General features: G+C 41.8%; 5 protein-coding genes across 13 annotated transcripts; 3 read left to right on the top strand and 2 right to left on the bottom strand.

Moving 5' to 3' along the window:
• Positions 1–9,290: 9,290 nt before the first annotated feature.
• FOXD1 (forkhead box D1) lies at positions 9,291–10,547 on the bottom strand (the record flags this gene model as incomplete). The annotated part of the gene is made up of 1 exon (XM_084225629.1): positions 9,291–10,547. One exon carries the CDS (start codon positions 10,545–10,547, stop codon positions 9,291–9,293), a length of 1,257 nt encoding a protein of 418 aa, XP_084081755.1.
• Positions 10,548–20,829: 10,282 nt separating this feature from the next.
• BTF3 (basic transcription factor 3) lies at positions 20,830–28,402 on the top strand. Its single transcript, XM_084224975.1, has 6 exons — positions 20,830–20,936; positions 21,230–21,298; positions 24,465–24,578; positions 24,771–24,972; positions 27,508–27,564; positions 28,047–28,402. Exons 2-6 carry the CDS (start codon positions 21,230–21,232, stop codon positions 28,091–28,093), a joined length of 489 nt encoding a protein of 162 aa, XP_084081101.1. The 5' UTR covers positions 20,830–20,936; the 3' UTR covers positions 28,094–28,402.
• An 8,984-nt stretch (positions 28,403–37,386) lies between these two features.
• On the bottom strand, positions 37,387–54,514 carry ANKRA2 (ankyrin repeat family A member 2). Of its 4 annotated transcripts, none has more exons than XM_084225387.1 (9): positions 54,326–54,514; positions 53,466–53,854; positions 51,363–51,521; positions 50,287–50,352; positions 48,858–48,955; positions 48,572–48,697; positions 48,114–48,180; positions 47,947–48,027; positions 37,387–37,523 (listed from the first exon to the last, which is right to left on the bottom strand). In XM_084225387.1, the coding sequence occupies exons 2-9, from the start codon at positions 53,752–53,754 to the stop codon at positions 37,474–37,476; spliced, it is 936 nt and encodes a 311-aa protein (XP_084081513.1). In that variant the 5' UTR covers positions 53,755–53,854; positions 54,326–54,514; the 3' UTR covers positions 37,387–37,473. The 4 variants fall into 4 exon arrangements, with proteins under 4 accessions (XP_084081513.1, XP_084081510.1, XP_084081512.1 ...); XM_084225384.1 differs by lacking the exon at positions 37,387–37,523 and adding an exon at positions 45,627–46,424; XM_084225386.1 differs by lacking the exon at positions 37,387–37,523 and adding an exon at positions 45,627–46,424 and having other exon boundaries at positions 53,466–53,848.
• A 79-nt stretch (positions 54,515–54,593) lies between these two features.
• UTP15 (UTP15 small subunit processome component) lies at positions 54,594–64,882 on the top strand. The gene is made up of 12 exons (XM_084224626.1): positions 54,594–54,844; positions 55,183–55,275; positions 55,348–55,532; positions 56,689–56,867; positions 57,627–57,752; positions 58,399–58,534; positions 59,665–59,749; positions 61,391–61,540; positions 61,726–61,827; positions 62,020–62,153; positions 62,651–62,709; positions 63,207–64,882. Exons 1-12 carry the CDS (start codon positions 54,755–54,757, stop codon positions 63,428–63,430), a joined length of 1,563 nt encoding a protein of 520 aa, XP_084080752.1. The 5' UTR covers positions 54,594–54,754; the 3' UTR covers positions 63,431–64,882.
• A 9,721-nt stretch (positions 64,883–74,603) lies between these two features.
• On the top strand, positions 74,604–189,277 carry ARHGEF28 (Rho guanine nucleotide exchange factor 28). Of its 6 annotated transcripts, XM_084225468.1 has the most exons (32): positions 74,604–74,714; positions 75,899–75,942; positions 101,420–101,492; positions 105,345–105,391; positions 106,897–106,957; positions 133,939–134,069; positions 136,557–136,858; positions 139,360–139,504; positions 140,805–140,916; positions 145,844–145,883; positions 146,441–146,564; positions 147,905–148,037; positions 148,403–148,458; positions 149,982–150,033; positions 150,591–150,738; positions 150,836–150,957; positions 151,832–151,972; positions 152,439–152,689; positions 153,616–153,738; positions 154,128–154,245; positions 155,107–155,361; positions 156,259–156,335; positions 156,993–157,171; positions 157,842–157,936; positions 158,815–158,997; positions 161,530–161,661; positions 162,286–162,371; positions 165,645–165,683; positions 165,773–165,820; positions 167,607–168,086; positions 171,363–171,663; positions 188,185–189,277. In XM_084225468.1, exons 1-32 carry the CDS (start codon positions 74,693–74,695, stop codon positions 188,343–188,345), a joined length of 4,281 nt encoding a protein of 1,426 aa, XP_084081594.1. In that variant the 5' UTR covers positions 74,604–74,692; the 3' UTR covers positions 188,346–189,277. The 6 variants fall into 6 exon arrangements, with proteins under 6 accessions (XP_084081594.1, XP_084081598.1, XP_084081595.1 ...); XM_084225472.1 differs by lacking the exon at positions 171,363–171,663 and having other exon boundaries at positions 188,185–188,247; XM_084225469.1 differs by lacking the exons at positions 105,345–105,391; positions 106,897–106,957.
• Positions 189,278–264,109: the final 74,832 nt, after the last annotated feature.

Below are 264,109 nucleotides of genomic sequence, written 5' to 3'. Positions count from 1 at the left end.
GAGAGAAAGAGAGAGAGAGAGAAAGAAAGAGAGAGAGAGAAAAGAGAGAAAGAGAGAAAGAAAGAAAGAGAGAGAGAAAGAGAGAGAAAGAGAGAGAGAAAGAGAGAAAGAGAGAAAGAGAGAGAGAGAGAAAGAGAGAAAAGAGAGAAAGAGAAGAGAGAAAGAGAGAAAGAGAGAAAGAGAGAAAGAGAGAGAGAAAGAAAGAGAGAACGAGAGAAAGGGGAAGAAAAGAAAGAAGAGAAAGAGAGAGAGAAAGAGAGAAGAGAGAAAGAGAGAGAGAGAAAGAGAGAAAGAGAGAAAGAGAAGAGAGAAGAGAGAAAGAGAGAAAGAGAGAAAGAGAGAGAGAGAAAGAAAGAGAGAAAGAGAGAAAGAGAGAGAAGAAAGAGAGATAGAGAAGAAAGAAGAGAAAGATAGAAAGAAGAAGAGAAAGAGAGAAGAGTAGAGAAAGAGGAGAAAGAGAGAAAGAAAGAAAGAGAAGAAAGAGAGAAAGAGAGAAAGGAGAAAGAAAGAGAAGAGAGAGAAGAAGAAGAAAGAAGAGAAAGAAAGAAAGAAAGAGAAAGAAAGAAAGAAAGAAAGAAAGAAAGAAAGAAAGAAAGAAGAAAGAAAGAAAGAAAAGAAAGAAAGAAAGAAAGAAAGAAAGAAAGAAAAAAGAAAGAAAGAAAGAAAGAAAGAAAGAAAGAAAGAAAGAAAGAAAGAAAGAAAGAAAGAAAGAAAGAAAGAAAGAAAGAAAGAAAGAAAGAAAGAAAGAAAGAAAGAAAGAAAGAAAAGAAAGAAAGAAAGAAAGAAAGAAAAGAAAAGAAAGAAAGAAAGAAGAAAGAAAGAAAGAAAGAAAGAAAGAAAGAAAGAAAGAAAGAAAGAAAGAAAGAAAGAAAGAAAGAAAGAGAAAGAAAGAAAGAAAGAAAGAAAGAAAGAAAGAAAGAAGAAAGAAGAAAGAAGAAAGAAAGAAAGAAAGAAAGAAAGAAAGAAGAAAGAAAGAAAGAAAGAAAGAAAGAAAGAAAGAAAGAAAGAAGAAAGAAGAAGAAAGAAGAAAGAAAGAAAGAAAGAAAGAAAGAAAGAAAGAAAGAAAGAAAAGAAAGAAAAGAAGAAAGAAAGAAAGAAAGAAAGAAAGAAAGAAAGAAAGAAAGAGTCCAGAGAAATCCGACGGGAAGGAGCTGCTCTCTCTCTCATTGAAGGGGGGACATAACTGACATGCTTCTCCTGGCTGAGTTTTCCCCCCGATTCAGGCTGGATCGGCACAGCCCCGGCCGGGACGCGCCATTGGACACAGCTCCCGCCCCCGCCGGCTTTTTCCTGGGACACGAGGCCCTGGGGCGCACACAGATACGGAGAGGAAGGAAGAAAAACAGAAGGGGCCGAAAAAAGGCCACCTCGGCCCATCAGCTCCCGTACTGTCGCCGGAGAGACGTCACCCGCGGAGACCCGTCCAGGGGAGGCAGCACGGGTGGCTCGAGGAAGGCTGAACCTTTAATTGGGCGATAAATCAGGGAGAGGAGCATGGGGCAGTGCGCGCAGGTGTCAAAACAGAGGAAAAGCATGACAGGGCAGGGCCCCCTCGCTCCCCGCCTCCCCCAGTAATGTCTCCGCGTAACTCTCCTGCCCTCAGACGGGAGGGGAAGAGGAGGAGAGAGGGACAAAGCAGAGCCCGCGGATCTTGAGTCATCTGGGACCACGGCGGGGAACGGGGCTGCACGTGTTGTATTCTACGCCCTATGCCCAGAGCGGGCTTGTGCACCTGTGGGCCTTCTCTTTCTTCTGCCAGGCCGGTACAAAAACCAGCAAGAGAAGCTTGGGAAATGTCCCCTCCCCTCATTTCGGCATACTGTGGCACTCCTCTCCGTCCCTCTCTCCTTGCTCCTTCTGCCCCTACCTGCCTTTCTCCGTACTCGCTCGATTTCTGGCAGGACGAGATTACGGAGCAAATTATGAACTATTTCAAATTCAATACTTATCTCGGGGAAAGGGTGTGTGTCTGTCTGACTGTCTGTCTGTCTGTCTGTCTGTGATTACAATCCAGCCTGTCAAAGCCCCTAATCAAACTGCTGGCGAAAGGGGATTCGTGGACAAAAGGAAACAATGGAAGTCTCGTTAGATCATTTTTCTGGACATTGTTTATGGTCTGGAAGGGATCAATCGTTTCAAAATGTTACGAGTAAAAATGATCCTGTGTGGAATGCAGCTAATCCTTTTAAGTTCCTGTCAACTGTTTCCACTCAAAGAATCCGATTTTCCAAATCAAAGGTGCAGAACTCAATTGCCGAGGGATTTATAGCGTCGGCACCGGGCTCCCCTCACCCCACACGCCCCCGCTCGCCCCACGGTGGGTGTCGACGGCAGGACAGGACTGGGCCGAAGGCTGTCCTCGTCGGGGGGAGTTATGAACCCAGAGTGCTCCGTCAATGGCAGCAGCGGTCTGCCCTACCGGCGGGCGGCCGAGACGGCCCTGCTAGGACGGCAGCGTACCTGGGGCCGGGAGGAGGCACAGAGCACGGTCCCTCCTGCCGGTCTGCCTGCAGCGCGCCCGGCTCCGCCCCGGCACGGCCGCGGGGGTTTGTGCCGCTTAAACCGAGCGAACCACGCCGTCTTGCAGCGGCAGGCGCAGAAGTATCTCCGGGACCGGACTCAAAACCTCTTGTGGAAACGCCACGTTTGGCTTGCCCATGAGTGTTAGCAAGTTGTTGCGGACTCCTGGGTGAGAAGGAGGGTGGAGGGGAAGAGAGTCTTTTTAAAAGCAAAAACATCCACTCCACACGTCTTGTCTGTAGCACCGCTCCAGCGCGCGGGACGGGGCATCTGCCTCAGAGGCGGACGGGCGGAACTGGGGATTCCACCGAAAATCCTCTCCCGGCCGCCAGATGTCTGAGCACCAGGAGGAAAGACATCGGGATGGAAGCAGTACTGTAAACGATTTAAAGCGGTTAATTTTCAGAGGAAGGCCACCCTTTGGCTTCTCATACAGAAGCGAAAAGTAGAGAGGAAGAGATCTGCCGTGTGGTGTTAGCGGGGCCACCGGCTGCCTAGCGCTTGCGGAACAGTGCGAGGGTACACACTTGCGTGCGCTGCCCCATAGGCAGCGCCGTCTGCACGGAGAAAGACAGGTTAAGGACTTCCATGAAGGAGGAAGGGATATTTGACAGACCCCACCGAGCAGCCCCACGGCACTTCGTGCAATCAGAGGCAGGCTGGAAAGAAAGTATAAATTATTTTTTCTATGGTCTATAATTTCCGATCCCTCCACTTTCGAGAAAAGTCTCCGATACCTCTGTTGATCCTCGCTCGGCACTGGACATCTTTTCTCCTTTTTTTTTTTTCCCCTCTCCCTCACCAATGGTTCTTTTAATCGTCTATTTATTGGAAGAGGCTGCTCTTTTCTCTGCCCGCCCTCCCCCCCCACGCCCCTGTGCAGCCGACAGGTGGAATTTCACTGTATACCCGTACATTAGAAAGCTATCTGTTTCGTCTGGTTGTTGCTGAATAAGCAGACGTGACAGTGTTTATTCAACGAAAAGAAAACCCAGGGAAGTCACCTCATTAATCTTGATTGTGTATATTTAATGTATGTCGTGTATACAGGTGTGCATGTACTCTTCTGCAACGAAACTAGAGAAGCAGTCCTACGACCAGTGTGGTACGAAGAGACATTCACAGGTTTTAAAAGGCCTTGCCGAAGCCTGGGCATTAGCAGGAGCGATCACCGCAGCGCTACAGTTGTGCGGGCATTGGATGGTGGTGTCACCGGGTGCGAGACAAACACTCCTAAATGTTCACACGCGTTTCGATGCACTCACATGGTCTTCTGTTGCACTCAGGGGACATAAGTACCTGCGGATTTGCCGTAGAAAAGGCTTTCCCAGTCTTAAAAAAAGAATTAATGCAACAACGGGATAATCTAAGTATCCGTTTGCTTCTAACATAAATTGCATGATTTATCATCTAAATATGGGGGCCCGCAGATTTCTCCATGTCGTTTTACTGTATTAGCGAAAGGGAAACAGAATCAATTCAATGAGTCTCCTGTGGCTTGGAGGAAGAGAAAGTTTAATTATTTTGATTAGAAAAATAAAAACCCCACAACCACAAATTTCCTTCTGAATTCAGTTCAGAGGTAAAATTTCTGAAATTGACGAGACACCACGCTAAAAAAAAAAAAAAAAAAAAACAAAAAAAAAAAACCAAAAAGGTCCCTTTCGTCCAGTCCAGTCCAGTCCATATGTTCTTGTACATTTTGGGCACTATGGTGCCTAGCCGACAGGTTTCTCCATGGCGCAGAGCGCAGCGGGTGCCTCTGTGCCTCTCACTGCGACAGCTGGTGGAGCAGGAGCATTGCACTAAGGGCACATCTTCGTACGCTATCCATCTTCCGTGGGCTTCCCGCGGTGATTCCCGCCGAGACGCTGTCGGGTGCCTCCCCGCTCCCACGGCGGAGCACCGTCGCGGCCGCGGCCGCTCCGCCCCGCTGTGCAGCCGCACACAGCCCTCGGTGCCACCCGCACTGAGGCAGCCGGGCTGGTCGCGAGTCTGGCCGAGGGGCTCCCCGTCTGTGCCTTCCCCAGCCCCGCAGCCTTTGCCCTTGCTGTTTTCCGTCGTGCCGGTAACTGAGGGGCCAGCCGAGTCAGGCAGCTGGGAAGGGGCCGGTGTGCTTTCAGGGCCGGCTGCCCGCGGTACACCTCCAGGCGGGGACTGGCGGCGGGGAAGAGAGTTCTTCCTCAAGTGAAAAACAAGAGGAAGAGGTTTACAGACTTGGAACTCGCGTCTATTTCCCCGTCTCTCCCCAAAATCTGTGGGCACTCATCTGCGCAATGAAGCACCGAGCACGGTTGTTGCCGCAGCGCGGACCCGGCAGCAGCTTGTTACCTTCTGAAGTGCTATTCTCCCGCACACACTTCTGCGTGAATGCCTCCTCCACATCTTGGTCGTGCCTTGCAGCGCAGGAAGGGGCAGCGAACAGAGACACAATGGCCGCTGCTCGACGCGCCTCTCACGGTGAGGGCTGCAAAGGAAAAAGGACTTTTGGAGAAGGGTGGAGAGGCCTTACAGTCACCTGCAGCAGGTTACTGGGGCTTGGAGGTGAGGAACGGTGGAGGTGGACACCTACCTGGTCAGGATATGCCCAGCTGCGGGCACAGGGCAGCCGGTCCCCGCCGGTGCTCGGGTTCCGATGGTGCGTGCGGCCAGCCGTCGCCGAGGGAAGCAGAGGAAATACCACTGCAGGTGGGGAGCCACTGTGAACAAGCTGAAAACCGGATCTGCATTGGTTAGCAAGTTCCAGAGCAGAGAGGGCTTGGCCAAGATCATAATTTCCATTACTTCTGTCAAATACAATATTATCAGAGACTACAGCAGTACTTACTGTAGAGGGAAAGTATTACATACGGAGTGGAATCTCCAGGCCGTGCCAATGGACAGTTAAATCACTTTCCCACAGAACCCCCGAACAGGCCTCAAGTCTCTACGAGGGCGACTGTGCCCTCTGCCCTCGCCACTAGCGCTGCAAGAAAGGGAGCAGCTGAGAGCAGGTGAGGGCCTCGCTCCCATCTTTCATCTTCCGGACTGGATGATGGTCCTGGGTACTTGATACCAGCCTGCAAACACGGGATGTGCACCCCACTGACCCCAGAAGTGCTTCTCACTGCACCTAAAATACAAACCAGATCGAAGGTGTGGTCCAAAGGAGGTGCGGGTGGGGATAGTTTGGGTTGAGAGCAGCTTCAGGGCTGGGGAGCCACGGGGCTCGGTTGGACCCCCGGGCTGCACAGCCTGCCGCAGCCCACGGCGGTGTCGACAGAGAGAGCACGATGTCCGGCCCCTCTGCACAAGGCAGCAGGAGCGCTCCAGCGGGAAGGGCGCAGTGCAAACTAATCGTATTTGAAACCAGGGAGGGAAAGGGAAACCTCTTTTATAGGGGATGGGGGAAGGGACCTAACACAGTCCTGCTTAAGAGAAACGTTATACAAGATACTTGAAAAGAAATAATTTTTTAAAAACCTAATTAAAAGTATATAAATCACCCATCAGAAACAAAGAACTATGTGGAAGGAAACGTTTCTGGATAGAGACACTGTGTGTGGCATAAAAGACGATTGAATACATAAGGGCTTCATTAAATTCCCAATAGATAACATTTGGCTAAATCTATCCCTAGATTAAAATTCCGCATAATAGCACCATAAACGAAGAAGTTTCTTTTTGTGTGGTCTTTCAGGATGAACTGATTGAAACATTAGCCCCCTCATAGAGCAATCCCCTCCCAATTCAGATCCAGTAATTCGTCTCTCAGCCCTACGGGGATACGATGAGCAAGGAGACGGGTTAATGAATCCACACTTCGTCTCCGGGAGGAGAAGGAGGCGACACTATACTGCATGTCTTACCAGATTGTTTGGGGCCCAGACTGTTTTGGAGGAATTGTTCGTCCGGGCTCGGTCCTTGCGAGGACTACACTGTTAGCTTCTCTGTTAGTCTTGGAAGCCGCGGAGAGTACGGCGGGCCATTAGCATGCGAATGGGGCGCTGCGGCCCGGCGGTGCTGCGAGCTCATCAAAGGGCTGTGGGGCCGGCTCCTTTTCTGGCAGCACCTGCTCTGCGGCAGCAGCGGGGAAACAGGGACCCTCGGGACCGGGACAGAGACCAGGCGGCTTCCCCGCCGACTCGAAGAGAACAGGCAAAAAGGTCCTTCACCAGGACCCTAGACCCCTTATTCGCCCCGCTTTTCCTTACAGGGAAAAAAAAAAAATCTATACCACCTACTGGAAATTTGCTCCTGTCACCTTCCCTAGCAGCTCCCAAGGGAAGATCTTGTCCTCACGGGATGGAGGCAACCGGCGAAAAATGTGGAAGGAACAAGTGGCCAAGCAGATTGCTTGCCATATACTTCTGAGGAGACCTGAGGAACGGGCAGTGGGAACACTCAGACCCCACTGTCCAGCAGCGTAGGCCGGGCTGGATTCTGCGTGGGGGAGGTCGCCGGGCTCCCCGGGGTCTACCAGAAGCCGGGGAAGCCAAGAGAAACAAACACAGGTTGGGTCGCTGGAATCTACCCTTCTCATGTAACTGCTCGTGGAGATCCCTAGCACTCGAGTAGACACAACCCAAACCCGAGGGCCAGCAGCATCCCTCCTCGGGGAGCCTCGCACAGCCGCAAGGCCACAGCTGCTTTCTCTCCCGCAAAACATTTCCTTGCTTGATTTTATCAGCGTCTTCGAGGGGGCCTCATCTTAGCTCGGTACTCCGCGCTGCACCGGCCCGTGTCGGCCCGGCGCATCCCCCGGCCAGTCCCGGAGAAAGTGAATTAATCGGTCTCTCGTGAAAAAGACTCACTCTCCCCGGAGAACACGCACACGGTGACTCTGGGGTATTTTCCCTTTTGTTTTAGAAATCAGAACGGACTTTACTTCTTTTTCTGCTAAGGAACCCGGAACATTCAAAGAGGCCTTCCAGCTCCAGAGTGCAAATGGAGCCGGGCAGAGATCTTATGTCCAGTCTTTCTGCTTTTTGAAACCCACTATTTTAACACAGCATTGCTACAAACAAAATGGAGAATCACCACTTTTTCATCTATGATAATATTTAAAACCCAGGCGACGAAATACTTCTATATGTAAAACCCCTCCTCACTCCAAAGAGCACTAAAAGGCATCCCTCCCTTTTTATTATTATTTTTTTATTATGAAAATTCACATATTTGATCCCCGAGTCTCCTAAATTATTATAAATACAGTCGTAGTTGAAAAGCGCCTCCCTGGTTTGAAAAACGCGTATTCCTAGCCCACAACAAATATTCACACACCTACTCTTAAAACATGTGATTCTCTTTTCCATATATAAGCTCTGAATATTTGAGGCCGGATTTTCGATTAAATTTTTTTTTAGTCTATAAAATAGATATCTATGGACCTTCTGCTTTTAAAAACAAGTGTTTGGAATCAGAAAAGCTGCTTTCATGGTTTGTGTTGTACATCCTTACTTCGACAGCTTATAAACTTAACCAACTTCTCACACGAGGATATTACAAAGCGCATTTTATACTTTATGTATTGAAAAGTAGAAACACATGCCACTATTATCATCATCACAGAAACATAAATGTCTAGAACAAATCTCTCTTAAGTTCAATGTATGCCCTTTATTAGTAGTATTTTCCTTTGGGCCTCTTGGAAACAAAACTATGTTGCAGTTGTGATTTAAAACACACCCAAAAGTATAAAAATAGTTTTAAACCAGCTTTTTAATCAATCCCCTGATTGGTGACTTATAGAGCTGGGCTTTACTCCCTCCAGAGAGACCTATTTCTATTTATCCCCTCTTTAGTTTCTGCTGTTTTTTGTAGAGTGTCTTTTTGTTTTGTTGGGGTGGGGGGGTTGTTGGTGTTGTGTGGGTTTTTTTGTTTTGTTTTTTTGATGGTTCAGTTTGTTTTGGGTTTTTTGGTCAATCTTTATCTGCTAGGGTTAACAATGCATTGACTGCAAAGATCGTATTTTTATTTTCTTCTTTGCGGTCAAATCTGCACATAATAAATTTCAAGCTAGAATATTTCTTGACTATTCTGCTATTAATCCCAAAGAAAAAAATATTAGTGTCCCAAAGAAAGGAGAAGTGCTAAGGAGGGAAGGATCCAAAGCCAATTGTTTGGCTGGGCTCCTTTGGTCTTTGGGTTTGATTTTTTTTTTTTTTTGAAAATTAAAAATTTTATTTTTGAAAATGTGTAAAAATTTTACATTAAAATGGTACAATAATACTTGCCAGTAATTTTAACAATATTCCTTGTAAAGAATACGCATAAAGTACAAAATAAAAAACTCCGTAAGTCTATTATAATACAAAACACAGGTTAAAATAAGAAATGATAATCTTGACTTCTGTGTAAACACGTTAATCTTTTCTTTTATAAAAGTACATGAGACAAGTGTACTAAATGAAAAAGTATTGCTCTGCTGTCCTCCCTCAAGTCTTTTTTTTTCTCCTGTACATTACTGTTTTCAAGCTCCTAGACCTGAGAATCTCTGAACTTCAGCGGTTTAGAGACATTATTTATCACCATGTTTGTTTCTTTTTAAGGAGTAGCGAGTAACTTTCCGATGTAGTGACCGCCTGCCCATGCAGTATCTAGATCTACACCTGGCTTTGCACTAGTGAAGGTCACGGGAGGTCCGTCGCTCGCGGCGGACGGCCCCCGAGCCCCGTCACAATTATCCCCACGCAAAGACAGGCAGCCCCTGCGGGCAGCGTCCGCCGGGCGTCCGAGTGGCGGAGAAAGGAGATACCCCAGATCCTACCTTCGGAAAGACTCCCAAACACTTAACAGTTAGAGATCCGTGCCGCGAAGCCGGGGGTGGCGGGCAGGGCGGCGGCGGGGGGCAGGCCGCTCCCGGCGCTCCCCAGCGAGCGGGCCAGCCCCGGCGCCGCGGTCGACTGCGAGGCGCAGCTGCTGCCCGCGCCGGGGCTTCCCCCGATGATGCTCTCGATGGAGAAGGGCGAGCGGGCCAGCGCCGCGCCGCTGCCGGGCTTGGCGGAGTGCAGCGAGGCCGCCAGCGCCGGGCCCAGCGGGTGCGCGTAGCCGAAGGGCGTCCGTGCCAGCTCCGCCGCCGGCAGCAAGGGGCCCGGCGGCGCGGCGGCGGTGGGGGGCAGTGCCGCACCGGGGGCGCTGCCGGGGGCGGCAGGGGGCTGGCGGGGCGGCGGAGAGGGGTGGTGGAAGGCGAAGAGGGCGGAGTGGGGGTGGTAAGGCTGGAGCTGGAGACCGTAGCCGCAGCCGTAGGGTCCGTAGGCGCAGGGCGGCTGCTGCGGGGGCTGCGGCGGGGGCTGCGGGAGGAAGGCGGCAGGGTCCACGGCGCGCAGCAGAAGCTCGGGCGCCGGGAGCTGCTGCCGCTTGAAGCGCTTTCGGCGGCGCAGGAAGCTCCCGTTGTCGAACATGTCGGCGGATTCAGGGTCAAGCGTCCAGTAGTTGCCCTTGCCAGGATTGCCGGGCTCTCGGGGGATCTTGACGAAGCAGTCATTGAGGGAGAGGTTGTGGCGGATACTGTTCTGCCATGCAGGGAACTTCTCCCTGTAGTAAGGAAAGCGCCCGCTGATGAACTCGCAGATCTCACTCAGCGTCAGCCTCTTCTTGGGGCTCTGCAGGATGGCCATGGTGATGAGAGCGATGTAGGAGTAGGGCGGCTTCACCAGGCTGTTCTTGCCGCCGCCGCTGCCCGCTCCGCTGCCGCCGCTGCCGCCCGCCCCGCCGCCGCCCGCCGTCGCCTTCTGCGGGCCACCCCGCGAGGGGGGCCGAGAGCCACCGGCAGCGTCCCCGCCGCCCGCCCCGCCGCCGCCACCTACGCCTCCGCCGCGCACGGGCGACCGCGGCAGCAGGGCGGCGGCGTGGAGGTCGCTCACATCCTCCTCGTCCTCTTCCTCGTCGTCGTCCTCGTCCTCCTCCTCATCCTCGGCATAGGAGCGGCGGCGGCGGCGGGTCCGTGGCTCCTCGTCGTCCTCCTCGTCGTCTTCCTCTCCCACCACATCGATGTCGGTCTCCTCAGCCAGCGTCGACGCCTCGGACATCTCCGAGCTAAGGGTCATGGCGCGGCGGCGGGGCAGCGCATCGGTAGCGGCCGGCGCGGCGCGGCGGGCGAGCGGGCGCTTTCCCCGCCGCCGCCAGGCCTCCGCGCCGCTCCGCGGAGAGCCGCCCCGCCGCCGCCACGGGCAGGCGGGCCGCTCCGAGCCGCGCCGGCCCCCAGCGCCGCTGCCGCGCCTCTGGAGCGCTCCCGCCGCCCGCTCGGAGGCGGCGGCTGGTCAGGGTTTTGTTTCGGGGTATTTTTTGCTGCCGTTTGGATTTCTCTCTTTCTCTTTTTTCCCTTCCCTTCCCCGCTTTTGGGGATCTTTTTCGGGTTTTTTTCGGTTGGAATCGGTTATTGTGGGCGCAGGGAGGTTGTGCCGTCTCTCCTGGAAGTCGGTTTCCCCTTCTTTCTCCTCACCTCAACCCCCAGACATTAATGGATGCGGGGCAGGAGGGAGCGCGCCTAGTCCTGGGAGGAGGAGAGGGGAGGAGGCTGGCGAGGAGGGAGGGCGTAGGGGATGGCTTGATGGGCCTTAGGAAACACGGTGAAAAGGCTGGGGCTTAGTCCCAGGGAGGGCAGCCTTCCTCCCCGCCTTATAGCGAGGGGGCCATCACATGGATCCCAGCGTCAGAACCTGGCGAGTCTTCCCCCCCGCCCCGGCCAAGAAGGGCGCCTCGCCACCGTCTGGGCCCTCCCGGCCTCATCCCATCGAGGAGGGGCTCTGGGGGGGCCGCGGGGAGACCGGTGCCATGTTTAGTGGAAAAGGGGAAAAAAAAAAGATAACACTTGCCCCCCTCCGTGGGGAAAAAAAAGAAAAAAAAAAAAAAGAAAAAAAAAAGTGCAAGTCTTTCGCAAAGTGTAGGAGCATCTTCCCAGAAACCCTCCGGAGGGTCTAGGAGCTTCGCATCTTCCGGGGTTGCCCTCAGAGACGGGGTGCTGCTTCCCGTGGGAAGGAAGGGGGAAAAAAAAATCAAACCGGAGAGGGAGATGGTGAGTTAATAAACTTCAGACTTCTGTCCGCGGAATGGTTGAGAGACATCCTTCCTTACCTCTCCCCCATCACCCTCCAGAGTTTAATTTACTTTAGAATGAAATAAAATATCTCTTGCTGTCGACCTCACAAACTCTAAAAGAACAGCCTCCAAAACACACCACTATTCTCAGTTTAATTGTAAGGCTATGGTTATTAAAGAGATAGAAGCAGCTCACTCCATTATGAGAAACTCTAACAGAGAATTAGCGTTAGCGCCTTTGTATGTAAAGGAAATAAATTCACTGGCCTTTAGAACGGGACTTTCGCTTTAACTAGGAGCAACACCCCTGAGAAAGCGACAGAGGATTGCTTGCTAATTCAGTGGCACTGTTCCCCTTTTCAGGTGATCTATGATAGACAGAGACCGGGGCCCCCTTTATGTAAGGGCGGGCAGGAGGAAAAAAAAAAAAAAGAGACAAAAACTCCACCAAAAAACCCAAACAAAATAAAATCCGCAGAAATTTGGACAGAAATGCAATTACCACGGTCTTAAAAAGAAAGGCTTTGAAAAATCCCATCTTTCCCAGTTCTGGCAGGATAAACCGCAATCAAGATCCGACTGGGATGGGAGTAAAGGAGCATTTCGTTCTTTGGCAGAAATCGTCGTGAGAAGGGCAGACTGATGCATAAAGTCTAATTGATCAAATCTCGCTTTGCAAACAACGTACATACTCAATTTCTCAAAATAAGTTTTTGATATACTGTCCTAACCCAAAGCTACAAGCCACCCTGTTGCAAACCCAGTTCCATGGATTTACAACATAATCCTTTCTACTATTTCCAAATAATCCTATTTACATTTTGTTCACTACTAAGGCGCCTGCAAGACAATACCACCAAAAGTTACAAAACGGGGGGGGGGGGGTGGGGGGGTGGGAGGGGGTGGGGGTGTGTGTGAAAAGAAAAAAACCCTCTAGACCCAGCAAATTACTATTTTTTTTCTGCACAAAAATAGATATTACTCAGATTTATAGTTCTTACAGTTAATAAAATCTCTAATTAGTTTTAAGGTCCTGGGGAATCTACGAAAAGAAAGGTAGATAGGATTCTTCGTCTTCAAGAGGTTTTTTCGTCTTTACAATGAGTTACTATTTTATCTTTCTGCTTCCTTTCCCCCCCCCCCCCCCCCCCCCCTTCATTCTTTATCTTCTCCTAGCCTGGACGTTTAAAACCGTCTTTAAAAAATCATGCTCTGAAGTACGAAGAACGGTGAAGTTTAAAAATGCACGGGGAAGAACCACTGTCGCGACAAACCAAAAGAGCCGAGGTCTGCCCTCGATCCTCCGCTAGCAGAACGCACGGGTGCTTCACTGAGTCTGTGACACCGACGGCTCTTCGACAGCACCGAGTCCCCGCGAGCCTCGGCTAGGGTGCGGGTCTTTCTGGACGTGGCCGATCGGGGTGGCGTCGCGGGGGTTGGCATTTCCCTTGGTAAAATCCGGCCAGCGGCGGGACCGCGGGCTTTGCCCTGTCCCCCACCTCGCGGTCAGTCCCGGTCCGTGCCGCTCCGCTCCGGGCATTGCTCTGCGCGGACGGGGGATGCCATCTACCGGCAAGGAGCGCCGGCGGTGGGACGCCGTGTGCGGGGGCAGGGGCTCGGCGTGACCTCCCTATCCAAAGCAGCCCCCGAGAAAGGCAGGGTCGAGCAGGAATCCCTCGCTCAGCGACTGAGCGGGACCCCGAGACCCTAAAGAAGAGTTTTGGAGAGCACTCTGTGAAACGGCTGAAACTTCCTGGACCACTTTACCACCTCCGTGACGGGGCTCTCTGCCCACACACACAACCATCAAATGACCACCCTTGACTCAGGATCTCGGGGCTGTCTTCTACGGTTTCCTGCTGGTTGTGAATGATCTGATATATCGTGCATCTAAAACCACAGTTGCACAGAAGCAGGATGAGAAATACAGTTACTCAGCTAGGATTTATACTTTTTTTTTGGGCATATTAAAATTAATAATAAATTTTAAATTATTATGAATTGTAATTTTTGATATTTATTATACATACAATTCCTGCATGCATATACAGAACATCAACATTTTACCAGTGCAGCCCAGGCCTCTATTAAAAATCAAAGATTACCCTGGGCACTATGCAGGGCACTTTCAAGCAGCCACACTGGCACACTGGCTGAGGTGCTCTGAGTTTTCTAGAGCTGCAGAACTGGACTTTTTCTTAAGGTACAGAACCATTTTTTGGAATAATTTACATTTTCTGTGAATGTTGTGTCTTGGGTCAAAGATTGGATGGAATTCTGAGCTGCTTGTGTCATAGAATGAATAAATGCTCCAGCAATGACCTTGCAAAAGGATGGCAGTGTCCATGACAGAGACAATAACAGTGACAGCTGTGGTCTTCTTTGCCCACTATAACAGTGACCACCATTTTATCTCCACTTTTTTGGTGTTTATTTTCTCCTACTCTTGTAATGCACTTTTGGGGAAGGTAACACTACCTTTAAACATTCTGCGGAGGCTGGGATTACAATGTCTTGTGATCACAATGCATGGGAGAGGGTTGGCAGCAGTCACCTGAAAAACTGAAGAAAATCTGGGGTTCCAGCCATGTTTACTGCTGAAAAAGGATTTATCATCCTTGTAAGTGAACTCCCCTCTGCTCCTGTCAAACATTTTTTTTCTTCTTGCTGAAGTTGGTTTGGTTTATTTGTTTGGTTAGGTTGGATTTTGTCAGGGTTTTGTTTTGTTTGTTGGTTTGGTTGGTTTGGGGTTTTTTTCCTCCTTGTCCTATAATTCTTGTGGGCCATGTACATTTGTTCTAACAGGTGAAAGTGATTACCTTTAAGGGCCTTTGGGCTTTTAATTTCTGTAAAATGTGATTTAATGTTCTCATGATGTTCTGATCTTAAGAAGCATTCTTACTAGGTTAGACCAAGACCCATCTAGCAGCATAAACTGACTTCAACATCAGCTAAGACCAGATGTTTAGGGACGAATATAGGAACAAAACAAGTGTGTAACATTAATTCCTAGCTGCCAGAAATCTAGTTTTCAAGCTGTTTGTTTGTTTGTTTGTTTGTTTGTTTTAAAGCAGAGATAATATCTGAATTTAACAGCCTGTGAGAGAATTTATTCCATGAATTTGTCTAGTTGTTTTTTGAAATCATGTACATTTACTCCACTAAACATATTCTGTGGTGAAATGCTCCTAAGCTTTAATCATGAATGGTAAGAAATGTCTCTTTTCATTTGCTTTGTGCAAGTCACCTGCTTATTTAAATGTGATGCACTCTCATTTTTGTAATGGAAGAGACAAGGAACAAGTGTTGTTAAACACTTTCTTCCTGCTGTTCATGACTCCATAGATTCTATGACAAATTTTTTCATTGGTCACCTTTTTTTATGTGAAGAGTTCTCCTTCTGAATCACTGGAGTAGCACAAAAGTAATTATGTATTCCTGACAATCTTTGTCATTCTCTCCAACTTTTTTCTTGTTCATCTCACCCCTATTATTTTCTTAATAGTCCTTCAAAACAGCATGAGATACTTAAATTTGCTTTGCCAGTTTTAATTTCAACTGATTATTTCTACACTTTAAAGCTAGTAACTATTTCCTGTGCTGGTGGAAGGATATCAGATTTACAAAATGAAGTACTGGCTGCTGGACCTGATATAGCAGAGTATTTTTACATGAACAAATCATGCTTGTTTAGGTTACCTTTAATTTCATAACTTCACCAACTACTGAAAACCTTTCTACCATTTTCTACATAAGCCCTTTTTTTTTGTTGTAAACAAACTTTAGCAAACTAGGAGGGAGATCCCATAGTTAGTGTCTCAAATATTTGAGATACTTTCTATTTCGTTCTGTAGAGATGGAAGTAAGCCCCAAAGGAGTACAAACTCATTCATAAAGGCAGTGAATATTGGCAGGTACATTCTTTGTTCACTTAGAAATCCTTGGGGATAAGCTGTATTGTGATCAAAGAAAAAGAAGATCAGTTTTTCCATCTAGAACTTAGTGGGTAATGGGTTCCTGCCAGGACTTGAGCAGATAGCAGCTAGCTGTGGCAGAAGGAGCAAGGCCCTTGCCTTGTTCAGCCTTTCCACCTCTTGTTATGTATGCTCACCACTTGTATGCTCCTGCCGAACACCAGCAGGACCAGGAAGTCTAGAAAATCAAGTCAAATCCAGAATGAATAAAATTCATTTTGCAGCTGCCAAGGCATTAATCAAAGGTAGCATGATGGTACCTATACTTCTAATGTGGGCCAAATTTAGTCCTGATTCATCCTGGGCTAAATGTGATACATTACACACATTTACATGTTCATGTTGGGTCATTTTGTCTCAACAATGTTTTGACTCGCGTTAATTGTTTAAAAACAATAAAAAGACCACTGTCTTAGCAGAGGTCAAAATATTTATGTGATCACGTCTTGAAGGATTTAAGTTCTCTTGAATTCTGTGTATAGAATGTCTTTAGGAAAAAACAGTTTGTCTAAGTCTCTTACATCTGTGCATAAATTTAAGGTATCACCTTTTTCACGCATAGTCAGTAAGGGATATAGCGACTTCTATCTCTTACTTATTTTCTAGCAAGGTATTTGCTATTGACTAAGACTAACAGGCAACCCTTTCTTGGTGAGCTTTTAGCAGTCTTATTAACTCGAATTCCCAAATATCCTGCAAAGCCTGTTTGAACCATGTACAGTGAAGGCAGGGGATTCCTGATGTAGTACTTCTCCAACTACTCTCCTGTAGGACTCTGCAGGGTGTTACAGAGAGAGGCATCCTGGAGGTCGTAAAAAGCTTGTGACATGGCTTGAAGCCCAGGTGTTCTGGGTTGCTGAGTTTAAAAGCTGAGTTTAAAAGTCATGGTGAGAAAAAGACACTGTTCACTGGGTATCAGCCTCTCTTCCTTGACACTAAAGTCTATTACAGATCAACTCTGTGGCACATGATACAACATGGCATGAAACAGCACCAGGCTTATGTTGAATCTTTGTGGGCTCCTATCAAAATTAATATATTTTATATTCCCTAAAAAGTTTCTAGTTCTTCAGTGAGTCTAATGTCTGGAGATATCTGGAGATGGCTTCTTTTCCATTCATCTCTCTCTCAACATTTTTGGTTCTCTACTATATAATGCTGCTATTTTCCTCCATAAAAAATTGCTAACACACATGGGTATTTTCAAGATTACTTAGTGCTTTTCCCCTTATGTCCTGCAGTTAAATACAGCATTCTTCTGAACAAATGTTTCCAAATGAAGTTTTAACTATCAGATTTCCTTCACTGCCTAAAACCACGTTTTTTTCCCTTGTTGTTTCTAGTAATCAAGACAAATATTGCTTCACTATAGCCTGATCACTTATGGTTAGGATCTGTGATTAGTTCCCTCAATATGATACTAGCACCTCTCCTCAACATGCCCTGTTATTACTTATGCAGCACTGGCCAAGACTTTTAGGAGAGCTTTTTCACTGCCGAGAGCAAATATCATTCTTCTGCCTTTAAACTTCCATATAATTTAGGAAACAATTTTTCCAAGTAACCATTTTAATGATCTTCCTCCACTCCTATGCTGTTTCAGTGTAGCAAATGAACTTTCCTTTAGCAATGTATATTCTTTGATGTTTTTGAGGTCATGACTTTCACCCTTTTTCAGAACTGAAAAGGTGCATACTGAGCTCAGGGTCCCTCTCAGTGGTACAGTCCTTGGATCTGCTTCATTTCTCCATAGAAGTTCTTCAGCTACTACTAAATCCAGGTTTAGGTTTATGTTTCCCATTATGGAATTACAAAGAACAACTGAAGAAAACAAGCCAATACTATTTTAGCATGCTAAAATCCTTTTTGTCAGATGTAAAGTTTGTTTTTTGAAGGTCTCCTGTTTGATCCATGAAATGTAACCAAATCTTAGAGCCCCTTGAACTGCCACTTTTGAATTACTTTAGCTGAGTTCTGATACAACTCAGCAATGTGGTTTTCATCATAGTTTGTCTTCAAAAATCTCACATGAGGGCATATAAGATCATATCTCTAGACCAGTTGATACTAAAATGCAAGCTGTAACAGCATTTTCTATAGTTTCTATCTTGGAATAATCTTTCTGTGATTCATTTTCACTTCAATATTTTAGTCTTATAAAATATTTTGCTTGCTTGTAATCATCATTTGGCCTAACAATTCTAGAATATTATACATATATTGATGCAGACTGTAATAAATCTGAAGCAGATTGATTTTTACTTTCAACAGCTTGCAGTGACTCAGGTTTGTTCTGTGTTTTTTCATCTCAGCTCTCTTCAATTTTGCTGCAGGTACATTGGCACTTTTATCCTGCAAAAAATTTATAAGCTTTCTTCTTAGTTTCTAAGAAACTCTGTCTTCCCCAAACACCCCCTTCTCCTAAATTTGCTTTTTTCCCCTCCTTCTGAATTACATACTGGGGTTGCTAGTTCAGATAAATAATATGGGCTTCCCATGCCATCTTTTCTCCACAAACTGATTGACTGTTCAAATTTTCCAGATACAGTGGACCAAATTTTTGGAGGTTCCCCACCATCTTTTACAGTTGTTTGATCATCCCCTAATTTTCATCTGTGATTCACCTGGTGGGAGGCACAGAGTCTGCTGCTCTTCAGCAGTGCCTTTTGAATCATCATCTCCCTGAGAATTTCTATCCCCACTAGATGGAGTCATTTTGGGATTATCATTAATTTTCACTAATTACAAAGGCCTCGATTTTAACAGGATCAATATATTTTGTACAAATTATCACTCAACTCTGGTGTAGTGAAAACATAACATAAGAGCAAACTAAATTTACAGACACACAAAAAGTAGTGCCTTGGCAAAATCTTGGCTCTGGAGATTACTAACAAGGGAGACAATGCTAATCAATAAAGAAGGATAGATTAATTATTAACATAGTCTTACAGAAACAAGACCAAAGAGAATAGTTAACTGAGGATATTCCAGACAAGAATCAGTATAAAAGGCATAAAAATACAGGGTGAGAAGACGAGGTCAGCAGTATTTCTACTGGTCCCAGTTGGCTCATCAAGCTCAGTTGGGGTGGTGACTGGGACCAGGAGCAACAAGGCTCCTCCTCTCTTGCATCACTCTATGAGCACGTGTAGCACTGAGGAGAATGCCAGGCTTCTTCCCCCATAAATCTGCTCCAGCCCTCTGCTGTGCAACACAGCTCCTGCAACGACTGCTTTTTCTTCTGCTGGAGCCAGACATGCGCGTTCCCCACGGCTGTGAGATTAGTCACTCTCGTCAGAGTAAACTCAAACACAGTGGCAAACTTGTGGAGGACTGAAATTGTAGACTGTGAATGATCTACCTCAGAAATGCAAACTGAGGAACAAGGTTTACATATACTCCAAGGCAGCAGCAACTGCATGAGTTAGGGCTTGGGAAGTGTGTGTGTTTGGTTCTCAGAATAGGACTCCGAAAACACAAAGACTGGCAATACATAAAAAGGGTAGATTAAGGCCTCAGTGAGGGAAAATGGCTACAGGGGAACATCTCTGAGGGATCCAGCATGGGCACACAGACGGTGTGTGCTGTCTGTGACCAGCAGCAAGCAGCCGCATGTGAGTAGTTTATAAATTACAATAACATAACAGAGGAGGAAAAGCCACAGTGAAAAACACACTATGGTAGAAGAAATAAAAAGAACAAGGGCTGTTACACAGGCAGCAGTGACAGAAAAAAACTCGGTCGTTTGGCTGGGCAGGGGCAGCTGGGGGCATCGGGGGTTGGTTCACTTAAGGGGCCCTACCACAGAGCTCTGCACTGGCCAGCTCTGCACTGGAGGAAGGAGGCAAGTTGTTGGGGACAGCAGGGAGAAGCACAGCCATGGGCTTTGAGAGGGGGCCTGCACTACAAAAGGGAGAAAGAAACATAATGCTCACGTTTTGTAGCATGAGAAATAACAAACACATAATTAGCGAGGCCACAACTGGAGCACCATGTCCAGTTCTGGACTCCTCAGTACAAGAAAGACAAGGAACAACTGGAGAGGGTCCAGCCACACAAGCACAACTGCTGGGGCATCGCTCTTATGACAGACTGCGGGAGCTGGGCCTGTTTAGTCTAGAGAAGACTAAGAGGGGATCTTGCCAATACGTATAAATATCTCAAAGGCAGGTGTCAAGAGGATGGTGCCAGACTCTCTTCAGTTGTGTGCAGTGACGAGGAGCAATGGCCATAAATTAAAACACAAGAAATTCCACCCCAACTTGAGGGATAACTTCTATATGTTGAGGGGGGCCAAGCACTGGAACAGGCTGCCCAGGGAGGTTGTGGAGTGTTTCTCTCTGGAACTGTTCAAAACCCACCTGGATATGTTCCTGTGTGACCTCCTCTGGGCATTCCTGACTTCGCAGGGGCGTTGGACTGGATGATCTCAAGCGGTCCCTTCCAACCCCAGGGGTTCTGTGGCGCTGTGATGCCAGACCATGGACATCAAGCCTGTGGTGGGGAACTTTCCTGGCAGGGCTGCAGGTATCAGGGTGCATAAGAGGGCAGCAAAGTGGTGAGGGCAGGCATGGTGAGTGCTGGGTCCTGCCCTTTGTCAGAACAACCCCAGAACACTACAGGCTGGGGCAGACTGGCTGGAAAGCTGCCCACAGGAAAACGACCTGGGTGTGCTGATCCAAACATGAGCCAGCATATGTCCAGACGGCCAAGAAGGCCAACAGCATCCTGGCCTGGATCAGCAATAGTGTCGCCAGCAGGAGCAGGACAATCACTGTCCTGGCACTGGTTAGGCCACATCTCCAGTGCTGTGTACAGTTCTTGGCTCTTCACTAGGAGGAGGATATTGAGGTGCTGGCAGAAGACCAGAGGTGGCCAACAAAGCTGGTGAAGGGTCTGGAGCACAAGTCCTGTGGGAACAGCTGAGGGAGCTAGGCTTGTTTAGCCTGGAGGAGACTGAAGGGTGACCTTACCAGTCTCTACAACTACCTGAAAGGAGGTAGAGCAAGTGGAGGTCGACATAAAGAGGAATTTCTTCCAGAAAGGGTGACAAGATATTGGAGCAGGCTCCCCAAGGAGACGCTAGAGTCACTATCCCTGAAGTTGTCTAAAGAAAGAATGGCGGTGGCAATGGGTGCCATGGTGTGGTTGACACGGTGCTGTTCGCTCACGCGGCGGATTCAACCACGCCGCAGGTCTTTCCCAAGCCGACGGACGCGGGGTTCCCACAACCCGCCGGGCCCGGCTCGGCCCGCCCCGAGGGCGGCGGGGCGCCCCCTGCCGGGCCCGGCGCGGCGCACGCGCGGTCCGGCGCGCAGGTCCTTCCTTCCGGCCGCCATCTCGCTGTGCCCGCGTGCGGATCCCGGCTCTGCGTCCTGCCCGCCGCCTCCAGCCGCGCTCCGCGCCCCTCTTCTCGCCGAGGTACCAGGGGGGCGGCCGGGAGGAGAGCGTGATTCGGCCGGGGGTGGCGGGCAGCGGTGGTGGTTAGAGAAAGGGACGACGGTTACGGTCTGGGCCTGAAGGGAGGCTCGGCTGGGCTGGGCTGGGCTCGGCAGCTCTGCCCGCGATCTGAGACCGTCCCGGCCCTGTGGCGGGGCGGGGCTGCCGGCGTGCGCGGGGGGCGCGAGTGGGTGTGTGTGAGGGGCGGCTGTAGAGCCCCCTGTGCCCACCTGTCCCCACCTGTGTGCCCACACCCGCTCTTATTGTTTCCGCAGATGAAGGAGACCATCATGAACCAGGAGAAGCTGGCCAAGCTTCAGGCCCAAGTGCGCATCGGTGGCAAGGTAGGAGCCGCCTCCCTGCGCTGCCGTGGGGATTGCGTGTCCCTGCCCGAATATCGGGCCTGGCACAAGGGGTCCCGGAAACAGGGGTGTGGAGCAGCCATGAGTGCTCTCATCTTCGCTTTACTGTCCTCAAGGGAATCTGTGCTCCTCCAGGGCGCTCTGAAGTCACTTTTGTAGGTGCAGTATGTAGTAGCTGAGTCTCCAGACGTTTCTCTACGTGTATGTTTTGTTACTGCAGATTTAATATTCTGTACTAGGGTGAATGGGAATCTTGTCATCAGCAAGGTCAAGTGCAAGGTATTGCAGCTGGGTCAGGGCAGTGCCTGGTATCAACACAGGCTGGGGATGAAGAGAAGGAGAGGAGCCCTGCCCAGAAGAATTTGGAGGTGCTGGTGGCTGAGAGGCTGGACATGCCCCAGCCATGGGCACTCACAGCCCAGAGAGCCACACCTGTCCTGGGCTACACCCAGAGCAGTGTGGGCAGCAGGGCCAGGGAGGGGATTCTGCCCCTCTGCCCTGCTGAGACCCCACTGCAGTGCTGCATCAGCTCTGGGGTCCCCAGCATGGGGTGGTCATAGAGATATTGGAGCAAGTCCAGAGAAGGGACAGCAAGTTAATCAGAGGGCTGGAGCTCCTCTCTTGTTAGAACAGTCTGAGAGAATTGGGACAGGTCTGCCTACAAAGAGGAGGCATTGGGGCCTAATTGTGGTCTCGTGGTACCTGAAGGGAGCCTGAAGTACCAGAAAGATGCATCAAGACCATTTACAAGAGCATGTAGTAGCACGTCAAGGGGGCATGGGTTTAACTTGAAAGTAGATTTAGACTGGATATTAGGAAAAAATTCTTTACTGTGTGGCTGGTCAGGCACTGGAATGAGTTGCCCAGAGAAGCTATGGTTGCCACTTCCCTGGGGGTGTGCTAGTTTGGATGGGACTCTTGAGTAACTTGGTCTAGTTAGAGGTATCCCTGCCCATGGCAGGAGGCTTGGAAGTAGATGGTCGTTGTAGTCCTCTTACAGCCATCCCATGCTAATTCTATGGGCTGTTTTAGAAAATGTGGGAGATTCGAAGTGAATATACCTTACAGCAGGTGAGGTTGGGGTATAGTTTTCATAACAGATCTTAGAGATCTTATGTTGCTGATTCATCAGAAATACTTAGGGTGCTCAAGGCAGTTTTTTGCCTTTCTGCACAAAGATGAAAATTTTATACTTGCTTCTGTATGCTTCTGTAATTGCAGACTAAAATAATCAGAAAAACTTTATTTTGTTACATCTGAATATATGTATTTGTGTTGTGTGTTTACTTAAAATGTGAGAAAAGTATGTTTAATATAGTCATATGACAGTAAACATTTTAATTATAGTGTCAGTCTTAATTCAGAAATTTTTCAGAGATCTTTGATACCTGAGGGAGTATACACAATGTTCTAGATTACAAATTATTCAACAGAAGTCTTACTGACAGAGTTTCCAGGAGAGCTTTCATTCCAGTGTTTGCTTCTTTTTTTTTTCTCAATTTCCTTTTGCCAATTGCTGGACATTTAGGCAGCCTTAAAACAGGGTTTATGTAGTAATTAACTACCTTGGTAATTTTTGCATATTCTTGGTATATGTTAATGGTTAATTAGAGAACTCCTGTATAATTTTGCTGTTATGCATGTTAACCGGTGTGTGTTTATTGACTATAGAGGCTTTTAATGTCCGTCATGTGAGAGCATGCATTCAGATTACAGTTCTTGCAGCTTGCTGGTCAATATAGGGCTTTTATAGACATTAAGCAAAGCTTAGAATGGTCATTTAATTTTAAAATTGGCATGTGAAATAGTTGGAATGCCTGAACCTGCCATATTATTACTTTTTATAATGGGAAATTATTACTGATATCTTCATTGCATTGTTGCCTTGTAAATTGAGATGGGTGTGAAGGAGGTACATATTCCCCCATATTCCTTGATTCAAGACATCACGTTCTGAAATTTACTGAGAATTTTGTTGTCCAGAGGGACTTCGCATATGCCTTATCTAGCTCAATTCTTGGGTAGACAAGGCACTAAAATAAAGCATTTCTATTATTTTTAGTAGTTTCCAAACCACTGTGTGTGCTAACCCAACAGTAGCAGGGTGTGAATATCAAGTTTTTTTGACAAAAACTTAAATGTTTGAGTGGTAGTCTTCCGAGTGTTAGTTTCAAATGAATTTGTCACTAATATTCCTCATTGTTGGTAACAGAATTATGTTAGAGTTGTTACTGTCCGGCCAACTTTTAAACTTCTGACAGTAAACTGGGAAGGAATTGCAGCTATTTGTATGGCTGGGCGGCAACACATTCTCTTCTTATTAGCAAGTGGTAGATGAGTACCTGGAGTGGGAGGACTTAGATTAGTAGTTACATTATGTCAAAAAGTAGCTTGGTTTCACTTTTTCACAGACATTTTATGTCAGATTTTCCTGAACCCTTCTGTAAGCAATTGAAGAATGACATTTTCTGCTTTTTCATATAAATAAGTTATATTCTAATGTAGGACATTTACTTCCCTGGAGGAATCTAGAGCTTTGGGTCTGTAGGACAGCTTAACCTTTGCTTGTTTGGTTTCTAAACAGGTTGGTCTAGAACACCAGAAATATTACTAAAAATGTATTTATGAAATATTTTGGGAAAATAGGCATTCTTCAAATATGTAGATCCATCAGAAAGATGGGTATTTAGAATAAAAATGTAATATTTTGACTTTTCTCATATTCATTTGTTAATGATGTGTTCATAGCATTATGGCCGCTGACTTTTACCAAAATTTGACTATAATCTAAGAAAGATAATCTAAACAAAAGCTAGTAATTGCTTGAAACTGTTCATTCTTCAGTTTTATGTCTTGCGATGACTTGGGTTAACAAGGATAAGTTTGCAACTTCCCTCTTCTATGATGTTGCAGTAAACCATGAGACATTTGTGGAATAAATATTCTCTGCTGGTATTGCTTCCTAAAACCTTATGCTTCTCCTTCATGTGCAAATCTTATCTTAGTGCAAAAGAAAAACAGGTAAAACACAGGTGCAGTATGTTAAGTTGGGTTTGTAGAGATTGTAAAGTAGTTATACAGCCTTTAGGATTAAAGTTTATGCGAACTACTTAAACTTTACCTTGTAATTTTTTTTTTTTTTGCAAAGGGTACTGCCCGCAGAAAGAAGAAGGTTGTTCACAGAACAGCTACAGCAGATGATAAAAAACTTCAGTTTTCATTGAAGAAACTGGGAGTCAACAATATTTCTGGAATTGAAGAGGTAATTGCTTCAAAGGAAAGAAAAAATTAAATAGAAAATGTATTAAAATCAATTTTCTGGTAAGTAACATAGGTCCTAAACTTGTCTGTAAAATATCAATAGGTCTTCCTGAAGCTTTAAGAATTTTAATTTCCTGTTAAATTGAAAAATCCTCTTAGACTGTTTCAAATTCTGGATTCTTTTTTCTTGCAGGTAAACATGTTTACCAATCAAGGAACAGTAATTCACTTCAATAACCCAAAAGTTCAGGCATCTCTGGCTGCTAACACTTTCACTATCACCGGCCATGCTGAGACAAAGCAGCTGACAGAAATGCTGCCTAGCATCCTAAACCAGCTCGGAGCTGACAGTCTGACCAGCCTCAGGAGATTGGCGGAAGCTCTACCCAAGCAATGTAGGTTGAAACTTGAATGTGTTTCATGCCGGCAGCTGAGGCTTATTACTGTAGCAGTAGTGACGTTCTGTGCACTCTTGTTGTCTGCAAGCATATTATAAAATGCTTATAAAGAAACCAAATGCTTTAAAATCAATTTTATTTGTAGAGCAAACCCAGTGGCAAGTATGACTCAGTAAAGCGAACTCACCTATTAGTGTGTCTTATAGCTGGGTTAGCACTGGAAAACTGTAGCCAGACTTGTTTTTCTGGTACTTTCCTTCTTGATGTGTCTGCCATATTTTGACATATCTTGTTCCTTATAGCTGGATGTATTAATTACTCTGTAAGCGTTAGGTTTTAAAGGAGGATAAACTTGAGTATATCTCTTGACACTTGGAATGAAAATGTAAGTAAAGGGGAGAGGGACATAACAGACATCCTGTGATTGCTTTTCTCCCTCACAGGTGTGGTAAAGTATTTCTCCATGGGCTTTTTGATAACTTGGAAGAAATTACAGGGTATTTACAAGGAAGTACATTATCATTTCAGTATATGTTCAACAATGTAGAGAACAGGGCTGATATGAGCATTAAGCTAGATATACCAACTTCCTATTCCATATTTAAAATAGTAAAAAAGTATGAACATTCGTTCCTTCTAAAACTGGGAAAAGTATAGGAAGGAATTAATATGTAGTGTTTGATAAAGGTGCTGTTGCTACATGATGAAAATCAGGAGTGGAAGACTTGTTGACACTGGGAACATTCCTTGTGTCCTGTGTGTACAGTCTTCCTACTTTGTGAAAAATCTTAAATATCTTGAATGAAATATGAAATATCTGAAATACCGTAATGAAATATCTGAAATATCTTAAGCCCATTCCTTTAAAGATAGGGAACAGCCTAAACATGGAAAAATGAGATATAATCATTGTGTCTTTGGCAGTTCTAATTTGATTGTCAGTTTATTATTCTTCCTCTGCTTTGTTGCCAAAGCAGCCTCTATTTACATTTCTAAAATTGATGGTGCCCTCCTGGCAACTTACCAATGAAAAAAATTTTGATAGAAGTAGTCCTCAAGATGTGGGGTAAAGTGTTCTTTATCATGATCCTCAGATCCTTTCTTCTAATGTCACCTGTGTGGTAGTAGTAGAGCTTGAAAGAAAAGAGTACTTGGAAGGATTTAGAATGATTGCTGAAGTTCTGTTTTCTGATTACAATGAGAAACCAGTTATAAGAGGCTATATTCTAAGCTAAATTGTGGAGTTTTAGAAAGAGGGAAGCCTTTTTGAAATTATATTCTTTTTATATTCTAGTGAATGGCTATTTCTTTTTATATTCTAGTGAATGGCTATTTCTTTCCACTAAGAGTGGATGCTAGAACTAGTTGCACAAAACTTTCTATTCAGCATTGTCAGCTAGATTTTGAAGCCTGACATCAATGAGTGAAACATCTGTGATGATTGCAGATGCTAAAGTAAACTTGGGCTGCTCTTGGGGATGAGAGGTAATGCAGGTAATTTAGGATGAAATAACATGGGTTGCTTTTAAGATGTTGTTTTTAATGTTAAGATGCACTTAAGATTTAACAACCCTCTGACAAATTAAGGTCAGTGATGTCCTTGTCCCAAGTCCTTTCAAAACAAAGTTTATTTATCAGTTCTGGCTCTCTAGAAATTAATGTAGAGATCTAGTAAGAGACCATCTTTTTCTTCGTGCTTTTCTTAAAAATTGAGAAGGTTAATTATAATAAAGCTAAGGTAGTGGAGAGTAAGCGACAGTGTGACAGTAGAGCTAAGAATAGTTGTAGAGTAGTGGCACAGGCACCAGACACTTGTGATACCTATTCATAGCATTATACTTCTGCCCAGTTCAGCAGATGCTCACTGGTCTGCTACAATGGAGATGTTAAGTCTCACTACCTCTGTCAAATGCAACAGGAATGGTTAAAGAAATTACTGAGTCAGCAAATATGTGTACACTAGAACACTAGGTCACCTCAACTACCTAAGGAGTGTAAAATTGCATGTCCAGCGCCATATTCCTCTGACTTTACCAGGGAACAGTAATACCTTTTAAGTACTTCTAATTGTGTCTTCCTGCAACTTCACAATTACGCCTCAGCTTTCTTTGGATGTGTAGGATAATAAGATCCTTTCTAGTCCTTAAAACTTGGTGATGTAAAATATGTAAATTTAAGAGCCTTGTGGTAGTCCATAAATCTACTTTTAGGAAAAACTGGTAAAATCAATCTCCACTTGTATTTGGAAATTATTGTTATGCAGAGTACTCAATATCTACATACAAGATGGTGACTGGTACGCTGTTTAGCATGCGTCTTCTAAATTTACTACTGGGCTGTTTGAGCATTCTCAGTAATAAAGGGAATGTAAACTTCCTACATTAGATAAAGATTTTTATTTACAAAACTGGATAAAGCATTGCAGCTTAGCCCAGAGTCTTAGATAATATTTTCAAAAACACAAAGCTAAACAATAAATCAAAATGCCTATGGTGAGCTTGAATGAAGCTTTTGATCTACTTGCTCTTGCAGCTGTGGATGGAAAAGCACCACTTGCTACTGGCGAAGATGATGACGACGAAGTTCCAGGTAAGAGCAAACATGCCGTGGAGTAGAGGGAAGTGAATTTTGCTGAGAAATCTTACAAATAGCATAAGATCAGAACAGGGATATTAAGAGTGATGTCTTGTGACTTGTCACACAATTTCTGTGTGCAGATTATTTCATTCATTTCAGATACCATGAGAGACTTCGCAGTTTGAGCTAGCATTTTGGTCCTGTGTTGAGGTGATAGCTATAACTAAGATCATTATTTAATAAATAATGAGAAACTACCTTGTCAGAATCACTGCCCAGTTGTTATAGTGAAGTTTAATCCTTTTAGAATTGTGCTTTTTAATGGACGGTCCAAAATTACTTTGGTTTGAGCAATATTTGTTCTGTATTTTACAAGCTGAAAGTTTTTATGGTAAAAACTTGCTATGAAGTAGGACTTAGGAAAAAAATTCAAACTCAAAATGTTCGGCAGAGGGGAAGTGGGTCAAACTTTAATTCCACCAATCTTTTTCTAGATCTTGTTGAAAACTTCGATGAAGCTTCGAAGAATGAAGCAAACTGAACTGTCACCTCCTGAATAAAATTAAAACTTGAAAAAGCTATACGGAGCTGCTATTTTATATTGTGGCTGCCTTGATTTATTTCCTGATGAGATCTCAAGATCTGTGATATTTGGAAACTCCTTCAATCTACAGCTCCTTAGTTACTGCTTGTACACTATTATTTTTGTGGCCCGATTGAACAAACCTATGCTTTGAAATAAGTCAGATTGCTAACAAATTTCTGCCTAAACACATTTTTTGAGTAACTTCTATACAAGCAAACATTCATCTTTAATGAACTTTGGCATACAATAAAAATATAAAACAAAGTTTCTGGTGTGACTTTTTGTCAGAAAATCAGGGACAAAAATAGTAAACAAGAGGTCCTAAATATTAAACAATCTTAAAATGTTTTGCTTTTCTGCAGAGCATCCTGCTTTTGCTTTGTTAAAAAGCTGGCTCCTGAAAAAGATCTTTCTGTACATAATGAAACCTTTTGGACTTAATTGGTAAATTTCTGGCATTGCAGGTTAGAGCTAGGTGGGCTGTAAGTCAGTCTGTAACCTACTGGATTTTAGAAATAGAATTGTATTTTAGCAACAGGTAATGGTGGCTTAATCTAACACAAAACATGCAAGTCGCAGAAGAATTTTTACTTGCCAGCTGCTTGCTGCTAATCTTCAAGGCTTTGGAGAGCTACATGCGAGTGTTAAATTTTTATCTTCAGTGTTTTAATAGGTATTTGCGTGGCGCAACTGTTTATTGGGTTAAACAATACCATTTTTATTTTATTTATCTTAAACCATCAGTTATATGGGGGAATGAAGCACAGAAAGAAGCATTAATAAAATTGATAGTGGCTCTTAACTAAATTTATTTATCACCTTCAGATTATTATTAACTAATAATTTGAATGTTTCAGGAATGTGTTGCTTTTATTGCTTTTTTGGGTTTTTTGTTGTGTTTCAGAGAAAAAGAAAACTTTTTAGGGCACAATAAAGACATTTTAAATTCTGTTCTGACCTCTGTGTAGCTGGAGCTTCCAAGGATGAGAGCTGAATTTCATGTTTGTGAGTCAGTGATATTAATGATAGTTTAGAAGCTTGCATGACAGAAGAGCACCCAGCTACTGGCCTCCTAAGGTTGTTTCTAGTGTGGATACTTCAGGAAGTGTAGATTCACCGTGACTTGCTGAGGATAAAATTCAGGGTAGGAGTTGCTGTACCCTTGGAAAAGCTCTCTGTGTGCCTGGAAAAGGGTGGATCTGTGTCTGACTTGCCAAGCATGTTTGTCATGGTGTACATTGGGAAACAGTGGAAGAACTTGTTCAAGCCCTAAAACTCCTGTTGTTTGAGTAACACAGCAGAATAATGTGAGCATGACTTGGCTGAAGTCAGGTGCAAGAACTTTAAGTGACAATTTTAGAGCACTTGTCTTGGTTTACAAGTACTTCAATAGTGACCTGTGCTTGTACCATTGAATTAGCTTAAAATGTGCATTCGTTGAATTGTGGCAATAAGGTAGAAAAACTAGGCCTGCGTGAATTTGACTTTGGAAATAAAGATGGAAAATATAATTGCTGTGTATAAGGGAAAAACCAAATTCTGCAGAGTAGCTTGCCAGACTTCCTGTGACCTGTTGAATAAATAAATGATATGCTGGGTTTTTATGAATGTGTTACCTGTTCCGTGATTCAGATATGCTAGTCCACATAAATTGCTTTGTAGCCCTTATGAAATACTTTCTACTGGTTTCTGTCTTAAGAAGTAACTTCGGGCCTTGCTTAGATGTTACAGACAGTGTTAGCCTTTTCCCCTCTAACAGACATATATTTAGTACTTAAAACAATAAGATCCTTACTAAAGCGGTGTCTTTGAGGGGCAATGTTAATCTAGCGATGAACACCCATGTGACATGCCTGTGGAAGTCTTTGTGCAAATTGTGCTCCCAGTACACTCCCAGTCAGGAAATACTGGCATAATCTGCATCTTCATACTCAGACTGAGGATAAAGGTATGAGCAAAATATGTTCTTGACTATAGCAGAGTCTAAATGGAAGTAAAGTACCTATCTGGTAAGATTATAGTATTCTTTATGTGTAACTTGGTGTTCAATCCTGGACTCAGTGGTGTGATTATTTTTCTCTTGGTAAGGAGTTTAGTTACGGTTTTCCTAATCTGTCACTAATTGCTAGAAATTGAGAATAGTTGTGCTGATGTTTCTCATCAGGTTGAATTTCTGGGTAACCATACTGTAATTATGCTATTATGGATTCGTATCTAGCTTTACTCAAGGAAAATGGCTCCCCATTCCAAATATTTTGGACAATGGAGAAGTGAAAACAAATGCCTGTGTTTCTGCTGAGTTTTTTATTTTTAAAAGGCTAAAGGAATGTTCAGGTTCTGTCACATTAAGCTCTGAAATAACTCAGTGCAGTGATTGGTTCTAGTGAGGTTTTTCATAATGTTTGGAACAGATTTTTGGAAACATTTTCATAATTGTTAATCTTATGCTTTAAGGGCTTTGTAGTGTTCTAAAATTAGTATATTCTAATATCAAAACCCAAACAACAGAAACCTTTTGGGAGACGGTGAAGCTGTGTGTTTTATTAGTTGTGTACATATGAAAAGTTTCTAACTATGGTTTTAAAGTAATACTGATTTTAAAGTTCTCAAAGTCACCTTGCATTATTATTACATGTTTGTTCTTATTGTTAATGTCTTCTGAGGGGTGATTGTCTCTTACGAAAAGTAATCATTGAGAATTTCAAGTAATTTGTAGTGCACATTTAACATACATGACAAAGGAAGAATGTGGTTTAATATGTTTACAGCTCAATACTTTAAATTCAAAATCAATGGTTGTGTATCATATTTTATTGGTTTGCCTGGAGTGTGGAGGAAGTTAAGTGTAGTTGCCATCTCTAAAATTTTGTGCTGATACTGTGTTTTGTGGGTGAAACTTTGTACAGATAATTTACTTTTCCTCGAGTTGTCTGCTGTATCTGCTGGAAGTCTAAATATGTAGTGGTAAAGTTGGAATAACCAGCTATTCTCTCCTTTAAATGTGGGAATAGATTGAAACAAGTTAGTAAACTGGAGGGTTAATATTCAACAGAGATATGGGGAAGTCTGTGTTGATGATGACTAAAGTACAACTCTAAGTGACTGTCAAGATGGTGGTATATGTAAAAAGGAGACCTTTCTAAGATACGTATTTTAAAATATTAATAAGTACTCAGCATAAAATATTAATAAGTACTCAGCATGTCTTGCACGTAACTAATACATGTAATGTGGCTTCTAATTTTTCTGAGCTATTCTTTCTTACTTTTCTATCATTTCAGCTGCATCTATGAGAGTTGCTGAAATGTTTTCTACTGGATATGATAGTTGTAAGATCTTGACCAGTAACAGAGATTGGACTCTGAGAAGAAATCTTACTTTACAGAAAAAAGGATCTTACGTTGCAGCTGAGCCAAGCTTACTTAGCTTAGGTGAACTGTCTGTAGCATAAGGAAGTACCGTGATTAGTTTGACTATGAGGTGAACTCAGTAACTTTAAAGATGGATGAAGAGTGGATGTATATGGAAGCTCTGAGAATCAGGAGTATAACTATTTCTGTGTATTCTAATTGACTTTAAGCTGTGGTTTCTTGGTAACATGGTACCTACAGTTTCATCATGGAAGTTTTAACTGCTTTGCTGATAGTCTGTCTTCATGTGTGGATTATCATTATAAAATAACCTTACTGAATAGAATGAAGATATTTTATGTAATCCTATTACTGTACTGTCTTGCTGTAATCAGTTTTTTTTTTTTTAAGAAGAGATTAATAGATGTAATATACATTACATTTACATTGCACCTAAGGTATCCTGGTAGTGAAAAAAAGTCCATTTGGACCATGTTTGTGTAGTGTAGGGATTAGAAAAACAGACGAGTTACAGCCCAATGTTTTTCATTGCTAATGAATCCAAACAAATCAGAGCAATTATTGACCAATTAGTGTTGTAATGGTATGGACTATAATCATTCGTGCCTATGTCTGTAACCTCTTGCATGGGTGGAAGGTAGAATTCTAGGATATCTTGCTGCTATTCAGATTGGTTGAAACTCAGTTTGATCATGCAAAAGCTTTTGGTTGTGATACCCAATAACCAAGATTTGCAACATGTCCTCACACAAGGATTTGTTGTGCACTGCAGGTTACTGGCAGATAAACGTTGAAGTATCTGCTGGACTTGACATCCTTATTCTGCAATTCTATTGGACAGTGCCTTTTTTTTCCTTCTTTTTTTCTTTTCTTTTCTGGAAAAATACAGTAATGGGCTGTGTCCTGCTCCAAATTTTTAGGGCACACATGAAGTTGAGTTAACATTCTCTGTGTAAGTTGTACCTGAGTTAATAATGTCTATAAAGATTATGCTGGAGTCTCAAAAATTTCGGCTCTGCATACCTGATAAGTATCCTGCTTATGACATGTAGCTTGTGGCAAGTGTTTGCACCTGCCTGTTATCACTGGTTTAAAATGATGCAATAAGATTAGGCAAGGTTTCAAGTTGTTGAAAGTATCAACTTAAACAGAGGGAGCTGTGGGTTTAAGCTGCCTCTTCAGGGACTGTGACTAGTCCTGATACTCTTTCCTGTTACTTCCAGTAACTGCATCAGGCAAATGCAGATGTAACTGAGTATAGTCAGAACTCTGAACAGTAGCATCTCTCTACAGTGAGCTGCTGTTTTGTGATGGATTTCTAGTAACTGTATGTAAGCAAGACAGCTGCCACCTTTGAGAACCCAACTCAGATGTTCTGAGAGGGCTTCTTGCCCTCTTGTGCCTGTAAAAAGAAAGATGTTTGGAGGTGCGTGTGACATTGGTGTTTGACATAATGTCTGTGGTATTACACAGAGACTGTCACTGGTAGTCACAATGGAGTAGAATGGTGTTAAAATGTATGGGGTGATGAATATGTTCCTTGTCTCTTCAGTATAGTTGCCTCTGCAGAACTAGGAGGAATTAAAAGTAGTAATCTTTAGGTTATTACTCATTAGAGCCACATAGGTGAGTAACATAGCTAAGATGCACGGTAAGCAGACTTAAGTGGTTAGGAGCCATTTTTATACTACTTATAATGAACAATTGCTTCTTAAAGACGTCTGCATTTGTGCTAATTTCTAACATTGCTTGGCTTCACCTGTCCAGGTCAGTCATCTCATTTTGTTGTGTTAGATTTTTAGCATTCATCTGCTCCCAGCGATCATGAGCCTTACGTAAATACACAGTGAGGGTTATGCGAACATGTGTTTGAAGGATTCAAACCCAAACTAAAAATGAGATGAAGTGAAAAAATTGAACAACTGTGTCAGCAGAGTGGCAGGTTTATTGATTTGCGATGTCCATTACAAGTTTTTGTTCCAGGGACAGTTGGTATTCAAAGCCCCAGGGAGGAGTTAATTTGACAATTCCTTTTTTTCCCCTCACAGCTGCTTTGCAGCAGTTAGTGTTAGGAGTCAGTAGTTACTACAGTACTTTCTGGTTTAGGGAAGCTCTTAAACAGTGTGAAACCAGCATAGCCAGCTCATGTAGTGGGGTTTGCCTTTAGCATATGTTGGGGGCAACATTTGGGTAAACAATTCCCATGTACATCTGCAGCATTTCATGCTCCAGTAATTACTACCCGGGGGTGATGATGTTTAAGATTTTGGCGGGGGGGGCGGGGTGGGGGTGTTGGGGGTGGGTATGTTTTTACTGTGTAGAAGCTAGACTAGCTTACAGGTCTCAGGATTCACTGAGTCATCATCTTCCACCAGCATACAAAATTCAGACTTGCTCAGATGTGACCTTGTGCACGTATACACTGGTGTCTAGGCTGACCTCTGTCAGGATCTGTATTCTAGATGGATTGTCTTCTGCTTAAGTGTGTGTCAGCCCCTGCATTTGTACAACAGACCCTTTACTCACGTTATATTTGTTCCTCATATTTTAGCAATATCCTATTTTAATAATTTGTACCTTGGAAATAGGTGATTGATTATTTCAAAACTTGTTTGTACTCCTGGTTATGTCCCACCTTGGCAACTCTCTGGTTTCATTGGGATATACAGTATATTTGACAGACAAACTATGTAAGCAGGCTGTAAATTAAATTCTAGTGGGGATGCAAGGCTTCAAGGATGTGCTGATACATTTTTCTGGGATGCTGTGGACATTCTGGCAACAGTTTTGTCTGAACAGAAAATCATAATGCTTCAAAACTAAACCTTTTTGGAGACAATGGTGGTGTTGTTATGCCTGTGATTTTACCATATATTTGGGATAGATTATACCATGGTTGCAGAGTAGATAAGCAAGCTATTTTTGCGATATGTTTTCAGAAACAATTGTGTTGAATCCCTTAGATGGTAACATTCAAGGTGGTCTAGATGTAGTCTAGTGGCTACAAAAATGGGGTGGAAGGATCTATGTGGTTTAGCTAATGCTTGCCTGTTTTTCCGTGGTGCTAGGAGGCTGAATGAATTCTGGCACATCAAATGTGGCCGCATCATTCAGTGTCCTTTAGCTGACAACAATACACAAGGTTGAGTCCAGCCATTGGATGGTATGATAGGTCCTTCTAAAATGTTGGCAATGGTGTATACTAGAATCGGTGTGAAAGTGGTTGCTGTTGTGTAAGTTTCATTTACTATTTATGACATAGAAATGCTGATGTGCTAGAAAATTTTGTAGGCTGTGAAAAGCATGTGATGTGATTGTACTTGCTGTGCTTTGATTTCATTGCTAAAGAGCATGTTCAGTTGATTTACATAACGAATCAAAACAATATCTCCCACAATGCAGGTCAGGATTTTTTTTCAGAGGATTATTTAGGGATTACTTAGGTTTATTCTTGCAGGAAAAGGATGAGCCATACAGTGCAGTCCCACAACTGTAATCCACTTGTTGCTGCATCCAGTTTACATCTTCCTTTCTGTTGGGGTTTGCAACCTTCCCTGCTGATTTCTGCGTACATGGTTGGCCTCATCACTGCTCATCTGCAGAAGATGGACTGACATGCTTACAGTCCTGTATGCCTGGAGAGTTGCTAGCTTAATTTGGTGACAAATAACCCTCAACAGAAAGATCTATTCAGACGTCATTCCTAGAACTATAATAATATATAACCCCTAACAATATCTTTGATCTTTAAAAGTTCCAAGTGACTGGATTCCTAATTCACCCAGTTATACATTCATTGCCAGATGGAGCAGTGTACTTCCTGAAAGCATTATGTGCTGCACAGCAGGAGGTGCATGCAAGCGGAACTGCTATAACAATACTAATGATGATCATTCTAGTGATGGGCAATGTCTGCACTCCAGTGATTTATACTGTTGTTGTAAAGGAAAAAGGTTTGGTCCAGAGTGTTGAGGAAAAACTACTGGAATGCCCCTAACATTAGCTTACTAGTTAAAAATGCAGAACATATTTGAGTCTTTCATTTCAGTAAATATAGTCTGTCTTTTTTTTTTTTTCCTATCCCTCATTCCAGAGAATATGGAGTTACATCTGGTTGATGCTAGGTGTAGGCTAGAGCTGTGAATGTGAACTGCTTAGCCAAAAGTCACCTAGAATTAGGATAAACTTTCACAGTTGCTCTACTTCTGACATTATTTTGTTCCAACTGTTATAAAACAGTTGTGGAAGATGAGTAATAGTTCTGGCATTAGTTTACAGCTGTTTCCTCAGGCTGAGCTAAGCATCATCATCAAAGTTTAAAGAAGCAAGATTTAAGATTGCTTAAAGGTAGATTGTAGGACCAAGTCCCAGTGAAGTTGCTCTGGAAATGCAAAACTGTTGTGTGCTGTAAATAAAAGTTTGTCTCCTCTTGTTTCTCAGCTTAAGAGTAAGGTCCAGTGGCTGATTTTTATCTTGGAGTTGTGCAACATTATTTCATACTGCAGGAATACCATTGGGTTAACAACTTGGGGGGCGGGGGGGAAAGTGTCATGGGGCACTTCCATCATGGCCCTGGGACAGAGTTTTCCTCTAGTGCCACAGTGAGGAGCCAAGATCATCTCCTGTGGATCATGGAAAAGGTGAAGAGCAGAGGCCCCATCTTCCATCACTTGGCTTCCTGCTGTTGGCACCTGCTCCCTGTGTGGCATAAGGAAATGTATGATACAGGTTTTTTGTTTTTTTTTTTTTAATGCCAAGGAAAAGCCCACAGGAGGGCTGAAGGGAGATTATGCTCTGCCCTGGGAAGGTCTGGCAGGAGGTTGCTGCTTTCTGTAACTGTCTCAGAAATACAAGTGGGGAATTCAAAGTCCAAGACAGATGAACAAAGAAGGCAACAGAGTGGAACTAGTAACAGCCCCAGGGAAAACCAGAGCAGACAGGGAAGAGTGTTACAAAGTGCTCATCAAATTTACATGCAAATAGTAATGCTAACATTGTACATGATTAACCAGAATACCCTGCAAAGTCAAAGGGGAATGAATAAGACAAAGACTTTGTGCAGCTCTGAAGCATTTGGCTGTTACTGCTACATGAAACTGCTGGCAATCTGCTTTGTGAGCAGAGTTCATGACATCTGTGTTTACAGGTTGCACATTGAATTTGGCAAAAAATAATTTAGTTAATCAGGAAAAGCAATTTATTATATATAGATCTTAATACTCTGAAAGTGCATACTGTCATTCAAGTTCAAATTTAAAAGATGAACAATTACATTGTAAGAAATTACACTGGTAAGAGCTTTTGGTAAAAACTTTGGAGAAAATCAGCTTGTAATTAAGATTCTGACTGCAGAATTTTAAAACTCCTCTGGTCCTGTGACAAGGAAACACTGCTGCCTTTGGATCCATAGATGTAGTTCAAAGGTAAGTCTGTCTTAGTGTCTTCTAACTGGCATCAGAGGCTACAGAAATGATTCACTAGAGCGAAATCAGAAGACTGACCTTTCAAAACACTTAACGACTTAACCAATGCTGAAGATGCCACCACTTATATTTTTTGCCACTATAAACAAAGAAAAATGAATACTAAGTATTTACACAAAGAAAAACAAAAATTTATTGTTGTGCCTGAGAGAAACACAAAGTATGTGGAGTGAAGCATGCTGTTAATATTGCATAATCACCAGTTGTCTGTGCTTTTTACATAGGGATTTTTTTCCTGTGAGTAAAGCTTTTTCTTTGCATAGATTTTTTTTTTCCGCTGTTTGCTAACTCTTGACTAAGTTTTCCTCAGGGTGTCTGAATCATAGCTTATGAAATAGTGCTGGTTGGTCCCTGCAAGATCCTCAGAAGACCCATGGAGAACTTCAATTCCATGTTCCCTCAGCAGCATAATGGTTCATAGTAGAAAGGGCATATGATGCAGGTAACAGCTTCTGAAAAATTACCATCTTCACCTTTGTACTCACTCTTGTGGGAGGTGTTGTGATGGCTGTCTGACAATTGCTTGAAATTCTGCGGCAAAAAGATGGAAGAAATTTAAATTCCATTGTCTTAATCTAGATTCCTCTATTCCAGTGTCTTCACATATAATTAAAAAACGCATTTTCTGAGATATGTTTTGAGGCAATAGCTAAGAATTAGTTTTATTTCCTATATGTTATCTCATTGCTGACTAGAATTCAAGAAAAAATACAGAGCAGATATTGAAGGTTCGTTAGTTAGAACAAGTATTTTCCTGTAACACAAATAATACAGGAAAAGGAAATTCTGTTCTTTAAGCATACTGATGTAGTTTTGTCTATACATGAGATGTCTTGCAATTTAAAAAAAATGGCTCAGGTTGTGGTATCTCGAGGAAACACAATTTGCCTTTTATTTGCATTCTTTTTCAACAAATGTGGAAATTCAGCATTTGTTTTTACAAAGGACATTAAATCTCAGTATTAAATTTTTAATACACAACTTTACAGTAATTGGCAGGTCATCTTATTTTACTTTAAAATTACTTACAAGAGACATTTTTCTGGATTTTGATTGTGAAACATTTTTTTCTCTCTTGCTTCCAAGGCATGTCAGATTTGTTGTTTCTTTCATCTAATCTAATCATGCATGATGCAATAAAACTGGTGTAAACTCTACGTAAGAATACAGGTGTCAAAGCCTGGGGGACAGATAATGGAGCAAGGATTTCACCAACATCTGCAAGGTCAGTTATGTTTTTTTGATTCACTTCCCCTAAGGCTGATTCCATTTCAGATTTCAGTCTCTTGAAAGAAATGCATCTCTGCACTGGCTCTCACACCACCTTTCAGAGATTAATTCTGACCTAGTCTACATCTTTTATGTACCACAGATGTTTCCGTACATAGAGTCAGAGGGAAATTAAGCCAGAAATCCAGGTTTAATCCATGGAAGTTTGGAATTTTTTTCTACATTTTCCCCTTTTGTGTATTCAGTCACTTTGTTATTTCAAGGTTAGTGTTTTTAATTCATTATTTCTCCGGCTCTGACTCAGAGAACTTGGCTGGATTGTTCTCCTGCCTTGTAGTCCCTTTCATCAGAATCACAGTGCATATTCTTTAAATAGTACTCATTTTCTTTGTGTATGGATTTATTTTCAGATAGAAAAAAATTAGCACAGTAGAGACACTGTACAAGAAATACAGGAACTTGGTGTTTGGACTCACTACCCATGGACTGGCAGGATTAATGGTGTATGGATGTCAATAGATGCCAGACCTCTAGTGGACACAATGCTTGGAACCGTGAACATTACATGGGGAAAAACCCTATGTACTGTTGGGGGAGAGCTGCTGAAAAGTCTCTTTCAAAAGCTTATCTATTATCTGTGCAAAACTGTTATGTCCCATCCTTCATTGTAGCTTTGAGTAAGTGCAGAAGTCCCAGAAATTTAGGTAACATTGTCTGATTTTTTAAACTAATTTCAAAATCTTAATTGCTGTTTTGACTGAACAGCTACACTGGGACATCCCTCAGACTGGAGGACGAGAGGCTGGAGAGCAGCCCTGCATAAAGTGATGTGAGGGTTTGGGCTGGGGACAAGTTGAACATGGTCAGCCGTGCCCTGGCAGCCAGGAGGGCCAGCTCTGTTCTGGGGGACATCAGGCACAGCATGGCCAGCCAGGCAAGGGAGGGGATTGTTCTGCTCTGCTCTGAGCTGGGGCAGCCTCCCCTCGAGTGCTGGGGGCAGTTCTTGGAGCCACAGTGTGAGAGAGATACAAAACTATTGGAGAGTGTCCAAAGGAGGGCCACAAAGATGGTGAGAGGCCTTGAGAGGAAAGCAGTATGAGGAGCAGCTGAGGTCACTTGGTCTGTTCAGTCTGGAGGAGACTGAGGTGACCTTATGGCAGCCTACAGCTTCCTCATAAGAGGAAGTGGAGAGGCAAGCACTGATTTTCTCTCTGGTAACCAGAGTTTGGACATAAGGAGATGGAATGAAACTGCATCAGGGAAAAGACTGAACATGAGGGAAAGGCTCTTTATTAAGAGAGTGGTTGGAAATATTCTGTGATCCAAAGAGCTACAATGGCTCTAGAAGAAGGCTGTAGTGCAGGAGGCTGTGGCTTTTCTCTCCATACAGCTTTCAGCCACTGCATGAAGGATATTTAGGAGCTAGGAGTTCTGTACTAGCAATTAGACTTTCTTGTACCAAGGAAATTTCAATGTACAATGTGTTGGCCTAGTTGTTCCAGGACTAACGGTGGAAGGCAGGAGGAAAGAAGTCAGGTACTGTCAGTGTTCCCACAGATGCCGAACACTGCTCATTAAGACTCCCTTCCCCCTGTGGCAGACTAGAGAGAATTGGAGGCACGCCAAGCTGTGTGATCAGCAAGACCCACTTTCTTACTCCGTGCAGCTTTGGTGGCATGACGTGTAGGAGGGACTTCCCCTTTGAACATCCATGCCAGCACTGGCAGTGAGGGTGCCAGAAGACTGTGAACATCAGTTTAACCGATGGACATATAAATTGCAACCATCAAGTCTCATCACTGGATTAATTGTGGTAATACCTTTCTTATAATTTCTTTCTCATTATTTTCATTATATATTTTCTAAAGTGTTACCTTTATGCTTTTATATTATTACCATAGATAACAATAAACAAAATGGCTATATACATCCTCTCCATTGCAACCAAATTGTTCTAAGGCAAACTCTGCACACACACACACACACACACACACACATATATATACAACCACCAATCATTCAGTGTGTTTTCACTCTGTTATTTGCAAATATTCAAATGGATTCTGTATGTGTGGTGTTAAAGTAACTTTGTTATAAAGATATAGTTTTTGTTTCTGTTGTTAATTAAGCCTAGATGTAGTGCAATCACTGATATAAGTATGCTTGTGTTAAAATGCCTGCTTGGATGGGATAACATCCAATGAATATATGAAGAAGACACCTGCTACAGATATGCCAACTATTGGCGCTCACCATCTGAAGACAGGTGAACCAAGGCCCACAAATTGGAGGTGCTAAGAATGGACTAAAACCACAACCAAGGGAATACGCATGCTCTAAAAGGTGGACCCAAGAAGATTTGCTAAATAGTTTTTGGAACATGTAAACTAGTTTGGGGAAGAGTTTACTATGCATAAGGGTCTATGAATATGCAAGAGGCTGATGTAAGGGAAAAGGTATTTAAGGGGAGTCTCCGAAGATAAGAGTGTGGTCTTGGCTGAGTGCCAACATGCATCCGGCCCGTAATAACCTTTGTTATGTGGTCCTTGTTATGGACAAAAAAAGGGTTATCCATTTTTTTTTAAATTGCAAAGCTCACAACTGAAACCAGTAACTGCCAAGTGGGAGTTCTAACTATTTATGGTTTATAATTTCATGTTGTAATGTCCTGTTAACTGTTTCTTTTCAATTACCGGTTCTCAGTAGCTGCTGGGCTGCCCGAGAGTGGGGTACCAACCCCCCCACCTTCGGCACGGCCCGCCCGGGCCGGGGATGACCCGGGAACGACGGGCCGCTCCCCGTCCTCAAGCACGGGCCCCAGGTCGAGCGGAGGGGGGCCCGTGGGGGTGGCATGGGGGCCGGGACCGGCGCAGGGACCAGCCCGAGTTCCTTTCCTGCAGGTGCAGCTGCTGGGCGTAGCCCTGCTGTTTCCTGGGAGATTGCACCCCGACAGATTGACATGGAAATGTAGTCCTTAACTCTGTTGTATCAGTATCACCCTGCCTGAGCCAGGTAAATGACGGTGGAGGGGAGGGGACCAGGAGTTGATATGCAGATTAAGTGGAGAGCCAAGATGCACCGGGAGAAAGATGCACCAAACGCAAGCTAATAAACCCCTAAACCGGCGAGCCAATTTGGAATTTAGAAATCAAAGTAGTGTCTAGACATCAGGGGTGAAGTCTGGAATCGGCAGAGGCTCTGAAAACCTTAATGGCCCCTCACGACAACCTAATATTATGTCAGTCAGAGCCAGGACCTAAGATTTTTAACTTCAAGATGCAGGATCGAGGGGTGTATACTCCTGTCTGCTCAGGTGAGGAGAGAATCTTGAACTCTACCCCCTGGTGGACAAAGCTGTATTTGCTTCCTACTTGTCTGAGTCGCTCCTGCGAGCGACCATGGTCAGACTATGGACTTGTTTGGCCTATAAGCATTGAGCTGATCACTTTTAATAAAGGCATTAGAAGGAGAAAGATCTCCTGCCGTATTAATTCCAATCCTTGTCTCCTATTATCCTTTAGTAAAATTTTAAAATTTTCACAGGAGAGTGAACTTGTTTTTCACACACTCTACTCCACCCAAAAGGATCTATCTGGTCATTATTCAAATCCCTATAGACTATGCTCAGTGTGAAAAGCAAGTTCACTCTCCTGTGAAAATTTAAGAAGTTTAATAAAGGACAATAGGAGACAAGGACCGCAGAACAAAGGTTATTACTTATTACGATGGCACTGCGCACAGTCACCACTTGTTCTTACATAAGCCTATTGCATATTCGTAGACCATTATGCATATCCATAAACTAGTTTACATTTTCCAGGTACTGTTTTACATGGCCCCTCCTCGGGTCCACTTTTTTAGAGCATGCGTGTTGCTTGGCTGTGGTTTTGGCTCCTCCTCTTTTATCACTTCCAGTGTGGGCCTTGGTCCACACTGTCTTCAGATGGTGAGTGCTGATAGTTGGCATATCTGTAGCAGATGTCCTTCCTCATCCTGTGTTCATTGGATGTTATCCCATCCAAGCAGGCATTTTAACACAAGCAGAGCTATTTCACTACTATGTCTAAGCTTAATTAACAACAGAAATAAAAACTATATCTTTATAACAAAGTTACTTCAACATCACACATATAAAATCCATTTTAATATTTGAGAAAAGCCAGTATTATAATATGTATCTAAAACATTCAGCACAGTTAATTCTCTCATGTACTGGATACTTTTTTCCATAGCATTCCACCTGCTTGGGTGCACTACTAGATCATGCTTGATCTACTACCTTTCCTTCATGCTTGACAGGAGTTGCCTCCAGGGTCTAAGTTTTTCTCCTCTTCCCAATCCTCTTGGCAATGCCCATATCCTAGGGTCGGGGATCCAAGATGCCTGGCTTTACTACTGTCTGGTTTCACATTGTGGCCGGCAATATCCCAGCACTGGGCCAGGCAGGTCACCTGGGGCTCGCTTGACTGCTGGCTGAAATCTTCTTGTGCATCCCACAGCTCACCCAGGGATAGAAATGGGGTGATTATCTCTGCCCCTGCCTCTTCCTCCTCTTAGGAGAACCCTGCTTCCTCCTCATTCCTTCCTGTGTAAACTGATTTGATCTTGCATTTCTTCTTCTGTATAGGGGCATCTGCTACTGTCACCTAAACTGTGTGAAAAACCAAAACTACCTGACAACATTTTTAGTGTTAGATAATCAAGGCATTACTTTACTTCTGGCCAGAATGTTGTTCTGGCCAAGATGTGCAACAAATAATTTCACCCACACATAGCCTGGGTGTGCAGAGAATATAATTTCATGACACATGAATTTTACCGGATTTATCACAAACTTTATATACAGTCAAAATGAAAAAAATTCGTTGGTTCAATGTTCATTGGTTCCAAGTTATGCAGTTCTTGGTATTTGGTTTCTCATTGGTTACAAATCTCTTTGCCTCTGACACTAATTAGGTCCTCATTCTTATCTCTGCTTTCCCTGACCAGGTGTCTCTGACCTGCCAGATATGTTTGGAATCGAAGTTCCGTTAATGGCCCTTGATGGCCGTTGCTGGCTGTTACCTTTTGTGTCTCTTCTGTGCTGCTCCCAGTCTGTTGAGATGTTAAGCTCATCAGGCCTCTCCTAGTGGAACAATGGCCTTTCCTTCAGATCCTTTCCTTGGGGCAAAGGCGAACAAACCTGACTTAAGTTATAAAATAAAAAATTTCATACTTATATATTTTGCGACACTACCAGCAGAGGTTGTTCTGGATCAGCTGCAGTCTGAGTGGCCACGGTGCCTGTTGGTCTGCTTTCTTCCCTCTTCCTTGAGTGTGCTGTTTAGGGTCAAGCAGTGTCCAGGAAAGAGTAGCCAGGGTCCAGCACATTGCATAACTCTGTGCCTCTTTGGAACTGCTACACCAGCTTTCCTTCACATATTATGTGACTTGTTATATATATTAGAGTTAATTCATGCTGTATATATGTGTGTATATAAAATATTGTAAAATCCAACTCATGTCTTTGACCACCTTGGCTGGGAGCAGAGTCTTATTTCTATTCAATTAGTTCCCAGACAATGTTAAGATAATATCACGTCCATTAGCTTAAGAATGAAGCCTTCCAGGCCATGAGTGTCGACCTCCCAGGAATGTTTGAGCCTTTCACGAGGACCTGCACCTGGAGCAGATTGCATCTACCGTCTTGAATACTGGCACCACTCGATTACATGTGAAAGAAGGAAATTCAGACAGCCATCCAGACACTTGGACTGGCTTTTGCTTCCGTATTGTCTCAGTTATACATGTGAAAGAAGGCTATTCTGGAGAAGACCAGACAGCCATTGGGACACCTGGACTGGCTTTGTATCTATATGGTCCCAGTTCTACATGTAAAGGGACACGAAAGGACCTTCTGTCATTCTTGCCTCAGGCAGAATTCACGGGATATAAGCTGGCTGTATGAGACAGTCGGGGTGAACCACTGGCACTCTGTCACTCGGATCCAGGTTCACCCAGCGCCAAATTCCGGAGTTGACGCTGTCTTGGCTGGGGTTGGTTTTTCAAAATTATATTTTGTTATTGATCTAATAAATCTTTGTTAATTTTTTTTATAATTTGGCTGCAGATTTGATCATTTATAACACGACTTTATCAGGATCTTGTAGTTTTTCAGGAGTGAGAGGAAAGATGTGTGCTAATGTCTTTACAAATAATTTTATGGGTGAAGGTATGAGTTAACGTCTTTGAAATTAGTCTTACTGTCTCTATAAATTCAAGGCAGCAGATTTGTTGCAGAGACCTGACAGCTTGGCTCCTGAGATAGACAAGAGTCTGCACAAGCCTGAACTTTTGAACTTTGGGGTAAAATGACAGGTTCAAGGGGGCATATGGGGTTGGCAGTTTGGGAAGGCTGTACCTTCTTAGTACCTCAGCCAATGGGGAAGTGAATAGGAAAACGTGTGGCCAGGAGTTTAGCATAAAAGGAGGCTGCGCCCTCTGAGAGAGGAATCCCCACGGGCATGGGCCCCAGAATAAAGTTGAATGAGGTTGAAGGACTCCTCTGTCTCCTTTTTGGACAAAAACCTCTGGCGTTTGTGGATTTTCCTGACACGGGTGAACTTCCAAACCACTGAAGCACAATAATCCTTCAAAAGCTGGCCCATTTTTTCCCACATTCCATGCCACTCATGACTATCTACCCTCAGGGCAGATATCTGAATAACCTCCCTAGAAATATCTGAACATGATGTAAACCGCACTGACGAGACCTGCCAGACTTAGCAACAAGAACATGCTCTTCTAAACCATCCAAAGGGAATTCAGAATTCTCAAAAGCTCTTGTAACAGGAGTGAAAAGATGGGGAAAATCGTCCTCTCCAATTCTCCCCTGCCAGATTGGACATGACTATTAAGAGAGTCCCAAAACGTAGCCTGAGGTAAGGGTAGGAGAGCAGCACTGAATACATATCCCAAATGATCCTCACTGCCCTTGATGTTAGCATGCCATGAACTGATGTCACACAGTACAGCAAAAGAACAATCCTGATTCCTCTCCCTCCTCTGAAAGATAGCATCAGGAGGAGCACATACAGGAATATACAAAGGGTTAGGTACAACACCCACACCAACAGACGAAGCAACACTGTGACCAGCGGCTCCCTACCTAATGCAGCAAATGCTTAGATCAAATTTGTTTCCAATTCCCTCTGATTTTATCTGTAATCTTAATCCTTCCTGGTCCATAGTACGTGCCAAACAAGACTGCTGTGGTTTAGAATGGTACTGCCCAGTTTAGTGCTCCCACTGAGACGATTCAAACGCACTGCCACTTGCTTGCTCTCCTACTCCCTCTCTGCTTTCCCCTGGGGTGAGATGGAAAGGGGAATTCGAGGCAAAAAAGGTAAAGATCACAGGTTGAGATAAGAAAAATTTAATGGTCACAGCAATGAAGTAAGAAAACAAGCATTAATAGCAACAATGTACAAAAGCGAGAGCGATTCACATGCAAAATTGCTTACTGCAGAGCTCCACCGACCCCACTGCAATCAGTCCACCCAGACTGGAAGGAACTCCTCCACCCTGGAAGGGACCGCCTCCTTCTCTTAGCAATGAGGCAAGGTGATACAGAATAAGCTCTCCGCCCTAGCCCCCTCCTCTCTATTGCAAAAATGAACCTTGTTCTGGCTCCAGCCAGAATAAATATAAACCAGGGGTCTCAAAAACTTCACACAACGTGCACATTTTGGTATTATTAACAATACAGATATCTATCTTTTGTGGTGATATCCCTCAATACCTAAACACATTTCTTCCTGTGAACATGTATCAATGATGTGATGAAGTAGGACACTTGGCATAGTGCCACCCACTGCACTCAGTGTAAACATTTAGATGGTCAAAACTGGGTTTATTTACAACTAATTTCATGCATGATAACTGCTTCTTCTAAAATTATATAAAATATATTTAAGAAAAGGATGACATTGCACATATGTATTAACAACAGTGAAAGGAGAGGAAGAACACTAAAAAGCTTAACTAAAGCCAGCAAATAGTTGCACTGAGGTAAAGTTACAAAACAACCAACTCTTGTCATTGGTTAGAGCTAAACAGGAGTTCAAATCTCCAAGCCAAGATGTGGCACCTGCAGAAGAGCCAACCACTATTCCTTGATATTTTGAAGTAGCTTTAATAAATGAGACTCAATAACCTGCTGAACTAAAGCAGAGAAAGAGATGAGGTTAGTATTTATTTTTTCTGTATTTTCAGAGTTATACTGTTTTTTTAGCACATATCTGCTTGTCCTGTGCAATCATTTAATAAAAAACCAGACATGTATATATTCACTCTGTGAATAAGTCAGTATTCCTTCAGAAAATAAAAGCCTTATATAATGCAAAACCAATACCCCCAGATAGACAAACTATGTTTTTGGGGGTCATCATCAGTCTTTGGTTTGAATAGACTGCTAACACATGGAAAACAAATTTTTAGCCTACAAACAGAAAATAGGAAGAAACATTTATGAGAAACTTCTGTGAAACACTTGGAGACTGAGATCTTGAAACAGTCTTCTATGTAAACTCCTGTGAAGTTGTGCTGTGCTGGTTTCAGCTGGGGTAGAGTTAATTTTCTTCTCAGTGGCTAGCAGGGGGCTGTGTTTTGGATTTGTGCTGAACACAGAGTTGATAACACAGAGATGTTTTTGTTATTGCTGAGCAGGGCTTGCACAGAGCCAAGGCCTTTTCTGCTTTTGGTACAGCCACACTGGGGAGGGGACTGGGGGTGCTTGGCAGGCTGGGAGGAGACAGAGCCAGGACAGGTGACCTAGACTGACCAAATGAATATTCCAGACATGTGGCACCAAGCTCACTGTATGAAGTGAGGGAAAGAAGCACACATTGTGATCATTTGTCTTCCCAAGTACTCACATAAGCTGAGTATGATGGGGCCTGGCTCTTCTGGAGATAGCTGAACACCTGCCAGCGCACGGGAAGCACTGAATTAACTCCTTGGTTTGTTTTGCTTGTGTGCACAGCCTTTGCTTTCCCTATTACACTTTTTCTCTCCCTGATCTCTCTGGTGGGTAAGTGAGTGAGTGGCTGTGTGGGGCTTAGCTGCTGCCTGGGGTTAAACCATGACACAGGCTCATTCATAAGCCCAAGGCTGTGCTTGGAGAAGCTACACATACAGTGCTCAGCTTACTTTTTGATTTCATTCATTTCTGTAATGGCAGACATTTCACAGCTTTCAAAATGACAGCAGCAGTGAGGGAAAAAAACAGTAAGGAGTCCCTTCTTTGCTTCTGGTTTCTATAACCAAGCCAGATATTATAATTCACTGATTAATGTCTACCTCAAGACAAACTAGAGCTAGAGCTGATCTGACTGAAGAAAGTTTAGCAAACTACACAACATCATTCCAGTCAAGTAAAGCGACAGGTTCAGGAAGGTTGCAGGCCTTATCTGAGTCATGGCTGCATCAGCCCTAAACACCATTGTTTCTGTCCAATGATATAGAGCCAAGTCAGGGACATTTTCTTACTAAGTACCTGACTTTCCGAAACAGGAATGGAGGCTCCTACCCATTTTGGCCTGATGCATTTAGGATTTTTAAGAGTTGTAGGACAAGTAACATGTTAAGAGCTGCAAAACCTCTACTGGGCCATTACAGCAGCTACATCAATGAGGAGCTGCAAAAATTAATTTTTTTAAAAAGAGTTTACATTTGCAATACTCACCACTCCGATAGCCCAAGGCTACAGCCAAGTCCATGGAATTATAGCCAGCATCTGTTTCAATAGTTGGATCAGCACCACTTTCTATGTAAAACAGGGATAGAATCTTGTATTTCTGACAGTGAGAGCTGACCGTACATTATTAATGATAATTTGGACAGTCTGCTTACCAAGAAGAATTTTAACACATTTCACATGGTTCCCATGTACTGCATATAGCAAGGGTGTGCCTCCATTCTGCAAAAGCAGAGAAATGCCTCAGACACTTAACAATTAAGCAGTCCACAACTGTAATTCCTTAACACATGAATATGCTTCTATGTACCAGTAAGAGACTTCCTAGGTTTTATAAAAATAAGGTTCAGTTTTAGATCTTCACAACTTCCATCATTTTTGTATGCTGTTCAAACACTAAGATCACACTTCTACAAGAAGTCAGCATTAGTCTCATTCTCTTTCTACCATGAAGTCAGAACTAGCAGCATCAACTTCTCCGATCCTATGAAAGTTTTGAAACTCTCATGTTTTTCAAAGAGGCAGAACAATTTTCAAACTCAGGCCAGTGCTATGTCCTGCTTCAATTTTCTGACCAAAGCACCCTCTGACTAAATTCAAGCTAGAATCTTACCCAGTCATACTCATTGACATCAACTCCACAGTCGAGCAGCATTTTGACAATATCAGTGTATCCTTTACTGCAAGCCAGTGAGAGGGCACTTTCTCGCCCCTTCCCCAGAATCTGAGGATCTGCACCCTGAAATAAAGTATCAAAATAAAAAAAAAAAGCAAATTCGAGGTTTTACACAGACATTAACTTTAAAACTTTTAAGCTTGTAGCAGCATTGACAAACTGAGGAATGCAAAACAAACTAAAGAGTAAATTATTTCAAAATCAAGTGTGATTTTTTCCTTACATTCTGGAGGAGAAATTCCACTACTGCTATCTGCCCATGAGCTGCAGCCCACATCAGAGGGGTAAATCCTTCTTCATCCTTATGATTGATTAAATTTTCTGTTCAAAGAAAAATATATAACTTAGTAATCCTTTTCTCACTGCACTGTATCCGCTGGTGAAATGTGTTCATGGTAACATTTATTCATCAGGAACCAGTGTGACCTAAATGTCATTGTCAACTTTAAAAACAAAATTCTGTCCCAGTGATGATGGTAGTATCTCTATCCAAGAAAGAAAAACACATCAAACTGACCAAAGAAAAATTTCAGCCTTTAGTTTAAATTTTAAGTTCTATAAACCAAACTCTGTTTTTATTAAGAAAATTACAAGTTGTCTGGGCTTTGCCTTTGTAAAGAAGATAAAGGATGTTTGAAAAATAAAGAGGTACATCCAGTATTATACTGTAGACTGTGTTTTTTTCAATAGAGTGAGCCACACAATTTTGTAAAGAATGAACTTGTACAGCAATATAGATAAAACAACTCCATTCCCTACAAAGTTTGTGTAGTCAATAAGGTGGCCTGTGAAAACAATTAACGACTACATTGAATGCAGCTGGAAGAAGAAAAGAACTTCTTTTAACAACTAGCTGACAAATATTTCAGCTGGATTTTTTTTTTTTTAGTATCTAAGTACTTTATAAATCCCATGCTTATCATAGCACCAAAATAAGCATTTTTAACTGCTACCAACACTCCAGAATTGATTTGCTTTTCACATACATGTCTCATTACAAAGTATTTAGACTCAGTGACTCCTTACCTGTTTTCCAGTAAACATTTCAACAAGGGTGCACTGAAAGCGTGGGTGATTACTATTAGTGCAGTAAGAATATACTATTAATGTTACTAATTCATAAATATGTTAGGGAGAGCTGAAATTTTGTACATGTACTATGGACACACGAATGCCACATTATTCAGAATGTGTAGTAATTACACTGCAGGTGTGAGGCATGGCTTACATTAGTGACATGCAGGTCTTTATGCTGATTGATTAAATAGAATGGGAAAGCCACCATTAATAGAAATATGTTTTAAATGACAAAGATAAATTAAAAACAAAATTAAATAAACTGCTGTGACAGAACTAACATATTCCTTTCTTAGTACCGTGGATTACCTACATAGCTAGAGAACGGGGGAGAAGAAGGGATTCACCTACTGCTGTTAATGTTAAATGTTTTAATTTAAAATGCAAATGATACAGGGAGTGAATAAGAGATTAATACAAAACATTCGTCCACATCTGCAAAGAACAGATACCTCAAATGTCCTCCAATTTGTACCAGAATTGAGGACTTTATAGCTTCGGTGAAAAGGTCAAACACAACAGCATATAAATGGCCCAAAGAAAAAAAGAAGGCATTTAACCTCCTTCTGTCCCACCTTGTTCAATACGTGTAGCCAGATATAACATTTCTCCCTGAGCAGCAAGCTGATGAACAGATAAAGCTGCAAAAAAGGAAGCAAAAGCCGTGTTACATACACTAGTTTTCATTCTGCTCTATTTAGAGCTGAGCATAACATGTCCATTGGTTTCAGCAGTACAGAACTTGGAATCAAGAGTGTAGATGATTTTACCATACGCTCTGAACTTAAATCACAATTAAACACTGAAAATTTTCTGAGAAGTTTCATAGATTTAGGTAATTTTTAAACCAATGCAGCAGTCATTCTTGAAAGCAAGGATACTTCCCACACTGATTCTTTACAAAGTAACATGCTCTCTTCACTCTTGTTTGGTCAGCAACCCAAGATTACTTTAAGACCCATTTATTAAATGAAAATAAACATATTTTGATAAATTAAGGATGTTTAATTAAGAATCACACTTGAATCACCAGAAGACCTGTTCTACTAGTCAACAGAGAAAGCCTCTCGTGTGTCTCCCACTCACTACAATGCAGAACAGATCAGACATTACAAAACTACACGCAACTTGAAATATTGAGAGGAAAACAAAGATCGTGGGATTTCTTTTGTTATTTCAGAGATTATGAAGAAATAGCCTCAGATCCCACAGAAAACTGCATGGGTGCATGGTTTTGAAAACTGCAGCTTGGAGCAGGCCTGCAAGGTAATCAGGAGGCTAAACGTAATAAATTATCCACATGATGTAGTAACAAAATTAGCTAATGATTACATTAACTGTAAATGTTCACTCTCCTTCTCCAAGTCACCTCATGAAAGTTGAGTTTGTTCAGAAAGATGGCATATTTTCTTCAGTGGTTTTTCTGTTTTTTTTCCTTCTGGAAATAATAAACTTCAGTCGCGAATTCCATACAGCAGGTGGATGACTATTTTATGGCTAGATCCATATGAAATTAGACAAGTCTATCTTAGAGGTTTTTTCCTACTTTTAAGTTCATTGCAACACCAAAGAAAAAACTGCACAAATTCATCAGGCATCCAACATACAGCTCACAAAACAATTATTAAGAGAAAGGCACAAAGATACTTACAGTTTACAAGTAGAGGTGTTGTAGAGACTTCATTTCCCCTGTGTTTGTTAGTTAGTGTAGTTGATTGTTTTATTGGTGAGAAATGCTTAGTAGTTGATGGAGTATAAACATGTCTTACTTGGATGCCAGGGGAAGGAGAAGTGTGGCTGTTGCATTCAGCTACATTGAACAAAAAACAGAGAGGATTTCAGTATTAATAAGAGCATTAAAAGCAAGCCATAGATTCTAAGTCAAACTGTAAAGCAGTAGTATCACAAGACCTTTAAAATCCATGTTAAGAAAGCTTTGTGATATGTGCTTTTCCCACTGTATATTGTGAAAGCTGAATAAAGGGCTGCATTAATTTCTAGCATAAAACAATTATGCTACTTCCTAAGTTCAGTATGGCATAATGTTACCCAGAGACAAGTTAGCATTTAAATGATGTAAGCCTTTGTCTTGATTTTTCAACATGCCTGGCATGGATTTATTATGTAAGAAGGCTCTACTTGTCATCTTCTTATAAACACTCTCCAAGACAATAACATGATGCAGCTCAGGTCAGACATGCACTCAGGTACCTGCTCAGCCTTCGCCTGCTCCCTAACCAGTCCACTGCACCAGTGTAGACAACCTTCCTTAACTTCTTCACCAGGGCTCTTCCCACTCCTGGATAAGGTTTTAACAGCATTATGAATGCCTGATGAATACTTATCCAGGAGAAAGACAGGTTCCACACTAACTTACATAAAATGCAACAGCAGGTCATCGTTTAGAATTCAGGAAGTCCTTCACTACTGATGTGTTCCTTCATACTAACTCCTATTGGCTTTCTCCTAGAAGCTAATGGCATTTTATTATATTACTATATTTATATGTTGTCTTGGCTTCTAGTTCTCAAAAGTAGCTTTTGGCTTTGAGATTAGATACTTAAAAGACATATTGAAGGATTAAACTCCATATTGGCTTAATTGATTTGACACCAGTAATTAATGACTAGAATCCAAGTAATACATGCACTGAATTTACACCATAGAGAATTTTGTGATCATAAATGCAAGCACAAATTCACTAATTTAAAGAAGTAGAGTGTAACAGGAAACAAGAGTATGTTTTCTTTGCCAGTCAAACAGCTACAACTGACTGTATTGAATTAAGAGTCCTACCACAGATTTTGACCTGTGATCCCTGGATTTGCAGGACTACTTCTAAGGGACTTAAAAATGTTACCCAAGAAAAACTACCCTACTGCTGATGGGTGTAAATCTGCCACTCAGACTGGCAGCTCTGCTAGTGAGCACTTGGGGCAAAATCAAAAACGTTTGAAAACTACAATGGCTGAAATGCAGCCAAACAACACAAGTCAGTGAAACAATCAAAATTCAGAGGAGGCCTGTGTTTGCACTTGTCACCGGAAATAGGTCACATGGACTTCCGGAAAAGATACAGCACTACGGGTCTGAAATATGACACCAAGTGCCAGACACCACAACAGTTAAGAGGAAGAAGATGGCAGTCCTAACTTTGCTCCGTATGGATATCCTCAGCTGTGAAAAAGCATGGATCAATTGTGATGAAGCTGCCCAGCAGCGGCGGGATTAGCTGCAGGGATCCCGCCCTGGAGCAGCATTTGCTTTCGAGCAGCAGGGAAGCAACATGGCAAGCCCATGGCTAGGACCAGAGGCTTTGTACAGCCACAGTGACAAAACACACCTGGCCTATGTTGTCTTTCATCACCCTCATGAAAAGGTACAACGTGCTGCTGAAAGCTCCTCAAGTGCTCACAAAGTGCTCCCAGTAGTGTTTTGGATAGAAGCTGACTGCTGTAGGACATACCATACAGAAGCAGCTTGTTTTCCTAATTAGCATCAGCTCTTTCTAGCTAAAAATACTCTTTGTGCCGTGATGTTTCAGTTAATATAAATATTCAAAATGTAGTATAAAAATTATTCTTGGAAAAAATTTTATATTAATAATCCATTAAGCATGTAATAAAAACGTTAGAGGAACATCTTAGAAAACTGATCAATACACTTTATAACACAGAAGCTCTTTTTAAAAAAAACATAATAACTTAACAGGATGACACAGTACACAGATAATATTTTGTACCATAAATTCAACCTTTAAATAAGACAGATGCGACTTCAAGGTCAGAGTTGACTTGATCTTGAATATTTTTACTGTCCTCCTCATTCAAAGACTTCACAAATCGTGAGCAGACATTCATATCAAATCTATTGGGCAAAATGAATTTCATCCCCATGGTGACACTCTGAGCTGGGCCTTCCTCTGTGCTGGTGTCAAGCTGATGCTCCACTTTAATGTCTGGCATGGGTGGAAGGCTGTAGCTGGTGGTACATTCTTCCACAATTAACTGGGCCCCAACATCTAAGTTTGTTGAAGATGCCATGATCTCAGTCCTGTACAAGTTTCATGCAAACTGGTGCTTCATTGTTTCCAGCCAGGAGCAATTCTGGCCAGCCAAGCCAAATTTTCTGGACAACCTGCAACTGAACAGACATAACACTGGTTGAGAACGCTCTGGTAAAACAATGCATAAAAACACATAAAAACTTCAGCAGTGTTCACCAGTCAAAACACTGGTGAAATATCAATCTTGATGCTGCATAAGTTAGTGACCAAAACCTCCATTTATGTTTCAGCACCTGGATGTTTAAATCAAACTCCATTACTAAGTCAGTAGGAGTTTCGTCCATGTGAAATGATGCTTCAGAATATTTGCCTAGTCTCAACAAAGAACCCCACGCGACAACCAGATTTGTACCAAGCTAAGAACAAGCTATGACTTAATTTCCCAGAAATATTAGACTTGAGGGAACAGTTAAAGCGACTTTAAGCTCTCATATATCTTTTGCAACCTGAGCAAAATAAACTGCTTCTACCACACACGTAGAAAAAATCCCAAATCCCCCTAAACCGACAAAGGCAACACCAGAATACCCGTGGCTTGTTCACAGTACCGTAGGAAGTCTGGGCGGGGCCGCGCTTCGCGCGGCTCCCGGCACGTCACGGACTGTTCCTGGAGGCAGTCCGTGAGGACAGGCCTCCTGTCCCCTGTCCCTGGAGGCAGTCCGTGAGCACAGGCCGAGATCAGACCCCTCACCGCCCGGGCTCGGCCTCACCTCGGCTTCCAGCCACCGCCGCTGCCGGAAGTGGGGCCCGGCGATTGGCCGGCGAGAGGCGCGCTCCGATGACGCGCTGCCGGTGCCGCCGCCATCTCCCCTCGCGGCCGGCGCGGCGTGTGGCGTGTGCCCAGAGCCCGCCGGTGCTCCCCCGGCCTCTCCCGCTCCCCGGGCTTCTCCCGCTTCCCAGGCCTCTCCCGCTGAGCCCCGAGCCTCTCCCGCTGAGCCCCGAGCCTCTCCCGCTGAGCCTCGGCCCGGCCCCGCGTCATGGCCGCGTACAAGCCAGTGGTGGTGCAGGCGTGCCCCAAGCTCGGGGAGAGGATCACGCAGGACACGCTGTACTGGCGGGGATACAAGGTAGGAGGAAGCGGCCCAACAGTCGCAGTTGCTGCCCCAGGATGCCTTGTTTTACTACTTTCGTGCAATTATTATTATTTTTTTTTTTAACACGTATGAGTTAGTTTTTAAATTCAGGACTCATAATTAATGGTAAGTGGTAATGCGTTAATTGGAAAAAAATTAAGAGAGTAGGAGTAGCCTGTCAGATGTGAAACTCACTGTCATTGTACCCAAAAAACGTTTTCATTCTAATGGAGTCTGGAATTCTTTGTAGGAAAAGTAGCTTTTATTTTTCTGTTTTCATATTTGATGGTGTGCTTATGTGTATTTAACGATCTTTATCACAACTGTTTTAGACACCTGTTCAGATAAAGGAATTCGGTGCAGTAAATAAAATTGACTTCTCTCCGGTCCCGCCGTATAACTACGCTGTCACAGCATCCTCGAGGGTAAGTGGCTTTTGTGCCGTTGTTCTTCAGCTGGTAGGACACCGGGAGATGTAATCCCTCTTGTTCTGGCAGATCCACATCTACGGCCGCTACTCCCAGGAGCCCATCAAGACCTTCTCTCGCTTCCGGGACGCGGCGTACTGTGCCACCTACAGGGACGACGGGCGCCTGCTCGCCGCCGGCAGCGAGGACGGCAGCATCTGCCTCTTCGACGTCAGCGGCAAAGCACCGCTGAGGCAGTTCGAGGGTCATACCAAGTAAGGCAGAACTGCTTTGTTTTGTTTGAGTGTGAAAGCTTGTGTGCTGTATTTGTGTGCCGCAGGCTCATCACAGACCGGATGGTTTCTTAAAGGTGATCTGGTTCCACCCCTCCTGCTGCAGGGCAGGAACACCTGCTGCTAGCCCAGGCTGCTCAGAGCCCCATCCAGCCTAACCTTGAATGCTGCCAGGGAAGGGGCATCCCCTCTTCTCAACCCGTTCAAGCGCCTCAGCAATATTCAGTATTTCTGTTGGATTGTAGTCGTATGCCTGCTTCATATGCTGCTGAAAATCTGAGTAGAACTGATTTACTTAGCTTTCGACTGTCTTGTGTAAATCTTACTGAAAAGTAGACTTAAGTTAAATTTTAAATGGGAGTTAGTTTTTTGAAAAAATCTAAATATGAATCAAGTATGCAGAAAAGTAAATACATTTCTCTTTCATATACGTGTCTCTTAATATGTTGTGTAGATACTGTCTTGTGAGTACATTACATTGATAAGAACATCTTATTTGATGCTGGTAGGAAAAAAGTTCTAAAATATGTCCAAACAGAAACAGTGAAGAAACACACCAGTAAAATGCCTGCCAGTAAAAGCAGGAATTCCTTAAAAAGCTCCAAAAACAAATCCGAAAAAGTGCATAATGGTAGCGTGGGGTGAGGAAGAAATCAGGAGTTCTGATGTATCAGTGAGGAGAGAAGACAGTGGTAATGCTTCCACAGGCTTCTGTGCTATGAAGAATCGATTTGTGTTTTATCTGTGTAGAAGAAGAAGAATCCCCCTTTCAGTGGGAAATAACTCAGACTGACCCTGAGAGTGTTTCTCTTTGAGGTCTGGTTGCAAATTGGGTGTTCTAATGGCTAAGTCAACTGCATACCTGTGCACACTTGCATTTGCATACCTGTGCTTTCTGCCAACACCTGTTGGGATACCGCAGTGATAATAAAGACTTCAATAGTGATTTTAAAGGGCAAGAAGATTATTCAAAGCGGCCATACTTGAAGTTTGCTGTTACAAAGTGAGGCTTTGTAATTTCTGATATTAAACACTGCACTTCTAGGTTAGAATACTTAATCAAACTCTTTGTACAAGCCAACTCTTCTTGAAACATGAATATATTTTAACTTTGGGTGTTGTAAACTTTGTTTTTTAGGCCAGTTCATCTAGTGGGATTCCTGTCTGATAAATACCGAATATTTTCCGGTGGTGATGATTATTCGTCAAAATTATGGGATATTCCGAGTGCCACAGAAATTATCTCTTACAGTGAACATACTGACTATGTGAGATGTGGCTGTGCAAGTAAAGTGAATGCAGATGTCTTCATAACAGGTTTGGTTTTATATTTTATTTATACTTCTTTTAGACTGAATTGAAGAAAAATGCCGAAAGATAGTTTTTGATACAGTAGGGTCATATTTATTGTATTTTAGTCATGAAGGGTTAGTCTGCCTGTGCAATGCCTACTTTATTGTTTCCTTTTTTTGCTTGCTTTTTAAACCCTGACACTGATGTTCTAAGGGAAGCTGCAGGAACTGAGTTTTAGCATCTTTATGGTTTAGTCTATTAGGGTTAACAGAACTTGTGAAAGAAAATGCTCTGAATATATCTTTTGGCTGGGAGCGACTGAAATGTTGTACCAAGTTTCTGGAGCAGGACAGTAGTTTTTGCAGCCGATAACTGGTGCACTCAAAACTGTGAGGTCATGTGGAGTTACTTGGAGCCAGTTGCTTTTGGTTTTCCTAGCAATGGCTTTGTATCAATCTGTGGAAAACACCTAGTATTCCCTTTTTCATGAGGCACAAGAACATCAGGTTGCTTGATATTTATTATTATAAATACACTTCATTCATGGAAGTGAAATGAAATGAAAACAAATTACTCTTATAGACTGACATGTTGCTAGGGTTAGAATTAGAAAATTTGTTGCCCCAAGGCGGTAAACTAACCAAGGTAAGTTACAAGGTGTTTTTACATGTATGATTTAAAACTATTGCTATTAGTCAGGAACTTCTTATGATGATAGGACACAGCTATTTTAGTTCCTGAACTAGCTGAAATTATGAAACTGATTTATGCTGATATTTGCAGGTTCCTATGATCACACTGTGAAACTGTTTGATGCACGAACAAAGAGTAGTGTCATGACAATAGAGCATGGCCATCCTGTGGAGAGCGTGCTTCTCTTTCCATCTGGTGGACTTCTAGTATCTGCAGGTAATTTTATAAAAGCAAATAAATCAAATATCTTTTCTGTGGTCCTCATTTGAGAAATACTTCAGCTACTTGCTTTTTGTGTCGCGTTTTCGTTTGATAATGAAGTGGTAAGTGATGTAATAATTGGATTTCTCAAATATCTTCTGTTGGAATCTGCGTTTATGTGGCGGGTGCAAGTAGGGTTCCTTCCTTTTTGTCTTTGTTTTAATATTCTTGTAGTTTCCACTTCCCCCCTGCCCCCAAAATCATTTCTAATAACAAAATGCAGACTCTAATTGGCCCACTTCTAAATTAACATACTTAGGTTTTGAAAGGATAGGACAGTCTTTGTCATAATGTTTACAAGCTTTTTTAGTGTCTTGTTGCTAGTCCATTAGAGGTATTGTAATCCCATCGTTTGAAGATTTTTTTTTTTTTGGTGTTGAGTGTGATTGGAGAATGGTTGACTCATTCAGGTCCATTCAGAATGGCTAAAAAAAAGAGCAGGCTTGTGCCAGGAGATAGAAGGGAAGAGGGTGGTGAGTAGGTACAGAAAACTGTTAAGAGGTAAAGGTACTTGTGAAGGAAATACTGCATCACTCTGAAAACTTCTTCGGAGAGGCAGAAATATATACATATGTATGTTTTGTGTGCTGCTTCTTCACAGGAGGTCGATATGTCAAAGTTTGGGATGTACTGAAAGGTGGACAGTTACTAGTTTCACTTAAAAATCACCATAAAACTGTGACTTGTTTGTGCCTGAACAGCTCTGGGCAAAGGTTATTGTCAGGATCCCTTGACAGGTTGGTATATTTTGTGACTTCCTCGTGGTTGCATTCTTTAGGACTTTTATTCTTTGAAAGGTATTATTTCACATCGCTGTTAACCTGTGTGTGGTTTTTGGGGTTTATTTGAGGGTATGTTTTGGGGCCAGGGTACCTACTGTGAAGCTGTCTCTGCTTTTGCAGGGGCCTTGGTCTCAATGGGCTTTAAAAGGTCCTTCCAACTCAAACTGTACTATGATTGATTCTATGATAGAATTTAACCTTTTCCTCTTACTAATCTGAATATCAATAAGGATTGTGTGTGCCATTTGGGGATGCATATGGGGAACTTCTGAATAATTGTTCAGTTTTTAAAATCTCTAAAATGACTTTTCCAGGCTTTGGTAGTTAACTGTTCTTAACTTTAATACAGTTTAAATATCTGAAAGTGTACTAGCACTCATTTTTAAAAGCCTGTGTTTTGCGTCTCTCTGCTTTTGCTTCTTGTACCCAAGAGTGGTTCTGAACATGACCTCTTTGCTTTTTTTGTTTGGTTTCCGTTGATGACTTGTGTCTGAGACATTAGACATTAGAAATACAAAGTGATGTGAAATGACAGTGGATCTGTTTTCCTCCTCCATCCTGTATTTCCTAGGCTACCTCAGGCTTTACAGTTACATAACAATAGCTTTTGTCCTTGTAAGATAATATTTTGTTTTCTAATTTGTTTAATATTTCATGCTTCCAACCAAATCCTTAAGGGGCAGCTGGATACAAGAATATCTACGGATTTACTCCCAGATATTGCTAGTAGATCTTGTATTTAAAATTTAAGAACAAATTTGAAGAGATGCTGTCTTAGTGTTTTCCTAATACGCATTTCTGAATTCAAATAGTCACTATGCCTGCCTTCAATTTCTACTTCTGTTCTTGCCCCATTTTCACCTTTTTTGAGGTAAGAGCACTCCTGACTTGACTTGTGGATACCTTTTAAAAGACTATTACTGTTCCAGGAGTAATACCCAAGAAACTCAGTGGTAGTCTGAGGAATGCATTGTATTAATTATCAGTTTCCTTGAATGATTTGTAGAAGATGAGAGTGATGACGTTCCTGTAAAGTGACTACAGTAAATCTTTACTAACAATTTTTATATCTTTGCTCTTTGTAGGCATGTGAAGATTTACAGTACTACATCCTACAAAGTGGTCCACAGCTTCAACTATGCAACATCCATCCTCAGTCTTGCATTGTCGGTAAGTGCATTAGAAGTCTTCCTAGACTAGAAGTGAATTCTGATACCTTTTAAGTCACTACAGTAAATAACTGCTGCTTTCATGGCTATTGGGTGTTCCAGAAGAATGCTGTACATGCAAAGTAGGGTTGGATACCTTTCTCCTGAGTAACAAACACTTAAGAGGTGTTAAACATAATAGAGTCAAATACAATGTTACCTTACTAAATCAATGCAATGTCTTCTGTTTATGAATGTCAGTGTACATCATAGGGAAAGTATTCACTTTAGAAGGGAGGTCTTTTGACTTTAAGATGATTGTACTCACCTTTTGCCTTTCAGGAATGCTGTGAGTCCTTTTGCATAGCAGAAAAAAAAAGTAGTTAATTTGTTAAAAAATTCAGAATAGGGTGTGAACTTGCTTTAAAAGTTGGTGTCAGTTGGTTTGAGGAAGAAAGAAGAAGGTTGTGAGCATAAACAAATTTGTCAAGGCATGCCTAGGAAGCAGACAGCAGGGACCCTTACTTTTCAGAAGCACTTGATTTCCAGTGGATAAGTTATCTCCTGGCCAAAAATATGGAGGCTGGCACCAGTTTTTAAGCAATACTGTTGTGATGTAGTACCCCCTTATGTAGCCGCTGAAGGACAGGTGAATGGGCCTGTGAGGGATCATTACTACCTTTGCTAATTGTTCTGCTCTGCTGGAATGGAGGGGAAGGTATGTGTGGGGAGTGTCTTCATTTCCCTACTGTATTACCTAGGGAGCTGAGCTAAAATAAGCTTGGATATTTTTTTTTCTTTTGACATGAAGAATCCATAGCCTTTTAAGACTCTACGGCATCTGCAAAATATGCAGTACCTGTAGTTTAGCATCTCTAGAGTGTGTATAATACATCTTTTGAAGCATAATCTTGTTTTCTGTTGACTAAACCATTTGAATTTTAAATGGTAATATGAGAACATTATAATGCCTTTACTGAGTCAAATCAAAGGTGGGTCTAATTCCAGCTATAGCCAGCCATAAGGAAATTTGTATAGAAAACCAAATGCAGGGCAAGTGTGTTGATATTCTCCCAAATTCATTTTCAGATGAGATGGGAATCATCAAAGTGTAGTTTCAGTGTAATTCAATGAATTACTATTGCATAAGCCTGTTCAGTCTCTCCTTGAGCTTGATTAAACTTGAAACCTTACCTAGATTCCTTGATAAGGAGTTCCACACTTCTGATACTTGTGTGAAGAATAAAAAGGGGATTACCTTCAGCTGGCCATACTATTGTTTTCCAGTTGTTCAGTACCTAAGACATGGTATCTCAAAGCTTGCTTTCATTTCAGTCTTGCTTATAGTTTCCATATTCTCAAAATATTTTGCCAGACAGTCATATTTATGAAGCTTTCCTGTTTCATCTTCCCCAACAGTGTTAATGCATAATTGAGCTTGATTCACTAGTCAATCTATAATGTTGCTTATGAGCATAGCCTGGAAACTGTCCCTGCTTTGAACAAATCATTCAATCATGGAACCTCAAAGAGGTGCCTTCCACATTAAGTCATCTATGATACTGTGATTTGAACCTTGTCATGAAACATAAAACTATAAAAATGTGTATGATAGAGCACAGATAAAACACTGGGTCCTAACTCTGTGCTTTCTTTGTGCTAGCCTGAAGATGAAACCATAGTTGTAGGCATGACCAATGGGGTGCTAAATGTTAAACACAGAAAACCGGAAGAAAAGAATGAAAACTCTCAAAAGAAGAGACAACCAGCATATAGAACCTATGTGAAAGGAAGAAGTTACATGCCAAAACAGGTATGATGTGGTAAGAAAATATGTACTGAAACATTTCTGAAAAAGTGGTTTAGTTGAATGTGCTAAATTGGAGAAAGGGAAGGGAAGGAATATATAAAATTATTCATGGTAATGTATCTAAGCCATTTTGTGAGTGTGTGTGTGTGTATTTGTCTTACTCTGAACTATTTTTTTTTGAATTCTAGGAAGATTTCTGTGTCAGTAAACCTGTAAAACGTGTTTTGAGAAAATATGATAAGCTGCTGAGGAGCTTTCAGTCTTCCAAGGCTCTTGATGCAGTACTAGAGGTGAGGCATTGGTTTTTCTTGTCAGAGTTTCGTGTTGTCACCTGATATTAATTTTCCCTGTATGTCATACTAATTTTATTTTAGTGTATAACTAGAAGGGAGTCTAAGTTGGGTTCTGTTTTGGTTTTGCTGACACCAGTGTTGTGTGTAAAGATGTTGCCTTGGTAGTAAACTCTTCTTATGTGTGTCCAGCCACCCATCATGCTTCATACCCCTGAAGTCACGGTTGCAGTCATGCAGGAACTACATCGCAGAGGAACACTGAGAAGTGCACTTGCAGGCCGAGATGAGAAGCAAGTTAATCTCCTGCTTACCTTTGTGGCAAGGTATTATTTTAACATGAGCTCCCTCTGACTATTTTGACACTTCTGTTTCCTAATAACTTGCCACAGTTTCAACAGATCACTGGTAGAACACTGGTACTCCTGAAATCTCACACGCCTTTTCTATTCTGGTACCAAGGTTTTGGGATAGGTTGGAAACAGTTTACCTGTTAGCACAGAATGGTTTAGAATAGCTGATAAGCTATTCTACTTCTTTGCCAGACACTCTACCCTTAGTCTGTTATTTTCTGTCTCCTTGATGAAATTTTTTTGCACTCAAGGCTTTTTGACACTCCTGCAGGCCCCACTGGCTTCCTGAAAGGAAGAGGGTAAATACCACCACGTATGTGGGTCTTTTTGACTTGCATCTCTGACTGCTGTTCTGTGATATCTCTTCATCAAGAAAAAAGTGTCTGTATGCCTATGTGAGAAAGCTGCTTGTTGGGTGGTGGAGTACAGTTGAAAAACCAGTAAAATATGTATGTCTTCTAATTTTGCAGGCGTGTGATTGAGCCTAGATTTACTCCTGTGCTGGTGATTGTTGCCGATATGATCACTGGTAAGACAATACAAAAAAGATTCTCAAAGCCATATAGCTAGCTTGCAAATAAGTTTGAAAGTGCTACATTTTTAAGAAACCAAACCTTAATGGCTGTTTATATGTGTGGGCTTGGTGTCAAGAGAATGAACAGATATTTCCAGATAACTTTTACCATAATCAGGATTTGATTTGTACAGGCTGCAGGAAGCTCCTTGTGGTTTCTAAGTACCTTTGATACTCATGTTTCTGTGTTTACATAGTACAAATAGCTTCCTCTTATTTAGTGAGGTGAAAATAGTATTTGAGGTCATAAAATCTTCTGTTTCTGTTAATTTGGCATACAGCTGCTGTAAGTACATACAACTTATGCTTTCAGAACAGACAACATTAAAGTTGTCTTATTTTTTCAGAATGTTGGGCTTCTGCTAGAATCCTTAAATGTATCTCTAACTAGCTAATACAATTTTTCTCTTTTTATAAATTTATGGATTCTTTACTGATACTTTTCTTTACAGACATTTATCAGCCTGTGGTTGGGCAGTCAGCAATAGTTGATAAACAGTTCTTGAAACTTCAGCAAGCTATCGGAAAAGAAATTGACTATCAAGAAGAACTACTAGAAGTTTTGGGAATGATGGATACACTGTTTGCTACTTTTACTAAGAAAAGAGATACCTGTCTAGAAGAGAGCAAAAGTAATGGTGTCACGGAGATAATTGAAACAAATAGGAATTACTGACACCCATCTCAACAAATTGTCACAATTGTGAACTTGAAAGACGTGACCTGTGCTCCTGGTAACTTCTTATAATAGTGACTTTCAAAATAAGCCTCTCTGTGTTGAAGTTCTATCTTTTAAACTGTGTTGCTGAATAGGCTTGATTACTGAAGACAGAGAAAGAGGACATTTTCAAGATTGTCCATGCAATATTTTTCAAACAATTTAGTTTTATAGTTTTATTTCAGAGTTACAAAACTTCCTACATTTACATGGGGATTTACATGGGGATTTACATGGCCTCAGTTTTGGTAGCAGCAGGGCTGCAGGGGTGGCTTCTGTGAGAAGCTGCCAGAAGCTTCCCTCATGTTTGGCAGAACCAATCCCTGGTTGCTTTAAAGATGGACATTCTGCTGGCCAAAGCTGGGCCAACTAGAAATGGTGATAACAAAGTTATTGTGCAGTTGTAATTGTGGCCAGAGAAGAGCAGAGTGAGAAGAGGTGAGAAGAACAACCCTGTGGAGCCCGAGGTCAGTGAAGGAGGAGGGGCAGGAGATGTTCCAAATGCCGAGATTCCCCTGCAGCCCACGGTGAGACAGCCCTGCCCCTGCAGCCCGTGGAATCCCTGGGGAATGCAGAGATCCACCTGCAGCCGTGCAGGAGCCCACGCCGGAGCAGGTGGATGCCTGGAGGAGGCCGTGACCCCTGGGAGACCCACGGAGAGAGGGGCCCCGCTGCCAGGCTGGAGCAGCCTGTCCCTGCAGGACTGCAGCCGTGGAGGAGAGACCCACGCTGCGGCAGCTTGGCGGGACTGCTGCCTGCGGGATGGACCCACGCTGGAGAAGTTCTTGGAGATCTTCTCCCGTGGGAGGGGAGCCCACAGTGCAGCAGGGGAAGGACTCTTCTCCCTGAGCAGTGGGAGAAGCCACGGGTCATGAACTGACCATAACCCCCATTCCCTGTCTCCCTGTGCCACTGGGGGAGGAGGCAGAGCTGGGAAGGAGCGAGGGGGTGAGGGGAAGGTGTTTTTACGGGTTTATTTTACTTCTCATTGTCCTGCTCTAATTTTGTTTAGAAATAAATATAATTAATATATCTTAGTTGAGCCTGTTTTGCCCATCATGGTATTTGAAGAGTGATCTCTCCCACTCCTTATCTCTACCCATGAATACTTTGTTATATTTTCTCTGCCCAGTCCAGCTGCAGAAGAGTGAGTGAGGGGCTTTGGTGGCTGCCTGGTGTGTGGCCAGCACCAACCCACTGCAGTTGTGTGTCCAGTACTGTCAGCAGTCACCAATTTTCAGTTTTTATTTACCAGAAAATAATTGATGTTTTTGTAATTTTAATGTGTCACTCTATTTAAGGTTAATATCTGATCTCACATCCTTGAAAATACAAAAAACAGCAGACACATTTGATAACACTTGACTAAATTGTTTTTTTCTCTCCCTGCTTCGTCTCCATTTAAGATTTTCATTAATTCACAGTGCACAACAGAATGACTCAAGAAGTGCATGCTTAGGTATACTGGAAAAGTTTAGTTTACTCTTTTTAATGAGGTGTATGTATTTATGAGTTACAATTTTCTAGAAAATAATACTTCTAAAGAGGAATTAATTTGAATTAAATTAATGTAATGAGTAAAGTACCAGTGAGAAAATACCAAGTTAAATATTAAAACTAAATTTTTGTGTAATTCTGTCACTTTCAATGTGCAGTAGATGGAATTTGAGTCCGTTGTTTGAATACTAGGGTAATGGTTTGTTTTAACTTCAAGCAGGGCTGGATCAGTATGACTAGAATGGAAAGAGGTGTGCCAAAGGCTGTTGAGTACATGTAGTATGACAGTAGGGTAGAGCTTTGTTCCTAACCTGTTCTATGGCTTGAATTCTCCCCCAGGCCTGGAATTTGGTATGTAATAGGAATTTCTTGCAAAATTAATTTGCTCATGGAAGACATTGAAAAGCAGATATCAGTGGTAGAAATAGCTAGAACAATTTTCCAAGTTCTACCTAAAATCTTAACAGTTGTGATTGAAAAGCATGGAGTGGTGTTAGGTCTGCTCTTAAATTGTGATGTGAACAATGTATGTTCCTGATTACTACTGTTACTGGTTTTGAATACTTAGAATGATAAGAGGTAATGATGAGGAGCAAACTTCAAACTTCTAGTTTCCTTGCTGCTTACTTAATTATTTTTATTTTTTATTTTGTTTGTGTCAATAGACCTAGAACTTCTTCCATCTCTTAGGAAATCAGTGTACTTCTTTTAATTGTGTGGCTTTATCAGGCAATATCACTTAGATTTTACACAGAATTAATTTTTGGGAGTGGGGATGGAGGGGATGCTTATCTTGGAGCCTTATTCTGTGAACTGGTATTGCTTGGAGTTGAAGGAGCACATTTCTCTTGGCAGCATAGTTTTTTCCCTATGGCTTGAAAACCACTTGACATAAAACATACTCTTAGTTCTTACTGGCAGTATTCATGTCTATAGTGTGTATCCATTTCAGTGCTTTAAAGTTTGATGTGTGGCTAGCAGAAGCATAGGAAAATGTTAGATTAAAATAGTGTTTAGTTGCATCTAAAGTAGAGAGAGATGGATTTGATGGTTGGACTCTTAAGTGGATGAGAATTTGGTTGGTTGTTTGCATCCAGAGGGTGATGGTCAAGGGCTCAATATTCAGCTGGAGATCAGAAATATGTCAGCAATATCCCTTAGGAATCCATATTAAAGCGGGTTCCATCCAATAACTTTATCAATCACATAGACAGTGAGATCCTCAGCAGGTTTGCAGATGACACCAAGTCAAGTGGTGCAGCTGACATACATGAAAGGTGGGATGCCATTCAGAGGGACCTAGACAGACCTGGCGAGGGGCCCATGTGAACCTCATGAGGTTCAGCAAGATCAAGTGCAAGGTGCTGCACCTGGCTCAGAGCAGCCCTGGTACCAGCACAGGCTGGGTGGGGATGCACAGATCACAGCAGCCCTGCCCAGAAGGGCTTGGGGGTGCGGCTGGCTGAGAGGCTGGACATGCCCCAGCCATGGGCACTCACAGCCCTTCTCTGCGGCCACAGGAGCCAGACAGTGCTGACTAGCTGCTCCTGAAGCCTGGCTGGAGGAGGCCACAAGATTTGCCACCCAAGTCCTCCTGAGGGACCCCAGGTGGTGGTGCCGCCTGTGGCGTGGGTGGCACAAGCGAGAGCGAAGCTACTAGAATCCAAGACGAAGGAAGCAAAGAGAGAACACTTGTGTGACTACCAAGGAGACTATTCCTCGATGGGACGAGGGACAAGTGTCGAGGGAGAAGCGCTTGGGGAGGAACTTTTAAGGGGAGTGGGTGTGTAGGGAGGAGGAGGAGGCACAACACAACCAATGGGCTCAGGACTCAGGACAGGGGAGGAGTGTACAGAGGAGGGGAGAAGCCCCGGAGACAAATCATATAACAAGGCCAGGATGACTGCCATCGAAAATTCTCGAAATAAAGGGGTGGATAACATAACAGGGAGCGGAAATGGGCAGCACCATGAGGAGGGGAAGGGACTGGAGGAGCAGAGGATCAGCACTTTGAGGGGCAGGCTACTGGCGGGAAAAGAAAGTGGAAAACAACTTAGAACATACCATTGTGAGGGCAACATCTAGGGGGAACTGGGGACCAAACCATTTTCCAGACAGAAGACAATTAATAAAACAAACATTAACATTCTTTAAAAAACACAATGCCACAGGCACTCACAGCCTCACAGCCCAGAGAGCCACAAGTGTCCTGGGCTGCACCCAGAGCAGGGTGGGCAGCAGGGCAGGGAGGGGATTCTGCCCCTCTGCCCTGCTGAGACCCCACTGCAGTGCTGCATCAGCTCTGGGGTCCCAGCACAGCAAGGACATGGAACTGTTGGGGTGGTCCCGAGAGGGGCCATGAACATGATCAGGAAACTGTAGCACCTCACCTGTGACAGGCTGAGAGAATTGGGGTTACTCATCCTGGGAAAAAAATGGCTCCAGGGAGACATTATTGTGGCTTTTTTTGGCACTTGCAGGGAGCTGATAAGAAAGATGGGCACTGACACTTTGGTAGGCCCTGTTGTGATAGGACAAGGAGTAATGGTTAAAATGTAAAGGGTAGATGTAGATTAGACATGTGGAAGTTCTTTACAATGGGGCTGGTGAAATGTTGGAACAGGTTGCCCAGAATTGGTAATTGCTCCATGCCTGTAAGCATTCATTGTCAGGTTGGATGAGGCTCTGAACAACCTGATGTAGTTGAAGGAGTGCTCTGCTTATTGCAAGGCCTTTGACTAGATGATCTTTAAAGGTCCCTTTCAACCCTTTCTCTATATATTTGTATCTTATGGCAGTTTGATGCATTACAACATTTGCTATTAATATTTGTTTCCAAGTGAATTTGCTAAGGTAGATGTGGAAACAAATGTGAGATATTCTCTACACAAATCAAAATGGAATGAAAATATGAAAACACAGTCTTGATGTCTAAGAGGACTAGTAAAATGAAATTTGGAAGACATTTGGAATGACTGATGAGTTGTATTTTAAGCTCTGCTGGATTTCCTACCTCTGTATTGAAATCTAATATTTGTTCAGGTGACAAACTTGCCCGACGTATCTGTTCTATGTTTATACCCTTTCGAGGCCTCCCCTGACCCCCTTCCCATTGGTTGGGTACTTAGAGACTTAACAGTCTCTCTCCACAGCCTACTCTTCTTTCCTCTCCCGTTTCACCTTTCTCCTTATTTGGTTATGTGTTCAACATAGCTTCTTTCTCAGTTCCCAACAGCACTTAACAGTTGCAATGAACAGATCAAATAAACCGTACCTAAACCCTAGGTAACAAGTAGAAACCAGAATTAACATTTTTCCTTCATGTACCCCATAGTTCTTTCGTGCTGAAGCAAAATCCTCTTTCATCTCTCACAGTGAGGTATCTTTTTGACCTCTGCTCTGTTACAGCAGTCTGATTTGCTTAATATTAGTCTAACACTGCTGTTACAAAAAAAGTATGCTGCCCATCTACTGCAGACAGGTTATGAACTAAGTTACAGTTGGAGGAAGAGGACACTTGTCGAGACTTGCTCAGTCTCTACCCCCAGTCTGGTACTCACAACCCCACATCTTCAGTCCTTCACTGTCCTTAACCAGTGAAACAGGTGGACAGAAAAGCCTTAGGGAGTCAATATTAAATGGTTTTAAGAGCAGGTGAAGTTACATATCATGTATACATGGCAGCTGAGAAGCTAAGCCGTGGCGTGGTTTGTCGCGGTCCATGCTCTATGCAGCATGAAACACGCGTGGAAAGGCTGAGCAGCAAGCTGATAACCAGCCCCTTGCGTGGGCAGCTCCTAGCCCAGCGCTGGTGACTGCGGGAGCGCGGCCCCGGGAGCGGAGCGCTCCAGCCGCCGAGTGGAGCGCGGGGGCTGCCGCGCCCCGCCGCACCCTGCGCTGCGCCGGGAGAGGGCAGCGCTCCCCTCCCGACGGCGCCGGGCGCTCCCTCGCCCGTGGCCGGGGCTGCTCACGAGTTCCCGCAGAGCTCCCGCCGTCCATTCCCTGTCCCGTCGAGCAGCTCGGGGTCTGCTCCCCGGGAGCCTCCCAGCGCCGGGGGCTGTCACAAAGCGCCTTTGTTACCTCGTCCTGCGGGCTGCCGGGGCAGGGGCGGCGCATCCGCGGGCCCGGGCGCGCCCCGCAGCGCTGCCGCGGGCGGCTCGGCAGCACCGCCCGCCTGCCCTCCTCCCTCCGTCCCTCCCTGCCCGGCGGCGGCGGAGCCTGCCCCGGGACACTACGCACAGGTAAGGCGGCCTCTGCCGCGGAGGGCGAGCGCAGCCCGCGGGACCCGCGGCCCCGGGGCCGCTGCGCCGGGCGGGGAGCGGTGGATTGTCCCGAGCCTTCGCCGCCGCGCCGCGTCGAGGTCCGGAGAGCCGCGGCGATGTTCCGCCGGCTGGGACCGCGCCCCGGCGGGCTCCGCTGGTGTCCGCGCAAAGCCTTTGCGTGCGCTGTCATCCGCCTTCACAGCCCCAGAAGGCGGCTAGGGATTTGAGTGGGACTTTGTTGTAGCTTTGTTGTTGTTGTTTTTTAATATATGTTGTTGTTTGTTTTCCTGTTTTAACTTCACTACTGTGCCATAAAAGTTATTCTCTCCCCCCCCCCCCTCCCCGTTTTTGCCTCAACGGGGACAAGGTATTCGGTCTTAATCATAAAGGTGCTTGCCTTTCTCATACAGAGGAAAAGAAGTTTTAAACTACGTTACTCTTAACTGTTTTAATAGCCAAGAATGTAAAGGAAATGAAAGCTTTTCTAATGGTAAAATTCTGAGAAACACCTTTCAAAGCAATTTTTGTTGGGGCCCTGCTGTGCACAGCCTAGAGATGTGCCAGGCTCTAAAAATCCTTCTTCATTTTTATGGACTTAACTTCTGCCTCTGTAAATGATCTTATACAAAAATGGATGAAATTCTTCTCATAAATCTTTTAAGGCACACAGATGTGACTGAAAATCTACCAGATGTTTTATTTTACAGAAGCAATTTGCTCTTTACTGCACATTGTGGAAATAGGATATCAGGGAGCATTTTACTAAGTGTGATTTTTCCACATAAGTAAAGATGGAACTGTATTCTGTAAACTCGGTATGAAAAATTGACAGGACAACATCTGGTGGAAATATTGAACTACTTCTATGCTTTTGTTTTTCCACAATGGGTTTGAATATTAATTGAAACAAAGAAGGTGATTGTGTAGGTGTATCTTGATAATAGGCAACTAATCTGGCCTTCTCAGTTAACTTGCAAATTAGACATTTATGCCTATGATTTACAAAATTTTCAAAAACTTACAGATTTTCCTACCAACTAGTTGAGTTGTATCTTTCAGGCTTAGCATCATTAAGACAAGCAGATACCGCTAAACTACATTAATAGATAAAAGAGGGCTGTAAGGTAGAATAGTGGCACTTCTCCATGGAAGCTGTGCTTTGATTATTAGAATTATGTTTAATGAATTGTGGTATAAAATATTTTTTTTGGTTCTTAGTGTAGGGCTTGTAGCACAGTTCTAGCTCTCCATGAAGGTGAAATACCAATTACAAAAGTATCTTTAAATACATAGAATATCCTCTTGCTTTGTTAATTATAGCAATTTGGTGGATGGCCAAGCCTGGGGGATGATGAAGTGTCACAAGGTAGCACTGGAGCCCTCATTTGAATGAATTTGTAGAAAGCTACTGTCTCTGTCAAAACAGGTGTTAAAAGGAGTGAGATAAGACAGGTGTCCCACAACATTATCAATTTTTTTTTTTTTTTTTTTTTTTTTTTTTTTTTTTTTTTGTTTCAGGAGTTTTAGTAATACATTTGATTTTTTTGTTTTTTGTCTTTTGGTAATGTAAAACCCACATTTCACATTTTTAAGGTTTCTAAACTCTAGGGCCTCCTTTTCTTTTTAGTTGAAATGAAAATGCTACATTAAGAAGGTTAATACAGGAATAGATAAAGAATGTATTTTGCCAACCTCAACAGCAGGCTTCTGTCAGAAGAGAATTTTTTCTCTTAAAACCCAAGACTGTTCTTTAAAGGTAAAGAAATGTGATCCCTTTTTGGAGACTCTTGAATTCCCTTCTTAGGATCACAAAATGGCTGCACTTTTAATAAATGAATTTGTACATATTTTGGTATTTCAATAGCCCTGAATGGAGTGATTTTTTTTTTTAAATAGCCCTGAATGGAGTGATTTTTTTTTGTTTGTCTCAAATTGTTGAGAAGAGTGACATTTTAAAAGGTGGTTAGCTGCACTACTTCTGTTCAGTTGCCTTCAAGAGCAGCTAATGTCTGGTGAAGTAATCAAACACTAGTGCAAACTGCTTAATGATAAATGTGATAGGCAAAGGTTTATATAGTTTGAATAGTGTTAGAAGACAGTAAATGAATGTGCTTGTGAAGCTATGAGCTGAGGGTTCTGCTTTGTCCCCTCCCTATCCTCCAATGCTCTTGATATTCAGGAGACCCTAGTGGAAAAATGGAAGATCATGTCAAAAACCTTGGCTGTAAAGTTAGATCTCTGACTTTGGGAATGTAGTATTCATTATGCATGGTTCTCAAAAAAGATCTGTACTTAAAAGAATGTTCTGTACGATATTTGACCTGATGGCTGTGCAGTGTAGTTCCTGGTGCTGGGGAAGCTGTGAGCAAGCCTTTGGTGTACTAAGATAACGTAACTCAGATGGCATCTCTAAATTCAGGAACACAGTTTAGTTCTGTTGCTGTGCTTTTATAGTGGGACCTGTGGGATGGGTGTTATTAATGGACACTGGCTTGTCTGTGAGCACCATGCTGAAATCTCACAGGTTTTGAAGAGTCTTAACATCTGAGAAATTTAAACAAACTATTTGCATGGTCAAAAAAAAAAAAATTATGATCATGATTAGTTATGCAATCAACAAGCAGAAGAAAGCTCAGTAGAAGACCTCTTGATCTACATGTGCTACTAAACTTCTACAAGATGTTCTGCTAGGACAGATATGTTGGATTTTAAAGCATTACAAATTATGCTCTCAGTATTCCTGCTTGCCTTCCAGTGGCCTCTGGGTGGGATGCATCCTTGCTTCATTGTTGTTTTGGTTGACCACAAACAGAGATTTAATGTGCCTGTCTTGGGGCACATACAGTGGTAGTAAGACTAATTCTCAGTGTTTTATAGACACAAGTTTCTGTGTGACCATCACCAAAAAGAAGTGTAGTTAAAAAGGAGCAATTTAATTCCAGGGCACCTCTGCAGTGTCATTCAGGGTTTATTTACATAGTATATTTTTGGCATTCAGTCAGTTGCTTTGCTGTTACAAAGGAGCAGGTCTCTGGCACAGCGGTGGGGGATTGTGATCTGAAAGGAGAATGTAGCAAACAGAGTACAAGCAAAGACCTTATGTTTTGTTACCTTTGAATTGATATATGGGAGTGTGAAATTCATGTTTTATACCACTGCTCCCACTTTGCATCTGTCTGTAATGCGCAGTATTTTTGCACAAACTGATCTATGCAGCTTAATGAGCTGTGGAGGCTTGCTGGAGCAGCCACAGCTTGAAGTTCAGTGAAGTTTGTACAAGTGACTGCTGGATTGCAGAGCAGCAGCAAAGCCAGAGTCTCGTCTTCACCTTCTCTGTCTCTTTCTTCTACAGTGATATGCTTTATTTACAGGGAAGAGGAGAGAGTCATGTTGCTGGTTGTGAGCTGGGCTGCTGTAGGATCAGGAAGTGCCCTGTGTTTAGGGAAATGCTTTATAGATGGACAGCCAATAATAGTCACAGTGTTGGCTGGAGGGTCACCTTGTCAACTGGTAGAAATGCCTTTCTGCTGATACTTAAATAATGCTTCACCTTATCTAGTTTCTTGGTGTGTACAGAGTAAAAATGTTTGATAACTGACATCTTACAATAAAGTTAAGTAAATAATGGATGTTTTTATTTTCCATTGGTTTATTTTCTTACTGTGGTCCTTCTAACATATCATGATAATTGGGGAACCCATGCTGAAAAATGCTAAAATTTGTAATGTTGAAAAAATTTGAATAAATGACAGTCTCATAATTGACAACCAGTAAATAAAATATTGCATGAAGAATATTAGAATTAAATATTCCAGCTATGACTGAAACCTCTGCTGCAAGTCTTTCCAGTTTGCACCATATCATAATATATGATTCTATTAAATTAGCTGCTAAACTGGATGCTGAGAAGGGTTTTTTTTGTGTGTATAGACAAATTCTGCTGCTGCTGTCATTGGCAGTGTGGGCAATGCCTGAAACCAGACCTGTTTGTTAGATGCCCGTCGTGCTGGTTTCTGTGTCAGAGGCACAGATGTCAGTGGAAGGGATCAGGTGTTGCTCTGTGAAATTATGTGCATTCATGATGTCGGGAGCTTGACCCTAGCCTTGCTGTGTGGGGTAGGACTCTGCCTTCGCACTGGAGAGGCTTTGTCTGCATGGCACCTTGTGTGTGCTGGGGGCCCTGCCTTTTGTGGACGTGGCAGTTCGTTGCTGTACAGAGGGGGTGAATGGTGAGTAGTAAGCTGCATGTGTTGTGTCTCTTTCAATCTGAAATGGAGATTGCACAAGTGCTGTGCTGTAGCCAGAGCTGAGTATTTCCTCCCTACGTGCATCCTCTTCTTCCTGCCTCTCCCAGCCACTTCCAGCAGCCAGGCTGAGTTACTGTAAGCCCCAGACAGAGGAAAGACGTGAGCCATTCATGTGCATTTTTTGCTAAACAACCAGCATCCTTCAGAGTGTGAGAAAAGCAAAAGAAGCCACTTAGTGCTGTGTGTTTATATTTATTGATTCTTTTGCAGAAAGTGATGAGTACTATTAGATACTCCTTCGCATCCAGGAATCCATTATGAGCTGGTTTGTCAGGCCAAGTACACAGGGAAAGTATTGATACTCTTTCAGCATGGTTCTATTCTAGTCAGTGCGTGGTTGGTTCTGATGTGCTTATTCATCCACTCAGGATTCATGTTGATCTAGGTACTTAGTATTTCCGATTGCTCAGGCTCCCAGGGGATCCACAGGGTGATGCAAGCAAAGGGTGGAGGTAAGCCATGTGGAGGATGGCACCATCTCTCCAGAGGGTTGTGTTTGTATTTGCCAATACAAAACAAGTTTGTTGTGCTGGTGATGAAATTTTTATCCTCCAAAGGAAGAGCTACGTTATGTTTTCTTGCTCTCACTTTCTGTAGAATAGGGAGGCTAGACTGGATACCTGCCTATCTCATCCTTGCAGAGGAGGTAGATGTTGAGATACATCAGAATAATCATTTGACAAAAGCATCAAAGAGCAGTTCTTACTTGCTTGGCATGGTATAATGATTGGAATGTGCTCATGTTTTCTTGCAGTGGAGATGGTGGATTTTAGTTTGGATGTGTTCCTTTAAAGATTGAGAACCATTGTAGGTGGAGGAGTTTTATACATTGGAATAGAGCAATGGTGTCACATGGCTGACTGATGTGTCTCTTGTTTCAAACAGCAATGAAGTGATACCCACTTCAGAAGAGCAGCAGTAATTGTGAGGGCTGGGATAGATATTAATGTGCGTCATCTATTCTGTCAGTTAACACTTGTGGAAGGCTCTACTGTAAACTACTCTTTGTGGAACTTATGTTACTGTTTCTTAACTTCTCTTGTAACCCTGTGTTCTTCTGTACCAACAGGGCTGTGGTTCCTGTGCTGGTGCTCTTAAGGTTGGGCTCAGGATGCTGTTCCTGGAAACTGCAGAGCTTTGTCTGTTGAAGTGAGATGCCATGGAGTCAGTGGGAAGGTACCTCCTTTCTGCGCAGAAAATAAGGAACCCCTCTGTCTGAATCTTACTGCTGAATAGGCTGGCTGGATTAGTGCTTGCCTTGATATCTTTTTCTTATGAAAGGTTTGGATGCTTTTTGGCTGAATCTTTGTGACCAGTGATTTTGTGAGGGATTTTGCCTTGTTTTAGAACTGCAGGAATGTGTGGATTTGTGAATGTACTTGAATTGATGGTCGCCCAAAGATGGGAATTAACACATATGAGGTTTAAAAGGACTATATGCATGGATGGTAATCTTTGGCTTCAATTGAAGCCATGCCTTTAATTTCTACATTTGTAGGCAGAGAACTTCTCAAATCCTATCTGACGCATACAGTGCTGTATATATACATTAACATGCAATGAGCTGCATAACTGTGTTGTTCTTGGAAACTGTTCAGCTGTAAAAACATGGCCACATCTGAGCTGAGACAGCCCTCTCTTAAGACAGGCTTCTTTTTGTGTAGCCTGTTTCAGCAAGTTGAAGAAGTCTTGTGCATAGTTGTTGAGCCCACCTTGCTGCTTGTAAAGGTGTTGCTTCTGGAGTGCTTTTCCCACAAAAGGAACACTACTTTTAGACTATGAATTTTGAGGGTGTAGTGAATCTCAAATATAATGATGGAAATCAGAGTTGCTGTGATGACTGTTGCTGTATTAGATCTGGTGATGATTTGTCTCAGTAGTTTGCTGTTTATGGTAGTTAAGGCAACCTGCCCTGGGTATGACTTCTATGAAGTTGCTGAAAAAAAATCAACACCAGACACTTGGGATATTGGTAGGGAGTAAAAGTTGCTACAATGTAGTTCAATTTTTTACTTCTAGGAATAAATGCTGAACTTCCTGCTACTCAATTGGCTGCAGCTAGGAGCGTCTCAGCAGCTGGGCTTAGCCTGACCTGTTTTGTTCACTGTTTCTATTAACTGAAATGCATGCAACATGTTAACTAATACCAGCCACCCTTCCTCCAGCCTAACATAGGCATTATTTCACCAGTGTTTTCTCATTATTTGGAGATTTGGGGCAATTGATAAGCTTAATATAATTTCTCCACCTTGCCACCCCCCCAATTCTGGAAGATAACCTAGTTTGCAGACTGAATTGCACATTATATCAAGGCCTCATCATGTCTGTCTAGTAATTCCACTGGTTTATTCTGTTTGTAGATGCTGTGATAATGGAGTTAAGCTACTCTGAAGTACCTCTTTATGTAAGTCCTACAACACTAGGCTTCTGCCTGGAGAGTTGCTTTCTTTTGGGTAATAGCTCATTCAAAATCAGGATGAATGAAACTAAAATCCATTCTCTGGTTTTCTGAGACTGAAGGCTGTTGAACGTTGCTGTCTGATGAAGCATGTATGAAAGTGATAGTTTCCAGTAGTGCAACTCAGCTCTCTGAAGAAAGTTTAAAATTATTTCCCCTTTGTGATAATTATTTTGTTCTCCTTCTATTCTCAATTGCAGTTTTCAAAAGCAGTTTTACTGCCTGTGAAGAGACACATCTCATTCACTTTCCCACAATTTTTGGTTGTTTTTTTCCCTCACAAAATTCCAAACTACCAATGTCTCAGTTTCCACAAAGCAGGAAATTTTGTGTTATGTGAAAAATGAAGTTGAAATTTATAACCAAATCGATTTTTTTTCTGCAAAACCTGAAATAATTGCTTAAAGTAGATGAACTCTGAGTTAAAAAATGGCAAGCAGTAGCATGAGTGAGGACATACGTTGGATGACTTAATTTTTTTTTTTTGTGCCTTCAAGGGGATGTGATTGTGAGTATTAAAACTTGGGAACTCTGACAGTTATTATTAAAAAAAGTTATTGTGTTTTTTATACCTTTTCTGCTTTGCAATGAGGGTAGCAGGAGTACCTGGATGATGCCTAGCAGGAAATGAGAGAACACTGAATGGTTTTCAAAAGGGTGGTAAAAGATGAAACAAAGACAGAAACAAAGCAGTTATCTGCTTATTGTTGTGAGATGGGGATGGAAGAGGAGGAATACAAATAATCTGTACCCTGGCGTATTTAAGGAACATATGATTGGTAATGCACCAGCATGATTTTTGATTGTATTTGTCAGCTTCAGACTTGGAACCTCAGGCTTGCAAAAATTAGATCTTTAAAGACATCGGGAGAAAAGTATTTTTGAGGCCTGCTCATGGGATGTTTATTGTGTGGTGCAAGGCTTTAGAAACAAATTTTTACAGGAAAAGTAATAAGGGACATGGTGATATCTGATCTGACTGATCTGGTATCTTCCCATAGTAGGGTAACTGACCACTTTGCAAAGGACAATGCAGTGGTTTTAATCCAGGTTGCTGAAAATGAAACATTTGATACTGTGTCTCACAGGAAATTCTTATGGATGATAAAGAAGGGGAAGATTATTATAAAGAAAGATGTATGGGTACTGCAAGAGCTCTTGGAGTAGAGAGAAAGGTATTACAAGTGACAGTCCTTAAGTGTCATACTTAAGGCTACTTTAGTACTTTGATTATAACCCTATGAGTCAGATGTAGGCTGATTTACTTATATGTAAATTTATTGACATCATGGTTTTGGGAGATGCTGGTTAGGACCAAGAAGAATTCAGTAATTACGTGAGAAGACTGAATTTTCCCACCTGTTAATCATGCCAGTAAAAAGTGGAGAGAATGGTTCCAAGCTGTGCATTTGAAGACTAATATTGGTACATCTCTTATGAACAAGGGACTCACCGGGGGAGGCTTGGAATGTTTTAGTCACTTGTAGTGTGTTGGATGAGAGAATGTGATTTCAGTCGAGAACATTCACCCCAGGCTTTGTACAGCTGAGAGTCTGTACCAGATCTAAACTTTGCTGGTTCTCGTCCTGTGCTTTGGTAACTTTCCAGTTGTGGTCTTCAGCCTCTCACCAGCCCAGGTGAATAAATACCAGAGGGGGCTCATAACTTGCTAGAGACCCAGTGAGAGCAGTTTGAATTGTCACCAACTCATTTTCTTTTGGGGGTAGCAGATGGAGATGGTGTCTTTCTTGTGGGTCCCCAGTATCCTAAGATGCCTGAGGTTAGTGATGAAAAATGGACCACCAGGGACTTGCAGTGAGAGCACCTGGGGTGAGTTTCCCAGAACCTGGGATTGTAGTAATTTTTTAACAGTCTCCTATATTTATTTCTGTGTGTATATATGGGAAAGATGGAAAGTTTTCTTTCAACCCATACCTGAAACTTGGAGAAATCTTAGCAGATCTTTTACTGACCATTTGAGGTTGATGTAGTTGATCTAACGAGTTGGTGCCTGAAGGTGTTGCAGATTCACAATCTTTCAGTGGTGTGTTCAAGCAGGGTGGGGAAAATCCATCTCTGAGGAGTAAACTTGGGCAGCTTTTATCCTGCTGTGAGGCCAGGGAGTAGCTAGTTAATTTGTCACTATCTCCTCCATCCTTCTTTGCTTGGATGGAGACGATACTGACACTTTTTTGATACTGAGTACTTTTGTGATACTCAGTACTGATAGTGAGTACTTTTGGGGTCAGTTTGGATTTAATAGAGTACTTAATTTTTTCCCAGTTTATCTGGGCTGCTTACTCAAAAGGGGGCTCTAACTTCTCCCAGTACTTACCTTTTCTTTTAAAAAGGCACTGCATCTGAACCAAAATGAGGAACTTCCTGCTTTTTCATATCAAAAGGGGGAAGCTTATTAGGAAATTAGCTTCATTAGGAAATTTCTCTTTTAGTGCTTTTCTATTCAAGATAGTGCTGGGACCTTGCTAGAGGCATCCTTCAGATTTTGTTTTGGTTGTCACTGAACACTTTTCTCTCTTTTTTGACAAGAACACAGAGCTGCCTCAGCTGCTAGTCAGTGGACTTCCTGTGTGCTGTATTGCCTTAAGCACCTGTGGGGATGATGCTTCTTACTTGTGCTGGAGGTGTCTGTGCAAATGCATCCTCTGCATTTCTCAGAAACTTGCCAGATAGCGCAGAAATACTGACAGGTAGTTAATGCCTAAGGTTGATATGGTTTGGAGAACCTGCCGTGGTGCACTTCCCAATGTTGGCAGCGGCTTTTCCATCAGTTCAGGGGCTGAAGACTGGCCTTGTGCTAATGAGTGAGGTTCTCAGGCTGCTGGTGGAGTTTTGCAGTATGAATCAACAGAGGACTGGCTCTGCTAGAAGCAACTCTGCATGCATATTTAATTTTTATAAAAGTGTATGTGTGGGCTTTTGGACAATATGTAACATTAAATATAACTCTATCAGCACATACTTGTCTCTGAGTATGTATGTGGAATTATGCCTATTGCATTACTCTGGATAGAAAAAAAAATCATACTCAGTTGCTTCTTCCCTTAAGTTATTGAATGGGGGGAAAATCCACCCTGGTTTTTTTTTTTATATTTTTAGCTATAAAGTTAGAAAGCTAATGCTTCTAAAGAAATGTTCAGCTTTTATCTCTTTTTTTTTTTTTCAGTTTGTAACTTCTTCCCTTCCCTGAATGCAGTGTTGCTGTTTCATTGTGTGCTGAATCCCACTGCATTCAATTCAGTTGGAGTGCATGCTTTTTAAGCAAGTCCATAACTGCATTTGCTGCAGACAAGATCTGTCTGGTGGACACTATAAAAACATCACAGAACATTGGAAAGGCATATTTATAACTTTTTTCTTGCTATTAATGTTTTGAATATGATTGACTTGGGTTCATTTAGAATTTCCCTACTGCTAAAATTTCCCTATTTTAGCATCTTTTGTGTAGAAGTGTTCACAGTTGCGGGTGAGTTGCAGAAGAGTCATTAAAACTGTATGGCTGCTACTGTTCTTGTCCAGGCACAAGTAAACTATAAACATTTTCTGAAGGGAGTCTTCTCAAAGGTGACAAAATATTTATGTGAAATTGCAGTGGCCAGTAGCAGCTGACATAGAGGAAAATATTCCTATTATTGCTGGCAATAGAGGGCATAGAGATTTGCCTTTACTTCAATGTGTTGGGACTTGTGTTTTAGGAACAATTAAGCCATTGTTTTACCCCAGCACATAAATGTTTTTCTTACAGCATGTAATTACAAAGCTGGTGTTTGTTTGTCCTGTTACATTTAGAGATGATATCCTTGAAAGTCCTGGATAAAACATTACTTCTCAAGCTATTATGCTACATGCTTACTTTAGTAAGGAGATTTTTAGGGTACTTTAGAATGTATTATTTTTATGGTAAAAAGCTGCTGGGAAAGTAGATTTATCCAGGCTATATATACATGGATAGACAGCAATTGTTGAAATTAAGCATGGTGGCCTGGATCTGGAAGTCCTCTAAAGATCTTTTTGTGTTGCACCTGTTTTGCTGGTGCAGGTTCCTGGTGAGGAAGATGGTGGCTTTCAACGTGGAAGAAGCTCAGTTCACCTTAGTGGCCAGTTATAGAGGCATGAAGTGTCTTGCAGCGTGCTAGGGGTGAGGCATAGTGGAAGTGCCATGGTGAAACCTTCTGCCCCTCCTGCCTGGATGCTGCTGTGTTTCAGCTGTCAGGGATTCCTACCCACATTGCCTCCTTCTTCTCACAAAGCCTGTCTCCGTCCCTTGCTGGGATGCAGAACAGGGTCAGATGAGTGTCAGGAGGTGGAAGCTCTCCCAAGTCTGGCCTTTGCTGCTTCCTACCCAGGACATGGGTTTCAGTGGACCCTGCTGCTGCATGCCTGACGTGGTCAGTTCTCAAGTGCCCTAGACAAACCAAGGGAAAATGTATGTCTGAAAAACCTGATTGGTGACACTGAAAGAGTGCATAGACCTATAAATCTTACTAAAAACACAAACCCTGGTAATCTCCTCCCTGGTGCCAGTGCCAGGACAGTGTCTTCCCTGGCAATACAAGGTAGGCTTTACCTTAGGGATCCCAGAGAGGTAAAAACTAAGACTTCCTCAGCCACAGGTTTAACGTGTTTGGAGTTTAGTCTATGTCTTGCTTAAGGTCCCCCTAACTGCAATGTCTTCTCCCCAGTTCCCATGTATGCTTTTCTGGTTTTTATTTGAAGGATTACAATGACAATCTTGGCTTTCTTTAAATTGATGTCAAAATTCCTCTTGGCTGCGATGGGCTGAGGACTTCTCCCATGTTCTTTTTCTTCTGTTTTCTAGTATCTTTTTGTAGTCAAAGGTGTTGATGCAGCTGCCTGAAGTTCTGTGCTGTTACAGGTCTGAATGGTGTTTGAGAGATCTCCAGTTTCCATGTGTTCCTGTGGTGGTTCTATAGAGATGAATACCTTTTTTAAGCCATGCCTCTGTAAATCTAAGATAGTGGCTGGTCAGTCTTAGTAAGTGCTCTTTGACTAAAAAATTTGTTTTCTCTACGAGTCCATCAGAATCAACATTTGCCTGCACCTACCTGAGAAATGAGCTGTGGCCAGGGACTGTATTTATTTGCTGATATGGTGAAGTGGCATATCCTTCCCCTTGCTTTGATTAAGTGGGGACTGAACTATCTGAGGTTCACATGGTTGCTGAAGGCATGCTTAAGCATACCTACACGTAGAAATCAAGCTCTTTCTGTTACATTTTTCCAAGTCTATGACGATACAGGTAACCTTATTAAGGCAAGGAAAGACTTGGGAGAGAGGTTAGGCTGTTGTTAAAAGAATGAACCTCTTAAAATGGTTTCAAAGACATCTAGCAACTGGATTGTCAAGCATCTGGCTCTTCTGGATCCATGCTCTCACAGCTGCTTTGTATTCAGTGTCCTTGGCCACGTTTCCAAAGTTGAGGTGCCAGTGTGACTTACCTCATTTAGGTTTTGGTATCTGGAGGATAAGCTTAAATTTTATTTTTAGAAATGTAGAAGAAACAGTTTGGATGTGTTTCTAGTTTCAGTGTCTGGAACAAACTCAGACCAAACATCATTCTGTAGAAGGCACTTTCTCATTTCAGGTGGTATGTACACTCTAATCTATTTCTGTTGATTTTGCTCTTTTGTACTGATATGTGAGTTAGGGCTTAATTACTTACTTTTAAATGACAATAACTGTAGTTTTTAGTTTCTTTGTGCTTTAGTAGTAAGTCAGTGCCAGACTTGAGATGGTGCTTTGGTCATGCCTTGCAGAATGGGTTGTGAAGCAGCGGAGAAGACTGTCTCTCACATGTGGTGACAGTGATGCTAGGTAAATGAGTTTCGTAGGTGTGAATTTTTCATGGAGCTCCCAGAAAAGTGTTTCATTGTTGTTTATGCAGACCATTTAATTGCTGTAAAAGTTAAGTGAATATGCTTTGATAGAAAGCGTGGATTGAGCACTCTGGTTCTGCCAGGAAGCAGTGCTTTCACAAAAGAAGTGTCATCTCCCAAAAAACTCCAGTAAAGCCTTGTGAAGCAGACAGACATTTCTTTGGTGGAAGACTAAATTACTGCATCTCATTGCGAGATCTAGTCTGCTCCCCTCTTGATTGTGTGCCCTCTTAGGAAAGGAGGAGGAAGATGGGAGCTGGAATTGCTCCCACTCCTGTGGTTCCTGTGATTTGTCTGTGGTGGAAAGACCTGTTCAGGTAGTTTCTGCTGCAGCCTGCTCCTGGGGCTGGACTGGCCTTGCCTGAGGGACTCAGGATAGAAATACTTCTGCAGGGATTGGGTATAAAACTTGAATTACTTTCTCAAAATATTTTTCTGTGTAGGAGTTTTCTATAATGGACTGCAAGTTATCTTTTTAGAAAAAAAAAGTGGTTAAATAGGTCCTGTAATATATTTGGCTTCACACAGAGACAATTGGAAAGTAAACTAACACATGTTTTAGTAGCAGCAGGAGCAAAAAGAAATATGTTTGAAGGGAGCAACATGAAACAGGAATATCTAAAGTCAGGATAGAATGAGATGATGATAGGAGCTTGCATGAATTAACTGTTTCTGATGCCAGGTGTGATAACATATAGCATCAAAAATAATATTCCACTATTACTTTCTGTGTGTTATTTCTGAATCATATACTGTATTTTAGGGTTTAGCCTCTTTTTGGATAATTTGGGGCTTTCCAATTGAATAACTTAATTGTTTGGCCAGATACAAGGAAGCTGCCAATTTGCCTTCTTTCTGTAAAATCTTTGCTTCAATGACCATGACTTTGATTTTCTTTAGTGTTGTAAGGAGTGAGCTCTATAAGACTTGCTTTTTATTATGTACACATGAGCTTTCCACTGTCTTTTTTTCCTCTAGACAAGGTTTTGTGAAATTCTCCCTCATGCTTATACATTATGTAATGTAATTAGTTTAAGATGTTTCACTGTCCTCTGTGAATCCACATTAACATTTTTTAAAAAGAAGCACTATGGCTAAAATTTGGCTCAATTTTTTTTCCCGACATCAGTGGCTAACTAAGTGAGAAATATTTCTACAGAATATCTCCCTTGTTTTGCATAGCTAGGGCAAAGAAAACATGAAAGCTATGTGGCTGTATAGTTTCTCTGACTCAGGGGTCCAGAGGGCATAGAGATTGTTTGGGAATTGTGGCCTCAAGCGCCCATGTGGAAGAAATTCTGCTGTGCTTCTGTTTACCAGGCAGCTGTCAGCTAAACCCACTGGAGCAGACTGTGGAGAATCTTCAGAGACTTACCCTATTCCTATCTCCCCACATTATTATTCAATAGACCAAAATGGTTATTCATAACTACAATAAATTATTTTCAAAAAGAGATGGTTTTAATAACAACAGTAAAAACAGCAACTGCAATAATAATAACACGTGCTGGTTACAGTAGTGCAAAACCCAAAGAGAAATAGGAGAAAGCACTTTGCAGCTATAATAACACTTCAGGCCACCAAAAAGAGGGGTGTTATCAGTGTTTGGGGATGACAGGCGTGTTTGCTCTTGATACTGAACTCATAATGTTGTTTACATCTGTCCTTATGCGAAGAGTCCTATCTGAGGAAGATTTTGTACTTGAAACCAGCCTTTGCCTCTTCACCCCAGTTCATTAGATTTGTCTGCATTGAAGAGGAAAATGCATGCAGAATTTGCATCGTTATGAGTGACGAGAAAGATGTCCTTGGGGAAGGCAGGCCGAGATGTGAAGTTGTTGAGGGTGGCAAGAGTCACACTGCAGTGAAGTGTTTGGCTTATAATGAGCAGGGTAAGGACAGTCAGAGGCACAAGTGTGGTTTTCAGCCACAGAATTTTCTGTGCTACTGTGTTGTGCTTTGTTTTTTTTCAAGACTTGTTTGTGGAGCCGGTGGAGTCAGTGCTGTGGTAACTGTTTGCATAGAGTAGGGCAGGCATCTTTGGAAATATGGCTTAGATATTCTTCTGTAGCATGCTTCTGCCAGATGTTGGGGCAAGTCTGCCTTATTTAGAACAACTGTGGTGGTCAGGAACTGTGCTGCAGCACACTGTCCTCCTCCTCAAGGAAATGCGCCTTGATCTAAATTTCCTCCCTCATACTTGTCAGGCATTTGTTATTGTTTGCAGCTTCTTAGATCCTTTTCCTGTTCTTTTTTGAAGCTATTGTATGACAGGTTTTTCTTGGCTGGTTGCTTTCTATTTACTATAAAGAAACCCACAGACAGATATCTGGGAACTAGTGTTCTTTGAAACCATTTGTAGAATTGCATTGGTGTTTCTTTTTGGAAACTTAAGTCTAAGGTAATTTAAATCACTCCTGATTTTTTTTATTTTTAAAATAAAACTTGCTTTTGTAAATAAGAAAGTACTTGGGTTCAGGTTATTCTGATGCATTTTTAATAAAAAAGTGAATTATATTTGTGTGGGGTAAGATGAAAGGAATTGCTTGAAAGACATTATTTAAAAGGCATTTTTAAAAATCAGCTTTGCTATTGCAGGCTTAAAAACAGTGTTGTTTTCTAAGTGAAAGTAGGAAACTGAAGATTTGTCACTGTATCAAAGCCTCCGTATAGTGGAGTTATGAAGATTTCAATATACTTAGACTTGAATTATACATCAGTGGGTCTGTTGAAGATGAAAAATTTACTGGATGTTTCAGAATGCACTTTCAATTTCAGGGACAAGTGACTATACATGCAAAATTTGACAAAGACATTTACCTCCCCGTGGATGCTGAGTTTTACTTTGTTTATGATGGATCCCTGAAGAGACACATAATGTTTGCTGAGCGAGTTAGTGACAACACTCTTCAGTTCATAGCTCCAGGTGAACCTTAGTTATGTTTATATTTTTCCACTCTTTGCTCTACCCCAACTCCATTTCAAAGCTCAGCATGACTGGACAGTTTGATATAACTGTTTTATGTCTCTGTAATGGAGAAAATGCAGGGATTTGAATGATGGGCTTTAGGATCCAGGCTGAGTTTGACTCTCCATAGGTGTTTCTGCCTTTTGAAGCAATCCATGCCAATGCAGTATTGGATTAAGCTTTACTGGACTTGCACCATGGGGCGTGCATTAAAGTGCAGTCTTCAGGGATGGCATAATTTTTAATGTGACTTGATTCTGTGCCACAAGTGTTTGCCTCTGGTAATCCTGACACCTGCAAAAGCCCTGTTATTTCTGAGCCTTCTGTTGGTGCAGCTGTCAGCCTGGCTCGCAAGACCCTCCTGCTTGTGATGCTCAGAGCTCTGCTTGAGCTGCACATGGTACAGAAGTGTCTGGGAAACTGTTCCAGGGTGCCTCGCTGGAAACAGGGGACATCTGTGTTGCCTCCCAGCTGGCTCTCTGCCTTGGGCTTGTCTCCCTCATGGAGGTAACATACACCCTGCTTGTCACCTTTATTGTGTGCTTTGTGACCTTTTCATTTGTGTGAGTAGGAGGCTGTAAGATGTGGTGTACCTGTGCAATAGGATCTCCTTGTTTTCTCTTGTGTTCTAAAGGGGATTTAGAGTCTGAAAATAAGTGCAGAGTATAAAAAAGGGAAGTTCATTGCTGTTACATTGTGGCTCCTCTGAACCTGTAAATGCTAAATAATTGTCATGGATTACAACTGGGGAAAACAGAATGCAAGGCTTGTTCCAAGTTGGTTTTAATTTTGTTAGTAAAATCTCAGCATATTCCGTGACACTGTTAAATGGTTGCTTCTGGATAGGAGCAAAATCCAATGGCTACAGGCAGCCCTTAATCATGACAAAAGCCATGAACAGATTACAATAAAATGTGAGGTTAAACTATATCCCTGCTGATATTAGTGTTATTTTATGGTGGCCAAATTGCATATAAGGGAACACAGAGCTCTTTAAAAACAACTAGTTGTGGTAAGTATGTGCTTCCTTCTGCATTACTAGATTGCACATGTACTCGTAGCTCTTCAGAGTATATTGGAAAATTTAAACTTGCTCTTAGTACATCATGTTTAACTCTTCAATGAGAGGTACAGCTTGCCCCTCTTTTAGATATCCTCTTTTAGGCATCCACCCTGCCTTAGATGTCAAAGGAGTAGGAGAGAAAGACAAACTGATGAGGTTAAAGGGAAAAATTCCCTGGACTTTGAGGGTCACAGCTATAAGTAACAGAATTGATACAGCATTTAATCAAGTTTGCCAAGACCCTGAAGAGTGCATTAGTTAAAAGCTTTTGGGTTTTGGCCTGGGTAAATGCAAAATCAGTTTTAATAAGTAGATGTATTATTCAGAATTCATTTTGCAGGCCACAAAACTGTGAACGCAGTTCTTTATTTATAATTAGAGCTGTTAAAAAGAAGCAAGAACTGTATCATGAAGCTTTGCAGCCATAATTCTAACCAAGTGATGAGATATTTTATCTTGGGAGAAAAAGGTGGTAGTCAGAGAAGAGTATGTTACTGTAGGCATTTCAGTGTGCAGAGTGAACATAATTTTTGCCATTGTTCTGTCAATGTTTATCCTGCCTTTATGACTACGGTCATTCTTTGCGGAAAATATCATTAAACCAGTTTATAAGTGTGGTTTTTTTTTTTTTTTTTAGTCGTAGAGGAAGTGGAATGGAAATATCTGTGAAAATTTATGTTAGGGTATGCTACTGAAAAACTTCATAACATAATCAGGTGGGATTTTCCTAGTTTCAGGTTTCATTGCAAACCAAAAACTGTAGTTAGGGTTTGCTGAAGAATATATTTTTCTTTTGCAGAGTCAGCTGATTTATAGTTGAGGGTGGAAACTGTGTTATACTTGATAGCTTCACATGTTTTTCATTGAAAATTTGGTAGTTTTGGCTGCTTTCCTTTTAGTACTTTAAATTGCTGAAAATTAGAAGACAGGCAGTTTCCATGTCAGCCAGACTGAAAGAGATGCATGCAAGCTTTTGGGAAGTAAAAACATATCAGTAAAGCTCAATTCTTTGGGTAAGAGCTTTTTTCACATGTTAAATCTTTCTAATACTTAATGACAGGTAACGTAACATCTGAAGAATGTTTTGTGTCTGTCTGTTGCAAACAGATATAAAATCAATTACCAAGTCTCATTCAAATATTGGCTAGACAGAGAAAAAAAAAAGACTATTGGTTGTTTCATTTTCTGTGGAGTAAATATTTGCTGAGCTTCTGAAAAAACTGTTGTATTTTAGCAATGCAGACCTTGTATCAAAGCCTGAATAAATCAGCTGTAGTTTTGTTCACAGGCTTATCTAAACATTTCATCAACTGAAACCCAACCCAGAAGCATCATCAGGATGCCAGTGGTACTGAGAGATGCTTGGGCATAGTCAGTTGGGTACCCGCTTGCTTGAAACATGGGAAAAGGTTATCCTGGTTGTGTTGTGGGCCCAGAGAGTCAGAGAGCCTCTCAGCTGGTATCCAAGTAAGCTCTGCCAGAGCAACTGCTATCCACATGGCAAAATTCTTTAATTTTCAGTTGTGCTAATTGTAATTTTCAGGTGTACTGCAATGTTTATATGGAAAAATAATATGTTGCCCTTGCAAGACTTTTATAGATCTTGTATTTTTTGTTTCTATGTCTTTTTCATACTTTGTTCACTTTTCAGATTAAAATACTGTACATAAATGGAATTTCATTGCAGCCAAAAAGCTGGGATATGTGCCTCTATTGCCAGAGAGTCTCTGTGATCATTTCAAGTGTTGGACAAGCATGTCTTCAGCATACTGTGGTGGGGTTGCCTTGTGGGCACAGTTGCACTTGAAGAAGTGACATCTCTTTTTGTACAACAGATACTGCGCTTAAATGAAGCCAGGGTCCTTTGCCTGGTTTCTGATTAAACAAAACAAATGCCTGGGACCTGGTAGTAATGCTCATTTACGGTGGGATGTGTTAGTGCACTCCTGCCTGGGCAGTGCTTGGGCCCACCCTTGATGGGGGACTCCTGAAAGCTTTCTGGACAGCTTTTCCTTCAACCCAAGGGAGCGTACTCCTTTCCTGTGTCTCTCTCTGAGGTCCAGGCTTGGGCTGGGCCTCACATCTATTTTGCTCTCCTCTAGGCAGTTTGTATAATTTTTCTTTAACTTCTGTATCCTTTCTCTCTCCTTTGGAAAGTACAGTTTTGATCCTCTCTCCTGACTCTGAGAAACACTGACTGGAGTTGCTTCCTTGTGCTGTCCCCATCACTGTGTTTTTGTCCCCAAAGCCAGGAGAGCCAAGCAAAGCTGGGGGCTGTCTGTGGCTGAGGGAGGCATGTGCACGGAGGGGAAGGAAAGGGAGGGAGAAGGAACTGGGAGAGAAGGACTGAGACTGGGGAGCTTCAGATGTCTCAGCACTTGAGGAGAAGTCCTTCATCTTCAACAGAAAGGTGATCAAGGGTTATCCCTGGACTCTTTTACATGCTCTGAAAGTTCAAAATGGGTGAGAAACAGGATCTAAAAATTTGTGAGTATTTAGAAGTAGAATGAGAACTTTCCCTACCTACTGTCCCTACAACTCCTCGTACCAAAGATTGGAGGTGTCTTGACGCTTGACATTGTCAGGATGCTCTTTTTAATATGAATGTTATGAAAGATATGGGTGCTGTCATCTGTCACTGCTTAGGGCACAACGCTTTTGGGATTCAGTCAGTTTTCAGAGCTGCAGGGCTATTTTTGTTGGAAGAAATACTTTTGAGTGACATGTTGCTGGAGAAAACTATTGCACCATCTGCTGTTTTTTGACCTCATTGATTTTTATGAGGATTTAGAAATGTAAGGGTTGATGGAAAGATAGAGGACCTCTTTAGTCATAGCAGTTTTGGTATTCAGTAAAAATGTTTGTATTCCTTTTATAAGGTATAAGAAGGACTGGATAAAGAGAGCCAAGAGATTGTCTAGAGAGCATTGCAAATAATTCACGCATTTAGTGTAGTTGCACAGGTCAGGAGTTACTGGCCACTTTAAGGAAGTTGAACAAAAGAAACAAGAAAGCATGACCCTTTTTGTAATCCTCACTTGTAATAGATGTCTGTGTGACAGCTGTGACAAGAGCTGCTCACTCCCACAGAGTGGTCAGATGCTGAGATCAGGATCTTGGTGCTAGAGTAAACTGGGGACTCAGCAAAAGTGCTATGCTTAGGCATTTATTTGTTGGTGGTTTTCAGGAAAGGGGAAGGAGGGGTAGGGAGGAGGGAGAGGGAGAAGCCGATTTTGTTTATTGCACCTTGATAAAGGATATTTTCCTTCTGAACTGTATTATTGAATTTATGGAGACAATCAGAATTAAATAATAAGCTAAAGAAATTGGTAGGGCTGCCAGAAAAAAAGGAGAATTTTCCCACAGTATTTTTGTTTACCAAAAAAAAAATTTAAAAAAAAGGGAAAGAAGCAAAGAAGGAAGGGAGAAAAGAAAGACTAAAAAAAGAGAAAAAGAAGAAATTAATCTGAATGAGAAAAATGCTTCCAAGTAATGCTTTTTTTCTTAGCACCATCAGGTTATGGCAGCCTTCCAGTACTGGCAGTCCCAAGAACCATCAGACATAGGTTCAGCATCTTTCTTGCAACTTTTTTATCCTTTACAGATACAGGTTTACATTTCTCAGCTGTCAGAGGATGACACTTGGGAGCACAGGAGGGCACTTGGCAAGCAGTGCACTTTGTGGACAAGAAGCTGAGGGCATCTTAGTTTCTGGTTGTTTTGGAGGCGCTGTCAAGAGGGTGAGTTCATGTTTTCTGGGTTACTTAACTGTGCTGAACAAAGAAGAACACTTGCTGCCAGCTTTGCCACAATTTACAGTTATTTTCAAGAGGAAGACTGCTCTTTTAGCTTTTTGTCTATTAATAGAAGCTATAATGTTGCATCCTGAATTGAAACAAATTGTGGATTGTAGAGAAGGAAACAGTGTTTAGTTCCCTTTTGCGAACAAGGAGATTTTCCTTTTTTTTTCATAAATGCATTGTAATTGTTTTCTAGGGATAGGTCTTGTGGAATGAACTGAACTACCATGTTGCTTTATGTGTTGCTTTGGAGTCTGCCTTAGGGGCACACTTTCCCATTTTCTGTGGCACTTTTTCCTTTATGGCCCTTTCCCTCTCCTTTCCTTTGTAATTAATGTTACTCTTTTCACTTGGCCTTACACATATTCCTTCTTAAAGTGCACAAGCTCACACCTGACTGATGCATGTCAGGGTTGTGTAAATTAAAGAAAATTCTGTCTGTGTCTTCTCTTTAGCTGGAATTTTTGATTACTTGTTTTTTCCCGTGGAAGGAAATGGAGAGGAGTGCAAAGTGCCTGATCTCCTTCACAGAATTAGAAAAACACTCGGGACAGTGGATAAGTGTGTCTAGGTGTGGTGAGATTTGTGAGGAGAGGTAATTGTATTTTGGTCAGAGAATTCAGGAAGTTAGAGAAACAGACATATCTTTGTCCCAGTAGAAGTTTTTCCTTTTGGAAACTGTGCCTGGCAGAGGGAGAAGGATGTTAGCCTGTGTGTTGTGAAGCAGGTGAGTGTCTTCTAGAGCCTGCTGCTGACCCAGAAACCTGCATGGGGCAAGATACTGTCAAGCATGCTTCAAGCTGTGGGTTTCCAGCAAGTGTACGATTCTCATCTCCTGGTCAGTGGAAATAATGTCAGAGAGGAGGCATTTGAGATCCCTTTGACCATGAAGAGGCTTTTTTGGGAAAAGCACTGAGCACTTGGAGATACACAGAGTGACAGGAGAGTGATTACTCTAAGAGATACAGAAGATGAAGTTTCCTATTGAAGGCAGTATAGAGGAGTGGGGCTCTGGAGCCACTCTGCTGCTGAAGAGACCAGGCACAAAGCCGTGGTCTGACCCAGACCTCAGCCTTCAATCGGCACTGGGCTGGAGAGCCCTGCTCTTCTCCTGGCTTGAGGGGTGTCCCAGCTGGTATTCTGCACTTGGGTGGTGCCCAACAAACAAGTGTCTTACACCAGACACCTGGAGGGAGTGTTTGGCTGCAGTACTGAAGGATGAGGAATATCCCTCCCAGCAACAGGCACCATCTCCTGTAGTGTTTTGCATCATAGCTGGGGTCACCCAATCAATTGAGTCAGCTGGAACTTCATCTGAGAAGTAGGGGTGGCACGATGATGCATGGGGCTGGTGGGTGGGAGCCTTTTCTAGCCCCCCTGCTGCTAAAACTGCTGGGGCAAGACTCCCTTTGCAATGGACCTTTATCTCCTCTCCTCTCCTTTTCTGCTGTAGGATTGATGCCAGTCTCTGGGAGTTGGTTCTCGTGGGTATGCTCTCATACCTGTCTTGTCACATACCTGACTTCAAGCATTGTTGCCTGATGTCCCTTAACAAAACCACTTGTGTGGGTTTTTGCAGAAGTGGGGTGCACTGGAGACAACTTTATAAATAATCTCATTCCTAATGGAGAAGCAAAAAAAATAGCAATAATGTATAAAATTATGAAGCCAGGAAAAAAATTGAATTTGTCCGCCAGTTTCGATATCTCCCCCTGCTTTTCAGTCTTGGAGTTCTAGTCTCCTTCCAGGAAATGAATGAGATTCAGAGCCTAGAAAGGACTTAGTCATTTCTGTCAGAGAGAAATATTTGGTTTTAGTTTGTTTTTTTTGGACATAGGAAGGGATTCAGGTGCAAGGAAGAACAAAAGGATTTTTTAAAATGTTTAGAACAGACTGTTTGGCTCAGCTTTGTGTAACCCACACAGAATGTTTTGGCTGGAAAACAGGGGTGCAATGCAAAACAGTCTTGATAGTGCCTGTCATTTACAGCCCCACCTACCTTGCAGTAGCTGACCCTGTCTGAATCAGCCAGCAGCATGTCCTTCAAATCATAGGAGTGGTTTTTTTTGTACATTGATGGAAAATCAATCAATCAATCATTTTGTACCATTGAAATTAAATACTATTTTATACCACCTAAATATGAATATGTTGAAGAAGTTTTGTGCTTTCCTTCTCTTCCTTATTTGGTTCCAGCTTGCCACAGAATGCAGTTGAATTATGTTGGGGTTTTTTCCACAATATTGATCTATGTATATTTTTATTTCTGGATAGTTTTCTTTCTGTTGTGTTTTCTTTGTGGTTCCCCCCTCTCTGCCTTTATGCCACACTTGAATTCTTCCCCAAGGGTATGGGAAAATAAAGTGAGAAGTGTAGGAAAATGCCATTTGTTCTGCCACAGTGAGGAAGTATAAGAGAAAGTGGTAAAAGAAGAGAACTGAAACTAGAACTTGTTTTTAAGGGAAAGAATTGCTAACCTCTTGTTGTTTCAGAACTTTACCATCTTTTAATGCAAATCTTTTCTTTATAGGCAGGTCTGTTTTAAAAGCTTATTATCAGTCATCATGTTTTTTTTTTTTGTTTGTTTTGTTTTGTTTTGTTTTGTTTTTGTTTTGGTACTGCTGATACTGGAATAGGACAACAGCAGATTTTGCAAGTGTCCCTGGAGGTGACCAGGTCCAGTGTGCCTGGAGATGATCTGGTCCTACCCTCCACTTGGAGCAGGGCTAGCTTTAGAGTTGTATCATGTTGCTAAGGATCAGGTTTTGAGCACCTCCAGGGACAGATAGTCTGTAACCTCTTTGGGCCACCTGTCCCAGTGCTTCCCCCCCCTTGTGGTGAAAAATCCTTGTACTGAAGAGCATACTTACCTTTCCATTTATCCTTCTGAGTGGACAGTTTGAATTTCACTGTTGTGAAAGGTATTAGTAATTGCTTTATGTCATTGGTTTCTGTTCACTCCTGGACAAGCCATGTGGGACTAGTAAGAAGAGACTAGCCCAGCAAACACATCATCTGGTGAGGTAAAGGAAGGGGAGGAATGTGAGTGCTGTTTCTGACTAAGTGTATCGGGGTTGAGAGCAGACAGTGAACCTGCTGGGTGGTTCAGCTACCATGTGCATTCAAGCTGGCCATGAACAAATTTAGCATAAGGTTAGATGGAGGTTGTTAGGTTAGGCAGATAAAGATCAGTTACTAGACTATTTGTGGTGAGATATAGAAGTTATTGTTTTAGATGGTGGTTTCAGAAGACAAAGATTAATTACTGTTATTTTTAAAACTTGTTCTTTTGCAGCAGACTTATTCATACTGCATTGTTTATAACGTTTGGCTGCCAGAAGAGTAACTTTATTTGCTGCAGTGTTGGAGCAGAGAAAAGGCTATTCCTAATTAGGGAAAGGGCTATCTAAGGGCTCCCTTTTTGCTGAGTGGGAAAGTGCTAATCTTATCATCCTCAGAGCAAGCTTATCTGGCTTTTTTTTTTTTTTTTTGCATTGTTATAGTATACATTGAAACCAAGTGGCCACAGGCCAATGTTCAAAGTAAAGTTTACCTTTTTGTTTCGATGCATTTTGTCTGAGGATGAGGATTGCATCTACAGATACTTGGCATTCTTAATATTGAATGATGTATTTTAATTAGATTAATTTTTCTGCTGTCTTGTTACTAACAGTATAGTGTAGTGTAGTGTAGTATGGTCTAGTTGGAAGCATCTGAAGAACATAGCTTGATGTCTAAAGTGGGACTTTAGCAGAGTTTCAGTGTCCAGATCAAGGAGCAATTCTGAAAACTTCTTTTTTTTTTTTCCTGTGAATGTATAATATTTGTTCAGGGTCTGCATTTTGGACCACATAATTTCCTGGGTATTTAAATGTGAACTCCCTTGTCTACATAGAAACACTCCAGACAAGGTTTTCTGCTAGGGTACAGATGGGTAGCACAGCCTTAAGTCTGCTGAAGTCCTTTCGGGGAAGTACAGAAATAGCACTGAGGCCAGTGCTGTGTATGCAAAGCACAGATGATGTTATCAATCTCTATTCAGATATACAGCTAGGGAAGGGGAAGGTACTGGCACACATTTTCATACTGTGTCTGAATTGTTAGGTCATTCTCCAAGTGAGTGAGAGATCTGGGCTTTGAGCGTTGTTTTTCACTTCTGAGGATGGTATAATGAGAAAGGCATCCATGTCTAAACAGCAGAGACTTCTAGCTGATTGTTGCATTGCAGTCAGTCTGCTGTTTTCTTGGTCTTGTGCCCTGCATCCCCTGGATTTCCCTCTGCACCATGCCCTATTTTCAATTACTTGCAATGGAGGGAACATGGTATGCTTCCATGAGATGAAAACAGACTGGTTTTTGGAGGAAATTTCAAATTGCATCTGGCTGAGGGGGAAATTGTACTGTGGTCTCTCATTTTTGAAGGAGCACATCATCCACAGGTTTTGGTAAGCCTTAACTATGCTTATTTAAATGTTCCTCCATAGAAGAAGGACTCAGATCCAGGCAGACAACAGTGTTTGATGAGTAGTGTGTGATTGGGCTTTGAAACAGTGAGTTTTAGTCAGATCTTCTGGGCTGCATTGGTCAAGGCCAGGTTAGATGGTGCTTTGAGAAACTTCCTCTAGTGAAAGCTGTCCCTGTCCATGGTAGGGTCTTTGGAGTGGGTGGTCTTTGAAGTTTAATTCCGATCCAGGCGTTTCTGTGCTTCCATGTTGCTTATGGTTCCATTTAGCAAAGCAGTCTGCAAATGCTTGAGTTGGATTCAGTGGCATAAATGCTGCACATGCTCAAAAACTTTGAAATGTCTGTGCTATCTTGTTTAATAGATGTGTAAATGCTGTAGATCATGTTAGTGTTGGTAACTAAAATGTAGCAATGATCATCCTTTCCAAAGACTGAAATTAGAAACACTTTGTAGATCTTGGAGGAAAAAACCGCCCCATGATTCATTACTTTCCTCTGTGGGTCTGGATCCTACAGCAGATCTTGTGCCCAGAGGGACATATATTTTCCTATAATATGGGAAGACCAAGAAAAAAATTTAAAGACTGAAACCTGTAGAGAAAATTGTTGCATAGGCAGGCTAGCAGGTCACATATTGGCTAGCCACAGTAAGATGAAGTTTAAAAAATAGTGGTGTGACACTATTTTTTAATGTGTGTTTTATATGTGTGTTCCACAAATACTTAGGTACATATTATGTAAATATTTAGTGATATTCTGGTATAAAGAATTCTCCCTGTGTCTTGTTAATGTATCTGCTTCTGTTAGAACTGCAATAAAAATAGTTTTCAGACACTACATTCAGGTGTGCTGGCTGTTAAAGTGCTAGAGTCTGTGCCCTGAAGCTCCCTTTTACTCTGATGCCTGGAACTTCTTTCATTTATTGAAGGAAGCATGGCGTGCTTTCTCTGGGATTTGACTGTCTGGAAGTTTTGATTCCACTTGAAATTGAAAGGTAAAAGTCTGCATAGGTTGCCACCAAATAATCAATACCAAATGCTCAGATAAAAAACTGTATCACCAGCGGAGATCCTACAGTGATTTTCCCTCTGCAGTGGTAGGGAAAATTCCTTAAGTTCCTTGCAGTTCTGGCTCTATGGGATGTGGAGATAAAGAATTTTTTTGAATATAACAACACTCTTAAGTCCAGCATTTTCGAAGGAGGCTAATGACTTTTCCCTAATTGCCTCCAGAGAAGACATTCAGCTTTGTAGAAGGCAACTCTTCTGTTAGAATGTCCAGAGAGGATGTATTTGGCTGAGACATGACAGCAGCCTTCAATTATGTAAAAGGAAGCTGTGAAGGGAAAGGAGTGGAAATTTCAGTGACATTTCTTAAATCACTGGAAATGTAACATATTTAACATATTTTAGCTGATTGTTCTGAAATCTGTAGAGCAATGGAGAGCAATGATCCTCACGGAGGAACCCTCATGTTTAACTTCATACCAAAATATCAGTGTAAGAAACTGGTTGAGTGGCACTTGAGGATATTTTATTGCCTTTAAATTGCAGAGACCTTTTGTTTGAGAATATATGTATTAAGGCAAATAAATCCTTCCTTGAAGACAGGCCAGGGAATGGTGTGAATGATGATTCATCATCTAGTGACTAAGTCATGATTGTGTACTCTTCAATTTTAATCTTCACCCCATTGACCTTGATGATTATGTGCTAAAAAGTGGAGAGGAGAGGAAGGATTAGTGCATGAAGTCATCTTTTGAGAAGAGAGAAGCAGGAGTTATCTGGCATATTCTATGAATGTATGTGTTGTTTTATAGCTTATAAGCTTACATGGATCTCTTACTGTCCTAATAAGCAGCCTTCCTTGAGAAATCATATCCCCTTTTTTATCTTTTTTAATTTTTTTATTTTAGATACTTAGCTATGCTGCTGGATGTTTTGTGTTGCTGAGGCAAGGCAAATTTTTTTAGTTTAGATACTTTTAAATTTTTTGAGTTTAGATACTTGCCTGTACTGCTGGATGTTTTGTGTTGCCGAGGCAAGGCAAATTGCAGGGAAATTGCTTTTTAACTATCTTCTCCACTGGGACATTTACTCATGCTGAATGCTACATTACATATAGAGAATGAGAGAAATAATTTTTCTTTGACAGAAGAAATTAGATTGCATTTAGCTATTCTTTAGCTCTGCATATGCAATTAAGCATGTAACTGCTGTTTTCAGTGAAAGACCTAAAGTCTTCCGCCAAAAAAATTTTGTAGGCCTGAACCTGAGCTGTGTTATTTCTGCAGATGATAATAAGTGTCTTTTGATGCTTATCAGCAAGTAAAATGCTGGGGTTTGCTACTGATGATTTTGATTTGCTTGCTGTGTTTTTTTTAAAAGCCTGAACAAAGAGAGAAACTCTTCTCCACCTTATGATGAAGTTAGGCTTGGGTAAACTTTCCATGTTCTTGGCAACTCAGCCTGGAGGGTCATCAGCATTAGCATTACCTAATGAGGATGGAGCAACACTGTTAGATTTGGCTTTATGGAATGGACACTCCAAACTTATTGAGATCTTTACAAAGTGCGTATAATGGTTTGCTCTTTTCTATGAAAATGTCATGTCATTTAAGGGATGTGGGGAGTACTGTTGTTTATCTGGTGATACTTGCCTATTTTGTGCTGGTTTCTGCTGCTTTTTGCCAGTATTATAATTCTAAATGGTAAATTTGCATTTACAATTATAGGAAGTTTATTATTTGTGTCCTTCATTACATTTGAAGTCAGTTAATAGCCAGTTAAATGATAGAGGACCAGCTGCACCATCAGGTACCTCTCTTAGCACTGTATCAGCTGAATCCTGACACACTAAAAAAAAGTAAAGACATTCCTTAAAATATATATATATATATTTATATGAACAGAACTATAGGACCTGACTTGCACAACCTCAGCAGACTTTGTGACCCCTCTAAAGCTCAAGTTTGAACAAACAAATAAGGGAGAATCAGCAACAAAGACAGTGCTGCACTTATGACTCTGTTTTCCTGGAGAGCTGCCACACTGACAAATAGCTTAAAGGACAGGTGCTTTATGGCACCTTTCATCTGTCTGGAGCTCTGTCTGTACTGTCCTGAGGAACTGCATGGGGTGTATGTATGTGTCTTACCAAATGGTAAGCATCAGACACCCCTTCTTACTTTTGGCTCTTCTTTGCAAACAGAAATACACAAGAATTGGGATACATTTTTATTTTGGTATGTGGTTCTTTCAGTATTGGCTCCATGCAGCTTTTAGTTTATGTGAGACTTATCTGTACTTCAGCTTAAAAAAAAATACAGCATGGGTACAGTACATTATGTTATGACTGTCTCATTTGTTTGTTATATCCAAACAATACTGTATTCCCTTGAGATACTCTCTGTTTTTCCCTCCTGTGGGATAACAAATCTGCTAGCTGCCAGTTGTGTCCTACTGCTATATATGGCAACATTGACAGGAAAAGGTACTATTGCTCATTTACAGTAATAAGGAGAAATAGGTATTGTCACAGCTTGTTCATTCTGGCTTCTTTAGGTAGTGAGTAACTGTCTAGAGCTAACATTGTTTTTTCCCAGTTGATAGCTAGAAGTAGCTCTGTGTTCTTAAGGCTGAAAAGAGTCATTGGTACATTTTAGTTTGCCCAGCTGTGTTTTCAGTGGAAGTTTCAGATTTTCTGACTGTGGTTTTTGTGGTGGGTGTGTTGGGGTCCTGATGGGTTGTGCTGAAGGCGAGCCGGAAGCTTACTGTGGCAGTGCTTTCATTCTGCCTGTGTAGAGGGCATCTGCTGTGGCTAAAAGAGTCTGTCATTTCAGCTTCCAAGGCAGTCAGTCGCTTGACATTTCAAGAGCAGAGATCAGCGAGGGTGCCTGCATACAGTTTGTTCATTCATCTGGAGCTCTGGCGCTGATATTCAGTCACGCTGCACAGCACTTGCTGGAGTCAGACATTAAGCTCTTCAGAAAATACTTCTGGGACAGACCTCTTCTTTACCAGGTACCACAGATTTTCTTCATGACTTCCAGCTGTAGACTTTTCAGGCTGGATTTGTTTTGATTGAGTAGCCTTTTAATTTTAGCTGCCGTGTCACTGATCATCAGCATAATTTTGTGATTACTGTTGTGGGTTTCTACTTTGTGTGGTGCAGCACATTGTATGTCTGAAGCTGGAGCATAAGAGGTGTTGAGAACTTTGTAAAAGCCTCTTTTGTCTCCCATTTTGTTTTTTAATCATGGGTGGGTTCTAAAGGGAGTATCTTTCCCTGAAATCTGTGTCTTCAATTGCACTGCCATTGTATTCATGTTTGTACTTTGAAATATTTAATTTAGTTCCGTTCTTCCGGTAGTGTAATGCCTGAGAGCCTTTATCAAGAGTCAACCCTGGTCTGTTATGTACAGCACAAATACAGAGTACAGACTTTTTCTACAGAGTTTATTTTAGTTTTTCTTATTTTAATGTAAAATGTCTGAAGTACTGTTGTCATGGCCTTCAGGACATCTCTTGATTGAATAAAATAAAGAGAATGCTTGAATGTATAAGTTCATTAATAGCAATGCAGATGCTTACCTGTATTTTTTGATTGAGACTGCACAACATACATAAGACTAGTAAACTAAACACACACTAAAAGTTGGCTTTTTTCCTGAAATTCAACTTTTCTTTTCCATTCTTAGCTTTGGGTTTCCTCATTTGTGCACTGATTTTCCTTGTGTTACCTTTATTTCATGCTGCATTTTTTTAAACTTAGAAAATTATTTATATATTATGTTTAATGTAGAAACTTAAGGCATGGAATACTGTATAGTCCTTATGTATAAACTTATGTAACTATATTCTTGAGATTTTGATTTGTTTCCATACAAAAAAGTTACTCTCTGTAGTTTGCAGAATCCCTGCAATTTGTGCGTAGCTTTTCCATTAACAATAATGAACTCAAAAGGAAAACCAAGACTACAATCAAGAATGTATTGTTATTTATATGAATGCCTTTTTCTTGCACTCACAAAGTCCTTGTTTTTCATTCAGTCTTTGAAATGGAAAAAGAAAGCGTGGCATGTTAGGTATTCTCAAAGGCTGAAAAGCTAGAAAGTTCTGCATTTGCTATTTTCAGGAAAAAGCCTACTGCCCTGGATTTGTTGGTTCCCCTTTTGCCATTCCTCTAGTTGCAGCAGTCTAGGTTCTGTTGTGGGGACCTTATTCCCATCCTGCTTAGCATCAGTGTTGCAGCACTTTCAATCAAGCAGGAATAGACCAGAATAACTGGGAAGCTCACATGGTTTATTTAGTTAATTTCTTGTACACAAGCTGTTGTTTTTAGACTATGTATTATGTCCAAAAGGAAAGGTAAAATTTATTTTCCTTCTGTTGCAAACAAGAATTTTGAACTCTTTGGTTGTATCCAAAGCATTGGGAGGCATTTATAAATTTTTGGTAGGTATTAGAGGTTTCACAGTACATAGTCTTTTTAAAATAGAGATAGAATTTACTGCTGTCCTGGAGTATTCATTTCATCTACAGAATACCAAGGCTGTACATCTGGTGTCTTGAGACTGTATAAATGACCACATTGCTACTTAATGCTTGAGTCAGAAAGTCATGAACTGAAGAAAGGGAGCTTTGTCTCAGTTGTGGTGACATGTAGTGTTGGATTTGTGTGAGATGGTTGCCTCAGACAGCAGCACATCTATTCATGTAAGAAAAGCACGAATCTTTCTGAAGTATACTCTTCACTCTCTGCTGTGTCAGTTCTTTCAGTTAAAACAGTAGTGGAAAAGTTAAAACAAGCTGTCAGTAAGCTAAAGTGACTTGTATGGGAGCCATGCCTTCATTCAGCAGTTCAAAAAGTGGAAACCCTGTGGCCACTCTAGGCAGCTGAGATGGGGGAGGTAGTTGACATTGCTGAAAAAGAATGTGAAATTGCAAAATTCTGTGTGACTGTCTTGGGATTGAGATTGCTGTGTGGTAGTGGTGCCTGCCAGTGGGACGATGTGGTTCATTGTGCACCTCCAGTGGAGACCTAGATGGCAGGAGAAGGTGATCCACGAGGCAGTCTGAGCTGCTGCAGGCAGCACAGCCAGTGCAGGGCAGAGGTCCTCTGTGAGAGGAAGAGAAATCTGGGGTCTGATGGACATGCTGAAATGTGTCAGAGTAATAAAAGAAACCAGAATGGGCAAGCCAGGCTAACCATCCAAAATGATTAAGATAGTTCATGATAATTTAAGTAATTTTTTTGCCTGATGATGGACAGATTTAATAGTTTCCCAACTTTCTTTTGACTTTTTCTGCCTGTCAGGTGTTCAAGTGGGAAACTGTCTAACACAGCAAGAGATGGGCAGAGAAAAATGCAACTTGCCCTACTGAGGTTGGGCTTCATGGCTTTCAAATTAGTTTGGCTGCAGTATTCAGCCCAGGATCAACCCTGGTTTTTTCTCTTGTGTTACCATGTCTTTTCTCTGTTTGCAGCTCTTAGTAGCTGGCAAGTACACAGACAGTCTACTAGAGGGAAAGACTAGAAGCAAGCAGAGTAGTAGATGAAAGGACACAAAAGAATCCATTATTTCTTCCTCCCACTTTGTTTTTCATTTCTGAGAGTAATTTCTAAAATAGGAGACTGTATCCCAGCCCCCTCTTCCTTTTGAGCAGGAGTGCTGTAGTTGGTGTGTATCTGAGTGAGGGAGCAGCCTGGCCAGGGGCTACAGACGTGGGGAGTGGAGTGTCTCCTGGCCTCCAGACTGTATCTATCATGTAGTTAGTGTTTACTCCCAGTTTATCCTCTTTTTATTACCAATCCATCAAAATTACTTACTTTAGGGATGCTTTTAACGTAAACTAGAATTCTGAACGGAGCTGTTGTGCAAAGCTGTTATGCTGCTTTTTTCATAGAGAAGAAGGTTGTAAGCAGTGAAGTGCAAATGGTAAATCTGCTCCTTTTGATCTTTCATGTATTGTAAGCAGGAGGTGATTTCTCTCTGTAGTTAAAAATATTTGATTGGTTTTCCTCTTGAGGGATTGCTGTCAGTTTCCTCTGGAAGGTAACCAATAAAATATTCCTTGTGGAATTTCTCTCAGTCATTTTAGCATTGCTCATATAATAAGTGTTTGTCAGTCTTCAATATTGTTCTTGAGTTTTCAGATAAATGTCATGGGCATCAAATACAGTTACTGTAATTTTGATTTTTTTTTTATAGAGTATTAATTCAAATGAAGTTGAGACAGTGGAAGGTCCAAAAAGGCCCTGCAGTACAACATGCTCTGTAGAAGGTACAGTGTTTTTATTCCATACTGTTGCAATCTTTCAAAGCTCTAGAAAGTTGGCACAGATTCATACACTATTTATTTGTTCAGAAAGATCATGTTTCATATGGTTTTAGAGACCTGTTAGGAGAGAACAGTGGAATAGGTAAGTCATACATTACAAGTCATACATCAAATTATGATACTCCCTACAGAACATTGGTTTTCCAATGTCAGACTGAAACTGTCCACAAAATATTATGATGCTTATAGTGACTGGAAAAGCCTTTTTAGGAGCTAGAAAAATGTCAGCTGGTTCCAGGAGAGGGCAGTGTTTAACTGAACGAGCTCCTGCAAATTCCAGTAAAGCCTAATAAGTTAATAAAGATAGGAGCAGAGTAATGATTTGTATGGGTGGTTCTGGGATCTGGCCTAAACTTCTTAGTATGGCAAAACTTGTTTCCATTAGATGTTCACTATTTTGGTGAGCAGTTTATCTCTGCAAGGATTGTGGGATTTCTCTTGTGGGTGAGAATGTTTCATTACCAAAATACCTCCCTGCGTACCTCAGAACAAGCATGTCTTTGAGCTGAAGAGAAAATCACAAAAAGGTATCATTCTTCAGCATCAGAAGTATGAGGATTGGGAACTTATATATGATTCTTAGGAATGAATTAAATTTTTTTATTTTTCACTTGTCCATTTGTTTATGTGGCTGGCATTGTATATTTGGATAAAGCAACAAGCTGAAAACTGAGAGCTCTGTGAGAGGCTTGGTCTTGCTCTTCAGCATCTGCTGGACACAACCTTCCTTTAGGGCAGCAGAAATCTAAGGACCTGCACGAACTGCTGACAGGACCAGGACCAGGACCTGATGCAGGGAAAGAAAGGATGGGGACTAGTTTGAGGGCATCAGCTAGTAACTGCAAGTGAATGGGTAAAATAGGGACAAAGTCATGAAGTTAAATGTGTATGCTGCCATTGCTAGTGCTGAGGAAAAAACTTTATACCCAGTTTTCCTGTCCATCTTCAGGCAACAAGTATTCTGTCATTAGAAGTTAAATTTGCAGAGAAATAATAAGCAGTTGTTAGCAGTTACAAGCTACATATCTGTTATTGTAAGTGCAAATGAGAATTTATTCTATGGGTTTTGTGAATGACCTTGGTGACACAGTGTGAAAATGCATTTACTCTGGGTGTTCACCTGAGTGCTCTACTCTGACCAGGGTGGCCTTTATGCTGCTCCTAGGGGATAGAAAGTGAATGGCCTCCATTGGCAGTCCTATATGTGGCAGTCACTTGGCCAGTGTGACTTGCAGGTGATGATTACTTCCATCTTTTTCACAAAAAACAGCTTTAACTTGGTCTGACTTGCATAAGCAGAATGCAACCATCAATGGGTATTTGTAGCCCAGAGAGAGACTGTGAGAGTCTCCGGTTCAGGACATCTGCTCTCATTTTGGATTCTGATAAGCAGCAGAGATATTTGGCATAGGCACACGTAGCTATATCTGTTTTCAATGGAAGCTTGTGCCTTCATGCATCAGAGTTACTTTGCACATGTTTAAAAAAAAATAAATTCATTTCAACACCTGGAGAAGCATGTTTGTAAGTATTGTAAGTACATTTTGTAAGTAGTCAGGACCAACACAAACAGATCGTAGTAAACAAGTTGCATGATCTGTGCTCTGTGATATCTTCTTGTTGACATGAGAAGTTTGTAACTACTGTTTGTATGGTCTTAGTCAACAAAGCTTTTTCATCTTCTGATATTTTAATATTTGATCGGTTACCTTATTTCTGCAAGAAAGACTGTTTTCTAACCGCCAAGTCAAAAAAATTAAAAATCACTGAATGGTGGTTAGTGGTGACTGGTGGCTTGTTTTAAAATTTCCATTTGCCAGCATTCAGGAGATAAAAAGAACTTTGTTCCAGATCGAGTTAAAATTGTTGCTGCTGGAAGCAAAAATTATATGAAATTATTGTGCTTTTTTACTACCTTCTGAGTTGCATGCACTGAACTCCTTTATAAAGTGTGTGTTGGGTTCAGGACTTTATTTTGGCACACTCATGTCATGACAGTATCCCCCTCAGATTTTAAAACTGCTGCCATTCCAAGAAGTAGTAGCAAGGTTCTCCTAAAGTCAAGATCAACAGGTCTTTAAAACCCCATGCTATCAGAACCCCTGAGCTGTTAACGAGAAGAGGCTGATATAGCCAACCTCCTCCATTTCTTGGGAAATGCCATCATATGAAAGCAGTGGGTCAGTGTAAGGTGATGCTGCTAGCTTGATCTCCCGTAGCAACTTAAATTCAAATATATGGAGTGATTCCTCATCCTGACAGGATGCAGAACAAAAAGTGAAAAAGGTGGTATTTTGGCTAATTTTATAGTTTGCGCTTTTCTCTTTTCTGACTTTGAAATTCCATGCCCATGAGTTGACTGAACACTGTTATCTGGAAGATAAGCCAATTGTTGCTGTAGTATATGTTGTCTAGAGAAAATGCCTTTTTTATTTCTGACAATTGTGGAACTGAATAATAATAATTGACAAGTGCATGTCAATGCTGTAGAAAAATCTTCTCATGGAAACTTTAAAGTAGGTGTCTGCACTTAACAGAAGAAATAGCCTGTTCCTACTAGCTGAAAGCTGGTGTCTGGAATGTTTAGTTTAATAGCAAACAGGGATTTTGTGCTCTGTGGTTGTGCTGTATTAGAATGCAAGGAGAAATATGTACGTGAGTGCTGCAGGAGTTTAATTAAAGAGTGTGGATTAATTCAAAATGAATGATTGTGGTACTGATCAGCTTGGACTCAGTCCTAGCTCCTGTCAGTATCCAGGGGCCCTGCCGAGGTCAGGGACAACAGGTTGCAATGGGCACATAACCTCATCCCAGAACTTCATGTCCAAGAGACCTGCCAGTCAGATTGTGTGATTTAGGTAACGGGCAGCTGTCTTTGAATTGTTTTTCCCAAGATGTATTGATAGAACTCTTTTTTTTAAAACCTTGAGTGTATACTTTGTAAAGGTCCAGTGCCAGTAAAGGTCCCCAAACTCCATATACCTCAAGGCACCCTATGCTGCCTGCTGAAGCATATGTAGTTTAACTGTTTGCTGGAGCTGGAAAAATGAAGAGGATATCTGAGAACAGATACGAACCTAGAGGTTAAAGATTCAGTACAAAATGAAGCATATTTACCATGATGAGTCTATCTGTATGATTTCAATTTCATTTTATTTAAAATATGTTTGCTAAACAATAATGTTCCTGGAAGCATGAATGAGGCTTATGTTAATTTACATTCCTATATCCAAATTATTCTTCTTGGCTGTGTCACAGTAGTCCTTCAGGCTTCATTTGGGCAAAACTTGAAAAGTGTGGGATGTGTTTTTTTTTGGTGTTGCTGTCTCCTTCTCCACATCCCTTGGAAGAAAATATAAACCAAAACCCAAACAAACAAACAACAAAAAAGAGCGACAGTGAAGTGAAGATTTTTTTTACTTTTTGGGTTAAAAATGCAAAGTCTAATTTCAGAAAATGCATGACATCCCTGCAGATGAAAAATGGAGTTCAGCTGCTCTGTGGCGTTGGTGTGAGGCACAGTCCTTGAGCTGTTGATTTTCTGAGTGTGTGGGGGTTAATCAGCCCAAGCATAGCTGTGACAATAACATAGCAGTTGTTGTGCATCCAGCTTGCATGCTGCCCACGGGATCACTGCTGCGGGAGATGCATGGGCTGCCCATGTCCATTGTTCTGGCTTGCCTATGTGCTTCTTGTGTCCCCTTTCCTGTCTGAAAAAGGAGAGACCAGCAGCAGAAAAAGCAGACCCAGACTGAATTTCCTTATTATGAAAGGCAGAAATCTTTGCTCTTGCAGGTCCTGTGAGCTTGGCTTCTGATGAGTTGTCCCAGGATGATACGAAGGTACAGCTTTCTCTTTTTACCAGTAGCTAAGCTTTATTTAGGCTGAGAAGTAGCAACCTCTGTGTGCCTATCTGAGCTAAGAAATAAATTCTAGCCTGCCAGGCAACACTTGCTGCTATTTCTATGCTGTAGCAGAAGTTATGTGTGTAGAGGATAATTATTTGAAAGAACCTTTTATGTAGTTGTGGGTTGGAAAGCCGGGTTGCAGAAGCAAGCTCTGCTTTTGGACCAGAAAGCTCTTGTATTTATGGCAAAGCTTAGTGCCTTTAGGGAGCTTGCAGCTGCCAGTTTGGGGTCAACACCAGACCTACATCTGGCATAACTTTCATCCTTCAGACAGCATGGTTCATTACATCTGAAGAGTTAGTCTCTGAGGGAGACCATGTGGGTAGCTGTGAATCCTTAACACGATGTAAATGGGAATAATGCTTGATGCAAAATATACTGCACGTTCCCATTGGCATCTACTTGGAGGTGTCTAAACAGCTTCGGGGAGAGACCAAAATGTGTGAGAAGTGCCATTCCATCTGTATTTCTGTCAGTTGTATTTGATCTCTAGTCTTATATTCTGCTTTTTATTTATATGTATTTGTTTACAAAACTGGAAAATCTTTGTCTTGGTATTTCTTAAACACCTTTAATACAGGAGCTTGATTAGTACCTCGGTGGGTATGAAGCTAAAATAGTAATTTAGATTGAGAGGAACAAAATCTGGTGAAACCAGGTAAATATGGTAAAAGTGATGTCAACATCAAGTGACTACTGTTTGTTTTGGGTTCTTTTAATACCATTTGAATGTAGTGGAATATTGCTCAGCTGACACGTTAGATAGTTTTTATAAGTATGGTGACCTCTTAAGGCTTTTTTTGTTTGGTTGCTTTAGTTTTTGTAATTTTTATTGCCAGCTGTGAGAAAGATTGACCATTTGTTTGGAACTCACATGTTGGTATTGTAATCTGTGACATCTCAGAATTAAATCTGCAGTATGCACACATTTTGGAGTCCATGCTGAAAGTGTGTGTTGGAGCAGAGTGTTGCAGCTCAGAGTCTTGCTGGGGGGAAAAGATTCTGGTGCCATACTGATGGTCTCTTGTTTTGATCTATCAGAAAAGCTATAATGAATCTATAATGAATGAACTGTGACATTTCTATAGGTGTGAACAGCTCAGGCATTAGAAATATTTCTAATATTAGAAAATATTGCTGTTTTCTCTATGGCTTGTAAGAGCACAATCAAACTTTGTAAGAGGCTGAAAATCAAAGTTTGGTCTCTTTTTTGATTATGATTAGGATTTGAATCCTTAGGGTTCATTTGCATATGGAAGTAGCATGACATATCAATTGCATTTATGAGAATGGCTAAAATGAAATGAAAATGAAGTGGCTGCTGCTTGACAGTGTTTGAACTGAATTCTGAAAGTCTATAGCACAGTTTGCAACTAAGCATAAATACAGTGAAGATAGTGTGTGTCTTCAGAAATATAGCTCAATTTTTCTGTTTCTAGCCTTCCCGAGACTTGGGGGTTCCTTCTAAAGAAAATGAAGATCACGTCTTGTTGGCTATAGGTGAGAAAGAATTTAAAATTTTTACTTCCCAAAAGCTGCTGATAGGTAGTGTCATGTCAGTTACATACAAGACAGTTTCTTTCAAAGAGGTGAAGGTAATTGACATTGCAGAGTAACTTGCTGAAAGATCAGCCAGTTGTATCTATGTCAAAGAGGGAACCTCTTTTGTCTCTAGCATATGTAGATGGTGTATCCAACATTACTGTGATACCAGGACTTTTCAGTTATGTTTTAGGAGCTGTAGGAACAACCACCTTGAAAATAATATCTGATAGAGCAAACATATGGGACTGAAGTTGTATATGTAAATGAAGGTGAAATACAGTCTGTAGAAATGTTTAAATGACACAGTGAGTCGTGGGCCTGGCAGGATAATATAGCCAGCTGTGCTAGACAGCACATTTATAGACTGAAACTCCACTGGAAAGGTGTCTTTGAGCCTTCTGTAAAGCTACAAGAACAATATACAGACATGGGCTTGTGAAAAGCACAGCAAGTTGGGAAATATAATGTGTAACTGAGCTCTGTGAGTGGGAGCTGCTGTGCCAGGCAGAGACTGCCAATCTGACATCACTGGCCCGTGGTCCAGGGCTGAGCTCAGAAAGAGCAGCCCAAATGGAGGCATTCTGTATGCAGATTTTGGTGCTGCAAAGTGAATATTCACTTCGTGTGTGCAGAAAGGAAGGGGATAGATGTGCATGCATAGCGGGGATATATGTTAGGGGGAAATGAGCTGACATAAACTCAGAGACAGTTCTAAGATAAGAAGCTGGCAGAGTATTTTATTACCTCTCACTTAATCAGCATCTAGTTATCTATTGTTTTAGTTACTGATATGCAAATACCTGTACTTCAACTATTTGATGATGATTTTCTCACTGTCCCATACAGGGAATATGAGAGCACCATGGGGAATTGGTACTAGTGGCAAAAACCCTAATATTGACAGTCATTCTGACTTTGGTGCTTTTGAGAACAGGACATTGTACCACTCTTTGCCTTGCTCAAAAATGCAAGGCATGTGGGATGTTAGTGCCCATGTGTTCAAATCTGTTTTGTCAAGCAAGACCAAAGTATTGGACTGTATCTCAGTGTAGGAGTGTGTGGAGCCGCTGGGGAGTGATTTTGGTTTGTTAATATGAAAGCCACATTTGCTCTGGTTTTTGTTCCAGTTATACCATCTGGACAGAACATAAAGTAATTTAGAAGCTGACAAAGTAGAAGTGCTCCACCCTGAAATGATAACTGATATTTCTTTTTCTTTCATTTCCTGAAATGCTTTTTCCTTCTAAGGCATCGTTTGCACAGAATTGCTTGTGACAGCTGAAACAGGAGCCAGGCCCTCTGGCTTCAGATCTGCTCATTCTCTGACGCTTGGTTGGGCAGATGCATCAGATCCTGAGTCCTCCTGGAGGAAACAAGCAACTGGCTTTGGCCATGGTTCATACTGTTAGGAGTGGTAGTGCAGATTTTTAGAGGAGCTAAGAGGGTAAAAAGAGTGGTGAATTTGAGTATGATTTGGACAAGTTTTAGGTGCTTAAAATTTGATTTAAATAAATCTTCTTAGTCATCTTATTTGCATATAAAGTAAAATAATAAGGTGTAGATATACATATATGTGTTCTTACATGTGTGTATGTGAAGTCTGTCCTGAGCACAGGATTATCTTGTATTAAACTAAGAAAAATTCCTTGTTGTAATGCCTAAATGAGAAAGAAGCAACCCTCTGTTGCCCCCTTTATCTTAATTACTTTAGAGTATGTTTAAGAAGTTGACTTGTTTGTGGAAAAACTGCACTGAAATCAGTTCTGCTCATTTTAGAAGTCTTTGTAACAGAGTTTGACTGCCCTGTGTAAGGACTGTAGCATGGACTTGCTGCTGGCCATACTGTGGGCCCATCTCCAGGTTGTGCACTCAGCTTGGCCAAAGCACTCATCACATAGACATCCAGTGGGATTTTGCCATTGACCTCAGCAGGGCCTGAAAGGCTTCCAGTGAGCACCATGTATGAGATCTGATGGGGCTGAATTGCAGGCTAGGGAATGAGTGGACTGTCGGGTGTGCAATAAAAAGTGGAAGTGGAGAGGGATGAAGAAGAATGGAAATAGAGTTTGGTGACAGCCAGAAATTTTTAAGTTTACCAAAGCTGTGTTTACTGGTTTATGTGAATGTAAAAATCAGCATATGTTCTAACCTGACTCATTTAACCATATTGCTAAATATCATAGTTTTCTTATCCTGAATTTTTTCAAACTATTCTTAAAAAAAAAAGGTTTGCTTGGCAGTGCTGTTAAATGGCAGTGGTTTTGGCAGGAAAAGCACACAGTGGGGAATAAGAGGAGAAATTCAAATAGCTGTCAGTGGGGGAGAGGGAAACAGCTAAAGGGGATTGAATGAAGAAGAATGAATAGAAACAAGCAAACACTGGAATCTCACTAGTAGTTGGATGTGCAAATCAAAGAGTACTTGTAAGAGTGAGAATGCGAGTGCTCTTTGAGTGGGGGTACAAAGTCCCCCACTTCTGTTTTTCCCTCTTTTCCTATGTGGTTCTTGCTTTAGAAATCTCCACAAATATATCAGTGTTGTCATGGAATGGTTTTCATTGGAAGGGACCTACCTTTGAAGTAGGAGTGGCTAAAGGGCTCTCCTGTTCCTGCTCTCTGTGTTCTTCCTCAGACATCCCATTCAAGCATGTTGATCATTATGGCTCCTTCCCCACAAAGTTTGGGAAGCGCCTTTGCAGAAGTGCTTTCAGCATTTGGTAGGATGCTGAAAGGGCTCCTTGCTTCCTGTTTTCCTCATTTTTGGGTTGGGACCTGGCTGTCTTAGTGAGTGTTGTAGTTTGGTTTTGAGAATTGTAGTTCAATTTTTTTAATGCAAAATGTTTCTCATCCTCCAGGATCTCTGAAGACACCCAGGGATATCGGTACTGGGAGTGTGACAGGCCAATAAGAATCCAAGTAGATGATGAGTTTTGGGTTTGCACTATTTAAGAATGGAAGGAATAGGAGTAGGACACAACAGGAGGCTAGACCATGCTTAACGGGAGGCTGTAGGGAGACACTCCAGTGCTATAGTCACACCTGCTGGTGTTCTTTCCCCTCTTTCTGTCTCCTTTGGAAATTCTTAGAGATCTGTTTTATGTGTAGAAGAGAAAAAAACTGCTAAACAAAACCCGAAACCAACCAATGAAACATCATCTCCCCCATGGACTTTTTTCCTTATTATCATTTAAGGTAAACATGCTGGAAATGCTGAGAGAAAACCAGGGTCTGTTGGGAAGAACAAATAAAATAAATAAATTGAAAGCAACAAAAAAAAAAAAAAAGGATTTCTTTCTTCCTTTCAATATTATGCATGTGTTTTTTTTGCCAGGCATTGTCATCCTCAGAATCAGCAAGCCTGTACATTTTGGGAAAAGTCTGGGAGGGGACAGCTGTATGCTGTTACTGCTGGGCATGTAACAGTGTGAGCAGGGCATGGGTTTTTAATCATTTTTAATTCCTTCCTGTTCTTCATAGCTGGTTGGGAAAAATAATGTTCACAGGGACATTTATAAAGCTGCAAAAGTTTTTCTTTTCCATTAAGAAAAGTGACCCAAACACCCAGGTTTTCTTCCAAGGAAATATAGCTTCCCCTCCCCCCCCCCCCCCCACCTCCCCTAAACTTCCCTAAACATTCCCCTAAACAGGAATGGATGATGATACTAATTTTTCAAAATAATTTCCAGGATCTCCACGTTACATTGCCAGCAACCTAATGGTGTCTGTCTCTTCTATTCTGTTTGCTTTGCCAGTGATGAAAAACTCCTGGAAGCCATGTTTTTCCAGAGATAAAATTACTGATACCAAATTTTTGGCAGTTCACTTTGTGACCAGGCAGCTGCAAATATTTTTAGTTAGCCTTTTGATTTTCATGATTCCATGGACATCCCCATTTAACCACAGATCAGTTTAAGGAACAGAACATAATTGCTATTATGATCTTCTTTTCTGTATACCAGTGGGCCTGTACTGAAATATGCAGAAAAATCTGGTTTCAGTGTTGCTGTTTTGTTCTTTTCTTTGATTAGATTTCCTCACCATGGTGGGTAAGACTTAAAAGTGGTAATTTTTTTTTTCTTTTAAGATAGAAAAAAGCATGGTTGTGCTGTCTGGAGTTCTACCTTTGTGTAGTTTTTGTTACGTCTGTAAAATTATTATATTTGTATTTACTGAGCTCATATACTCCTTTTTTGTGCGTGGGTTTTTTTTTTTTCTTTTTTTTTTTTTTTTCTTCTGGGATTTTTAGGGTAGAATGTTTGCATTTGGAAGTGTTTGGAGTCAAGTGTGCCTGTTTTGACATTGGAACTACATTAAATTTTATGGTTACTGATAGGTAAGAGTGAAAGTTAGTGTGTTAAGTGTTGCCTATTTGAGACAGTTACAGGAGTCCTCTGATTCAGGCTGTGCAGATCTTCTCTGTTTGCTTTCAATTTTATATTCTTCTGGCAGCTTTCCATCCTATCTTTGCTTTATGTATTCTTTGAGAGAGGCAGAGTGATCCAGAATAGCATTTCTAGTCCAGGACCTGCCGACTTCTGCTTCAGTTTCTCTCCTTAACAAATTTCAAACAAGACTTTGGGCATATCACTTATCTTTTCTCTGCAACTCATTTTTTCCTGAAAGAAAGAGGATTGCAGAGGGCAAGGTGATAAAGGGGCACTACAATACTTGGGTGATTTGAGGTGTGCAAATACTCAGACTGGTGCCAAAGAAGTTCAGTTTGTGGTAAAGAAAGATTTAAAACCCCTAATTTTTAGTCAAAAGGTAGATGATTTGAAATTTGCCGAGAGAAACAACAACTGAAGAAAATTGCACAGTTACCACTGCAGCTAATGATGGTGACAATTGCACTCTGGGATTTTGGGCTGCAGTTCTGACATCTTTTTGCTGCTTCTTCTACTTTGCAAAATCTTTGCATGGCTCCTTGCACTAGAGATGTACCTTGGGGTTAGTCTATCACAGTACTGCCAGCACCAACCTTTAAACAACATTTAAACATGACTTATTTCTGTAGATAAAAATATTTACATTTGTTTGGAGTGTCTATAAACAATGCAACATTGAAAACTGCAGAACAGTTATGAGCCGCAGAAGATAACAGGAAGTCACATTTTCCTGGGAAAATGTCCCACAGTTCAGGCTCACAGCCTGAACTGAGTTTAATTAAAAAGAAGGGGAGAAATCTGGAAGAAGCAGCATTAGGCATGGAAACAAGCTTGTTCTTGTTGCTTGGAGTTTCCTCCACTGTCTTGATTTTCTGAGGCATTATAATTCAAGCTAACCTCAAAAGGAAGAAAGAAAGAAAGAAAAATCAACAAGCTACAAACATATGGTTTCTGGCTTCCCAGAACTTGTTCTATTTCTCTGCCTGAATTCCCAAACAAATTTGCTCAACAAAATAACCCTTCATAAAGGCGCTTTTTAAAAACTGATGTTTAAATTACCCTTTTTCGGCCTATCTTCCACCCAGTTTCATTTTATACCAACATAAATGAGCAATCTGGGGTGTATCTAATGTGAAGTAACTCTGTAGATACGAAATATAACCCAAAAATATATTATGAAGAAAACAGTTGTAGTCTTGAGAGTGCACACAAGAAAACATTTCTCAGCGTTCTTCCTCCTCAAAGAGACAGCCTTCCCTTGAAGTCTTCCCTGAAACTTAGAAAATTGGATTTTTAATGAGGTGGGTCTTTGGTGAACTTTTTGGCATCACGGTCTGCCAGTGTGAGTGTAGACTCAATAACCAGGTCATTGGCACAGCTTCAGTAGAAGCGAGGTCCAAGTCAAACTTCGGTTTGCTTTCACATGAGGCAATATGCACACTCCCTGTTCCTGCTCTCACAGGCCTCCATAGAGCTGAAACAAGAAAGACTAATCCCTTAGTCCTCCTGCTTTTGCAAATAATCTCTTATTTTCATCAGGGAGCTTTTCATCAGGATGCTGAACAAAACAGCGACGAGCTTTCCACCCACATTTGTTCTGTGTTTCCCAGCTAGTCTTTTGATCTGAATAGATACTGGACAAGGAGGTCATTTAAGCAAATTTTCTCTATATGTGCTTTGCTTACTGGTTGTTTCAGGAGTCAGGGCATACTGACTGCTGCCATGTGAAAGTAGTATTAATGAGCTTCTTATCCTAAACTGAGCTTGATTGCTACCCTACAGTGATCTTGGTGTTTTATAAAAAGGATAAAAAAGTAAATATCTGCCATCAGCCGTGAACCAGACATCAGAAAGGTCTGGGCTGGAGGAATGCTGTGAAATCCTAGCAGCATGTGAGTGAACATGAAGAGTTTGAGACAAAACCCAAGATGATGCTGTGTGTGTGCCCATGGGCTCTTTGGAGCTATGTGCAGTCAGTATTAGGCACAAGTCATGTTCTTGCCTAAGTTTTGTAAAAATATTGAGCCCTTCTCTATCCCAGTCCCGTCAGTGTTTTCCAAGGATCTTGGAGTACTAGTACAGTTTGTGCAAAGCTGTTTCTTTTAAATTTGTGAAGGCCCATTGCTTTTTAGTTTGTCAAAGAAACAAGCCTGAAGTACCACCACTTACAAACAGCTGCTTTTCAAAAGAGTCTATGGCTAGGACCTCTTTGTAGGAGAATGCATCATTCATTGAATATCACAAAAATGATAATATTTTTATAATTTATAGCAGTGTTATTCTTACTATAGGTGTTCTAAGTGTAGTTGTCACCCTGTTTTCAAAGAAAGCATTAAAAAAGTAGCCTCAACAATTAATTTAGTAATTCACATTAAAATTTGAAATATATTTGCTCAGGAATGGTAAGGAAGTCCATAGAAATTTAGATAGCATGGTCTTCTCTCAGTCTGGATGATTTGCTGCAACACAGTGATTCCATCTGCCTTGTCTGGGAATGATGAAAAGATAGATCCATTTGGAAATAAATGCAATTAAGCATAAAAACTCCTGGGCTGGCAGTCCAGCTTAAAGCAATCAGAAAGCAGTGCACACAAATTGCCTCTGCTTTTCCTGCAGCCTGCCATGATTGCAGAGTGTTTCAGTAATCTTGCTGTGTCTTAGAACAGTGCTTTTGGAGATGGATAGGGTGCTCTGCTGGTCTGTGAAGGCAGCAGCTGTTCTGTGTTCCTTTAAAGGCTAGTGTCCAAAAATTGCTCAAATAAATAAATGAAAAATTGACCCAAATTTCTAGTGCTGTATTGTTATCTTATGTTTTTCATTATTATTTCTGTTATCTGTCTACACAAGATCTACAGAAGATCTACTTGTTACAGTAAGAGAAGTCCCAAATGTGGATGAGTTTTGTCATCAGCTGTTTGAATGGAAGAGTGAAGAACAGAGCATGAGTGGGACATGTGAGCAGGAGGTTTATGGCCTGGCGGTCAGGGCCATTTAATCTCATGGCAGAATGTGGCTGGCTTTGATACCTAAGTCACCCAGGACTGTGCTTTTCTGGGAGTGCAAATTCTGCTGCTTTAAACTTGTAGTGGGAGGAAGAGGCTCTGTGATGCTGAATGGCTATGATCCTCCACCCTGTTGAAACGTGTGGCTTCATCAGGGTTGAAAGCATGGAAAATGGGCATCAGGGTTGAAAGCATGGAAAACCTCATTAATGTGTATAAATTATGAAAGAGTGGGTGTCAAGAGGATGGACCAGGCTCTTCTCAGTGGTGACAGGCAATAGGACAAGAGGCAGCGGGCAGAAACAGTTGCACAGGAAGTTCTACCTGAATTTGAGGAAGGACTTCTTTACTGTGTGGGTGACTGTGCTCTGGAACAGATTGCCCAGAGGGTGTGGAGTCTCCCTCACTGCAGAACCATCCCTCCCTCACTGAAGAACCATCTGTGCTCAATCCTGTGCCATGTGTTCTGGAATGGCTGCCTGAGCAGGGAGATTGGACCAGGTGACCATTGTGGTCCCTCCCATCCTGGGGTTCTGTAATTCTGTTTGCAAGGAAAGTGTGAAGTGCAAGAAACTCTGTGGTCTTCCTTCCCCTACCCTTGCCAGCTCTGATCTCTTCTGGGTGATGCAGTGTGGGTGGGTTGCCACAGGGTGCTGGAGAGGGAGAGGGAGATGGAATCCACCAAATACTGCCATAACATTGGGTACTGGTGATGGACAGGGACTGCCTGCCTGGACTGTTTGAAATCCACTGCTGAACAGTTTAAATCCCAAACTCCTGTGTTCCTTGTGGGAGACCTCTGCTTGCGAAATAAGAAAATAATGGGCCAGTTCCTTAAACAAAGTGCCTGAATCTCCCATCAGAAACTTAGCAATAAGGAGGGTCATAAGAACAAGTGAAGGAGGTTATGAACTAAGATCTCAAGGATATGGGCTTGGTCCTTTGTTCTTTAGTGATTGGTTCATCAATGATTTGGGAAAGGGAGAGGGAGAGAACAGCGATGTGGCAAAGCTTTTCTGACTATTCCTGTATAGACTTCCATAAGAAAGACCCCGGTCTTTACTAGAGAAGAGAAATGGTAAAACTCATGTTTGTGACAAGCCATCTTTCGAGACTTATGAGGATGTTGACAGCCACAGTCTGCCACTGCATCATTGTTGTGGGCAAATAGAGTGTTACAGTTGGAGGTTGCTTGGTGCCTGGGCATCTGATTGGTAATGTTTTCCTTTTAGTTGCCTTTAATTCATATTTACTGAACCTTTTTAAGTCTAATGTAGGGTAAAGCAGATAGGTTGTGTAGGTACATTGTCTGATCCTCTCTGTGGAAGATATGCTCTAATTAGTAAGAACAATGGAGTGAAGAAGGTAGGGAAGCAATGTGTGCCTGTGGATCACAGAGACCAATGGCAAAGATTGCCTAACCCTTTCTATTCTATTTTATCTTGTCAGATGCTTTGATATACTTTGAGAAAGGATTGCAGGCTCCAGTGGGCCTGGGACAGAATCAAGCTGGGGGAAATAAATTTCATTGCTGATACCAGGGGAGACTGTTTCCAGAGCAAAGTGAAGGGCAAAGACCCAGAGCAAAGGGTGTTTTTGGCAGAGCTTTTGTTCAGGCGGCTTTCATTCTACCTGTGTCCAAAAGTGACCCTCTCCAGCTCTGTTTGTGGTCATTAACCACATTTTCCATCCTGTATATGTCCTTTCTCCATCTGGGAAGGGGTTGGTGGCTCAGGGTTGTCCCCCTCTGCTCTGCCTGAGAGAGAGAACTGCCAGCTGTGGTTCAGCAGTGTGTGGGGACAGGCAGCCCACCCACTTGGTACCATAGTGCTGTTCACTGCACGTGCAGGGAGGCAACAGTGTTCTTGCATGGAGTCTGCGGATGTGGTGACATTCCTTTGCTTCCTTCCGTCTTGCCATGAACCACAGGAATGGCCTGACAATAGACAATACACTGTACTATCTCTGAAAAACATTTAGATTTTATGAATGTATTTAGGTAAGCATTGGTTGAAAGAATTTAAGGCATTACATTATTTATCAAAAGTGTTAGCCTTAGATAATACACATAAACCCCCACAGTTCTTTATCTTCCCATCTGTACCTTGGTATATATTATGAAAAATATTTTGTCAGTGGAAAGAGAGGTTAATATTTTCCAGCTAAAAGCACCTTTTATCTCGTAAGCAGTCAGGTCTCTATAGTAGCTGCCTGCAAATGCCACTGCTGTGGAAGGAAGGAGTGGCAGGGGAAAAATGGTTTGGATCACCCTACAAAGTGCAAGAAACAAAATATTTTTAGTCAAAGACTGTAGGGCAAAGCCCTTCTTTGTGGCAAAGAACAGCATGACATCTTTCACGGTTGCATAAAGGAGTTTAACAAATAAGAAAAAAGAAGCCTTTCACAAGGCCCAAACAGGGCAAGTAATCTGAGTGATATTCTATTAACCCTTCAAAAGTAGGGGTTAAGGTTGATAATTTATCTGCACTTTCAGACTGGCGTTGACAAATTCCCATGCAAGATTCTTTTCAGGAGAGGTTGCAGTGTGCAGGTGAAAAGCCTAAGAACTTGGACAAAAAAGAGATGATAAACAGCAGGAGTGCATGTTCAGGGTTTTATCACTGCAGAAATTTAGTTGTTGGATTCTCTGAGAATTATGTAATAGGGCTGCTGTTGAAAAATTATTTTACAATCTTAATTACTTGTTTGTGTTAGAATGTTAAATGAACGTGGCTTGTTTAAGGAAGGGAGGACAGGGAATAGTAGTCAGTGCAAACATTTATGCAGTGTACAGAGGTCATTCAGTGTCGCTGTAGGACACGAAAGAACGCACACACGCACCGTTCTCCAGGTGAGAAGGAAAAGAGGGCGTTTATTCTCTGACTCCATAATTTATAGTTTTACAAAGGTAACAGTGGATTGGAGGATGACAGTGCCACCTCTCCACAGACACTGGTTTAACCAACAGTCCGTCAACCGTGTCCGTTTTTCACAAGAATGTAAATTATGAGTTGTTTACAGGAAAGTGTGTGGGAAAGTTCTTTACAAGAATGTCAATATCAGAAGGCTTTTCTAGAAATCTCAAAAACCCAGGGTGACATCTCACCCTTTTTTGTTTAAAAGAAAAAAAAAGAAAAGAAAAATGAACAATGCTCAGTGCTCGCTTGCGGAGGAATCATCGGAGTGACCGCTCTCATCATCTGCATCAGAGTCATCACTCAATGATTCACCCGCTTGCTGCCTTTCAGGTTGGTCACGGTTTCCATCTTGTTCATTGGCTGGATTCTGTCTCTGCGGTCGTAGGTCAGGGCGAACACATTTTGAAGGTACCCAGCGTACCCCAGTATCTGTGGATACACAAGCATACCCGCGCCCCGAAGCGATCAGGTCATAGGGACCTTCCCACTGTTTGGTGACTAAATTCCGCACCCGAACCTTCGCCCGAGGCTGATGTGCCTCGTCCGCAGCCTGCAACGAGAGATGGTGATTCAAAATGACAGGATTATTTGAGTTCTGCGGCACTGTGAGATGATTGATTGTGCACAAAGCTTTTGCCAACCGACTGTGCGGGGTTTCACCCTGCATTCCCCGTTTTTGTTTTTGTAGAACCTGCTTCAGAGTACCATGAGCGCGTTCTACAATAGCTTGACCAGTTGGAGAATGTGGGATACCAAACCTATGCGAGACCCCCCACAATTGCAGGAACTGCCGCACCTTTTGTGATGCATAAGCAGGACCATTGTCGGTTTTCACAGCAGAAGGTATGCCCAGAACAGCAAAGGCCTGCCTCCAGTGGGCAAGGACATCACGGGCCTTCTCCCCAGTGTGAGCTGAAGCCCACATCGCAGAGGAGAACGTGTCCACCGTGACATGCACATACTTGAGCCGGCCAAACTCGGCAATCTGGGTGACATCAGTCTGCCACAGCTCCAAGGCCCTAAGGCCTCTGGGGTTTACCCCTGCTGGCAAAGGCGGAGCAAGTGCATGGCAGTCATCACATGACTCAACAATGTCACGAGCCTCCGTCGGCGTCAGGTGAAACTGCTTCTGCAGAGTATGTGCGTTTTGGTGGAAAAACCCATGCGATGCCTTGGCCTGCGCGAGTGTGTCAGGCTGAGGCGCTACCCACGCCGGGTTAGCCAACTTGTCAGCCCTCGCGTTACCTTCCACTATAAAGCCTGGCAAATTGGTGTGACTCCTCACATGCAGAACATAGAATGGATGAACCCGAGCCTGAATGGCACACCACAGGGTCTTCAGTAAATGAAACAAGGCAGGATTACTGACCTCCTTCAAAACCGAATGACCCAGCCGTTGTGCAATATCTGCCACATAGGCGGAATCCGTGACCAAGTTGAAAGGTTCCTGGGAAAATTTCTCAAATGCCATGACAGCAGCCCTCAGTTCAACCAATTGGGCTGACCCTTCCTCATGGCCTACCAACACCTGCCACTCAGATCCGTCCCTCCAGGTAACGATGGCCTTTCCTGTCCTTCCTGAACCGTCAGTGAAGACGGTGGGTCCTTGCACGGGGTCCTGGCTATGTTTAGGCCGCAAAGAGATCTGTGTGCATTTTGCCATATGCAGTAGCCTATGGCTGGGCAGATGATAAGAAATCTGCCCTGAAAAATTTTCCAGAGCACTCTGCAGGGACACACTGTTTGCAAAGCTCCAGTCAAAATCCTCCCGTGACACCGGGAGTATGATCTTTGCAGGATCCGCACCCATCAATTGCAAACACCGTTGCCGGCATTTGAGTATCAAATGAGCAATCAGCTCAAACAACGCAGTTGCCGTCTTCCGCGGCTGATGGGGCAGGAAAACCCATTCCAGAACGTGCAAGGGATCAGACCATTCGTCACTCCATTGGCCAATAATGCCTGTGGGGTACGAATCTGGAGTGGTGACAAACACAGTGATATCAACGGAGGGATCAATGCGATAGACCTGGCAAGCCGAAACAGCCTGCTGAACCACCTCCAACGCCTTATGCGCCTCAGGGGTCAATGTGCGAGGTGACTTTAGATCAGAGTCTCCCTTCAACAAATCGTACAGAGGAGACAGCTGTGCATCGGTCAGTCCCAAGTACGGACGCAACCAAGTGATGACGCCTACTAGTTTCTGAGCATCATTCAGCGTCTTCACGGAATGCACAAATTGTACCTCCTGGTGACAGATCGTTCGTTCCAGAATCTTGACCCCCAGGTACTTCCAAGGTGGTTGTTGTTGAACCTTCTCTGGAGCTACCTGCAGTCCATGAGCATGCAAGGCATCGAGCAGCCGAGGCTGAATCCTCAGCAGCTCACCCTGGGTGGACGCGGCCACCAAAATGTCGTCCATATAATGATACAGACGTGCATCAGGGAACTGCTTGCGAACTCCAGACAAGGCACGAGCCACATACCACTGGCATATGGCCGGGCTGTTCCGCATGCCCTGAGGCAATGTCGTCCATTGATATCTCTGTGCGGGCTCAGCCTCATTAATTGCTGGCACCGAAAAGGCAAATTTCGGCCTGTCATTAGGATGCAAAGGAATTGAAAAGAAACAGTCCTTTAGGTCGACAATAAGGACCGGCCAGTCTGCGGGAAGCATGGTAGGTGACGGCATGCCTGTTTGCAACGTCCCCATGCTTTCCATCACGGCATTGACCTTTCGGAGATCTTGTAACAACCTCCATTTACCAGATTTCTTTTTTATACAAAAGACAGGAGTGTTCCAGGGACTGGTGGAAGGCTCCAGATGACCCTGGTCCAACTGCTCCTGCACCAGATTCCGAAGGGCGTCCAGTTTATCTCGAGGAAGGGGCCACTGCTTTTCCCAAATAGGTTTGTCCACCAGCCACCGTATAGGAGGCGTGGGACACCCTGCGCCCTTCACTGCAGTGGCCCCCATCAAAAATCCGTCCCGATGCGCACCCCCCAGACAGACAGAACATCCCTCCCCCAAAGGTTGGCAGGAGTAGAAGTAACATGAGGCCTAACCCAGGCCGTCTGTCCCTCCGGGTTCACGACAAGTACCGGCCGCTGGCTCACATAACATTGCGCCGTCCCTCCCAGGCCCGCGACAGATGTCCCCACCGGGTCCAAAGGCCACTCCGGGGGCCATGCAGCAAGGGAGAGAACCGTGACATCAGCACCGCTGTCAAGAAGCCCGCGGAGGTGGATTTCCGACGGTGTTGCGCCAGGAACAGACAGGGTACACAGCATCTCAGGACGGTCCTTGGTCAGAACAGCAGTCCAGTGAACTTGAGGCGGCCCAGTGGATCCAAAGCCACCAGCTCCACGTGACTGGTCAGCCGTCCTGCGAACAGAGGACTTAAAAGGTACAAGTTGAGCAATCCGTGTCCCCTTCGGGATCGTGACAGGGGGGGTGGGTGTGGAAACCATGGCACAAATCTGCCCTGTAAAATCCGCATCAATGAGCCCCAGGTGAACAATGATGCCCTGAAGGGTGGCACTAGACCTCCCCATAAGGAGAGCACTCATGCCCCCACCCAAAGGACCAAAGGCATCCAGGGGAACCTTGTGTATCTCAGAAGACTCTAAGACAACTGTTGCTGCGGTGCAGACATCCACGCCTGCGGATCCGCGGGTGCTGGCTGCAAGCCGGCAAAGGAGACCTCCATCGGCTCGAGGGTCTGGGGAGGAACTTGTGTCTGAGCGCGCCTCCCCTTCTGCGCGCTGTGCTGGGGGTTTAACGAGCCCGGTAAAGCCTGGCCATTAACATGAACCGTCGCCTTACACACGTTGGACATGTGATTCGGCCTACCACACCGACCGCACAAGAACATGGGGAATTTGGCCTTCTGCGCTTTCTTCCCCTTCTTCTTCCCAGCCTGCGCAGTCCCCTGCTGTGGCTGCCTGCCTTGTGGCGATGCCCAAACCGGCTGCGCAGCAGCAGCCACGGCAGCCAGCTTCCGACTCGGAGGAACGACTCTAGCACAGGCCTCCGCCATCTCCCAAACGGTAGGATCACCAGGCATGGCTGCTATGACCTTCTTACAAGCCTCATTGCAATTGTACCTTACAAGGTTTGCAATCGTAGCAGTCCTTACCACAGGATCAGGCAACTGCCTCTCTATGGATGCAGTCAGCCTTGCCGCAAACGTCATGAAAGGCTCATCGTCCCCCTGGACAATGGTCGAAAACGGCTGCCTTGGAGCAGCCATTTCCATAGTTTGAACAATTGCCGCCATGCCCAGTGTGCGGCACTGATCCAGCACAAGGGGATCATATCCAACTTGCCCTTGAACATTGTCATACCGTCCTGTTCCCATCAGCATATCAGCTTCAACTCTGTGCCTGGGGTCCTGTGGGCTCAGCGTTGCGTTCTGTGCCACTGCTTGAGCCGCCAACCGGCCCCACTTGGTCTCGAAAACACCAAACTGCACAGGGTCAAAGAGAGAATGTGCCACACAACGAAGATCATGAGGTGTCAACACATCTGAAACAATCCTGCGAAGAGTCTGCATAACTTCTGCAGATCCCAAGCCATGCTTAGCAACTGCCTCCCGGAGCTCCTTTTCCAGCTTATATGAAATGGGCTCATAGGTGTTCTGAGCAACACCCCTGAGCACAGGGAAAACCTGGGGAGCCCCTGGCAAAGCCATTGCACCTGTTGTGTCCCGGTCAGGGACAAGAGAGGACGAGCGGCCGAAAGCCAAGTCAACGTCTCTCATCCCCGCACCCCCTGCAGCACCGGCAGAGCCAAAAGGGTCCACTGGGTGACCCTGCCAATGCCGTGCAGAGGCAGGTTCGGTCATCTCATCGGCTTTTGTTTTTGTATCACGCCAAAAACGCTCGGGGTGCCTTGGACGAACTGTCACCTGACATTCAGGAAGGGTCCAAAGGTTCGACGAGGAAACACCCCGGCTCCTGGCCCCCACCGGTCTCCCACCAGCCGTGTCAGCAGTTGCACCAAAGGTAAACACCCCAGCGCCCTGCTGTGCCACAGCCCCACTAGGAGTCGCTGCGCTGCACACGGGGGCCGGCACAGCCCTCACCTCTGTCTCTGACCAGGATGCACCCCGCGCGGGGCCCCCCTCCCCTGGCACGGGAGGGGGGCAGGGCGCCGAGAATGATGCAACCTGTGAGACATTTCCCTCGGGGGGTGGCACAAGGGAACCAGGCAGGCCGCCTATGAGCGTCCATTTCGGTCCACCGGAGTCCACAGTGGGTAATGCCCCCACCGTGCGGAGTGGGACGGGCCGCCCGCTCCCCGGAGCGGGGCCGGGCACAGCCCCGATCGGCGTCCCGCCCCCTGCTGGGAGAGGGGCGGGCCGCCCGCCCCCTGCTGGGAGAGGGGCCGAGCCGGGCGGAGCGCTGACTGACACTCCGCCCCCGGCCGGGAGAGGGGGAGCCTGCCCGCCCCCCGGGGCCGAGCCGGGCGGAGCGCCGACTGGCACTCCGCCCCCGTCCATCTCCACCGACTGCGCATGCCCAGCCGGCTCAGAGACGGGGGGAACCTCCCCCTGCTCCGAAGGGTCCGATCCGGGGGCGGGAGAGCCCGTCCCCATCACACTCGGGGAAAACCTCACAGAGACACCGCAGTTAGGGCATAGAGCCGTCACCGTTCCCGATCCAGGCGGGGGTGAGTCTTGGCTCTCGAGAGCCGGGAAGGCATAGAGAGAGGGCGTCCCGCCCCCCTCCCCGCCGCCCGCGCAGGGCGGGGTGGGGCGAGGACAGACCGCCAACTCCCCAGAAGCCCCCAAACCCGAGACCAGCTGGCCAGGAGCCCAGTCCACCCCGGGGGAGCAACCACCACCCCCGAGGACACCGTCCCGCGGCAGGGAGGGGGGGGGGGCCACCTCAGGCAAAAACTCAAACTCCTCGTCATCCACGTCTGAGACAGAGGGGGACCCCTGCAGTCTACAAGGACTACAAGAACCGGAACCGAGCCAAACAGTTTGGCATATTTTCCACTGTATTAAAAGCGGCGCCACATCGGTGGTACAATCATCGAGGAGAGCCTCCATAAGGCGATCCCCCAGGAAAGACCACTCCTGCCTGGAAAACGCCTTCGTAGGGACCGAAAAAAACCCTTGTTCCCGGGCCCATAAAAACAACCTCACAAGACTATCCCAGGAAACAGAAATCTGTTTCCATTCCAGGAGAGACTTCCATAGATCTAAAACGAGGAAGTCTTCCTTAGAAGGCACAGAGGTCGCCATCACCCCAAAAAACAGTAAGCTAACACCGAAAGGGAAGACACAACCTCACCACAGTATCTTATCCCAGCCCGGGCTGCAGTACACTCGGCGGTCACCAGATGTCGCTGTAGGACACGAAAGAACGCACACACGCACCGTTCTCCAGGTGAGAAGGAAAAGAGGGCGTTTATTCTCTGACTCCATAATTTATAGTTTTACAAAGGTAACAGTGGATTGGAGGATGACAGTGCCACCTCTCCACAGACACTGGTTTAACCAACAGTCCGTCAACCGTGTCCGTTTTTCACAAGAATGTAAATTATGAGTTGTTTACAGGAAAGTGTGTGGGAAAGTTCTTTACAAGAATGTCAATATCAGAAGGCTTTTCTAGAAATCTCAAAAACCCAGGGTGACAATTCAGGAAAGTAAATGTCTCGGCATGTAAAATATTTTAATGCCATTAAATACATTGGCTGCTTTTCCTCATGGTGAGTGTTTTGTTCAGCTCTAGTCACCCCTCCCTAAACTGAACAGAAGTCCAGAAAGACCAATGAAAGTGAGTTCTTTTAGCTGAATCTATAAGTGAAAAAATCCAGATTTGCAGGAAATATTCACAAATGGAGGTATCACAGAAGTAAGCAAATTTTACCATTTATTATAAAACAGAAGAATAATTGATGAAATTGAAAGGTGAGAAATTTTACAACAGCTCTCTATATTTAAACTGTCCTTTGTCCATGGAATACTGCCATTTGTGCATGTCTGAAATGAAAACTCTTATTCTGGTTGGTTTTAAATATATCCAGTGAACCAGACAGCACACTTGTGTAGGGAAAATTACTGTGTAGAGGGGAAATCTTCTCTGTTGGAGCAGTTGGAAAGGCTTTCCTTGATATGCTCTGCCCTATCAACTTCTCAATCCATGGCCATGGTGGGAGGCAGGCGAGTGCCCTGGGTGGTGTGCAGGTGGGAAGGACTACGTCAGTGCCTGCGTTCCTGAATGCCCAGGGGATTTATCAGTGCAATTTGAACCTGACATTCCAGGGAGTGGAGATATTTTGAAGTGGATGCTTAAAGCATGGATTTATATCCTCCCTGTATTTTCCATTGTCTGTTGTAATTCCTTGGGGCTGTTAATTATACATATAAATCAAACAAAGTCTCTGAGAGTGTCTAATATTTAAAGTGAAAGTCTAAGGCTTTCAGTGTCTGGGGTGAATTATTCTTTTCAGGCCTAACAAAGCTGGCAGAACTTCAGTTAAGGGAAGGGCAGAACAATGATGTGTTTCAACTGTGTTTTATGTAATTTGTGCACTTTATGAAGGGCTTGTATAATTATTTTATCCCTGAAAATATGATGGATAATTTTCTAATGGGTTTTGAATTAAATTTGCATTTGAATTGTGTTATTTCCTTCAACAAATACATTGTTATCTCTGACTGAAATGTGGATCAAAGAATCACTTGAAACATAATACAGAAGTAGCGCTGCAGACCCTAGCAGCCTGAAAAATAATTGAAGTGAAGTAAGGAATGTTAACAAGCTCAAATGTCATCATCTTCCAAAACCTGACATTTAAGCTGATCTACATTCCCTCTCCTCCTTTATGTGGAATACAAAACCACGTACATTGTGGGGTAACTAAAAGAAATGTTTGCTGGAGTTGGTTAGGAAACAGTGGACATGTTATTTTTGTATTAGCTCTTGTATAGCCACATATTAGCCTGTTTGAAAAAAATGTAGTTTGTGTAGCGTAAAGATGTTGGGGGAGGGGATAATGAGGTCTTACTGAATACTAATTGCCTATGAGTTGTTCAGGGAGACTGTATAAGAATGGAAGATTTGTTGTAAATTAGTCACTAGCTGTATTGTGCATTGCAGTGAGGTTAGACCAGAGCTGTAAAGGTGCCAGCTCTACAAAGTCCTGATGATTCACTGTCTAACTTGGTGACTGTGTGAAGGAGAAATTACTGTGCAGACTAAATATTATTGGAAAAAATGCTCCTCAAATGACAGTGTAATCTTTCTTCACGACACTTAAGTTTTAAGGTCAGTTGAGCTAGAAAGATGGGAGTGACAGATTTTGAGTGAGTTATCTCTGCTTTTCCAGATGCAACATCCCAAGGTCTGCCAAAATTAGAAACGCTGAGAGGAGGGGTATTGCTCTGGAGTGATATAGAGCCCAGCAGATTGATTAGTCCTCATAGCTTGGTGTTCATCTTTGGCTTCCTTAGTTCCAGCATTTTGCCTGACCTTAATTTGAGATCTTCTAACCCCCGCTTTTAACATGGAAACAAAGCTTTGCAATAGTTTATTTGCTTTTGAGAAGTATTTTCTCATTCCTCATTCCCGCTTCTATTGTTTTCATTTGCATCAAAATGGAAAGGTGAGTTAATGATTCATTGGCACACAGTGACCTTTCAAATAGCTCTGGACCACGATGCAGCAGCTCAGCTCAAAATTCTCATACTTCAGCCTTCTTGCTTCTGCTTTAATATTTGCAGCCCGATCTGTCTACATGCCTGGACGCCTGAAGAGAGCAAACATTTACAGCTTCTCCCTCCCCTGTGTTTAGTGGGCAATTTGATCCTTCTTTGTCCATTCGTTTATTCCACATTACTCTTAGACTTGACTTGCTGTTGAGAGCAACAAAGTGCAACTTTGGGAATCTGCTCTCTGTTTATTTAGCACAAAAATGGACTCAGACTCTGATTCACCTTTTAATTACTCTTGGCCTTCCTTACCTAAAATGAGGATTCGAAGAAGGGCATCCAAACCAGGTAGAAAAAGCTATCTTCTTTTAAATGACTCTTGCTTTACAGCTCTGACTCCTTTTCATTTTCTGCTTCTGTGAAGGTGGCTGTATAAACAGCTTGCCTGAGGTAGATTTTTTTCCTATCAAAAGTCAATCTCACTGTTTTTAATGCCTTTTTAGATAATGGAGTTGGAATTCTTTAAGAAAAAAGAAAGTATTTTTTCTCCCGATTGTGTAGTGTTCTTTACAATTGTTTTATTTCCTTACTGTCTTAAAGCTTTTTTTTCCCCTTCTTGATGTATGTGTAGCTCTAACTGAACAAAATTCTGACACCCTGGAGCTGCAGCTGAAACAGTTCTGCTGGTTGCAGTTATTTTCACTTAGGGAGAATTTGGTAATTCAATTATGCCTCAACAGCTAACAGGTCTTGGGTTTGTTTTTTTTTTAATAATTATGAGAAAAAGCATACCAGTATGAAGAGAAAAATGAAATGGGTCAGTTACTGTCTTTGCACTGTTAGACATTATTCTTCTTTGTGGAGAAATCTTTGGGAGGTAAGGATTATAAATGCTGTCAGTGTGAGAAAGGAGGGTTTTAAGGAGGCTCAAAGACACTGACTGGTAAGTTTATGTAAGGAAAAACTATGTTTGGAAATTTTAATGAGGAAAGAAAAATTTTTACTACATATAAAAGGAAAATAGTGAAGAAAAGAATGGCAAAAAATATGATTTATGCTTCCTTTCATACAGAAAGGGAAAAAAACAGAGAAGAGAAAAAGGGAAAAAGTCAGAGAAGTGAGATGCATCAGTGTCATTAAATACAGTAAGCCAAGAGACTCATTTTTACACAGACTGAGACTTTGACCTAGTTCAGAGTGGAAAATGTGTACAGAATGCATGTTTTTATGTGCAAGGCACTTCCTCAACTTCTTCCTTCTTTTCGTGGGGAAATCCAGTGTTTCCCAAGTGCACAGGAGTGTTTGCAGCGTGTATGAATGCACATGCAATTTGAAGAGATGAAATGAGTTGCAAGTTGCACAGTATGTGTTTACTCCATCTCAAATGAAGACTCATTTTATCTGTAAATGCTGTAGGTGTGCACTTATCCTTCATTCACCTGTGTTTAGAGAGATCTTTTTAAAATACTTGACCAGTTGTAAAGCACTGGATACAGATTAGTTTGTGTGTTACAGTATTGCACCTTATTTTCCATCCCAGTTAACAGTATACCAACACAGTATATACACAGCTGACCTTATATGTGGGGTTGGTGGAGCAAGAAGGTGTTTTTGGGTACCTGTGCATATTTCAGTGGTAAAATTCAAGGGTTTGTTTGTGCTTGGAGGATCGAAATTCTGTGTGTTGATGTGGTGGGAGAAGCGCCTTTGGAAGGGGAGAGCAGGCTCATGATCTAAGCTCGTGATCTGTGTTCTGCAAGTGTTTGAATGTGACCAGTTGATCCTGGTGTGCAGGTGTGGGACACCTAGCTTATGGCTGCATTTCATTCCTCTAGAGGTTCAGGTCTCAGTGAACTTGAGTCTCAGACTTGCAGTGCCTGGCAGGAAACAGTGCAGCGTTCTTCCAGCCACTCCACAAATCATGAAATCATGTATCTGTGCTGGGTGCTCCAGCTGCTCTGGACCATGACATTTCAACTGCCGCCCTTCCCCTCTGGAACATCAGGCTGTTGGTATCCTGACCTAGGGTTGCTCCTCTTGGGAGGCTGGGGAGCTTTGCAGACTGTCCCACTCTTTGGAATGGAGAGTCAAAGTTATCACACACCACTTCCCGTCATGTGCATCAGTGTTTTCATATTTTAGGGCCCGCTGCTCAGGAACCTGTCCGACTGCGTGTGCAGCCCCTGCCCTTCCCCTGAACTCCTGGAGTCTGTCAGGAGCCAAGTGCAGACTTCTCTCCTTTGGGACATGCATTGCAGATTGCCCCCTCCTACTGAAGCTGCACAGGGGGCAATTTAAAGGGTAATTAGACTATATAGAGTATGGGAACATGACTTTGTCTTAGTGATTTGACTAGGGAGATGATCTAGGATTTTCTCCTTGTTGCAAGACACCAAAGGTATTTATTTTGTTACTTTATGTGAAACTGTCACCAGGCATAGTCCTTACTCTGCACAGTCCTACCTGCTCAGAGACAGCCACTCTCTCAGCCTTTTTGTGAGCTTTAAAAACCTTCAGCGGTGCTGAGAAATCTGTCTCTGATAAGTCTGTTCTAGTGCACTGGGGGGTGGGAGTTACACACTAAGTCCACTCATGCAGAGGTGTGAAGTGAAACCAAACATCCCATATCATGGAAAAGTTTGTTGGGTTTTTTTGTATACTGCTCTATAAAATGAGACACCTGCTTGTTTCTGTTTGCATATTCATTTGTTTAGTAGGTAAGGTGTCTTCTTCAGGGAGGGAGTCAAGACTGAGAATCCCACGTTGAAAACAGCCCACATTTAGGTGAGCCCACATTTAGGTGAGCAGGACCAAAAGTCAGATTGACAAGTGATTTTATTCTTAGTAGCTGCTTTAGGACTACATCTTGAACATGTTGGCATTATTTTCCAGAACCTATATGCCTGATCCCCCTTGTTTAGTATATAGGTAACACAGTGCTTAATTTCCACTGTGTAAATTTAAAACAGTTAAAGACATCCATGACAATAGCACTTCGAAGCCTACCTCATTTACCCTCCATGTAGGCTTATTCTCAAGTACTTGCTTAATTTTGCTGTCAGGAGAAGTTGTGCTGTCTGAATGAAGGCCTAAGAAACCTCAATTAAGGATGCAGTTCTCCCCCTGAAACTGATTGTACGGTTCATTCTATAGATGTGCATGCCGTTTCAGTTGGACCCATGCCAGGAACTTCTTTCTAAAAATTCAGGTGACCTGTTTTTAGAGCAGTATATCTGCAGTCCTGCATGACCCATGCGCTTAGCTGTCTGTATTTTTCACTGACTTCCAATTATACATTAACCCCTGCTCAGATTGCTGGGGGTAAATGTGATGAGCTGTCTGAAAACTGCTCATGGTATCTAGAGAAGGGAATTTGTAATTTCTTTCCTGGCTCTTGGCTTGGTCATGTTGATGTATTTAACTGCTCTTTTGCTGTGTCTTCTCCCATGAAACAAGTTAAGTTTTGATTTTTGTGGGAGAAAAAAAGATTAAAAAAAAAATCATTGTTCTTGCTATTTTCTGATATGGGCCATCCAAGACTATACATTTTCTTTCACCAACATAAAACATATTTTTAATTACTGCTATGATGATATTGTGTTTCTTTAAAGTTATAGTATTTGTATAAGCTTTTTTGGCTGGCAAAATACACAGACTTTGCTGTATAACTCTACAATATTAGAGAAGATGTAGAGAACTTGTGCTTAGTTAGTCTTTGATCAAGGTCTTTTATTTTACCCATGTTTGGAGATTATTATTTCCAGCATGACATCTAAATAACACATACATCTATCTTGACTGTTTATCAGGCAGATGGCAGAGAGCCAAGGGTCTTCTAAAGAAGGCATGTCTTTATTCTTTTTCTGTGATCACAGTGTAGAGCCAGAGGGTGTTCAGTTCTGGCAGAAGGATTAGTTTGTTGAGCTGTGCTTGCTAGGTTGTTTCAGTAGCAAAGGTAATTCTCCTCTGTTCTATTCAGGTCATTCTTACTTTAGTAAGCATCTTGAAATCTATTTCCAGTACCTTACAGAACCTAAATCCTTCTAGGGACACCTTTGCCAGTTTGCTCTGGCAGTCCTGTCTTTTCACAAACTCTGCTGAATTTTTGCATCTGCAATGTGAATAACCTTTTTGAATGCCCAGGGGAGATTTTTGAGACATTTTATTTGAAAATTGATTTTTGCTAATATTCTTCATCTTTCAGGCAAGTGCAACCTTGCTGCATACTGGTGGTGCCTAGTTCACTGAGCTGTTACCTGCTCCATGTTAACCTGGAGGGAAAGGTCTACTGGTGGTCCCTGTAAGGTCAAGAGCACTTGTAGCCAGCAAGGCAGGCCGGAGGCAGTTAGTGAAGCTGTAGGAATGCGGTGTGTGATTTGGACATTTGCAATGATTTTGTCACTTTTTAAACTATGTGGGCCTTTCCAGTGGAAATAAGTTACTAGCACAGTCAATGTGTAATTAATATTGCTCTCCCTCACATTCAGCAAGGCTTTAAACTTCTCATGTTACAAAGTTAGTGTGATGTTGTCGTTCCTTCACATGTTTGAAATTGAGGGGGTGAGGGGGTGGAATAAAGAGTAAAGAGGTACAGTGGGGTCATACTGCCATTGCACTCAATGATCTTGAAGGTCTTTTCCAACATACATAATTCTATGATTCTATGAAGCCTGAAATAATGTGTTACCATTTAAAACCCCAATGGATATTTATTTAGTCATCTCACATTTAACCAGAGACTAGCTGGAGCATCTCCAGGAAAACATATGGCATTTAACACGGATAATTAATAAGGGTTTACAGACTGAAGATACCGCAGGTAGCATATTGTGCTATAGCTTGTACTTGCAGCATCTTTCTCCAGAATTTGTTACTTAGGTTTTTACTCTTGTACAGAATTTTAAAATAACATAACATGTTATTAGAAGGGGGATTTGGGTTCTTTCTGGCTTGGGATGTTGCAGTCCACTAAGTGACTGTGAAGGTCCAATGTGATGTGCCACCCTACAGGACAAGAGATCACCCAAGATGCTCCTAAATGCTTATGGCCAAAATGAATGGCAAAAGTCAGGGAGCCCACAAAAACTTAGAAAATTTTAGTAGAAAATTACAACGTGGCATGGAAATTGTTATAAGGTAGTTCCTGATGTCCTCCTCTAAGCACACAACAAGAGGTGGCTTGAAAGGGAGGAGAGAGAAAGGGAGACGTACTAAAGAGGGGAAGAGAGAAAGAAAGGGAGATCACCAGTCCTGGCTTCAATGTCAATGCAGCTAGTGGGGTGTCCAGAGTCCTGGGGATCACCTACGGCCCAGCTTTGGAGGGGTATGTTTATTTAGATAGCTTTTTTCACACCCAGCTAAGTTTCCTGCTTTCTGTACAAATGAGTTACCATGCACGGTCCATTTTTCTAGATCTTTCTTGAACTGGGTAAGAGGGCTTTGTGGGTCTTGGGTTGTCTTGACCCCTCGCTTACAGTCCATGCCTACTTCTTTACCTCGTTCCTGCACTTGAGCTGTATTGTGTTGTGCTTATCTCCAGGATCCAGAAGGAGGATATTTGTCTCAGAAAAGTGCTGCCCTACCTCTTGAGCCACATCCTGTTCCTTCTCACTGCATGTCATTATGGACAATCCTTGACTGGCTCCGCAGCTGTCTGTCTATTGGTGTTTGAGACAAACGCATCCGCTCCCTTATCTTTGAGTCAAGATAGGGACTTGACTCTATCAATCAAGTAGGGACTATTGCTGAAGTCAAGAAACTTCTTGGACTCAGGTTTACACTGTGATGTGGGAATCCTTAATGCCTGGGCTGGTTTTTGGGGGTATGTGTTGCACCTCTGCCAGCCTAACGCTGGAGATGTACAGCACCCTTGCCCGTTGTACCCCGTGGGTTTATATATGAGAGGGAGTGCAGGCTGGGGAAGGCATTAAGCATACAAGAAGCAATGGAGACTCTGACACTTTTTTTGCCTGGTTGTTGGTTTAAGACCAACCCTTGGAAAGCTTTATTTGCCACAAGAAAGTACTGTCAATTTTGCCAAATCACATTTCCATGTGATGTGAGCTGCCAGAGTTTGATGAGCTGCTGTAGAAAACAATGCTTTTATATTATTTATAAACAAAGGCTTTGGGATCTTGTCAGACATAAGGAAATGGTTTGCAGCTTTAGCAGTTCTCAATATGAGAGTCACTAAAATCATGTTAAAATTCTTGCATTGATGGAGAAACAAAATGAGATGCGTAAGGATGTTTTAATGGTATGAGATCCCACAAGGCCTGTCAGGACATGAAACCAAATATTCATACTGTGCCATTTCTAAATGGGAATTTCCATCTTTCTCTAAGTATAGAGGTTACTGTTCTCAGGCTTTATGAGATAGAATCTTAAAATTAAATAAAAGTTGTGGTGTATCATTGCAGATTTGGCAGTGGTCTGGGACTTTTTTTTTCAAAGCAGCAAATGCACCAGACCTTAATAAGTGTTGTTTCTAATCCAGTTGTATTTTTTAATTATGAATTTTCTTGCAATCTGATTCCTATAAGCATCTTGGATGGGCCTTGAGCAACCTGATCTAATGAAAGATGTCCCTGGGCATGGCTAGGGGGTTGGATTAGATAACCTTTTAACTTCTCTTTCAACCCAAACCATGCTATATGGCTCTGTGACCTTCCAAAAGCAGTTATGTTGCTATATTAATTTAGTGTGAGGAAAGTCTTTAGGGGTATCTTTTCCTTTACACCTCAGTAGAAAATAAATTTCTGATGCAGCATAAAAATATTTTAAAAATAATATTCAGTAACAGACAAGCTCAAATTAAATTTATTGAGTGGTTTGATTTTGGATATTTTACTGGGTGCAATAGTTTCCTCTATCACATCATTCTTATGCTATTATGTCTCCATTCACTTCCGATGGCATTGCTTGCCTCATGGCATTTTAAGGAAAACTGCATTGTGACTGTGGTTTTTTCTTTAGCCTGTTTTCACACAGTTTACAACGGCCTGGTTTTGTGCTTTGTTAAATTTTGTTTGTTTTACATTCAGAAGATAACCCAGCTCAAATACTGGACTGGTACGTGCTCTTCATTCTTATAGCCAGTTTTGGGAGAAGTGAGCCTGCAGAACAGGATTTTTGCTGCTCAAAGGCATAAAATACACAGCCTGTCCAGCTTTTTTTAATATTTGTAGTCACGAGCACACTTTCGAAAACTAAACTCTGGATTTCTTTTAATGATTTCTGGTGAAAGTGTTCAAAAGCAGATCAGATGCAGTATTCATCCTAAACAACATCCTCTTAATGGATCAACTCTTGCTTGGTTGCTGTCACTCTGTAAAGGTACTATTAGTGGTATTTATTTATATCTCTTTTGCAATTTTATTAGGTTTTTTTTTTTAATCTTGGTTTTTTGTTTCTTTGTTTGTTTGGTTGGTTTTGTTTTAAGAACATTAATCTGATTCTTTGGTCTAAGATTAGTATTTATGTGGCTGCCAGTAGGTAGAATGCTTTAGGGGAATCATTATTTGATTGCAATTGAACAGTATTTCATTTATTTAATGTATCAGATGTCAGGCATTTAATGTATAGGCAGAATCATGCATAATTCTTCCCAGCCCATAAATCTTGTCCTGTGTTCTTCTGCAACCACAAATCTCTGCGAAGTTCTACTTAGGTGGAAAATAGAAGTGTTTGCTAACCAATACACAGGAACATTTATTTTTTATTTATGTGATGATTCTGTGGTACCCTTGAGAGTCATGTCAGCTATAGGCTTCCTGGAACATATAGCAAATGTTGGGCAGTTATGAAATGAGCACATTTTGCTGCGGTTGCACAAATATTACTCAAATTGTAATGCTAAGATTTGGTTCTTAATGCTTAACTTTGCCATTTTTATGGTAGTACATATACATGAGAAGGAAATGGTTTGAGATTTAATGGAAAATTTCCCATACTTTTTATTTTCCAGACCACAGACACTCTACCCTTGATGTTCTTAGGAAATTGAAGTCTGCCCCTACTTTCTTTGCTGCAACCAGACTTTCTCCCATGCTGAGCGGAAGTGATGAAGTATATGCAAACTGCATGGTAGTAGACCAAGTAAGCTTATATTTGAACTTCTGGCTAATTTTTCTTCATCTTCTGTTAATTTTATTTGCATAATAGCAGGATCTTCTGGATCTGTGAGCAGTGCTGTCAATTAAAAAAAATTTAAATTAAAACCAGTAATATCTTACTCTTCTCAGCTATATTTTGTGACTTTTATATGAGGTCTCTTTTAACACATTCAGTCAATTATAGGAATTACTTTCCCTAGTCTGCAGGAAGAACTCTAAGGCAGGCTGTCTTCTTCTGTGTGTTTGTGAGCTAAACAGCATGTACTTCTTAACAATATTACTTGTTTGTGTGCATTTCAGATTTTTGAATTCTATGTACATTCACAGTACAGATGAATTTGCTGGATAATTTCAGAAGTTAATTATAAGCTCACAGTGAGGCTTACAGGCTCAACAAAAACAAGACATTGGTGAAAAGGTGAAGTTGATGTCCTACAACTGTCATGGAGTATTCTGATATTGGAGATCCTCACTAGAATTCCCATTTCTGATTTGTCACCAACACTGGAGGTGACCTAAAGTAACATCTTACATCACCTGGAATCTTTCTTTCATAGTCATACTCTGATACCACAATGTAGGGTGTGAGCATGAGTCTCACCAGTCACAACTTGTGTGTGGTGTCTGGGTTTAGCTAAACAGATGCAGATTCTGGTGGTGTGTAGCTATTTTTCAGTGATGCTTTAGGATGTTTATTTATTTGTAACCTGCTTTGAGCTCTCCCTTGCCTGAAAGTTGGAATATAGTGGTAAGAAATTATCCGATAATGTTAGAAGTCTGAGATTTTGCAAGTGTGATATTTCCCCCTTTCTTTTCCTCCCGCTCACCCCTACCCCATTCCCTGAAACACTTCACCCAGTGCATTCACTGCAGATCCAGTTCATGTGACAGCTGAGATGGAAATTTAAGTCAGAGGCCTTTTTGCGTTTAAAATGCACTGAAAAGATGTAATAGCTATTACATGTATATCTATAAGGTATATTGTATAGATATATCTGTAATATATCTATATGCCTATCTATATAAATATATCTATATATCTGTAATATATATTACAGATGAATGTAAGAGATGAAGGTATGTAATAATGATGCATGAGTGAGCATCGGTCAGGGGACTATAAAGTGCAGTCTTTGAACCCTTGATTTGAACAATACTGAGGTGGAAAGGACAGAGCTGCAGAGTTACATCCCCATTTCAGATGGAGATGTTACCCAAGTGTATTGCTCAGGGGGGCCTTCGGCTTGGGTTGCTAACCTTTGCTCACTATGTGGCCAGATTCTACTTCTTAAAATTGCTGACTGGGGCCAGATTCTCCCTTAAGCACCACTCAGCAGGAGCCAGAGTGGCTGCTGGAGAAAGTCCCTCTGGCGCTGAGGAGGAACACTGCCCAGACAGGAATAACTTTGCAGAGAGGAACAGCTGCATAAGACCTGGGAAAAGCATTTTACCTTCGTGCGTGTCATGTGCACAGCGCAACAGAAGTATTTCCAGACTTGCACGTGCTGTATTTTTGAATGCAAATGTGGGCTGCTGTAAAAATGCCAGCAGTTCTTCCTGTCTTTTACTGAGAGAAGCGTAATCAAGATGAGGATGAAAGCACATCTCAAGAGAATGTGAGAAAAGAGGAAGTCATCAGTCAGAAACACCAGGACTTTGGAGATGCTTGCTGTCCTTCCTTTATGCTTGCTTTTATACAGGTGCTTTTGGAGATTGAGTGTTTTAACTGGCAATGTGACTTTTCAATATTATTCAGTATCTAATTACATGACTGCTGCCTCTAGATAAAAGACTCAGTGAACTGTATTTTAGTATCTTCTGCAGAGTCAACAGGGAATCATTGTGACTAGAGTCTAAATCCTGATCCCTGTACCTGAGAAAACAGAATTTCCAAGTCCATTCCTGTCTGTGTGCAAAAGGAGAGGTGCTTTAGGCCCCAAATTGCTTAATGGCAAAAAATAAAGAGTAATTTCCTTTCCTTCCCTCGAGAAACTCCGTTCCAGGTCATGTATATTTATCTCAAAGCTTAGGAAACTGGTGCTGAAAAATCAAAAGCGCGTTATGTGTAGGCTGATTTTTCCAAATTAAATTGCACAATGTTTGAATTCTCTTCCATATGTCTCCCACACTAATGTATTATACATATTTTTTTCTCAAATTAAGGGTAGTTTTTAAAGAAACGATATAAATATTTGTATCAGTGCATTTAAAAAAGGTATAAATATAAGTGAGAAATTCAGAAGACTTGGAAATACCAATTAATTGCTGCTCTAATTCGGAAAAAAATTTAATGCAAAGTCTAGATTCCCTTAGTCATATAAATTGCCTTAAATTCATGTGTTGTAAAAAGTAATAAGGAAAAAACCCACAAAACATATAGCTATAAAAAAATGGCAAACTTCTCAGGTCCTTGTTTCCTGACAAAATGTGTTGTTGTTGCCTCTTACCAGCACTCATTATTTACCTGCAGGCTGGAGACTTAAAGCCTGACTGCATTCATGGCGATGGTGTCAGCAGTGAAATGTGTCTGAACCCCACCAACTCGGGCCCAATGGATAAGAGCTCTTCGTCTCCCTCCCTGGAGGAGAATGACCAATTTATGTATCTCCCAAATGAAGAAAGTCAAAGGCCAGTAAAAAAGGAAGAAAACACAGGATTAAGACATGCCATTTCACCTTCTCATCTGTATGTAGCAGATTCATATCTTCCCTTCAAGACCCATGGATTTATTAAGGATCGGGGCCAACTTTATGCTGACATGAAGAGAAGGAGGTATGAAATTGACTTGATGGTATGGTGAGAATAAGAATTATTTATTACCACCTTTTGTTTAAAAAGGTGAAGCAGAATCTGAAGTAATAACTAGTATTATTGGGGTGAAGTCTCTGTTTTTCTTTGGTAATATTTATTGTCTTAATAATCTGTTTTCATAAAATAGCTGTGAAGATATTTTTAATGCATAAAAGTCTTTTCTTAGTAAATGTATCTTGAATGCAAGTGGATACTTTTATACCTTTATTTCTTGTATGTAAATAGTCTTAATAAAATAATAAAAAAAAAAGAATCAGCTCTTCACTGTCACTGCCATTGTGGCATTTTTGACAGATAACAGAATTTCACTGTGGTTTTCCTCAGTTATACTTTCCATTAAGAAAATCATCCAAAATCTGTTGAGGTCTCTGGGAACCTTTTGAGTCTGTAAATAGGCCTGTAGAAGGCCTACTCCTAATTGCATAGGTATTTATCTCAAAAGAACACAGTGCAGAGTGTAGCTGCTGTTTATGACAGGTTCAGACTGTTTTCTTCTCCATTGCTGGTACACAAGGTTTGCTGCCATTTGTCTGAAGACCCTCCCTCAAATGGCTTCAGAAAAGCAGAGAGCTTTGAAGATGGAACTATAAATTTGGTCATTAAACTTAGGTTTTTAACAATTAATTTAAAAATTAAGCAATTTAACAATAAATTTTCTTGATGAAAAAGCTTTATTACTTCTCTGAATAGATGAGATTCCTTCTCGTGAAGGAGGAAATCTGAATCTTGCTTACACCTTTAGAGAGTATTAGGACTAGTTGGAGGTAGAGCATCAGATCTATGTAAAAACAGCAAGGAAGAGAAGGGCCAGCCAATTACTATTTAAAGTGGGCAATAAGATTTTCTCTATCTTAATTTGGAGTTTCTTATGCAACTATGAAGTCTCACTAGCAGGACTATTTAACACAGATAATATAATAAATGTCAGACAGAGTTTTTGTTTCATACACCTTTTTTGGTGTTTGTTGTTGTTGTTTGGAGGTTTTTTAATTTGCTTTTTTTCTTGCTAGCTATAGGGATGTCATGTAGAATACTATAATCTTCCTGTGGCTCTAGTCAGAAACATTTTTATCCTATGTATTTTTAGACAGCCCCATCCTTTTTAAGACCTTGGTTAGGTACCTGTAGGAGAAGGTATCAATATATATATCTGTATGAGAGTGTATATAAATTTTCAGAGACATGTGATTTGCCTTAAGATGTCATATGACATATATAATTGTCAAATGACATATGCCAAATGTTAGGCATAAAATAAAACTAGTAGTATGTAATTCTATTTTTAAACCAGCTTCTTATGTCAGAGAAGTTCCCTAGAGACGTTACCACAGTGAGTCATGGATACTTGTCTGTTGACATAGACATGTAGTGCTTTTTCAATTTTAACATGTGACAGTAACTGATAATGCATTTATATGAGTTGTTTCTGATGTGTCATGTGGGCTGTTATTCAGAAACATTGCAAAATACTGTCCCCAGAATTGTAGTAAGGGAGTAGTTTCAGACAGTAGTGATAGATTAGTGCTTGAAAAAGGTAGTGGTGTGTGAAGGAATTTTTGTGCTATTATCCGTGGTAGGAACTCTGGCTATTTAGAAATACCACACATAATTTGAAGTTTTATGTTGTAAGGCTGGAATGCTATTGCAAGCAGTCAACCATTTCTTTCAGATACGCTGATGAAGGGACCATGAACTTGCGCTTGCAGGTAACAGGCCTCATCCTGGGAAACTCTGATATTACTGAGCAGCCTTAGTGCACTCTCCTGCTCAGGAACCCTTTTCAATAAAATAGTCTCTACATGTTTGACATATTGATTTAGCCAGAGATTTTTCAATCTGCTTGTTGCTCTCTGTGTTTTTAGATGTCTATCTTTTGAACTGAGCCTCACAAACTATCTCAAGACCCTTGTTAATCTTTTCTTGGTGTTTTTCTCTTCCATCTTCTGTCAGGAAGTCACAGATGTAGATAAAAATACATCTGTTAACAGCCATGTCATATCTTCCAAATACACACTTGTACATAATATCCATCTATACTCACATATACGGAAACTGGAGGTAGTTCTCTCAGTTCCCCTTATTGTCTCAGTTCTCCTTATCTTCTTTGAAGCATGACAGGTTTATGCCTGGAACAAAAAAATCTCATTTTTTGGGAGCTGCTGAACATTTGTCTAAAACTCATGTTCCAAGATGGCTGGCTGTGATGGGAGTGTGCGTGATCATGGGCGATGCAAATATCTGCATTGTAGATCTACGAGACTGCGTCAGAGAGTCCTGGACAGGGAAACTGACTACCTTGAGACCTGAGAGACACCTCAGGGCATGGTTTACCTGACATAATCATGGTGGATTGGGCTGTCATTGGTCAGAGGATTCAGCTGTATCTTTGGTTATTGCATTAAGGTTGAAGTAAGTTGCCGTGAGGAATTTGGGGAAGTTAAAGACTTTGTTGTCTTCTTCAGTTCAAGTCTCGATGACCTTGAAGTAGACAACGGAAGTGGAGGTGTGTTGGACAGATCCCATGTTCACTACCATCCCCTCAGCTCTCCAGAGGCCATGGCTTCTAGCAGAGATGGACTGGACTTACCTACCAGTCTGCAGCCCAAGGTATTTGACCCTGTCTTGGTTTGAATTGTTTTCCTTTTAAGTAAATCACTGAAACTATGTGAGAAACGTCTGAATCTGAAGGGGAAAGATGAGTTCCCAGGTGGCAGTGCTAGTCTCTCCAGGGACCACTCACATTGAGTTGTGAAGCTGAAACTCCCTGGCTGTGGCTGAGCTGGGCAGCTGCCACAGAAAGAAAATGTCCCCCAGAGATTTACCTCAGTTTTAAAAAACACACCGTCTATCAGAAGTGTTTCAAAAGAAATATTTCAGGTTCAGTGAATCAGCATTTTTAAACCAAAATATATTTATCAGGAAAATGTTTAACCAGCTCTAGTTATGTGAAAGAGTAATGCTTTGTGAAGTGTAAAACTGGCCTCCTGCCTGTTTTAAAACAGTTTCTACACTCAGGGAAATTCAGTTGGGGTATCCATTGATTGATGTAAATCTCTTCGTTATGGTTTTCTGAAGTATCCTGTCTACATTGCTTTTCATTAGACCATGGTGCCATTTCTGAGATCTTCAGACACATACAAAGAGTTATTTTTTGTTTGCAGAGATTCTTTATGATTTTAGATGCACTTGTTGCCACTCTATCTGACCTTCAGCAAATGATTTCAAGAAGGGAGAAAAAGAATTCAGTAAAAGCATTAATTATGGTAGGGCTACTTTAAAAAACAATAAGGCAAGCACTTTACAGGAGTTTCAGGAATAGTCTCTATTTAAGTATAAATGACACATCAAAAATTAGGGGGTTTCCTTTCAGGTCTTATTGTTGAGATATTTGGTAACTGGAAAATGTTTTTCAAATATAATAATGATTAAAGAAAGCAAAAAACAACATAGAGAAAAGAAAAAGAGGTCCCCTCCTTTCTTTGGAAACTCTGACATCCGTAATTACTAAGGCATGGCCAAAGTCTCCATGCAATGTTCTTCAAGTATTAAAGTACTAAGATAAATGTCTTACTTGGTAAAAGAAGATAGCTTGGTCATCAGAAATAATGATAATAATGATGGCCAACAATACTGTGTGGATGTTGTCTGTTACCAAATTGGAAAAGAATGTAAACTTTCTTTTATTCTCTTAGTCTACCTTGCACCCACAACTTATTTTCTGTAGCACACAAAAATCTTATCACGGTGGAAGTATAACAGCTTCCCAAGAATTCACATGAAGTTGTCAAAAATCCAACTTGAAGCCAGGAAATGTATGCGAGTGGTCAGTTGTTCCTGATTTATTTTGCTTCTGTTGCTGATGCATTTCAAAATGACACAAGATTTCATTTGCTGCAATTTCTTATAGGAATGCACAGTGTTTGGGATTCGGTCACGCTCCTATTCCTACTCCTCCTCCAAAGGTTTGGTAGGAAGACCTCGCCTTCCTCGCGACTTTGCAGTTGGGGATTCAAATGGAGGTCAGTTCTTTGGCTTTGTATTATTCAATACCTGCCTGCTTCAGGCCCAGTGCTGATGATGTTACTTTACAGAGCTCACCAGTTTGGTAGCCTTCAGGGCTAGTAGTAGCTTCTAGATGGTAGCCCTACTGTTTTGCGGAAGCAAACAAACTCCACAACTTTGTGGAAGCTGTAGGTATGTTTGTTACAGCGCTGGATGCATCTGGAGATTACTCTCCTTAAAAGACATGGGTATCTCTGGGAACTCCAGATCCTTTTTTATCTCCTGCTGAAGTACATATGCCTGCAATTTCACAGTAGGTTCATACATACTCATTTTTACAGATTTCATGTGATATTTGCTGCTAATTCTTCTTTATCAGAAAGAATTCCTGGGTCAGGTTGACCTGCTCTTACAGCAGGTCTCTCTCTCTCTGTCTGCCCCCCTCTTATCTCTGTCCTTTGACTGAAGCAGTTTTCTCTGAGCATAGGCTTTTTACAAGAACAGGCAGTCAGACTAAACATCTCTGTTTTCAAACTACGGACTTAACTCAAAGATGTGCATTTCACCTAAATCAAAATGGATTTCTACTCTGGAAAATTTCTACTCTGTCTCACTACCATCATCCCTCAATTTTCTCCCATCTACAGTCCCATCATGCCCCCATCATGCCCATGATACAGCAACTGCCCTTGACAGGGCATACAGAGAGAGCAATAGCCACAAAAATGAATGCAAACAAGGGCAATAATCCTCTTATTGGAAGATCTTACCCTAGCCTCCTGCCAAGTGTCTGAGAGACCAGGAGGAAGCTCAGAATGACACAGAAGGCATCAGAGAGGACAGATGGTTCCAGCTTCTCACAGATCCTAAGCAATCTCTGAAAAACAGGTGGGCTGTGGTATCTCTACAGGCTGGGAAGCAAAACCCACCCACTTCATCAAGTGGAGTCAGAGATGTCTCTGAAAGAAGCTTGTAATTTTTTATGACTTGTTTCTGACATGCTTTATTTCCAGACACATAGTTTCCTATTTAGAAGACAACACACACTCTCAGTGAGGATATGGGTTATATTTAAAAACCATGCAAAGTGTGAAATACATCACTGCGCTTTTAATGCAGCTCACATCACTTAAAAAACACCTGCATTTCATTTGACCTCTGTCTCAGTAAGACTGTCCATTGTCATACTTCCAGCTTTTTTCTCACTCTAATATATCTTCAGTTTTTCACTAGTCCAGGGCAAGAGACAGGACTTGTGAGCCACAGTGAACACAATGGATTGGACATCTGGATGCTGTTTTGGATGCTGTATCATTGGGAGTGTTCAAGGCCAGGTTGAATGGGGCTTTGAGCAACCTCATCTAGTGGTGGCATCTCTGCCTGTGGCAGAGGGGTTGGAAGTAGATAGAGTAATGTAATTAAGGTTGGAAATGACTCCAAGCTCTACCCATTCAATGAGGAAATTCTTCCTGACGTCCAACCTGAGCCTCCCTTGGAGCAGTTTGAGGCTGTTTTCTCTTGTGCTGTCACTTGTTGACTTGGAGAGCAGGCCAACCTGGCTGCACACTCCTTTCAGGCAGCTGTAGAGAGTGAGAAGGTCACCCCTGAGCCTCCTTTTCTCCAGGCTAAACACCCCCAGCTCCCTCAGCTGCTCCTCAAAGGACTGACTCTCTAGACCCTTCACCAGCTCTGTTGCCCTTCTCTGGACATGCTTTAGCACTTCAGTGTCCTCGGAGTTAGGGGCCTAAAATTCAATACAGGATTCCAGGCGTGCCCTCACCAGTGCCCAGCACAGGGGGAGAATCCCTGCCCTGCTCCTGCTGGCCACACCATTGCTGATCCAGGCCAGGATGCCATTGCCCTTCTTGCCCACCTGGGCACACCCTGGCTCATGTTCAGCTGCTGTCACCAGCACCCCCAGGTCCTTTCCAGCCACTCTGTCCCAGCCTGTGGAGCTGCCTGGGGTTGTTGTGACCCAAGGGCAGGACCCAGCACTGGGCCTTGTTGAACCTCACACCAGTGGCCTCAGCCATGATCCAGCCTGCCCAGATCCCTCTGCAGAGCCTTCCTGCCCCCCAGCAGATCAGCACTCCCACCCAGCCTGGTGTCACCTGCAGACTGACCGAGGGTGCACTCAATGTCCTCACCCAGATCAGCTAAAGTTAAAGACCCTAAACGTGATTGGCCTCAATGCTGCCCCGTAAGGAGCAGGGTTGCTGACAGGCTCAAAACTGGATATAACTCCTTTTTTTTTCACCACCACTCTCTGGGCCCAGCCATTCAGACAGTTTTTTATCCAGTGGAGTGCACCTCTCCAAGCCATGAACTGCCTTCAGCTTCTTCAGGAGATGCTGGCTGGGCCTGATGACCTTGTTGTTGTGTATGTGCCAGTCATCACACCCAAGATATTCTGTTCCATAACCTTCCCCAGCACTGAGATCACCAAGGTCAGGCTGACAAGGTTGTAGTTCCCCAGATCCTGCTTCTCACCCTTCTCATAGGTGGGCACCACACTTGTAAATCTCCAGTTATTTGGGGTGTCCCTGGTTAACTAGAACTAATGATAAGTGATGCAGAGAGGCTCGGCAAGCTCTTCTGCCAGCTCCCTCAGTACTCCAGTGATCTTTGAGATCCTTTCCAACCCTAACCACTGTGATTTTTTGACATTCAATGTGCATGAAACATACAAAAAGTGTGAAAGTTATCATTAACTTTGAAAGCGTTTAACAACTTCAAAAACTGTTGTGGGGGTGAGAGATACAATGTATGCAGGCTTCTTTTTCTTATGAAACTGAATTAAGCAGTGCAGCCAATAACTTCTTTGGTGTTACTCAAATTCATTTTATGATTTCAGGTCACCTTCTAAGGAGGACTTAGTATTGCAGCCTGCAGCATGCAGCTGTGTTGTATTTTCATCCATCCCTAAAGTATTTGTAAGCATTAATATTCAGCACTTTAGGTGAGAAGTCACTGAAAAAAATGAGGCAGAAGAAAAAGCTAGAAGTATGTCACAGAATTAAGCTAGCAGAATAGTAAAGCCCTGTGTCATGCCTAAAGTTAAAACAGAATTCCTTTGACACCGCAGCTAAGGGACTTTGTTGGTGTCACAGCCCCTTAAGTTTCACCCAGACACCATTACTTGCCCTGATTTGGTATGGGCTTGGGTCCGTTTCCTTTTCATTCTTTCTCCCCTTCCTTCTGGGACAGTCATTGTTGGACTTTTACATGTCTTGTGGAGAGGGTAGAAACCCATTCTTGTCCAGACTTTGGAAGCAGGGTGTTTTACACCTGCACCACAGATGCAGTGTAATGCTGGGAGGGAGGGTGGTGGTCTGCTGAGCTTCCTGCTGGCACTTCCTTCCACCAGCACCTCCTGCACTGTGCCTCTTTTTGCCAGCATTTTGCAAGCATGGGAGCATTGAACACAGTGTTTGGTGGCTGGCAGTGGTGATTATTGTGTGAGGCAGGCACACCTGTGCTCACTTTGAGCAGTTTTATCTGGGTATGGAACTAGCCCAGGAGCTCGGTCCAAGAAGCTGGCTCAGAGATTGATCCTGATCCCTGCGGACTGTAGTGGAATTGTCTGGGCCTGTGCACATGGAAGACCTCCCCCTTCACCTCTGCCTAGCTGCCAACACTTTGGTCATCTTGCTTAGGGTTTAGCCATGCAAGAAGGAGGTGCAGGCGCCCTTGCACATTGCAAAAAAATCTAAGCCAAAGCAGATGAATTCAGAATGACAACAGGATGTTTTTTTCCACACAAAATACAAGAAAGAAAGAGGCAAAACACCATCCTTTTCTTGTGGAAACTTTAAAATACACTCAGGTTTAAAACATATTACCTGCCTTTATTTGAGAGGGTATTACCAGGCTGTAACAGTACAGGATTTGTGCCTGCTCTGTAGATGGTGTGCTCATGAACAGTGGTTCATTCCTCCTCCAGGCCCTTGCACTCTCTAAGTCTAAGCTCCATGGTGCTGTTTTGCATGAGGCTGTCTTCATCTCCCATGGATACATGGCGTTGGTTTCTTACAGAAGCATCCTGTGGCACAGGTTGTGCCTGAAAACTAACTGAAATGCGCTTTTTGTTTTGCTGCCTCTTTGGTAAATATTCTGGCTTTTTCTAAGCTGATGTCTACATGTGTCTGAAGAGCTGTGGATTCAGCAAAGGGTATTTAAGCCTGTATCTAACTTCAAAGAAAGCATAGTCTTGACTTAGGCAAGCACTTGTCTTTCTGAACCATACCTGTGACAGCTTTGCTAAAAACATCTGCAAAAGTGAAGTGGCTTTTAATTTGGAAATGGTAATGTTCTCTCCAGTTTGGGGCTTATTTTCTTCCAAAGCAACCCAACTGAGTTGTTTATCTTTTATTTCATTTTTTAGAGAGCTTTTGAAAAGTATCTCCTTGGGTCATCTGTTTATAGGATCATAGAATTGTAGAAAATACAAATTTGTAGCACATTAAGCGTCCTAGGCAGTACTTAGAGTAGTAGAATTCCTCTTAGTGTAGAAGGATTTAATTTTTTTTTTTTTTGGTAAAGCTGCATAAGATATATAACTGCAAATGTTAGAAGAATATCATTAAGATATTTTATAGCAAATGATATAAAAATCAAAATGAAGGGAAAGTCATTCAAGTCTATGTTGTTAAGAAAAACAAAATAAATAATTTTTGCTATTCTTAAAAACAGACTGTTTGCACACACTGGCATTCAGTGATAGCCTTCTCAGTTCTGTCAGAACCTCTCAACTAAAAGCTTAGTAGGAAGTGGTCTTAACCTAGAAAAAGCTGTTTCTAATGTATGTATGTTTTTGCCTTCCTAATTTTCAAATGACATTGCAAACCCTTAATGGTAGGTTTATGGCTTGGTGGAGGCTGTGAGTTTCAAATGAAGGTGGTGACCTTGCAGTCTGAGTGCCCTGTGGCTGTTTGTGTCTTGCAGAGCGCGCGTACAGCCTGCCCGAGCAGTCCCGCCAGCAAAGGTACGGGCGTGTGTCCCCGACAGCCGGGAGCAGGTCTGTGCAAGAATGCCATCCTGGGAGCCCTGTGGGCAGGAGACCTTCCATGTGGGCTTTGAGCAGTTGGGTAGAGCCCCCTGGCTTCTGTGAACCCATGCCGAAACCGTGCGCCAAGCTCAACCCAGCTTTCACCGCACACATCCTGCAGGAGGGATTTACTGGGACATGCAAAGTAGGGATGGGCTCCTGCCTGCTGCTGGGGCTCCTGTCCACTGTAGGAATGTCCAAACCACTGCAGTAAAAACAGGGAAGCTTTTGACGCTAACCGTAACACAGGCAAGCTTGATACACATAGCACAGGCAGAGTGCGTATTGGCAAGTGTTACTTCTTTTTGTATAGGGGTGGCAATCCTTTTCATAAAGTGTAAAACCCACACTTTTTCATAAAGCGTTAAACCCACACCAAAGCATGTAATTGTAAATGTTAGGTGAAACAAGCACTGTCCAGATTCTGCTATATGTTAATTAAAGGAGTGTTGCCACTGGAATGAGAAACATTTTTATTCTGGTCTCTATTTTAGGATTCAGGAAGAGGGATGGAATAAATATGTTGTACCCTCAAAAAATGAGTCTGAAAAATATAAAGTGAGTCGGACTTTCAGCTTTCTGATGAACAGGATGACCAGCACACGGAATAAAGGCAAGGTAATTTGGGATTTATGTCCATATCATTGTGTATGATTATGTCACTGTAATTAAATGAATTATAGATGGAGGCTAATTTTTCATGTAAAGATAAATTGCTTATTACAAAACCACAAAATCATAGGAAGACTCTTTTCACATTTCTTTTTTTAAATTTAAAACACATGCAGGTTACTCTGAAATAGCCTTTGTATTAAAAACCAGCTTTCCTTTGATATCATTACTAATTCTGTTAGGTGATTTAGCCAAGATTTAAATGTATGAATTACATTTAAGAAATATTTTCTGTGTTAAATAAAATTAAGATATATGGGCCTGTTCTTGGAATTGCTCTCAAAATGTAATTGAGTATGTAAACTTATACATTAGGGTGTAATGAGCTGAATTTGCCTTATTTGAAGTTAATGGGGATTCTTGCATAAGTAAACAATGCATAGTGTTAAAGAGTTTGAGAATTGAGGTCTGCACAGTCGAACAGGCCTACTGTGGGAGGTAGATTACAGCATTGTAGTTTAATTCTAAGACATCTTCATTTTAGATTAATGACATCAGTTAGCAGCTTGAAAGATAGGCTTGGCCTACAGGCTCTTTCTGGGTGGCCTTTTGATGGTTTTGCAGGCTCCCTAGTATGCCCTCCTGTGCCCCAGGATATCCTAATGTACACGGATGTGAAGGTGTTTGTCTGAGGCAGCACCTTCAGGAGTGTCAGAACTGACCATGAACATGTGAACATGTATGTCTGGTTGTGCATCTTGTGTCTGTGTGCTCTCCTAAAGTGTAACAGTCAGTAACTATAAGCTATATGTATAGTTATGCTAACAAGAGTACTGGAGAAATAGGCAGAATTTACTAAATTTTTTACCACTAATTAAAAATAGGTTGTTTCTAATGTCTTCTAAGATCTAAAGATAACTTTTCTAAATTTGCATAACTGCACCTCTACCTGCAGAGGCATGAGCTATATACATGTGGAGGATATGTACAGTGTGTACAGTGAATGAAAAACACTTCTAAAATTTTGTTTCCTGTCCCTCCTCTTTTTTTAGCTTTCTAAACATTTTTCTGCCAGTCTTCCCTGATAATGCTTCCAGGCCTAGCTGCCAGTAAAAACAATGCATATATGATTTTAGAGCTTCAGCAATATTGAGTGCAAGAGTACAGTATGCTGTTGCAAGTCTTCCAGGACAGGGATTAAATATTCTAGAATAATTTGGTTTATAAGAGAATACTTTATTGTTTTTAAGACCGAATAACATTTATTTATTTATTTATTTATTTATTTATTTATTTATTTATTTATTTATTTATTTATTTTCCTGCGTCTGTTTTTGGGGATGAAGACAAAAAATAAAGATACCAAAGATAAGGAGAAACCAACCAGGCACAATTTTACAAATGGGACTTTTCCAGGAGTTATCCCATGTATGGTCTGTGAAAAGGCTCTCCTAGGAAAGGAGTCGCTGCAGTGTTCTTGTAAGTAGCTGCTGGCTTTTACTTGTTCATTTTCAGTGCTCTGAATGCTGTTCTGACATCCTGGTTCAGTGTATTGTTTGAAACCTTGTCATTATTGGGATGTACCTGCTTTATGTAATGAGCTGAGCTTGACAAGGGAGAGGGAGGAAGGACAGCAGGTAACAGATTCAGAAAGACCCACTGATCTTCTAGCCCTAGCACATTAGGCAGAAACTTCCCTCTAGCCTGTATCTGTACTCAAAGAATCCTGTGGATCACTTTAATGAGTGAACATGAAAAAGGGAAAACTGAAGCCTCAGAGTACATTTTCTGCAGACTGGGGACCCTGTTTGGTGCCAAGCTTTGAAACATACCTTCTCTTTCAGATTGCAGCGTGATTGTGCATAAAAGCTGCAAGGAGTGCGCTCCTGTGTGCACCAAGGTAACCTCCTACACTGATCTTACTAGAGGATACTTGCTTTCCAAGGGGCTGGAAACAATGAAGGAAAAAAGAAAATACAGGCTGTCCAGACCGAGTGTCTGTGTGCGAAGGGCTGCAAGGATGTCAGAATGGCTAATGTGAGCAACAGAGCAAACACTGTTTGCTTAGTTTGCTTGAATAACAATTTTTAGTTGGGAGTTGAAAATGGGTTTTCAAGAAGTGTTTATGTTTTTGAGGGGTTGCAAGCTCAGACTGTGACATGGTGTTCCTGGAGGGTTACAGAACAGATTAAAAAGAAAGGCTACTCAAAACCCCAGAGAGAAAGAACCCTTGTGTACGGGGGGGGAATCCATATGTTTGGAATCATGGAAGGCAGAGATGGAAGGGGCTCTGGCAGGTGACCTCATGTACCTTCTAACCCTTGGGCTGGATCACTTCTAGGTAACAATTTGGGCAGATGTTTGTTCTAGGTAACAATTTGGGTAGATGTTTGTGTCACCCATTCTGGGAAATCTCTGGAGGAGGAGACTCCACAGCTGCCTGCCTAGGCAATTGCCCCCAGCGTTCAGCTGCTTCTGAGCAGGGCAAAACCAGCACTTGAGCTGATGGATAGTACTCCAACGGTTAAGAAGGAATGCATGCATGGTGAGGTTATCATAACAAAGACATAATCTTGGAAACCAGTTTAAGGCTACTGCTCTCAAGAAATAAAATGAGACTCGAAGAGAAATGTGCCACAATGATGCAGGTCATTTTTCATATTTGTGGAGTGTGTCTTTTGGTGTACTGGGTTTTACATCATGTTGGCTTTCAAGGAGATCATGATTCCATACTGATTCTTTAACATAAACAAGCCTTAAACTTTACATAAATCAAGTGGGTTTAATTTTGTTTATAATTTTCATGGTCTTGCACTAATTTCTGGGAAACTTTAGGCATTGAGACTGCTGAACTGGTGGCTTTGGTTCCTGGGGATGGTGGGTTACTTGCAAGAGGACACAAGAACCCTCAACTCATCTCAGCAAGAATGCAGTGCAGGAAATGTTCACTGACACACCTGAAGTGAAATGTATGCCCAGGTGCAGCAGGCTTTTGGTGCAGATTTTGCAAAAGTCCACTTTGGAAGGGGGAAGCGGTTCTGCCTTTGGTACCCATGCTTCAGATAGTGTACTACCACAAATGCTTTGATCTTATTTGAGTATAAAGCCCTGAATGTGCACTTTTCTTGAAGCTAATACTCATATAGAGAAAGTAGAATGTTGTAACTCAGTCTGTTTGGAAGCAATAGTTTTGTATTGTACTTCAAATATTCAAATATTATTATATTTGAATATAATAATACTTAAATATTCTACTTTGAATATTATTATCTACCAATAGTTAATAAAATTAGTTATTGGAAGGAATTAGTACCATAATTTCGGACTACTTTTTGTAGTCCTTTGTGTGATGGTGAATAAATTATTGACTTGACTGTAAAGTATATTATCAGCTATGTGATTTCAAAAAATTCTTTTTTTCAGAAATCCCAGGAGAAATACCATAATAAAAACAAGCTCCAAGTTGGTGTAACAAGTAAGTTAGGTATAAACCTAGCATTTCTAAGGTAGGCCTTGGTTAAAAATCATGTTACTGACAGCATGAACTTTCCCAAGTAATTTCTCTGTTTTTAATTTTTGTTTCAGTATTTGTAAGAATGGGTGTTTGTCTCTAATATGAATGAATAGTTTTTGAGAGATCACTGTGGAATTAACTCGTCCTCTACTAAAATGAGTGTGAATTTACTATATTTTCAGTGGAAACAAAAAAAAAAGTAGCCAGTTGTGTCTATGTCATTTATTTGTGCACAGGTATTTGCACACCTATAGAGCATGTATGATTTGAGGTTATTTACTTATCAAATGATAGCCATTCTGAGGCTATTCCACATTGCCTACAGGCTTATTTTTGTATTCTGTGAGAGAGCATTTTGGTCATGTATCTTGGCAAGTGGGCATTCTTGATGCCTGATGTAGGTCAATATGAGCACCAGACAGCATTTCTCAGTATAAATGTGCTGTTGATGACATACTCTGTCAAAAAATGACAGACTCATTTTTTGTCCAAATGTTATGTTGTGCTTTGCTTCACAGATTCCCTGCCTGGAGACATTTCACAGATGGTGCTGTCCTCAGTGCCTCCTTCTTCCTCTGTGCCTATTGGACTGTCTCCTGGAAAGAGGGAAGCCACACAACAGCCCTACCTCTTGTCCAAAAGTGTTCCCAGTGCCAGTTTGGAAAGGTAGAGGGGCAGTATGCTAAATACATCCTTCCAAATTTCTAGGAAGATTTAAACCATGAAATAAATGTGGGTATTTAAAATTTTATTTCTGCTCTAGAAGAGCTACACAATTTTCTGGACAAGACTCTGAGACTAGCACCTGGAAGTCCAAGTCACAGTCTGAAGAGATGTTACAAGCATTAGGGACCTTTTCTTCAATGGATGCTTTTATGATGGAAGGTGAGAATATTGCACACATGTTGCATCTTATAGCTAGTATTGGAAAGTGAAAACCAGAAAAACTCTTTAGCTGATTTAGGAAAACACTTCATCTTCTCAAAGAAGAGCACTTGTTTTTGATAATGACAGTTACATCCCTCTTTAAAATGATGAAATCAAACACATTAGTCTTAAAAAAGAGCTTTTCCTTACTTCCTTGTAACTATTTTATAACTTTTGGATTATTTTAGTATGCTATTACCATTTTAAAGTAACAGGGATAAATGTACTGACATCCTTGCAGAAACAGAACAGCAATACACTTTTCTTTTGCACTCATTCAGTTGACTCTGTTGACAGTGTCCATTGCAAATTGTAAGCCTGCAACACTTGTATTTCCTCGGTAGCCTGAATTCTTAACTCCTAATGGTAAGCTGTGCTTTTACAATAGCTGCATAGCCTTATGAAGCAAATAGATTTTTTGTGTAGCTAGGTGTGAGACTGAATTTGAAAGCTGAAGGGCTTTCACTCACGGAGGATGGTGCACATACCACTCACTGGACATCTGGTATTGGAAATGTTGAATTTTATTTTTAAATTTTAAAAGGTTTCTGCAAGCAAAGAGTTATAAAAAGGATTTAATTTGAGGAAAGAAGAGTGGTTTTGCCTACTCTCCAATTGCTTCTGTCACAAAAGCAATTCAACACTTTGGTAATAATATTCACATCTGGCAAACTTTGCTGTAGGAAAGACAGTGCCAGCATTTGAAGAAGTCTTACCTATAGTTCATCTCTGTGATGTGTTCCACTCACTATATGAATAGATCTGCATGTGCCAAGGAACTTCCCTTACTCTTTGTGTGTGTGGTGTTAAAGAAATACAAATTTTGTCATAGATGCTGTGGATTTGTCTCAGTGGACTGATCTCTGCACAGATGCAGAAGAGTTTGAGGCAGACTCCTGGAGTCTTGTTGTGGATCCAATGTTCTGTAGCAAGCAAGAAAAGGATGTCGTCAAGCGGCAGGATGTCATATTTGGTTAGTATTTCAAAGCTGTGTGTAGGTTTAAATGCAATTTGGTGTGTCAAATAGAGAGGGAACCTACATGGTTTATGGCCACAAGAATGAGTGCTTCAACTCAAACCAATAAGAAGGTTCAAAGAACATTTTTATCACAAAGTACGATGTCTCCTAAACTAAGGAAAATGATAGTAGTGGCTACCAGAGACATACCTAGTCTGTTCACAGAATGGTTGAAATTGGAAGGGGCCTCATCCGACCCTCAGCTCAAGCTATTACAACCACAGCTTGTTTAGTGGGATACAGAGAGAATTGTGTCAGAGACAGATAAATTAAATCTTCCTACTGACATAATCGATTAGGTTTGAGGCTTACACCAAAAAAGGAATTATGGCTGTGTATTTGATAGACTAAAGTCTGTCTTAGAAGGTGTGCAAAATATTCAGGTGATTACTACACTATCTTTTTTTCTTTTCTACTGCAGAGTTGATGCAAACAGAAGTACATCACATCCATACCCTGTTCATTATGTCTGAAATATTCAGGAAAGGGATGAAGGAAGAACTGCAGCTTGACCACAGTATAGTTGACAGAATATTCCCCTGCTTAGATGAGCTACTGGAGGTGCACAGGCAATTCTTCTGCAGAATGAAGGACAGGCGGCAGGAATCGTGTACATCAGGGAGTGAGCGTAATTTTGTCATCAGCAGAATTGGAGACATCCTTGTGCAGCAGGTAGAGGCATCAGTTCTGTTAATCCTTTAAGTGCTCAGGGTTCCAAATGTAAACATTTTTTTTGCTCCAAAACTTCGGTGGGCAAGAAGACAATTATGGTTGCCTCAAAAAGATTCAAAACCTGTCCTCTCCTGATTATTTCAGGATGAAATAGCAATATGAAAAGATATCATTATTGTCAGGTAACTGTGGTGAACTTGGGGTGGATTTCTCCCTATGTGGTGTGAGTGACAAGGGAAGTGATGAACTTGGTCATGTTTGCAGTAGAAGGCTGTTGTCATACTACAGACTGCAAAAAATGGACGTAATGGATTCACTTTATCAGCTGAGGAGAGATGTGAAGAACTGATGATGGGAAGGAAACTACCCATTAATTTCTTGCAGTAATCTGGCATCCCAGATCAGTTACATCTCAGGATACTGCTCAGTAGGGAAGGTGTGGTTGCAAGGTGTTTCCTGTGGTTGAAGAACAGCTAACTGATGGCTTGGCACGCACCCCTCAGTTTCTTGTGAAAGGGAGGTGTGGCTTTTCACCTTCTGTCAACTTTTTTACTCCACTGAAATAAAGAGCTGAGATGTCAGCTTATCTAAAAACAATGTGGAGATCAGACAAAAGTAAATGAACCTCAGAGGGTTGTGTTTGAAAAGAGGTGAAGGAAATGCTGTTATAATGTTCTAGCTCTTACTGGCAAGAGTACAATAAAGGTTGCTTGTGCTCTCTCCAGCCTGCATTCCTCTTTTTGCTCCTAAAAGCAGCTAGCATATTTTCATTCTGTAGTGACAGGCCTACAGACATGTTAGTGAAATTCAGAGAACTTGATAAACCAGTAATGTGAAAGTTCCCTATTTGTACAAAATTCACTAGTTAAAATTCACTTTCCTATCAGATAGAATGTTGAGCACAATTCACTTATTAATTTCTTCAGTTTTCAGAGGAAAATGCAACTAAAATGGAGAAAATATATGGAGAGTTTTGTAGCCATCAGAAAGAAGCTGTTAATCTCTTCAAAGACCTGCAACAAAACAAGAAGTTCCAGAATTTTATTAAAGTAAGTTAATGTGGAATCATGAGCACTACTGACAAAATGCTCAGGAAAAAGGTACATAGCTATTACTTAGATTTATGGTTGGAATTATATTCAGTAACTCACTTTAAATGGCTAATAAAAATGGCAAAAGTTTTTTCTCCTTAACTAGTAGCTGATAAATCACAGTTTTCTTTCAAATTTTAGAATGCTATGGCATCCAGTGTGTATTACACACATTCTCCTGTTACAGTACGCCTCATCCCTCAGCACAGCAGCTGTTCCTTGGGGATGGTTCCGATTACCCAGCATTTGTTTTAACTTATTCTAATGCTTTTAGATCATATTTCTTATTAGTCAATTGTGGTTTAATATGCATTTACTACCTAAGGTGTATATTTACATCTGTGCAGCTGAGAAATAGCAACCTGTTGGCACGACGCCGAGGAATCCCTGAATGTATTTTGCTCGTCACCCAGCGAATCACCAAATACCCTGTTCTGGTTGAAAGGATATTGCAATACTCAAAAGGTAGATAAAAGCTGAAGTGTTGCTTCATGTCTGAAATCCTAGCGCACTTTTAATGTAAGAAATTTGCACAGATACAATATCACAAAAGATTAAATCCACTGCTCTGTTGAGATACAACCAGAGCAACATTAATACCTACTGTTCAGGCAAACGTCACCTGAACAGGGCTGTCTGGTCTATATAGGTCTTGTCAAGGGCGGGTTGTGAAGATTTCTGACAGTCCAGCCAGGTAGGCCATAGAAGTCCAGAAGAGCATACTTGTTTTAGGAAAAGACCTTGACTAAAGTATGAGAACTAGCTCAAATACACTGTGTACCTTTGGAATTAATTCTGGGGGAGCCTGTTCTAAGTAGGGCTAGGCAAACATTTTGTAAATTATTCTGTGTTTTTTCAGGCAAAGCTTGAATGCCCTCTGGAACTTAGTATAACTTTTTACAATTACTATTAACTTAAAGATATTGCCCCCTAAATGGGCAGTAAATGAGCATTGTAGAAAGTTGCATATACTATGCAAATCCTTTGTACTTGCAATCCTGGGTACTTTCAAGGGTACTTTTGTTTAGCTAGAAGAATAATATACTATATGATTTACTTAGCCACTGATTTTTTTTTTGAGTGCTTGCACCTCATAAATATGTCAGGAACTATTCAATATGTTGTTTTGGCTAGTGAATAAATCTGAGATACAGGTCATCTTTTAATCTAATAATTCTAGTAAAATGGATGCAAGGTTCAACTTAAATTAACATATTTATCAGTTTAAGGTTTGCATCATGCTCATGGTTTCCAGAAAGCAAGGAATTATATCTTCTCTTGAACATGCTGACCAGTGTCTTGTTGTTTATTTTTTGTTTCATACAGAAGGAACAGAAGAACATAAAGACTTGTGCAAAGCCCTTCGTCTAATTAAGGATATAATAGCAGCAGTAGATTTGAAAGTGAATGAGTATGAGAAAAAGCAAAAGCTGCTGGAAGTTCTCTGTAGAACTGAAAACAAAACATATACAAAGCTGAAAAATGGCCATGTTTTTAGGAAGCAAGACTTGATGAGGAAAGAGAGGCTACTTCTTCATGAAGGTTTAGTGTATTGGAAGACAGCGACTGGTCGGTTCAAAGGTATTTCATCTGAGCAGTAAAGTCCTTTAACTCTTTATTTGCAAATAACATTCAAAGACTGGTTAAAGAATGAAAATACTTTCTTGTGCTATATTGAAAATAAGAATGTCTGAGTAATGGTGTTGCCAATGTCACAGTAATTTCTGGTTGATCAGTTCCAGAAGCTGCCATGATTTGTGAGTAATCTGCGTAGGAGCACAAGTTCACATACAATACCATCTGCATTTCTTCTTCCAATCTCCTCCTTCTAGTTTTTTGATTTTTAATTTCATTTTGTAATATAATGTTTTCACTTGTACATTTTTATTGTTCACAGTATTTGCTATTGAAAATAGCTTATTAACAATTCAGTGGTAATGAGACATCCGTAGTAGAAAAGAAATTCTTAACCCACATTTGGCTGGAGTACAATTTTTGCATGCGAGCTCAGATTTTGATTTTTGGTGTTAATCATGTGTTAGGGGTTGGGGTTTTTTTAGACCCTTCTAGTTTTTGCTGTACAACTTTATAAAGCTGTCTGTTGATCATTATTTTTCTAGAAATGCTTTTACCAGTGTAATACTGTGTTGTGAGTGTATGTTACAGCACAGACAAAGCAAGGTTATGTGAGATAGTCTTTGCCAGGCCTAGGGAAGTTGTACTGCCCTTGGTACAAGGACTTCTTTCCCTGGGTCTGTGTTGCAGCATGGTGCACTTTCCTGGGAGATACAAAGCAAGGATGTGCAAGTGCTCCATGCAGACCATGGGCTAATTCAGATATTTCCTGTTTCATTTACTGTGGGATTCTACAAGATATTTCTTCATTGGGGCTACTCCCTTTATAAAGATAAAGTAAGAATTTCACTGATTGCACTAATTTTAATTAAAAGCCTTTTTTTTTCCATTTCTCATTTTAAGACACCTTAGCTCTGCTTCTAACTGATGTACTACTGTTCTTACAAGAAAAGGATCAAAAATACATCTTTGCAGCTGTTGTGAGTATATTATCAGATATTTTAACACATATGTTGCATATTTATTTGTGTATTTCTCAAAAATTAGGTCCTTATTCAGCTCACTCCCCCATCTTATTTTTCTCTAAAATCCTAGTATTGTATATCAGTATATAGAAAATAATTTTTTTTTCAAAAGTAAATATTTTTTTGTGGAGAAGGATAAAAATAACAGAATTATATCTTTAATGTTGTGCCTTACATGACTGTGAAGATAGTAAGTAATGAAGGCTCTTTCAGTTGTCTAGTATAAATTTTAATTTTTTTTTTCATAAAATGAACTGAAGAGCAATTGTTATGGAAAATAGAGTAGTAAGCACACATAAAAGACATGAAACGTCGTGGAAAGAAGTTCCCAAACGATATAAATATAAACATTATATGAATATTCTGTCTAAATATCAGTGAGCCTCTGAGATTTTCTTTTTAGCATGTATCTAGTGCTTAATTTGTTCATTGACAGTGTAACATATTTTAAAGAATAGTTTAAAAGGATGTCTGATTACTCAAAACCTTCAGTAGTCTTACTATACCAGGACTAGTGTTAGTCCAATGAATTGAAAAATCATGTTCTTCCTAGAGTGTGGTGTTTTATAAGAAAGTAATTTATTATGCGTGTGCTTTGACTGTTTCCTCCAGGACCAGAAGCCTTCTGTTATCTCCCTTCAGAAGCTCATTGTAAGAGAAGTAGCCAATGAAGAAAGGGGGATGTTTCTGATCAGTGCCTCATCTGTGGGGCCTGAGATGTATGAGGTTCATACCAGCTCCAAAGAAGAACGTAACAACTGGATGAGGCATATTCAAGAGGCAGTGGAAAAGTAGGGGAAAAGGGGTTTGGTTTTCATGATGGTAGTCAAAAGCAGATGGGAGGTTGGTTGGATATTCATGGCAGCATGTTCTTTGCTCTGCATTGTACTGGGTCCATCTGTGAGTTTGAGTTTTCCTTTGAGCTTAAGGCGCCAAAACCTCTTCATCACTCCTGCCATACTTCCCATATCCCTCCTGGTTTCCCACTGAATCAGCAGACCTTTTCTCTTCCTCATTAGACATCCTTCCCAGCCATTGTACCAGCCCTCCCTCACCTTTGCCTTTGGCACTGGCTGCCTTCCAGGGTCCTGCACGTGTCCATACTACCGTTTTGAGGAAATCACAATTCATGCCTGTTATCTTGGAGTCAGCTCATTAAGAATGGTGGGGAAAACATTGCTTCTGATGGGGCCCAAGCTTTTGCTTGGGACAGCAGACCTGTGGGTGTGCACCAGCCACTCTTGCTGCACAGTGCAGCCTTACCAGAGTAATAAGGAGCCCTTCAGTCTGCTTGATGTCCACTTACTGCTTCTTAAAAGAGGCAGACAAATGGCATGCTTCTGGATTGTTGCGAAAGATGCTGGTGTTGTGTTCTGTTTTTTGAGAACATAACATTGTATTGAAGATGAATATATGATGTGCAGATTCTGCTTTATCCACCTTTGTCTTTTATCTTTGAAGTTGTCCAGAGGAAGGAGAAGAAGTAAAAATGAGTGAATCTGATGAGGACAGACGTATTGCTGAGGCCAAGGCATACAGAATTCAGAAATATCAAGGTATGGTACCTTTCCTGTTGCTCTGAGAGCTCCAGCATCCTCAGAATTTAGGATGAATTAGTCATGCACTCATACTGGCTGGTGTGTTCAAAGTGGCTCAACAGGCAGAGTCACAGCAGAGACAGATGAGGTGGTCTGATGGTATAACGTGAGTGTAGTGAAAGAGAAGCATGTTTTTTCAAAACACTTTAATGTTTTTGCTACATTTCTATAACTAAAAAATAAAAGTAAAAATCGATGTTTTCAAAACAAACGCTGAATTTCACAGACTAGCATCAGGACCAGGTAGTTCTGAGTTTGTGAAAATACCTTGAATCTTCCAAATTGTGTGGCTTTGTGCTTGTTTATGGCACTTTGTCCTTTACTGCTATTATTTTTATCTGCAAATATAGCTAATAAGGATGAATTCTGCTTCCTTGGTGTCCCTATGCCTAACTCCCACATCTTTATACTGCTGTAAGGAGAGAAATTGCAGCAATGTCTGTCCTATTTCAGCACCTTTCAGCAGAGGTGTTCTCTGAGGTTGAGGCCCTGAGTTACTAGCACACATGAGCCAAGTGCTTTTCCAGGAGGTAGAACTAACAGGTTATTGTGAGAAAAGAGCAGTAATGAGGGCCAGAGAGGGCAGCCAAAGCCACCTCATCAGGGTAGGGCTTTGGACTAGACTCTGCAAGGGTGTATGCTAGCTTCCATTGGGACAGACGATGGTATGAACTTGGGTGAATTTGGGTCCTGGCCACTTAAAAGAAGCTTAACTTGAATTAGCACTTTCTACATGGTGTAAAGATTAGAAAGATGAATGGGAAGCATGTTTTCCCTGCAGGATAAAAAATGATAATACAGTTTTCAATTTTACACTGTTCAATTTTGGTTGACAGAATCACTGAGTAACCAGGACCAGCAAATCTGCAGTTATTTAGAAGAAAAGTTGCATATCTATGCAGAACTGGGAGATATGTGTGGATTTGAAGATGTCCATGTAGAACCTCACCTACTAATCAAACCTGATTCTGGAGAAACTCCACAGGCTGCTCCACTGCTGGCAGCAGCACTCAGAGAAGGTGAGTTTGCTTGGGAAGAGTGGATGGGTGACTCTTCATGTGGGCAGATATTTTAAGGTAACCAAGTGCAGACATGTGGCCTTGTGTTGCAATTCTCTCAAGTCTCAAGAAGTGGCAGTGTCAAAAATTGCCAAAGGGCATAGAAGAAAAAGCTGTTGCATTTATTTTTGTCAGATACAGCAGATTGTAAAATAATGGATATGTTTAGGGCATAGCATCAGATATAAGCAGGCATGGGCGTGGTGTGAGGTTCTTAGCTGTCCTGACTGCACAGCTCTGTGAAGCACAACAGGGGAGAAGCTTGTATGCAGTATGATATTGCACCTGGTCCCCATCCTCCACCTATCTTGGCTGATTTTGATGTCACTTCAGAATCCTGTGTGGTCACATACAGAGCAAATCTAATTTCAACCAAGAAACACCTGCCACAGTTGCTGTAGGAGCAACTGCTTTTTCTGCTTTTCTGCCTGCTATCTAACAGGATGTTGGTAGGTGGCTGCACCATCTACAGTGCTGTCCTACAAAGGAAGGAAGGGAATGGTGTTTATAGATACCTTCCCTAGCTGGATCTTCAACTAAACTTCTCCTAAACTCAGTGGAAAGGAGCCCTGGTAAATTGAGTCCTGATTTTAGCATCACCTAAATTGAGAACTGTGTGCTACTAACTACATTTCAACCCATAAACCAGTGGAGCTTGGTCTTCATCATCATTATAAAGTCAAAGAGCATTTTATTGATAAAATTGATTAAATTTGTGTAGGGTGCAGTAAGTCAGTGATGAAACAGAAAATACTTGAAATGGTAGCCTATATTTATTACACACCTTATTCTGCCCAGTTCTGTATTTTTCACTTTCTCTCATGCTACTGTTGATGTTGATGATGTCTTGGATTTCAGGACTCTACAGCTCTCTCTGTGAGCTTACAGTTGTTTACATTGTAGAAAATTTGTGGGGGTCATTTTCCAGGATGGAAATACTAAGTTCCTGAGTTAATAGCAGACTCTATGGGAATAAAGCATTGCTTACAGTAGAGAAAGACAGAATTACATAGTGCTTAAGCAAGTTAGGTATGCACAAATCCACGAGATGAGATGATATGGGATAAATCCAAGGCTGCTCAGCAAGCTGGCCAATGTCACTGTGAGGCTGTTTTCTGTCAACTTTGAAAGTCACAGTGATCAGGAGAGGTTCCTGATGACTTGAAGAAAGGAAGCCTCACACTCCAAGAAGGAATATATAGAGAAATAAAAAACAGTCTCACCAGGATCTCTGAGATAATCCTCCTGGAAGGCATTTCCAAGAACCTGAAAGACAGGAAGATGATTTGGAACAACTGTCACAGATTAATCAGGGCAAGTTGTCTCTGACTAACCTGACAGGTTTTATGGTGAGAGAAGATGCATGTCAATTACCTTGACATCTCTCAGACCTTCCACACTCTCTGCACTGGCTGCAGTGTCCTTACATCTGAATTGATGTAAACTGCTAAACTGGGTGGAAGACAGGCTGGACTGCTGGGCTGAAGGGGTCAGTCATATGACATCCACTTGGTATCACATTATTAGGGGATTCTCTTAGGCAGTGTATACTGAGACCAGTAGTGTTCAACATATTCCTTAATGCAGTTAACTTGGGATTGAGTACACTCTTAGCAAGGCCATGACTGTCATGGTGAGAGGTGGAGCATTCAGTGAGCTGGAGAGACCTCTACAGACTGGGAAAATGGTAAGAAGAACACTTAGATATTTGACAAAGACAAATGCAAAGTCCTGCGTCTCAGGTGATGTAATCCTATATGTTGGTACAGAGTGGACATTGATGAGGTAGAAGTAGACCTACTCGACAGCAGGTTGACCATGAGGCAGCAGTTGCCCTTGTGGCAAAGATGCCCAACTGCTTCCTGGGCTGCTGCAGTAGGAGGAGAGTTGCCAGCAAGTTGGGGGAGGTGATTCTTCCTCTACTTAACCCTGGCAAGTCTTGTCTGGGCTGCTATGATGACTGCTGCGCTTTCCCTGGCCAAGAGAGACATTGACATTGACAAAGTAGAACAAATCCAGTGAAAGGCACCAGAATGACGAGAAGGTTGGAGGACATGACGTCTGAAGACAAGCTGAGGTAGCAGGCTTGGTGGGATCTCATTACTGTCCACAGCAGCTTAATGGGAGGATATAGAGAAGATGGATTTTTGCAGAGGCACGTGACAATAAAAGAACACATGGACAAGAGACAATAGTCCTGTGGTGAAACACAGGCAATTCCAATTATGAGAGTGTTAAAAAAATTGGAACAGGTTGCTCAGGGAGAATTTGAAATTTGGAGGTGTTAAAGGCTTGTTGTGCAATGCTGTTGAGCAACACAATTTAGACTGACCAGGTTTTAGTGAAGTGCAGGACTAGGTGATCTCTGAAAGTCTCTTACAAGCTAAATTATTCCATGTTCAATCATTTCTATGTCATTGAGGAACTTAGTGCATTCATGCACTAAGGAACTATTTTAGGGCTGTCTGTAATTCTGCATGTTTTCCTCTTAAGTTGAAAGTCTCCACATTGCTGTAACAACATTACAAGTGAGTGAAACAGACAGTTCACCAGAGGAAAGTACTGAGGAATTAAGTGTGAAGCATAGATTCACTACCAATGAAATATTGGAATCTGTTCTGGATGGTGAGTAAAATTTGATGCTTTTACATCTTTAGAGTGCTAAAATAATTGATACAGATTGGTTTTTTGGAAAACCTCCATGATCTAGGACAGATTCAATAGAAAATAATGTAATACAAGTTGTCTTTGGGCAAATGCTCAGGTAGTGTAAATTGTTACATAACTTTGTTGAAAGTACACTTTATTCTTGTTGTTAAGCTCTGCACCAAGTCTGTATTGCAATATAGGCCATTTCTCTTATTGTCAGGTGGCTTGAAAACTAGGATTAATATTCCAGTAATTTCAGCTGCAAAGGGTAGCATTAATTTCTCACAACAAACTTGTTACTAAAGTTGTGTAAAATACATTGCTTCAGAGCATTTTTAGTGTTATGGTTACACTTATCTCCAACCTTTCATAAATGAAATAGTGCTGATTTGTAAGGTAGGAAAACTGGGTTAAGCCATGTGTGCCATCATGGCTTGCAAATTTGTTTTTCCCCAGCCTAGGATCCATTATGTAACTACGAACTATAAAATCACTTTCTCGTAGTCCTGAGTAGCTGTAAAAAAGCATGTTCTTTGTTTTTCTAGTCAGTATATGCTTTCATACCTTTCTAATGCATTTTCTTGGGGCTTTATTTGTTAGATGCAGAAAGAAAAGAATTTGAAGAATCTCCAGAAATTGATGTCAGTGTTGAAAAGGAAATGGCAGGTTCTGATCTTGAGGATAAGGTATTGTAACCAGTTTTTCTTCTTGCCTTGCACACAGCGGTCTGGGCACTGTGCATGTACATGCTGTTCAAAATTTCATGAGGGTTTTCACTCAGATCCAGGTAATTCAGTCTAATAGAGGTCACAGCAATGAATAATAAAATTTTTAAAAGCCATCATAACCAAGAACAGAATGATTTTCTGCAAGACTTAAGATCAGTGAGTTGTAATACCAGGCAGTGTTTTCAAACCACTTGCAAGGGCTGTTCATGTTCACAGGATGATGAAAGTCTCCTGCAGTGACAGAGTCCTCAGCTAATGCAAGGAACACTTGTGCCTTGGATGAACTTTGTCCTGAGAACAAGCACATAAGATAGGATGAGTGTTTTTACACCAGCTTGCTTCAGAATTTGAATCAAAACAAAATGGAGCAATTATAGAATAGAGGAGAAAGTGCCCATTTTGCAAAGTCCTATAGCTGATCAGCAAATTTGGGGAGAAAAGCAGAATCAAAAATCAGTTCTGGACAAGACTAGAAATGACAAATTTTATGTAGCAGCAGAGTGTTGGAGTAAGCAACATGAATTACTGCGTGAAAATAAAGTGAACCGTAATAGTGTAGTTCTTAGGTGGCAATAAGAATCACAAAAGGAATAAAGGGGAGAGACAAGAATGTAGGATACAGACTTTGAAACGGAAAGAAAACTTTGCTTGAAAGTTTAGCATGAACATATTGTCTTTGCATCACGTCTGAAAGAGGGCTTGTGTGCCTGAAACCTTGTCTTTGTTTGTTTTCTATATTGAGAATACTATTGCTAATACACTAATCTCTCTATAACGTCACCTTATGCTTAGCACTAGATCATCTTACTTATCAGACTGCTGATAGAAGGGAGCAGGAGGAAGAATGTGAGTGGGAAAAATAGTTTGAAACAAAAGTCCAAGTGAGCGAGCTGGTGAAGAGGAATAGAACCTAGAGAGGGTAGAGGGGCTCAGATATAGCCCACTAAAAATTGCAGTAGCTCTATGTGAAAACTTTGCCGCTGGGGTTATAGAGAAGGTAGAGCTGGGCTTTTATCAGAGGTGTGCAGCAAAAGGATGAGTGTCCAAGATTACAAGCTGCAGCAAGGGAAATTCTGAGTGTATATAAGGAAAAAAAAATCAGTGCAAGGATGATCAAGGAGCAACGTTTGTCCAAAGAGGTTGTGGGGGTCTCTAGCTTTGGAGGTTTCCTGGATTTGACTGGAGAAGTCCTTCAGCAACCTCCTCTAACTTTGAAGCTATGTCTGTTCATAAAGCTGGAGGGACCTGCACCCAGCTCTTCCCCCCTAAGTCATTATCCTGTTATTCATGGACTATTGTTTGGGCAAGGCATATTTCACATCTTCTGATGCCGTGTCAGAATCAGACTTACCAGGAGGTGGCAGAATGAGCAAAGAAAACAGGCAAGGCAAGGGCTTCCAGGGAGGTGGGTGGGCAGTCCCAGGGTTGTGGGGTCATGGCTCTGGACTCAGCCCAACTAGCTTGGGAAAACAGGAGCTGGACAGGAGGGCAAGAGCTCCTAGCTTGGAGGTTAGATGCTGACTGGATACTGGAAGGAAGGGCATAGTCCCTGCAACATGAGGGTTCCCCCGGGGGCAGCTGTGAGAAGTCATCCCCATCTTGTCTCCCCTGCTCCTGCTTTTTAAGTGTATCTCTGCATGCATTATTCAAAGCACAGTGCAGCCGGCCCTGGAATCAGACCATCCTCATCTCTCTGAACTGGGGTGATCAGGAAGAAAGGCAGAGAGGTGGTGGTGGCCTTCAGTTAAACACCTGAAATTACTGCTTCACTCCTAGCTGGACTTCCAGGGCACGTGCCAGCTCAGCTAAGCCTGCCTCAGCAGACTGGCCACTTGCAACTCCTTGGTCAAGCCAATGCCAGACAAACCTTCCCCCTGTGCACATCCATTTTCAATTAAAAAGGGCTTAAAAACCTGAAAGAAACCCTCCTCATGTTCAGTGTACAGGCTCTCCCTTGTACACTCTTCCTCACCCTTCCAGTATTATCTTTTTTCTCTCCCTCCTGGCCCTGTGCTGCCTCCTTACCCACTGCTCACCATCCAGCTAAGGAAAAGCAGAGCTATCTTGGGTCCATTTTTGTGCTGCACAAAGGCATCCATGCAAAATCCTCTGCTTTCACAGCAGAGCTGAGTTTTCTATGGCTTGGGGATACAGTGAGGAGGAGGAGATGAAAATGTGGAGGGGGAGTGGAAGGAAATGCTGAAGAGATATAATGAGAGAAAGAGTAGTGGAGGAAATGATGCAGCTGGTACTCCCTTTGCCCCAAGGGTGTCTGTGTTGGGTTGTGTTTAGGGGGCTGGTCTTTCTCATTTTCATTTTCAGTTATTACCTCTAAATGCAGCAGATGCTTTGCTCTCTGTGGTGGAAAATGAGACTCGGTAGAGAACTTAAGAGAATCAGAGAGAAAACAAATATTCCCTGAACTCTCGTCAGCTTCTTTGGAAAAAAAAAAAGAAAGAAAAATCATACAGGAAGTCTTTTCAGCATAGTCTCAGAAGTCTCAGAAGGGATTGTATTTGAAACAGTCCTCACCATTTCATCTTATCTTTCTCATAGGAGCTGTTCTTCATGCTGAAGGGATTATGGGTAGTTTCACCCCATAAATTTAAAGAGCTCCTTAGGAAAAGGGAGCAGGACGGAAAGTGTGAAGCAGCTGTGCCTTGCTGCAGAGGACAGTGGTGACCATGCTGGTGCCTTTTGTAGCATGTACTGGGCACAGCATCTCACAGGGCACCTAAGGCCTTTTTTTTGATCCAATAACATGACTTCTTGCTTGTTTCTTAGTACATTATTATCTCTGTTTTTGAAGAGTCTTATGCTGTTTTGTCCTACTGTAAGTAATCTTAACCCACTGTGCTGTATATACAGAAATCTGGTTACTGTATTTCAAAACTCTCAGGTAAACAAAGAATGAATTGAAACGTCTTTTCTGTGTAGCATTACTCACAAGGGATTAAAATTGTGGATGAAATAGTTTTATTTGAACAGTTGTGTTAAGAATCTCTAGTAATTTCCATGGAAACTCCATTATTGGAGTTTCAGGTATTGGAATATATGATGTATTATTAGTTTTCACAGATTGTTGCTTCTGTCTTTTTTAATATGCCACATAAAGGGTTGACTCAGTACACATTTCCTAGCCACATGTCCCCACTATTTAAAAAAAATTACTTTGATGACACAACTTTAAAATTTAAAACAACTTTTTAAAGCAACATGTGTTTATTTTAGGGAGCAAGTATGAATTTTTCAGAATCTACAGGGACAGAGGTGAGTTAATTTAAACTTCAGACAGAATCTAGTAATTATTTAGCTAACAGTGGTCAAACCTTTGAAAATCCTTCTCTTTTATTTTCTAGATTGTACAAGCAATCCAGAACTTAACCCGTCTCTTATACAGCATGCAGGTGACTACTCCACTACTAATGTCAGAGAGTAATTAATTTGTCCTAATAATTTACTTTTAAAGAGTGGATTTCATATTGTCCTACTTTCAGACATTATGTTAATTGATCCTGGTCTCTTCTGACTGTTGCATAAGTTGTCATGGAATATAGTTTTATTCTACATCAGTGGTAGGTTTCTGTTAAGAGCTGAATAATACTAACCTGCTTGGAGGTCAGTCCCTCCTCCCAAAAGAGGATGTCTGTGCAGTCCAAAAACCTAGCAGGAAAATAATATGATGGCTCCACTTGAGCTGATGTCATTCCACATACAGATTTCTGAAATTATAGTTCAAGGAATTGAAAAAAAACCTTGTATTTTGATTAGACTGTTCTCCTGGCTAGTAATAAGCAGTAATTTGACCAAGTAGCTCAGGTAGCAAACTCAGCCCATTTTAGGCGCTTAAATCTCACTTACTTTGTGCCTTACTTACTTTACTTATTTACTGCACTTACTGTAGGGCTTTAGTATGAGGTATTTGCCTCTTTAATGCCAAGCTTGAATATCTTAACTTACTTCTTATTTAGCGGCACTTTTATAATTCTATGTATAATTAAATGTTTCATTTGAGTATACCTAATTTTTAGAGCCTATTGACCTTAGCATATTTCATAATAATCCTGGAAACTTTGGGCTTAGAAATTAAGTGTATTGAAACAATACAAAAGCAAAATAAAAATCCTGTAATTCACACAAAAGTTTTTGAGTAATTGAAAAACAAATAGGGGCAGTAAAGTAAGGTTTAGGATCGTGCCTTAACTGCTCAGACTATGAATGGACAGTCAGGTGCCAAGAAATAAGCAGAGGATCTTGTCCTGTTTACAAGTCACTGGAACTGACCCAACACTGGAGGAAGAGCCAAGGAAGGTGCAGGTGGCACATAGCATCAAGTTAAAAATTTTCTGAGGTGGACAGCACAGGGCAGTGGGGCTACGTGAGCTCTCTGGGAATGTCTCCTGAAATAGATTCCCATGTCAGCTTTTGAACATAGCGCAATAAGTGCCTCAGCAGATCTAGGGTTTTCTTGCTTTTCTTTCTTCTTAATCCCAGCCATTTGTTTTTGCGTTATTGGAGGATGTCACAACCTTTAATGCAAGCAATGTCACAACATCCTTGTGAAGGATGGAATATAGAACTCTTGACTGTAAAATAGGAACATCAAGCCTGAAACCATTACTATACTGCAGGTTTAGGCTTGCACTGACACCTCAGTCAGGTGGTACAGTCCTGGTGACATGGCTGTGCTGGCAGGTGCCCGTAGGGCTGGCGTTAGTTGGACTGCAGTGTTGCTGGTTAGCAAGGAGAGCCTTAAAGCCAGAGTGAACTCGCTTGGAAACAATACAGTTTTATGTGTAGAAGTCACAGCTGTGTTAGGAATACTTGGGTGAGTATAGCATTCCCTTTTGCCCTTTTCAACCATGAAATACCATTTTTCCTGTGTGTCTTTACATCCTCTGACAGAACAGAACCCCAGCTGTAATTCAAGTGCATATGCACAGCTGTAACATAAACATGTATTATAATACTAAGTGTAAACCAGAAGCTTTGTTAAAAGTGCTCAAAAGAATTGAGTTTTATTTTAGAAATACCTCTTTGTAAAGGCATTATCACAGAATTTTATCTGTTTGCTTGAGGAATAACCTCCCAAAAAAGTTCAAGTATTTTTATATAATGATTCTATGTAAAAACACAGAAATTAATTAATGCTGATATTTAAATATTTGTGTCTGATTTTATTGTGGTGGCTAGGCAGCACTGGCTATCCAGGGCAGCCACAAAGAGCTCCATAGATTACTACTGCAAGAGAATGAGAAGACCAGTCGGAGCCATGGTTCTCGGCTGAACCTGGTTTTGGAACAAGAGAAATGTCAGAATCTGGAAAAACAAAGGGTGGAACTGGCCAACATACACAAAATGAAGCAGCAGTTTCAGCAAGAGCAGCAGCGGTGGCTGCGCGAATGTGACCAGCGGCAGCGGGAGCAGGAGGCGAGGGCGGGCCGGCTGGAGCAGCGCGAACGGGAGTGCCAGTCCGAGGAAGAGCTGCTGGAGCAGAGCCGGCAGAGGCTGGCCCTGCAGCTGCAGGAGTACCAGCAGAGCCTGGACAGGCTCCAGGAGGGCCAGAAAATGGTGGAGCGAGAAAGAGACAATGTGAAAATGCAGAAGAAACTCCTGTGGCACTGGAAGCATGGTCAGCAAAACAACCTGTTTTCACACACAGGGGACTATGAGGTTTGTGCTTCCCCGTTGTAATTATACCCCTGACTGCATTCCTAGAAACCTGCCTTGATGAATAGGCCAGGATGTCTGAGTATTGTTGGTTCTTGAAGTAATGAGTGAGCTTGTGGGAAGCTGAGATTCAGCCATATGCAAGCATTTTCTTTCAATGTCATGAAGTTTGAGCAGGGAAAGTGCAAAGTCCAGCCCCTGAGAAGGAGCAACCCCATGCATGGGTAGATGCTGGTGATCACCTACTGGAAATCAGCTTGACTGAAAGGAGGTTGTAGCGAGATGGGAGTCAGCCTCTTTTCCCAGGCAGCTAGTAAGAGGACAAGGGGAAATGGCCTCGAGCTGTGACTGAGAAGGTTTGGTTTGGACATTGGGAAGAATTTCTTTGCTGAAAGGGTGGTCAGGCATTGAAACAGGCTGCCTAGGGAGGTGGTGGAGCCACCATCCCTGGAAGTGTTCAAAAAGTGACTGGACATGGTAGTTAGTGGTATGATTTTATTGATGTGATGGTGGTGTGTTGGGTCAAAGGTTGGACTTAATGATCTTGGAGATCTTTTCCAGCCTTTATGATTCTATGATTCTGTGCAAAGGACTTGGGAGTCCTGGTGTAGAAAATGAGCAAACAACGTGCCCTTCTAGAAAGGTGGCACATAGTCTTCAGGGCTGCACTGAGTAAAGTATTGCTAATAGATCAAATGAGGGTATCCTTCCTCTCTGCTCCAGACATACCTGAAGTCTGGCTGCCCCAGTACAAGAAAAGCATAGACCTGTGGAGTGGAGAGGAGGTAGAGACAGGAGGATGGATGTCTGGTGAAGTGCCTGTTTGAGAGGCAGGGATATCTCTCCAGTAAGGAAGGCTGAGACTGTTCAACCTGGAGAAGAAATGGTTCTTGTTAATGGGGGGTCCTTATCAATGGGGGTTCCTTTTAATGTATAAAACCACCCAAATGGAGGTTCTAAAGGAGATGGAGCGAGATTCTTTTCAGTGGCACCCTGTGACAGAAGCAGAGGCAATGGATACAAACAAAACCACTGTAGATTCGTTTTGAATTATTTTTTCTTGTGGAGGTGATGGAGCCCTGGCTCAGGTTGCCCAGGGAAGTTGTAGAGTCTCTGTCATTGGAGATATTCAGAAGCCACCTGGACATGGACCTTGGCAACTGTCTCCATGTGGCCCTGCTTCGGCAGGGGGGTTAGACCAGATGTCTTCTTGAAGTCCTTTCCAACCTCAACCTTTCTGTGATTTTAAGCTAGATACCTACAAAGCCCAAACTTAGGCAGATGTTTATTAAATTGAGAAGACAGAAATTATAAATATGAGAATCTGCATTTTATTCAGCTTTACTATTGTGTTTATAAGATACATTGTGTCTCTGCATCTTGTAGAAAAATTTAATTATTTTAATGCTTAAGCATATAAAGCACTTAATGAAGTTTTTCATTGCTGTTCTTTTTCCTGGACCACTAGCTTCAGGAAGGAAAAGGTGCACCTCCAGGAGTAACAAACATCAGGGTCTTGTGAACCCCATATATCAGGCCCTGCTGTCCTGTTCCCTGAAAGAACCACCCCCCCTAGGGGAAGAGCTTGGTTTGTAGCTCCATCCCTGACAGTATAAATCCTTGGAGATGCTTATTATCTGGGGGTACAATTTAAAGTAGCCTCAAAGCTGCTTAAGTGTTTAATAATAAAAATGATTAAGTTATTGTTGAGCGTGAAGGATGCAGTCTGCCTCTGAACTCAGCTGTCTGGGTGCTCATCTGCCAGGTAGGTCTTCATCTCTAATACCTGGTTTGTGGTTGTGGTCTTGATTTTCATAACTGTTCTATTAAGTACCTGAAAATCAAAACATTTTGCCTGACTTTTTCCACATATGGAAAGCTCACTGACCCAAACAGCTTCTTTTTCCCCTCAGGTTCTCGTTTTCACAAGAAAATCTGTAGAGCCTTTCTTCAAGCCATCACCTCATAGTTTTTCAGCTGGCAACTCAACCATAACCATTTGGCATCTAAGATTGTGCCTGCTTGAGGGGTTAAAGGATTGGCCTCTGACCTCCCCCTTTTCATCTGGCTTTTGTGAACACAGTGTGAACATCACTTACCCATACATGCTTGCTAGCCCAAACAACAAAGACACTTTTTACTAGCATGGCATGTGCTGCTATTTTGACTTGTTTGGCAGTGCTTTAGAAGTGGATGATAAATCCAAAACTGAAGTTTTTTCATTAGCTTTAAGGAATGTCACTTCTGAAATCTTTCAAGGAGGGAAAGTTGAAGGATAATAGTCTGATACAGGGATATTTGGATCACACAGAGAGGCAAAATAATTCAGTGCTGAGTGTCAGAGAGTAGTAGTTTTTGTAATCTAATATTTCATTTCTAAGTCTACTTGTATTTTTTTTCAAGTAGACTACATGGCTTTGAATCCATCCAGACCTTAAGACTGTCTTTCTCCTGTGTTTCCACTACCATACTCCATGCAGCAGTGGAACAGGTTGAGTGATTGTCAGTCAGCTGGTATTCCCCCCCAATGTTTTTGTATTACACACAGCCTAGATAATTTTGTGTGACCAAACAACGCAATAATGCACTCTAATACTCTTGCTTTTTTTTGTGAGATCGGCCTTAATAAACACCTGGAGACAAAGAGTCTGCAGGAGTTGCATTTTCCACCCTTGGGAGCCTTGGCTTGCTTGCTAAAGCTGCTTGCCATCCCCAGTTTGACTGCTCGCAGCCCTGTTCTCTGTGATTGCCTATCTGTGTGAGGTACAGTGTTATTTTTGGATTGCAGAGTACACAGATTTACCTATGAGAAGTGGCACCTTCTTGAACCATGAGGCAAAATATTAACCCTCTGGAAGTAGCCAGCAGAGCTCAGTGCATCCCAGACAGTGATCCTTTTTTATCTGTTACTTTGCAGTTATTGCTTCTTTCAGGGTGAGCTAAGACCAGATCTGCTAGGTTATTGCTGTTTATTCCTGAATGCACATAAAATTTAATGTGTTTTGAGGTTAACCTCTGGCAGACTAGATGACTATTTGCTATGAATCCCCATTCTGTCTGGCAGTTAATTTTCTGCATCCTGCTATAAGGATTCTTCAGGATGATGCTTATAGTTGTACACTTCAGTTTTACAAAGTGAGAACAGGGAGTTGGACTCCATGATTCTTATGAGTCCTTTCCAACTTGACATACTCTGTGATTCTCTGGTTCTGTTACTTGACAAAGGTGGAAATAAAATTCTCTGTTTTGTTTTTTGCTGGTTTTTTTCCCCTTCTGCAGATAATGGGACATAATCAATTGGACAGCTTACATGGTGAAAATGCATTCTACTTCAATGAGGCTGTAGTGTGTGTGTCTCTAAGAAGAATCAACAGATCAAATTCTTCTCTTGTTTACGAGGACGGTGTGTATGGGATGAATATCTCAAATTCTGATGTAGCAGGGACTAGTGAAAATCAGGTGGACCTCAAAATGGACACTTCTTGTCAGCCAGCATTAACTAGTGCACTGTGGAAATCCACTAGTCCTTACCAGCAGATGTCTTTTTCCTGCAAAAGCAACAAGGAATCCTTTAATAATGGTAATTAATACTTTATTTAATTAATAATTAATACAAGCAGTTTGCCCTCACTCAGGCTGAATAGTCCTAGGAGCAAAGACAGCTTGGTAGTAGTGGGAGCAAGAGATTTTGATAAAACAGTTGCATGTTTCTTTGCAAGATTGATAATAGGTGAGAAAATCTGCAGAAGAGAAATACAGAAAATTACTGAAAAAACCCACAAAACTCCTTTTTGTGTCTGCATAATAGTACTCAGAATGTGTTTTTCTCTCAGTCTTTTCCCAATGCTTTTTGACCTATTTTTTGTGAGCAGAAATCACTCTTCAAGTGCATTTTATTGATTGTTTGAGAACATATGTATATTACTTGATGATTTCTGGTTAGAATAGCTTTTGATTTCCTGTCTTAGAATAATCAGTGACAAGCAGCATTCAAACACCCTTTTCTTGCTTCATTAAGGAATGAAAATATCTTGAAAGATCTGTGGACAGACAATGCTATCACTTCTAAGGAATAATATAATGTTTGAAATAAGTTACATCAGTAACTCTCACTGCATTACCTTTCTTTATTTCTGCATTTTACCAGTACCCCCAAAGATATGTGGGCAGCATGGCAGTTACTGAGGGTGGCTACCAAAATGAGTGGAAGAGGCTGCCTATCTGAGCACTGCAATTCCTTGAAGGTCTTAAAAACTTATGAGAAACTCTTAACTATCTGGGGTTTATTTCTCATTTTGCACAATATTAGTTTTGATCTGACCTCTTTCATTAGTGTGAGTTGTAGACCAGGATGTAAAAGCACAGCAGCTAAAAGTCTTGGGGGCCAACAGTGCACTTTTGGTCTGAAAGATTAAATGATCTGGTGGGGTTTTCTCCACAGTTGTGAAATTTAGGAGACATGGCATGGTAATGCTGCAGCAGTGCCTGAGCTCCCATTTTTGTGCAGCTGGCCGTGCAGAATGTCTTCTGTTCTCCCACCAGCTTCTTGCAGATCAGGTCACAACAAAGACCAGTCGGCAGCAGAATTAGGAACTGAAAACATACACAGTTACAATGGTTAATTGTCTTACATTGGTGATTAAGGAACTTGCTCCTTAGTACTCCTTGTAGTGAATTAAACAGACATCCAGTACAGCCTTACTAGTCTTTGGTATGTGGATTGCCAAAACAGCATGTTATAACCAAAGGTAGGGCAGGCTAGTCACATCGCTACAATCAGCAAACCAAGCTGATTAGTAAAAGAGATTAATATTTCTAAAAATGCCTAAATAAGTAGCCTGGTGAAACTTGTTCTAGTTTGGCTGTGGTTGTCATTTTAGTTAGTGTGAGTTTGAGAAGGAACACATATGTGGGTTTAAACCTCTCAAAAGTGGCTTAGCTTGCACTGGCAAACATACAGATAGAAACTAGCCAGCACACTTTCTGTTGAGCCCACATGAGAGCATCTTTTTTAATTAAACTGGCTTGTACCAGTTAAATTGCACTGATTCTAAGATAAGCTGGTGGAGTGTCTGTGTCTCAAGACACAATGGACCAGCTTTGTGTTAGCTGTTGTCAGTGCACACTGTGTAGGCATCATTATCTTGCCCTGGTAGCAGGGCACCAAGGCAGTCCCAGCACTCTTGGGGACAAGAGCTCCAGAGCCCACCCAAGAGGCCAGTGTAAGTCTCTCTGACCAAGATGTGTTGGCAAAATGTGCAGTTACTGCCTGGCTGGTGCCACAAGACACCTTATGCAAAGGAGCAAAGCAAATCCTTGCAGCATTCTGTTGGTCCAGATGATGCTGTGAGGCCCACCACTGCATTGCTGGAGCAGGCAGGGCTGGAAGCCTGCCCCCGGAGAGATGTGACATCACATTCCATGGTTGCATTTGTTATTGAGAAGGTGACAAGGATTTTACGCTCTGATCATGCAGTTCATGAGTCTGCATGATTCAAACTTGCTTCTGTCTTGCATCAGGACCACTGTACAGGGAGGGACTGGGGAATGAGGATAGGGCTGAATTTCCCCAAGGGACTAAACACATGGAAATTATGCGAATCGCTTGTTCCTAAGCAATGTTAATCAAATTGAACAATACAAACATTTCATACTAGGAAACTGATGGTTTTTTTCTTGAGTATTTTTGGTCATGTTTTCTTCCCCAGAGAATTTAGCAGAGTTTCAGAAAATCTCCAACCTTTGCCTCTGCTTTCTGACACCTCTGTAGGATGCAGTCAGTTCCAATCACTTTGAAGTAAAACCAACTTAAATGCAGTGAGGGAAAGAACTTAAAAGTTAGCGGAAATCTTCGATATTTATCACATGGATTAATGTTTCATGGCATTTTCATGTATTTCCATGCATTTTCCAGCTAGCTTTGTGTATAAAGCCTCATAATCATCTTTAAAAAAACATTCGTAAATAATTTGTCAACATAGAACTAAGAAACAAATACTGGGTATGGTTTACTGCATATAGACATGCACCACGTATATACATAGCCAGACCTAACTTATAGTTAAAATGTTGTGTATTCACAAAATAAATGTCTTGGATTTGATTAACTTTCACAGAATTATTAGGCATTTTGTAAGAAGTCTGCTGTGTCAAAAAAACCAGCTTACATTATTTAAAGAGAAGCACCATCTAAACTCGTTTCCAAGGAGTTAATCACACTGCATTCTGCCATATGTTAAGTACTATTCCATTAAGCCTCATAAATATACAGAAATGGAAATGGCTACATTACTGTAGTGCATAATTTTCCATTCATATTTCCTAAGGTAAGACATAGGTCTCTTCCCATAGCTAACATCATGATTATGTATCATTGTTCTATGTGTATGGGAGGGAACTTCAGTAAAGACCTTCAGGCAAGTTCCCACTGGACTGAAACTGGCATAAGTAACCTCACTAGAAAAGGTGTGTCAGTCAACAGGAGGAAAATATGATTGAAAGAAAAATGTGTTAATGCTTTACAGTAATGGTTATGAAATTATCTGCATGAAAGAAGCAAGTACTTTGGCTAATTAGGAAGGAGGGGAAGTATAGGTTTTGTGTCAGACTAGACTGAGAATTGAATAAATTAGTCTTGCATTTAATTGACATGTCCAGTTAACTAGCCAAAGTGATGCCTAAGGATTTACCTATGGATTCACCTCTTTGATTTCAGGAATCAGTGCAATTTTAATTCTTTTAAGCTTTGAAGTGAACAGCATTGTTTGCTGCTGCTACCTTAACTTCATTTATTCAGACATTGTAGCTACAGAAATAGAATTGAAAAGTGATAGATCTGGAAAACTGCTGAAATTTGAATGTGGGAAGGTTTTACCTCAGACATTTAGTATGAAGGACCTATACATGTGACACAGTGAAAAACATAGTTTAAATCTTTATGGGGAGCATAGGAAAACCTGTGATGATCATAAGCAGCCAAATGCAAACCCAAGGAGAGCAAAAAGAGGACTCTATTTGATTAATGTAATTTAAGTGTTTTTTTAAACGACAGAAATTTGTACATATGTGAGTATAAGCAAATTAGATTGTTTGATTTTGGAAAAATTATTTATTTATATTGTCTTTCATCAAAGCAAGTGGTTTCTAGCAATGTAGAATATTTAATTTGCAACAGAAAAAGCAAAGATCCCAGAAACAATGTGTACTATCCTATAACGCCATTATATTTTATATGAAATTTCCTTCCTATTCCCTAAGGCAGATTATTCTAATGGTGATTACTCTGTTTAACGTGTTCTTAAAACTGTATATCAGATTCCTTTGCTTTGGTTTCCCATTGTTAATTTAGATGGCATTTAGAACAGTGCATTTTTTGTCTGTGCTGGTTTCAGCTGGGGTAGAGTTAATTCTCATCTCAGTGTCTGCTGTGGGGCTGTGTTTTGGATTTGTGCTGAACACAGAGTTGATAACACAGAGATGTTTTTGTTACTGCTGAGCAGGGCTTGCACAGAGCCAAGGCCTTTTCTGCTTTTGGTACAGCCACACTGGGGAGGCACTGGGGGTGCTTGGCAGGCTGGGAGGAGACAGAGCCAGGACAGGTGACCCAAACTGACCAAAGGGATATTCCAGACATGTGGCACCAAGCTCACTGTATGAAGTAGGGGGAAAGAATCAGGAAAGGGAGGGACATTTGTGGTGATGTCATTTGTCTTCCCAAGTAATCATTTTGAATGATGGAGCCTGGCTTTTCTGGAGATGGCTGAACACCTGCCAGTGCATGGGAAGCACTGAATGAATTCCTTGGTTTGTTTTGCTTGTGTGCACAGCCTTTGCTTTCCCTATTAAACTGCCTTTTTCTCAGCCCATGAGGTCTCCAGCTTTCACCCTTCTGATTCTCTCCCCAGTCCTTTTGGTAAGAGGGGCTTACTAAGAGGGGCTGTGTGGGGCTTGGTTTCTGGCTGGGGTTAAACCACCACTAAGGCTACATTAGCTAGCCAAAGTTGTGGCATAATGACATTGCATAAAAGTATCTGCTCTGTGTTTGCATCAGGGAGGTTGAGAACAATAGGCCTGGCTTTTTTTATCATATTTGTGTTAAGGTGAATTTGTTGCAGTCAGGAGAGATATACAATGTAAAACTGATGCAAGTGTGATAAAAAATAGGTGAAATATGCTTTGCACTACAGTGTTAAAAAGCCATCTGAAGTGGTACAGGCTCTCTGTCTGATCTTCCAACTCAACACTGGATTTTGGCAAGGAGCAAATCTCAGTAACTCAGGGCCTTATTCAGATAGCATAGCTGCTGCTGCCAGTACTGGAGTTGGCTGATGGGATACCATGATGAGGACTTAGTTGAGTAAGATTACTTTCATCACTTGGAACCTGGTAAATTATGATTAGCACCACCCCCCAAAAAGTCATCACAGTTCTGTATATGTAATCATTGGGAGTTAATTTTTATATTGTTGCTGAAAGAACTCCTTCTGAGTACATCTGATTTTTCTAAGCTGGAATGTAACTGTGTCCCATACAGTACACACTTTAGAACAGCATCCTTTGGAATCAGTGACAGGCCAGCTCCTTACCACTTGCAGAATTGCATGGGAAGATATGTTTCAGCCCAATTTTTTTTTCTGGTATGTCTAATAATATTTTTAATAGTGCCATTTTTTTTTTCAGTGTCTGATTTTCTTTCAATTGGAAAGGGAGAAAGAGGGAAATCTTTAAAAAGCAAAGGATGATATAACCCACGGAGCTCCCAGTTTGTCAGGGAGCCTCCTGAGCAGGTGTGATATTTTGAGCTACTTTAAATTTTTCGTGTTTTTTAATTGAGTAGATGCCACATTGAGAACAATTCTTAATTGTTTTTCCTGTGTTTAACACACCCCTACTACTCTAAGTGCAGATGGCCACACAGGTGAGCACAGGGCCCATTCAATGCTCAGTGTAAGTTATAATGACAACAAAATTAAATGGAAATATAGTAGAATATGAAGTTGAAGAACATCAGCACCAGCATCTTCCAAGTTCAAAATCTCATTGACTTATTAGAACAATTAGGCTGTTACTTTTGACTCTGCAACAGACAGCAGCAAATTTGCCTCTTCTCCATACCACAAAGCACTGATTTTCATGCTTTGCTGGAAGATTTCCATCTCTGAGATACTTGGAGGAAATGAATCAGAGAGGAAATATTTTTTTTCTTCTTGGGAATAACTCTGCCATTTGTTTAAAGCAAATGGCAAAGGGGATTAAATCACATGTCAGTGTGATACCAAAGTGAAAAATATGTCATTATATATCACCTGCAACTAGTGTATTTCAAGTAACACTTGCTTTTCACCTCTGTAGAAGTCAGATTTTGTTGTTCTGTTACTGATTTTCTCATCTCAAAACACTTTTCTCATTTCTGAAAATAATCACAGTAGATGCAGCACTATAACATAATCCTTTAATTAAGGCAGCTAATGATATTCTGATTTTATTTTGTACATTAATGTAAGTAATGCCTATCCTGTGTAATGCCTGTCTGATTTTATTCTTTCTATTATCTTCTCCTTTAGAATTAATTCATTTGTGGAAGGAAGTTTAAAATAGTGCACATCTTTAAGGTTATGAATGGAGTAAAAAAAGATGGCCTGACCCAGTCTTTTGAGGTACCACTGGTGTTGGTATAAATCTGCACACCATATTCAGGCTTTCAGTGACTGCAGACTTATTAAACAGCAAATCTTTCTGGCTGAATCTTTCTCATTTTTCTCTTATGCTTCCACCAACTTCAGTGTAGTGGTTTGTGGAGTCAGTGGAATTAGTGCTGTCAATGAAATTGGAATTTTGTGGAGGATCCCCCTTATATGCAGATTTATTCTTTACATAGATTGTGTTTTTCCAGTAGGTAGAGATTTTAGGGAAGTAGAGGGATGAAAGAAGAACATTTCAAAGAAGAAAACCATGGCAGAGGGTTTTTAGCCAGACAGCTGGTTTATAGAGAGCTGGGTCCTGAGCTCCAGCTCGGGGATTTGTAGAGATGTGACTTGGATAGCAAGTCTGCAGGAAAAGAGGTGATCTCTCAGGAAAAGGGCCCCAAGACAACAGTCTTCCTGGTTCTTTGATGTTAAGAAGATTCCTTTGGAGGTCTTTGCTTTCCTTGGGAAGGGAAGTGCTCTCTGTGGGTGGAGACCTGGCTGCAGTGCCCTGTTTAAGTACATTAAAATATTTTGTATGTATCTTGTAATGAAGTTAGAGCCTGAAATAGATGCACTAGTGTAAATAAATAATTCATTCTAATAGCTGAGAGAAGCTGTTTATGGATGATCAAATTTTGCAAGATACTGAGTATGCAAACACACCCTGTAAAACCAAGTAGCTGAATCACCAAGTGTATCTGTCTGGCTTATTTTGAAAGTATAATCTCATTTTAATTATTTAGTTTAATGCTTTACATATTCCAAGAAATGGCCTGTAGCATGTTGTACAAAAATAATCAAGTGTTAGTAATATGAAACCTCCTCAGCATTGTCTGCTGTTAAATATTTATGAAGACACTGGAGAAGATAGTCTGTCTTGTGCTGGTATTCACCACAGGAGCATCAACTGCCTTCCAATAAATTTCACTGGCTGTCACCAAACTGGTAGAGGAGATTTCATGGAGTATATTGTTCCCCCTTGCCAGGTACTGGGGAAAACTTCTTTTTAGTGGGGCAGTAGAGAGGAGGAGCCTTGGTGCTGGTATGGAAGATGGTTATAGTTTAATCAAAAAGGAAGACTTCCAACAGTCACCTGCTTAGATTCCTTGACTGTTCTTTGGAAGTTTGATCTAGAACTGGGACTAAGTTATAAAAAATAGATATGATTGTTCTATATTTGTTTAGGGTCTGTTGTAGAAAAATCAAACCCATGTAGTTTAAAAGTCATTGAATATATTCCATGATAAAGAATATATGAGAGACAGGAAAAGCAAGGTATTTGGCAAGGATGATTTTTTTTTTCTCTTTATTAATTGAATTTGAAAATATAAGGATAATTGTTGCTGACAGAAAAACTGCAGGGAAGCTGTCTTCTGTGCAGAGCAATTTGCTATTGAAGCACAGTGCCACTGGGGAATGGGATGAAGGTATAAGGAAGGCTCCTGCATTAAACACAGGCAGTTTAGGGCTGAAGTGAAAATTAATACAGACAGGTGTTTTAAAACTTGTAGTAAAGGTGAGGTAGAAGGAGGGGTGAGGAATTCAGGCTTAAGGGTAAGACCAGTGTTGCTCATACAAGGAAGAAGTGGGAGCAGAAGTGAGGAAAATGGATCCAAGAGCTCTCCATGGGATGGACACACATGCTTATTCGATAATTCTGGGGTTTTATGGCTTTGTTGTACAATTTTTCCTTTACCTCTTATGCAAACTGTTTCACAGAAGTTACATGTTCACAGAGCTTTTAGCAAACAGTTAAAAAGGGCATTCATCTCAAAATATTCAATCGCACTGAAAAGTCCTGTGCTTACAATGCAAAATGTGGGGAATGTTCAACTTTTCCAGATTTTTCTAGATTTTTTGAAGAACTCCAGGAAGAAAACACGAGTGCATATACTTCTGCCAAAAATGAATAAACATGGCTGTGCTAATACTCAATGTGTAATAAAAAAAAGTGAATATTTCCCTCAGTTTTGACCTTGGGAGAGAACTAGTATCTCTGTGACTATAGATAAGAGGCTTCTCTCAGATGCTCACTCATGTAGTCATGCTTCTATTTCTTCCTGTATTAATCAACAACAGCAGCTTCTGTTAAAGGGTAAGATTAGCATGTAATTGATTTGAAACAGGTGCTTTTCCTGATTTTTTTCTTCTGCAGCAATTCTATATATTGACTTAGTGCTCTTCTGCTGGTCTCTTTGAGTTTTGATCTTGTCAGCTTTTATGAGTAAGAAGTGGTGGATCTGGTCTGTTGTTGGGAAATTACCCTATAAAACCAAAGGGCTTAGGAGGAGACTTGAGTGTTTTATAAATTACCTCACCCTTTTGGCTTTTGTAACAGAGCTGTGCCCTTCTGCTACTCAAGAAAATGTTTGCCAAAGTCGAGAGCACACTTCTTTATGTTGCACCTGAAAGACTGGCCAAATGCTGGGGACTAAATGGATTTTTTGCCAAGGTCTTTGATTTCACGTTTATTTCAAAGTGAAAAAAAAAAACCAACCCAACAAAACAACCCGCAACCAAAGAGCGTCAGTAAAATATGAGGCAGAGTTAATCAACACTCTAACATCTGCTGTGGTAACAGCTCAGAAGAGGAGTTTTGATGTGTAAATGTCCCCTTTTGTTTCAAAGGGAGTGACTTCATGTTCCAGAGACTGCTTTTTCAGGGTTAATGCTGGCTGTTTCTCTTTTTTTGGGAGCGGAAGGAGATAAAACCTCGCTGCAGTGTTTTATCTTCAGGGTGCAAATTGGGACAGTGAGTGAGGGAAGCGTGGGGATGTGCTGGCAGGCTGCAGAAAGGGGAGCTGGTTCATTGTCCCTTAAGTCCTTAGTAGTGCTGTTTGTGTCTGTAACTTTATGGGGTTTCTGTTTCTCCATTAAACATTCCAGCAGGAGCGTTCCCTACTGATGGCAGTTTGTTTTGACTTCAGCCTGCTGGCCAAATGACTTCAGCAGATGATGGGCTAGGAGGAAGTGCTTGCAGACCACTCAGTGTACACCTGCACTGGACACCTGAAAAAGGAGGCTGTTGGGGTTTCCAGCGCTTCCCCAGTAGCCCTGCCCCGGGAGAGGTGCTCTGCGTGGGTGTGCTGCTGCCCTGGGTGGGGCAGGGGCCCTGCAGAGGCAGCTGGTCACGTTCCTTGTGATCCTGTGTAGGAAGAGTGTTCTTGGGGTTTTATGGTTCTTTCCTCTTGATCATTTGAGTGCAGCTGTGTTTAATGAGCTGGAAAAGAAGTAGGTCAATAAAACATGTGTTCATTGTTAGCAGAATACCTGTTGGACCACATGTTTGTCTGTAATTGACCATCTAAAGCTTCAAAGCTTAGCACAAAGATGATTTAATAGGGAATTCATACTTAGATAAATTAATAATAAGCAGAAACAGCTGTCAGGCAGTCTGCCCTCCCAAGGTGAGACTGTGGGTATTTAATGCACAGACAAATTATGATTTCAAGTCAGACCTATTTTTAAGTCTCTCTTATTGATATGCATTAGAAAAACAGCATGCCGAAAATAGCTTAGAATCTGTGTGCTTCAAAAACCAATACAACTGATAACATAGCCATGTAACTTGGTTAAAATTTTAATCAACCTAATCAATTTTATTTAGCATGCTGTGAATTTGATGTCAAAGTGACACTATTAGTATTTGAGCTTGAGTTAGTTTTAAAATATTTTCTTTGGTAAACACTGGTGTTAGAAATAGTATGTTTACTGGGCCTTAATAAAAGAAAAATGACTGCATCATCACATTACTCCAAAACCTGGAATATGAGTTGGAGCTTTATGATAAATGTCATTTTGGTGGAATAAATATGTATTTTGTGTTTCTTGTGCCAAGCATTAAGTCCAAATTGTCTAGACAAAATTTCTCTAAAGACTTATGGTAAAACCTGAAAATAGACCTGCATTGTTTTACACTAAGCCAGCAACTACACAAAGAGTAGAAACATGCAGAATAATAGCAATCCCAGTAATTTTACCATGATCAAAAATGCAGCCTACAGATGTAGAGAAGAGTTATGTCGCAGACCTTATTCATCATAGACTTTTAATTCCTTCTGTTCTCTGTCTTGTAACAAAAAATGCACCAAAAGCTGCTAAGACTAATTAATGTAGAATATCTTCTGAAATAATTTCTCATCTGCTTTTTGTGTAAAGATCTCTTACTCATGGAGGAGCTTGTTTGCTTAAAAAATACAGCGGCTGCTTTTTCACAGGGTTGGGCTGGTCAAAAGTAAATAACAGCATTAGAATTCCCAGACCGATTTTCTTGCCTTATTCAGTCAGCTGGGAAATGGATTAGGCTCCTCTTTCCTTGGTAGATTTATTTTTCCCCAGTTTTTTTTTCTTTTTGAGACCCAGTAGCAAGTTCAGTTCCTGCTGTGAAATCAGCTTTATTGAGTTGGGAAGAGCCTGGTTTGTTGATGGTATGTGGGATCTCAACTGCCAGTGAAGCTGCTGGGAATTGTCCTCAAATCATCAAGGCTCGAACATAACTTTTGTATAGCAAGTGTTCTGTTCTGGATCGGTAGCAGCAGCATCTGGGTTGTTCCAGGTGATGCCCTGGCGTTCCAGGTGCTAAATACCACTGCATGCTGTTCCCTTTCTTCCACCAACTTTAAACAACTGAACCTGCAGTATGGAAAATCCATTGCAATCTGGGAAAGTCTTAGTAGGCATTTAAAAAAGCAATCAAAACTGATCCATGGTGCCTTTCATGGTGAGGAAAGGGAGAGGATGAGGTGCTTGGAGTTCCCTGGGGAATTGGCTGTCTGTTGCTAATGAATCTGCATGGAAACCGCTGGGAGCATCATTAGAGACAAAGAGCTGCTGTGGGATTTGCCAGTGGGTTTTTCAGTGGATCCCATGGGAGTTAGGCTGCCATTTGCTGTTGAACTGTGGTGGCAGATGAGAGACTGTTACCCTTGAATTCCTTTGAATATCCCAGACCCGGTAGACTTAGCACTGGTTGTTAGGTGTCTGCTTGTGCTTTGCATTATGCATGAGTGCCAGCGTGGGGATTAAATAGAGCAGCTCTGCCATTTCAAATAGCTGTGGCCTGAAGCTGATGTGTCAGCTGTCAGTCCAAATGAACTTGGTACGTGTTGTTGTAAGTACTTGTAAAACCGAAATCTGTTTATTATTTCAGAAGGTTACTGCTTTTGTGACTCTTCAACGTATTTGTTGCTAAAAGTGTCATAAATCGCTCTTCATTTAATGCAGTTTTATTATGCAGTTTTATTTTGTAAAGAGGGTCAATGTGACAGATCTTGGAGAGTCACAGCAAGGTAATTGTCTGCAAAATCTATGTGGCGTGTTCCACCCTCCCCCCCCCCCCCCCCCCTTCCCCCGCCCTGTTTTTTCTTTCTTTTTTTTTCCCCCTTCCTTTTTAGAAATCACTAAGAAGCAAAAAAGTATCCAGCCTGGCCTGACCTCAGAGCTAACCCAGATTTGAGGAGGAGTTTGAATCCGAGGCCTTCTGAGATCCCTTCCAATTTGAATTATCCTGTGATGCTGTGAAATCAGGGTCAGAGCTGAAGGAGGAACACTAAGGGCTTTCTGTTCAAAACACAGAGACTTGAGAGGTTTTTTGTTTGGAGTGTTTCTTAGTGCCTTGGTTCTCCTGTCCTTCCCACAATCTTCCCTGTGTGCAGTCTAGCCTTAACATCAAGAGCTCTGATCCTGGAGGAGGGAGAGAGGAGGGGTGAAGGGGGTGAAGGAGAAAATCTGTGGCATTTATTTGATGTGGAAGTGCTTACCTCCTATGACAACAGACAGGAGGCGAGAATCAGTGTGACTAATGAGTTGTTTACTTGGCTTTTGTATCCTCTGCCCCCCCAGGTACCTGGGCTGTGTTTGTTTTTATATGTATTGATTTCAGATTCCTGCAAATACCATTCCTTTGTCCTTCACTTTGTCAGCAGTTTGTGAGATACTAGTAATCCTGTCTCTTAATGCTGTGGAAAAGGTAGGGTAGTTAGGATGCAGAATGCTACTTGTTTTTTCTTTCTTTTCCTGTACAACAGTGCCAGGTTTTTAGCCAGGAGCTGTTTCTCAGAGTTTGGACCCAGACCCTGTTTGGAAAACTGAGGTCCCCTTATAAACTCCCTTGAGAACTGATCCCGCATATGACAGGCCTGCCATCTGCCATTGTTTTTATATTGAGGTGGTCCAAAAAAGTATGGAAAGAGTGGAGTGCCTCTCTGCAGTTTCATGATGCTTGTCCTCATGGTGTCAGACCTAAACCCATGGAAAATGGGGAAAAAATTGAATTTGTTTTTAGTGTTGAATTTGACAGTGTCTGTGTGAATGAGACAATTTATGATTGGATCCGGAATTTGTTAGAAACAGCCTCTAACTTCTTTTGCAAAACTTGGTGGGGAAGACTGCTGGGAATGCCTGGGGTTTCTTTATTCAATGAAATGGTCTTAGCTGAGATTAAAAGGAGTAAAAGCTGTACTTTAGGAGTATTTAATACTGAGATGTGGCACGGGCTGCAGGTCCCAAAAAGGCTGAAGTGCTATCACAGATTACCTAATATTTGGTCACCAGCCTCAAGCACACCCTTTTTTGCCTTGGATGTTTGACCAGCCCAGCTTTGAAAGAGTGTATTTCTCTGGTCTGCTGTTCACTTTTACCTAGGGTGTCCATGATGCAGCTGTGGATCTGGCTTGTTCTTAAGGGAAGTCTTACCTGGAATATTGTAGGAGAAATATATTTTATGTAAGTGAAAAACAGGTGAAGGGGGTTTCAGCTTGCACATAAATTCTGGGGTTCGGGGTTCAGAGAGATGCTGACAGCTCTTGGCTGGCGCAGAAGTGGGAGGGAGCAGAAAGCTGTGTCAAAAACAGACTGCGGAAGGATCTGAGCTGCAGCTCGGTTTTGTTAAAGCTTTGGAAATAGACAGGGAATGTTTTCTGCATTTATCTAACTATGAAAGAAAAACAGTGTAACTGAGCAAGCGGATGGCTATGGCCAGGTACAGTCCTTTGGTTTGTCCTCTCTGCCGGGGTGTGGGAGCACGGTAGCAGGCAAAGCCCAGCCCGGGCAGTGAGGGTGCGGGCAGGGGCTGTACCCAGCTTTTGCCGAGGGCTGGTGATGTGGGTGCTGGTCTGGTGGGCGCGCTGTTGAGCCAAACACAGCCTGCCAGAGAGAGCATCTGGTGGTAGCTTGGAGGAGAGCAGAAAAAAGGGCAAGTAAATGCTGGATTTAAACAAAGGGGGTAACACAGAACTCATTTTATGGCTGATTTTGACAGGTGAATTACAAACACATTGATGGAAGCTCATGAAAGGCCAATGGTCTGTATTTGCCTAACTCTTGATCCATAGTGAATTCTGACATTTCCCTCAGTGCAGCAGAGAATGGCCCTGGAGGGGGACTGGGGTGTTCCTATGGGTGCCCCAGCTGCTAGGGGATCACGGGAGAGCTTCCTTGGTGTCACTTTCTGATAGCAGCCCCTTTGCCTTGCTGTCTGCAGGAATAATAATTTTTTATTTTTATTAAGCATCCTCAGCTCTCAGAGTTCTTTAGTAGACATCAGCTGATGTTTTCAAGTCTGGTTTCAGAAGTTTCCTCCTTATTTTGGGAGAGCATTTCAAGAGGAAGATTTCTCCCACCTTTTTCCTGCTTGGTGACAAGGGCAACTCAGTTTCCCCATGCTATACCAGAGAGCTCAGGGGAGGCTTCTTGGCTGCTGTTACTGTTCTGCATTACAACAATCAAGGCTGACTGGAGTTCAGTCCCCTTTTCTCAGTCTCCCTTCACCTGAAACTGTTCTTACCATTTCTAGCACTTCTTCTGCACTTCACATGCATCTACCCTTGGGGCACATCACGCTGCTGCCTGTGATACCAGCTGGTCTGCTGGCTCAGCTGCTTCCAGCATGGCACTGGGCAGAGAGACAGCAGCCACCCTCCCCGATGGCAGGCTGAGTGTGTTGGCCTTGGGGACACGTTGTGCTTTTATTAGGCAGAGTCTGTGTTGAGTGCCACCTGAAGTGCATCCGAAACCTGCCCCTTCCCTCCTCAGTTAGATTAAGCACAACCTTTCCAGCCTGAAGCCACTCGGTGCCCCAGCAGCAGCTGTGCTCTTACCTCCGGGTACTATCCTGCTGTTCAGGTTTCCCAGATGCAATGTGTTTAGGAAAAAAAAACAACTAAAAACAAAGCTGAACTAGTGATAAATCATTTATTTTGATAGTGACAGGATCTGATTTGTTTTTCCAGAATGCTGAGAGTTTCCACTGCTCAGCTTGTAGTTATAACAGTTAACGAGAAATGGTTTGGAAACAGCTACTGTTTTAATTGCTGAAGCAATTACTGTTTAGTTTTGATGGTGGAAAATAATTGCATGTAAGGTGTTTCTTTTCTGTGTATTTTCAAATTTGTAATTAGGCTTCTCAAATTATGTACTTCATAAACTTTGGAAATAGATCTTTCAAATAAGTGTTTACTCCCTTGTATTCTTATGTACATAACTTGCCTAATGTGAATAGACTCACATGACTTAAAAGAAATATTAATGTAGGTAAAATTACCCTGCTAGTAGGGCTCTTTTTAATAAATAAACAAACCAAATCCAGTTTTCATAAAGACAGGCAGACATATTTTTGCTTTCTTCTGTGGGCTGCAAATTGCAATATTTTTCTAATATAACCATCAAAAAGAAATAAATGCAGACATCATCTTCAAAAAATCAGGCCTGTTTGACTAAGTTAGGGAGTCGAGACTTTCTGTGTCAGGTATTGCAAATAACTCACTTGCAGTCAAGACTTACTCTGGATTTTCATCAAGACTGAAACTTTATCCAGTATAAAACAGTAAAAGAAAGACAATTGAAGACTAATTTTTGTAACATTCTATGTCATCCCACTATGACTAAGCTCATTTATAAATGCCTTGCTCCTGCCATTGACTCTGCAGTCTTGGCAGCAAGAATAAAATGCATGTGGTTTATGCTGGGAGCTGCAGCACCAAAGCCTGTTTGCTCCCCCCAGCTGTGAGAATATCAAAGAGGAGAAGATGCTGAAGGCAGAGGCTGTGATATGTGTTCCCACATGCCCACTGCATAATCATCCCACCCTGCTACACACACCCCATGCCAGGGAGCAGCCAGAGAGCCTAGGCTTTTCAGGGTGCCAGCAAACTTGTTTTGCCTTGAACTCCTGCCTCAGTGAACAAGACTGATGAAAGTCACATATATTTGGGGAATGCCAAATGTGGGCATGTGTCATTATGAATTGCCACCAGCTATGTGACATGTTGTGTAAAAACACAAATAGTAGTTCATAGCAGATTTTCATTGCATATACATGTGAGAAGTAGGGACCAGAGCAGGCATGAAATGTCTCTTCAGCTCTGCATGAGTGATCAAGGCTCAAAGAACCCCAGTTCTTGGTTTGCGTGCTTCTGGCATTACCATGCTCTACAAGGAGTTCAAATCTCCCTTTCTTTCTACAGAGTCTTTTTTTGAGAGGAAAGAATGAAAATTTAACCCTCCTGATGTAACAGAAGAGTCAGTCAGGCTAAGATTACAGTGCAAAGTATTGCAGCATATCCATTACAGATATTTTTCATTGCTATGCATGAGGATACACATTCTTTGTTACACAGCTTGTTTTTATGGTAAAGTTGCTTTGAAGAAATGCAGATGTAGAAAAGCCAACTACTGAGATGTAGGTCCTAAGGGCCCAGAGTGCTACAAAATGCAACTCTAGTTGTGTTGTTTTGATTTATAAAGCTATATATGGATCATCATAGAAGTGTTCATTGTGGAATGCTGGAAAACAAGTACCAGATTCTCTGCATTTGTGGGAGAAAATTGGAAAGATAACAAGATCATTGTGAAATAATGTTATAGTGTTTGTACGCAATGTTTATCTCCATGTCCCACCAAAAAGATCAAGAGAGAATAGAGTTGGTAGTTCGTGTCAATAAACAAAGGTAAAATTGGTAGAAAAAGCTGAATGCAAGTGCCAGCCATGTAGACTTTTAACTTTGCTCACTCAATTCTTTTACATCCATAAAAGGAAGGCTTACAAATAAAATTCTGTATAATGATGAAAACTGTATTAATGTTACAACTGTATTGTTACTAACAAAGGTACTGGTTATATGCTGTGTGTTTCCCTCCAGCTCAATTCTGACCTTGTTTATGTCTTTCCATTATTGTGTGTCTGTTTAGTAAAGTACGGCTACACATTTATAATTATTATTATTACTTGAATAAATTTCACTAACTTTGGGTAAGGTACCTCTCACCAGGCTGTAGTATCATTTGTTCTACAGTACTGTTTTCCTTTCCAGACAGATGCAGCAAACTAGAAAATGGTGCTAATGAAAAAGTTAGAGTTTGCCCTTTTTGATGGCATGGGCATGGCAGAAAATGCAGTGTCCTTCTCTTGTGTGTTACAGATCTGAACACATCAGAGACCCAAGGTTCCCAGACGAGTGTTCCAAACCAGGGATCCATCCAGTCACCACAAGTAGATGAACTGCTGCTGGACCACCAGCCTGAGAGCCTGCAGGATGCAGAGAGTGGAGCCAGAGTAGAGGAAAAGATTGTTTACCTCTGATAACTTGTTTTCTAATCTCAGTAGCACTTTGGAAAGATAACTGTGTTTGCTTATCTAAATTTCTGTAGTCATTCTCTGTATGACCATCTGGCTTTAAGAGTAATATTTAATAGTAATTACAAAATTTTCCCCATGATAAATATAGTAAGTAAGTTACTTTGAAGCCATTGTTGTATTATCTTTAATTTATGACATGATTTCAAATGCTTTGCAAGAAGCAATGAGTAGCAGGGGAGACATAACATTTTGAAATTGTAAAGGTGGCACCAAGGTCTGTGAAAGCTAGTGTGAATTTTTGCGAATCCTCTTCTTACAAGGATGAGCTAAGAGAGATGGGTCTGCTACTTGAGATTTCAGAGTGTGTATCAGTAACAGCTGTGATATAGCGCGAGAAGACAGCAAGGTAACAATGATGGCTCGAGTGTTTGCTGAAATGTGCTATATACCCTTACCTGTTGGGTCATTTTCCTTATCTTCTAGCTCAGGAACTGCTCAGAAGGGGATGTTTTTTATGGTCTGAGCATATTGCATAATTGTGTTTTTTCATGTCCCAAAGCTTATTACCATTTTGATACTACTGCCAATTTCTGTGCAGAGATGCACTAAATCAGTAATTGTATTATAACTGTTCCTTATTTCAGAAAGTGTCCTTACACATTTAAATTTACCAGATGAAACCATCTCACTGGTCAAAAGAAAAGAAAGGGGATAAATAGTAGGCTTCAGTTAACTAAACTCTTCTGAAACTCCACTGCTTTCCTGTGTAGAAATCAGATAGCTTTCTGCTTTCAGATTCATGGAATTCTCTGTCTTAGGCAGTAAGAAACCTGTATTGTGCCTTTTTGTCTTTCTGAAAAATTTGTACACTTCTGTCAAACTAAATAAATGTTCTGTGCATTTCTACAAAACTGTAGTTTTGATTCATTGTGAGATCCTCCAGAGAAATAAAAAAAAAAACAGGAGGAAAAAAAAAAGTGTCCAGGCCGTGTTTGCACTGAGCTCTGCTGCAGATGTGTGTTGCTGGTCCAGCATAGCCAAAGCTGTTTGTTTCAGCTGGCAAAACCAAGGATGTGCCTATTACCACTTAGCACGGATGATGGCTCTGGCAGGGGTGCAGCAGAAATGCAGCTGCCCAGCTCCTGGATGCTCCTGGACAGCTGCCTCACATCTGTCCAGCTCAGGGAGCAGAGTAACACAGAACTGGTCCCACCTCTTTGACTGGGTCAGCCCCAGGTGCCAGTGGTTGCCATTTTGCCCTAAGCCTTGTGTTGTGCAACATCTTTTGCAGGGCACAGAGTTTTAGCTGTGTGCATTTGTCAGCAAGGGTTTCCTGACTGAGAAGGATTCTCTTCCAGGGACTTGGGTGCTTCAGGGAATACCCGGAAGCAGAGCTTTCTGAGCTGCATCTTACTGGACTCCAGAGTAGTTGTTCACTCGGTATCTTGGGCAAACAGCTGAGCACCTGGCATGATGAGCAGGATGTGATTCTCAGCTGTATTAACTGATGAGCAAATGCCATCAGGGAAAGACTGGGCCTGCAGATGTGGTTTGTCTGTGTTCAGCCTTCAAGACTCATGCTAACCTGACAGCACTTTAAAAATATGGCTCTTTATATAAGAGGAAAAAAAAACAAAACCAACATCTTTTAGAATTTCTAGAATTGTTTTATCTTTACTTTTCACAAGTAGATTAAAATTAAAATGTGGGTCCAGCTTCTCTTAAGAGCCCTGCAGTAGGGACAGAGAGTCAGCAATGAATTCAGGGTTGCCACCTGAACAGCTTTTTGGCAAATTTCTGAGTAGCCAGACTAATTTCTTGGGATGCTGTGTACGCCAGGGTGCCTTGCCCAGAGACCCACGGGAAATTGAGAAAAAATGAGCAGTTTTCTCCACAGTTACTCTCTCTGCATTTTATTATGCCTTGGCTGAAACATCTGGTATTGGTTACTGTCAAATCCAAACTGCTGGATGGATTGCTGCTTTCCCAGTTTGGTGTGGGAATTCCCATGAAAGCGTCTTGCCACTGAGAGAGGAAGAGATGATACTGCTTCTCTCATCAGTTTTAATTGAGGGGCTGGGAGCTGAAAAGCAGCTGGCCCAGACTTCAGCTGTTGTGCAAATTCTTTAAGTCCCTTAAAATCAGGCAGAATCTTATTTTGCTCACCTGTGTTTACAGTAAAACTTCTGGCATTTCAGAAAGGCAAAGGCAGGAAACAGGTGGCCTCTAGATTTAGGTATTTTAATTGTAGAAAATGTTTAAAGTATAGGCCAGTATGGTCTTGGCAGGTGCTCTTTATAGCAAGATGCATTATGCACCCCTGAACTCTGTCCATTATTTAGGCATTTCTTAATGCTTAGCAGAATTTAAACACAGCCCCAGTGAGACTCAGCTATTTTAGTGGCCTGTGTTTTCAGTTATCACCAGGCATATATTAATGCTGGGTCGCCTTTTTTAATTAGAAAAATATATTCAGAAATTCTCTTCACCTTTTTTATATTATTTTGAAGCTGGCTTACTTGCAAAGCCTGTTGTTTTTCACTCATCCCACATATTGTGTTTTCTTTTTGCTATGCTTCTCAAAGCATCTTGCCTCTGAAAACTCAGAATCTAATTTAGTCATTAATTTCAGTGCTTAAATTAAGGGAACAATTGCTGTACTACAAATATCCATGGCACCAGCATGAGGTTGGTTTGCCTTTTCTTACTTTATTTTTTTTTCTCCATCTTCTAACAAGGAAGGGATTTCTTTGCTGTAATGCCTTGACTTTTCCAGTATTTTCTCCTTAATGTTGTATGCTAGTAAAGTTGTCATATCAAGCAACTTCAAAAGACTTTTAAGAGAAACTTGCAATAAATCTTTACTTCAGCAAGTCTACAGTAATGGTAGAGAAGAAATTAGTGAAGAGCTTGAGCTTCCGTGTGCTGGATCCAGACCCTTGGATTTGTGCATTCAGTCATTTGTAGAATGAGGCGAAAAGGAAGGCAATTCTTCACTTGGAAGCTGTTTGAGTATTAAGGTAAATCACACAGCTGCATTTCTAAAAGATTTTTCACAAAAGTAATTTTATTTTCGAATTACTGAATTAAATACAGATTAGGCTATCAGCAAAACTCCCCAAAGTTTGTTTACTGAAATTATTGAAAAAAAATGTTGATGTTCCATTTAAGGAACACAAATAATTTTACTTAGAAAGGGCTGTTAGCTGCCTTAATTTATATGCCACCCACTTAGTTAAAAAAAATCAGTAAGATTTTTTGCTGCATCTTAATCAAGTAAGTGCCAATTTTGTCATGTGCCATATTGCTGCTAAAAACATTTTTGCAGTGTGATGGTGTTCATTCAAAGAAAAAGACATTTTGCTTTGGTAAATAACATGTGCAACTTGCTCAGGCTGAATTTTGAAAGCAATGCAGAGTTGCAGATGAGGCAGTTTTCCTTGTGCATTTGGTGACAAAATGGGGAAATAGTGTGACTATTGATGACTAATGGGATAATGTTTGGATAACTTCTAATGAATATTCTGTTTGACAAGAATTCCAACCCCAAATCCTTCCCATCCAAAACCTTCACTGTGCTCAGTTTATATTACAGAAGTAGAAACAGCACAGATTGTGGAGAATTAGCATGCTGGAACAGGCTGGATGTCTGCTTTTACAGAATTGTGGACCTGCAGGTAATTTCTTCCATTTTTCCAAGGCAAATGGATACATTTGTTGTTTTCTCATCCCTAGTAAAGATTTGTATGTAGAAGCACTGCAAAAGTACCTATGAGTGTTCTTGATAATCTTAGTCATAAGGACAGCTACATGTTAACCTCCAAAAATATTTTTTCTGAATTGCTGCAAAATAGTGAGATAAGTCTGTGAGGATGGCCTGAATTCAATGGCTTGAATTTTGCATAAAGGCTCCCTTTGGCAGCCTGATGTCAAAGAGTGTTTCATTTCTTCAGTATAAAGGAAAACCCTCAAAGAATAACCTTAGAGGCATTACTCTAAAGTGTTGGCATCAATACAGCCCTTTGCTCTGAAAGAGTGCATCAGACAATAATCTACTAGACTTCTATGAGGAGCTCATCAAAGGCTTCCACATTGTGGAGGAACTTGCAAGGATGTGAAATGATCCAGGTATCTCACCTAGAAATGTCGGTGTTTCTCCCTGACATACACAGCAGAGTGGGAAGCAGCTCTATGCAGGTCGGTATTTGGCTCACAAATTCCCAGAGAGCTATGTTTCTTATTCCATGGATCATCTCTGCTGGAGTTTCTTCCTCTTCTCCTCAGTCCGTCTCAGGCCCAGATCAGGATGTTGCCACCTCTTACACGGAAAGGTTCTGTCAGAGGGAGGTCTGCAGCACCCACCAAATTCTTGAAATATCCTGGGTGGAGACCAGGAGAAGAGAAAAGAAACACGAAAAAGCTGCCCTGGGTGTAGAAAAGGCAGGAAGAGTGTCCACTCCAATTAGATGTTTCTAAGCTCCTTGGTGGAATAAGCTTTTTTTTTTGGAGAAAAACCCCTCTATTTATTGCACTACTATTGATTCCAGTGCCAGAGAGAGCAGGTGCCGTGTATGTATGGAAAGGACAGTGAAGCATGTAAGTTTCAACAAAGAATTTCTCCTGTGTAGGCTTAACAGACCCAAGGGAAATTTCTTACCAGAGTTCTGCAAAACTGCCAAGCCATACTACAAGAGCTATGCAGAGGCATGAACCTTCCACTCACCCAGGTTACCACTGCTAATAACAAAGACTGACATGGGTAAATAACTGCATGAACTGAAGACAGCTTGTGCAGATCAATGGCCTTCCCATGCAAGTGAACAAACAGGATGTCTGCGTTACCTGTGTCTAGCTCATTGAAGATGCGCAGGCCAAGCTGTGAATCCACTTGGGCTCCTTTGGAGTGCTACAAGAAATGTGAGAAGTTGGTGTTGCTACTGATTAAAGTAAGTAATGTCTCATTTGAAATGAAAACTGTCCCCAGTTCCTACATGCACACAGCTGTACTAGCATTGTTGAACAAATGCTAAAACAAGTCATTATCGGTCAATTCCAAATACAAAGCAGCCAAGTGGACAAAAAGAACTTTATTAGCACTGACTGACCATCTCCTGCTTTCAGTCATTGGAGACTAACTATCCTTATCCTCTGGGGTTTCTTTCCAGCTTTTAATTAGGAAGCAAGTTTTCACAGTGTCATACTTGAATTGTCAGTGAAAACAAAAGCATTAAGAGTGAAAGCTACAAGGATATTCCTCTGGATGGCCCCTAAGAGAAGTGCTGGGTGCTGAGGGTAAGGTTCCAGGGGTTTGTACATGGATATCTACAGTTCATTGGTGCTGGCAGCTTGGTAATCTGGAAAACCAAACCTGGCAGTGGGACCAAGCCGTTTGGTGTCCCTGAAGCTGATGCCTGGAAGCCTGGCTGCATGTTCAATCCTGCTTTGCCACAGAGCAGGGTGGTGGGGCCCTCGGGTAACCTGTGCATCACCCACCCAGGTCATTTCCCTGCCTGGCTCCCATCCCTTCAGTGCCTATCTTGAAGCTGAATGGTTGTGTGCAGCCTGTGAGAGATGGCTTGCAGCCTTGGGAAACCTCTCTTGGCATATAAAATAAATGCTGACCACTGAAGGATATTTCACACAAAGTAATTATTGACAGGAGGTGGGATGCATCTGCTGTTTTACTGGAAGTCTCCATTTGCGCAGCAGAAGTTCAATTTCTAATCCTGACTCCAGCTGTTCTCATTTAATTTACAGCATAATTCTTCAAAGAGATCAGGATAACACGTTCAAGGGCAAGATATGGACCCACTAATAGGCAAAGAAGTTTAGTTTATTAGTAAATGGTCGGTTACTTCTGCTTGTCCTACAAGCAGGACTGTTGGAGTCTCATGAACTAAAAACCCCATGAAATGGCATACTTCCAACATATTTCTGAAGGACACTGATCATGTGTAACAGCATGGTTTGCAGACACTAAACTCAAAATATTTTTCTTTCTGGGAAATTTGAAGTTCAGAACACCTGGACTATTGAAATTCACCAGAATGCAGTCCTTCCATCTATAATTTCAATTAACTGGAAGTCAACTATGCTCACCACTTAATTTCACAATTGCCTTCTGATAAGCAGAAACATTTCCCTAAACACTGGTTAGATGCTTCCAACCTGTTATTTCTGCCACTACCATCAACAGTTCTGGGGTAATTATAGAGATGGGCCTGAACATAAAAGAGATGTCAGATATTTGGAGCATGAAAACCGGGATCCAAGCATGACAGACTCAGACAAAATGCTTCACTTCCACATAAAGTTAGATTAAGAACTGTCAGACAAAGTGATAGGGACTCAAAAATAAGTGACTGTAGAAACAAGCAGCACAAGCAATAGTGGAAACTGCTTGTATTGTACAGCATTCAGGGAGTCACTGACAAAAACACCTATATAAGAATTCTGTGAAATTACATTTTTATAACAATGATGTCTTATTATTTGATTAAAGATTTTGTTAATGTGTATTTAGTGTATAATTAAAATACTAGCGCTAGTGATAAAAATAAAACTGAGTAAGATGGACTGGGGTATAAAATCTTATGGTCAGGTAGCAGGAAGTATTTTCATGGATCGTGGACCCACAGTGGGCAAAGAAGGAGAATGAGATTACATTGTCTAATCTTCTGGAGATAGTCTTGCCTTTTTCTGTCTACTGCTGTGTCAGGATTGCCTCCCCAACACAAAATTGGGGTGCTCTGGGCCCTTTGCAGCAAGCATCTGGCCTGGGTTTGTCTCCCCAGGGGCAGAGATGTTAGGGTATGGGGAGCCCATAGATGTGTCGTGAGGATGGCTTCCCCATGCTGCCAGCAGCCCCTCTGTGCTAAAAGAGGGATTTTACTCTGTATTGCAGAGAAACTATGCACTACACATATCACAGACTCAGCCTTCTCATATATTTGGTGCTCTCTTTCATGTTGCCATGTAATAAAAGGCAATTGACAAGGATATTAAGTACTGCCTTCTAAAACGCAACATCTCTGTGAAAATTCAAAATGTGTTCAAATTTTTGCGAAGTAACAAGGGTCAAGTATGGTTATAATAATTAACAACATGTGTGCTGTTTAATCTTCAAAGCAAGCTTTACCTTTAGACGTCCATAATTTACTCAGTAAATATTGTTCCTCTTACTTCAAAAGGAAGCAATAATTAGATTATGCCTGGACTCAGATTAACATTTAATTTGTGCATAGTTTCAGACCAACATAGTTGTCTGCGTACAACAGCAAAATAAATATTTTTAACTCTGTAGGCTGCCAGTGTTTAAAGTTGTAATTTAATACCCAGAGGAAAGATATGGCAGAGTAAGAGATGCAAACACTCAGAGGTTTTCCAAGCCAGCATTTCCTCCATCCACTTGTCACTCGTGCGCTGTCACAGACTAAAGTTGCCTGCTCCTGCCTCCTTCCCATCCACTGTTTTATCAAAATCCCTACTTGAGCCAATTGTAATGGGGTTTTTTGGAGGTTTTTGCTGTTTGTCTTTTTGGTTGGTTGGGTGTTGTTTTTGGTTTTGGTTGGGCTTTTAAAGTGGGTTTTTTGGGGCTTTTTTTTCATGTCCTCATCTAGCCCCATCAAGGGAGCCTGGCCCACAGGCACAGGAGTCCTGTGCTGGCCCCCTTCCTACAGCTGTCCCTGGGGAACGGGCTAGCTGGGCATGTGCAAAGTGGAAAACAGCTGAGATAACAGTCCTTCTTGCTTTGAGGCTGGCCTAAGAGGATTTATCTAAACAGCCTTCCAGTGCTGTGCTGGCTGTGGGAAAAGATGGCTTGTGGGCAATGGTTTGTGACTGACCTTTGGCCATCAGGACTGCCTTCCCTAGGCGGGGCTGAGACAAGTTTTTAATTCCTGTCAGGGAGTCCTGGCACCCTCGTGATGGAGAAATCCAATCCAGTGCCTCCTTCAGTGTAGCTGGGTACAAAAGAAAACTGAGAATGGGGGCCCATTGTCCACAGAATAACTGAAATAAGCAGCTTTTCTATTAGCTGAAACAACCTCTCTTACTCTAGCCTCTATTAGCATCTAAATGATGGGGATCACACCTTGCCAAAACATGTATTTGGAGCCTAAGCTGACAAGATAAGAGGACTAGTGAGAAAAGAAATACACCAAAGAAATTCTTATTTGCTACAAATATTTTCACAATCACCTTTATGATATGAGTTGCAGATGCAGCGCTGCAGAACAATCCTATCCATTTTATGAAGCCTGGAATTTTTTTTAAATGTAAAAAAGTGGTAATGGACTTCTCTCTAGGCTTTGAAAAAGAGCGTGTCTGCTTTAATGTGACTTAGCTTGAATGCTATTATACATTTTAATGAGGTAATGTATGAGGAGGGGTCAAGTAGAGCAAGGACTCATTCTGTCCACATCAGCACTGACACTGCTTTGCTGGCACAGGAGTGGTTCTGCAGCCACAATTTGAATAAAATATGTAATGTAAAGTGCTGTATTGAATATTCCAAATCAGGAGAGTCTGTTGAGCATTGTTGCCATGGGGACTGCGTGAAGGTTGGATTAATTAAGGCCTGAGCAGATGCTCTGGAGTATGTGGTGTCATTTGTGCATTCTGCTTGTAATTAACATGCATGTGTGCAGGGTGAGAAATAAGAGAGGAGAGAGATACCTTAATTTGTGTGGGAAGGCTTCTCAGGCAATATGAATTATTGCTATATGAGAAGTGATTCCTCTACACATACTAAAAATGCAGATAAGGGAAAAAGGGATAACTAAAATCAGCATCTAGCTGAGTCACTATGTTTAGTATGAGAATGCCAGAACCAATGATACAAACTTCCCTCCTTGTTACTACAAGATTTAGGAATTCAAAAGAGCCACCTCATCTCTGAAATAGATTAAGATTAAAGAGTATCTTTTAATGTTATCATATAAAGTTAAAACTTATCATAGCCTTGAGTGGTATTTTTGGCATACACAATTTTATGCACCCAAAGAGGAAGGAGATAGTTTATTCTAGGAGTGTGTATCTAAAGTTAGGTCTCCTTTCTGGTTTTCAGAAATCTGTTTGAGCTGCTAAAGGAAGCAGCAAAATAAAATTTCAAATCACTTTCCCTATGCTCAATAAGTATTTGCTGTTGTCGTAGCAGGGCTTGAAACCTTTAAGACAATGTTAAATCTTTTCTGCTTTGCCTGATGATGGGAGAGCAATGTCCAGTTCTTTATGAGTGCTTCAGTACCTGCCCTGAACTTCACAGGGAATGTTTTTGGGGCACAAGGGATCACACTTAGGAGCAACGCCTTGGTTGGTGGAGAATATGGTGGTGGTCACCTACTCTTCCATGGCCACTCCTGTTCTCTCTCTACCTTTGTACAAGGACGTGGAGATTCCCAATTTTTCAAAGCCTCATTCAAAAACAGGAGAGAGGAAAAAAAATCATAGGTTATCCCATGAAAAAATATTATATGAACTTCTTCTTTTGAGCTTTTAGAAGTGGGAATACATTACCTCAGAGTAGCCATAGTTGTGGTGTGAATACCTGGTGGCACTGGAATTGCAGCTGCTAGAAAAAGAAATGTAAAAAAGCGCTTACAGTGTTTCCAATGAGTACTCAATTGAAAAGAATCAACCTCTCAAAACTGCACACATTTCATACAGTGAGGGAAAAGTCATCACAGTGCTTCGGAGTGAAATTTTGCAGAAGTCGAACAGCTCCCTGTTTTAGGACAACTAGTTTTCAGACTTTCATGATTAGAAGATGGGTTCCTACCATTCATAGTAGTAAGACAAAATTAGGCATTTTCATCTAAATATGTAGAGGGCAAAAGCAAGGATATTAACTTGCTGAGTGCTATTAAATGAAATATTTCTGTAGGATGGCTATCATCCAGGTTCCTATTTTAAAAAATAATTTTCTAGGCACTCTTCGCAAACTTTTGTACCTGAGCCTGCTGCTTATATAGCAATCAGGGTCTTGAAATACTTTTTTTTTTTTTTTTTAATAAAATTATTTGTAGTGTAAAACTCTCCGAATTGACTGTGTGACTGTGGAATGAAAAGTGATGGATGTTTTTCTCCAGATTGTGAGAAAAAATAGTCAAGCTAATGAATGCTGAAGCATGTTTCTTTCGCAGGTGCTCAATACTCTCTCTCTCTCTAATTTGCCTGCTAAATCTGCTGCATTTTCCTCTCGTTTCTTAATGTTTAAGGATTATCTCATATGCTCTCTTGGGTAATGTGGCTTGCTTAGGGTTATGGAAGTAATTAGAAAAGATTGCAGCCTGCTTTTTGAATGAGTCTGGATTTATTTCTGTCTTACTTTTTGCTAATGGGAGGCTTGCTTGTTCTTGCTTTGATTTAGAATTTTTTTTTTCCAGAAAGAAAAGTATAGTCTTATTCACAATGTGAAAAAAAAAAGTTTGAGTGAAAGCTGAAAAGTCCATGGAAATCGCTTGATGCTTTTGACCAAATGAACATGCTTAAATTGAACATAGACACCCTTTTAAATAGAAAGGGCTGGAACAGACTGGAGATATTGATTCAGTTACCATGTCACTAGGAGAGTAAGAAGATAAATGAATCCTCGAGGAAGAATATCCCCAGATTTGTGATGAAATCCAGGTAAATTTACACTTGTCTCTGTCCCAGCTCTGAACCTTGAAGCAAATGAAATCTGTACCCTCTCTATAAGCACACACAGACTTGTCTCTTTAGACGTATGGACAGTTTAATCAAGAATGTACTTTCTTACTCCAGGCTTTCCTTATGTGAAAAGTTTCTGAACATGTATATTTAGTTACCACCGAGTTGATTTCAATGAAAATTTAGATCTTTTCTCTGTTTTAGGAAAAGGTTGAAGTAAAATTTTGCCCTGGTCCCTGCTCCTTGGCTCTGGAGTTTTGAATGTTGTTGGCTGATCTTACAGATACTTGCCATCTTTTCTGTAAAGAACTATTTTCCCCTTCCATTAGTAATACACAGTGGGATACTGTTATGTTTTTATAATATTCTCAGGAAAGCCTTCCTTGAGTTCATTATTAGATCACCCTCATGTACTATTCTTCCTTCCTGGCCCTCAGATTAGTCTGTATTTTCCCTGAGGTCCTTATTTGTCTGTCTTCCTGAATGAAACAGTAAATCAATGGTAAGACTTGAAATTATCTGTGTCTGAAGGTCCTTGGAATACACCTACACCAAGCAACACCTTTAAAAGGATTAGAAGCCTTCAGCTAGGTATAACTCAGATAGCTGGGAAACCAGACAAATTGTAGCTGTGACAACCTCAAGAGGCCCATGTGCCTTGGCAGAGAGAATGAGCTGTAGTGAGTGCCATACAGCTCTGTCTGCAGCATTTGGGGTGTCCAAACTAACTGGCTGAAATAGAGCTTGAATATTGGCAAGGCATTTTGCATCTTACATGTAAAACAGCCCAGGGATGTCTCAGGAATTGTTTAGTGCTAAAACTGTTACATAGGGCAGGCATTCATGTACTGTATTTATGCCTTAATTTCTTTACCTGGCACTTATTACTAAATTTATGACTGGACTTATTAATCAAGACTTTTGACACGACTTCTCACATTACTCCTAAAATCAAAATGGATGGGGTGTTTGTCAATAAAGAAAAATTCAAAGCCTTGCATCTGTGCTGGAATAGTGCTGAACAGCAGGAGCAAACTGAGAGATCCAGACCCCAGGGACCTGTAGACCCAGAAAAGGAGCGGTGGGCCCCAGTGGAGCAGCCAGTAGGTCGAATGAAGCAAATATTTTTCTCCATTTGATACTTGTGAGGCCATTTTGAGATACTATGTCCCACTAGGGGACCCAGCACAACGCAGTTACTGGAAACTGGAGCTCAGGAGTCCAGAGAAGGATGCAGTGGGTGCCAGACAAGAAGAGTCTAAGGTAACCCCAATGGCTTGGTCCATGGAGGACAGACCTGGGCTGGGATCTTACTGCTGTCTTCACCTGCCTGATGGGGAATAGAGAGGAGGGGAGCTAGATTCCTTGCAGAGTTCCCCAGTGGAAGGACAGGAGGACAGGGAACAACAGCAAGGGGAATTCCTACTTCATTTAAAAGAAAAACTTCACCAAGGTGTAGAACTCATGCTGAAACAACTTGTACAGAGAGGCAGTGACATCTCTATCCCTAGATATTTTCAAAATGTCAAGATCCTGGGTAGCAGGACTTAACCTGGAGTTAGCCATACTTTGAGAAGGAGATTGGATCAACTGCTTCTAGAGAACTCCTTCCACTAAAATTACTCTGATTTTGTGGGTATTGCTATTAAATTCAATCTGTCCCATCCAGTGTACGATCATATCAAAGCTTTATTGTCTATATTGCTCCATTACAGCCTCAAGGTTCCATTTTGGGTTTTTGCCATCTCCCTAGCTCTGATTCTGATTTAGAAACCATTAAACATACATTTACTACCGTGAACAGATAAGTCTTTACTCTCATGTCAAATTACATCCTCTGCAATTACACAATTATTTTTTTAATCATTACAATTCTAGTGGTCACCATTCTTTCCCCTGGATTTTATTATGCACTCACTGGTCTCAGAATGGGACAATATGTACCTGTGTTACCTTACATATAATGCCAAAATGGAGATTTGCTTCTCTGGATGATTTGTTCTGTTTCATTTTCAATTTTGCTAATCTTCTGAGGGCAGTAGATTCAGGAGGTGGACTGGAACATTTTCTCTTAAGATGTCCTTTTTGCACTCAGGAACACAAGCCTTGGCTTCACGTGCTATATTGAAATAATACCTAAGGCAACCAAGGATCTATAACATGATAAACATCAGTCTACATTGTTTTATTCAATAAAATCTTAGCTAGCATAGACTTTGTTGCTGAAAACCTGTGATCTTAAAAAGTATTTTTGCATACCAGCTATAGTATATACTCAAAGCAATTTGTGCCTCTTTTTTATCATTTAAATCCTACTAATTATTTTCAAAACAGAGTGTTGAATTTCAAGTTCTTTCACTTGCACCAACATGTAGTTTGAGGTTATGTAGGGTTTTCTTTAAGCTTTTAAAGAAATCTAATGAAACAAGGGGGAAGAGTCACACTGGCTTTAATGAGACCAGCACAAATACCCTTGTGAACTTTTGGGAGACTGTCAGCCAGATACTCATTGTCTCCTTATTTACCAGGGACAGAAACAGTAGTGGTGCCAGACCACACACGTCACCCGTCGGGGTGACAGAGACAGTAGGGGAATTTGGTCCTTCTTCCCCTGACCTTGAAGGGGGTGCCTGGCACTGCTGGCTGCAGCCATAACTCAGGGGTGAGCTTCTGCCTCCCCAGAGCAGTGTAGAGATCCCTAGCTCCCATATGGAGCTGCCAGAAGGGGATGAAGTCGTGTTATTTAATGAGCAGCTGGCCAGTGTGTGAGGAATTGGTTTTCCAAGGAGGTTAAAGAATTTGGCCACTTCTGCTGGGGCCAGTTCAGAAAGACAGATCTTGACAGCTGGACCTAGCACCAGTAAAAGGAATGTCTGATCCCACGTGCTGAGCATGGGGAGACTCCCCCCGCCACAGTGTGCAGCTTCTACGCTGGGGTTTAGCACGTAGCATGAGGAGATGCTGCTGAGGCCAGGGCATGTGAGCATTTGGGTACTGCACTGTTCTTAGCTGATGGCTTAAGGATAGGCTTTAGGAAAGGATGCAAGAAAGTGGCAAATCATAGCAAGGAGGAGATATGAGCTGTTTGACAGACACTGAGCAATTAGTAACCATTTTTTGAAAATCAAGTCACCTCTACTATTCTTTGATACGAAGAGTAGGATGTCAGTGCTGCACTGACTTGAGGTGATGTATTATTTGGAATTTTCAATATATTTTTTCTCATTAATCATGAAAGTTGGGGGTTTTCCCACCTTGCTAAAGGAAAGGCCAAAGGCTAAGGGGGTATGTGTGGCATCTGCCACATCTGAGGAGGACGTACCATTTGTTCAGTTTCTTAAATGTTACCACTTCTTTTGATAATCTAGTGTCAGTATCTCGGTGACTTTTCCTTTTGAGAGCCAGGAAAAATTATTTGGAAAACAAAAGCAGTCACAAACTCTAAAGATTCTTGGGGGTCTGGCCAACATAACTGCATGCCTCTTCCCTTAAAGCCCAAGTGGGCTGAGATGTGAGAAAGAGAGAAAATGGGCACTGTTTAGTGGTAGTGTATCATTCAACTGTCCTCGTGCTAGAGGGAAAAATGGGACATCATGCTTCCTGTCTTTCTGTGGTCATAGAGAGTCAGGAAGGGTAGGGTTTGCCTCATTCCTGACTCATCCTGGCCATGACTTGTGTGACCCTTCTCTCACCAGTTCTAGTTTTCTGTGGGAAATAGGGTGTATGATTAATCCCCCCTTGGGTTGCAGGTTGCAGACCTGGGTGTCTTCCTGCAAAAACAAACTTTATGCAACTGCAGGAGCAAGGGAAACTAATTTTCACTTTATGCTTGAGAGTTGAAGAGCTGAATTACTAAAGCAAATAGTGACAAAGTTTTCAGCACCCATGACTGATCTCTAAGGTCTGGTCCTATTCATCAAAGAGCAGCGTGATGAATAGCAACACTTCCTAGCACAGAGCCCCTGGAAGGCCATGAAGGCTATAAAAGCAAGGGCCTGGGGAAGCTTTAATGAAATTCTTGGGGCCATCGAAGGGCTAACAGACAGGAAATCTTCTACATGGATTTCCCAAGACTCTCATGTCTGCCTGATCACAGCCTAGCTCTTTAGCATGCCAGACTAGCAATTTTTTGGGAAGCACAGAGATAAGGTACACTCAGGGAAACAACTAATTCAAAGTCCTGCAGGTGTGTCCTTTCACACAAGCAGGTGCACTTTAGTAATAGAGAGGGAATACATATAAACAAACAGACAAAATCAGAAAAAACCACAGCCAACAGTAAACCTCCTGTACTTCCACTAGCTGCAAGGGTTTTAACCTGCTATTTGCATAAGAAAGCTGTCTACTTCTGCCTACTAGCGTTCTCCCTTCTGCTGATTCAAATCAGCATTGTACTGGTCAGCTGGACCTGCTGACAGAGGAGGTATGAAAATTCAGGTGTATTGCTTTCTCTCGCTCTCTCACTCTCTCTCCAGCTCTCTCGGCTCTACTCTCTTTTCCTCTCCACCTCTATATTTGCTTGTCTGACCATATTTCACTGAGCAGATATGGGACCAGTCTTGATTTATGCTGGTGCAAACCTGTAACTCTGTCTTTGACCTCCATGCCCGTCTACATCTCTGGAGAGTGACACATTTGTGCCAATAACTTGGCACTTTGCAATCTACCTCCTGTCACCTCAGGTGGGAGACATGAAAAAACAGACTAGTGTCTCTGCTGAAGTGCTTTCCCTCCATAGGTTATCCCCTGGTGAATGCATCGATGCATCTCAGGCTGCAGAACAAAAAAACCCCATTGTTTCTGTTTGAACAGTTTTTAGTTTTGTTGCCTTTGAACACTCTCTGGAAACAAATACCTTTCTTCTTTATTTTCCTCTGGAGGCTTTCAGGGGATTTGCTTTCAGGCAGTTTAATGAGAAACAAGCCCCTGTTGACAATGTTTAAGGAATGTGATTAATTGCCTGATTTGAGAGCTGCAGCATGCCTCCATCTCCACCTAGAAGAGCAGGAGTAAGGGGCAGGAGTGTGCCTTTTCAGCAGTGTATCTGTTCCTTGGTGCAAAATAAGGGGATGCCCACACATGCCCTCCTTCACATCTCCAGGCTCTAAAATGGGATGCTGCAAACAGGCAGTTACTGCCCTGTTTGGGTCCCATCCCTGCATCTTTTGCAGATTTTCCACCTGTGCCTTTCTGTGCCTTGAAGGCTCGGAGCTGTGCCTGCATATTGAAGTCCAGGGGAGGATGTGCCAGGTGTATTGCAGCAGCCTTGCTACAGGGAAGTGAACAAGAGCTTAAAAATCCTGTATTCATGGAGAATAGATGGGTCTTTGGTTCTCCCAGCTCTGCTGAAAAGCAGCAGGGTGGGCTCAGATCATGGCCTCTAAATTTGCATGGGTTTGAGGATAAACTGAGTAAGCTCATGGTCCAGGATGACCAGGATGGGATGCTGGGGTTCTGCTTGGGGCTGAGACCACCTGGCTGTGGGATCATTCCAGTTTCCTAAAGCAGAGCCTGTCACACTCCTACAAAAAAGTGCCTTGGAAGGAAAGAAGGCTAGCACCAGCTTTCCCCCATCACCAGGTCTCTTTAGAGACTAAAAAATCCTGGAAAAGACTAACAGTAATTTGATGACCTTGGGACCTTCAAGGCATCACTTCTGGTACTCTTGCTTTCCTGAGGAGTGGTATTCCTGGCACTCCTGAGATAGAGGAGACCCTTAGAGAGGCTCCTTGATATTTCAGAGGCCGGTTTCCTCCAGGAGTCAAATTCCCTCTGTCCATACAATGATTTTCCACTACAGAAGCTGAGTCAAAAGATCTGGGGTCTATCAGCAGGGTTTGAACTTCTTCTGACCTATCTGCTCAGAGCAGGGATGCATGCCCTGTACCTCAGCATTTTCTTTCCACACGTGTGAGCACTTTTAAAATTAATTTATCAGTTTTCCCCATCTTGTGACAGCATGGCAAAATGGCTTAGTGTTTATATTTGATTGATGGCCTAGAAAATGAAGGGACAGTTATGATTCTTCTGACCTAAAACACTCTGTCAACAAAAACATTGACACTCCTGTCCATGGGGACCAAGTCTTTGCCTTTGCCTGAAAGGAAGTGATCAAGCTTTGAGCTGGGTCTCTGAGGTCCTGGTTTTACTAGTTGGTTTCCAGCCCCTCAAACAAGCCAGATTTGTTTCCTCCTGAGGAAGTGTCCTTCTCTGTGCTGCTTTGGAGCTGGAGCTGAATCACAGCATTGCTTTCCAAACAAGAATTCCCAAAGAACACATATAGATTGAAAAAATGGTAATTCCTTCTTCAAAAATTTGAGAGACACGCAGTTAGGGAAGAAGTCTTTCTAGTTTTCTGCAAAATTTGAGAGACACACAGTTAGGGAAAAAGTCTCTTCTAGTTTTCTGCACAATTTTAAATCATCATAAGGCACCAGGACATGAGTCCTTGCCTCTAACATAACTGTCTTTAGTTTTCTTAGGGACAGTCTGAAGTAATTTATTTCTTTTCACCATATGTATTATGCTTGAGGGAAAATAAAAAAGCAAGAAACAAGTCTGCAAATATTCATTCACTGGTTTTCACGTTTGATTACTAGATGCACAACTTAATATGGTTCTTAAAATTGTGATTGACCAATTGGGATTGAGGAAATATGTTGGAAAAAGAGCTCTGAAATGGCAATATTTTCTCTCTTGCCACTGCTGGCACTTATTGACATAGAAAGCAAGAACTGTTATGAGGGAAATGCAAAAGCTGACATCTGACATGGAGAAAGCAGGGTGGAAAAACTCCAAACACTGGGTGGGAGGGAAAGGTATGTCTAACACTGTTTGTCTTTTGTTGTGCTGTATTAACTCACCCTAGTGTCTATTGCATGTATTTTAAAATTAGAAATGATATTGCAAAAATGCTACTGGAGCAGGCAGGAAGATTTTCAGAGCCAGGTGTAGAGTTTGCTTCATTCATGGGACATTCATTAGGACTTAGGCATGCAGCAATTCTTAGGTATTAATATGTGATTAATTCTTCTGGTTGTAGGATACGGTGTTATTTACACTTCTGGGAAGAGCAAGCTCTGGCTGAAAAACATGCAGAGGTTTTAGAGGTTTTACATTCATTCTTTTCTTTCATTGCATATGGATTGCAGAAAGCTCAGAAATCACATCCATATACGTATGTATGTATGTATGTATGTATGTATGTATGTATGTATGTATGTAGGTATGTATGTATGTATGTAGGTATGTATGTATTATTTCTGTATTAATTATATCCCCTGTAAATGCTATGGCATGCTTACAAGGTTTGATTACTCATCCCACCCCAAGCTGAGAAACTGCTGATCCCCACAAAAATAAAAAAGGAAGACTTTGAAGTCTTCCAACATTTGCTTGTCATGGAGTGAATGAACTTGAAAGAGAAATGTAAGCCCTTACTTCTGATATAGTAAAGGGCTGGCAAGTTCCTACAGATTTTTACTCCCAGATGACATCACTTACTCTCCAGCAACTTGCAGCTTGTTTAGCACTGCAAGGTAAATATTGCCATGCCACATAGTGCTCATCACCTCGGAGAGTGTCTTTATGTCTTCCCATTCTGAATCCAGAATGCCAGCAAGCTGCAGAGCAGATGGTGTATGAACCTGCAAGGGCAGATCTACAACCAGTGGGCATTGGCATATCTCCCAGGTAGTGGAGACAGAAGTTATGCTCATTTATACCCCTTGAGATTCTAGCCCAAGGTAATGGCATCTTCATTTCTGACTTTGATAGGAGCAGGCGCTGGAGTTGGGAGTGAGGCTTCCTTCCACTAGAGAAAAACACAGCTGGAACACAAAGTTGAAGGAAGAGTAGCATTAAAAAATTGCCACAACAGCAGCGGTTAGATTTAAACACTGTGCACACCTTAAATGCTCCTAAGAGCCAAGTTTCTGATGTGTAAGTGCATTTTTTGTCTGATGCCAAGAAAATAGATGTGAGTTATTTAATAATAGCCAAAAGCATTGTCACATGACTAATTTAGCATATTCCAAAACTGGGTGCGTGCCTAGGCATGTGATGGAAAGATGGGAGGAAATTGCCTGGCTATGTGGATTCCTTGTGGTAAGGCAAATTTAGCTCAGTGAAGCCCATGACTAACAAACACCAAGCAGTCAACATTTCAAACTATAGAATCGCAACACCCTGAAACCTGTTGATAAGCTTTCACAAAGCTTGGAATTTCTGGATCAAAGCAGAGCATTATAGGACTCAGAAGGAGAATTTTATGGTGGCAAATAGGTGTGTGCCTTAGAGGGTGTATTTTAGAATTAAGCCAAAGCAAAATCCATTTTGAGAGAACATGTTCTGCGATTGTAACTGGTTTAAGAAGTAATGTTAAAAAACAGTCACTCTCTGCAGGTTATTCTGTTTTGTAACTGCTATGAAACTCATGTGAAAGAATTTGATGGTACCACCTTCTGGCATGGAGCTGTGGAAGCTGGTTACTCTCAGAACAAACTATTCCATAGACCACTAAACTAAATTTTTTCATTTTAAGAAAAAATCTCAACATTAACGATGGAACTAGAACATCCTCCTCTGATTACCTTGCAATTTGTCATTCTCTAATTACCCACTGAGGTACATCCTGCTGCTTCATCAACTCTCTGCAGCACTCTATATAGCTCTGCTGTTGGCCACCTTTTTGTTTCTCTGCACCTCTTATCTCCCAGCATGCCTGGCCAGGGACACAAATTTAACCCTGTCAGCTCTGCAATGTTTCCTGAGCTATGTCTGTACTGCAGAATCATCTCCTTCAGTCCAAGCTAAAATTTTGACTAGTGCTGTTTAAAACTGTACATGATCCTGATCCACAGTGTACTCTTGTCTCTCTGAAGCCAGCACATATTTCAATGTCTTTTGTCTCTTGGTTTTGTATTTAGATTGCCAGGTTTTTGTCACAGAGCTTGTGTGTGCTAGCTGTGTCCACTACACAGTTCTTGTTTGAGGACTGCAACTTACAAGTGCTACAATATTTGCAGATCACCACCACAGAGTAATATTAAGTTTGCAGTTGAAGCGTGTGTATCTAATCTGTGAGTCAAACTCATAGTGAGAAAGTTTGTTGATCTACATTCAGGTAAAATGCAAGGTACTTTACACTGAAACGTATCCCCAAAAAGCCTAGCCTGTGGAGAGGCTTATATTATGCCCATAGGCATATGTTTAAAAATATCTCACCTTGATGCAAGGAAAAGTTAAAAGCTTCCCCTTTACTTCTTTTTATTCTGCTTTTTAATTTTTATTCTTGCTTTTTCATGTTTTTTATTCTCATTCAATAAAAATAAGATATATATTCACAAATCAAAAATTTACCTGATATGATCTGAAAAATCACACTTTTAAAAGGTTCCTGGTTTCATAAAAAAGTCCATTAAAAAAGCTGATAAAAACATTGCAGTGGCATAAATTATTTTTCCATAGATTAAATTCAAGTCCCTGTAATAGCATCGTATGGTCAGCTAGCTGACCTGTGGTGTAGGTGGTCAGCCTAGAACTGCCTGTGGTGTAGAACCCTGGTATAATTTTCTTTATTTATTTACCTTCTATTTATATCAGATAGGTTGTGTAAGTCGCATGCAGGAGGCAAATGAAAAAGACAGGCTGAGAAATCCCACACATGTCTTGAGTCTATGATCTTCTATGAAAAAATGAAATTAATATGCCAACACTGCTGTGGGTGTTGGGGGGACCCCCTTTGTAAGGCTGGTGGATCCTGGCAGGTGCAATGAGATTTTTACACCTAGAATTGTTGTATTTTGCGCTTCCTGAACAAGCTGCACAGACACACAAGCTGGACAGGGTCTTCAGCAGGACAAAGGTGGTGGTGTGAACTGTTACCTACAGGAGATGAAGGAGGTGAAGGCTTGGGGATGGTGTTTTACCAAAACTGGGGTGATGTGGCCTTCATGTTGTCAGAAGGAATGGAGAAAATAAAAAAATTATCAACCTGAAGACAAAGAGAGAATAACTAAAGGTATCACTCTGAGGAGCACATGGGAAGCTAAGGACATAGGGGAAGCTAGGGACATAGGCAGGTATGGGCTTGGTGACCATAAAACACTTTGGCTATCCTTCTAAGCTGGAGGAGACAGGCTCTTGTGGAGCCCCAAGGATCTCAGAGGAGACCATTGCTGGTTTGGGAGATTTTTCACTTAAGGGATATACTATTTTTTGTGATGGTATCTGACCTCAATTGTTTTACTTCATAAGGACATGCAACAGTACATTTACACAGTTTCTGGAAAGGCCATTTATATCTGCATGTCTGCTTCCTTCTCCCTGTCCAGGGCCTCACAAAGGTGTCTTTTAGGACCTTTAGAAGATTCAGCCTGCTGTAAGCTCAGATGAGCTTATGCTCAAGAGGCAGGATTGCATTTGGGAAACAGAGAACAGGAACAGGAGTGTTGAGCAGAGGTTGTATACCAGAGGTCCCAGGGTTAAAAGGAAGGTACCTAGACATGGCTGGACTCAGAAGCTATCCCTGGGTAATAGGGATTGGATCTCATAGCTCTCATAGGTGATGAGCACTAAGGACATTTGGGCAGATGCCATCACAGGTGAACCAAAGCTGAGTTTTTACAGGTCTCATTTATAAAAGTGGCTGCTTCAGGAGCATGTACAACACCCCGTCTAAAATTCCCCATTTTAATAAACATATGGGCACTTGAAAGAAATTGTAGCTGCTTATGTTTTTGCCCTGCCACACCATGAAACTCATGGGAAACTCATGAAACTCACACCACTGTGTGCCTGATTCTAGATTAATACGCATGAGTCTAGTAGTCACTTGCCAAGAAACAGACTGTGCTGGTCCTGGAACTGCAGCAGCTGTCCTCAGTAATTTTTTGCAAGAAGGAGACCAAAAAGCAAAGCTCATCAAAGGAGAGAAGTGGATGCAGTGCTAATATTCTCCATGACTCCCTTCCCTGCCTTCCTCTTGGTGCCATCCCCTCAGAGCTACCACATCAGTGCAGATCCTCTGCAAAGGACTGTAAACTGGTCCTGCATGTCCCAGCAGCTTGTGACCCTCCATACCATACTCAGAGCCCTGTCAAGGGCTCTTCTGAAAAATAGCCAGACAGCTTCAGTAGTTTGATTTCTATTCTTTTAAGCCCCTTTTAAAATATGTTGTTGAGTGATAGAACAGTAACTCACATTTGTTGTAACCCTGATGGTTTAAAGGCATGAGCAGGGCTTAGGAGAGACAATGCAGTGAGGCTGTCTGCAGAAGCCTTTGAAGTGAATAATACTTTTGTTTAAATGCAGAATTCACATCCCACCAGTTTTACCACTGTTTTAATATGGAAAAATAATAGATTAGTTAGGAACCTGTTAGTGTAACCAGTGGCATTTGTTGTATCTTGGTCCAAAGACATGTCCCTCTTCTTAAAGAAAATGCCTTTAATTTTGGATGAAAACTTTGAGGTTTCTTTTAAAAGTACTGCAGTACCCTTGTTTAGGTAGGAGATTTTTTCTTGCAGTGTGTTTCATAATTTCTGCTCTCATGCATCATTTTTCAAATCTTCCCTCATTAAATTACCACAGCTTCAGGGGTCCTGAAGAAATTAGTATAATCACTCACTGTAATTAAATGTTTCATATTTTATTAGACACTGCATGCAATATGCTGCATGGAGATCTCATACAAGGCCTGCCATATCTTTATGTATCTCTCACACACCTGATTGAATCAGTAAGTGCAAAGATTTATTTGCCTCACATCTTTTGTGCTGTGGAGATGATGTATTATATTGTGTCAGGGAGGATTTGTCATAGAAATTGGCAGCTGTCAGGAATGGCCTCACCTGTGTCAGAACATGAGGCAGAGGAAGACAACATGAAGTCATCTTGTACAGACAATAGCCTGCTTTTCTTAAGATGGAGAGATAAAAAAGGACTGAGTAGAGGCCCACAAAACCACAGCTGCTTTGTCGTGCATCTTGGTACAACCAGCAGTCCTCAGCTGAAGTTTTGAACATCTCTAAAAGGGAGTATTCTTCCTTCATCCAGGACTTGGTCATCCAGGCTAAACAATTAAAATTGTCCATGTAAGTCTCAGAAAACTGTCAAGAAGTAAGGAGTTAGGCATTAAATCATATTTCTGGGAGGATTTCCGTGGTCTCAGTTTTCAAATGCTGAAGTGTCATTAGAGAATTTATGGGGTACTGTGGGAGGAAATTTTCATTGTTGCAACATAAATTACTGAGAAGCCTGAGAGAACTAGTTCAGAAATAAACTAAGAGCCCACAACCATCAACTCATAAAATAAGGAGAGAGTGATGTTAGCTATAAATGCCTCATCCCCCTCATCTCCTGTCTTGGTCCTGAAGGACCTGCCCCAGAGTTCCTAGGAAGTGATGCTGTTGCTCCAGAGGGAATGAGGCCCACATTTATTTATCACTTTGGATATTTTCTTTGTTTTCCAGACCTAGTTTTCTTTATCTCCTGGGTGTAAAATAAAAAAGGAGAAACAATGTAAGAGTCACATGAAATGTAGTGCTTGAAACCATGAGAGGTTTCCTCTCTCTCCAGAGAGAGCGGAAACCATGCAAGCAGACCTGCAAAAGAGAGGAAAACAAAAGAAAATTTAATAAGTTACAACAGAGCAGGAAGTTCAATGACATCAACAACAAGAGGAAAAAAAAAGAAAAAAAATAATCAGAACTGTAAAATTTGGAATGAAAGCAAAGGAACAACAGGAAATATTTATTCAGAGCAGAATGAGAAAAAATAAAGGAAAGAACAACAATAAAGGAGATATATTACAATTTACCTTAAACACAATGTTGAATCTATACCACCACACGAGTTTGCTCAGGACCTTTATTTTGCAACATGAGCACATTAAGCTCCGGATATTGCCTCAGAAACCTGAGCTAGGGCTGTGTGCTCCCACAACCCTGTCCACATCATTGCTCCTGGAGCCCTGAAGTCCAGGCTGTGCAGGGAGAGAGCTAGTCTCCTCCACTTTGTGCATTGCCAAAGTTCTCAGCCCTTCTTTGCAGCAGGGGAAACAGTCATAATTTAATTACAGCACGCTGCTTGAGTTACAGGTTGCCATTATTGTTAACAAGATGTTTTCCCATGATACTAAAAAGTGTAATCCTGATGACAAGGCTGATCTGGGAAGCAGGGAACCTACCTGCTCTACCTGGACATACCCTTTGCCTTTTTTGGGATTATGAGTACATTTTGCCATCTTCTTAGCAGGACGTTATGATTGTGCTATACATGAAATTCCAGGACATATATAAATGTCTTTGTGAGGATGCATATATATACATGTAAATGAATACATGAAGTGTTGTGTTTTTTGCCTTCTTGATGCTTAATGCAGATTGCCTGTATGAGTGGAAAACCAAATTGCATCACCCATTGTTATTTTTGGCTTAGTAGCTCTCTTTAAATCAGTAATATTCAGGAGACACCACACAGATATAGGACATTTCCTAGATACTGTGAATCTCAGCAGCTCTCCTGCAGTTCTGATCCAGTCTGCTGTCTGTGCTAGTGCTGGCTGGAGGTGTCATGCCTCAGCACTGATGCCAATCCATGCCTGGGTAAAGCAGGGAAAGAGGCCAATTACTTCCATCCCTCGCTCCTTCACCGGTTTTTCACCCCGGGAAAGCAGTTGAAAATGTCTTTCCTAGGTAAGAAATCCCATGTCCAATGTCAGTCCCATAATCAGACAGGAGAGAAAAAGATTGGTCATTTCAAGCTGGGCACACACCTGCCAATGCCACTGCCAGCAAATCTCAGCCGTAGGCAAAGCCAGGGGTTGGGAAAGTTACTGGCTCAGAAGGTACTGATAAAATGCTAATTTCAACAGATCATATTTTTTTAAGCATTTGAAAAATACATTGGGGTCAGGTGTCTTGCTGTGAGAGGGTTTCAATAAAACCTACAGCTTCACAGCTTTTCCTTATTATTTGCTGATCAAGCTGAGACCCAGTTTGTCACGTGTTTGTTTCTGTACAATAAGCACCTAAATACTTACACAGTGCATTGGAAACCTGAGTTGCCTTATAGAACAGCCTTGTATAAAGCTTTCCAGAAGAATACAGGGCCAGCAATGATGAGCCCTACAAATGATATGATAAATTGATGGGTACCTTTTTTCCTCTGTGTTTGTATCACAATAAGCAACCATGCTAAAGCACATTATTAAGATTGTTCTATCAATTAACCCAAAAGTACAAAATGCCAGAATGAAGACTGCCTGTGTGCTCCTATTGCTGTTGCTCTTTTACCTTATGCAGCATGCACAATTTTGAGAACATCCTGTATTCATTTTCCCATATGCCTATGCCTCATTAAATGCACAGAGTAGATGAGTCCCCTTAGTGAGCAATTATTCAGTGTTTTATTCCAGCCTTGCTATTTAATATGAGGTTTTACACCTTATTTATTACTCATCCCTATAAATCCTGCTGCAAGAATGAAGTTATTAACTTCTTTGTAGGCTTTTCTGTGGTACGTACAATTATGAAGCCTGAATGTTGTGCAAACAATGATGAGCATATTCTCCCACTAGCTCTGTTGGATAGCAGTAAGAGTTATCTCCATCTTAGAGTGGGCAATTTGAAGTACAGAATTAGTAGAATCAGAGCTCTGCCCTAAGTTTAGAGGCTTAGTTTTGAGTATATGGGCTACTAGACAATTCTACTTTAGACTTTCTGTGTTGTTATTGGAACAACATGTGTTTCACCCTTGAGGGTAAAATGTGCAAATTAGGTACTGTTGGAAAAAACTTACTGTTACCTTGTACCTGAGGTTTGTACTACATTGTAGTTGGTGCCCAGATGGACAAAACAGCATTCCTTACAGTCCACTGCTTTTTGCATTAGGTTTTTTTACTTGGTCCCCTCACACAAAAGATGAATTTTAAAATGTTTTACAGCCAATGGAGGATGAACAGTGAACAATTCCAGCTTAGGGCTTAGATCATGAGCCGCTCACCCCATCTCCACTTTTCCCCCACACTGAAATTCCAGTCTCTCTTTTTAGGCCCTCATGCTGACTCTGTCTTTTATCAGTCTAGCAGTATTGCTGCAGCCTACAAATGCAGCCAAGAAGTGCACCTTCTTACTCAAGGTTAAAAGGCAGCATTGGTGTGAGAAAAAAATATTTACCAACTTCTCACTAAGACATTGAGGCTATAATCTAAAGAAAGATGCCTAAGTATCAGAAAAATATGCAGAATCCTTTTATCCATAGAATAGAAAAAGAAAGGCTCTTTTAATGTGCAGGTGAGTGAGATTCCAGATGAGCAAGTGTGTCTGTGGTGTCCTCAAGGTTTGGGCTATCTTTCATTACTGTGGGCACTAGTCCTCTGCTCCTGCCTCAGCTAAAACAGGTTCCTTGGTCTTATCAGGTCCCTTCCATGCCAAGCAAGGTGAGGGCAGGTGCTAAAGTATGTGCATCTTGGTAGAGATGGTCTTTTTTTGCTTATATCTAGTGTTTGGGGTTCTGAGTCCATGGTCATGGCAGGGAGAATGAGAACTTTGTTTCCCCACTGGATTTTGTCAGTCAGCCACTGAAGATGGGTGGACACGGGACGCAAGAGCTCTGCAAGTGTGAATGCATCATGATGTGTGCAAGACAGTTTTTGCTTAAGTATTCTTCATAATTTCACAATAAATAAATAAAATTAGGGCCTCCATTTGGTAGCGGTGATCTTTGTCCACTTACAAACTGGACAAATTTGGGAACAATTTCCCAAGAGGGTAGATGTGTAGGAAGAAAGCAATCTTATTCAACTTGTCAAATCTTGCCTGAAGGTAACAACATCTTCGTTGCCCAGAGCAAAGGGCTCAGAATGACTTTTTTAACAAATGCAAAGATGTAATCCCTAGTGTTGCTAGCCCCAGCTAGCCACCAAGCTCCACACTGCCCCTCGCTCACTCCTCCACCAGCAGGACTGGGTAGAGAATTGAAAAGGTAAGATGTGGGAAACTCATGGGAGGAGAAAAAGTTTAATTGAGAAAGCAAAGTCCACACACACAAGCAAAGCAAAATAAAACAAATTAATTCACTCTTTCCCATGAACAGGGAGGTGTTCAGCCAAGGGAGCAGGGCCCTATCACATATGATGGTGATTTGGGAAGCAAACACCATTGCTCCAAATGTCCCCCCCTTACTCCTTCTTCTCCTCATTTTATACACTGAGCTTGGTGCCACATGTTTGGAATATCCCTTTGGTCAGTTTGGGTCACCTGTCCTGGCTCTGTCTCCTCCCAGCCTGCCAAGCACCCCCAGTGCCCTCCCCAGTGTGGCTGTACCAAAAGCAGAAAAGGCCTTGGCTCTGTGCAAGCCCTGCTCAGCAATAACAAAAACATCTCTGTGTTATCAACTCTGTGTTCAGCACAAATCCAAAATACAGCCCCACACTAGCAACTGTGGAGAAAATTAACTCCACCCCAGCTGAAATGAACACACCTAGTCATGTAATTTTAAGGGCCTGTACCACAGCTTTCTGCAATTTATACAACTGCAGAAACCATTACTGCAGAAGCCTGATGCAAACATCTGGCATACATAAATGTCAATCCCGGCAGTCAATGTTTGGTGTACAAGGAATTGAAAAGAGCATCTTACAATGTAAAGTGTCTGGTAATCTTAACCGTGGGTGGAGTTACCAACCATATCTGTAATATTAAATTTCATTGCTTCAAAGCAAGTTGCAAGTGCTCTGTGTCCTTGCTGTATGTCTTGTCCTGGTGTTACACGGATCCCTCATGTTATTACAGTAAGCTCTCTCATTGTCTACATAATCAAGACACTCACGTAAAGATTCACACTGTATGTCCTTTTTGGGGTGTAGTTTATCCCCTGGGGTTCACCAGCTGTGTACTGGTCACAGTTCTGTGTGTACAGAAGGAGATGCACGTGTGTGTGCATATGCAGACTCATGTGAGCAGGTGTGCAAGCATGCTGGTGACACTTACCCCACGACTGGTTTCATTCCAGGGCTATGACTGTGCCTTTGACAATGGGCTTCAGAGCAGAGGGTTTCACCCTGCTGTTCCACTCCGAGGAAAAACATGTCCCTTTCTGCTCAGGACAGTTTTTTGCAGTCCCCTGCACACCAAAGGTGGGGGCATGGCCTTGTGGTTCAGAAACTTCCCCCAAGCAAGGAGGCATGGTGTAGCCAAGGCAGCAGTGCACTGAATGTGTCAGTCTGTCTTCACATCAGCTACAGTTCAGAAAGTGCAGAGAGGATTTCCAGGGTAAAGTGGCAATGGGATGACATTTGGGCATCAAAGGCCTTGTGTCAGAGATACTGAAATGTGGAAATCCCTTCTGTGAGGTGCAGCAAAGTAAGGCACAACAGCAGGATCATTCAAAGTGGTGCAGTATCCCTGCCCCAAGCTGATAGTAACTGGGAGATGCACCAGTCACAGCCGGGGGAGGCTGAGCAGCAGCTGGGCAGGCAGGGCATCACCGTGTGCTCAAGTCCCTGCAAGGTGGTGGTGGCCCAGGCTTTAGGGCACATTGTAGAAACCATCCCACCTTTAAAGAATGAGCTCACTGAGAGCCAAGTGGCTACAGTATTCATGCAGCAAGGAGATGTTCCATAATTTCTTCACAGAGGTATGAACCTTTGTTCTCCACACCTCAGGAAGCTGTCCCAGCCAGGGTCTCACTCTAGGCTATAGGGAAGCCGGGGGCTCTTTCCTCTCCCCTGTGCCTGGTGCAGCTGCAAGGAACACCGAGCCTCTCCTGGTGAGCAAGAGAAGGGTTGCATGCTGAGGACTCAGGGAAGGAAAAATCCCAGCCTCTGCTGCTAACACTGCCTCTATGTTTCATCAATGTCTGATCAATGCAAAATGCAGAAATAATGCATTTTTCACTTACTTTGCACCTATTTAAACTACAACCCTAAATGCTTTTACTGGATTTGTGTCTGACTCCTATTGAAGATTCTGACCAGGTAGTGAATGGGAAAGAAGTCTTTGACAATACCCTCCAAAGGCCTTTATAAGATATTTTTTTTTTTCTGCAAGCAGTCTAAATTATGGGACTTTGTTCCTAGCACAGTGTCTATAAAAATAGCCTGACCCTCTCACTCTATAAACCTATAGCAAATGAGAAAAATAATTGCTTTAAAGTAGATTTTTTATAAAGTATCTTCTTGGGATGGCCTGAAATGAAAAGGAATTGCTTTATCTAATCTTGCCAGGAAAAGCATTTCAGCACAGAGGAGTATGAAAGTGAATACTTGACCTGCCTTGGAGGCCAGTTTCCATATGGGGTCAGGCAGAAATACAGAACCTGATGATAGCTGATGATAAATCCAGGATAAAACGTGGAGGCTGACTGAGAGTTCAGTCTTTGTGGTTTATGCTTGAGCCTTATCGCCGCTGAAGGAAAATTGAAGTGATTATATAGTACTTTGAACTTAATGGAAAGAAGAAAGATAGTGAATGGTTGATTACATCTCTTCTTGAAGTCCTTCAAGTACAGGCCACTGCCCATTAAACTGTTGCCAAGGCAGCTTTAGCTGGCAGCTAGATAGCTCAGGGTCCTCTCTCTAGCCTTCCCTAGTAAAGATTAACTATATCATCTCACTTGCCTTCATCCTCAGAGCCAGTCAGAGCAAAAAGTGCTGCAGGAGATTTCTGCTCTTCTCTGCTGCCTTCAGCTGGGATCCAATGTAGGCTGCAATTAAAACAGTGGGACTCCTGGGCTCCTATGGGGTTGGAACAACCTCATTCATAGGAACATAAGAACACTTCCTGCATTTCTATAAAACAAGTTGCAAGCTGTAACTCCCCAAGAGTTCCTCAAGAATAAAATTACCAAGGATTACTGATGTTTTTCAAGAGACTCTCACACAGTGTTGAGGCCTGACTCATGATTTGGAATGTTCGTGCTTGGCAGGACGTAGCATGCAAGGAACAGCCAGAGAAACCTGTGTTGAGGTGCTGCAGGAAGGTGTTTTCCTGGGACCTGATGTGAAGACATTGCTGGGAACAAAGGTGGCAAAGTGTTTGCCACTACTAACAATAAAATAACTTGTTATGCCAGTTACGCTGCTGCCACTAATTCAGACATAACAGATTATTAAGTTGCCTATGATGGAATTTTGAGAGTCATAATGAAATTTTAGTAGAGTGGACAGATAGCAGAAAGAGAAGAAGTGATGGTAGTGATTAAGTGACATTGGGACCATGATCAAGTAACTGCACTTTCGTCCCCCAGGGTCACCATGTAGGGCCAGCCCAATGCCTAATAATGGTACCTATTGTCAGCATTAAGGTTGTCACTGAAGGTGCTACTGGAGGTTTCCAGCTTCCTCCATGGAAACACATGTAGGTCTCCACAGAAAAGTACTGTCCTGGGAGAAAATAAAGCTGAAGCTTGTGCTAGAGTCCACATCACTAAGAGAAAAAGCACCGAGGATCCAAATGATAGCGAATAGAACAGCTTTGTGCTGATGCAGGCAGAGCCCTACTGCTGAAAGCAACGTATAGACAGGTATCAGAGCTTATAAGGAGTGGCAACAGTAAAGATTTAAGCCTCTCAGTCAGAGACAGCAAGTGTTAATGCATCCACTCTCACTCAAGAAATTCAGAAGTATTGGTGATCTTGCTAGAATTGGGTTGTCCTGTTTGTGAAAGGTCTGGAGCTGACCTACCAGTCAGCAATGTCCTCTTGCCGCCTGTTTCAAAAGAAGGGCAAAAAAGACACTTGTACTACATTTCATCATAAAAGAGCTGAAGTCAGGGATCTGGTGAGAATTTTTTTATTCTTCCACTGCAGAAGTACTGAAAAGAGAGAGATTGCTTACCTGCATATAAATGAGCTCCAAGTCTAACCACAGGAAGCAGACACTTTTATGTAATTCAGCCAACCAAGAAGATACATATAAAGTAAAATTCTTCTTCATTCAGAAACAGAAAAATTTCTTCCAAGTGGTACATTTTTCGTCAGTTCCCACTAATACTGACATACGTGGGAGTTTGTTTGGGGGAATAGAAAGAGTGTCTGGGAACAGTTTAGGTACAATAACACTATCTTCGAAGGGAGTGTGATACCATTTTCTTTGCACGTTTGCAATGTGGTTAGGTTGTGGTATGCTTCAGCATATGAGAACAGCTTACCCATACCTCAGAGCAACACCACGACTACCTCACAGTCATGGTCCCAGCTGCTTCTTCTTCCCTCCATGCACTCACTCCCTGGTCCTCCCTTCTCGACTCCTTACTACACCCCACCAGCAGAAATCTGGTGGGCTTGGTGGTCAGGAGAACACCAAGCTGGCTGGTGGAGGAACTGGTACCTCTACAACACACCTTTACTGAAGAAATTAATCTTCTTGTCTAAGTAGGTACCAATTTTATCAGAACTAGGAGCTAAGACTTTCTGTACCTTTGTCAGATGTGATTTCAGTGGGCAATGAATGGAAAAGCTCAGAAGAAAGATGGTCCAAGAGACAAGTAGTAAAATCAAACTTTCTTAGGACATGGGAGAAATAATGATAAAAATAACCAGTTTTCAAGCTCTTCAATTGTGACCTGCATATACAGGAATACATTCTGATTTTTACGTATTAAAATAAGGCAGTTCTTTAAAAAAAGATAGAAAAGGAATGTGTATGCATGTATATACATAAGCACATATGAAAAAAATGGTAGAATAACTTCAAAACAGAGTTTAGACAGTGAAGGCAAAGAGCAAGAGTTCTTAAGACAAACTCAAACCTAAGTCCTATTTAGAATTTTTTCTGGTCTTTATGGAAAAGACGATGCAAACCCAGATTCATATTCGAGTGCCCTAACTCAGTAATGAACTAAACATGGCTCACAGACCCTGACATGCCTGATGGGATTTTACTATTCCTCCTCATAAAATACTCCAGATAGAAGCTAATAGTCACAGCACTACAACCGTGGCTCATTCCTCATGATGAGCTTAGTTTTACAGACATATTTGCACTTCTAGAGAATGTCCACCTATCTTGACTCCTGGAATCCAACACTTACTATCTCTTCTGAAAAAAAAAATCAGGTGTTTGTGAAACTGCCATGGCCCAGGGGCCCATTAAGTTAAGCAATGTGTCATAAATACCAGAGGAGTTTCAGGGTGTTGTTCTTGTAGCAAGAGCTTCACCTTGGCACAAGGGTCATAGGAGGCATAAGAGCTCTGTAGTTTAAAACAACCCTCATAAGGGTGAAAAGTTGAAGAAGGAAAGGTAGAAGACACTTCTTTGTTTTCTGATGGCACTTTTGCAGTGCTGTGCACTTCTGTGCCCACACAGAAAAGATTGTCACATATCTCTTCCCATCCTGGTTTTTGGGTCAGACTCCCACAGCGTGCAGCCTCTGAAGGTGGTACAAGAATTTCTACCTTAAGCATGCTGAGGGCTTTGAACTGTTCTGAGGTGAGTTTTTCAATCAAACTCTGTACTCAAAAGCTTTCTATTGCCTTGGAAAATACTCTCCAGAGCGTCCATGCTTGTGAGATATCCCAGCACATCCCACTGTTGTGGCAGCCTGCAGCTGCCTTGCACCGGACGTGTGTGTAGGCAGTGAATGCACGTGCTGGGGATGTTTGGAGTGCAGGGGTCTCACACACCCAAATGGTTAGCTTTGGCTGCTCTGATCCCCAAGCCTGCTGCTCTATGTGACACATACCAGAGCAGCCAGGGCTCTCCTCTGGATGCACAGTAGGTGGAACAGCCCCATAATGTTCCCTCTTAACATTTTCCTTGTTAATGTACTTCAGCTTCTTCTAAACAGCGTTTTTACCCAATGAACTCAGAATTATTTCGCTTTATGGAGTTAGCTCTGCTTAACTGTTTGTTTCTTTATATTTGACTTATTCCTGGATCTGCAGGACTTCTCTTTGTTTATCTATGTCTGCTGCTATTACACAAGTGCAAACACGAAAATGAGTAGGTGTAGGTGTATGGTAAGTGAACTCCTGCATCAAACTGGAATATGTAATTACTTTGTCATTTCCTAATGGGAGGATAATGAAAAGCGAAGCATTAAAGTAAATGAAAAAAATCAGGAGAAGAAATCAAGCCCTGAAACAGGAATTATATTTCTTAAATACATGTTGCCAGCTGTAAAATTATAACAATCTTTGTGGTCTTGCTACATGTTGATGATAAACACATCTCACAGAGAGGAAGATAAACAGGACAAAATTATTTCTGCAGTGGGGTCTCTGATTCTTGAGATTTCCTGGGATCTGAAAACTCTCTTTTTCACTCTTAATGGTAGTTGTTTACTTTTTTTTTTTTCTTGTTTTAAAGGTTGAAGGATGGAAAGGAACATCTGAACTACTTGGCACTCATACTACATACATCCCATTGGATTAATCTGGTCACAAAGCTTACAAGCTCCACCAGCTACGCCAGGAGACCTTGTAAATTTTCTGTTAAATGAAGAATTCAGATTTGCTGAACATGCAAAAATCTATCATCTTTGCCAATGGAGCTATTAAACTCTTTGATCCGCAGCTGTTTGGCCTGAAATCTCTCACAAGCAAGCTGATCTTCAATCTCTATCCTGCCTTTTGCCAGGTGCAATCCCCAAAAGCATCTGAACCCCGGAGGAACCCAAGCTCTCATGAGTGAGATCTTTGGGTGTGAAGGTGCACAAGGTGGGATTTGTCCCACCTTGGTGTTGACTCTCGGACGTGGGGTGTGTCATCTCAGCTGGCTCTCCAGCTCTGCCTGTAACCAGCAGGCATACCTGTGAAGACAGCAGGCTGGTCTCAGTGTGGCACACTGGTGATGGAATGCTACCTGGAATGCTGAAACCACCCGTCTCCTTTCACTGGCCATGGAGACACCTGGAGAACTAGATCCAGCTTGATGCCCAGCGGTGATCGGGTGTGATGAATTTCCCCCAGAGGGCTAATCCAAATGATGGACAGATTAAATGGACAGATGGGCATCCATTTCAACACCCATGTGTTCAACACCCATGGGATTCACAACCTCTGTGTCCTTGCCTGTAAGTCCTTTGAGGATGTGATCCAAGCCTCCCATCATCACAGGATTCTGTGCACAAGGACACGTATTCCCATCGCAGGGCTTGTATCATCTGTTTATAACACAGGTCACATCACAGATTGCATTCCTGTCTCCAGGAAAGGTCTAAGTGTTCCTTTTAATTAACTGTTTCAGTTTCTTTAGGGAACAAGACTCTTAGCCCTGCCTATCTATCTTCTCAGACAAGCCCTTTCAACAAGCTCATTTTCTCTGGCTTTCTTTGTCCACAGCCTCCCAAGATTCAGTTTTCAGATGCTAAGTGACATGACTTGAACACAAAAGGAGAACTATCTCCGTTCCCCAGATTCACCTAGAGTTTATGGGTTAGGGTTCTGATGAAATGTTAGACTAATAGAGGTCTGAGCTTTTCAGCCCTCCCCACCCTTTGCCTGGATGGTTACTTTAGAAATTAATCTATTGTATAAAAACCTCACTGGGATCTCCCTCCTCATGTTCTTTGAATAAAATAGCACAACCTTGGATCTAGCCTTCAATGTATGATTCATATCTCCTACAGACAGGCCTCTGTTACCTGTACCCAGTGGGTGGTTTTATTTTCCTAAATCCAGATATGATGACAGATCTCATTCCAAACCAACCTCTCTGGACCAGACACCTTTCCACACAGTGTTCCAGACCAGACCAGAAACCTTTCCAGGTGCAATAGGTGAGGAAGTCCAAACTCTGTAGAGAACAGGAGGTACCTTACCAGCGACAGAGGCAGACACCAGCAGGTGTACACCTTTACTCAGGTCACTGCCACTCCAGAGATTTCTGAGGAAACTGAGACTAGAAGATGAGGACAAATCCATAGGAAGACGTAACAGCAAGGACAGCTGTTTTATGAACCCAAAATGAACGCTGGGGCTATACACTCAATTACGTCATCAGTATTTTAAATCACATAAGAGCCCTTGGTTTGGTAAACAAATTGAGCTCTCTGAGTCTCTTTGCACAGAGTAAAAATTTTCATCTTACCTCTGGTGTATGAGTTTATTTCTCCAGGATGTGAGTTTTTGGCCTTGTTCTTGATATTCCAATTAATGTGTTGTGCAAGACTTTGAACACTTTCCTATGTCTACTGGAAGTACTTCCGTAACAGTGTAGATGAAGACATTTGCATTTTGTACAGCCCTATCACCCTGGGCTCTCTTAGTTACTCCTATAAGTGAAAAAAATAACCCTTTCTTTCTGCTTCTTTTTCACTTCTCCAAATTCTTGGAGACATCTAGTAGCAAATCCCCAGACTACTGCAGAAATCCTCCTGTCAGATGTTAAAGACAATGTCATGAAATTAATGTTACACTTCACACTACCACTATTTTTCCAGATCTCTAGGTTATCTGTTTCTACCTGTACCATGTTCACATGTCTTTCTGTGCTGTCTCCTTTCTGTGCCATGCTGTCTCCATGCTGTCTAAAGGGCAAATTTCATTAACACACACTTACTTCTTCAACCAAAGTTCTTTATGAAGACAGCTGTGAAAAGATTCTGGCTCCTGGAAAAAGCTGCAGGCTGTCCTTTAACACAACTGCTTGCCATCCGCTTTTAGAGCCATTTCTGACTTTCTTGCTGCAGTTTGTGTGTTTTTCCTTTCTGTCTTTTCCATTTTACCTAGAGATTTCCCATATCATAAGTGCTTCTCAGGTGTTTGTACAGATTAACTTTTCTGCAATTACCTGTCTTAAAGCAATCAATCAGCACTCTTGCAAACAGAAGCTTTAGGCTGGCCTGGCACCCTCCAGCTGGCAGGCATAGGTTGTTGACCTTTCTTTTATTTTTCATTAATCATCATATCATTAATTATTTCTTTCACTTAAAATTCTCCATATACTCTTGCATACTATTACAATCAAGCTAACAGGCCCTTAGATGCCAGTTCACTTTCTTAATTATGGTTACTATATTTACTGTTCTCAAGTCATGTGGATCCCTCTCCTGCACAGCTTGACAAAATTACATGGACTGGCTGCCAGGTATTCAAGTGTCCTGTAGTGAAGGATCTGCTCCCTGCTGGCTGAGCACATCCAACTCTCAGAGTTTTGTTTTCCCCCTGAGGAAGTATTTTAAATTTCCTGACAATCATCCCATATCTGTTCTCCTTTTCTCCAGAGTTTAATGTTCTTGCAGAAAACTGAAGCTGAGCTTCACTTAATGTTTTCACACACCTATGCCAGCATTAATCCTCTCAGGATAGAAACATAACTTCTTTTCTTGTCTAAAATCTTTTTACTTCGATAGCTAAATAACTTTTTATTATTTCCTTTTATTATTACTATTTAATTTCCTCTGCAAACTTCTAACTTAGTTTGACTTTTGGCAATACTTACCTCAGCCCTGTACTTCCTGGCCTTCAAAACGAAGTTTTCTTTGCTGATTAACTGTGCTGGACTTTCTAAGGATCCATTTTGTTCTATGGCCCCTTTCTGCAAGTTTTTCTCCTTTTCTTCTGAAGTGAATTCCACAGAGCTGCTTGCAGCTTTTATTGAACATAAATTATACGTCTCCTTCAGCTAAGTACCTTACAACTCTTTGGACTCCCTGGGCTCACTAACCAGTTCACTTTCTGAAAATTGTTCTTTCAGAACTGGAAATCTGACTTGTTTTCATATATGCCTCCATTTCATCTAAGAGCTTGGCTAATGGCTCAGTTTAGCTCTGAAATTATTGTTAGTCTTTCCACTGGCTGTAGAAACTTGGATCTATCCTGTTTAAATGTTCTCCTGGGCTGAGGGTGTAAACACAATGTTATGGGCCATGGTTTCAGCTGGTTTAAATTGTTAAAGCTCTGCTGGACTCGGGCCAGTCGAGAGGAGTCTCTCTTGTCTAAGAAGCTGAAGTTTTCATCAATGTATTTTGGAAGCAACTCCGGTCTCTTGAATTACTAGAAAAGAAATATTTTTGCCATCTTTCCACAGAAGAAACTGCAATAAGATCTATGTTTTCACACCATTTATAGTAGTCTCCAAATTAATTTACTATACCTGTCACAATGTATTATTAATGCCTTCCATGTGCATTTCATCATTTGAGAGCCTGACATTGTTGCATGCAGCAAATGGCAGGAAAAAACCAATGTGGTGCCTACTGGTACAATGTGTACAAGGGTACAAACCTTTGGATTGATTAAATTCTGCATGCCTATATTCTCCCAGTCCTCCTACTTGCAGTGATTGCAACTTACAGTTCAGACAGCTGCAGCCGTAGTGAGGCTTGCAGACGAGTGCCAATCTTCAAATTCCCCCTGTGCTGAGCACAGCGGGCTACAAAGGGGCCGAGGCTAGGTATCATACCAAAGCTTGATTAAATGGTAGCATTCTGGGTTGGACAGCAAGATTACACAGTCCACCAGTGCGAGACCCTTACTGCATCGTCCCTCCACTCTATCCCCAGCACATCTCTGTCACCAAGTGTGTCTCAAGACATGCCAGTGGAGAGGGGGGAGAAAGCCGAAAGGACCAAAGCACAGGTGAAGTGTGCCAGTTAACTCTGAAGACGCTTTGCATCCTAAGGCAAAACAATACACTTCTGTAAGGTAAAAGGTGATGTTTTCTCACACAAGGTCATATTAATAACAAACGTGCAATAGCTTTCTGCCACCACCACCCAACGTTAATCATTTCCTGATAGCACGCTGTTACTCATTCAGTAACAACAGAGCATTAGCTGATGCTAAATAGCTGCTTGCACTTGGCATACTTTTGAAGTATTTGCGTGTGGCTCCTCTGTATTGGGATTTAAACAAAGGGAGGTATGAACTGCAGAACTCAGCTTGTCCCTTCCTTTCTGCATCTCCCAATTTATATCTACTCTGCCACCTTATCAGGGGCTGCTAGCTTCATTGTAACAGGCAGGCTAAAAAAGAAAGCATGGTCTCAGGGATTACCTGCCTGGCACAGGAGCAGAAGCCAGCCGAAAAACCACCCACTTCATTTTTGCAGGCATAGACTACTGAGGGCATAAAAAAATCCCAGCCATCCTTCTGTTTTTAACTCTCTGTTTGACACTGGGCTCATTTCAGATTGATTATAAGCCCTACTGCTGAGCGCTCTGCCGATGGAGAAGGGAGTGCTGTAGGACAGGAGGAGGGAGCTGGGGGCTGCTAGAGAGGAAAACAGAGGCAAAAACAAGTCCCTAAAAGGCAGGGGCATTCCTTTCAGTGATGGATGCCTGCTCAGACTCTCTATATGCTTCACTGTTGTCAGAAAGGAACAGAGGCTGACCTGAAGAGAAATAAAGGAGCCTGAAAATGTGTCCATTTCCAAATTGTTCTTTTCTTGAGGAATACAGTTCCATGTTAGGCTAGTGCCACTTAAACCCCTTGCACCACTCCAACACCAAGCTCAGCATTCAGTGATCATGTCCATCTCTTGGCACACGCAGTCTCTCTGGGGCACTGGTCACACACAGTTTTCTCAGCACTGAAAATCCTCAAATTACAGAGAAGTCATCAAAACTCAAGCTCTCCTTGATACAGTATAGTTTATACTGAACTAATTTCTACACTGGTTTTAGATTATTATTAACCTCAAAGAGTGCACAAATAGAAAACTTCACCATCTCTTTCTGTCTTATGTGCAAAACGTTGTTCCCTCTTTGGAGGTAAAATCCTAGATACAAAGCATGTCATTGTAGTTTATATTTAGGCTATAGCAGTTGTTAGGTTTGGTTGTTTTGGGGGGTTGTGGGGAGGGAGGCTTTTTTGGTGTTTTTGTTTAATTTTGTTTAGTTTGGATTTAGTGATTGCACAGATGCATATATAGTAAATTTTAGCCTGCTGACATAGTCTTAGTTGCCTCCTGCAGGCTCTGTAGAGGTAACCCATACATTCCTTGGGGTTTCTGGGGTCCTCAGCCCAAGAAAGTACTCACTGCACTATGCAGCACCACAGAGATGAGGCTTCAGTACACTGTGGTTCTGGATGTAATGCAGCAGTAGCAGCAATGCAGAAATCTGAATTTTAACTCCTTTTCATGGGTAAAACACTGTGAAAAAATGAAGAAATTGACATCATTAGGTTTTATCCTAGATAATTTGGGAGACTAGGAAAGTCTGACAGAATGGAAATTAATTGCTTAATGTATTTGTTTTAGGATCTTTGCATGAGGTATGTAGGGGACTGTTAGTGTGTAAAAGATGAAAGTGGGAATTTAAAATTCTAATGGGTATTCCTACACTTGTGTTGATCTGGTGTGTCTTCACTGCTATGCCTTGTAACCTACATATATCTCAATGTATGTAATATTTATGCATATTCTCTATGTACATAGAGTTTAGCCTGATATTTTCTGCCAGGCAGCTTAATCCAGTTTGGAAAATCCAACAGAATACACTGCAGTTAGTGCTGGCTGTTCCCCACCAACTATCATGCATTTTCTTCCCGCTCTTCAGCCAGAACAAATATATCAATTCTTCATTTTCCCACACTGGTGCCAGCTGCAGTGCCAGAGAAACACGCAGCTCTCAAGTAGAGTAAATGAGCAAATGTGTCTCTCAGGCTGAAGGCTTACCAAGTGATGGCTGGACAGTACTGCCCTCAAAGCCACAAGCCTTGGGAAGCAGTGAGACCATGGAGCATTGAGCACCCTAGGCAATGGCTGGGTGGAGAAGGCATCAAATCCTGACTAGAGCACTCCTATCATCTTCTGTCCATAAGGAATGTTATAATTGTCCTTCCTCCTCAAACAATGGCTTATGTTTTGGAAAGACATGAAAATGTTGGTATGCTTTCATGTGGTCAGCAAAGAGCCTTCCTTATTTTACAGTTCACACTCAGAAGTAGCTCTTGGAAGGGGAACAAGTTGCTGTGGTGTAAGGCAGGGTGTGAGCTGACAGCGCATCAGCTGTGCTGCAGAAATACAGCGTGCTCCTGTCTGCAAAAAGACAAGGTAGACCCTCACCCTAAGGATCAGAGTGATTTTCTTTCTTTTGTTATGATGTGCGGTCTGGAGAGCTGCCTGCAAGCTCATCTAGTCATGATGGCAGTTTGAAGCCTCACCATCCATCTCTGATGCCCTTTATGGTCCTGTTCCCATAGCTTGATGTGATGCTCTCGTGCTGTTTTTTCACACGGATGGTATTGGTGCAAATTTTATGGTGGAAATTTCCCGCTATCAGGCTTGATCTTGACTGTTGTCTCAAACTGATATTCAAATGCCTCATTTTAGTCAGCATCCATTGCTAGAGGGTTTTTTAAAGGAAAAAAAACCTAAAAAATTTGATGCACAAATTCACTGATTTGTAGAATAATTTATCACATTAGGATTCAGCTAGTTCTTTTATGTCCTTCTTCCTCATGAGGAAAGGTATTATGACTCTGCAAAATTTCCCATCTGTATGCTCCCAGTGTAGAACATCTGAACACAGTAACAAGCAAACTTTCCTATATATCTCCTTCATGGCCTTGTGTTTATTCATAGGTCTGAGATAAAGAGAGGAAGAGGCAGAGAATTGCTGAGCTTGGGTGTTCATAAATCACAGAATCACAGAATCATGAGGTTGGAAGAGACCTCTAAGATCATTGAGTCTAACCTAAATCCATGGGATCAGGTGGGATCCATCCCAGGGTGATGAGGGAGCTGGCAGGTGAGCTTGTGAAGCCACTCTCCATCATTTGCGAGCAGTCCTGGCTCACTGGTGACGTTCCAGAGGACTGGAATCTGGCCAGTATGACACCCATTGACAAAAAGGGTGGGAAGGAGGATCCTGGTAGTAACAGGCCAGTTAGCCTGACCTCAATACCAGGTACGGTTATGGAACAGTTTATACTGAATGTCATCACAGGGAACTTACAGGATGACCAGTGTATTAGACCCAGCCAGTATAGCTTTAGGAGGGGAAGGCTGTGTTCAACCAACCTGGTCTCTTTTTGTGACCAGGTAACCTGCCTGGTGGATGCAGGAAAAGCTGTTGATGTTGAATATCTGGATTTCAGCAGAGCCTTTGGCACTGTCTCCCCCAGCACCCTCCTGGAAAAGCTGACAGCCCATGGCTTGGACAGGAGCACTCTTTGCTGGGTTCAGAACCGGCTGGATGGCCGGGCCCAGAGAGTGGTGGTGAACAGTGCTGCATCCAGCTGGGGCCAGGCAGCAGTGGTGTCCTCAGGGCTCTGTGCTGGGGACAGTTCTGTTCAATATCTTCATTAACATGGATGAGGGCATTGAGTCTTTCATTAGTAAATATGCAGGTGACCCTAAGCTGGGAGTGTGTGTTGATCTGTTGGAAGGTACGAGGGCTCTGCAGAGAGACCTGGAACTGCTGGATGGGCAGAGTCCAACAGGATGAAGTTTAAGAGTCCAAGTGTCGAGTCCTGCATTCTGGCCACAATAACTCCCTGCAGCGTTGCAGGCTGGGGACGGTGTGGCTGGACAGTGCCCAGGCAGAAAGGGACCCGGGGGTGCTGGTGACAGCCAAGTGGACATGAGCCAGCAGTGTGCCCTGGTGGCCAAGAAGGCCAAGGGCATCCTGGCCTGTGTCAGGAATAGTGTGGCCAGCAGGAGCAGGGAGGTCACCCTTCCCCTGCACTCAGCACTGGTGAGGCCACACCTCGAGTGCTGTGTCCAGTGCTGGCCCCTCGGTTTGGGAAGGACATTGGGACACTTGAGCACATCCAGAGGAGGCAACGAGGCTGGTGAGGGGCTTGGAACACAAACCCTGTGAGGAACGACTGAGGGAGCTGGGGGTGTTTAGCCTGGAGAAAAGGAGACTCAGGGGTGACCTTTTCACTCTCTGCAACTCCCTGAAAGGTGGCTGTAGCCAGGTGGGGTTGGTCTCTTTCTCCAGGCAGCAACTGACAGAACAAGAGGATACGGTCTCAAGCTGTGCCAAGGGAAATACAGGTTGGATATCAGGAAAATGTCTTTTACAGAAAGAGTGATAAAGTACTGGAAAGTTTGTCTGGGGAGGTGGTGCAGTCACCATCCCTGGATGTGTTTAAGAAAACACTGGATGTGGCACTCGGTGCCATGGTTTAGGTGAGGCATTAGGGCTGGGTTGGACTCGATGATCTTGAGGGTCTCTTCCAACCCAGTTATTCTGTGGTTTTGTGATTCTGTGAAAAGATTTCCCTTGGAAATACTGGCTCTTTCATGAGTCAATTTCATTCAACATGGTGAAAAGTGTACCCAGAAAGGAAATTGTGCATGCTTTCTATTCTTTCTATTTTGCTGCTATTTTATTCTGCTCCTGAAGGGCCCCTGTGGAACCTCACTAGTGACAGGTCACCAGTCTTAAGTCATACCATTCACTGTAACCCTTTGGGTCCAATCCACCAGCTGTTTACCCATTATGCATGAAGTATCCAGAAGGATCCTGTGAGAGATTGTATCAAAAGTTTTACTGACATCCAAATATATTACATCAATGGAGTTCTCTTGATCAGTTTGGTGGATTATCCAGTCATAAGATGAAATCAGATTCAACAAGCAAGACTTTTCCCTCATGAAGTTGTGCTGGCTGTGACTGATGACTTGCTCTTCAGGTAGTTTTCAATACCAGAATAATCTTCTCCATACTTGTACCAGTCACTGAAGTGAGAATGACAGGCCTGTAATTTCAGGGTGACTCCTCTTGAAAACTGGTGCAACATTTATGAGCTTCCAGTTGACTTAGATCTTTCCATATTCTCAAGAATGTTCAAAATTTATTGAGAGAGACCGTGTGATGACATCAGCCAGCTTTTTGTGTATTCTAAGATTAATCCCATCAAGATTAATATGTTAGCGATTATTAACCCCTCCTTAGACTGCTATGTCTCTCCAGGTGAACGGCTAGAAACTGAGCTCACTGCATTGAGACAAGGTCTAAAATCTGACATCATGGTTAGATGTGATTGTGCCTGACTAGTTAATCCCAATTGTGTTGATGGGAGATCAGACACTGGAAAATGAAGGATTTACATGCACTCACTGCTGTTAGCAAGTCCTCAGTGGGATGTCAGCTATGAGAGGAGTAGAAGAACTCTGTACTGGAATGATTATTACTCTCCCAGACCAATATGTATGACTGCCTGAGAGCAGTTTACACTCACGGGGCAGAACAAGGATCTCACTCCCGTGCAAATTGTGTCTGCTTTGAAGTCAAGGAAATTCCATTAGCAGTGAACAAGTGTGAGATCAGAATCAAACACCAAAGAGTTGTGATCTTCCTGCTGCTGAGAAGCAAGCACAGAGACTGCATTTTTCAGAGCTTGCTGCTGTGTGAGCTGACTTTTGCTTTGCATAATTATAATTGACTACAGCCATACCCAGGGAAGGGAGTGGTGATGTTCAGTGCAGGCACACGCAGACAAAAGCCAAGGGCGGACGCCTGCAGAATATTGATAACAGAATAATGCTGGTTGCCAGAAGAGCGGATGTATAGCAGCAAATCTCTGAATCTCCTTCACATGCACTTTGAAGGCCATTGGCATGGCCGGTTATGGAAATTAAAAGAATTATAACTCCATGGTTTCTGTCTCCTTCCTTCTGGATTTTTCTTTCAGACCAAACATTGCACATGTGCCAAAGTACCAACATCAAGTAAAGAAGTGCAAGCATGAAGACAGGGTCACCTTTTCGTATTTTTTTCCATATGTGGGTTGTGAGAGAAAACATGCTGTTGCATGACAGCGTATGAGGGAGGATCAAAGTCACGACGGCAAAGCCCAAGATTTAGCATGGAAAGGTCAGGTGCAGCGCTGTCTGAACAGCCTGTTCAAAACCCAGCGGCTTTAGTATTGTCAGAAGCCAAACAAATCACTGAGTAGGTAAGTCTGAATTCTCTGCCACCCTGCTCCCGTGCAGACAGCTCCTGGCTGGTGTCCCACCTTTATGCCCAGTGTGGGAGGTGGAAGAACTTAAAGCCAAGAAAACATATTTTCTGGACATTTTACAACTCAGCTCCAGGGACTCTTGGTTCCTGATTGCTCTTCTCTTGCATTAGCCCTCCTGTCAAATGTCACAGCTGGGAGATTTGAGGGAGAGTTTAGCTCTGTCTGTCCATATTTTTTTCTCATCTCTTTTCCCCAGAAACTCAAGCAAATGAAATGCTGGGCTCCTCTCCCTTTTCAGATTACCAGAGCCAATACAAACACCAGATAATGGCTTCTTCACCTGGAGCTCCTCTGTCTTGGCAGAGCTGTGGCTCCTTGCTGATGTTCCCCTGCAGGGATGGACCTCTCTGTTTGTGGGACGCTGTTAATGCTGGCAATGGCAATAGTTAAAACCACCTTGTACACCTCATTTTAACTCACAAGAAATAATTCTCCTGTTGACAGGGGCAGTGACAATATATTAGATTATCCTCTAGATTGTTCTAGTAGTCTCTGGGGCTCATGCTAAAATGGCCTGTTTTGAGAATCATCTGAACATGAAGAGCTTTTAGCATATCTTTTATTTTCCTCGTCTTTGTTGGGGAACAGAGACTGTCCTTCAGGCTGACATATCTGTTTCAGGAATTAAGAATAGAGATCTTTATATTATCCCAGTACTGTGATGCAAAATCAAGGTTGTCCAGCTAAAATCAGCTTTTGTTTTAAACCTTAATTATGGTCTAGAGTTCCTTATGTTTTCTTACTGCTACACAAAAGCAGTCATTCTGACACCCAAACCTAGCAGCCCACTGGGATGTGTGTGCCACTTCTGCTTCTGGTCCAACCCTAGAGTGGCTGAGGAAGTCATGGAATTATAGAATCATAGAGTGATTTGTTTTGGAAGAGACCTTAAAGATCATCTCCTTCGAACTCCCTCCCATACCTCCCACTAGACCAGGTTGCCCAGAGCCCCATCCAACCTGGCCTTGAACACTACGGGAATGGGGCATCCAAGATTTCTCTGGACAACACCTTCAGTGCCTCTACCCTCTCAAAAGAGTTTCTTTCAAACAGATTATCTAAAACAATTTTCACTTGTCTTATCTGCACTTGTAAAAGGTTATTTTTCAGCTGCCTTGAAGCGCTAGAAGGTATTGTAATGTCTCCCCAAATCTTTCTGTTCTCCAGGCTGAGCAACCTCAACTATCTCAGCCCGTCCTCCTAGGAGAGATGTTCTATCCCTCTGATCATCATAACTGTCTTCTTGACTCAGTCCAATAAATCCATGTCCTTCTTATGTTGAAGACCCAAGAGCTGGATGCAGCACTGCAGGCAGGGTCTCAGCAGAGCAGAGCAGAGCAGAGCAGAGCAGAGCAGAGGGGCAGAATCCCAAGACATGTTTGGCTTTCTGGGCTGTGAGTTCCCATGGCTGGGTCATGGTGAGTTTCTTGTCAATCAGCAGATCCAAGCCCTTCTCCTCAAGTCTGCTCTCAATCCATTCTCCATTCAACATACACATTTGTGTTTGGGATTGCCCCATCCATTTGAAGGACCTTGCACTTGGTTCTTAGCACCTGCAAAGGCTGGCATCCAACATCCAATATCCTGCTGCTGTGAATAGTCATGAGGCTTCTTCCTTCACCATTTTGAATCTTCCATAGCCAATGAGAGCTGGTGGGTTTCCTTGCTAGGTAGAAATACTGGAAGGGCTGTAGGATGGTAACAACAGTGTGTGGTATGAAAAACAAGATTATTAAACGCTCCCGTCATTGTGCATGTCACCATGGCTTTGAAATGGGTGATGTTACGGAGTGGGGCGTGTGACCCAAGACCTGTGATGATCATTGTAGGACAGGCACCGACCAGTCTGCTGATGCCCACTCTGCTGCAGAGGAAAAACAGCCATGGGGATGAGTCCTGGGGAAAGAGCTGATAGTACACTGCCAAGGACCTGCCTTTACTCACTTCAAGGGCTTCATTTCAGAGAAAACCAATAAGAAACTAAGAGCCAATATTGAAAGAGAAATTGATCCAAAATGATGGGTTATGTTAAATTTGGCATTGACTTGCAGAGTCTATCAAGACCAGGGGATCACAGGGATTGGCTGTAATACTGTCATATTTTCTTAAGCATGGCACTGTGTAAATTATTGAAGGAAGAAATATTGACTTATTCCTGCTGTCACCATCCTAAAATATTAGGCCAGTGAGAGTGCTTTCACTGGAATTTATGATCCCTCAAATGAAGATCAAAATGTGATTAAAAAAAAAATCCAACAACAAATCAGAGGACAGTGAAATCTAGCTGGGTGAGAGGCAGCTGTAGGGTCTCTTTGCACCTATCTCCCCATCTGAAGTCAGGCAAACGCCACAATCTGGCTGTGGCTCCCAGACAGGAATATTCATCTGAAAAGCTCAGCTTTCCTTATGCAGGATTTTTCTATTTTCTTCAATCCAGAAAGTCTACTTGTTATTAGTCTAGTGGCCTGACACACTAGTGAGAGCTCTTGCCTTTAGGAAGTTTCTTTGGACAGAGCTGAAGTTTGTCCGTCTCAGCCTACCCACACACAGGATTGCCACCCTCCTGCATGCAGTCTCAATTTCAAGAGGAGAGTTTCAGAGTGTCCTGCTTCTTCCAATCCATCCATTTACATGGAAGTTCATAAGGTATGTCACACTACTTTTTTGTTTTTACTGTGAGGATTCTTTCTAGCTCGAGCAACAACGACAACAACACTTTTACAAATAGGATGATGTTGAAAAAATAAAATCCACTACCCAAACTACTTTCAATGAAATTGATTTCTTTCTAGGATTAAAACACAGATGCTAAGATGCTCTGCAGAAATGCAGATAAAAATGAGATTTTAATGATATCTACCTTGGTTTGCTGTTATAATGAACTCCTGTTTCCAGTGACTCAGAAGCAATGAAGGCTGGGGGCAGCCTTGACAGTAATGACCATTAGGTGGTGGAGAGCAGTATTGAATGAAGAGGTAGCAGGACAGTAAGCAAGATTACAACCATTGATTTCAGTAGCTAACTCCAAGGCTCTCAGGGGTCTTCTTGGAAGAATCCCATGGGAATAGACCCTTCAGGCAAGAGGGGTCCAAGAGTGTTGGTAAAAATTCTGGGACCACTTCCTCTGGGCCCAAGAACAATGCATCCCAATGAGAAAGAAATCAGGACCAGAGGGCATGTGTGAATAAAAAACTCCTCTCATTACTCAAGTATAAGCAAGAAATACACAGGAAGTGGAAGAGTGGTCAGGCCACTTGGAGTGGATGTAGACAGGTGATCAGAGTAAGTAGAAATTAAATTAAAAAGGCTAAGGCCCATCTGGAATTAAATCTGGTCAAGGATGTCAAGGATAAAAAAAGGGCTTTTTCAAACACATCAATAACAAAAGGAAAACAGTGGGCCCATTAATAAAAGAGGGGATCCTGGTAACGGAGAACACAGAGGAGACAGGAGTTATTGAAAGACTTCTTTGCATCCTTCTTTACTGACAAGACCAGCCCTCAGTATTCTCTGACCCAGGAGACCAAGATAAAGGAATGTTGGAAAGAAGACTTTCCCCTGGTCAAGGATGATTAGGTTAGAAGCCATCTAGGCAAACCTGACAAGTCCATGGGCCCTGAGTGAATGCATCCACAAGTGCTCAGAGAGCTGGTGGACACCATTGCAAAGCTGCTCATGATCATCTTTGAAAGGTCATGGAGATCAGGAGAGGTGCTGAGGACTGGAAGTGAGCAAACAGCACTGTGGCCCAGAAACATTTAACTTGTTAATTCATGATTTTTAAGAAGGAACATGTGTCTCCTCAGCACTGAAATTCACTGAGAACACAAAGCTGTGAGGAATGGCCAACACCCTGGAGTGCCATGCAGCCCTTCAGAAGGACCTCGGAAGTTGGAGAGATGGGCAGAGAAGAACCATCTAAAAGTCAACAAAGGCAAATGAAGGGTCCTGCACCTGGGGAGAAACAGCCTCAGGCACCTGGGGCTGACCTGCTGGGGAGCAGCTCTGTGGAGAAGGACCTGGGGTCCTGGTGGACAAGAAGCTGTCCATGAGCCAGCAGTGTGTCCTTGTGACCAAGAATGCCAATGATATCCTGGGGGCATTAGGGAGAGCATTGCCAGCAGCTGGAGGGAGGTGATCCTGCCCCTCTACTCAGCCCTGCTGAGGCCACACCTGGAGTGCTGTGCCCAGTTCTGGGCTCCTCAGGACATGAGAGGCATGGAGACTAAGGGACTTGAGCATCTCTCTTACAAAGGAAGGCTGCAAGAATTGGGCCTGTTCAGCTTTGAGAACAGGTGATTGAGAGGGAACACCACCAGTGTCTGTTAATATCTGAAGGGAGGGTGTCAAGGGGATGGACCAGGCTCTTCTCAGTGCCAAGCTGTAGGATTGGCCACAGATGAAACTTTGTTATCCCCAAGTCCTAAGCACTTCTGACTTTTGGTATCCTCTAAACACAGAAGTCCATGCCATAACCTGGAATATTTCGTACTGGCTACAGGATGTGGTTATAATGGAAAAGACAACATATAAAAGATAGTTCAGAAAATAATTTGATTCTGTATTAATAATGTAATTCCCCAATTCTGTGGTAGTTCTATTTCTATAAAAGGGCATGCCTGTAAGCTTTCCACAAAATATTTCCATGTTTGGGTACAATTTTCTGCTAAAGCCTGTACCAAACAAGGTTCCAATCATTAAGCAATATTGCAAACATACCTGGAAGCTTTCACTTTAAATTGCTATTCTTAACGCTCATACGTGTGCCCATGACCAGCCCGGGAAAGTACAGGGCAACCAGCAACTCACAGGGGATAATGGCAGATCACATGAGATGTGATCTGTGCTGTGATTGCAGTTGCAGCCCTGCAGCAGCAATTACATCTGGAAAACACACAAGGATAAACTAGCAGCAGCTTTGCCATTTTGGGACAGTGTCTGGACTAATTCAGTGAGGTCATCATCCTTGTGGTACTGGAAGTGACAATATTTCCATCTGGGGTGAGGGGAGATAGAGTCATGAGAAGCAATGACTCCTAAATTACAGTGACAGTTCCCTATCAGGAAAGGTGATTTTTTTTTAATATTTAAAGATCAGGTGATTTTTTACTATTTAAAAGCCAAATTACAGGTCAGCATTCCATAGTAATGCTTCAGGTACATGAAGAAGTGAGACATGGGTGTGTTTTCCTTTGTTCTATTAATAAACACTGAATAGCTTTGAATTATACATTTCCTCATATTATGAGCAACACCGTGAAGAAGCTATGCTGCTGGCCAACCCTATACATCAAAGTGAAGGTGTGTTACCTTAATTAGCAGGTAAAACAGACAGCAGGTGATGAGATGCTGCCTGCTTTGAAGATAATGATTGAAAATCGTAGCTCTGTGTCAAGCCAACACCCTTCACTTTACCTTCTCATGACTCTGGTTGAGATGACAAAAGGGAAGGGTAGGAGAATTCTGCTCTGACATCTAATGCAAAGAACTCCCCATCCTTCTGCCTCAGGAAGATGAGGAGGATGCTCTGTGGTTAGACTAGAAACTACGTTGAAGCAAGTTCACCTGTCCTCCCTTGGGCTTTGGATTGCTCTAAAGGCATAAGATGTTTGTTTACCCAGGGAGGAGATACTCTGAGTACTTTTATGTTTCATGACAGGAGGTTATTCTGTGCTTTCTTAGGAGTACAGAGCTTAACTGAGAGGCAGCTTTGATCAATTGTACCCATGGGGAGAGATTTTAAAAATAGCTGAACAAAGTAGACTCTCTATATGCAATTTTCAAAAAAATTAGGTATGATAATGAGTCGTGAACATTATTGTCAGAATTAGCCACTGATTGCAAAAGAAATAATTATCGATAAAAAGTGAGTTAACCCTGGAAATCCTATGCCTATTTACTTCAGATTTAATTTATTTCACTGACAAAAAAATACAATAAATATTCTTCTTACTCTTTGTAGTTTTCTGTGAGACTTATACTAGCAGGTAGAAACTGCCCCTTTCAAGCACAGATGAACTATGATAATTCCTAAGGTGAACACAGTCTAATGATTAGTAGAAGTTATCTTCAAAAGGTAAGCAAGGAAAAGGATTCTCTTGAGCCACTGAGCAGCAGTTTTATTGGAGTTGAGCTCGACTGCTCAAAATTTCTTTGAGAAACAACCCCTTAAATTTTTTTCGATTCTAGCTATACTTTGCAGAATAAATAAAAATGAAGGTCTTAAGATTTGTGTTTTCAGGAATAGTTTGTTCCTTATTATGGACTTGTGCTGCAGAGTTATTAGAATCTGTTATTGTGCAGAAATTTTATCTGGCATGGTAACCCTTTCCAGTTGCACACAAGGCCTGTTAAGGATCTGATTCAGTTGTGAGGACAGGATAAACCCTTGCATTAAGATAAGTTAACTGTCCTGGTTCTTATGTTGTCACTGTAAGAGATAGGTAAATGTGCGAAAACATTCTGGTATGTTTCTATAGAATGTTTAACAGAAGAGAGGTACCTATGTCTATTTTAAAGACGGGTCCTACAGACAACATATGGTGAACTACTGAAAATATTTTCTGCACAGGCCCTCAGGTCACACAGGCAGGCTTCTATTGGTAATGTTTCCATGAGCTCTGGTGTAGAGGTCAGGTTTGGAATGCACACTGTTAATTTATTTCCATGGTCTCTGCAGCGCAGCTAAATCTGCACTAGGGCCTGAAATGAGAGATATAAGTGATCCCAAAGTATCAAATTCTGTTGGGAAATTTAAACAAACATTTTCTGAGATGAGAAATGTGTATTTATTTTGCTTTTTACTTTCCATTACAAATTTGTAATGATTTGTTAATGCTGTTTATTTTAACTGCTGGCTGAGTGAGACTGTGAGACTGAAATATTCTTTGCAAGTCTGGTGAATAGTGAGAGCAGCAGTACAAACCTAAATCCTGACAATGTCCAATAGTTTGTTTGATTTATACAAGCTCTGTGACATTTGCGGTGTAGGTGCTAAGATTAAGCTTGCTCCGTGGTAATCTAAAGATGCTTTTGATTTATAGTGGATCTGTATGATCCTAGCTCTGGTGCTAAAGGTGATTGCATAAAGGGTTACTGTGTAACTCACAATGAAACAGAACAGAGATTTGTGTCTCAAATGCATGAGGAAAAATCATAGATGATTAAGAAATTTAATGTCCATGTAATTACGATTGTTATCAGACTATGTCTTAAAAGACAATCCCTACTGACACTTGCTAGTCACTTGATGGATTATTATAACTAAAAAGAAAAGGAAAATAATGATAAATAAGAACTAGGGGTTCTTTTTATAAATCAGGTCTACAAAAGGACTTGCTCTGTCTGGTTCCACCAACCGTCCTGAAAGTGAGACTATGTGCTAGCCGCCTTCGTACAGCAGGTTTGGTTTCAGTTTCAGTGAAGTATTTCTTATAGTTCTTATACAAAACCAGCCCAGGAGAGTTGCATATGACTGCTGTACCTGATGGCAGTCCTCCAAGGACGCTTTTACAATCAGATATATTTTCAAATTAACTCAAACAAAGAAATAAGGCAATTTGCTGCTACTCTGCAAGGCCTTTTTTGAAATAAATGGAGCAGATGTCACCTTAGTTTCTGAGCTTTATTGATTGCTTTATAAAATATGCTTTTCTTTTAAAAATACACTCTGAGTTGGCCTGCTGACCCTGGGAATTCAAACCTTATTACTCCAGTTTAAACACTTGCCAGTGTATAGACAGTTAACAAAGCTAAATCCTCTCCCAGCTGAACACCAGATTCCCTGGGGAATTCAATCAAGCTACTTTATTCTGGTCTTTTAAAAAGTCAGGTCAAATAGCTGTTTGAATTGCAATGATCTCCATGTGAATTCTGGTTTTGATAGCAAATGCTGATACCTCTTTTCTTCCAGACAGATTTATTAATTGGATATCTTCTGCCATATGCAGTGTGATGCTGTTGCTGCTGCTGTGCTGCTGGTTTTTTAGTCACATCCAAATCTTTAATTGCGTAAATAAGATAAATGAGGGGGCCATGAGCCCTGCTATCTTGAGATACCAACTGATACCGAGTCTTCTGCTACACTTAGTAGATGCATTAGGAGTTATGACAGGATAAGATGTTAAAAGGTACTATCCATGTCTACATACATATCCTCATTCTGTTCCAGGTCAGGGGGAGTGGGCAGGACCAAGGTTTTGTGTTATTCTATACCATCTTACATCGTCGCCAGGGGCAGGGAAAGGGACTCTTTCTCTCGCTTCCAAGAAGAAAGGGTGTTCATTTTTGATCGGGGGAAAGCGGGCAGGGGGTCTGTCCACTATTGTTTCATTGTCTTGGGGTTGGTGAGCATTTTGCATTTACATCATCCTCTCCTTGTACCTTTTGGTTATTTAATATTGTTCCTGCTACTATTTCTTATCTTATTGCTCCTTCTGGTAAATTGTTCTTATCACAACACATGATCTTTGCCTTTTTTGCTTCCATCTAGCGGGAAGGAGAAGTGAGTGTCAGCACAGTTTCACTGGAAGCACTAAACTGAGGAATACTGTTCCCAATCCTCAACCATCCAGAAAGCAGCAGTTTGGAAAGATTTGGGAGGACTTCTTGATTCATTTCATCTGCACTTCCCCTCGGCATGTTGTTGAGAATGATGTTACTGAAGGATCCCAATACGGCTATAGCAATCCTTAAGAGCTTCTCAGCAGACTGACTGCGTGAGAAACCATTTAATTATTACTGATTTTTGTTTGTTGTTTTAATTAACTCTTTTTTTTTTTATACCACTTCCTTCCACTTAGCAAATGATGGAAGATAAGCAGCAAGCAGACATTCAGAGTCTGACAGTTTTCACTCACTAGATCAACTTTACAGCCCTGACAACAGTAGTAATCTATTAAGCCACTATGGCTATTCCCACTCACAGCACGGTCAAATTTTGTTCACTTTTAAAAAATTATCTCGCTGTCTATCACAATATTTCCTCTAGCAGTTGTCACCAGGGTAATGTTCTTCTAGACTGGAATCCAATCTTCCTCAATCAAGGACAATGGCTGCCTTTTTAAACTCAAAACTTTTGGAAGTTAGCTACAATTCAGACATATAATAATATAATTTCTTTTTGAATGGTAGATATACTTTTCTCTTTTTGATTTTTCATTAAACTTTGTCTAATTTTTTTCCAGAATAATTATTCTGATACTTCTTCAAAGCAATACTTTCACTATGTCTATTTTGCCTGAGTTTTACCCCAAATCTTTAAAAACTATGGCAGTACATCTTTGCTTTAATTAAGTGGTTGCCTATATGTTTTATTGAACAACATTCTAAATGAATTGATCATGGTTTAAGTTCTGTTGGAGTAAAAGAGTGGGTCTGAACTTTCCTTCAGGTGGATTTGGCAGCAGTGCAGCCAGTAAGACAGTTTTGTATCCCAAAGGCACCCCTCATCAGAAACTGGCATCTAAAGATTTAGGTGCTGGTCCTTATTGTGCAGGGGACTTTTATGCCAGTGGGGTATTTGCTGCATTTGCCTGCTTGTTAGGAAGGATTCAGAGCATTCAGTGGTTACCTAAAACAGCTGTGTCCAGTTGCATACCAAGGTTAGTAAAGCACTAACTTTACTCATAACTAAATGCCTCTTTTGAGGAACAGTGTTACCACTTTCCTTGACGTTCCAGAGAAAGCCTCTAGACAATGACCTAAAGACTTACACCGAGACCACTGAGAATGTTGATAATAAATTTATCTAGGAATGCATATGCTGAATGTTTTCCTAACTCACTCTGCTGCTATACCTTACTTGGAGTGAATTCCGTGTAAATCAAGAAATGTGGAGACAGAGGGTAAAATATATTGTAGCGCTCTGTTGTTTCATTTACAGTGATCTCACACATGTTTGACCAGCTGAAAGGCCATAAAAACAAAAGTCCCATATGGAAGCATATCTTGAAGGGCTTTCTAAGCCTGAGCCAGTGTCTGTTAAATGTTATTTCTGCCATCAGGTTACAATAACACTGGCACTGTAAGGGCTCAAGTCCTAGAGTCCCACCACCACCTGGAGCAGGGCAATCATATCCCATATTTCCTGTGGTGGTCAGCAGGCACTGGTTGATGCCTGACCATTCCTTCAGCTGACACATATACACCTGCCCTTTCAGCCCTGGTACCAGCAGGTGATCATGTTCAAAAACCTCAGCGGTCCCTGATTCCCTGTAAAAAGTGACCTAAATATGGAGAGGTTCAAAGTCTCAGGTTTTCGGCTGTGTCCTTTGCAGACTCTGCATGCCCCTGTTTCCACCCACCAAAGACCTGTGGCTCAGAATTCAGGGGTGGCAGGAGTGTCATGCATCCTGCCAGCCATCTGGGATATACAATCTGTGCCTTGTCTCTTCTCGGGTTTTACAAAAGTGTGCTACTATGCTTGTGCTACTGTGAAAAGGAGGAAGGAAAAGAGAAAGAGGGAAACAAAAAAAAAGAAAAAGAGAAAAAAAGAAAAAGAAAAAGAAAAAGAAAAAGAAAAAGAAAAAGAAAAAGAAAAAGAAAAAGAAAAAGAAAAAGAAAAAGAAAAAGAAAAAGAAAAAGAAAAAGAAAAAAAGAAAAAGAAAAAAAAGAAGAAAAAGAAATCAGGGAGAATTAAGTAGTCTCCTGTCTTATTACCTGTGTAGAAATGAATTTTTGGCTTCCAAGTCATTCAGTTTGGGAGCAGTAGGATAGTCTTAACAGTCATTTTAGCACTCATGGATTTCAATTTTGTTCAAATTGACTCACTTCTCACTCAACCGTCTGTGCTGCACAATAGTGGCAGATGGAGAAAGGAAAATCTGGATTTTTTTTGCTATCAAGGAACCACAAAAGTTAATGAGGTAATGTTGATTGTTCTGTGGCTGTAACTGAAGGAGGTCTCTGCACAGCACGTACGTTGCTTCCTCTTTCTCTTGCGAGTGAATAGAACAGCATATGAAAGAAATGCAGCTGAATCATTATGTTAGGGTGTGATTAATCAGATGTGAAAAATTATGTAGTGGGTTAGGAGGTTAAGGAGAAATTTTATTTGTTCCTATTGGAATAGGAGTAGCATTGTAGAGTACTTCTTGAGTTCCAAAAAATGTCTCTAGTTCCAAGAAAAAAAGAGTAATCTAAAGCTTACATTAGTAAATTTTAGATATTCTTATAGTATTTGAGACATCATCTCTTAGTATCTGAAAGCCATAGTGACATAAAATTCAGTTCTTTGCTCACTTATCACTCAGAGCAATTTATCTGTGTAGTATTCTAGCCAAACACAGGACTAAATGTTATTTTTTGACAAAAACCCTCACTTAAATAACTATTTTGCTGTCACTGCTTTTTACCATGGACCTGTGAGCGGCAGGTCTTGACCTTTCCTAAAGATCCAACGAAGTTTGTGCTATGGTACATAATTAAGACTGATGGTTATGGTCAAAGTAACATTTCCTTATAAATTTCATCATTTTCTGATCCCTTTGGAGGCATGGTGTTTTATAATGGGTGAAGTGTTCACCATTAATAAACATTTTCTTTGTTGTTTCCTAGAGAGCCATTCACCAGATTAACAAAACAACAGTTAGGAGCTAATAAAGGTCCTCTCAGCTCGACTTGAGAGGAGGACGTGATAGTGCCCCCAGGCAAAATGCCATTGAAACCAAAATGTCAGGACTGGTCACAAAGACTTTGACCTGTAATTGCGTCCAGAGAATTCAAAAGCGTGAGAGTTTCCCGGGGAGGAGAAGGGAGCAGTTTTGCCAGGCCATTCAGTGCCTGCAATTAGGGACAGATTTTTACAGAGCGAGCAGCCCCCACCAGATCCTGATGGCTCTTCCTGGGAGCTTCTGAAAAGCCTCCCTTCAAACGCTTTGGCGAAGAGAGATTGAAGGCAAATTTTGGAGACTTAAGGAGTGAGTGCCATTCTCACGTGTGTCTGCAATGCCCCCCTCCAAGCTCCCCGGGGGAACCCCGGCAAACCAAATCAAGGATGAGAATGGAGTAGCTCCTTCCCCTCTGTGCAACCGCAAAGAATAATAATAGCTCGATGTGGTTTTTCCCCCTCAGTTCTAAAGGTTGTGCGGCGCTTCTTATCACCTGGGGATTTAAACCCTGAGGGTTAAGAGCAACGGTTCCCACGGAATAAACACTGACTGGAATCTGCATCCAAAATTCAAACCAAGTTGAACATTAGTAACATTTTTGCACACAATAGGCTATCGATCCTGCAGTTCTTTTCTATATGAAATACTTTAATCATGAAAGTACAGCCAATTCCAGCATAAAATAAATATGGCACTACAGCAGTATGGCAGCTGATGTTAGAAAAAACAGGCATAAACATGAGGTCGGAAGCAGGTTTGAGATAGAAACTGGTGCTCAGTTGCAGTTTAGCATGATCACTTCTGCTTGCACTACAGGTACCCTTCAAAATCACTACAAGTATATATAACCTTTTGGCCATTTTTTGTCAAAGCTGATGTAGCTATAAGCTGCCTGCACTAGCTCCATGCAGAAATAATGGTCCAATACAAATCTCAAGAAGAGACACCTAATGAAGTACTTCCAGCAAAGTAAAGAAACTTAATCCAACCAGGTCTATATTTGCCACTGTTCCTTTCAAGTGCTACTTAATTTTCTAAGGCTCTGTGTCCTTTTTCATCTTTAAAATTACAGTTGGTGCAGTCGCATTAAACTTAATTTCTCCTAATTTTATTTTACTTATCTTCCTAGAAAGACTCATACTGCTTTTATTGAAGGATAATCGAGTTGTTAAAACTTCAGATTTTCTTCTGGTTTTCTTCTTTCCATATTTTGCAGTGCTGAAAAAACACCTTGTGGATGGTGTCATTCATTGTGCTGCTTGTTGTCATCGAGCTTGTCATGTCTAGCCTCCCAGCAGCCAGACCTGGCTGGGACACACTTTTGTCCCATTACCGTGATTTTTTCATGGTATGCATGGCTGGAGCAATTGCAGGTCATCTCAACAGCAGATTATTAGAGGAAGAGATATTACAAATACAAATCAGTTTGTGGGATTTCTCATCTCAAGTAATGGTTCCAAGACATGCCCTGGAAAATGTTGTTGCCTCTTGGACTGACAGATAGGGGAGGCAAACACAGGCAACCACTTTCTCATTGGCTTTCAAGATTTTGGACAGTGTGGTCTATTCTTCATTCACAGATTCATTGATCAGAGTTAGTTGCATCTCAGTAGCTACAACCGGGTATTTAGAATTACAGTCTACATTTCATAGTCTGCTAGAAAGAGGGATAGAAATGAATTATGTATGTATTAATATGAAGAGGTTACAGACATTCCCGAGAGCAGGGTATTACAAAATTGCATCAGAGATAGTTCAAGGATTTGCATTTAACCAAACATGGCCTGGTTTGTAACAAAACTCATTACATGGCTGTGAATTCTGAGGAAATAAAACATTGAATCTCGGTGAGGATACATACTGAATTGCAAAGCCATAAATAAGAAATATTCTTGTGCTTTCCAGTTCTGGCTTGGGAAGTAGTAAACCTGGTCATGCTCCAGCATGCTGCAGCACACAGTCCATATGCAGAAGTCCCAACAATGAAAATGTTTGCATAAAGCCTCATATTCATAAATATTCTCAGTGCTAACCCAAACTTGGATGCAGGTTTCATTTTCCCTTTAGATTCTTTCCGACATAAAAAAGCTTTGGAAATTTTTAACCCCATCTTAACCCCCTCCGGTCCCTGCCTCCAACACACACAAATTACTTGCTTAGGATTTGCCAATAAGTAAAACGGAGCATATTTTCTGCAGCATGCCAGATGGTGCTGGTGAAGACCAGACACACAGGAGGTTCCTAATTAAAGCTTTAAACCTAGGGATGAGAAATGGCAGGTGCAGTCTGGGGGTGCTCAGATAGGGGACACACAGGCGAGCTGACTACGGATCTTTTTGAGAACACCCTCACACTCATCCTCAGGGAACTCATAATCACAAGAGGCAGTTAATTTAAAGCTAATTGAGAAAACTCTATCCAGTCTTCACACAATAAGAAAAGGTGCCAGACCTCAGCTGGCATTTGCACCCTGACAGGAAGAAAATGGCCATTGTGGGGCTGCAAAAGCTGCCACTTCATTCTCACCCGAGGCACACAAAGCAACCAAACCCTTGAACCTTTATACTTTCAGCAGCAATTCAGCCCATAAATAAAAACTGCTGAGAGGGAGCGCTCATGTCTAGGAATAAAAATGAAGACTGTAGCTTCCTAAAGGCAGTTTCTTCAGCAGTAGGAGTTCACAGAGTTGAGGATTAAATGCATGTATGCCCACCAGGACAGGCTGATGCCAGCCCTGCTGTAGGCAGGAGGGACCTCTGGAGCCATTTTCCAGGTTACTACAATTCCCTCATCTGCTGAAAGTGTTGAGTTTTATCCAGGCCCTGCTGCCTGCTGACACCTCTCCTAACTTTTCTATGACATAGAGTGATGTATCAAGTGTTTCTGCTTCTACAGTTTGAAGTTTGAGTGCCGTAGATGAGGAGAAAAACTTGCACTGCCTTATAACACACAACTACCATTTAATCCCACAAAGTCAATGTCAGCCTCTCTAGTGCAAAGCCAGTTCCTACACTGGGTATAACCACAAGTGGCTGAGGGCAGGAGATGCCTGCAGAAGGCACGGTGTCTGTATAGCCATCATCACTTGGCTGGTTTCAGCTGCCCACACATTCTTCACATCTGCTGATTTGCCTGGATGCAGAGCAGGTCAATAGCTGTTGATAGGTCTTGACCAGTGTCACTGACATCCAAGGCAGCTCTTATAACAATGAATAAGTTTGGTCTTACTCTTCTACAGCACGGCACTCTCAAGGGCCAGGAGGACCTTCCATCCCCACTAGGGTGCAGCTTACTTCTCCAGTTTGTACCAGTTGAACTGCCAGCAATCCAAGTTCTCCATGGAAGCCCAGCTGGGATAAGTGGCAGTAATCAAAGGGCAAACAGCTCAGGGACTGATGCCAAAGCCTTCCCAAGATAAAGTGGGATATTGTGCCCCAGCATAACTCATTGAGAAGGCTGTTGAGAGGCATCACAGTGCTGGTATCGCAGTGTAGCTGAGGATCCCATACAAACACATTGTGTCCTTTCCATGTCTTTGGTCCGCTAGTGAGTTTCTTTCCTTGTTGGCCTCATCTCAGTTGTGCCCAAAGTCATGTACTCTTTGCCATTGTTTTGAACAAATGTTCATATTTACTTGAATGACGTGTTCTTAACAGATAGTAAACACACTTAAAAGAATTTCTGGGTTGTGATGAATCACTAGTTTCACAGTCACATACCCAAATACCAATTTACCTAAATACCTCAGCTTTCAAAGAGATGCTGCCCATTGATTCCCAAATACATGGGTAAAATGTGAGGAGATTTCCATCACAATTTTGGAAGGGATGGCAAAACCTGAGCTGCATCTCTGCCTCATGTTATGGACCAGCTGCAGCTGCTAGACCATGGGTGTGTTTGAGCTAAATCACTAGCACTTTCTGTATCAGAGAAATGGCTCTCTGTAAGTGTTTCAAGAGATTCCCATCTTTTCCTGCCTCTGGCAGCTCATTCTGATCCCAAATAATCTTGCTGGGCCAATCATGCAGTGATATGTGGGGCTACAATCGATGTCAGGTGAGAGATTCAGGCTGAACCCCACAGTCCCCTTTTTGTTTGTTTATTTGTTTTGGAAAACACCATATGGAGCAACAATTTTTCTTGCTCTGACTCTTAAGCTGGTCCCAGCTACTGCACACAGATAAAAGACTTGGGCTCCATTTGCTTTTCTTTTCTACAGAAGTGACCCTCTGCTTCCTCTGAAGTTATGGGCTGGACACCAAGGGTTTTATGAACTGTGGAGAGTAATCTAAGAAGTAGGTGGATGTACTCCCATCCTCATTTTCCCCACACTGATTCTTTGGCTAAGGCTTACAGAATTATGGGTGTCCTAGAAATATTATTGCTGCATAAATGCACCATAAACTATGCTATAGCAAATGCTAACATTTATCAAATTGAGTGAGAGAAAGGAACTTCATTCCTTTCTAAAAGTTTAATTTCTTAGAAGTCTGGAAATCCTTAAGAGCATGATGGAGAGGATTTGCAATGTGAGTAGATTCATAAAATTCCTATTCTAACAGAGTAAATTAGCCATGAAAGTAGTATCACAGAACTGAAAAGGTCTTTCTCATCAGAGAGTTGGAGAAATGAACAGCAAACTAATCTGCAGGGTGCAGAAAGTGTGAGATTAGTTGGGCAAAACAGGAAGATTCAATTAGAGACATATACAAACCAAATTGTCAAGCATGTTTCATTCTGCTTTTGAAGCACTTGGGAAAGACAGCCATTAGCAAACGGCAGGAAAGAATGCATGAGAGCTGCAGAATAGTAAGGATTGTCAGTCACTGGCAATACTGAGGGCTGACTGCTCATTCAGGAACACTGAGATAGGGTAGAGTCAATTTAGGGTACAAAAGGGCAGCTGAGGTAAAGGAGCCTAAAAGAAGCTTGACAAATTCTTAACCTGAATTTGACACTTATCACCGACCCTATAGGGACAACCCATTCCTCTCAAGGCTGAAGAAAAGAACCCACAGGGGCAAGTAGCAGAAGGAAGCAGAATAGCACTTGGGTCCAAGCAGAAAAGAGGTCAAGGGCTGTATTTCTTGGTTATAGAAATGCAAGCTCATTGGTTTCACCCCAGTCAAGAACAGTATTTTCACTCTACAGTCAAAGGAACTGATTTGTGCATTCTGATAACACAAAAATTAGCTGTTAATTTATCCTGGTCTCTGGGATCTGATTGCACGGTGGTTTGCAAACACGATTTTCCAGACACTAATATTACAACTGCTGTGACTGCATTTCAATGTCATCCATATGCAGAAGGATCAATGCTTCATTTTGTGTCGTTTTATAAGTAATAATTTAAATGCTAAATTCAGCAGACCTTCAGTTTTACAAGCTCAGCTGTTTCCTAAAAGGAAACAACCATTCCTGCTGTAAGACCCTGGCACTGTATGTTCCTTCAAATTTCCCATGGCTAAATGTGCAAGTGTGTGCCAGTTGAGGTGCATTTCTGTGTGCAGCCCTTCTTGCCCCAGAAAGCTTTACTGGTTGTTTAGGAGAAGGAAAAGCCCACAGGTCATCAAAATTGTGTCTGTTCCAGACAGCTGATGGGACCTGGGTGAAGAACTCTGCTGCCAGTTCTTGCATAGTAAGCAGCATGAGGAAGAGCATGTGGGGAGCCTGCTTGGGCAAGATTTTCCTCACTTTGCAGTGAGTCACTAGCTAAGATTAATAATTCAGCTCAAGTAGTCCTCCTGATGTCATTCTCTGTCAGGAAGAAAAAAAACTATGTAGTTTCTTTATTAATGAGGAAGTAAAATGGTTGGCGCTTGCCAAGAAATCTTTATGAAGTGAAAAGAGATTTTTGAAACAAAGTCTCACAGCTATCTGTTTGAGCTGTGAAGAACAACCCACCAGAACAGAAAGCAGTGCATGTAAATGCAATATCAAGAAAACAACGGCTATACAAAATTAAATAGACTCAGAAAACACCTGGGTCAAATTCTTCAGTGTCAGCAAAGGACTGAAGAGCATACTGATGGGGAAGTTAGCTGTTTGTGGGATGTGTTGGTGGCTGGTTTTGGGGTTTTTTTCCTCCCTTTCTGCTCAGGAAGGCAAATTGGATTTCTGCACCTTTTCATTTCCCTAGTGTGTTGATCCCAAGTAATCTTAGCTTATCCAATGTGTAAAAGGTTTTATTTCCACACTGTTGTGTTACCCTGCAGTTACTGCTTTCAGTTGAACAGATCTTACTGGTTTACACCTGGAAGATCAAAATGGGCAATGTTTTGTCTGTCTGACAGAGTTCTCTTTAAGCTGATGTTAATAGCAGTTGTAAAACTGATGAGTATGTGTGTATATGCACGAATGCAAATGAGATCAGGAATAATAAATACACAGCTAGGTAAAAAAATGCAGGCTTAAAAAAAACGTCTCAGAGAATTTGTACAGTTTATTTACAGTTTGAGGATAGAGCACCATGTGTCAAGGAGAGGAAACATGGAAAGGGAATAAAATGACGGTGTCAGTCTCTGTAAAAAGCTGGCACAGATTGGAAACAAGAATTCAAGCCAGCCCTGTGAGCGTGGTCTGCCCCAAAGGGCATCAGGAAATGCTGATTTCCTGCGGGGAAAATCCCAGCTACTCCGTTTAGGATTGGCGTCATGCCCAAGGGCAAACGGCTTTTGCAAGGTTGCAGGGGGAGTAGGGATTCTTCAGGCTGGGCATGGAAATACCCATCATACACCCACAAAAAAACACGTGTTTTGGTGCTCTGTTCATCCTCACCCTCCTCCTCCTGCTCCTTCTCTTTCATTCATTTGACACAGTCACCTCCAGCCTCGGGCTCATCTCACACACATCAAAACAAAGTCCTGCTCCTGCTGACTCCAGTTTCAGCAGCTTCGCTGGCTTATGTGCTTGAAGAGGTTTGAATTTCCTGTCAGTGTGGGTGCTGCCAGAAATTTTCTTAGGCTTTTTTCTAGACTTGTAATTAAGAGGGCACAGTGGTTCTTTGTAAAAAGGCTGCTTTTGAGATTCTCCTCAGGCAAACAATAGAAATGGTAGAGATGGTGCCCTGCAGATTTTGCTTCTTGCAGTTCTCTAGGAAATTCAAGACTATGTGCTGTCTATATTTGGATAATTTCTATTTCTTGTTAAAAGTTACACAAAAGAAACAAGTTATAATCATAAAAAGTACAGATATAGGCTTTTAAAAAAGATCTAACAGTGTAAAATGCTTTTTCAATTCTGTTGTTTCCATATTTTTCCCCCTCAAGAATGTTGGAAGTCAGAACTGAGTCCTTTCTGATCTGAGAAAACCTCAACTGAGATATCATACCTTGTGCTACTTCGTTTTCTACCATCAGGTAAAGAGATTATTAAGAAGGCCAGAATGACACAAAAAGGTCATTAAAAAAAATCGGTGATTTCCCATCTTCAATAAGATAAAAGAAAAAAAATCCATGGTGCTATTACCACAATGAGAAAAGAAAACCTACCTGACGTTTCAGAGCAAAACAGGTTCAGATGGTATTCTGAAATGGCTGAAATAGATGGTTAAAGAGAAAAATGAGAGCACTGATAAATATCACAGTTGAAGTCTGTGAGATTGGATGGAATAACATGCTAAAATAGGACTGGAAAGGATCATGCTGTGTAAAGCCAGTGTAGTTCAGAGTTTGCATCTGAACTGAGACTTGGGCCTAATCCTGTCAAAATTTCAACATCTGTATTGTCAGATTTCATTCAAAAATAAAAACACCACAGAAAATTTTCAAGTTTGTGAGAATCTTGCCACCCTAAGAAGCAGAAAATCCTTTATGTCTCTTTCTGTTTTGGTCTATATGTGAAAGAGAGGCACACAAAAAGATTAAACTGAAGCCTTAAGTTCAAGAATTTCTGACCCTGACCCATGCATATTGTTATGTATGTAAAGAGCATTTAAAACCTGTTATTTTGGGCTTGCTTGCTGAAGGAAACAGTGACAGCTGTGAAGTCCAGAACAATATCTGGATTTTATCCAAATAAAAGTTTTCCTAGCTGGTGTAGATCAAAACATCTTTGAGGTTAAAAGTGATGTTTATTTCACAAAATACTACACGGGTACAAAAATGTGTATGTTTATTGCTAATTATGCATATAAAGAAATAATAACAGACATACAGATATCAATGGCACCTTGTACAGAATATTAATTTCAGCTATAATTACGAGAAAAATCAAACCTATTTTTTACACTGATAAAATATCACCCTTCCTTATCAAGCAGCTTAAAAAAATGCTAACTCCTGGCTCAGGAATGACTTGTAACATTGAACCAAACATGAGTCACCAGGGAGGAAAATCTAAAAAAATTGACACAAAGCTTCACATGGCTACACAAATCTAAGCATTGAGCTGTGATACACAGAGCCTGTACTGCTGCTTACAAGGAAGCTCTGTTGTTTTTACATTTTATTTCCCTCAACTTTTGATGTACGCAGAACAATAACCTCCACACAGCTAGATAATTGCTTTCACCAAAATCTCTGAGCACAATGTCATCCCTTAATGACACTCCACAACTAGTTCATAGATGTTATCATAAAATTCATTTTGTTCCCTATGAGAACCCTTAATGTTGATTTTGGTGTCAGTCTTATTGATTGGCTATTGAACTCCTCATTGTGCTGTTTTGAGAAGGTCCTGGCCTGACTATGCAGAGAGCTTTTGCCCTGGGCTAGCTGTCAATCTCCACAACAAGGCACCTTGAAAAGGTCAGGGCTACCAAAGGCTGGCTGAGGATGTACTGCCTTTAACTCCACTGAAAGAGGACTTAATTAGGACAGAAATAATTAATTTGCTGAATTTCTTTTCAGGGGGTAGCTATCTAGCTGATGATAAGTAAATTCAGGAGATGGGCTGCCTGTTCTTATCCTTCATAGGGATTAACACTGAAATGTCATGCTTGACAAAAAAACTCCCACAACCCAAACCGGCAAGGAAGGAAAGGAAAGAGATGCTGGCAGGGGAGGTCAAGGCAGAAAACATGTTTTCAGTCACTGGGCCCTATTAACAAACGTCTCCAAGGAGCTGCTCCCTTTTTCTTCAATAGCAAGTGGCTCTGAAATAGAAAGGAAATCAAAGGAATGTGATCTTCAGTGTCAGGCACAGGCCACAACTACACTGTGAAACAGAGAATGATGTGAGCAGCTCTGGGCAGACAGAGGCATCAGGGAATGCACAGAGTGAGCAAGGGCAGCGTGGCACATACTGAGCAGGTGCTCCTGTGTTCTACCCCTCCAGAGTGCAGAAGACAAACCCTAATTTTGAAAGGCTTTATCACTGTGGGATATTGATGCCCCAGCAGCCTCCTCACCTGAGCTGATGTTGAAGCAAGAGCTCCATATTTTTCTGATGCAGGCTCCCAGGCACAGTGTGGCCTCAGTCTCCCAATGCCTGGCCTCTGCCTCCAGGCTGGAAAGCACTGGTGTTCAGCGTCTCAGCAGGCAGTGCCATGGTATCACCTCTGCACGGGGGTATTTTACCTCACCTACACTGAAAATTGATAGTCAAAGATGAATACCAGAGCATAATGCCCAGATATTTTTAACTTCAGGACAGCATATTAACAAGACTAAGCTGTCAGTTTAATCTCAGCTCTGTATAGTCCCTGGGAAGTTTCCCACATTACAATTGCAACTATTGGCACAAAATTCTCATTCCAGCCATAGCCTATCCCAAGTTGGTTTCGCAGAAAACTTTTAATGAGCCTTTGACTGTTAAAGGCAGGGAAAATGTTTATTTCTTAGTACCTCAACACTACTATTTTCCATTAGCCCTGTGGGTTGGCTTTCACAGTCTACTGGAAGTTCTTGAACAAGCAGAAGACGATAATCAACCTGAAAGCCAAGCAGAAGCAGTAGGCTACTTGATTATACATACTGATGGCTCTCAGTGGCCACTTTTCCATGGATTTAGCTATTTAGCTGAGGTATATTGCCAGGCTGTTTGGGCCAGAATAGTAGGTAAAGAGCCCCTAGCTGAGTAGAGGCTGCAGGAGAGGTGCTGGGGCTTGTCCTAGCAAGAGAAGGTGGATCCCTCCAGGCAGAGAGAATGTGGCAGAAGATTTGCTCTGTGCCAGGAAGGAAATAAGGACTAGTGTGTGTGTGTGTGGGTGGGTGGGTTGGTGCAGCAGTCTAAGGGAACATGTCACACATATCCTGTGCCAGGAAGCAATTTCAACCTTCTCCTGGACCAGCAAAATTGAATTTTTGTGTGTGGTATAGAGACATTTGAGCCCTCTCTGCTAGAGTAATATAACTGAGTGACAGCAGGCTGAGAGTGAGGTCTAGCTATGAGAGTAGGACAGCTAGCCAAGTGTCAACTTTCCTTTGTTGTTGCTGCCAGCATGGTGAAGAAGTACATTATAGACATTGGTGTCATTTGTAGGTAAGTGAGATGAGACACAGCTAGAAAGGTATTTTTGTAGCAGTCTAAGCAAAAGAGAAAAGGACATCTGCTTCGTTGCTCTTTTTTATTCATCCCTGCATTTCTGAATACTGACCCTAATTTCATTCTGTTCGGAGAGATTTCATCCCTCTCTTTGCTATTGTGCTCTTTTTTCCCCGCCAAAATTATAAGATTAATTGAAATCTAAAATTAATATCTGATTGCAATCTAAATTGAATAGAGAGCTACAATTTTCCAGTTTTCTGCAATCATAAAATGACATGGTTGAGAGAGCTAAATCTAATTGTGTGGGGATTTAAAAAAAAAATAAATCTTTTCCTGCTTCTGCACTTGCCTTTGTATTCTAATAAGCCCAAACATAGAAGGCATTTCTAATCAAATAGCTAGAACTTCATGTCTGATTATGAATGCATATTTGTAAGGAGAAATAACCTGGGAAACAACTGGGATTGGAGAAGCATTTCTAAAGTATATGTATCTGGTTTCTTCCAGCTGATAACATTTTCAGCATTTCTTGGATCTGTTAGGTTTTAATTCAGTGCAAAGCTTCAGACCCAGTGGCACAAGAGAATGCATTGCTAATCTTGCAGCAGAGCAGTAAAAATGTCAGCAGCAGCAGGTTTGTTACTCAGTGCTACAGTGCTCTGTGTAGAAGCTCCAGTGAGCTGGGACTGGTTCTGTTCCAGACAGCAATTTGGTAAATCCTGCCCAGCTTTAAACACACATGTATTCCTATTAATGTTATGGAAAAAGTGTGCTGGAGAAAATCCATAGGAAGTCCCTCAGTAGTGTGGGCATGAGGAGACCCTTTTAAGCAACTGCTGCATTTAGTAAGATGTGAAAGAAAGCCATCTCACAACGACTCCTTTATGTGTGTACTCAGTTTTGCAGCCTGAACTGGGCAGCACGGTGGTGGTGACAAAGCTTCTCTTGATTTAATTGGTAGTAGAGGAGTGTAGGCTCTCATCTGAAGTTCTTGGAAGAAGCATTGGTTGGCTTCAGTGGGTAGAATAAGACTGATCCCTCTGTGCTTCAGTAATTTAACTAAGGGGCCTATTTTGGGAGTCTGGTGACTTCATTCTCTCTTTAAGAAACAACAATTCTTGTATGAGCACCTCTGGAGGCTGCCTGAACGTGCAGCTGAGATAAATTGTCTTCCAGCAATGTCTGGTTCTTTTGTTTGGGATGGCTGGGGCAGCTGTGGGCCTTATACAGGAGCCTGGGTTGGTGGATAGGGCTTGAGGCTGATTGTGGATCTTGTGAGAGTCACTTCCTTCCGTTGGTACGGGGTCAGCGAGAGCCCAGAGACTCCAGCACTTCCAAAGAGACTTACAGAGTCCTCCTGGAAGAAGCTTTGCTTGACTTCTGAAGAGGGTATGATGAGGTTTACTAAAACAGGTTCTTCGCCTGTTTTTCAGCTGAAAGGTTGGTAAAAAAATGTCACTGCTTAATGACACACACATAATCCTAGTATCAAAGAAAATTGTTGCTTTCTTGTCATCTGTATGCAAAATTCTCTGATTCTGCAACAGTATAAACAAATTATTAAATTAGGTCTGTATAAGTACTCCTGGCATGCTGTCTGCATCAGATTATTTTCTCGTTTCATGCAGATTACAAAGACACACAACTACATGCCAGTGGAGGTGGAAAGTACTGTCAGTAGTTTCTCTGCTGATCAAGTGTGCTGGTGGGCACAGACTCTGTCCTGCCCTAGCTGTGGTTCCATAGAACTCTAAATTGGCTTTTTTAGACAAGGGTCTCATTGTGGTATCAATTACTAGCTACTACCTGGAAAATTTAATTTCATGCCCTGTAGTTGGTCTGCTTTCTTCTCTGCTATGATTGGCAACTGTTTCCCTGCTGGTAACTAGAATAGCTCATTTACGTTAAGTGATTAAAATCCAGAAACTAACTGATCTGGGAAGACAGCTTTAGGTTGCTAGCATAACCCAGCGAGCTCTTGCATGAATGCGTTTAGATGAATAAAACAAAAGCTTCTTCTTGCCTTTTACAAAGCCTCTTAAGAAACTATGTTGTTTGTAGTTTGTGTCACGTCAATCTGTTCCTTGTCCAGTAGATATTTAGTTGATGCACCAGTGAAAATCAGAGTGAGCGAAGAGGTGCCTAATTTTAGATAAGAAATTATCATGGTCTTGTTAATATTACTTATTTTTTAACCTAAAAAATTTGCTTGAAGATCATCAAATCTTTTACATCTTCTAGAAGACTCAGAGGAGCTTCTTAAATGCCTGGTTTGCAATTTAACACATTTCAGGCTATTTCTATGTTCCAGAAAGCTGGATCTTCATTTATTTTCAGGAATTGTTTCTTCCCAAAGGATATATTATGTCATTTACTTTGAGGTAGAACAGTTAATCAAAATAAAGGGACATTTCTGCTTTAAAATAGTTTATGTAATATAGGAAGTGAGAGGTTGAATTGGGCCCTGGGCAACCTGGTTTAGTAAAAGGTGTCCCTGCTCATGGCAGAAGGTTTGAAACAAGGTGATCTTTCTGGTCCATTCAACACAAACCACGAACCATCACAGAACTATGATTTTATGAATCTGATCCTTCTCATGTATCTTGAAGAACACGGTTTACCCTTTTACTTACATGTTTACTAAGGTAAGAGTACTCTTTCAGCTTCATGAAGAACAAGAATTCTAAAGAAAAGACCTGTGGGGAATACAAGGAATTCTTAACTATTATTTAGGTGAAGAAAAGCTTATTGCTTTTGTTACTGTGACCACAGAGTTTTGCTAGGCCAAGTACTCTGGGACTTTCACAGTTCAGATCAAAAAGAATTCAATCAACTACCATTTGGTGACTGGAATGACAGCTGTCAGCCTGCAGGTACATTGCAGAGGCCTTTCTTGATGGACATTTTGGCATAGTATGAAACAACTCAACATTATTTGAAAATTATTTACACCAGGTTCAAACATGCATGTGGTGGAGCAGGATCAGAAGAATTTATAAAGCAGCAAGCGAGAATTTGGGTAGCTAAAGGATACAGGGCACCGAGTTCTAGGGCCCAGTGTTTCTTTACTAGCCTTTGCTAACCTCCAAGAGGTTCTTCTTTTCTTTTAATTCAGATCAAATTGTCTAATCACTTCCCATGCATTTTTTAGCCTTTTTTTTGCCTTTAATACTGTTGGAGTTGTCACTGTCCCACTACAGGTAAAATTTACAAAGTAAGGGTAGGTATGGACAACACAGATGTCTGCTCATCACTAAAACTCTTTTGAGAAGGTTTGGGAGACACAAATAAAATTTCTTTTAGAATAATTTTCAATACAAAATAATACAGACGTACACACGATTTCTTTTCTTAGAAGTCTGTTGTTCCCAAGGGTAAGCCAGTTGCTAGCACCAGATCCTGAAGTTATGCACTGGCACGTTGGAGGCTAGTGATGATCACCTTCCTCTTCATAAGACCCTGAGAACCTAAACTGCACAGTGACAGTGTGCAGTGACCGAGATACACTCATTGCCTCAAAAATAAGAGTGAAAACGGTATCATTTAAGTTCTCAAAGTGCATTTAGCTTTTAGATCCTTGGTGCAGCGTGTGCTACATCTTATCACAGATGTAAAGAAACAGACACCTTTTGTTTTCTCTGTAGGACGAAATTACGTATCATGTGTGAACTGATATTTCTGGAATACTCTGTTTCTGTAGCATTTTATAAATATCACCAAATCAAATGCCAGCAAACATATGGGCACATGCCAATCAATCCTTGTTTATTTTCGTATCTTAACTTTTGTACTGATTGATGAAGAAACCTCCAACCAAGTTCTAGCAGTGAGGCTTTTTGAAAGAATCCAAAGGTGAACTATAAATTCAGTACTTTGCCTCTGTTGAGAAATTCTAGTATCATAAATCCAACTTCACATTCTTCAGAGTTCTTTGCTTATTCTTCTAAGGGGGGATGTCCACTGGCATGGAGGGGATTTAAACACTGGGTAGGAAGTAAGTACCCAATTCCCTTTTGTGTCTTTGTAAAGGTTTCCCACTGAGGCCTATGATGAAAAGGACTGGAATTATAGGTCTCATTTCATGCAGGCTGTAAGGATGCTCTAGGCACTGTCCATATTTTTTGACATCCTGAAAAATTTTTCATGTAGAAAAGGAATTTTTTAACTGTGAATCCTAAATAGTAAGAGGACATCAAGGATTGTACTAATTTCCAGGGGCAGGCAGTACAATACTTAAAAAATTACTTCTAATTCTATTAATTTTTTTCCAGCTCTTCTCTCATCCTGTATTTCTATCTCTTCTTTCTAGCTGGAAGTCAAGGTCCACACCTGGAGGAAACAAAATGTCTACATTGCAATGCTTTAAAATTAGCACACTTCAATTTCAGCTCAGAACTACCAGAGCTCTCTGCAGAAGGTCTTGAACCTCTTGTTTAGTTCATCTGTGTTATGTATAATGAAAAGAACATAAACAGCTGCCCTACTGAAAAAAAAAAAAAAAAACAGACAAATTCATCACTTAGCTTTTTCCTATTAGTGGTCATTCTAGCTTGGCAATGAAAGGCAATTCTAGCCCCTCAGTGTGCATTATCAAGTAGCTTCAGGTTGTCCTTAATCACCTGATTCCTTTTCTCTTTCAAAGTTTAGACTAAATGATTTAACAATGCTCATGTGATTTCCCCATAAAGACTGTGGAATTGGTAGCCATGTGCTGTAGGTTAAGACAGCAGAAGGGGAAAGCTGATCATACTTGTTCCACTGCAGCAATAACAGCAAACTTCCTTCCCCCTGCTTTCCCCTGCCTTTTGACAAACCCTCTTCTCCCAGATCACATAACCATATGGTCAAGGTTATAAAACATAAAGGCCTCTGTCACTATATCAATCCCAATAAAAAAGCAAAGGTAGAAGCCTTCACAAGACTTAACCTTCATTTACATCTCATCCCTGGAGTGTTTAGCTCTGCAGTTTTTAAACACTGCTCATATCCCACATAAAAAATGTTACCTATTTAAATAGTAAAAAATTTACTACATGAACATCCTTTTCCCAGTCTGCTGGGTTACACCTCTCCAGGGACAAAACACCAAGCAGGCAGAGTAGAACACCTGCCTTATTAATACTGTTAATCATGAAATAGCAATGAGGACATTGACATGCAAAAACCTGGCCCCTCTTTGAAGTCAAAAGAGTTTCTGCTCAGCCAAACAGACTTCAGCTAGGAGGAACAGGTGCCTTTCCCCACAAATGGTGTTGTTCTGCCTCAGGATAGCCCAAGAATCCAGAGGGCTGCACTGCTCAAAGAGCCTGCGTCCATTTCCATGCCCTCACCAGCTCTGAGGAGGTCCCAAGAGCTCTTTCCCACGGGGCAATATGGGCTCATCCTCCCAGCCCAGGCAGTCTGAACTAAAGAGACTCCTTAGCATCCCACAATCACACATCCTCTTCTTAGGCAGGGCAGCAGCCTTCCTTGGGCTGGACAAAGTTGCACTGCTGGCCAGACCGTATGTCTGGTCTGCACTAAACCTGTCTAAGGATGTGCTGGGTCTGCTTTAGGGAGTATTTGGGTCCAGCCAGCATTTTCCTCTGTCACAGGTTCTCCCTGTTTCTGGTATATGATGGAGCTAAATATTACAGTGCCTAGGATGCCCAGATGGCTTATATGGCACAAATTTTTGCTCCAGGATGACTGAAGAGAAAGGCAGATCATTATGTTTTCAAAGTATCCTAATTTGGGTGAGAATATCCTAAGCACTACTGGAACTAAAAATTAGACTCTTGTGTATCTGAAGGAACTAGAGTCCTGTGGAGAGTGTTTGCAGCAGCTTTACTTTAATCCAGGTCTAAGCAAAAAGAGGGCCCTCCAAAACTATCAGGAGGTCCTGTAGAAAATCTGTGGTTTCAGAGGTTGGCATGAATTTTTTCCCTACTGAGGCTTACTCACTACTGCTTTAAAAGACTAGCTGACCACTAAAAATAGACTAAATGATCCTGCACCTTTTTGCTTTGTATTGGCAATTAAACTGTTCAGTCTTCAAAATCCTTTGGGTGTCTGACATGATTCAGTTAAAATCTAGTTGTATTTGCAGACCTGTTATGGAAACACTCAGCATTGAAGCTCACCAGTACACCTCTAATCTTCCCCCCATTCTCATTCCCCCTCTTACTGTAGTCAGCTTCTGCTATTTCTGTACTGCAGTAGCATTTGCTGACATTTCCATGGGGATGTCATATATTAGGTAGCACTCTATGCTTTGGTTAGCAATACATGATACATCTTGAAGCAGTTAAATTCCTTGTGCCATTTTGAAGTTAAAACCCTGTTTAATTTAAAAGCTAGACTCCTGGCTGGTCACTTGTCTGGAATAGTGGGTGGCAGGTCGGTGCAATTTGAAATGGCTAGGACAGAGAAGGAAACCGTGAAAAATGGAGCAATTACATAGCAGGTCAAGGTTTGTTATTGGGTGGCATGCTTTCAATTTGGCACTGAAGCATGGCAACAAGTCTTGTAGGCATGTTAATGCATTTTGCTATCTGCCATTTGTAAGCAATATTTGAGGATGGGGACGGGGGAGCATTTGGGAGTCCAATACAGCTATCTTTGCCTATGATAGAGGCTTTTTTTTTTTTTTTTTTTTTTTTTTTTTTTTTTTTGTATTTTTTTTCCCAAGGAAACCATTGTTAACCTAAAATTTGGCATAAAAGGATCCACATGCAACTTTGAAAACTGTGAACTGTTTGCCAAGTTGTAGATCAAAGGTGCTTGAAAGGATTGATACCGTTTTTTTTTTAATAAAAAGTACACATCTGGCCTGAGAATTGGTCTGCCAAGTTTCAGCCTAATGAACTTTGAAATCAGCCTCCTACCAGCAATTCTCTAGACCCAGATTTCTTATGGAGTATCTGGACAATTTTTATAGCCAGAAGGCACTCATATAATGACTATGTTCTCTGCTGGCAACTAATTGACAGACTCCTGATACAGTGTTGTTTCAATCAAACAAAATTGGTTTTAATTTGTCCCCCATCATTTATCAGCTGGCATGTAAAGCCTGGATGTTAAATTTTTATTGCATCAGAACAAGTTAAAATAGCCCTAAGTCCAGCAGTGGAATGCACATCAACAGCAAACTGTTTATGCAGCACAGCTCTTCACTTTATTTTCCTTCTATTCCTTTTGCTCTATTGTTCAGTCTCAAAGTTGGTTGGAAACCTAAAAGCTTTTGCTGAAGCTGGCACTCGTTGTAAACACCCTTTTGTTCTGCGCTTTCCTGATTGCCAGATGGGAGGAACTCTTGACAGTTTAAAAGTAACAAAAGATCCTCACTTATGCTCAGCCCAGAGAGTCGTAGCCCATAGAGCCAGAAGCTCATGTAGAAAGAAGTATTTCCTGCTATAACTAAAATGAAAAGCATATTTTTCCCAAATAAACCCGTTTGAAAAATCCTTAACCATTTGAATCTCCTCTTGAAACTAGGTTTCGTTATTGACGATGATAATGACACTGTATGAAAAACTGAAGGCACTAGCTTTCCAAGCTGACCCTTGCAAAAGCCCAACCAGAAAGGGGACATTTAAGTTCACAAAATTTCCTTGCCCCCAGGCAGGTGAATATGTGTGTCTCCAATAATCCTTTTGGCAAATGCCCCTTATGTGGACCAGCAAAGCTCTTTCGCAAGTGCTTTATCTCAAATCCACTTATCTGAACTCTGGTAGTCTTCACGTGAGAAGGTAATTAACCCTCAGCACCATTTGTTTGGGTCCAGAAGAGTGGTAGCCTGCACAGAATCTCTATTATTAAATTATTTTTCTTATTGCTTCTCCACCATTATTAAAGCGAGAAATGTCTTCCTCATGGCTCCTTTGATACTAAAACTCCAGAAACTCCTAGCAAGCCATATTTCTGAATTTATGGAAGTTAAAGTTATCCTGGTTCAGTTCAGAGACACTGCTCAAGACAAGGTGACAAACACTTATGACTTCGTTGATTGTATTTTCCAGATTTCCACTGATTTTAAAGGCAAGCACCCCTCAATCAGACCCCCTGATGGATCCCAAGTGAAGGTCTCTGTACCTGGAGACATCAGTGCAAAGTGGACCAAGAGATTCCCACATAAATCACTGGTACAGTATCCCCACAGTACATGGTCCTTGTGTTGATGAGCAGGATCAATCTCTGGCTGATTCCTTGAGCACATCCACCCTCCTCAGAGCAACAACACTGTAGTAACTCTCTGAGTTCTCTGAGGAGCTCTGAGATTTCCACCTTATCCTCTATTGGTAGACCTTTTATCTTAGAATTAGAACATATGCTGTCACAGACAGAAGGATTGGGGAATGAGCTAATCCTGTGTTCTCTTAGAAGCACAGTGCATTGAGCTCATACACTTTGTTTTTGCAAATTATTAAGAGCTTTTTGATGCTGAGCATATGCAAGAAAGAAGCTGGGAAGAAGTACTGTACAGAAAAATAAAGTATAGCATCTTGGTATGTGAAAGGCAAGCACACCTTTTGCGTTTTACAGCCACAGCCTTTGCAAAGAGTATCTAAGTGGGTAACAGACTTTCACACTGGCACTACTATATATTCTAGCTAGAGACATCTAGCCATATGGCAGTGGCAGTGGCTCAACCACTTGAAATGTCTCCGAAGACAGAATACTTGGGGAACTTCAATCAGATCCCAATTGCAAAATCATCAGCTACTTCCCTGGTGATCCAGAATTATTACCCCCAGGGGCACAATGCAAACTTTGCAAAGTCTCTCTTTTGCAGTGTAGACATTGAAAAAAAAAATTATTCAGTGATACTGTTTCTGCCCTTTGGTTTTTTTGACCCAAAAGAAGAAAGGAAGATAAAAGGAATATAGTATTGCTGCAGGCATGTCCAACTGAGAAGAGCTGACCTATTATTGTCAAACAGTAGAATTTCCTCCTTTATATACTGGTGTAAATTCTGTACTTTGCTGTCACTTTGAGTATTGCTAACTGTAAGACATTCCTGGGCTCACATCAGGTAAAAAATCTTCCTTGTTCTAACAGGTATACAAGAATAGATTCCTTTCAGAATCACTCACTCAATAAAATTTACATTCAGATTACAGAGATACACCTACAGATATTGCAATAAAAATCACGGGAACCTAGAACACCATATCTTTCTATGTATTGAAGAGTATAGCCTCCAGTGTCAGTTGAATCTGCATCCCATGGAGCTCACAGCTTTACCAAATATCTGTGAAATTTCCTCAAAGAACTTACTGTTACCCAATACTTAAGAGAGGTACATCCTCTGTGGGTGCAGACTACAGAGAAATAGAGCAATGATAATCTGAAAATCAGACTATGTGATTTTTCTCAACATTATGAAAGAGAATGATAGCAAAAGGTGGGCTGTCAAGAGTGGTTATCATTTTCGGAAACACTTATGAACAGCTGTAGCAAGCAGCAATAACATATTCATCAAGGGAAAACAGATCCTATCTTTCAAAGAATATTATATCTGAATGCACTGAAATCCAGCATCTGCAACAACTGTGACAATAATTTTCCAACTGGCGCTGAACTAGTTCATGTTCACAGAGCACTGCTCTGCTGAAAATCTCTTCACCTAAACATCTACTCAAAATGACTGAGAATGGAAACCAGTATCTGCATAAAAGTGTGACTCTTCTAGACCTCGCCTTCCCAGCCCTCACTCACAACTGGGTCATTAAGAATCCTTTTTGCTGCCTTATGTCCAACTCAGACTGGAAGGCGCAGGCCTGACCTTTTAAAAAATTACTTTTAAAACAACATGCACACTTCTGGCTTTTTATTAGGAACAATTAGATAATTGCATAAACTGACTATTTGGCCTTTTAAAGAATAGCAAGAGATTTCCAGTTGCAAGTATACCCATCTGCGTGTCGGCAGTCTCTTAGCTGCACTGCTGCTGATACGAGCCTTAATATTTACTGTGACACTGTCTGACAGCAGAAGACATTATTAATGCTTTCCAGGTCTTTAGAAGGAACTGTACCAGCCTGTCTTGGAGACACAGACCTCCCTCAAAAGTATTAAGGCTCTGAACTTCCCTGCCTCAGGGCTGACTCTACAGGGGTGTCATCCACCCCCTGCTAGCAAGAATCTCCACAGTTTCCTGGTGTGGAGACGAAGGAAGTAGACTTCCACTGCCTTCTCGCATTATTTTGGGAACCTGGGGCAAAAAGCACA

This window comes from Fringilla coelebs (assembly GCF_963513975.1).
Source record: "Fringilla coelebs genome assembly, chromosome: Z".
Lineage (NCBI taxonomy): Eukaryota > Metazoa > Chordata > Aves > Passeriformes > Fringillidae > Fringilla > Fringilla coelebs.
Note: the sequence above shows the minus strand (reverse complement) of the source record. Positions and strands in the feature narration are given on the sequence as shown.

Excerpts from the sequence above, each read along its gene's own strand:
- ANKRA2 (XM_084225384.1), bottom strand. The coding sequence starts at position 53,754 with ATGGCATCTTCAACAAACTTAGATGTTGGGGCCCAGTTAATTGTGGAA. Across the intron at positions 51,522-53,465 it reads CGCATCTGTCTTATTTAAAG|CTGAATGCAACAGCCACACT; the intron begins GTTGAATTTATG and ends TGTTCAATGTAG. Across the intron at positions 46,425-47,946 it reads AGCCTTGGGCTATCGGAGTG|TTCAGCAGGTTATTGAGTCT; the intron begins GTGAGTATTGCA and ends TCTCTGCTTTAG.
- UTP15 (XM_084224626.1), top strand. The coding sequence starts at position 54,755 with ATGGCCGCGTACAAGCCAGTGGTGGTGCAGGCGTGCCCCAAGCTCGGG. Across the intron at positions 56,868-57,626 it reads TGCAGATGTCTTCATAACAG|GTTCCTATGATCACACTGTG; the intron begins GTTTGGTTTTAT and ends TGATATTTGCAG. Across the intron at positions 62,710-63,206 it reads TGTTGCCGATATGATCACTG|ACATTTATCAGCCTGTGGTT; the intron begins GTAAGACAATAC and ends TTTTCTTTACAG.
- ARHGEF28 (XM_084225468.1), top strand. The coding sequence starts at position 74,693 with ATGCCATGGAGTCAGTGGGAAG. Across the intron at positions 150,034-150,590 it reads GCTCCAAGTTGGTGTAACAA|ATTCCCTGCCTGGAGACATT; the intron begins GTAAGTTAGGTA and ends TTTGCTTCACAG. Across the intron at positions 171,664-188,184 it reads CAAGGAATCCTTTAATAATG|ATCTGAACACATCAGAGACC; the intron begins GTAATTAATACT and ends TGTGTGTTACAG.
- BTF3 (XM_084224975.1), top strand. The coding sequence starts at position 21,230 with ATGAAGGAGACCATCATGAACCAGGAGAAGCTGGCCAAGCTTCAGGCC. Across the intron at positions 21,299-24,464 it reads AAGTGCGCATCGGTGGCAAG|GGTACTGCCCGCAGAAAGAA; the intron begins GTAGGAGCCGCC and ends TTTTTTGCAAAG. Across the intron at positions 24,973-27,507 it reads GGAAGCTCTACCCAAGCAAT|CTGTGGATGGAAAAGCACCA; the intron begins GTAGGTTGAAAC and ends TTGCTCTTGCAG.